A 288,358-nucleotide genomic window follows, 5' to 3' on the forward strand; every position below is an offset into this window, starting at 1 on the left:
TAAAATATTTTAAACTTTAGAGGCAAAGGTTAAGACCAGGAGGTACTAAATTTAAGTAAAATAATTCAGTTTTAAATTTCCCTAAACAGAAAACCTGCTGATAAGGAATTTCCAGATAAACAATGCGAAATCAGCGTTCTACAATCGATTGGGATATTGTCAGCAAACTGAAGGCAAACACTTTGAACATTTGTTATAACTGTTTTGGTAAGTGATTTGAAGTAAAAGAAGTAAAATAAAAGATTAAGTGTCTCAGTTTTCTCTAACAACCAGAATGTTTGCATTTGAAAAATTCTGTATTTTATAATCTTTGAGTGTCCGCCATTTTGTAATGCGTCAACTGTTTTACGTCAGATTTTCGCCAAAATGTTTCAATTAAAAAGAGCTTTAATTTGATGTACGACTCGACCTATGCTTCTATTTAAGAATTTTCACCAACCTCTAGCGGGACGTCCCCCATAAGCAGGATATCATGGTGAAATACATAAAATAATAGTTTTTATATGAGCAAAAGCTTGATGTAAATTTTGGTTCTTAAATTAGTTCAAAAGTTATTAGACCGTCCCGGGACTTTTCAGCACCCCTGTACATTATTAAACGTCACTGAGCTTAAACAAATATAGCAGACAAATTGTAAACTCACTTAAATACAAGAACCGAGTGGCGTGCAGGATCCCGCTGTGAAGTGGCACGTTATATTACTAATGCACGCCTGTTTATTCTCTAATCCTTCACAGTTGTTCAAACAACAACCTCCCTGGCAGGCTCTGTACTTAACAGTGTACTGAAGTATGCTTAAATAAGGTTAATATTCAATAATCGAGGAGCTATACATGGGCTGAACTATTATTCACATTGAATCAACCCTTCGCACAATAGCCATCGAGAATGTTACAAAAATGGAACACTGCTTTTTAATCTTCAATCGTCAACGTTAAACTACAAACCAAATGCAAGCAGTCATTGAAGATTTTTTTTAATGAACTTCGCATAAAAAAGGCTAGTACGTTAAGATATGGTAGGACTATACGTTTGTCTAAAGGTTGATAAATAACTATAAATAAATAGTTTAAAAATTGTCCAATATTTAAACTTGTTTTGGGCATCAATGGCAAATTAGAAATACATAGAGAACGATCTGGTCTATAGCTCCTAATAAAATGCATTAGGTGGTATGAAACATTATTTTATAAATGTATTGGCAGTGCTTCATAGAGAACGACGTGCATCTATAGCTACTAATAAAATGTACTACGTGTTATAAAACATTATTATATGAATGGATTAACGGTGCTTCTTAGAAAACGATGCGGGTCAATAGCTCCTAATACAATGTATTATGTGGTATGAAACATTATTAAATGAATGGATTGACGGTGCTTCAGAGAAAACTATGCGGATCAATGGCTCCTAATACAATGTATTATGTGGTATGAAACATTATTAAATGAATGGATTGACGGTGCCTCATAGAAAACGATGCGGGTCAATAGCTCCTAATACAATGTATTATGTGGTATGAAACATTATTAAATGAATGGATTGACGGTGTCTCGTAGAAAACGATGTGGGTCAATAGCTCCTAATACAATGTATTATGTGGTATGAAACATTATTATATGAATGGATTGACGGTGCTTCATAGAAAACGATGTGGATCAATAGCTCATAATATAATGTATTATGTGGTATGAAACATTATTACATGAATAGATTGACAATGCTACATAAAGAACGAAGCGGGTCAAAGGCTCCTAATACAATGTATTGTGTGGTATGAAACACTATTATATGAATGGATTGACGGTGCTTCATAGAAAACGATGTGGATCAATAGCTCATAATATAATGTATTATGTGGTATGAAACATTATTACATGAATAGATTGACAATGCTACATAGAGAACGAAGCGGGTCAAAGGCTCCTAATACAATGTATTGTGTGGTATGAAACACTATTATATGAATGGATTGACGGTGCTTCATAGAAAACGATGTGGATCAATAGCTCATAATATAATGTATTATGTGGTATGAAACATTATTACATGAATAGATTGACAATGCTACATAGAGAATGAAGCGGGTCAAAGGCTCCTAATACAATGTATTATGTGGTATGAAACATTATTAAATGAATGTATTGACGGTGCTTCATAGAAAACGATGTGGGTCAATAGCTCCTAATACAATGTATTATGTGGTATGAAACATTATTATATTAATGGATTAACGGTGCTTCAGAGAAAACTATGCGGACCAATGGCTCCTAATACAATCTATTATGTGGTATGAAAACATTATTATATGAATGGATTGACGGTGCTTTCATAGAAAACGATGTGGATCAATAGCTCATAATATAATGTATTATGTGGTATGAAAACATTATTACATGAATATATTGACAATTCTACATAGAGAACGAAGCGGGTCAAAGGCTCCTAATACAATGTATTATGTGGTATGAAACATTATTGTATGAATGGATTGACAATGCTACTTAGAGAACGGTATAAGTCAATACCTAGTAATACAATGTACTTAGGTGATATAAGACATTTTAGTATATGAATGGATGGCCGCTATGAAACAAAATCAAGATGTCGATGTTGTGATAGTATAAGGTATGAAAACCCGCCCTCAGTAACTTGTTTTCTTTATATTAGTGCACTTTGTATTTGTAAAAGGCGGTGTAATTGTTTTTAACTTGTGTTGTGGATTAAATATTGCAATTTGTATCATAAATATAAAATTTGTTTTGTTACTGCCATACAATGAGATAAAATTTCAAATTACGTATATAGTGTCTTTAATTTTCATATCAAACTATTCAATAATTTAATTATTTTATTTTTGTAGGCCGCTTAAAAAAATGCAACATACACTTTTCCGCTTAAATTGCTTTACTTTGTGTGCTCCATTTCAAAATAGATTATATAGCTCTTATTAAAGTTTATTTTAAAACCTTGGTATTCAGGCCTATAATTGTGAGAAATTTGTCAGAACTTGATGTAGGGTCCCGAATGTCACAGACCCATCATAAGTGCTGCTCAAACTTTGCACTTAAACATGTTTACACACGCTTGAAGCCCTTCAGTGCCAAACCCTTCATTAGGGCGAGAAGAGCACTTAGACCGCCCTCACTACCCTACACAGTCAGGATCTGTTGTTCACTTGACCATTCTACAGCATCTACTCAGCACTGTGTCCTTCAACTAGTGCTCACTATTTCTACTTTATTGCAACTAATATTTAAAAATATACGTTTCTGAAATTTAATTTGAGCCAGTCCGGCAGTTAAATATGGTCTTTTTGTATTTTAATTGATAAATATTTGTCGTTTTGAGAATAATTTTAAATTAAGACAAATTCATTTTTGTAACTTTCGTATATAGCTCCAAATTTTGAAACTTGTATATATTAAACTACTATTCTCGATGATAAGCCAGATTAAAACGGGTAGGTTTCTGAAATTTATTGTGAGAATTAGTCCGGAAGTTACATACGGTCTGGTTGTGTTTTAATGGATAAGTATTTGTGTATACTTATCCATTGGTATGGTCGTTGGTCATTACGAGACCAATTTTAATTTAAGAGAGTTTTTTGCTAAAAATAATTCTTTTTGTAATTTTCTTATCTAGCTCCAAAATGTGGAAACCTGAATGTGGAATTACCTGAATGCATCTATAAGAATTTGACCTAACTTCTTCTTACTGTACCAAGTTCGAAGGGTCGTTTGGCCTCCAAGTTCTCGAACGAAAGCTATTACACATATATTAAAATTGTGGTAAGTATTCCTTCTTGTACAGTTAGAAAAAAGGTAACGGTACAGGAAAAGGTTAGGTAAAGTTTGTTGCTGTCATTTCGGAAAACCTTAAAATGCAATATGAACAGTAAAGCATTTAACTTTCTTAGGCCCCAAAGCCCGAAAAAATGGGTCTCGCCTTAAAAACTTGGTTCTGAGATTTGTGAACAATGTTCCACCGCAATTAAAAAATATAATCTTCACACTTATTGAAACGAAATTAGATTATTTTCGGGGAAACAAACGAGAAACTACGAGAAAATGTTTAGTGTGTAACATAGTATATAATAAAAGTTACTATAAATTAATGCAACATTCGTGTCAAATAGCATTAATGTGATAAATTATAAAATACGATTATTCTAAATTTTAAATAGTTCATGGGACATACGTGATATACTATTATGGAAAAAGGTATTACTTTGAATTAAATGCACGTTACAGCGATTTGAATTTTGATTTTAGGGTTCCACAGCTTTGAATTAATTGTATGCAGTTTTTTTTATTTAAAAAACAACTTCTGGATTCAAAAGAAATTTCCTTAATTATTACTTTGTATTATTAATAGTAAAACATTCCTATGTATTCGGTCAAAGATAAGGTCAGGACAAGAGTCTGATACTAACGTTGACTATATGGGAGTGAACACAAGGTCATAAATGGCCGTCTGAAAACAATGATACAAATTCCAATATAGTATATGCTACAATATCTAAGCAATATACATTTAACTAGGAAGTCTATTACGGTGTAATGGGAAAAACTTCCTACTTCATTTTCAGGGAGAAATCCTTATCAATTTTATGCAATGTTTTAAAGCCAGTGCAAAAATGCCGAATCACAATGTCAAGATAGCCCACCAGACCTGAGTACCTTATGTGAAAACATGTAAAGCTTTTTTCATTAAAATCAGTCGTATAAAAGTGTGTATATAATATTTATCATTTATTTGATGTTTTTAATTCGTCACTGTGTGCATCATGGAGTATAAGTTAGATATTAACTTTGCCATTGCTATCTGAATCACTACTGATCAATTACTGTATTATAAATTAAATCGTAAAAAATGTTTCAGTCTCTTGTTTATTTGACAAAGCGTCAACTCAATTCTCTTAAGTCTAAAATATCCCAGGCAACTGAACCTCAGTGTAAACAGAAAATCAATCATCAATAAAAACCAATAAGCCAAAAGTCACTTGAGTTATCCAATTCGTTGATTCAAGTCGATTTGGACTGTTTCCAAAACCGTTCCATGTAAATATTTGACGAACCTCCATCACCCTACTTGTTAGTTGATTTTTATTGACTTGAACAGACAAACAGCAATGACTGTATATTGGTGTGTTCTTTATCGCATAAATACCATATCTGACAAAATCGCCACACAGTTGTATCTAATAACTGCATAGACCACGTGAATCTATTGCTGAATCACAAAGAATTAAATTTTGAGAAACTAATCTACAACATTGAAATGTTTCCTTTAGTTTCATTTCCTATTGGAAACATTGAGTTCGACGATGGTGTATGCTACCCAACAAAATATGGCTGAGCGTCAGTAAACATTTTTAGATTTTTCTATGGGTAACAATGAAAGTAAAGAGAAAATCATAGAATACATGTATTTGCAAACTGTACTGTCGTGTGACATAGTAACAAGTAACACAGTGAGGTCACCTGTTACTTCCGTTACATTTTGTTGGCTCCTTCAATACTCTGTAATATACTTTTATTTGTATATATATATACAACATAAAGTTCGATGATAGTGCATGTCCCTTCATGTGATTTGTCTTAGCGTTAGCAAAACCTACCACACAGACTGCTGTCTCGAGAACTAACTTAGCTATAAACATGAAATTCTATATATTTCGCTTGGCCAGCACGTAGGGCTATAGCAAATTTCCTTCTGTGTTAGTCTATCTGCCTATTTCTCTGTCTATTTCTGATTTTGCTGAATATTTTAAGAACGAATTGAGTTATGGCATTTAACTTTACAATGAAATCTCTTTTCTAAAAAGCAGCGTCTGTGATGTCTATTAATGGCATTTAAAGCATTATTGAAGCTCTCAGTAAGCTAGAAAACATGTCTCTTCTGCTTGATTCTCTGTCCATCCGCAATAACGAAATTAAGAATGACATAAGCTATAGATTTGAAATTCTGCATGCAGCTTCAGTTTGGCTGTCAGATGGCGCTGTGAACAGTATTCCAATGGGACTTCCGTGTTCTATTTTATTGTGACCAATATAGAAATTATGCACTTTATAATTTCTATTGTTCCACGCACATTTTACTAGAAAAAAAGGTACAATATATCTCCTAAAAACTATTTACGAGAAATAATGAAGCAAGACATTTGATAGAGAATTTCACCGCAGTTTAAAAGCACGAAGTTTCCCAACTGCAATCCGGGAGAGCGCAATCCACAGTTCCGGATTGAATGACATTTTATGGCCTCTGCCGCATTACGCCGGGAATTCACTTTACAAAACCCCCTCGCGGTGCAGCGAGTGTGATTGAAGAAGAGTGGATAACGCTTTCAGAGTAAATCAAACGAATTCAGTCGACGCAATTCAATCACAGTGTCCAATGAGGTCTGTTATCAATGAGTTTAAAATGATTCTCCGTCCTCTTGTGGCATTTGTTTTTTATAATTTGCATTTTCAAACCGGTTTAAGTTCTAGTAATTGTTAAATGCAACGAGTTTAAATATGATTTTCGTTTTGTGAATAACTTGAAAATACGAATGCTAATATTAAGATAAGCGGTAGTAATAAGCTGACCATTAGCGAGGGAGGTTCGAAAATGTAATTGCTGTCTGTCTGTCTGCCCGTACGGGTATCTCCAGAACGATATAGACCTACAAACTTTAAATTTTACATGAGCTTCGTTTCTATATAAACAGCATCGGGTCCGATGATAGTGCATGACACTCCATGGGTTTGGCTGAGCGTAAGAGAATATTTTTACATAGATCTATTGGTAACTAAGATGGTAACGAAACAAATAGATTTCTATCATACGTGTAAGACATACGTAATTATTAATATAACAAAATTCATAGAATCAATGTACAGATAGTTGCTGGAAAGGAAGTCTTGTATTGCAATTCGATACAAACATCCTCCGGATGTAAGTATCGTCACATCCGCCTAGACACCGATGATGAACAAACAGGAAATGCTTGTTTAAGCAGCGGAAATGCTTATTTCTAAAAATAATGCGACGACGTAAGGGACAGCCATGCTGATGTGAAAAATTGGTACTCGCCAATTATGATGGAGAAATTTGGCATGGCGTGGTCAGAAGAGCTGGCGGGAGAACAATATCAAAAATCAGGAACAACGAGGGAAAGAAGAAAGTCGAGGACTGGATTCGAAAAGCGACGTTCAGGAGTGCCAGTGCTTGTGTTTGTTTGCGGGGAAAAATCGTTTAGGCGTAATAAGTGTCAAGTGCAAACAAAATGTAAGTTAAGAAAATCTTGTATTTAATTTTAAGAACGAAGTGTAATATATCAGGTTTCATTAATCATTTTAATACGTCTCATTTACAATTCCAAAGTACCTGTACCTAAAGTAATGAAAAGAAAAGATTATAATGTGTATAAATAAAATTAATAGTTTAATATTGAAATTTATTTTTTCTTATTTAATATATTTTATTTTAATGTTCTCAATTTGTAAAAGTCACTAATTTGTATTAATCACGTATATTTATGTAAATGTTTAGATATAAAAAAATTCTCATGTTAGTTCATGAACAGATATGTATTGCAACACAACATAAATTGTAATGAATAATATTAAACATAATTGGTATGAAAGTTGTGTTCAATATGTCGGTTGATGATATCCATTTTTATTTAAAATTTTAATCAATATAATGAGATGCTATTACTAATCAAATATGTGTTGGTTCATTTGAGGGTGTTGTATTGCCAATCGAACCTATTACTTAAATCCTCTCACAAGAACCCTTGCTCATAATACATTATAATATTTCACAACCTTAATCTAAGCAAAACAAACCTTACATAGACATTTTAATTTGAGGCATAGTAACATTTTAGCCTGATTAAAAAAGCTCTAGAACTAATTAGTATTCAGCATCAGCGAATCCTGTTACGTGACACGTGGTTTAGCGTACTCCTAACGTGTACTTTACATGATTTTAAGACATTATAAAGTATATGAATGTAAACTTTAATTACTTTAATTAAATTTAAATTTTATAATTCAGGTATTAAGGAGGTAGAGGTGTAGATCCGGAAATAAGGATAACAATATATTACCACATACGCAGGGGACTAGGTGTTCTGAACTTGCCAAGACTCGTTTATTATTGATTCCGTATATATTACTCTGCGGTTTTGCGATCACGGGAATTTTGTGTAACCTCAGCTTGGGGTAGTCGATGGGGGTAAAGGGGAGAAATAAAAAAATATGTTTCTTCCTCTCCGCCTGGTCTTTCATTTCAAGTGTCTTGTGCTTGGATAAACATGTCGAATTTTTAAAAACGTCCTAAAATAAGTAAAATATAGGTAGAACATTGTTATAAAGAAGAAACCAGCTTTATAGGTTTTACTAAAGTTCTTAAAGTTCTATTTAAAGGGACTTTTATTGAAAATTTTGATCGTGAGGTATTCCCTATTATATTAAAATTTATTTTACTGAAGAATTTAAAGTAATAAATAATTATAAAGAATACATAAGTTTATTCTAGTCAGTTTGAGGTTTTTGTATCACTAAACGATTGGAAATATCCGGAATAAATCCTGTTCCCTTCGTAAGCTTTCCATCATAAAAAATAAACTTCAAACAAGGAAAGCTTGGTGTTCTTTCAAGTTGTACAAGCATTTGTGAATAGAACAAATAGAGTATTTATAAAAACAACTTTCTTCAAATCCAATTATGCGCAATTTATAATATCTAGCATCAACTAAAATGCATAATTAATTATTCACAGCAGTGAGACATAAATGTATTAACGGGCGCTCTGAAGTCAAATTACGGTAGCTGTGGAGGACTATTAATTACAGGCCTCCATTTGGTGAGTAAATTACTCTGACACAAATACCAAGACTGTACGGTATTTGGGGTAGCTGTGCTAATACAGTTTCTCTGCACCAACATTATTTACGTTAGTTCACTGTTATTTCAGGATGATGATTAGACAAGCATATGTTCCTGTTTATATGGGCCAATTAATATATGTATTTTCTAAAGTGTTGGTTTAGTAATTAATTGTAATTTAAATAAATTTTACATGAAAAGGTACTGATTTCAAAAAATATGTACACCCATTTTTTATATATAAAGATCTCTGAATTTTTAGAAGTGAACACACGCGTGCGTTACCCATCCCAGATTACATCGCCGTGTTGAGAAAAGTATCATTATCTGTCAACTCTGTTGTCCTTCCCTTTTAGCTATTTTAGACACCGCGCTTAGGGCTAACTCTTGGATGAAAAAGGTTTCTATACCCGAGTTTGAAAAGTCAAGGAGTAAAGCTGCAATCCAGGTTATTATTGCCTCGGCAAACTAGCAGGCGCTGGCTACGGAATATTCTTAGTTAAATTGATGTAAAAAATTATAAGTTTTAAATAGTGGAAACATAAGTACGCCTCTAAAATAATAACTTACCCAGAACTATGCCGAATTTTTTGAACCACCCCATCCAGAATAAAAGATAATATGGTAAATTAATAACCATATTATTTCTTCATCTAATTCTAAAAATTGATCCATAATCCTATATTTTATGCTGTCTTTTGTAAAAATAGGATCGTAATCAGATCACAATATTCAGAGTAATATTCACAGCATTTTCAAAGCTGTTATAGTTTGGTTGGTTGGAAACCGTTTTTACCTTTAATCGTTATTATCTACATAAGCGTTAGAAGTTCTTGTTTGTGAAAATTTGTTTTTAAACGCCTTGATGCAGAAATGAACAAGCTTAATTGTATTGCGACTCCCATCATTGTTGCTTTATTAGTTAGTTTGTGGTTAACTGTCTAACTCGATCAACTAAACTGTTTGATCCGAGAGTACTGACACGTGGATCTATTTATGAAACAAGGACAATTCTTTCTGTCCATATAAACCAAGACCTGCATCAAAGATATGTTCTAGTGACCCTCATTTGCTACATATAAACCACCGTCATTGTGTCAACTGAGCCGATGATGTATTTCCATGTTAACTACATAGTCGAATACATGTTAGATTGCTACCCTCAAAGACGTTAACAACCGGATAATAGGAAACTCCTTACAGAGTCGAAAAGCAACCCGTTTCATCTAACCTAAGATTGAGGTTAGTTAAATTTATGGCATTCCTCATTGTCACAACGAATGCCTAAGTACAGGGTCACGCTAGATTACAAGATTACAAGTAATTTCAAAAAAGCTACAACGAAAGTTAGGATTGCATAGTCTAACGGTTTAACTTTAAAAGGCAACACAAAAGGTCTGCTTATTTCAGCTTTCTTTTTAGTGTTTTATACTGCTAAATAATGGCTCCACGGCAAGAATTTTAATTAAGCGTCCTGAAAAGTTTCTTTCAGCTTATAACACTCAACTGTCAAAGAACTAATCAACATAAGGTCACCCAACTTTGCAAGTAAGTAAATTAAAGTACAAATTTCAAATCAAAGGAGATCAATTCAATGTGACCAGTGAGATAAAGAACTAGACGAGATACTTTTTAAATCACCCTCGGTCTCTTTAATAAAAAAAGCAAAAATTTTTATCGGGTAACGTTTTATTTATTTTTTTTTTTTCATGATGGTAATTTATTTGTAATGTATTACCAAAACACTGTAAATATTAACTAACCAACGTTTTATATGGTAACATATTAAAAAAGAAAAATTAGTTATTTCTGGTATGACATGATATATAGAGCATGTCAATTTTCTTAACCAATTCAGTATAGCACTCATTACTTAAGTTCATCAAATCATATTCCACTTTAATGCAAAACTTCAGCATGGCTTGTTGCAAATGATCATCGGAAGGCCAAGAAGCGTACTACCTACACGGAATAGCTTACTGCACGGCACTTCAACTGTGTTGTCAGACACCTGTGTATTAGAGTGGTAGGATCGAGTCTAACACATGCACTCAAATTCAGGTGCAGTTCTCCCTACTAAAACAATCACTAGCCGTCCAGCGAACCGCCCAACCCTCATCTCCCTGCCAGCCAGTCAAGTGTTCAAGGAGGCCATGCTCCAGTTTGACTGTGACATTTGACACCAAAGGAAACTATATTACACCACGAGGCCTTGCGTTTCCTGGTGCGTAAACATTTTAGCAGCAAACTACATAGATCCTGGAGAGGTACGGCAACAGAACTCTCATTATCGCAAATATTCTCATTCTCTGTTTTCTCAATCACGCCCATAATTACACTTTTCTTTCAGGTTGGGTGTAGTGGTAACATGATTTCTTTCACATAAGACGTCCACCAGTTGGCACGCCTCCCCCGCTCTGTGACCATTCACCAACTCATCTGTGAACACTGTGCACAGGAAAATGGTAGTCGCGAGGTTCACGTGGACTTTCTCGTGTTTAACAGAATATTTTTAAGTTCTCTAAAGAAAGGAAGTGTTGAGTAAGATCATTTGAATTTCCTATGAGTTTCATATCCACTCGTAATACTTTGAAATGCTCTAGACTGCCTCTACCAAATCTTATTTCTACGGTGTACTTTATAAATGATTGTTTTTCATAGTTACGAGTAAAAGTATTTGATACGCATGCAATACATATTTTGGCCTTTCATAAAAATGCTATAACGTAGCGACTCTTAGGACATTTTGTTTTTGATGATTAAACACGACGATATATAGGATCGGGTTTGTATTAAAAGAGGCTTTAGAAATGAAGATAACTTGTAATGCATAAAAGGGACTTTTAGGAACTAAAAACAAGTTGCTTTCAGTGAAGAAATATGGTAGGAAATATTGAGATTAACAATCTCAATTTCGAAACAAGTGTATAAAAAACATTTTAGATCTGGGCGCCTCATGTATGAATCAATGATAGTACTTATAAAACTAGTACACAGTTATCAAACCAACATAATTTTTAGTATGTCAACTTTACAGGTCAGTTCTAAGACCAGAGTAAATATATCATCATATTTACAACTGTTGAAACCGTATTAGAGCTAGGGAACACCTCAAGGGTAGCACACAACTAAGTTTGCAATAACAGTTACTACTAAAACAAAGTGATGTTGTTGTAGACGTGCAACTGCAATAACAGTGTTACTATGGCTCTCAACGTGATACAGTGGAGTTGATGTTTATAGATCTGAAACAAAACAAAGTTGGTTTGTTACCCTTTGGCTTGAATTTATAATAAAACTGGTAAGTAATGGCAAAAAAATAAAAGAAAATAAAAACATGGAACTCTAAAACTAGATGCATATTGTTCTAGAGCAACCGCTCGAATCCGATGGTGACTGAACTAAATGCCGTGCAGACTAAATGGTTAAAACAATGATACATTTCCCCCTCTACAACCCCACGCCTAACACAGTTGCCAGTTCTACGTGTATGAATATTTACTGATTCATATCGACATCTGATGCAATAAACAAACATCATCAGTGTTACAGTAACCAAACATGCGTTTGTTTGATTTCATCTGTTTTGCGTAAATGTAAATCAAACTGGCTGTATGTGAACATAACCAAATAGTTAACAGCGATATGGCAACACCGCATCAAATGTCATCGGACCATTTTCGTGCGGGATACAGTAGAGAAGCCCGCACAATAATAGTTCTATGGTGGCTGGTGCATCTGAATTCCTCTTGTACGCCCACGCCTTTTACGTCTATATAAATGTTTAATAACAAAACATCAACAATTATCGCGTACATCACTCGAGAGGATGGTAAAATTTCATTTGTGTACTGTATGTCTGTCTACCTGTCTGTCTCTCCACATGATATCTCGATAACAAAATTACCCACAGAATTTACATTTGGCATGAAGTTTCAATTCTATATGAACAAGTTCAATGATGGTGCATGGGATATTCAATGGGATTTGGCTGAGCTTAAGCGAATATTTTACAGGAAGGAAACAATAACATTGGTTTCAGCTTACAGTTTGATCGTTTATTATCTTATTCATAGCAAACCAAAGCAAAATATAAAGTTAAAAACATCAACACTGAAATATATCTACATTATTTATATATAAGTTACACTTACATAGCCCTAATTCTCCAACTCCTCGATATCGAAGAAACTTGAAATCTGCCACATGTATGCGTCATTGAAATGGGTTTGAAGACCCGAGAATAACTATAATATACCTAACTTCTCGATGACCTGCAAAGTTAAAGTTTCACACACTTGTCTCTCATGCTCTCAACAGACTAATAAAAGATTTGTATGATGATCAAACTAATGATAGGGATTGAAATGGTGTCATTATTTCCTTTTGTTTGTCTAAAATTCCCGATGATCAACACAAATTAAATTCGGCAGACTAGCTGAAAACATACCCAGATACAAGAAACAGCGTCTTGGAGTCCTACACGTATAACGAGTCTACACTTTGAGTGAACTATAGAGTAGTTTTTGTATGCCAATGATTACTTTCACCACACGTAAGCTTCTAATGATTAGTTATGAAATCTATTAGTAGTTTGAGTAAAGTGCTATTACTGTTAACAATTGAAATTGAATTTTTATAAAATGAATAAGTATACAATCTTAAATAGTATACCGTATATATTATTTAATAGTACGACCAAGCTATCGCCATGGACTTTTATTAAGTGGCTGAGTTTACTTCAGGTATAATGTGATAATTCGGTTAGAGAAAATTGGCATGTCTCAGTCTCGATACTAATTCCCGCGAACTGTGTCCATAATTATTAATGTTGCGTTTAATAGTAGTTACGAGCCAAGCAAGAACTTATTGTAAGTATTAATATAAACGTACAGTAAATTATAAACATAACTGAGTTTTGCTGTTTTTTATTACTAGAGCTAGTAATGAAGTTGCACGTCCCTAATCCTTCTGACGAAACAGTTTTTGTTTTGTTAATTAATGTCTTCGCAGCATTCATTTCTTGGTCAACATTTATCGAAATCATCCTTACTATATGTGGCTTTATGAAGAGTTATGAACGTTAAGTTTAAAAATAAGTATTTTTATTTAAAAAGCTATTTCGGAACTTGGCATCGTCATAAAGGAAGTACTCAGGGCTTAAGACTATATTTTTAAAAGCCATGTTAATACGTATTAATAATAGTTATTGTCATTTATGACCTTGTGATCAATCCTATATAGTCAATTTTTAAACACTTGTCTTGATCTTTGGACGGAATACGTTAATTTCAACCATTTTGATCACTAAGGTAGTTCTACTGAATTATTTATTCACATTAATGTTATATGACAACCATGTTGAGAAATCTTCGTCATAAAAAGAAAGAAGCATTAATATATTGTAACATGTTATTTAGTATGTTACGCAATAATGAATTTTTCATCGCTGGATTCTTCATAAAATAATAAATTCAGTTGTTAATAAGTATTTTGAGTATATTCTTTTTGTTGTCAAACAACTGAGGTGGAGTAATTTTCACAAAAAAAAAAATCATTTACTGATTTTCATGCTCAGCAAATTTTTTTTTGGTCTAGGATCCAAAGAAATTAATGAATTAATTAATAGTAATCATTCACTATTAATAATGAAGTTTTTTTATAGTTTCATTCACGTAATTCGAGATTCAGAAAGAATTACCCTTTAATTTGGTTTTCTCATCAAATAAAGTAGATTAATATAAAAGTTTCAAATTTTGGAGCTAAACAAAAACTTTATAAAAGGAATTCTTTTTAGCTCAAAAATCGCTCTAAACTTAACATTAGTCTTAAAACGCTAATGACAAAAATGCGTAACCATTAAAACACAATAAGACCATATTTAACTGCCTGGCTAGCTTACATTAAATTTCAGAAACCTGCGTGTTTAAATATCAGGCACAAAAAGGCAGAAATAGTGAGCAATATTTGAAGGACCACAGTGCTGAGTAGATGCTGTAGAAATGGTCAAGTGAACAACAGATCCATACTTGGTGGTGACTGACTGTGAAGGGTAGTGAGGACAGTCTAAGTGCTCTTCTCGCCCTAATGAAGGGCCTGGCACTGAAGGGCTTCAAGCGTGTATAAACATGTTTAAGTGTAAAGTTTGAGCAGCACTCAGAAGGGGTTTATGACAGTCGGACGCTACATTAAGTCTTGAAGAGTTTCTCACCATTATAGGCCGTTATACCAATATTTTAAAATAATCTTTAACATTAGCGATAGTGAATATTACAAAATATTTAAAAAATGCAGCACATAAAGAAAAACACTTTAAGCGGCAAAATGTATGTGGGTCTGATGATGGTTTTCTTAAATGTGGATAACTAATTATTGAATTATTAAATTTTAAACTATTGAAAAACTACAAGTGTTGTAAAATAATACAACATGTCAAATTTTTCTATAACAGACGTCTAAGTAGCAAAAATATATGTGGGGCTGACGATGCTTTTCTCGAAAGCGTCGTAACCATTATTGAATGGTTTGATTTTATATTAATGAAAACAAAATATATCAATTTGTTCAATTTTCCATATTTCCTTCTGTGCCATTAATGATATAACGGGTATTTGAATGTTTTAGTTGAGTACTTACATTTTTTGTTAATTTCTTCCTATTTGTTGTGTTTCTTGTTGTTCTTTTGATATTTACATTTTGCTTCCTGAAGATGTCGGTATCAAATCCCACGAAATATAGAAGCTTTATATCTTCGTTTTTCATTTAAATACTATATATATAAATATATATATATATATATATATGTTTATTATTGCTTAGACTTGTCATTATGTTGAGAATTTACTTAATACTTTATTATTTTAATTTGTAAAAATATAACAGAACTGTTTGGGCAGCAAGCTAAAATCAAGCAATACAGGAATACTAAAATACGAATATACAGGGCGGTGTGCACCAGTATATAAACCTTACCCTCTAGTTCTGATATTATTAATTTATTGATCCTCTGGAAGGCAAATAAACAAAACTCACACAAATAGTCTATGCTACAATTTTTCTTTTCAAATATAAAGCATATTTTTTTAATCTGACAAGGCTTTTTAATACATGATCATCCCAAACAACTACTGTACTGTACTGAGTACTGTATACTGTACATCCTTCTGTTTGATCATTATGATTGACGATTGATGATTAATAAGCAGTCTTATATTTTTGTAAAATTAACGATGGCTATGGTGGGAACGGTGGTAATACAACGTGAATGGTGATTTAGCTCATGTATAGCTAGCTCCTCATCATTGTATCTTAACCGTGTTTAAAACATGCTTCAGTACACTGTTAAGTACAGAACCTGCCAGGGAGGTTGTTGACTGAACAACTGTGAAGGATTAGAGAATAAACAGGCGTGCATTAGTAATGTAACGAGCCACTTCACAGCGGGATCCTGCACGCCACTAGGTTCTTGTATTTATGTGAGTTTACAATTTGCCTGCTATATTTGTTTAGGCTCAGTGACGTTTAATAATATATATAAACACAGAGATTATTATGCGTTGTTTTATAATGTTGTTGTGCTTTACCTTTGTGAATTTTGAAAAAAAAAATATTTTGTTAAAGTACGGTAAGACTGTGCTATGTAAAAAATTGGATATTTAAACGTTATTATTTTTATGAATAACCTAAGAAACACAAGAGTTTATTATTGCTTAGATTTGTCATCGTGTTAGCAAATTACTTATTATATTTTTATTTATATTATAATATATTTAGTTATTTTTTTGTTTTCCTACTATTGTTAATAATTAATTGTTAGAGAATAGACTGTAAATCTTTGTGTAATTATTTTAATTTGTACAAAATATAACAGAACGATGTGAGCAGCAAGCTATTATACGAAAATACAGGGTGGTGTACGCCAATAAAATAAATCTTAGCCTTTAGAACTGATATTATTAATTTATTGGTAGTCTGGAAGGCAAATAAACAAAAGTCACACAAAATAGTCTATGCTACAATGTTTCTTGGACATAATATATAATGTACTCGTACATTCATAGAACGAAACCCAATAACGGTGTAGAGGAATATCCTCCCTTATAGGGGAGATATCCTTAGCAATTTCATTCAACATTTTAAAATAATCGTTTCAGATACATGTCTTGTTGTTTTTTGGACTGTTGCATGAAAATTATGGATCGTTGAGGCATGTTATTGTTCATTTCTCTTCTTTTCCAAGCCAGTGTAAAAATGCCATATCACAATATAGCCCCACCAGATCTGTTTCATCCTCTTTCGAACTTCAACTGAAAGTGTCAACAGCTGTACAATTTAGTGACACCGCTCAATTCAGATTTGAAAAACAAATATTAACAATTTTTCCTGATTCTAAAATATCCCAGGCAACTTAACCACACAGTAAACAGAAAATCCATTACCAATCAAAGCAATAAACTAAACGCCACGAGTTATCCAATATGTTGATTCAAGTCGACTTGGACTGTTTCCAAAACCGTTCCTCTTAACATGTAAATATTTGGCGAACCTCCATCACCCTTACTTGTTAGTTGATATTTATTAACTTGAACAGACATATAGACTGTATATTGCTGTGTTCTTTATCGCATAAATACCAAATCTAACAAAATCGTCACCAATTTGTATCTAATAACTGCAGAGACCATGCGAATATGTTTGCTGAATCAGCAAGAACAATTTATTGTGTTTATTATCCATCATGTTTTTATTGATGTTCTATCACTCGAGGAGATAGAAAAACATGTTATTTACCTGTCTTTCTGCACGATATTTAGAGAACTAACTGACTTATAACATTTATATTTTTCATGAAGCTTCATTTTATATCATAAACATCAGTTCGATTCTATGATGATGCACCTCACGCAATGAAATTGCGTAACTCATCTCATGGGTAACTATTATACCAAGAGAAAATCGGATGGTAAATAAAGTGAGTGCGGTCGTTTGACATAGTAGGCTAACAAGTAAAAAAGTAATGAGGTTACTTAGTTACTTACTTCCGATACATTGCATCGGTTTATTTGTATATACATACACAATTTCGATGATGGTGCATGTCCCTCCCATGGGATTTGACTGAACCTATCACTCAGTCTGATGTCTCGAGAATTAATTCAGTTATAAAATTTAATTTGTATACATTTCTGCTAGCACTCAGGGTTACGGCAACATTATTCCTCTGTTAGTCTGTCAACTTAAGTAAGTTATTGAAGACTATAATTCAGTGGGCCGACACAATTTCTCTATTGTGTGCCGGGTGATAAAACATTGTCTTTTCTATATGATTGCCTGTCAGTCTACCTGTACGTATACAACACATCTTGAGAATGAAATAAGCTATGTACTTGAAATTGTGTGTGCAACCTCAGCGATACCTGTTACGAGACACGTGGTATTGGTACTCTTACCTTGGTAATGTAGTAATGTAAATAATAATGCGCTGTGTGTGTGTGTGTGTGTGTGTGTGTGTGTGTGTGTGTGTGTGTGTGTGTGTGTGTGTGTGTGTGTGTGTGTGTGTGTGTGTGTGTGTGTGTGTTGTTGGCGGTACTATGCGCGAATGGAGACTGAAGCACGAATTATAATATTAATTTAATACAATTACCTTTGATTGTATTAGTTAAACCGGAAATAACGCATTTATGCATATGATGTGTGCTGGACGGGTCGTCCGGAACGTTACTTTAGTTAGTTCTGAGGTCCTTTTAGAGTTTCGGTTTAATATTTATTGATTGAAGATATCTATATGGTAGGACCTTAAAATTTAAATTAAGGTTTGTATCATTTATACTGTCCATTTCCAATGCGGTTTGAACCACGAGACTTAGGTGATAACAATGACACCACCTGCCGTGTAAGTCTGCGAATTTAGGTTATTTTATTCGGTGACAACCCTCAATCAAATATCACAGTAACAACGGTTAGTTTTAAAAAAACGTGTATTCTCTATTCTAAGTTGGAAAAGAGACTGAATACACACATCACCCCATATAATATTTAACTGACTTCCCAACCTGATTTGTGCATATAACATTTGTGCTTTCAAGGCTATACATAATCTATTAAAATCCAAAGATACTCTCTTCTTTATTAGCTAGGCTGATAATTTTTACTTAGCATTCTGGTGAATTATAAATTTTAAATAACCAAGTACATAACACCTAATACTCTGACCTATAATTATTAAAAACTTACATTAAATTGGTTCCGTAACAAAGGTGTAAACAGTGTAAATCCCAACACAATTTGGAGTGAACATGTCAAAGAAGATTTAATGACAGTCCAAACCATAAAACTCCAATAATTAACGGACTGTAATGAGCAAGTCCAAACAAAATCCGCGTTTCACAGCAAACCGGTTGTTCCAGAATAAACCAATCCCAGCGCCTCAAAGTGTTTCGATAGAGTTATGCGCTTGCGGCACTTTTAAAATGGAATCCCAGTTTGTTTACTCGAACATTTACTGATGACTGCCACTCAGAATCAGTGAAACTGTTAAACCTGACGGGTTTGACGGATGGCACTGACGTCACAGCTGGAGCTTTGTGACATACTTTAGCAGATAATTATGCGCTCCGCTGAACTAAAATATCAAGTCAATTTTTCTTTTATCTTTTTGGAGTAGTTTGAAACCTCATTTACAACGCAAGCATAAAGGTGCTCAAAGAATTGCTGTTTTTATGGCAACGGTGGAAATAAAATAAAACACTTTATGTGTGGTGCATTTTATTGTTTCTCTTTTACGTCATTGCTTCAAGAGTGAACTTCTTTAATTACTTCTTAATTATGATTATACATGTATTTGGGAATTTTAAAAACAGAAGATTCTTTCATTATTTACATGAATTTGTATAGAATCATTTAATTAGTTACAATGCCTTGAAATTTTGTTACAATAAATAAACTATATTTAATTATTTTACTACACAGACATAATAATTAAACAGATAAGGCAAAATTACGTAATTAATACAAACAAGTGATGTTTACTAATAAAATTCATTATAAGCTGTATATCTAATTTCTTGGAAGAATAAATCCACATATATTGAACATAGAACCCATGTATGGAGTCAGTTAGAAAATATTTATATTGGTATATATTCACAATAAATGTGATACCGTCTTTAAATAATTTTCCTGTTTAGCGAATATTGTAACCCATTATTAAATACAAATTGGTTTATAAAAAATAACGAGAGGTTATTTTATCTTTAACTTTAAAATGATAATACTATTGAATCAGTAATTTAATAGTTCCTAAATTTATTCATAAAAGTTGAATAGTTTATTTTAAGATACATTCAACTTATCCTAACTTTATCGTACATATATTTACTTAACCTGCGTAATTTTTAACGTTAAATTTATTATTATATTGTGCTTTTCCTATTTAACCCAAAAAATATTAAATATTACGTACGTATATTATTTAACCATCAACTAACATTAAAAGATACAAACAATTTCACGAATTATGTGGGCTATATGAGGTTATAATCGTACAGTTTTATACCCTGCACCTCTCCGATATAAAACATTTCAGTCAACTTAGGCTTGGTCAGAAAACCTAACTGCACTCAATTTAGCTGGCAGCGGTCTGTGGTTTATGCTGGGGAAATATTTAAAGGGAAACTATAGTGAAAACCTTGTTACAAAGGCAACTGGCTAACTACATCACCTATTCTACAATTAATCTTAATCAGTATAGAATAAAGATAATTTTCCTGTTCATAAACACGTATGTAAGCAAAATTTATATACTATCAGAATTGGATTATTACGTGTCATAAGTTTATTGTAACACGTAGACTATATGAAATTTATTGAAGTCGATTGTCAAAACAATTTAATAAATAATAACAACAAATCATAATGTAAATATAAATTTTAAATATAGATTTGTGTCTTGAACGTTTTGAAATAGATCTAGTGTAAGTTTATAATTGTATTTAATCCGTACTGAACATATGTATTCACGGGTTTACAAATACCATGTTATTACTTTTATAAATAAGATAACCTAAAAAAGATCATTTTCAATGCATTCTTTAAATTTTGTTTTCTCAGAAATACTGTACGTGGCAGCTAATAATTTCGTAAGCCTCTAACTAATACATATTCAAAATTAACAGGCTTGGTATGACTTACAAACGTAAATGAATTAAATAAATAAAGCGTTTAATAAAAAATCCATTTTTCAATTCTGATAGTACGAGGTTACTAATAACTAACAGCAAAAACAATTTTAAAACGCATAATAAATTATTCACAGCAGTAAGACATAAAATTTATTTACGGGTGCGTTGAAGTCAAATTACGGTAGCTGTGGAGGGCTATTAATTACAAACCTCCATTTGGTGAGTAAATTACTCTGACACAAATACCAAGACTGTACGGTATTTGGGGTAGGCTTCATACAGCCTCACTGCCGCTGTACTAATAAAGTTTCTCTGCATCAACATTATTTACGGTAATTCACTGTTATTTCGGGATGTGGATTAGACAAATATCTGTTTTTGTTTATATGAGCCAGTAGTAATAAATTATAGCTTCTGGAACAGCTGATTCAACAAATTTTATTTCTCTGCAGGGGCCTTATCTGAGATAACATTTGACATTTCCCGCATTTCTAAGATAAGCACGTGTTAGATAACCTTGACCCCAATTAAAAAGCAATTGACCTCTAATTAAATAACAATTAGATAAGTCTTATCTAACCCCAAGGTCGCTACTATTGTTTACGTTTTATTATCGACACGCGCCGGTTCGTATCGCGAATCTTGACCTCAGGGTCACGGACGTTGATAATACAGAACGCCTGCTTCCAACTAATAATCTCGCGATACATTAAATTAATCCGTTCTCTATTTACCCTTGTTTACATTTTTTCTTGACCTCGGGTTCGCGATTATCTTTGCTCGACCGCCATGATAATACGGAGCGTTTGCAACTGATACTTTCTAAATTAATTGCATTATTTTTCGCTGAGTATAAGTGGAAAATTTCAGAATGATGAATTTTTTCAATGAATTTATCTTTGCTCTTGCTTACTTTTGCAAACACGTGGAAACATTCAACCGCTAGGTCAGTTTGAAATGAGTATAATAAGTTCTACTTTCCTGAGATGATTGAAAATTGAACTTAATTCTGTAATTGAAATTAATTTCTTCTTTGTTGAATCAGCTGTCCCAGAAGCTATAATTTATTACTACTTGGGCCAGTTAGTTGTGTGTATTTTCTAAGTTGTTGACTTATTCCTTAATTATAATTTAAATGAATTTAACATAAAAAAGTTGAAAAGGTTTCAAAAAACCTGTTATGCCACTTTTTATATTCGTATATATATATATATTCAATGTTGCATCAACTATAATACAGGTCAGTTATAAGACCAGAGTAAATATATTATCACATTTACAACTGTTGAAGCCATATTAAAGCTAGAAAACATCTCAAGTGTAAACACACAACTACGTTGACAATAACAATTCCTACTGGTACAAAGGAATATTATTGTAGGCTTGCAACTACAATAGCAGTTAGTGTGGGTAGTAGACAGGTCCTCGGCTACATACGATGTCGTTGACATTTACGGATCTGAAACGGCTTGAATTTTTAATATAATTGGTAAGTAATGACATATAATAAAAGAACAGTAAAACATGGAACACTAATGTTATTAGAGTAATGTTCTAGAGCAGCCACTCCAGTCCAATGGTGGCTGAACTAAACGGCGTGCAGAGTAAATGGTTAAACTATGCTACATTTACCCTCCATATTCCGCGCCCAACACATCTGCCAGTTCTACGTGTATGAATAAATTACTGATTCATATCGACATCTGATGCAATAAGCAAACATCATCAGTGTTACAGTAACAAACAAGCGTTTATTTGATGTCATCTGTTTTGCGTACATGTAAATCAAACTGGCAGTGTGTGAACATTACCACATAGTCATCAGCGATATGGCAACACCGCATCAAATGTCATCGACTATTTTCGTGCGGGATACAGTAGAGCAGCCCGCACAATAATAGTTTCTATAGTGGCTGGTGCATCTGAATCCCTCATGTACGCCCACGCCTTTCACTTGTATATACATTTCCAATAACCAAACTTCAACAATATACATCACTCGAGAGGATGGTAAAATTTCATTTATGTCTTTCTACATGTCTGACTCTCCGCATGAAATCTCGAAAACGGAATTACCCACAGAATTGACATTTGGCATGAAATTTCATTTCTATATGAGTAACACTGAGTTCAATGATGGTGCATGGGACGCTCAATGGGATTTGGCTAAACGTTAGCAAATATTTTAAAGGAAGAAAACAAGTTCATTGGTTTCAGCTTACATTTTGATCGTGTATGATCTTATTCATAGCTAACCAAAGCAAAACATAAAGTTAAAATCATCAACACTGAAATATATCTACATTATTTATATATAAGTTACACTTACATAGCCCTAATTCTCCAACTCCTCGATATCGAAGAAACTTGAAATCTGCCACATGTATGCGTCATTGAAATGGGTTTGCAGACCCGAGAATAACTATAAAATATCTAACTTCTCGATGTCCTGCAAAGTTAAAGTTTGACACACTTGGCTCTCATGCTCTCAACAGACTAATAACAGATTTAGCATGATTATCAAACTAATCATAGGGGATTTAAATCGTATTATTATTTACATTTGTTTGTCTAAAATTCCCGATGACCAACAGAAATTAAATTCGGCAGACTAGCTGAAAACATACCCAGATACAAGAAACATTGTCTTGGAGTCCTGCACGTGAAACGAGTCTCTACACTTTGAGTGAACTATAGAGTAGTTTTTGTATGCCAATGATTACTTTCACCACACGTAAGCTTCTAATGATTAGAAATGAAATCTATTACTTGGTCATGACTATTGAAGAGTGACAAACTGTTGACAGATGTTGTATAACAGTTTGTAATGTAATGAAGTAGTATAATTACAGCCAAGTTATGCTAAATTTTAAATTGAGCACACAAAAGCAATACAAGCAGAATTTGCACACGGTTAACGTCTGCGATAGAATCATTCAGATGTAGATTGCTCAAACACTATTTGACCAACATTATACTTCATTAAATTATTCAAACCCGTATCCACATGTTAATACGAGTAGAAATATTCATTCCATTTTATCAATAGTATTAAATAAAACTATGGCCTCTATAACTTTTAGAAATATTTTATATATTTGTATCAGTAATTTGAGTAATGCGGTACTACTGTTAATAATTGACATTGAATTTCCAAACAATTATTAAGTATGCAATGTTAAATAGTATACCGTATATACGTTTAGTATATACGGTATAGTAAAAAATTCCATACGAATAGTACATCGTCATGGAATTTTTTTATGTGGCTGAGTTGATCTACTTCCGGTATAAGTGTGATAATTTCGGTTAGAGAAAATTGGCGTGTCTCAGTCTCCATACTTATTCCCGCGAGTTGTGTCCATAAGTATTAATTTTGCGTTAAATAGTAGTTATTAAGCGAGGAACTTATTGTAAGTATTAATATTAACGTACAGTAAATTATAAACATAACTGAGTTTTGCCGTTTTTCATGACTGGAGCTAGTAATGAAGTTGCACGTCCCTAATCCTTCTGACGAAACGTAATTTCTGCCCATTTCCGTGTATGAGTGATGAGTTTTTTGAGAACTGTTTTGATTAGATTGAGAAGTTGGAGGCCACACGAGCTCTCGAGCTTGGTACAGTGAGAAGAAGGTATAACACGCCCATTCTTATAGTTGCATTCAGGTAATTCCAGATTCAATAAGTTATTATATTTAATCTAGCTTTCTCATCGAGAATAGTAGATTAATATAAAAGTTTCAAAATGTAAAGCTAGCAAAAAACATTACAAAAGGAATTCGATTTAGCTTAAACATCGCTCTAAACTTAACATTAGTCTCAAAACGCCAAGTGAGACAAATACTTATCCATTAAAACACAATACGACCACTGCCTGTAACTGCCTGTCTGCCTTACATTAAATTTCAGAAGCCTACATTTTTAAAATTTGAAGAACACAGCGCTGAGTAGATGCTGTAGAATGGTCAAGTGAACAACAGATCCATACTTGGTGGTGGCTGACTGTGTAGGGTAGTGAGGACGGTCTAAGTGCTCTTCTCGCCCTAATGAAGGGTCTGACACTGAAGGGCTTCAAGCGTGTATAAACATGTTTGAGTGCAAAGTTTGAGCAGCACTTAAAAGGGGTCTATGACAGTCAAAACGCTACATCAAGTCTTGAAGAGTTTGTCACAATTATTGGCCGTAATGCTAATGTTTTAAAATATACTTTAATAATAGCGATAGGTAATATCGCAAAATATTTGTAAATAGAGCACTTAAAGAAAAACACTTAAAGCGGCAAAAATGTATGTGGGTCTGATCATGGTTTTCTTAAAAGTAGACTCACAAAAAATAAAATTACTAATCATTGAATTACTCGATTCTAAATTATTGAAATACTGCATGTGTTCTAATATTTTAACTCATTTATACTAGCAACAACAACGAAAATTAAATACGAGTAGAAAAATTAAATACATAAAATTAATTAATGGTACATCTTGTCAAATTTTTCCATAACGTACGTCTAAGTGACAAAAAATATATGTGGGGCTGATAATGCTTTTCTTGAAAGCGTTATAACAAAAATAAAATTAATTAATGGTTTTATTTTATATTAATGAAAATATATTTAATATTATAAGTTCATATTAATGATACAAAATTTTTAATATCTCACCCATAACATAAGCTAAAAAAATTTAACTACGTTTACAAATACAAAGTGCACAAATCCAAAGCAAATTACTAATGCTATTAAACAAATATATAGCGTTTTTTTTTTAATCTGACAAGGCTTTTTCAATACATGATCATCCCAAACAACTACTGTACTGTACTGAGTACGGTACTGTATAGTGTACATCCTTCTGTTTGATGATTATGATTGACGATTGATGATTAATAAGTAGTTTTACATTTTTGTAAAATTAACGATGGCTATGGTGGGAACGGTGGTAATAAAACGTGAATGGTGGTTTAGCTCATGTATAGCTAGCTCCTCATCATTGTATCTTAACCGTGTTTAAAACATGCTTCAGTACATTGTTAAGTACAGAGCCTGCCAGGGAGGTTGTCGTCTGTTGTCTGAACAACTGTGAAGGATTAGAGAATAAACAGGCGTGCATTAGTAAGGTAACGAGCCACTTCACAGCGGGATCCTGCACGCCACTCGGTTCTTGTATTTATGTGAGTTTACAATTTGCCTGCTATATTTGTTTAGGCTCAGTGACGTTTTTAATATATAAACACAGAGATTATTATGCGTTGTTTTAATATTGTTGTGCTTTACCTTTGTGAATTTTGAAAAAAAAAATATTTTGTTAAAGTACGGTAAGACTGTGCTATGTAAAAAATTGGATATTTAAACGTTATTATTTTTATGAATAACCTAAGAAACACAAGAGTTTATTATTGCTTAGATTTGTCATCATGTTAGCAAATTACTTATTATATTTTTATTTTTATTATAATATATATTTAGTTATTTTTTTGTTTTCCTAATATTGTTAATAATTAATTGTTAAAGAATAGACTGTAAAGCTTTGTGTTATTATTTTAATTTGTACAAAATATAACAGAACGATGTGAGCAGAAGCAGCTACATATTATACGAAAATACAGGGTGGTGTACGCCAATAAATAAACCTTAGCCTATAGAACTGATATTATTAATTTATTAGTAGTCTGGAAGGCAAATAAACAAAAGTCACACAAATAGTCTATGCTACAATGTTTCTTGGACAATTTCTATGCTACGCATAATATATTTATGTACTCGTACATTCATAGAACGAAACCCAATTACGGTGTAGAGGAATATCCTTCCTGCGCCTTATAAGGGAGATATCCTTAGCAATTTCATTCAACATTTTAAAATAATCGTTTCAGATACATGTCTTGTTGTTTTTTGGACTGTTGCATGAAAATTATGGATCGTTGAGGCATGTTATTGTTCATTTCTCTTCTTTTCCAAGCCAGTGTAAAAATGCCAATATGACAATGTAAATATAGACCCACCAAATCTAAGTACCTAATGTGGAAAACACTCACAGCTGTGTTCATTAAGATCGGATTGTATAACTCGATCGGATGATTATCGATCAAGCACTGTTTATATAAGTTAATTTTAAACAAAATGTTTCATCCTCTTTCGAACTTCAACTGAAAGTGTCAACAGCTGTACAATTTAGTGACACCGCTCAATTCAGATTTGAAAAACAAATATTAACAATTTTCCTGATTCTAAAATGTCCCAGGCAACTTAACCACAGTGTAAAACAGAAAATCCACCATCAATCAAAGCAATAAACCAAACGCCACGAGTTATCCAATATGTTGATTCAAGTCGACTTGGACTGTTTCCAAAACCGTTCCTCTTAACATGTAAATATTTGGCGAACCTCCATCACCCTACTTGTTAGTTGATATTTATTAACTTGAACAGACATATAGACTGTATATTGGTGTGTTCTTTATCGCATAAATACCAAATGTAAAAAATTCGTCATCAATTTTTATCTAATAACTGCAGAGACCACGCGAATCTGTTTGCTGAATCAGCAAGAACAATTTATAATGTTTATTATCCATCATGTTCTTATTGACGTTGTGTCACTCGAGGAGATAGAAACATGTTATTTGTCTGTCTTTCCGCACGATATCTAGACCACAAACTGACCTATAATATTATATTTTGCATGCAACTTCATTTTTATATAGGGATCAGTCCGATTCGATGACGGTGCATCTCACGCAATGAAATTGGGTGAGCGTCAGCGAACTTTTTTAGATTGGTCTTATGGGTAACCATGATAGCAAGGAGAGAAATTCGGAGATGGTAAATAAATTTGTAAACAAAATGAGTACAGTCGTGTGTCATAGTAACAAATAACAAAAGTAATGAGATTATAGTAATGAGTTATACAAAAATGTCATGCTACAACGGTTAGTTTAGTACGTTTATTCTCTATTCTAACAATTTATTGTGTTTATTATCCATCATGTTCTTATTGATGTTCTATCACTCGAGGAGATAGCAACATGTTATTTACCTGTCTTTCTGCACGATATTTAGATAACTAACTAACTTATAACATTTATATTTTTCATGAAGCTTTATTTTTATATAGGCATCAGTTCGATTCGATGATGGTGCAATGAAATTTGGTGAGCGTTAACGAACGTTTTAGATTGGTCTCATGGGTAACTATTATACCAACAAGAAAATCGGAAAGTAAATAAATGTGTTAACAAAGTGAGTGCAGTCGTTTGACATAGTAACAAGTAAAAAAGCAATGAGGTTACTTTGTTATTTCCGATATATTGCATCGGTTTATTTGTATATACATACATAATTTCGATGATGGTGCATGTCCCTTCATAGGATTTGACTGAACCTATCACTCAGTCTGATGTCTCGAGAATTGAGTTATAAAATTTAATTTGTGTACATTTTGCTAGCACTCAGGGTTACGGCAACGCTCTTCTTCTGTTAGTCTGTCTACTTAAGTAAGTTATTGAAGGCTATCATTCAGTGGTCCGATACAATTTCACTATTGTATGCCGGGTGATAAAACATTGTCTTTTCTATATGATTGCCTGTCAGTCTACCTGTACGTAGACAACACATCTTGAGAATGAAATAAGCTATGTACTTGAAATTGTGTGTGCAACCTCAGCGATACCTGTTACGGGACACGTGGTATTGGGTACTCTTACTTTGTAATGTAGTAATGTAAATAATAATGCGCTGTGTGTGTGTGTGTGTGTGTGTGTGTGTGTGTGTGTGTGTGTGTGTGTGTGTGTGTGTGTGTGTTGGCGCGGTACTATGCGCGAATGGAGACTGAAGCACGAATTATAATATTAATTTACTACAATTACCTTTGATTGTATTAGTTAAACCGGAAATAACGCATTTATGCATATGATGTGTGCCGGACGGGTCGTCCGGAACATTATTTTAGTTAGTTCTGAGGTCCTTTTAGAGTTTCGGTTTAATATTTATTGATTGAAGATACGAGTATCTATATGGTAGGACCTTAAAATTAAATTAAGGTTTGTATCATTTATACTGTCCATTTCCAATGCGGTTTGAACCACGAGACTTAGGTGATAACAATGACACCTGACGTGTAAGTCTGCGAATTTAGGTTATTTTATTCGGTGACAACCCTCAATCAAATATCACAGTACAACGGTTAGTTTAATACGTGTATTCTCTATTCTAAGGTAGAAAAGAGACTTAATACACACATCACCCCATATAATATTTAACTGACTTTCCAACCTGATTTGTGCACATAACATTTGTGTGCTTTTAAGGCTATACATAGTCTATTAAAATCCAAATGATACTCTCTTCTTTATTAGTGAGGCTGATAATTTGTACTTAGCATTCTGGTGAATTACACATTTTAAATAACCAAATACATAACACTAAATATTCTGACCTATAATTATTAAAAACTTACATTAAATTGGTTCCGTAACAAAGGTGTAAACAGTGTAAATCCCAACACAATTTGGAGTGAACATGTCAAAGAAGATTAATGACAGTCCAAACCATAAAACTCCAATAATTACCGGACTGTAATGAGTAAGTCCAAACAAAATCCGCGTTTCACAGCAAACCGCTTGTTCCAGAATAAACCAATCCCAGCGCCTCAAAGTGTTCGATAGAGTTATGCGCTTGCGGCACTTTTAAAATGGAATCCCAGTTTGTTTACTGGAACATTTATTGATGACTGCCACTCAGAATCAGTGAACTGTTAAACCTGACGGGTTTGACGGATGGCACTGACGTCACAGCTGGAGCTTTGTGACATACTTTGTAACATGTTATTTTTTTTTAGCATACAAAATTGAATTTAAATTAAAAATATTCATTAGTAAAATTTAAAAAAAATTAGAACAGACAATTTTTTTTTATATTACAATAACGACTTGAGTTTTATAATTACCAATTTAAAAAGGAGCGAAATAATTATTTTACTGACGATGAGTCAGACGCTATCTGGCAGGTCCGTGCCCGCACGGATATCGCCGCTTCCCCTCCGATCACGGCGAGAGGAGAAGGCTTCCCCCACCCACGGCGATCGCGCGAACCTATATAATGACGGCCGATTGAAGACACAGAGAGACAGCCAGTGACCGCGACACCGCCGACGACGACCGCTGCTCACCACTACTTCGACCCCTTCCCCCGACCCCGCTCGCTGAACGACTACATCGCGACTCGACGCCCGCCGCCGATATCCAGCACCAGGTAAGGAACAACGACCCTGTTCCTTACTAAAGTGTTTTATCTCCGCCATCAACAATTCTTCCAAATTTTTATGTGAAACAGAATTTAATATTTTATTTGTCATTTATGAAAATTTAAATCGATCTGAAATATATTATTAATGTTTGATGGTTATAAATTTATTTTGATAAGATAATTGTTTGATTTTTAAATATACTCTTAATAATTTATTTGATATTTAAGGGTATCATTAAATTTGAATAGAATATATTTGACTTTCTCAATTTACTGAAACTTTAATTACTTTTTCAACTTGAATTACTAAAGTTATTCTTTTCTTCAATTTAACTTATATTTAGAATTTCAATTACTCAGATTATTTTTTTTATCGTTTCGACTAAATTTTAATTACTGTGTTAAAATTTTCCTTTCTAAATTTTTCAGATCTCGCATTTCTTTTCCTGGCGATCGATCTGACACCTCATCCCGAGTTTCCTTTACGAACTTTCCTACCAATTATCTCCTACCCGGAAAAAATTATAACAGTCGGGACTCGCCCTTACCACTGCTTTTCTTTCCGGCGATAGTACTGGCATCCTATACCCACGACTTCCTTTTATAAATACTTTCTTCCCACACGACCCCGTCCTCATAAACTAAATCTTATGTTCAATCGACGTAAATTTTTATATTAGGTATAAAGTTTTCTCGACCATCATTCTGTTGTCTGATTATTATCACATTTCTTGGCGAATCTCTAATCTACTCGGAAATATTTTTCTTTCTTATTGAAGTTCAATCTAATTTTCATTTTTTATTAATTATTTATATCTTTGTAAGTGATTACCTTTATTTTTCTCCTTTATCTATTTCGGACTCGCAACCCTTTCTTTTTATTTTTGCGAACGTCCTGACACCCTCACCCCGATAACCTCCATCAAAATATTTATTTAACGATATTTTAGTTTATTTTTTCTGGTGAACTGTGCAGATAGGGCGAGTGTTCAATTTTTCTTTGATATTCATAGAGCCCTAATATTTATAGTAATTTAGCTTTGTAGCCTTATTGCATGGTTTAAATCATTTACCTTTATCTTAGCTTCCATATGGTAGGGTAAATTCTGCATGGTGTGTTATAAGTGATTACTTTGTGTTTTTTTTATTTTTCAAAATTATATGCCCTGAGAAAGTAAACTTGATATTTTATTTTGGAGCTATACACATGCCTACAGAATAAATACAGCTTAGTATATTTTTATATTATAAATTTATCTAGCTTTTGCATCCCGTAGAAATATTTTTTTGTTAATGGTTAGTACTTGCTTTATGTATATAGTAGTTGCACTGTGATATTGGTGCATGGCTAATCTTTTAATTTATAAGATTGTATATTTGCTATTTGGTGTTATTTGAATATTGCTTTTGTTTGCCATTGCTATTCATATTTTGCTTTTGATTTTGTATTTTTGCTTCTACTAACCATCATTATTTAACCGATTAATTATTCCAACCCCGGGCTCTTCTACAATAATTACTGTATACGACTCCCCGACCAAGTTATCAGTGGAGACTACTCAGCTTACTTGTAATTCCTCACTGACCGACGTAATTAATAAACAATACAGTTGTTTTTCGAAAATCGAACTCGCTTGAACAATAACTTTCCTAGAACAAGAAATTTTTTATTTTTCTGAGCAAGATTATTTTTTTTATTTTTTACTTCTTCAAAATTTTATTGGAGTTGACGTGATGAAGTAAAGCCCAACGTTATTTTTGGAAGTATCAATTTCTTCCGCAGGGCCCTCTGATTTCGACTCCTAACAATAAATAATAGTTATATGAAATTCTCGAACCCTGGAATTTTCTAACCCAGCTCGACTGGCTATCTGGCAAGTTGCGAATATTTTCGCTTGCCCCGAAAATAACATCGCAACTTTAAGCAGATAATTATGCGCTCCCGCTGAACTAAAATATCAAGTCAATTTTTTTCTTTTATCTTTTTGGAGTAGTTGAAACCTCATTTACAACGCAAGCATAAAGGTGCTCAAAGAATTGCCGTTTTTTATATGGCAGCGGTGGAAATAAAATAAAACATTTTATGTGTGGTGCATTTTATTGTTTCTCTTTTACGTCATTGCTTCAAGAGAGAGAACTTCTTTAATTAGTTCTTAATTATGATTATATTTGGGAATTTTAATAACAGGAGTTTTCTTTCATTATCTACACGAAATTGTTTAGCAGCATTTAATTAATTACAATGCCTTGAACTTTTATTACAATAACTAAACTATATTTAATTATTTTACTGCACATATATAATAATTAAACAGATAAAGCAAAATTACGTAATTAATACAAAAAAGTGGTGTTTGCTAACCAAATACATCAAAAGCTATATATCTAATGTCTTGGAAGAATAAGATCCACATACATTGAACATAGAACCCATGTATGGAGTAATTTAGAAAGTATTTAGATTGGCATCAATTCACAATAAATGTAATGTCGCCATCAAAATAATGTTTATTTCCATAAAAAATGTTATTTAATTTAAATCATTTTCATGTGTTTTTATTGTTACCCATTATTAAATACAAATTGGTTTGGAAAAAATAACTTGAAGTTATTTTATATTATGATTTTAAATGAATAATACTATTGAATCAGTAATTTAATATAATATGTTCATAAAGGTTTTACAATTTTATTGTAAGCGAGAAATGTAACTTATTCTAACTTTATCGTACACATATTTATTAATGCTATTAATTTTACAATTAAAAAATAACCCCAAAAAATTAATTTTCATGCATTTTATTAAATTTCGTTTTTGAACGTGTCAGCTGAGAATTTCGTAAGCCTCTAACTAATTCATATTCAAAATCTACAAGCTTGGTATTACTTGCAAACGGAAATGAATAGAATAAATAAAGCATTTAATAAAAATCTATTTCTTCAATTCCGATTGTACGCGGTTAGTAAATAACTAACAGCAATTTAAAACGCATAATTAATTATTCACAGCAGTGAGACATAAATTTATTTACGGGTGCGTTGAAGTCAAATTACGGTAGCTGGAGTGCTATTAATTACAAACCTCCATTTGGTGAGAAAATTACTCTGGCACAAATACCAAGACTGTATGGTATTTGGGGTAGGCTTTGTACGGCCTCATTGCCGCTGAGAACAGTGCTGTGCTAATAAACTTTCTCTGCACCAACATTATTTACGTTATTTCACTGTTATTTCGGGAAGTGGATTAGACAAACATATTTTCTTATTTGTATGAACCACTTAAATGTATGTATTTTCTAAATTGTGGATTCATTCATTAATTGTAATTTTAATTAATTTGACATGAAAACGTAAAAATTTAAAAAAAATATGTATACTAATTGTACTAAATGTATATAACATAAAAAATCTCTGAATTTTAGAAAACTCCCCAGATTATGACGCTGTGTTGAGGAAAAGAGTATCATTGCCTCAGTCTCTGTAGATCCGAGTTTGAAATATATATTATGGATTAAAGCCACAACTTAGGGTATTATTGCCTCGGCAAACTGGACGGTTTGCGAGTTCAAACTAGCACGCGCCAGCCATGGTAAATTAATAAGACATGCTCAATCAAATTGTAGTTAAAAATTAAACGTTTTCAATAATGGTGAAAAATAACACGTCAAAGATAAATTACTTTAGGAGCTCTATAACATGATCGATGCCGAATGTTTTGAACCACCCGATTGACAATAAAAGGTAATATGGTAATGCGAGGGATACTCAGAAAGTAAGGAAGGTTTTGTAATTATAAAAAACTCAAGCACAAGAAATACATTTTATTGTATACATGTGAAAGAGGGACTAAAATACTACTTTCTACATAATCACCATACAAATTCAGGCACTTATAATAGCAGTAGACAGGCTTTGAAATTCCTGTGCCGTAGAATTCTGCGTCCTATGATCTCAGCCACTCAATGACGTGTACCTGGATCTCCTCATCATTGTCAAAACACTGTGTTTGTTAGCCAGGTCTTCATTTTAGGGAACAAGTGAAAATCACTTGAGCAAGATAAGGACTGCAGTGGAGATGAGAAAAACGTTCCCAGTTGAACGCGTTCAAGAGTTCCTGCGTACGGTTTACCGCGTGAGGTCAGACATTGTCATGTAAAAGCAAACTTTGTTATTAAAATTTTCCTTGGCACTTGTTTCGACAGCTTTCCTAAGATTTTGCAATGTTGCCAGTACCAATCAGAGTTAATTGTTGCACCGCGCTTTAGAAAATCAATAAGAACCTTGGTGTTTGTGAGACGGCGGTATTCACGAATCATTTGGTCAATTTTGGCGACCAGTTCGTGAATCACAATGCTCGGACGTCCACTCTTCTTTTCGTTTGTTCTGCCATTTTTAAACTGAATGCAACACTTCCTGACAGAACTTCCAGCCATTACGTGGTTCCCGTACACTTCACACAGTTTCAGATGAATTTCTATTGGTTTTAAGTATTTTTCCAACCAAAAACGAATCACTGACCGAACTTTACAACTTAAAGGATTTGCGATTGCAGCACAGATTTCAAATTTGAATATAACAAAAACAGGCAGCAAGGGGATGTCCCCGTTGTCACGCTGCATTCTGACAGAGATGCCGAGCACGAGCACACCAATATATACGCGATTGGCGCGCGCCTGGCAGCGTCAGATGGAAACGTTCCTTACTTTCTGAATAGCCCTCGTATAATAACAACTTTCTTCATATAATTGTATAAATTCATCCGTAACACTACTTTTATAGTAGTGTTAAAAAAATATCTTGTTTAAAAAAAAATTATGGTTGCCTGTAAAGTCGGTTTTACGGGCGAAGATTTTACGTGACAACGTCTTTTTCTCGGTAGAATATTTATTGATATGAATATTATATTAAATTGCACAATAGGAACAAGGAATTGAATGAAAATAAGAATTGCACAAATTTTAACTATAGAAATATATTTTGTTTACTAAAACATTGTACATAATTTGAAATTAATTAAAATTTGTTATTATAAATGGTATAAAGTTGAATAAAACATTTACTAAAATTGGAATTTGAAATTCTTGCTAAACACAGTTAAATTCTAACTCCGCGCGTGGTGATTGGTCGGTTTAGTTCGTTTGTTTGGTCGCACTGTTATGACAGGTTAGAGGTTATAAATTTGTTATTTTAAATGTTTGACTAGCAATACGCGCTGTTTCTTCTCAATCGACTGAATTACGATTGATTGCAGAGTGATTTAAACTAATAATTTACTTAACACTATCAACATTAGTCAATAGTATGACATAACCTATAAACTCAGTTTCTCAACTTTTTGTGTCAATCTAACAATTAATCAATCAATCATAGTTTACGATAATGAAATATCAGTGTACAATTATTTACCTTTATTGTTGTAGTTGTTGTAAATGAACGAATCTAAGCACTCCACATTTTCACGAATAAACATAGTTATCTGCTTTATCCCGTGCGGCGGAGCCCACTGGACGGGCATCGTAACGTTACCGGGCGTTACACTTTTTCATGAGTGACTCCGAGCCGCAACCTAATTTAAGACGTTGTCACGTCAAAAAATTAGACTTGGCCATATCAATCAGATCACAATTTTCCAAGTTATGAATGTTCGAAGCTGTTATAGTTTGGTTGAAAACCATTAAAACGCGTTAACTTTATTCGTTGCTATAGACATAAGAATTGGAAGTTATTGTTTGTCAATAATTTGTTTCTCGACACAGAAAATAAACAAGCTAAATTGTAAGGTAACTCCTATTATTGTAGCTGTAATGATTAGTTTGTGGTTAACTATCAAACTTGGTTATCTAAAATGTTTAATCCAAGAGTAGGCACATGTGGATCTGTCTATGAAGCAAGGAAAGTTCTTTCAGTCATTTTAACGTTGTTCTGCATCATAGATATGTTCTAGCGCCCCTCATCGGCACATAAACCACCGTCAACTGTGCCAACTATTGTGTCAATTAAGCCAGTGAAGTTTGTTTATGTTGACAATAAAGTCGAATACCACAAGTGACACTGCTACCCTCAAAGATTACCTTAACACCCGAAAGGTAGGAAATATCCTACAGAGTCGGAAAACACCAGTTTTCATCTAAACTAACTACAAGATAGAGGTTAATGTTAATGGCGTTCCTCTTTGTCACAACGAATGTCTTCAGTACAGAGTCACGCTAGACTACAAGATTCCAAAGCCATTAAAAAAAAACTACAAGGAATGTTAGGATGGCATAATCTAGCTGTTTAACTTTAGAAGGCAACACCAAAGGTATGCTTATTTCAGCTTTTTCTTTCGTTTCTCCATCTGATAAATAATGGCTCCACAGCAAGATTTTAATTAAGTATCCTTAAGTTTCTTTTAGATTTCGAAAAAATAAATGTAATTTTATTAATATACTTAGTTTTTTGGCATCAATATTTCAGAACGAAGTTGAAATATATGAATATAACACACTACTTTTAATCGAAAGCCGTCCATGCCAGCGAACCGTACAACCCTCCTCTCCCTGCCGCCCGTCAAGTGTTTGAGGAGGCCATGAAGAAGCTCCAGTTTGTGTGCCACCTATGCTGGACTACGCCACGAGACCTTGCGTTTCTCGGTACGCAAACATTTTAGCAGCAAACTACATAGATCCTAGAGAAGTACGGCGACAAAACTCCAGAACTTGACAATTATATTGAGTAACAGGCTAACAACGTATAGTATGCGTGTATCCAATCGTACGATTGCTTACAAGATTCATGGCCACCAGGTAATTGAGTTTCTGCAAAAATGCTCTCATTCTCTGTTTTCTCAATCACGCCCATAATAATTATCCTTTTCGTTCGGGTTGTGTGTCGTAACATGATTTCTTTCCCATAAGATGTCATGTGGGGGGGCACGCCAACCCCCCACCCGCTCTGTTCCCATTCATCAACTCATCTGTGATCGCTGTCATCACGTAGACCCCCCGTTGTACCCAAAAGCTGTAGTCCTATTTTAATCTAAGATTCCAAAGAATAAAAATAAGCATTTGGTAACACATTGTATTCAAACTGGGATAAAACATCAGAAATTTCACCAGTTAGATTATTTGTCTGATGTTTTGTTTTTTAAGATGGAAGAATTGTGAAGGTAGCAGAATTTGCCATGTATAGTGCTACAAAAAATTAGAGCCTTGAGGTATGCCTCAATTAGTTGCAATGGGTTTGAACTTTACCTCTTGCGTTGCCTCTAGGTATGTTTATCACAGTTCAAAAATCGGTTTTCTTCCCTTGAGATATCTCTAGAACCAAGACCCATCTTGATCTATTATACCCAGCAGTTTTTCTAGTTTGTGCATCATTAGATCATGGGCCTAGGCATTCAAAATCCTTATTGAAGTCCAGCATAATCTTCGTTACAAAGGTTTTTTCTTCAAGATCGTCAATGATCACTTCAACCAGTTTTATAATCGCTATGGTGGTTGATTTTTCCTTGACAAATCCATGTTATTGGATCATTAAAACACTGTGATAGTTGCAGTTTTCTAGCATTTTTCTGAAACCACTCTCTCAATTCTGTTCAAGAATGTTGAGTGATATTGGGTGATGCCAGTTTCTGGCATCCAGATGAGAGCCACTTTCAAACTTGGGGTTCACCTTTGCAACATTTTCATTTATTACCTTAGCTGAGACTTCCTCGAGTCTAATTGAGGTTTTGAGTTTAAACTTTATGGTTACTCATAAAACTAATGTAAAAATATCCATTACCACTCAGCTAAATCCTATAGAGTGACATGTACTAACATCAAACTCAAGTGTTCTCATATATAAATGAAGCAATTTCAAGTCTATAGATGATTCAAGATATCATGCGGACAGACAGACAGAAGTGAAATTTTTTCCATCCCCACGAGTGATAGGCTTCACTAAAGCTCAGCCGACTATGTAAAATAACATTATTTTGGAACTTAAATTTTGATTAGCAAACATCAACAAAATAAAGAAGTGTAAAATTGAAATTGTTATATGAGTAAACATATATATTAAATTTACACTCATAGTATAAATGGTAAATAGAATTCATATGATCCAGGTAAATTATATACAGCATAACATTAACTTCAGCATCTCTCTCTATTCTCACTATGACAAACATAAAAGTTTTTCGATTCTCACATGTCAAGGTCTTTTTATCATAAGATAAGATATTTTGACATTATTATGGAAAGCAATCTAGTTAACACATGTTAAAACCAAAACTCAATTTAAATGTTAATGAGATATAAATAAATGCAACAAACTGATTCAGTTGGAACATAGGTACAAAATACAACAAATATAAAATGCAATAAAACTTTATTATAAATACTTAAAATTAAATCAACAATAATCAATGGTCCATTACAAAATATGTTTCACAATCCATACATCTTAACTGATAGTGCTACGACTCCAAGTTATCGAGGGCATAATGAATATCGTCGGAGCTAACGTTGAGGGTGACTTTGCGACAAAGATCCATCCGTCCCTTTTCTGCCATCACCAGGCCCAGGCCCACCAGCGTCACACAGGCTTGTAGCACTGTACCTACCGGGGGCAGGATAGCGGCTGTAACACATCAACAACTTCATAAATAAAATATTTAGCCAGTCTAGGAGCCAAGAGCCAATGTACACTATTAGCACACAACTAGTTTTTTTTTTTAAAATCAATATAGAAATTTCTCATGAGAAAGAAATTGATCGTCAGTCATTCTACTTTTTCTGGAGGTCGACATGGGAGGGTACCAAAAGGGTTAAAAGTATGAAATAATAATTAATTTTCTCAAATAAAATTGTTCTTACCTTAAACAAATCTTAATTAAAATAAAACTTTCAGCAAATTAACAATTATATTTTTAAGGCGACTTCATGCTTGGGGGGAAGTAAAGAAATCTACATCCAGTGCTCTAAAGGTTAGCGAGTCAATTCAAGTTACCAACCTTCCAGCACGCAAACTTGCTGCAGGTGGTGGTAGAGCTGAGCGATGCTAGCCTCATCTACTCCGGTCCGTTGGTTGACATCTCTAAGAGATCGCAGAACCAGACGTCCCAGCCCACTCAGACTCTGGATAGTCACCACTCGTGGGCCCGAGAATATCTGTGTCAAGGCTCGCTCTACGTGGGCCACCGTCACCTGCTCACCCCCTCCGCTCCCACCAGTTCTGTCGTCCGCCGACAGATATCCAGTGCTCGCCTTGCATCACCTGACACTGCCGCCACCTTTCTGTGTCAAAAAAGGCAATTTCAGTAATCCTTCTTTGAGAATTTGAAAACAACAATACCACAAAAGTTTTTAAAAACAATTAAATTCATAGTTGTCAAAACAAAAAAGCTACTTCTAGTATTTGTTTTGAGACAATGAGCCAGTTAAATTTTTAATTTCAAGAGTAATTTGGAATCTTTATAATTTCAGAACTTAGTGGAGATTTTTCCTATTTTTTCAAATGAAAAGATATTTGCTACACTTCAAGAAGCATTCAAGCGAAATATTCCAAAAAATACCAAAAATTTATAAAATAAAAATCAAGATAAATACAAAATAAAGTATCAAATAAGTACAAGATAAAATATCACTATAATATTTATATGATATTTATTAAAATGAAATAATATTATAATTTTAAAATGGTTTAAGATGGAAGTCGAACACTTTTATAATTTATGAATAGATTAATATTCAATAAAGTCTCTTGGTGATATAGTATTGCGCTCGCATTATTACAGACGTTACGAGAAAACAAGAAAACGATTCTGGAGGCTGTGACTGTTACCTGGCTACCAGCTGGACAGCATCTGGATGGAACGTGGTGGAGTCACACAGTCTGTCCTGCACTATCTCTCTCAACTGATGATGGGAGTAGGGCTGGAACACCAGCCGGGTGAGGCCCATTCGGCTAGTCACTCGTCCCTTGAGTGTGCGCTCAGGCAGGTCCATTGTATTGGAGATCGTGAGCACCACGAGTGCAGATGAGCGCTTAGTCGGCCAATCTAAGATGTTGTACACCACATCCTGACGGCGGTTACAAAGGTAGTCCAGCTGCAACAATTGTCATAGTTATGATACAGAGATATTAGGTAACCGGCCAACCTAATATGTTGTACACCACATCCACACATCCTATCAACAATTACAAAGGAGTCCAGATGCAACATTTGTTAGAGTTAGCATGCAGAGACTGTAAGGTCAACCAATCCTAGATGCACCACAACTTTATAGTTGTCAACTATAAAAAAATGAACATAGTTAAAAAATTAATCCAACTGTAACATTTGTTATAATTTGCATGCACAGAGACTGTAAGTTCAACCAATCCTACATGTTGTGTACCACATCTGCATCCTGTCGACAGTTACAAAGGTAATCCAGTTGTAACATTTGTTATAGTTAGTATGCACAGAGGCTGCATGGTCAATCATTCAAAGATGCTGTACACCATAATAGCAGATGCTGTATATCAGCAGTTTTAAACAGATTGTTTTAACTGCATCATTTTTCAGTTATGATAAACAGATTCATCATATCACCTTAAAACAAATAGTTTAGTTGCAAAATTTGTCAGTTATGTAATTCTTGAGCACTTGTTTGGCCAATCTATGTTGTTTTACATCGCACATACCACTCCATCCAACGCCATATTGATAACAGGTAATGTCCTTTTGCTTTTGCCTCATGTATGTCCCAATAAATTGTTAAATATAGAATTATTTCTTTAAACTTGTTTTCTAATTTATATTAAATATAGATTGTCTTACAGAAAAAATGTATGGTTTCTTCTGTGTTGAATATAAAAATAACAAAACCATCTTCTTCTTTTGGAACAATTCTCCAATTGCTGTCAATGTTCATTCATTTTTTTTTAAGAATATTATAAAGAATTCCCCACCCCCCCCCCCCCCCACCCCCCCCCCCCCCCACCCCCCCCCCCCCCCACCCCCCCCCCCCCCCACCCCCCCCCCCCCCCACCCCCCCCCCCCCCAGATGGACATACAATCAAGCAGAAGAGAAATGTTTCTAGCTTACTGAGAGCTTCAATAATGCTTCAAATCCCATGAATGGACATCACAGACATCAAACTTATTCTGTTATAGTGGAGAAATGAACGTTTACACAACATTCGTCTACACATGAAAATGTTCTTGGGATATCCTGGGTTACGCTACGTAAACCCTCAGCCAAATCACATAAAGAGCATATCCATAAACAAAAAAGGTGTTGCATATGTAGAAATGAGGTTTAATTGTAAAGTTAAATTCCATAACTCAATGCTTTCTTGAAATATTCAGCAAAATCAGAAATAGACAGAGAAATAGGAAGACAGACTAATACAGGAGGAAATTTGCTATAGCCCTACGTGTTGGCCAAGCGAAATATACAGAATTTCATGTTTATAGCTAAATTATTTCTTGAGATAGCAGCCTGCTTGATAGGGTTTGCTAACGCTCGGCTGAATTCCATGGGACATGAACCATCATCGAAATTGTGTATGTATATACAAATAAACAGATTGCAATGATATCGGAAGTAACAAAGTAACCTCATTACTCGTGTTACTTGTTACTATATCACATGATTGTACTCAGTTTGTTTGCAAATATGTTTTTTCTACGATATTCCTTCATTATGACGCTCAGCCAAATTTTGTTGGGTGACATGCACGATCATCGAACTCAATGTATCCAATAGGAAATGAAACTAGAGGAAACATTTCAATGTTGTAGATTAGTTCTTAAGATTTTATTCTATGTAACTCAGCAATAGATTCACATGGTCTCGGCAGTTATTAGATACAACTGTGTGGCGATGTTGTTATTTGGTATTTATGTGATAAAGAACACACCAATATATAATCAATGCTGTATGTCTGTTCAAGTAAATAAATATCAACTAACAAGTAGGGTGATGGAGGTTCGCCAAATATTTACATGTTGAGAGGAACTGTTTTGGAAACAGTCCAAGTCGACTTGAATCATCGAATTGGATAACTCAAGTTGCGTTTGGTTTATTGGTTTTTATTGATGACGGATTTTCTGTTTACACTGAGGTTCAGTAACATGGGATATTGTAGACTTAAGAAAATTGAGTTGCCACTTTATCAAATAAAAAAAAGGAGACTGAAACATTTTTTACGATTTAATTTATAACACAGTAATTGATTAGTAGTGATTCAGATAGCAATGGCAAAGTTAATATCTAACTTATACTCCATGTTGCACCAGAGACGAATTAAAAACATCAAATAAATTATGAATATTATATATACACTTCTATACGACTGATTTTAATGAAAAAAGCTTTATATGTTTTCACATAAGGTACTCAGGTCTGGTGGGCTATCTTGACATTGTGATTCGGCATTTTTACACTGGCTTTAAATATTGCATAAAATTGGTAAAGATTTCTCCCTGAAACTGAAGAAGGAAGTTTTTCCCATTACACCGTAATAGACTTCTTAGTTATATGTATATTGCGTAGATATTGTAGCATAGACTATATTGGAATTTTTATCATTTTTTTCCAGACGGCCATTCCTCACTCCTTTAAAGTAAACTTTAGTATCAGACTCTTGTCCTGACCTTATCTTTGACCGAATACATAAGAATGTTTTACTATTAATAATACAAATGAATAATTAGGGAAATTTATTTTGAATCCAGAAGTTGTTTTTCTAAAGAAAACTGCATACAATTAATTCAAAGTTGTGAACACCTAAAATCAAAATTTAATCACTGTAACGTGCATTTGATTCAAAGCAATATCTTTTTCATAATAGTATGTCACTTATGTCCCATGAACTATTTAAAATTTATAATAATCGTATTTTATTATTTATCACATTAATGCTATTTGACATAAATGTTGCATTAATTTATAGTAACTTTTATTATATACTATGTTACATACTAAACATTTTCTCGTAGTTTGTTTCCCGACAAAAAATAATATATTTTCGTTTCAATAAGTTTTAAGAATATATTTTTTAATTGGCGGTGGAGCATTATTCACAAATCTCAGAACCAAGTTTTTAAGGCGCGACCCATTTTTTTGGGCTTTGGGGCCTAAGAAAGTTAAATGCTTTACTGTTGATATTACATTTTAGGTTTTTCCGAGATAACAACAACAAACTTTACCTAACCTTTTCCTGTACCGTTACCTTTTTTCTAACTGTACAAGAAGGAATACTTACCACAATTTCCATATATGTGTAATAGCTTTCGTTCGATTACTTGGAGGCCACACGACTGTACTGTACTGTACTGTTACTGTACTTGGTACAGTAAGAAGAAGTTACGTCAAATTGTAATAGATGCATTCAGGTAATTCCACATTCAGTTAAGTTTCAAATTTTGGAGCTAGACAAGTAAATTACAAAAAGAATTCTTTTTAGCAAAAAACTCTCTTAAATTAAAATTGGTCTTATAACGCATAATGACAGAAATACTTATCCAATAAAACACAAACAGACCGTATGTAACGTCCGGACTAATTCTCTAACACTAAATTTCAGAAACCTACGTGTTTTAATGTTCGTTGCAAAAAAGTAGAAATAGTGAGCATTTCTTGAAGGACACAGTGCTGAGTAGATGTTGTAGAATGGTCAAGTGAACAACAGATCCATACTTTGAGGTGGCTGACTGTGTAGGGTAGTGAGGGCGGTCTAAGTGCTCTTCTCGCCCTAATGAAGGGTCTGGCACTGAAGGGCTTCAAGCGCGTGTAAACATGTTTAAGTGTAAAGTTTGAGTAGCACTCATGATGGGTCTATGACATTCGGGACCCTACATCAAGTTCTGACGCATATCTCACAATTATAGGCCTGAATACCAAGGTTTTAAAATACACTTTAATAATAGCGATAGAAACTATTTTGAAATGGAGCACACAAAGTAAAACAATTTTAGCAGAAAAGTGTATGTTGGTCTGATAAGCATTTTTACTCGTAAGTGGCCTACAAAAATAAAATAATTAAATTATTGAATAGTTAGATATGAAATTAAAGACACTACATATGTAATGTGAAATGTTATCATACTGTATGTCAGTAACAAAACACATTTTATATTTATGATAAAAATTGCAATATTTAATCCACAACATAATTTAAAACAATTAAATCGCCATTTACAAATACAAAGTGCACTGAGATAAAGAAAACAAGTTACTGAGGGCGGGGTTTCATACCTTATATTATCACAATATCGACATCTTGATTTTGTCTCATAGCGCCGTCAATCCATTCATATACTAATGTTTTATACCACCTAAGTACATTGTATTACTAGGTATTGAACCGCTTCGTTCTCTATATAGAATCGTAAATCCATTCATATAATAATGTTTCATACCACAAAATACATTGTATGGGAGCTATTGACCCGCATAGTTTTCTATGAGGCATTGTCAATCCATTTCATGTAATAATGTTTCATAACACATAATACATTGTATTAGGAGTTTTTTACCCGCTTTCGTTCTCTATGTAGCATTGTCAATCCATTCATTTAATAATATGTTTCATACCACATAGTACATTGTATTAGGAGCTTTTGACCCGCTTTCGTTCTCTATGAGCACCGTCAATCTATTCATGTAATAATGTTTCATAAACACATAATACATATTATTAGGAGCTTTTGACCCGCATGTTTTCTATGAGGCACCGTCAATCCATTCATATAATAATGTTTTATAACACCTAATACATATTATTAGTAGCTATAGATGCACGTTTCTCTAAGAGGCACCGTCAATCCATTCAAATAATAATATAACACCTAATACTAGTAGCTATCATGCACGTCGTTCTATATGAAGCAATGCCAATACATTTATAAAATAATGTATAATACTACCTAATGCATTTTATTAGGAGCTATTGACCAAATCGTTCTCTATTTCTTTCTAATTTGCCATGGATGCCCAAAACAAGTGTATATCTTGAACAGTTTTTAAACTATTTATTTATCAAGCTTTAGAAAAACGTACAGTCCTACTATATCTTAACGTCACTAGCCTTTTTTAAGGAAAGTTTATTTTAAAAAAAATCTTCAATGACTGTTTTCATATGGTTTGAAGTTTAATGTTGACGATTGAAGATTAAAAAGCAGTGTTCAATTTTTGTAACATTAACGATGGCTATTGTGTGAAGGGTTGATTCAATGTGAATAATAGTTCAGCTCATGTATAGCTCCTCGATTGTTGAACATTAACCTTATTTTTGAGCATACCTCAGTACACTGTTAAGTACAGAGGCTGCCATGGAGGTTGTTGTCTCTTGTCTGAATAACTGTGAAGGATTAGAGAATAAACAGGCGTGCATTAGTAATGTAACGAGCCACTTCACAGCGGGATCCTGCACGCCACTCGGTTCTTGTATTTAAGTGAGTTTACAATTTGTCTGCTATATTTGTTTAAGCTCAGTGACGTTTAATAATATATAAACGCAGAGAGTATTATATGTTGTTTTAATATTATTCTGCTTAACCTATGTGAATTTTATTCTCTTTCAAAAAATAAACAATTTATTAAAGAACAGTAGGACTGTGTTTGGTATAAGGGTCAGGTTTTTAAACGTTATTATAATAAATAAATAACCTACGACACACACATGGTTGTTATTGTTTAGATTTGTCATCATGTTAACAAACTTATTGCTCCACTGTTCAAATCTTTTAATAAAAATACTTCCCTTTAACTTGACGATCATAACTCTGGCTCCATAAAGTAAAGATCATTTTCATAAATGTTAACCTAAAAACGAATGCTGCCGAGAAATTAATTAATAAAATAAAATCGTGGATTTGAGCTTGAATACGATTAATTAAATATAATATTGGGAAGTGAATGCTACTGACACATTAATAAAATAAAAACTGCTTTACTAGTAGGGTTAGGGACGTTCAACTTTATTACTGGACTTAATCATCAAGAAAACAAGTGAAGCAATTAATAATTTATAGTTTACTGTACCGTATGTCAATATTGTTATTTAAAAAAAAGTCATTGGCTTATAATTACTATATAGGGCAAAATCAATACTTACAGAGACAGCTCGTGGGAATTAGTGTCGTGGCTGAAACATGCCGATTTAGTCCAACGGAAAATATCACACTTATATGAGTGTCTGTCAAACTCAGCCACGTAAAAATAAGTGTTCATGACATTTGTTTTATCGTATATCAATATTATCGTCATTTAGAGTATACCATTTATGATTGTATACTTATCCACTTTTTTAACCTATAATATTAATTTTGAACACTAATACATAACTAGTACTAATAAAAAAGTTATAGACGTCATAATTTTATTTAATCCTTTTAATCAAAATTTCTTTTGTATTAAATGTGGATTTGAGCTTGAATACGATTAATCAAATATAATGTTGGGCAAATAGTGTTTGAATAATCTACATCTGAATAATTCTATCGCGTTTGTCAACCATGCAGATTCTGCTGGTATTGCTTTTGTGTGCTCAATTGAAAATACAGCATAACTTGGCTGTAAGCCAAATTCTATTACTTTATTAAATAAATATTTTTTATTAATTATCTGTCATTAGTTTGTCTCTCTTTAATAGTTATGACCAAGTAATAGCTTTTACTATAGAATTTTATAGTTAATGAACCAATTAAATTTAAAATACGTATTGGATTGATGATCGGATTATTTTTGCAGTCAGGTGTCACAGTGAGTAACCTTAGGATGTGGAATTTATAAAATGTATTAGAAGCTTACGTGTGGTGATATTAATCATTGGCTTACAGTAACTACTCTATAGTTCACTCAAACTGTAAAACCTCGTTACACGTGTAGGGATCCAAGATTTTCTTTCTTATATCTGCTGATGTCTCCAGCTAGTCTGCCTCATTTAATCTTTCTGGAACATCGGTCAATTATACAAACAAAATTATTCTTGGGGTTTCAACCCAGGTTTAACCCGCATGGCTAGTTGATGATCATGACAAATGTTTTAATTTGTCTGTTGGGAGCATAAGATACGCGAGTTCGTATTTTATTTTTTTAGAAGTAGAAAAATATATATTTCTTTTAGGGGTTGCAAACCCATTTAAATCCCTACTGATCTTTGATATTTATGAAAATGCTTTTGGTTTTTATAGTTACTTAAGCAACTTCATCGAACTCAGTGTTGTTCTCCATTCAACATTTTAAATATAGGTAACTTCGTTTTCGAGATATAGTGTGGAAAGTCAGATATAAATGGAATTTTCCCAGCCCATCGGGTGGTAGACTTCGCTAACGCTTAAACAACAATATAGAGAGATTCGAACACAAGAGTACAAGATCTCACACAAAATTGTTTGGTTTATTAAAGCTATAATAAATCTCTGGTTCGCCTAAGACTCCAGAGATATCGCTAAATTGGTAATTATTGTTCACTGATCACGTCACCTGAGGCTACACCTCCCCCACTATCGGAGTCTGAGACAGTGGAGGTTAATTTACAACAGCCGGGAGCGAGACAGTAGCTTTGTCTCTGACACATAAAGTCTCGTTACTTATTTGTGCGCATCCCTGCCTCCGTGTTGCGGTCTTACTCACTCGCTGATAACTGAACTGTGCTCTCCCTTTATTGTTGATGTAATGGGTGTAATGTGGAGGCTTGGATGAGCATCGTTCTTTCATTCAACGCCCCAGGACAGTGAACCTTCTCACTCACTGAACAGGATAATATCCTCTGTTTGGTTTAGTGATCGTCAAAGGTTTAGTGTTTCGTGAAATTTAAAACTTAAAATTTTTTTACTTAAATTTAGTACCTCCTGGTCTTAATCTTTATCTCTAAAGTTTAAAATATTTTACGCTTTGGGATTTTTATTAAAAATGCCATTCTGGTGCCCTGCACATGTATGTTTGCTAAAGTATTGTTGTTTGTTAATATATTTCTAAAGTTTGTATGTTTTGCTAGTATTTTTCACACGTATTGTGTATGTATTAATCTGTAAGTTTTGACAAATGACTATTAGAATTTTTGGAGTTGAAAGGGTATAAGTATTTTTAATTCCATGTTTCTTTTAATATGTTTTATCAATGCATGTTTTTATATGGCATCAACGGTCGTGACGTTTTAACAAACACAGTAATAAAAACTTGACTAATGTCATAGTGTTTTACTGTATAGTTATAAGAATGTTCTTTGTTTGAAGTTTGTGTTGACGATTAAAGGATTGTGAAGGAAACCGAATTTTCCTTCAAGAATCAGATAGTTATTTAAATGTTAGTTAATAAATTATGCATTTTCAGCTGAACCTAAAAATTATACAAAAGCTGTAGAATATCAAAGGAAATAAGTTCATATTCCGACTGCAAGAGGTTTTGTTGCTATAAAAACAAATTTAAACTGCATTCCTGAATAGCTTTTCTATTAGAGCATCCCGCACCAAAATAGTCCGATGACGTTTGAGGCGGTGTTGCCATATCGCTGACGACCACCAACTGTTCCTGCTATGACGTGGATATGTTCGTATAATGTCAGTTTAATTTACATGGTATCTGCAAACAGATGAATGAAATAAAACTTACGTATACTGTAATTATAAAAACTGATGATGTTTGTTTATTGTATCAGATGTGGAGACGTATTTGTAATTTTTCATAAACGTAAAACTAGCAACAGTGTTGAGCGCGGGTGGATTTAGCATAGTTTTAACTATTTAGTCTGCATGGCATTTAGTTCAGCTAAACAACTAAACTATCGGACTATTTTCTAGCAGCTGCTCTAGAACAATAGGCATATAAGTTTACTGTCCCATGTCTTAATGTTGTTATATTTGATGTTATGCCCGTTCTATTAAAAATTCAAGGCGAAGTGTAACAAAACAACTTAGTTTCGTTTCAGATCTATAAAGGTCAATTCTATCGTATCACGTTGAGAGCCAGTCACTAACCACACTAACTGCTATTGCAGTTACAAGCCTACAACAACATGCCTTTGTAACAGTAGTAACTGTTATTGCAAACTTAGTTGTGTGCTACGCTCGAGATGCTCTGTAGCTCTAATGTGGTTTCAACAGTTGTAACTATGATAATAGTTTCACTCTAGTTTTAGAATTAAAGTGAAACAATGAATATTTTTGTTTGAAAATAGTTATTTAGTTTGAGAAATACTATCATAAGTAATATAAGATGATCGGTTAAATAAAATTAAAGTGCTGTTTGAAAAATATGGTTATACATGTATTTAACACTGGCTTATCAAAGTATGATTTGACATTCAAAGGCGTACAATATTTGTAATACTTGAATAATCAATAATTTATTATTTTGCGTGTTTGAGAATGAACAGAAGTGTACTAAAATGGAACTTTTAGCGGTTATTTAGCAGTCGACGCCACTTTGCTGTGCTTTAAACACAAGCACACACAAGGTTTTGTACAATTAAAGCACAAACATACACCAAGGCCATCTAAATTATTTTCACTGACTGTACGTTTAAAATGAAAAGATTCTCAAAACTGTGATGCAAAAAATTTTGAAAAGGAGTTCAAAATTTAAAATTATTTATATAGCATAGAACTGAAGGTTGTTCGATTTCAACTCTGATAATACATTTATCTAAATCCATAAATAATTTGAAATAGCGAAGATTGAAAAGTTAAACCATGTAGACTGTAGAGGTATACCCTGAAAATTCTCTTAAAATAATTGTTTCTTTAAATCCGATTTTTATAATCGGATCTTTTTTTAATCCCATCTCAAGGGATTGCAATATATCCATATGAACTCATATTTACTTGATCATAAGAATAACTGTAGTTCCTGGATCAGTATAGACTAACGACGATGAAGATCTGCGCCATATTATACCTGTAGTCTAGGTTGGATAGAAATCTTGAGATCGATAAGCTTTATTGATGCATTTAATGGGTAAGGAAAAGGAGACTTGTGTTTCAGATAGGAACATTTTATATACAAGAATTTTGATAAGATAAGAACGTCCCTGGGGATTTTATTAAGAACGTCATTCTTAATAAAATATGTTCCATATCTTGCTCGTTAAGGATATCTCGTGTTCTTAAGGCAAGAGTCACGGAATAAGGAATTACAGAAATCTCTTCTTCGTACGAGCTGAGTTAAAAGTCCTGCTTTATCACTCCCAGACGTCTCTGACCGCTGATATATACCATGCTGATATATAACCATGTTGTTATTAGTGAATGGAACTGAGACCATAAAATATTTGGAACTCAGGTTTATTGTGTTGAATGAATAAGATTTATTGCTACAAATAAATAAACATGCCTTTACTTGGGAGTATTTCTCAGTTACAACTATTTTTTAGGAAATCTCTAATCACTTCAATATAATTGTTACTTACTATATATCGTTACTCACTGCACAACAAAATATTATAATCTCCAACAATCCCCCTTAACCTATGCTTAAAAGATTCCTGAGACAACATTTTGAGGCACCCAGAGAGTTCATAATACATGATTGGTCCAAGTTAAGTGAAGCCCTTCCTGCCAGCTTCATGTCTTACATGCGGAAAGTGGAGCTGACGTTCATTTCGGTTGCTAAGTTCTGAACCCTAATTCCGAAACTTTAGCTTTCCACATAAGTACTATGGTTTCCGGCAAATCAGTACTTTGCGACTCATGCAATTAGTCAAAATCCTGCAAATATTACCCCTTGGGAACATTTCAACAGCATCTCTATAAGGCGGCACACGTGATCTTATCGTCGCAATGAAATCAAAGTGGACAACTGGGTTTTGTAGACGTTGAATTATTAATATCTTCCCTACTGCATCATCAAGTGAAAGAGGTGGGAAAACGGATATATTGCTATATGGTATTACATTAGGAAAAGAGAATTTAACTCAATTATATGAATAAATACATAATCGATTTAATTTTCCACCGGTGAATTTAGGACTACACACTTCTTTGTTACACTTAACCTGATTATATTTGTATTCAGGTTGCATGGGACATGGTGCTGTCAAGATAATAGTTTAAATGTTATTGCAAACTTAGTTGTGTGTTACGCTGTTTAGATCGTATACCAACGAACCAACCAGACCATCCTGCAGGAATTTACATACCCTGCCCCATTGACAGTAACTGACCCGAAGGACTATTTGGTACAATCATCAATTGTCGCATCTTATTCCAGTCTTCTTATTAATGGAGGAGAAGACAATAAAATTATATTTATACCTCTCAATAAAGACACTTTCATGTAATATAATTTGTCATCTGATGTGGTCAGTTTTTATAGTCAACATATATTTTGTTGACACTAGTATCTGACATAAATACTGACTGCTACAAATTATAATATTGGAAACCGAACAATATTCACGTACCTTCTCAGTGATACCGCTACCAAAGGACATTTTATTTGGTACCTCGAGAACTATTAAAATATGTGTAATTTAATTTTAAGCGGGTTTATCTCTAATTATGTGTAGATAGGTTTTACATACACTAATATCAACTATTGGACGGCGAAAGAAATTAATTTTATTATGATTAGTTTTTTAAATCGATTTAATTTTTTAAGAGCTAATGAACCAGGTACACATATTGACAAGGAAAATATAAGAAACGGTTAAGATTGAAATTTATTGAAATTACAGTGCTCCTTTTTTATAGCATATCTGCATCGGCTTGATTTACAATCCTAATCTAAGAACATTTTCAGAGAACACGGGAATCACTATGTTATAGCATTTTTCCTGGAAGGCCAAAAAGCATTTTGCTTATAACTATGAGAACAGTTATTTATGGAGTACACTGCACAAATGAGATTAGGTAGAGGCAGTCAAGAGCAAAGTACTGTGAGTGGATTTGAACTCATTGGAATTCCAAATTACCTGCCTACTATGAGAACTATGAGAACAGTTATTTATGGAGTACACTTCACAAATGAGACTAGGTAGAATCAGTCAAGAGCACTTCAAAGTACTGTGAGTGGATTGGAACTCATTGGAATTCCAAATTACCTGCCTAATATGAGAACTATGAGAAACTATGAGAACAGTTATTTATGGAATGCACTGCACAAATGAGATTTAGGTAGAGGCAGTCAAGAGCACTTCAAAGTACTGTGAGTGGATTGGAACTCATTGGAATTCCAAATTACCTGCCTACTATGAGAACTATGAGAAACTATGAGAACAGTTATTTATGGAGTACACTGCACAAATGAGATTAGGTAGAGACAGTCAAGAGCACTTCAAAGTACTTTGAGTGGATTGGAACTCATTGGAATTCCAAATTACCTGCCTACTATGAGAATTATGAGAACAGTTATTTATGGAGTACACTGCAAAAATGAGATTAGGTAGAGGCAGTCAAGAGCAAAGTACTGTGAGTGGATTTGAACTCATTGGAATTCCAAATTACCTGCCTACTATGAAAAACTATGAGAACAGTTATTTATGGAGTACACTTCACAAATGAGACTAGGTAGAGTCAGTCAAGAGCACTTCAAAGTACTGTGAGTGGATTGGAACTCATTGGAATTCAAAATACCTGCCTACTATGAAAACTATGAGAACAGTTATTTATGGAGTACACTTCACAAATGAGACTAGGTAGAGTCAGTCAAGAAGAGCACTTCAAAGTACTGTGAGTGGATTGGAACTCATTGGAATTTCCAAATTACCTGCCTAATATGAGAACTATGAGAAACTATGAGAACAGTTATTTATGGAAATGCATCACTGCACAAATGAGATTAGGTAGAGGCAGTCAAGAGCACTTCAAAGTACTGTGAGTGGATTTGAACTCATTGGAATTCCAAATTACCTGCCTACTATGAGAACTATGAGAACAGTTATTTATGGAGTACACTTCACAAATGAGACTAGGTAGAGTCAGTCAAGAGCACTTCAAAGTACTGTGAGTGGATTGGAACTCATTGGAATTCCAAATTACCTGCCTACTATGAGAACTATGAGAAACTATGAGAACAGTTATTTTATGGAATGCACTGCACAAATGAGATTAGGTAGAGGCAGTCAAGAGCACTTCAAAGTACTGTGAGTGGATTGGAACTCATTGGAATTCCAAATTACCTGCCTACTATGAGAACTATGAGAAACTATGAGAACAGTTTATTTATGGAGTACACTGCACAAATGAGATTAGGTAGAGGCAGTCAAGAGCACTTCAAAGTACTTTGAGTGGATTGGAACTCATTGGAATTCAAAATTACCTGCCTACTATGAAAACTATGAGAACAGTTATTTATGGAGTACACTTCACAAATGAGACTAGGTAGAGTCAGTCAAGAGCACTTCAAAGTACTGTGAGTGGATTGGAAACTCATTGGAATTCCAAATTACCTGCCTACTATGAGAACTATGAGAAACTATGAGAACAGTTATTTATGGAATGCACTGCACAAATGAGATTAGGTAGAGGCAGTCAAGAGCAAAGTACTGTGAGTGGATTTGAACTCATTGGAATTCCAAATTACCTGCCTACTATGAGAACTATGAGAACAGTTATTTATGGGAGTACACTTCACAAATGAGACTAGGTAGAGTCAGTCAAGAGCACTTCAAAGTACTGTGAGTGGATTGGAACTCATTGGAATTCCAAATTACCTGCCTAATATGAGAACTATGAGAAAACTATGAGAACAGTTATTTATGGAATGCACTGCACAAATGAGATTAGGTAGAGGCAGTCAAGAGCACTTCAAAGTACTGTGAGTGGATTGGAACTCATTGGAATTCCAAATTACCTGCCTACTATGAGAACTATGAGAAACTATGAGAACAGTTATTTATGGAGTACACTGCACAAATGAGATTAGGTAGAGGCAGTAAAGAGCACTTCAAAGTACTTTGAGTGGATTGGAACTCATTGGAATTCCAAATTACCTGCCTACTATGAGAATTATGAGAAAGTTATTTATGGAGTATACTGCACAAATGAGATTAGGTAGAGGCAGTCAAGAGCACTTCAAAGTACTTTGAGAGTGGATTGGAACTCATTGGAATTCCAAATTACCTGCATACTATGAGAACTATGAGAACAGTTATTTATGGAGTACACTTCACAAATGAGATTAGGTAGAGGTAGTCAAGAGCACTTCAAAGTACTGAGAGTGGATTGGAACTCATTGGAATTCCAAATTACCTGCATACTATGAGAACTATGAGAACAGTTATTTATGGAGTACACTTCACAAATGAGATTAGGTAGAGGTAGTCAAGAGCACTTCAAAGTACTGAGAGTGGATTGGAACTCATTGGAATTCCAAATTACCTGCCTCAACAGCTTCTATCTTAAAAGGTAAGCTTGGCTCGGGCAAGGTGTTGGCCTTGAAGTGGTTTATATATTTTTACAGACAAAGATTCTCTAGTTCAATAATAACAATGTGTGCTCCCAGTTTTTTCGATATTTATATTGGTTATTTATAAAACCATTTCAAAATTTTGCACTTTATCATTTTATTATTAAAAGAGTGTAAACGTTACAAGAAAATTTAAAAAGCGTATGGGTGCGTACTAATTATACGTTTACAATGAGACATCTCCCACAACGCAACCTCAGCGAAGCGTACTACGCCCCACTTGCTGTGGCGTACTCCTACCTCGTAGTCCTAAATGAAAGATTTCGTTGATAGCGTTACATAAGACTGGATAAAAATTCCAGACTACTTAAGAGAACGATAATAACACAAAACAACCATCTTGAAATTAGAATGATTATTCATTTTTCATGATGGATCATGGTGTTATAAGCTGATGTAAAATGGCAACTATAGATAAAAGAATTGGGCTTATAATATTAAATTTTGGTTCTATCTGTAAAGGATTTTTATAAAACCTATTTCATCAGGTAAGATTTTAAACTAGTTTTACCGAGATTCTTCCTTTCTTATTGGAGGAGGTACAACTGTCTCTGATAACGAACACTTTCACAGAAGACAAGAAAAGATGCTAAGATTAATTGGACGTCTCATACGTCCGTGGGATAAGTTTGTTAATCCAAATATCCCACATGTGGGTGTAATGTGACTTGTGGTTTCCATTGCCTTTATTATCAGGTCTCTCTAGTCTTTCACTCTTGGTTTTAAAGGTTTTCATCAGAGTTAGTAGAAATACAGATCACAACACTTTTCAATCGTACACCGTTGTTTATACATTTCTTTTATACTTACTACGTTATACTTACATTTATGTAGTAGCTTTCACCTTCTACATTGTTTTATTAAAAGACATATTAAGACATATTATTATTAAGACATATTAAGACTAACCTTCAAAATTCTTTTTTATACTGTTCAGAGACCAGTTTCGATACATTACATAATGTTCAGTCATGGTATACACATTGTAAATAATTATGTTTATAGTTTTTTATTCGACATGAAGGGTTTGAATAAATAACAATAACTACTTTTTTGTAACATTTAAGGCAAATGTCAGAAATCGTATTATATATTTTATTAAGGAGATGACTTGACTGACTCTCTGACTCATCAGCATCTAGAAAAAAGCAAGAAAGATAGAGAGAGACATGAAATTTGATAAATAGATAAATAAGTTTATCTCATGCCATAGAGGCTGGCTAAGGAAAGATTTTTTTCGGACTCAATGGCTACACTAACCTCTAAATTTTGAAAAAATCCCCATACGAAATGCATTAATACAATCAGATGTTGTAATTCATTTAAATATTCTGTTAAATTTATTGTCCAATTTTTAATTTTTGTCCATTTATATTCTTTTTGAGTACGTCTATAAAGTAAGCTTCCTAATAATTCAACCTTTTCGATGATAAAATACTAATAACCGTACATTTTAGCAAACATTAAGTATGCAGAACTGGGTCAGTAGTGTTAATAAAGATATCGAAGAAAAGTTACTGTCTAACTTTGACTATATGTTTTAAAACTGTTATAAGCCCAAACTTAATTGTTTTGACAGAAATAGGCTTATTAGAAACTATATATATATATATATATATATATATATATATATATATATATATATATTTTATACGTATATATTCTTGATCGGTGGAAGAAGGAAAACTCAACTATGGAGTCCAAAATATAATTCCTTCGAATCAGTGCAAAGAATTGCGCATACGCATAGCCTAAACAATAAAAATTCGCGATTTCGCTTTACATCTGAAGTTCTTTACTATAAACATGTAGGCTAATAGCATGTTCCCAACATATGCCTACTTCCGTATCAAAAATACATAGAACCTTACCATTTATTACATCAAAAATATGTTAGCTTAAAATTTAAGAACTTCGACTTTAGGATTTCTCTGCAATAGCCTAAATTGGTTCAATTATTCATGAAATCGTTATAAATATTAAATCAATAATCAAGGAATATTGAGGAAAAATTCGAGTTGTTTTTACAGGTATTTATAAAAACTGTTTCACTTTCTGACTTCACGGCCTCAAAACACTGCTCTTTAAACTCAATATAACATGTATCAGGAGATTAGATATATTTCCGTGACTATCACTTATCTCACGAATGTTTAAAATTTTTATTTAAAAGGAATATGCACACGATGTCCCTGATTTTCAGTATGAGATTGCGGGCGTAGCCGCGGGTAACTCCTATTCTTTTCACAAACTACTATTAAAACAAGCATCCAAAAGAAAAAAACCCAACATCTTAGAACAATAAATACAGCAATAAGACAAAACCCACATTAATATCCTGAACGACTATAACATTTCATGGTAACATAATATTTCACACAACAAACGAAGTTTAACAGAGACATATTATAATTTTCACCTCCAAATTGCTACTGGACAATACGGAGTTTTAGCATGAAAGCTCCACTTGGCTTCTGCTTTGCTCGAGTTTAGGATGGCCAACCATCATAAAACATCACATAAGCGGTTTTACTTTATTTAATAGTTTTGTAATGAATGTAGATGAAACGCAGGGAAGGGTAACGCCAATCCAGTGCACGTTTAATGCAACTTGTCGAGTCTGTAGCTAAACGTATTATTATGCATATGCTAAAATGTCATATAGGTACTCAGTTTGTTTATAAATGTATTTAGTCAGCGTTTGTCTTGTTGCCATCATGGTTACCCATAAGAACAGTGTGAAATGTTCACTAAAACTCGGCCAAATCCTTTAGAGTGACATACTCCATCATCGAAGTTATTGTTGGCTATATAGACATGAAGCTTCATAAAAGAGTTTAAGTCTATAGGTCTGTTTATTTTCTAGATATCATACAGACAGACAGACAGACAGAAATTTAATTTTTCAAGCCTTCGCACAGCAGTGGTACGAAATAAAATGCAACGATACAATTATTACTGATCAATAATAAAGAAAAGTTTACAGAAGAACACCAAATTAATATTTGTAAGGTTAGAAGATGAAGTGACACAAACGGTAGTATTAAATTGAATGATGTTTGCGGAATACTTGCAGTACATAAGCAAGGCTCGGCTCTCAGGTGAAGGCGTGCTGATTGCTGATTGATCACCGAGCCAATCAGAGTTGCTTGTAAATCACAGCCTCCTATTGCCTCCAATCATCCTCGATTGTGCCGCGAGTTTGTCAGTGAACGTAAAACACGATCGACGCCTCTGAAATACATTGGAATATCATCAACATCGCTTCCGGAAATCAACTTACATTCGGTGCGTTTGTTTAGCATTTGTATATCCTTATCTAAACGTATTTATACAATATATCCTTTTCTTAGCTTCATGTTAAACAGTTACGTAAATCTTAATGTAACCAACAGTTACATAGATGTTTAGACAGAGTCCAACATGTACATAAAACTACATTATTTGGTAATTAAATTAATTGCAGTGTATTTTACGTTTATTTTATATGATAAGTATTAAGAACCTATATTTTAACTCCTCCTTGTCAATTATGACACAAGAATGGTTCAGTATTAAAATAAAATAAACTCGTTACATGTAAAAAGCATGCTAAAAATATTTCTTTCATTAGAGCTTGAAAAGGAAAATAAATAAAGATTTAATTCAATGAATATGACAATATTATAATATTAACTGCCGTCAAAGTGCCGTATAGGAAAACATACATTCCTACTTAATAAATATGTTAGTATAGTATATGAAATTTTGATGTTATATATTGTTTTTAGACATACTATTTAATTATAAATAATTTCAGGTCATAGTTTCTGTTTTGTACCGGTGCTACAAAAAATATATGTATATCGTTATTGTTCACAATTTTTTCCTTCTAGTTGTAAGTAGGTTTATCTTTAATTCGTCGTTTACAACATTGCAGGAGTTTAATAATCTTTAAATTGATGTACGATACAATCATTTTTGCAGCTGGAACTATGGTACGCCCCGTGTACCACTACCACCCTGTGACAGCTTGATATTTATGTATACCTTCACAATTAACCATTTTGTCCGTAATCAATTTGAACGGGGTGATTGTTTCATTCCTTCAGTTCTTTAAAAATTAGACTATGTCCTCTAATTTAGAGGTCAAAATTAAAACTCTTTATGCTATCGAAAACCCTTTTTCTAGCCAGAGGATATGGTTGTTGACGGATGATCTTTAATTAAAATATATACAGTTGTTTATTGTTTAAATGATGAATAAAGAAAAAACAGTTATACCATAAAATGTAATTTTCATTTAAATAAGTCCCCATTAAACGTGTTTAAAATTAGATTACAAAAAATTTCTACCACATCATCTACAAGCTTTTGTACACTCACTGGTCAATAATCAAAAGTCAAATCCTCCATCTCTTTCAGTACATACTTACTGTACGCTAGCGCCTCGGTTACACGAGTTTACCTTACACCAGGAAGTAAAGCGGTTATAAAGTTAGTCGTATCAAATAAAGTTGATTAATTATTGATAATTATTTGCTAACACTGCAAATATAAGTGAATAATTCAACTATAAATTTAATTATTCACTTTATAAATATCCCTTCAGGCGCAGTCGGAAGAAAGGCATATTTTACATCCGCCTGTCATAATTGTCAGTTTAGATATTTGATTCGTACAGCACCTATGAGAAAATAATCCTGAATTTGTAACAATTTATAACATTTAGAACATTTTAGAAAGTCCATAATCTTGAAGCCTTACTAGAAAAAGAGATGTAAATGGTTGTACAGAGTTTTCTATAAACGCGAACTTGATTTATTTACAATTAATCCGAAATTATGTTTGTAGACATATTCACTTAGAACGGTTCAATTGTGTACTTCCATAACTTTAAAAGGCCAATATTTTGAAACCTGAAAAGTTAACAACAAATAGGTAGGCATAGATGTTACTCGCAATCACTTGAAAAGTTTATGAGAAGTATAATTGTTGATGTATCTTGTGAAATGCTCGACATAAAGATGTTTCTCAAATCCAAATGACAGCCATCTTGAAACGTTTTATAGGTTAAAATATTGCTAACGAACTCATCCAATCTATATAAAAATACTGCCTCTGGGCAAAGTTCGACTGTTGTTTCGATAGTTTTCGTGTTCTCATTTATTCCCGCGATGATGAATACTATTTAAAAATTACTAGTTTAATGAAAATGTACACAGTTAATTGGAAATACAATGATGAGAGATCTCATTTAATCTAACAACTGTCTGAATGTTATTAAACAAAATAAACAAACACTGATTAGTAAGAACCACAATAGACTTGTTATACATCCACAAATGTTTGAAGCTCATACCAGAATTTGTTTACTATAAGAGGGGTAAAATAATACCAATAACAATGCAATAGAATGCATTAAATATTAAAGTATTAATCTATAAAAGTATTAAAGTTAAATCTATAAAATCTGTAAAGTATTGTGCAAAAAACAGTAAAAGGTAGGCGAGTGAATGGGTTGTCTGTGTATTGTGGAATGCAACAATAAAATCTATTAGAGGCATACAACACATATCGCATTAGAGTCCTAATTAAATTGAAATTAATAGCGGATGTTGTATTGAAAACCAAATCAAATTGAATTCGTCCATTACAAAAAACGTATAAGAGCATTAATTTATCCTATAATCAGTTCACGCTCTGAGTCTTATTTATTGAAACCATTAGCACTCTCCCTACAAAAATTCTTCATGTTTGTGTGTATATATATATATATATATATATATATATATATATATATATATATATACTATATATATAATTTCAATAAACATTGAATCACAAAAAGTACTTGCTCCGCCGGGAGTCGAACCCGGATCTCTCACTTGCCGGGTGAATGTGCTACTATATATATATACATATATATATATATATATATATATATATATATTTATGTATATATGCAATATATATAGTGTGTGCAACACGTTGTAAAACGTCTCTGTTAGTTCAAAAGATAATTTTGCCACTCCAAAGTGAGCGGCCATTTCCAAAAACCTGTCCTCTCCGAGTAATAGGCTTTGCTAACGCTCAGCCAATAACCTACATGTAAGCAAACTTAACGACAGATCGAAAGGAGTACGTGCCATACAGTCCTGTATGCTGATTGCATACAACAGACTACTTTTATTCATTGTGTAACCGGGCCTATTTGCAGTCCCCGCCGCTAGGCTGCGCCACAGGTTAAGAACATTTTAGATTCACAATTTTTAATTTATTTCTTTAATTCTTTATAAACGGTACATTTCATAACCTGTGGCAACAGAGAATATCACGGCTCCTCTTGTGCCCATGTTCCACAGTAAACTGTTGGAGTAGAACAACTGCGCTGAACTTATCAGTTATTAGTGGTTCAGCGATAATTTATGGCTTTAGAGGGAAATTAATGCAAATAAAGCAGCTGTTCACTGTGCATAATCCGGGGACCTGATAAAAGCAATTCCACGAAATATCAATGTTAATAGGTGATTTCACCGGTAAATACTCATTCATACAGTCAGTAGTGGACTCTGAATGGGGTCATTTTCTATTGACTCGATCTGTGATGCGAATATTCCGAACCACTCTAGAAAACGTGTCAATTTATTCGGCAAGAGGAAACTGGAATTTGGTGAACTTTAGCTTTTGATTTGCTGTATAATTATTACTCGTGCGGTAGTCAAAATAAAATTTGAGTTAAAAAAAAACATTTTTAATGAATAGTGTGCCACTTTCATTACACATGTGCTAAGTTAAAAAAAAAAAAAAAACTAAATGGTAAACGTGTTGCTAAGAGCTAATTTCAAGAACGGCTGGACCAATTTTGCTATTATTTTCTGTCAGAGATTCTAAATATGGAGAAATATCAGACATTGTTTCATATGAATGGATTGTTTATTTACGTAAAATCCATAGTGTACGAGTGTTTACAATATTATCTTCTGAATTTGAAAAAATATTTATATAAAATTTAAATTATTATATTATTTATTAATAAATTCTGTTAGAGATTTTGTAGAAATAAATAAACCTTTTTTAGTGCTCCTCAAGTTCTAAAATTGAAGTTACAAGGATACATAAAGTATCCAAGCGATTGAACATTTATAATACGAGTAAATCAATGTGTAGTCAAAATATGATTTACACAAGTTTTTCTGGAATGAACCAATGACAAAAAGGTTATTATGATTCATGGCTTATGCGTGCCACAAGACTCTGGTATAATTTGTATATATATATATATATATATATATATATATATGTATATCTTCAACCTAGACTATAGTTATGTGTTAGGTTAGTTATTCCCCTGAGGAAGAGATCAGATTACAGTTTTCGAATCGTAATTTTATTAATTTTTGGTATCACTGAACTGTGGTAAATATCCAAAACAAATCCTGTTTCCTACAGTTCTCTTACATTAATGATGGTGGGTCATCTTTTTTGCTCTCAAGATAATCTGCGAAGACATCTTCGCGCACAATGTAGGATAATTTCGGATTGCAAATTAATGAGGATTGTATGACAACAGAAAAATTGAATGTCAAACCAGTTGTATAACATCAAACGCTATGCATTAATATAATATAGTTTTATCAATTATAACGAAGGGGTTTAAACTTTTTTAAAAGTGTTCATGTATACAAGTAGGCGTGCAATTTTGTTATCTGAAGTAGCCTAGCGTAGCCCTTATAATGAAGCTGTGCTGCATCAGGCAAATTATTGTCGACTGAGCGCGATCCGATCGCGGTGAGGAGACCCTCCAGACTTTCGTTATCTCCGTCCTCGACTCGGGCTTGGATTATTCGCTGATATTTGGCCCCATTAGATATTGACCTTAGTTAGTGTCTTAATACTCAGATTGTTAGTTAGTGTTTTGTTATTTCAATAGTTAGAGTGTTGATATATATGCACCGGTTGAAGTGTCAGCCATCTAGATTTTAGCACCATAAGATCAATGTTAAACCTCAAACACTTTAACGAGTTTATTTTTAGTCTTAGTTATTGAAGACGTCTAATTTTACAAAAAAATCATTATTATACGCCTTTAAGGAATTTACTTTTTTATAATTTTATAGGTTTTCAGAAAAAACCTAAAGAATTTTTTTATTACATCGTTTAAATATTTAAAACGTATAGTCTTTACAAAAAAGCGTTTGGGTGCCTATTAATTATATATTTAAATGAGACACCTCTCATAACGCTAGGGTGGTGAATAAGGATGTAAAAGTCCATAAGGTTTAACATTGTTGTTATGTGGCAAACTCAAGGTCATTTCACTAGAGCTTGCTCCTTAGTTGTTAATTTGTGCCATTATTTCAGCTGTTAGATAGAAAATAAGTTGTTAGAATGTCAATATTTAAGTTGTTGGAGACAAAAATTATAATTAGAATAACATGAGAAGAAATATATAACTTAAATATATGTATAAATAACATATAATAATATATTCAAATATCTGTATGGTTGTTACAGTAGCGTAACTTGGACTTGGCCTTTTGGAGGGGGGGGGAGGGGAGAAATCTGACTGATGAGGCACAATACAGCGGATATACGTTTTGGAATAAATTTGAATACATTTGAATGAATGAGATAAGCCCAATTCAAGGTAAAGCATTTCTCTGCTGAATTTGAAACACGTTGGAATGCTGTCATACGATATTTATGTTTACGGCCTTTGTAAGGGTTTATCTTCCTTATACACTTCGTATTTGCACCACTGTGATAGTATATCGGAGAGTCTCTCACCGCTGAAAATATAAATTGTTTTGACTACATAAATTAATTTTAAAATTCACAAATAGAGTACGAAAATAAGCTTCATTAACAGATGAGTCCGACGAATAATGTGAACAAAGTCACGGAGTGAGTTGTCTGTGCCCCAATTTGACATCGGCACGAGAGCATAACAATCAGCATTACTAACAGTCACTGCCTCTGGTCGTGACTGACAATCAGCACCTGGCTCAGTGAGCTATCAGCAATCAGCACACTCTGCCGACTCACTCCTGAAAAATATCAGATCCCAATGTTTACAGTTTGTGTTTGAGATACTCAGCAGTAAAAAATCAGCATGAAAAGTCGATAACAATGCATTCATACATTTATGCCATGGCAACAGATCAATAAATGTTTTGTTTATGTTAAGCCAAGATTACTAATTACTGGCTGTGCGTTAGCAAAGTTCCCCATTATTTGAGGGAACTAAAAATGTAATGGTTGTCTCTTTTTATGTTTGTTTATCACTCCGCACGATATCTCGAGAACAAACTGACCCAAAGATTAAAAATTTGGCATAAGGAAGACAACTTCGAGTTTGATGAAGGTGCACTTCACTCTATGGGAATTCGTTGAGTGTTGGAGAAAATTGTTTAATTGATCTTATGAGTAAGGCAACATGAAGGTATTAGCATAAATAAATTAATAAAAAGCATGAAGCCTCAATTCGATGTAAGCAACATCGAGTTCAATTATGGTGCATGTGACTCCATTATATTTGGCTGGGCGTTGGCAAACGTTTTGAAATATGTTCTTATGGGTAATCAAGATGGCAACGAGAAAATAGCAGGATAAAGAAATTTGCAAACAAATTAAGCACTGTCATGAGATTTTAATATGTGTCATAGTAACACATGTGGCCTAATTATAAGAATTAAATTGCCTATAAATTTTAAAATTTGGCATGCAATTACCTTGTATTAAGCCTTTACTTTTCGAATTAAATACATCATCTTGGTCGTTACTACCGTCGGAGTTGTCACACACTCACTATATACTGCCAGGAAAAGAGTTATATAGTATCTTACAATAATATCAAGATATTAATTTCACGATTATTTTCAAATGTGCTTAAAAACTAGTGGCCCTATACATTTTTGCAAAAGTATGTACACTACACTAAAAATTTGGAATTGATGCCTGGAAAAAAAGTATATGTATACATATATGTTTGGTTCAAGGATACAAACGTAAAACATTTAAACATAATCAGGATTTAAACTAAAAAAGACGAGTACGACAAATCAACGTTGACAACGTTTTGTCGTAATTTGCTCCGTAAATAATAGCGGGCGTTTGTTGCTACAAAAGCGTTACAATCAGCATTTACAATCAGTTACTGGTGTTCGACAATGAGGACGAACTGGCTCAACGAGCAATCAGCACACGCTGCCTTGCCATGCTGAGCCCTGCTTGATATTGACTCGTGTGTTCATTCTCTTTTGTCTGTCGCTATACAAGAGTGACATTATTGGTGACTTCCATCAGAATCTCACAATAAAACTGAACATGATATTGTGAAGCCCTAACCTTTGGTACACGTTTTACAATTATAGAGAAGAAGCCATGGTATGACAGTATTTATTTAGTGATTAAAGGGTTAAAACTTCTCCAGTGGCATAAAAAACTTCTTTACAATGGTGGGCCGTAAGCTTTGTGAATGTATTCTTTTTAATTCTTATAAAGAGAGAATTCTGACGAAACTATTTTGCAAACGTTGTTGTATGATTATTCAGGAACATTTATTGCTTAGACAATTACACCCAGGAAAGTGTTATTTTCTCTATTTTAAACTACAAATATCATTGAGCATTTTAAGCAGAGCGTTTAAAAATTTCATATATATTTTGAAAACCGCGGAAAACTGGGGTTTTGGATACTCCTATTCTAAACATGTAGTTTTATGCTTAGTCTAGAACATTTATTTCCTAAACCATTATACATAACAATTTGTTATTTTTAAACTGAAAATATTTTTAAATATAATTGTTCTCAAAGTTAGAATTTAATTCTTAAATTCGTTTAGTTTGAATTTATGCAGATTTTTAAAATCATGTAATGTTATGTACTAATATCCCATTTCTTTAGAAATTTGCCTTTGTAATATAAAAAACATAGTTTGTGTACGTATGTATGTAATGAAAGCTGAGTATTTTAAATACTTAAACCGAAATATATTTTAAAATGTCGATATTTTTAATCAAAATGTTTGTCAGAACTTCTATATATTGAATGTACAGTAAAAGTTATAGTTTGCCTTTAAAATACAAATATTTAACTTTTTATTTATTTTCTAGGGTGAAATATATAAAAATGGACCATTTCATGAAAATGTATTTATCGTTGAATTTATTTGTGGAATGGAGGGCGGTAATAATTTAAGAATACAAAAATTATATATTATTACAGAATATATATATTTATATCATATAATATATATACATATAAAACAGAAGTTTTATATATATATATATATAAAACTTCTGTTGTAGAATAAACACAATTATATGTACTTATAAAAAGAAAGTTCATTATATTTCCTTGAATGGTTTAATACCATTGATTCAAAAGTGAGAAGTGTACATTAATGTGACTGGTATCAAAACAACTGTAACTGCGAGTATTTGGTATTGTTAATTGTAACCTTTGTTATAAGCACAAATCTAATGGTACAAAATATTATAATAACATAAATTTATAGTTCAAAATATGCCAAGAAGGTTTAAAAGCTCACGTCGAGCTTTATCCAAAATGGTGAAGCAGTTTAGAGTTACAACTTTACAGCTGATACAACTTTATTACGTCATTGATAAAGGAAAAGCGAGCCGTATATAGTTGTGTAGAAACTGGAGTTGTCAGTGATACCTGAGTCAATCCGTTAGGTCAAACAAAGCACTGAACAAATTAAACAGCGAACTTTGTAACAAAGAGACCGATCAGTCTCTATGCCACGAGGAGGGTTGGCGCAGTGTAATGCAGCTAGTGAAGTATTGTCAGTCAACTCTTTGTACTATACAATAATTCTTAGGATTAAACTGTAAAAAAATAGTAACAATGTGTTTATCTGTCCTATTAGTCACGTGAAGACCTTCATTACTTCTCCAATGCAGTAATGAGAACATTACTATGGATTACTCAATGGGTCGATCATCTACTTCTAATATAATTAACTCTTTAGAATAAAAAAGTTTTTTATATCTTGTTATTTTTAGGCATTATGGTATTTTAAATTCTATTTAGTCACAGTTTTGTACTGGCTTGAGATAGGAACATATAAGTTACACTTTCATAACTTGTCGGTGGCATACTTGAAATTAATTTATTTGAAGTTGAGCAATTTATTGTACTTTGGAAGTAGGGAAAATACATAGAGAGTACCAACCGGAAAGTATAGTTTTGACCCTAAAATATATTCTAAGTTGTGTTTCTACACGCGGTCGTTAAAAAGTTAATATGAGGTATTCGTACTTTTTTATACACCCTGTATATTAAGGTAACTAATGTTCCAAGCTTTTGAAATCATGAAGGGTGCGTAAAAAAGAATTTCATGTAAAATTTAAAATATATAGGTTAGTTGATTCTTGAGATATCGAGCGAAAAGACAGACAGAAAATACATTTTTCAGTCCTTTGAATGATAGTTTTCTCTAACTCTCAGTCAATGATATGGCTGCTCTATATTTAATCTGCCTACAATTTTAAAGAGATAACAATTTATTCTATTATTTAAAAGTTTAATTTCACAACTTTTCGGAAGAATAGATAAGAGTAATCGAGGAAATGTTATATAACTGCGTCCTGTAAGATCAATGCTAAGGAACGAGGAATACAAAGTAGTGGATATTTTATCCCATTTCACAAAATAATTCTCAATGCTTTTTATTTTACAATAGTGAAAAATAAATTTAGATAACAGTAAAGTTAAAAGTAATAAACTTTCAGTGATTATATAATATTCACAATCGAAATCGTAATGAAAATATAATGCGACATAAATAAAAAAGGACGAAACCAATTTATTGGGTAAAAGGAGGATTTTAACAACTAAAACATCTGGTATCAACAAACTACATCAATTTCAAAATTTTATTGAAGAGTTAAACAAGCGTTAAACAAAGAGTAAAGAATTACCTCTCGGAGCGTAATTCCAATTTGCAGAAGAAACAAGGAACAGATTGCTCTCCGGTCTTTACCTACTGCATCGTGATTCACTGGAAACTGTTAAGCTGAGGTTAGTTGATTCAGTAACTTTATATTGTTGAGTTGATTGTACTAGAATAACTTAGGTATAAATTCAGATATACTTCATATAAATGGAGGTTCTATATTCGTAAAAAGTATTTATTATTCGATTTAGAGTAAATAAAATGGTTTCCTGGTGAACAATGATATTGCAAGATTACTTAGTTAGTATTGCAGTAAACAATAGTTTCCAGAGGAATGATATCCTATCCAAATAACGATGTTATAGCTGTAATTAAATGTTAATGAAAATTGTGTAGTAATTGAAATATATTGCAGCAAAAAACACAAAACACAAAAATTAATCTTTTCTATGTTTAGAAATAAATTGTATTTTAAAACCACCTACTAAGACAGTTTAATACTACACGTAGTTCTGCCAAAAGTCTAATGACAATTATCTTGTGTATCGTGCTATACATTTTCAATGGATGTTCGCTCAGCTTATTCTAGTGTCACTGTGTGTGTGTGTTTCTTTTTATTTAGTGTGCGATTTATTTGATTAATAAATGAGACTTAATCTGTTATACACACAAAGTGACTGAGCAGTCCCGTAACGATAGGGATTCTTTCCCCAGGATAGTTAACTTTTGCCTTGCTTGTCTTCCAGTTTAACTTACACAGGGCACAGCAAAAATCGTTGCGTACTTAAATATGGGGAACCTTATGGATGTCGAGGAATGACATCTCACTAACCGCAAATTTCGAAATATTGGGGTGCAAGTGTAGATCGATAGGTCTAGTCTACCACGAGAGATGACTGTGGGAGTTGGTGGGACTCCCGAAAGTGTTAAGATAGTTGCTAGCCTAGTCAGCCCAGTCAAGGCACGCCGCCTCTGCCTGCTTTCTCTGCTTCTTGTCCTAAGAGAACAGAACAAATCCATACGGAGTAGAAGGAACTTTCTTAAGTACAACACGAAACATGTAATAATGCAATAAAAATTATGAAAATAATAACGTAATTAATAAAATAAGGTAGTACGGGAGTTTTTAACACTTAGTACAGTTACAACTGTAAAATATAAGTTACCACAAAGTGTGTGAAGAAAAGAAAAATTAAATTACACAATAATACACAGGAAAAATTAGACACGAAAAGCGTGTGCACAGGAAAGCCTCTGCACACGCTTTTATATCAACGAAGCGAAAACCCTCACGACACACATTACACTGTTGTTGTCTGAGTGGTATCTGAAACACGGTAATGCTATATTCCACACGCACTCGGAACGTGAATGCTGTTAATGTTTGTCTTTGACACAAACTGTTTAGAAATAATGTAATTCGAGGGTACCGCAGCTCTACACTGAAACCCTTCAATCTACGCGTTTTTATGGCTACGTTATACTATTGTACATTTTAGAGTATCAAATTCTGAGATAATAAGGTAAATAAAGTAACAATTTTGAATATATATAATTTTTTTGTATCAACGGCCACACTTTTTTAGTACTAACTGACCCACTATCACAATATTGTAATACTAACGTACGTACACAATTTTTAATTGCCCGTCACTCCAAAAGAAGCGCAGAGTTGGGCACAAAATTTGGCATTTAGGGGGCAGGGGCAAACTTCATACCGCCAAGTTTATCTTCAAACCGGCAAGTTTATTTTTATAGTATACAGAACTATAATAAATTTCTGTTTCCACGCGCGGTGGTTAAAAGTTATATAGATCATCCTTTTTATCCGCCTTGTATTCCCAAGGGCACAGTGTAGGGGGTACAACGGTTATCAGACGATAACCGAATCAAGGAAATTTTGGATGGGTGACCACTGAGAGATCCTGTCCTTGCAAGCAGCCCGCCTGCCCGGTCATTGTGATGGTTCGGAAGTCGTTGGTGCTTAGGTTGTTTTAGTGAGGGCTTCTTGGTCCTAACTTCGCCCGGTAAAATATGACATAATTACTTTACTTTACACTAAGGTAACTAATGTAAAAAGATTTGAAATCATGTGCATAAAACACACAGGAAATCACTTTTCAATTATAATAATACCATATTTGTTCCTTTATGTATATCTTGTTTTCAAGACTCATACTCTAAAAATACCGATTTTTGGCTAAATTTCATATCCTAATACATTCTGCAATATCCTAATATTGCATCCTAATATCTTCGCTAATTAAAGAAAAATCTATAACATAAACTTATATCAAATTAAGATCATTTATGAAAAAATATTTATAAATAAATATAATGATAAAATAAAAGAATGCATTGAAATGAATTGAGTAATGAAGAGAGCACAACGGAGTGAGGGCGGTTCCAGAATGGACCCTCACAATCTTAACTAACAACAGACAACAAAAGACATTTCCAGGTCATTGATCTTCCGCCTTTGATAAGATCCAGCGACCGCGCTCGTTAGGAGTTAAATACCAATCCAATTCCCTCCAGTTATATTGAGGTTTATTTTATACATTTAAAAATCTAGTTTCTCTAATCTAATGTAGAACTGATTTTAAGGATAGTTTTTACTACGTTGAATGAATATATTTTTTATTATTCTAAATCGTGCTGTGAAATTTGATACTCATAGCTTAGATTAGGCGATTTTTTTGTTTTTATTTAAAAATGAATACTGAAAGTAAAACATTAAAAATGAGTGCCAGTTGATTAGATTATGAAAATATTTAAATTAGTTTTATGTTTTTCGTTTTATTTACTAGTATTCTCGACTGTTACCAACAATATTACAATATCAATATAATCACCTACTCAGGACCACTTTAATTTTACTATATAAAATAAAATGGTTCTATAAAATATTATTTATGGAACGTAACACCTTTTAATAGCTCTTTTTAAACTAGATTAGGGAATTCAAAACCACGAACCGTCCACCCATCACCATTTCAATCGCAACTATGTCTAGAAGAATGCAGATGATACTTTATATAAGAAATATGATTCAGACACCTGACATTCTGGATGAATATGAAATCTACAAAAGTTTTCAAAAGACCCACTTTGTTTATTTCTAAACTTAAAGCTCCATATGCATTTTTGACATGATAATCGGTTGAAAAAGTACGTTACTACTGGAGTACTGATATCCCTTACTTTCAACGCACCAAAGGAAATGTAATGATGCTACCTGCAGCCTTCAGTGTTCCCGCTGCCGTCCAACTGACCGATTCAGGCTCGAAGTTATACAATGTGCGGGGGCCTACCATGTAATTTTCTCACGTATTCTTATACAAAGTATACAGTGTATATAAAGTTTTTATTAATTGAACTTTTATGTATATTTGCCTGAAATATTTTATGTTTCGTGGTTATAACTTTCGTGTCAACTATGAACATCCAACGAAGAGACATTTGCCTCGAAACATGGTGTGGCGTTAGGAAAAAGATGTCCATAACGGTTTTGACTAAGTAAGGTAACTTATTTATGTTTGGAGATACAAAAAACCACCTGTATCTCACCTCATCTTAAAAGTACATATTTACTATATTACACCATAAGTTTGGTTAAAATATTTTACCCACACAACAACCTAAAATATATATGTAGCAGAATAAATTTCGACATAATTACTAAATAATTTATAAGAAATTAATAAACAATGAAATTCACACAAATAGTAAAACAAATAGAATTCACTTAGTAATGTAGTTATTTTGAAGAAATTTACGAACGAAGTGGAAAATTACACACATTTAAACCTAAATTGTATTTGCTTCTATGAATTTTTGAAGGGTTTAAAATAAAGTAATTTATTCTACGATTTGCAATACTTAATGAAAAGACTAGGAACAAGAGAAACATGAAAGTCAAAACTGCAAACACATTCACGAGGTTAGGTATTTAACTCAGGAGGCTGGAATTGGTGGCTGGAATGAATTATTTATCTGAACTTTATCGAGAGCAGGGGTAGGTCTTCAGGCAGTATAAGTTTATTGTTTACCTACTCAAAACCATATATTAAGCATTTGTATCATAATTTGTAATTGTATTTGAACTTTATATAGACAACGCATTGTAGAATTCAGTGTTTCCTTACCTGTTACTTGGACGTTTCTTTTATTAATATTAGTCCCTTTTTTAAATCGTCAGTATTGTAAACATTTCTGAATCTCTTATACAACAAAAATTATTTAGTATTGTGTTCTCTCTCGGACGTCAGCATTAAAAATAGTAAATTAATTAATTACTGAAAATAGTTACACCACCCACATTTATCTTCTGGATTGGAATGCTATTGTATTTTATGGATTAGTCAAAAAAACGTGTTTCAGCAAAGCGACTCATATCTTTATTGAATTGGATTTTATGACACACCGGAGAGATTGAACATTTAATGCTCGTTTCCGTCTTTATTATCGTGTCTCTGCCATATATGACAGGTGCCAAGCGCCCATCCCTCTACTGGTTTTTATATACTTGACAGGATACAATGCATGTACACGTTTACATTCCTGATCGTAACAGCTCCGAAGAGTTTAGAACTGCTTATGTTTGAAAGCCATAGATCGCAACGAGTCATTTAATGTCTTATACTCGCTCTTGACCAGAGTGGAAAACAATTGTTTACAAAAGTAACTACAGGAGAAGTGTTGGGGATGAGCTCATCACAGTTCGATGTATTTTTTCTAAGTTACTTGCCGCAGTGCCTATAGAAGTACCATCACGGATTGTTGCATGCAGCAAAGTAATGTCGGCTTTATTGGTTAAACTATGACGCAATTGTTGATATCGACGATATACTGAATATGGTATTTAAAAAGAAAGCGCAATTAATAACTTTGATTGTACTAGTTAGACTTAGATAACCCATCCAATACTATAAATTGAGGCACATCAAAGGTGAGCGCTCGGACTGCCATCTGTGGTGTAACTGGCGCTACAGTGGCGCACCCACGCTGCAGTGTGGTGAACTTATCTTCTGTCTCACTCGCTCCTTTGATATGGGTTGCAAGTGATGAGTATAACCTTTGTTCGAGTAGGTTTACTGCTCACTAGGATCGCGACTATAGTCTGTTTCCAAGTGCAGCGCTGCTGCAATGGGGAAAGAGGTATGAAGGGGCGATACCACGATACCACGCTTCATGACACTTCGTTAACTATCAAGAGAGAGGGCGGTTGTCTTTATTGGAAGCTTGCGTATATCATGGAAGGAGACCTAATATGCTCAAGCAGTTGTGGTAGCACAGCCCTAGAGTCAGTCTCAAGAACTAACACCCCGGACCACAATACACCTCATCTGCATGAATGATATCTCCTCTGTAACTAATCAATCTATCAAAGTACTAACTAATCCAGATAGTATCTCAAGTGGAGTACCTGAGGTTGAGTGGTTTGGATGTCCCGAGTGGTTACCGGGTATAGAACCAATCAGTGAGGCTTTCTTAGCCTCAAAGCAGGACTGTGGTGAACGGTATCGTGTATTCATCGTACTCGATTACTCAGAGGTCTATTGGTAATCTTAAAGCGTTCAGTACTTTGTGAGTCTGGGGCTCTTCTTTTTGAGGTGATCACGTTTACGGTTTTTGAGTTCATCAAATACACTAAGAGTGAAATAACATATTCTCTTACATCCAATTTTTATATTAACTGAAATTGTATAGGTAACTAAGTAATACATAAAATACAATACCTAACTTAAGAAAAAACTGTTTACTCACCCTGATTTTCTACACACTTTTTAAATAAGTAAACCATCTATTAAGTAAATAGTTTATGTGTACGAATCAAGATAATCATACATTCACACAAAAAAAATAGAAACTATAAAAATAGGAACTACACAAACATGTATCCAGAATTTATAAATTTCTCCATATATAAATCATTAAATATTAGTTAGAGCAGAATTATTCTTGCGGTGTATTTTCTTGATTTAATACTGTGTTTTAATACTTTTTTATATTTTGTCACTGTAGGATGGTCTTTCAATAATTGTTTAAAACATTCCATTAATTTTATTATACAACGATTGTGATGACATAAAAATAGAATGTTTGATTGTAAAATTAATTAATTTCTATGTAATTGTTGAAACACTAATTTACAGCCTGTTTGCTTAATCTGTACTACATGGTACAGGCACATGTGATCATATAATTATGTGTTTGAGGGGTAGGGAGTGTCACAACTGATATCAGCGTAGCGGAGGATTACATGGCGCAGCGTATCAGCATTCGACTGTTAGTTCACACGTGTTCTCGTGTATTGTACTGTATTAAATGTAGAAGTCTATCAGTCCCAATTAAATGCTTTGTTGAATTATACAGTGTTGAAAAGAAGTGACAGATACCCGTTAACAGTATGTGACAATGAAAATAAATACTTAAGTTTTAGGAGATTATCAAAACTTTGTGAATATTTAGTTTAGTTGAAGTTCACCTACCTCTTAGTGCAGCGTCTGGAATATGACACTGTCGGACTTTACACCTGGAAACTGGGGTCTCGTTCGTGTGAAGAGATCCAAAAGAGTCGGTGAAGAAGAATTCAAGTCCATAAGTATAATGGATAATGGAGAGTTAAGGGAATTTTAAATACCAATGGGGCGTAGCCTGGGGACGTTTTGAAACAGGCGACCCTACGTGTTAATCAGCGACCCTAATTATATCCATTTTAAATGTCAGTATAATCGGTCAAGTAGTTTTGATTGAATAACACATAGACAGACATAATTAAACTTTTATATAATATGCAGTGTGCTCGTGAAATATAACCTATTTCGATACGAAATAAATTATTTTGTATGTAAAAACTCATCATCTCTAAGTAATAATTTAATAAAACTGTATAATGTCTTTGAGTTATAATTTGTATAAATATCGCAAAACAACTATATCGTTTTGTTTGGCCGTTTGACTTTGGAGGTTGTTAAAAAATTGATAAATATTACTTCTTTAATGCCTGTAATCTATCATCCACTGATAAAAGGAGGCCTAATTTTTGTTTCATGCACGTTATCTCAAAGACCATTGCCTCTGAAATTATAATAAATCAACGAAATACCCATAGTACTATTTTAGTGTATTTTATCATAGAATTTAATTCTAAATCTTCATTGATATTGCAGTGAAGGAAATTAATTGAGGGTAAGGACTTATTAATATAAATTTATTTTTACACACACACACACACACACACACACACACACACACACACACACACACACACACACACACACACACATATATATATATATATATATATATATAATTATATATCAATAAATTGTACTTAATAGCTCTATTGCTACATCTCAGGATAAACCTAGGAATGAGAGCCAGATGGTACCACAAACAAGCTTGTGTCTTAGTAGTCGGAGAAATCGATACATAAATGCTAATTTATCATTTAGAATGGCTTACAGTAAAATGTAAATAAAAAAATACATACCAAGAAGTTAATGGCATTTCGAACGTTTGCCAACTTTACACGTTATAAAAATAAAATTCTACGTTTCAATATTTTGCATCTATAACCTTCTTCAGGCTCAGAATTGTCACAAGAAGCACAAACTATGTCACTACAGAACACCATGCTGCACACACCTGAATTCTGTTATCCTTTCAGACATAATCCTTTTTTAGTAATACAGCTAATTGTGGAGACAGATTTATACATCAAACATGTATACGATTAATAAAAAACGATTGTTTTATGCCAAAATATATGAGTTTAACAATTTTAAAATAAAATAATTAAGAATATTCCTCAAAATATGCGCTAACAAGTTCCAGGCGACCACACAGTTCCGGTGATTGCTGCTGTAATCACGGAAGTATGAACTTTAATGAAGTAGACGTTGCGCCAATGAGCAGTGCGCTCTCCTGGACGGTTCTGCCTCAGCGGTAATGGTGACCTCAATACGTCCCTAGCCTGCATTTCCTATTATGGAGATATGCACTCCTTCACACATTTTATAACTTTACTCATAAAACACAAATGTTAATAGGAAACCATTATAGAGAGGATGGAATATTTCGGTTCTCATCATAATCTCACTCTGAAGCGTGAAGTATGGATCTGCCAGAAAGACGTTTTGAGTTGTATTCGAAGAATCTCTATGTATACTATTTCCTGAACGTCGGATATTCCTTAAGTTTTAGTTTAAATTAAAAGGCACATCTCATGATTTAAAGTTCAGGAAATGCAGAGGTGAGTTCCACTAAACAAAATTAATGAAAGGAAGTGTTAAGTTATTTTATACGTAATTTAATGAGGCTTTTTGCCATTTCAGTGTAAATATGTAATTAATGTGGCCACGGAATGAAGCCACCAGATTTATAGTGGCGGGAGGGCAAGGAGCTGGTCTCGTCCAAGAAAAGTTTTTACCAGGCTTGGGCAAAAGAATAATCTTAAGGCACAATTTAAATGATAGCCTGGGCAGTCTGTAGAAACAACTTGAGGTGCGACACACTTGGTTCACAATGGCATGAAAGGACGTGAGGAGACAGAGAGACAGGTATACAGGGAATAATCCTTAATTATTTTCACTTCCAGTTAACCGGGGTTAAATAAAAAAGGAGAGAATTGTGGGCCGATTAATATGAAATTCCTACCGATACAAAAGGATCGCTAAGATTATAATACTTATATCTTAACTGTATAGAGTTTGCCTCAAGAATGCAGTGTTGGCTGCTAATCACGTGATCTGTAATAGCCAATGAGAAGCCAGAAAAGGGTGGCCTGACAGGCTTACCTGACTACTAATTATAAAGCAAATTAATACATGTAACATGTGACATTAAGAGTCAGCAAAGGCTTTCCCCCATAAGAACAATGTTAAACCTCAAGCACTTTTACGCCCTCACATCGTAACGCTTGATCGTAGCATTGTAGGAGATGTATTGTTGTTTGGAATATATTAATACGCATTCAAATGCGTTCATTAGTTTTTCTTGTACAGTGTAAAACTTTTTGAATTTATAAACGATGAATTTGAAAAAAATTTGAGATTCTTTCTAGAAAAAAACCGTATTATATTATATTCAGCCATACTCTAGGCTTTTTTATAGTACGACCTATATTATGGTCTGGCACATATTATAGTATGTCGTGTAATATAGTCTAGCGTATATCATTGTCTGGTTGTATTATAGTCTTGCCTGTATTATAGTTTAGTCTGTATTATAGTACGACCCATACCATAGTATGACCTGTATTACAGTCTGGCCTGTGTTATAGTCTGGTAGAAGTAAACATATTTATTGCTCTTCGTAGGTTCTAAATTTTAATGTTTAAAAAATATTTCTAAATCTTCATAATTTAAAAATGTAACATTGCTTCTACACACTGAGGAAGAGACGGCCCAGCTAGAAGGATTTAAGAACAATAAAAAATAACTTAAAATTAAATAAAGAGTACAACAAATCCACTCTGATTTCCAAGGGAGTATACACGGAGCTTGTCGTGGCTTTTAAAATAAAACCTAATAAATTAAATGGTGAACCAATGGGAGTGAATAAATCATTAAAAAAGGGGAGAAATGTAGTAATTCTCAGCGTTATCTAACAAAAAATAACGGTGAATGATCACTAGCTGTAAAATGTGGTAACAGCAAAAACGTGGTGAACAAAGAGCCATAAGCTAACTCATATGTCATTACTAATTGCTGTAACTGGAACAACACGTGTTGTTTGTGAGTATCACGAAACACAATAGACAAGTTACACAGTTTTACTTTGTGAGTTACATTCAACCTGTAAATAGTTTATTTTGTCCTGTATGAGTACTAAAAACGAGTGTGAATAAGAAATAGTTATGATCTTCAATTCTATTACATTTAATACATATTATCTTTTATGATAAAATGTATGCTGATTCGGTAAAACAAACGTAGAAGGCAACATACTTGCAGACCCAATCACAATGACATGAGCTGATGTGGTCAACAATTCAATCCACTGTTTGCTCACATTTCGTTCTCATATCTGAACAAAGTCAATTACCGTTTTTCCGATTCGCTGGTACGGCCATGATCATGGATTTACATGATTTTTGGGGGAAGGGGGTCTTTTCTTTGTATTTTATGCCGCGGAAACAAATTGGCTAAGCTTTAGCAAAACCTATAACTTAGTATGTGTGTGTTTTACATTAGTCTTATGGAGTAACTATGATTGCAACGAGACAATAGCACAATAAGTAAATTTGTAAATAAGCTGCGCGCTATCATATGGAATCTGAGCATGTGACATTTTATTTATAGAGTAAAACGAAAACAGTATATTAGAGAGCCAATGTTAACAATCAGTAACAAGATTCGATTACACCACACTCTTGTGTTGTAGTGATCAGGATCAGATCAGGATTTCATCATTTTAAATTTTTATATTTTCTTTACTCTACTTACCTAAGCCTATAAAATTATTTTAATTTTACTCAGTATACTTAAAATTTTGTATAGCTAAGTTTGGTTTAGTAAGCTCTACATAAAAATTTTTCTAATAAAAATTTCCAGCTCACCGGAATTTTTATTATTTGAACAAAGTTATGAATTTTAACTGAGTGAAGAAAAAATCTGATTGTTATGTGGAACATATCTCTGTAATATATTCAATTCGCAGACTTTATATTTTGCACAACACTTATATTTGTACATAGACATGAATGTAATCTATGTTGTTAAACCATGGAATCTGGCAAGAACGTAATTTTTGTGTTATTTTTACGTGTCTGTCTATCTGCTAGTAGGAAATCTCAAGAATCAAATGAGTTATAGATTAGAAGTTTTGCATGCAACCTCAGCGAAGCCTGTTACGCAATTCGTGGTGTAGCGTAACCCTATCTTGTATGATAAATGTTTATCTGGAAGAACCGATCCAGACTTTAAAGTGGACTTCTGAAGTGAGTTAGAGATAACACATATTCAAATCCTTTCTGTGAACATTGGTTGCGCTTTTTGTCAGTTCTATCCAACTCTTGTTGTAACATTTCTCCCTTACTTTGGCGCAATCGGTTAGGTAATTTCCCTTGAAATTCTAAGCAGTTTTCTAATAACAAACTTTTCTTTTTAAAGGTAGAATCATGGTATGTAATAAATTAAATCGTGATTACAGTCATAGATTAATCTTGATTAATTTTTTTAATTTTGTAACTAGACCCAGAAAAAGTATGAAAATAAGTAAAAGTATGACAATTTTACATTTAATAATAATAATAATAATAACGTCTTTATTTAGCAAGCGTTCTTCAAAGTAAGACTCTGGTTTACAAGACAACTTTTGTCATAACTTACAGGTAATTATTACATAAATTACAGGTAATAATAGTTATTCTAAATGATATAAAATTACATAATTATTCTAAACTTATAAAATTAATATAAAAATCTCTTTAACATGATTTTTAAATGTACTATAACTAAGGGTCTTTAAAGCAGGGGGCAAAGCATTATATATTTCAGGTCCAAAGTAGCTAAAACCTTTCTTGCCAATTTCTAGGCGGACCTAGGCAAATGAAGTAGGCTGTCCTGCCGAGTACTGCGAGAATTTATTTCATGCCTAAAAATGAGTTTTTTCCTGAGATATTTAGGTTTGCCAGTCTGAAGAACCCTGTGGATTAGTTGGGCAGTCTGTAAGTCACAGCAATTTCCAATTGATAGTATCTTAGAGCTTAATCTAAATTCACTGATGTGATCAAATTTCTTGAGATTATAAACAAATCTCAGAGCTCTGTTTTGCAATCTAGTAAGAACCGTGACATACTCCTGAAGACAAACAACGAGCAAAAGATGGAAGAGCGTAATATATAGTGGGAAAAATTATTGAGCGGACAAATTTCTAGCTTAGAAGACACAGGCAGTACTTTTACACATCTATAAAGGGTTTTTCAGTTTGGTCACAACGCTGTTACATATGGATTTTACATGGTTCGCAAAATCAAGATTGGAATCCAAAGTAACTCCAAGGATTTTTTAGAGAACTGTTCATAACTAAAGGTTTGCCATCCAAAGTGACTAACTGACTAATGCAACCATGTGGCTGACAGTTTCAGAGATGATCCCACCTGCAAAACAGCACATTTGTCCGAGTTAAGCAGAAAACCCATGATCATCCGACCACGACTTTACCCTATCCAAATCTGAATTTATCTTTCCTTACAGCCTCTGCTCTCTCCAAAGGATTGTAAGACAATAATAGCTGTGAGTCATCTGCATAACAATGAAGAGAGCAGAACTCCAGCTGGTCTTTCAAGTCTGCAGTGTATACAAGAAAGAGTATTGGCCCCAGGCAACTACCTTGCGGACACCAACAAAACGGGGCAACGCAGGAGACAGCCGACCATCAACTTTTGTTCGCTGGGTTCTCCCCAATAAATACGACGAGAACCATCGACTGAATTTTCGTCAAAATGATAGAATTTAAGCTTAGCTAATAACAAATCGAAATTAACCGAATCGAAAGCTTGCGAAAAATCTAATCCCCGTAATCAAGCTCTGAAAACCCCTATCCCTAGCAGAAAGCAGGTCATCAGTGACATTGAGAAGAGCGGAGCAGGTGCTAAAACCCTGTCTAAAACCTGATTGTGCTTCAGGCAGTAAATCCTCAGATTCCAAGTAGCTGACCATCTGCTCTGACACAACCCTCTCCAGTATTTTAGAGACGACCGGGAGGATCGATATTGGTCGAAACTGAGAAATGGAAGTAGGATTGTTAGTTTTCGAAGAGGGATCACTACACTCTCCTTCCAGCAGGAAGGAAATTTCCCAGTAGTTAGAGACACATTGATTAGATGGGTGATTGCTCCAATACAAAAAGGGCTTAAGCCTCTGACCATAGCGATGGATATCCCGTCCACGCCAAAAGCAGTACTTAAAATGGTGTTCATAAGCTCCCTCACCTTTTTTTGCTCAGACACGCGCCTAAAGGTGAAAGGGGAATTTACACCTGCACACATATTTTGGCTAAAGAAACTCAGTTTTTATCCATGCTTATGTTTCGTCCACAACCCATGGTTGAAAAATAGTCATTCAGCTCTTTAGGTGAAAATTGATGAGGTTTTTCTTCATTTGCATTCAGAATTCCACCAGCCCGCAACGTAGCCCAAAAACTTCTTTGTGTTTTTTATGTTTAAATTATCGGCGATAATACAATATGAAATGCGCTTTTTGGGAATTCCATGTTCTTAATGATTTTGATTTAAAGACAACAATTTTTAAACGGAATAATTTAAATAAGAAACGGTTTTAATAAAATATTCCTTTCAAAAGAGTTTTTTTTTACAAATCAAATGATGTCAATGTTTTAAGTAACTTATATACAAAAAGAAAAAATAGTGTTTAGTCTTATTTTTTAAATGCATACTATTCCTCGTGTGGAATTTTAAACAATTTTATACTTTTTCTTTCTTTAAAAAAGGTGTCTAAAGAGGCCGTCACAAAAACTCGTAACTAAGTACTGAATTCAGTAGCGCAGATAAGATAACCCATCCAATAGTACCCACTGAATTAAACTGTTCTGATACTAAGGCTTTTGCAGTAAGATGTAATAGTACACAACATTAAAGCCTAAGCTTAAATCGAAAATGTGCACAACATTGTGTCAAACTTGTATTTGAAAATCTGGAATAAACGTTATAGGTCATTGCAATCAAACAAATATTTATTTTCACCATTGATATTTACAACTGATTTTAACATTCTTCGTAGAATTGTACACAAAAAAAGACCGAATTTGCTATTTTTATCTATAATTTAACATTATATAATATCTGTTAACTAGCTTAATACCGAATTAGGACGGAAGAAATTATAAACGGTCAGGCCTTCTTTAAAGGAAAATTAATTCGGAGTAAAACACTGCACGTAATATTAAAATCTTTGAAACAGGCAGAGTTACAAAAGGGAGATGAAGAAGTTACCGCCATCCGCTTTTATGTTTGCTTTTAATATCCTTATAATACAAGTAGAGAGCTCTTGTTCCGGCAGAGATTACATTCATCGTTCATGCCGTTGCTACAGAGTTTTATAAGCACCTTTGAAATAATCTGCGTTTCATTTAGTAGGTGAAGATAATAAAGAGCTCAGATTTAATTGCAAAGGAATGTTTAAAAAAGTCTGAGAAATTATTATTTATTTGTAAGCATTTCGAGTTGACGAGAAAGTATGTGTTTTTTTTACTAAAAATTACAAATAATACTTTCTATTAGATTTTCTGTAAATATTCACAAAAATATAATTAGTAAATATTTTGAATACATTAAAATATTAATACCAACTTATAAAACAATTAAACTTAGAAAATGGTTTATTGAGGAGCGCTGCAATCATCTGCAAACATCACTTCACAGTTAACTAAAGGACACCCGCATCTTTGTGGCCCAACCCCCGGAGAGTTTGGTGATGAACTATTTAGTTGTTGTGCTGCCAAGGTTAAAGGGGAGTTCCTTGCATCAGTAACACACTGAAGTAGTTGTGTATATTTCGCAATTAAATTTGGGTTGTAAGACTTTATTTGAGTTAATCTACATATATAGTGTTTAAAAAAAGTTAAGTTACGTGCACGTTTAGATTTTCTTTTAATTCTTAATACTGTTTAAAATTTTAAATTGTATAGATGATTTGAAAGGATAACAGGTTTTGGGAAATTTCCCATCGTTATATGTTAAAAAAATAGAACGCTAACTTTCAAACAAAGGAATTGATAAGTTTCTTTATTTAACCCATCATCTGGCGTTAGTCGGTTAATGCAGAACTATTGTGTTCTGTTTCAGTTTTAATAATTAGTGTTTTGATTTAATTAAGTGCATGTTTTAGAGACATAGAATAAGGGGTTGGGACACATCATGATTATTGAAACTTTTGACTACGTTCGTGTGTTGTTTGTTTATTTTTACCTAGATTGTAGTTATGTGTTGAGTTAGTTATCCACTTGAGGAAGCGATCATACCGCAGGTCTTAAAACGTAGTGTTAATGATTTTTTTGTATTATTTAATGATGGCAATGATTAACAAACTGTAAGCAAAGAGATTTTCTTCACATTTAGAAAATCCTTAAGGCGTATGGGTAACCTTTAAACACTAACAATCTCTACTATATGGCGATAAATGCACAAGTTTTCCGCATTGGTTTTTCCTCAGTATCTCACATTTTTCGTATGCTTATTTTGATGAGTTCATTAAGCATATTTGTTAATTTTATTGGTAAAGTACATTATTGATACTTTCTCTAGTAAAATATACATATAAATAATTTAAAATACTGACGTTTAACTGCTTTTTTAAACTTATTTTTAGCGGTAGTGAAAATTTTAAAAGACAATAAATTTGTACAACTGGAGTTAGGATTGCTACTGCAGGCTCTAATTAGTTTGAAAACCAAAAAACCTGCAGTGTTTGAAGGTGAAGGTGAATGTGAAAGATTTCTTATTCCAGCAGGTGAACCGAGGGCAAAGCAACCCTTTCTACCACTTAACTTAGGGGACAGCGCCTTAAAAGTGACTTTAAAATCACCACAAATTGTCAGAAGACTGGTCGTTTGCAATGAAAAAATCGCTGAGCGGTCACCCGAGCAGTAGCTACACTTGGCGTTGCTTGATTCGCTTATCTTGCAATAAACGTCGTACCCACTATAGTGCGTCATAGCTTGACATATGTTGTTTGTAAAAGTCGTTAAATAATCCAAGGAGCCACCTCGTTTTGGAGATCCTTAATTTGTTTATCTTTCTATAACCACTACACGGAAAAAGGACAAGGGCATCAATATGAGTTTTTAGATATCTAGGCTAAAGTGAAATTGCATGCAATTATTGATTTTATTCCGAAAGAAAATATCGGGAATTTCCTTAAGTTCACCACTGAACCGATCCATAGTTACCTCAGACTTTGGAAAATCTACTAGAATCCATCTGACACTTTCCTTGATGCTGTGTTTATTCCAGTCTGTTCTCTTGTCCTGATGTCAGAGGTCAGTGCAGACACACAAAATTCCTGATTCTTTAAGGTTTTCAACCCAAAGATCAAGCAGCAAAATAGTACAAAATCTCCACCAAAGTCTCAAAGCCAAAAATGATTCGTAAATGATTATTATGTTGATAGTTTTATATAGTTTCATTCTAATTTATTCACAGAAAACTTTATAATACTTACAATCCGTCTGGGACTCTAGACAAACAGACATGATTCAAGCGAATATATACTACTCTTTTATACCTCCAGAGTAACATGAAAATACTGAAATCATCATTCCAACACGACTTAAATTATATACCATGTACAAAGATCTTTGGCAATTTACGACTAGTTTTGTTCTCATTAGTTCTAATTAGTCCTCATTAAGCCAGTCTGGACGAGGTCAGTATCTTGGCAAACATAAAAATTTCAGACATTCCAAAACTACTGCTTTGAAACGTATCGATAATGGAATATAAAAAAACTTTGCACTAACTGTAATCTAAGTAGTAAAGATAATTTATAAATGAAGAGTTTGGTATTTAAAAAAAAACAACATGATTAAAATGTCATTTTTAAACGACACACATTTTATTTACGTGTTTGCTTTGCTAAAACGAGATGGAATAGACTTTATGGACATCTGTTTCACCATAAACCCTGTAGTAACACGTAACATTATCCATAATTGTTCACGTCCAACTCGTAAATTAGAAAGAGCTTCTGTTAACGTTTGTAATTTGCTGAAGTAATTTCAACCTCAATTCTGACTTCATATTCACTGTCAAATGAACAAGGAAAAGCCTACTTTTTTCTAAAGGCATTTTCTTCATTTTATTTAAACTTCAACAAAGTAGATTAATATAGGCACATTGTTATAATCATGAAAAATGCATATTAAACTCTCTTCCCAGACTTAAACTAACCCCAATATCTTACAATGTGTCTTTTTATATTAAAATAAAATATAGGTACATAATTATATATTCAAAAATAGTTATGTATAGACATACTGAGGTGTTCTTTTGCCCAACTGTCCCATTTTAAAGGTTAAAAGTATTTCGAAAATTTGACATAGTTATACGTCACAAAATAATAAAACGCTATTTTTCGAGGATTGAAATATAACTTACCTTCTTCTTCAGGCACAAAAAGCCGTAAAACATAAAAAAATAAACTTTGAGGGGTAATTTGTTAGTCCCTCGTCCACCGTTTTTAATTTTAATGCCTTAGGGATTTTCTCACCTGAAGAAGAGGATAGATTTTAATCCACGAAACGTTATGTTATATTTTTTGTAACATGGACACGCTGTCCTGATGCGTCAATAATAATCTAGTAGACCCAGCCAACATTTCATGTGATTCTTAAAAGGCTAACGGGACCCACCAAATTAAAGCCAATAACTAAATTTAAGATCCCACATGGAAACCTTCAAAATAAAACTCGCAGGCATACCAATGGGAGGTTATGAAAGTATGCCTAAAAAACTAACTTTCGTATTTTGTTTATTAAGAGCTATTACAATACGACTTTTGATTCTTCAGTGATAGGTTGCGTGCTTCCCAAATATATCCCAATGTCGTTACTTGCCTTACATAGGTTATTACCAATGAACTACCAGTCAGGATATAGAACGTCTACCAAATAAGATTTACTATAGTGATTTACGTAGTGATTTATTAATAAATTAATCTCTCAGTTATTTATTTATTCACATTCCAACGGTTTAACCAATTTAACCAGTCTTTTCAGACGAACATGACTACAGATACCAGTAGTCTAGTCTGCAACAGCGTCATATTCCAGCAGCTGCAATAAGAGGAAGGTGAACTGGAGCTAAATTCAACATTCACATCAGACATCAGGTGTTTGCTACAAACCCTTTTGTTATATAAAGGTTTATTAAGTATGCGTGTACTTTAAATAATGATGTTAAAAAAGACGTATCATAAATAAAGAAAAACGCAAAACCAATAAAAATGAAAATGTTCTCTAGCAAGGATAGCATTTAAATATCTTCAATTAAAATAGAAAAACTATAAAATATTTACAAATTTTACCCCTAGAACACCTTGTCAATGACACTCATTTTTTATATTTACCAAAAGTAAAAACTGCCACAAGTAACCTGCTTAATGAGGCTGTTTGTCGTGATTCGCCAATAGCAAAGTAGGGAGTTTTCCCAGTGATACAAAATGTCCTTATTTCGAAAACAGAGAATGGAGAACCTGCAAAATACTGACAGTCGCGATTCTAAAATCAGAGTTTGATGGTCTCTAGCTCACTTTCCCGATTCTCCGACTAGAGCGAAGGGTCTGACAAATTAAGTCCAGGTTCAGGTTCATCCAACACCACCCTCACATTTGAAATCAGACCATTGCAGTAGTCCAAAACCTTGGAAGTTGGGTTGTTAATTGTTATATCGACTGGTACTGCTATAATCCTTTGATTTGGCGAATAATACATGCCAGAGGTGTTAACCCAGTCAAATGAAGGATTAGTATCCTGGACGAGAGGAGGGGTCAGATCATTGCGGCAGTCCATAGCGCTCTGGAGGTTGGGTTGTTAATATTGTTTTGGCACCAGTAGTATCGACTGGTATTGCTCCCTCCTTTGATGTGGCAAGTCACATATGCCAGATGTTTGTATTGAGTTGGTACATCCAAGAAACCGCCATTTACAGATACCTGGGTTACAGTAAAAACTCGTATAGAGATGTTCGAGGCATGTATTTAAATCTTAGGCACATCTTAGTCTTATGCGATAAGCGTCATTTGTGAGACTATCTATGTTTTTGAAACTTTTAACTCATTAGATATTACCAATAATACATGTCTGCTTGAACAGACAAGGTGAAGGGGTGGAACTGTGATGTGAATGGTTTTAACCTTAACCAACTAATTAATTATCAATATAACAAAACAGTGATCAACATGGTTCTTAATGCACGCCGAAATATTTCAAGAATTTATCTCTGTGAACAATGTTGCAACAAAGCAAAGTAAAGCAAAGATGTCTTGTTTTACCAGGCGAAGTTAGGGCTAAGAAGCCCTCTCTAACACTAAGCCTGTGGACCAACCGCTTAAAGGTGACTTCCGAACCACCATCAATGGGCCGGGCAGGCGGGCTGCTTACAAGGACTGGGTCGCTTAGCGGTCACCCATCCAAGCAGCAGCCACGCTCGACGTTGCTTGATCCGGTTATCTCCCAATAACCGTTGTAACCGCTACACTTCGCCATACATTGTGAACTGAAAATATTATGTAATAATTAATCCCAAGTGTGGACATACTAGTAAGAAACCTAAAACTGAATGACTTTAAAACCACGTGGATGACAAATATCGCTTAAGCAGAACTCCTGTGTTCACATAGGGAATCAGTGTCACGTTAATGTTAACTAGGAAAGGACGGGATATACGGCGTTGAGGAAGTTGAAAGGGCAACTATGGATGGAGAAGTTGTATGGATACAGTAGCAGAGAAATTGATACACTTTTACAATGACTCTATTCTTGAATGAATAGCCGTTGACAGAATAAATAAATAATTGGGACAATAATATTATTTACTAACTAGTATTAGTCAATAACATTGTGTAATGTACAATAATTGACTAACTATACAGGTACATGTAGTTAAACTAATGTACTGTCTAGCTGTATTTAATGTAGTTCAACAACTACATAACAGGTGTCTATGTATTTACTTAAGGTATTTTCTAAGTAGGTTTCATATGTAAAAATCTGTTTATCTATCACTACGTATCTTCCTAAGCTCCCTAAAAGCTGTACAGCAATAAATACTTATCTTCTCAATTTTATCTTCAGGCTCATTAAAAAAATTGGTCCATCACAGCTTTTAGTTTGAGAAAACCTTTATCTTAAATATTCGATTGTTCTAGCTCAAGGCGCCCACCAGAACTGCGCAGTCAGCTTAATTGTATATGCAGTAAGCAAATACATATGTTTGTGAAGCACAAGCACACAGCATGTTTGTTGACTTGAGATAGCAGCAAGTTAGATTACTAGACTAGGATACTATGTGATCTAATCGCAGGATTAGTTTACACACTTCCATATTGATTATAAGAAGTGCAATATCCACAGTATTTCGCACGTATCCAGTATACAATTTGCACCAATAAATAATTTTAATTAATCGTTGATTTTTTCAAAATTATGTTTTGATCGAGTAAAAATGTATCGATTTTTAAGTAAGAAAACACCATAGTAACAAATGTTGTATTAAATCTAGCCTGTTGCTGATTTATGTATTATATGGTTTACGTATTATATTGAATCAATCATGGCTATTTTTATGCAATTAATGAGACAGGACTAGGCCACACCACGTGACCTGTACTAGGAATCTATGATGTTACATGCAAAATTTCAAGTCTAGCTTATTTTATCCTCGACACATCCTGAGGACAGATAGACGGATAAACATGGAAGGAACTTTTCACATCTCCTCGATTTACAATAGATAAATTGTGTTACCATACTCAGAGATTCAGTGACTCTCAGCCAAATTCCATGTTGGGCATGCATCATCATTCTTGTCTATGTGGAAATAAAGTTTCATTCTAAATTTAATTGTACATATGAAGTCTTTTAAGATATCTTGCCACATAATAACATCCGCATCTCGTTCACTAGGATAGGTTTCATGGCAGTGTTAAAATAATACATTTTTGTATACTGAGTCATCACGAGATTATGTATGTATTTAGGTAGTTAGCCTACGTGTGTTACGTCTCAAGTTAAAATCTCAATGCTTGTACTCAGTTTGTTTACAAATTTTTGTGTGTCGTTCAATGTAATAAGACCAATGTAAACATTTTTGCTGCCGGTCAGCCCAATCCCATGGAATGACATTCACTACCATGGAAGTTATTTTTGACTATATAAAAAATGCCTTTCTGCTAAATTTCAAGTATAGGCCAGTTATCTTTCTATGTATCGGGCAGAATGATGGGGAGATAAATAGACAGATATATAGGAAATTTTGGAGTCCCTCGAGTGATAAACTTCGATAACGCTTCAACGAAAAGTACAGTTTTAGCGATTTCTACCAACGTGTTCGCGACAGTGGAGCGCTCTATGAGACAAGCGGTTCGTTACTTTAGTCGATCAAGCGCTAGTAAATTGACACCTTTTACTTAACTTGTAACACAAATTGAACGTCTCTTACTTTGGTAAACAAAAACCACAAGCTCGGGCTAATTGCTCTACAAGCTCCTTAGCGCGCCCAATCCTGAACTGTTGCTACTGGCCAACCTAGAAAAAGATAAACTTGTACTTGTGGCATCACAATGTTTTCCTATACTAATGTAACATTTTTAGGCACGAATAACTATTAATAAAACATGTATAGCTAATTTGCATTCAAATAATATTTTGGCCAAATTACTGTTTTTTTAATTATTCATGTTTAAAGCTCCTTTTTATTGTATTTAAGATAGTTTTACTGTCACGGCTACAATAATCTTGTAAGTTTTATGCAGAAATATAACTTGAAATTGTGTAAGCTTTCTTAATGAGCTAGATCTTGTAGAGGTAAGCAAAACTAACTATGAAAAATATACTTTGTATTTGACACTGAATCGTCTATGAATTCTTTAACTTTATTACAACTTCGTGTTTTGAGAGAAATTATCCTTTATATATCTGTTTAAAATATATTAATATATTAAAAAATAATAATGCTAAATTACAAATTAATAGTATGCAATAGGTTGTACGTCTATAATTAGATATGATATCTAATTACATAAAAAATAATTAGATAATTAATAATTAGGCTTAAACAAAAATTAATATAATAGTAATTAGTAAGTTTGCCGTGATATTTCAGGTTTAGAGGAATAGCATTTTGAAAGTACATGGGTAAGGGAGTAGGAATTAAATTTAGTATTCTTACTTGTTGGTCTATTGCTACAAACATAAAACAATACGAAATGATGAAAGAATTTCAAGAAATCAAATGTTTATTATCAGTAATAAATATTCTTTCCAATGAGAATTTATAAATTTGTGAAAATGATTGAACTGAATTAATGTAACTCAAATATACGGAGCGATCCAGATATAGCACATTACCATATGCTGCAATATTCACTTCTTCCTCCCCCAGGAGAGTACTACGCTGATTTGCTTCGCAACTTCGCTGAAATAAAACTCTGCCAACCGAAGTTGGCAGTCAATACTAAAATTTCATCCATAGCATATTCGTAAAAGATAGCTAGTATATATTTATATTATCTATATTTTATAAAGAAAATGTTTATTGTAGATGCTTTTCGTTCATCAAACAAATTTTAACACACTTGGTTATTAGCATTTAACCTCCAAAATTCATCTTTTAATTTAGCATGTCAAATGTTCTGTGTCATTTTTAAAAATCCAATATTTGAATCGTAAACAATCAGTAAAACCTTGTGTGACTGTTTACGTATGACGTGATAAAAAAAGAAACACTATGTTTTAGGTTTAAGTGATTTTTCCATTACAACATGAATGAAAAAAATTGTTAAAATGAAAGAAAATGTTAGGAAAAAGTCGATTTTCTTCACTACCATTCGATACGTCAAAAGGAAACATAAAACAAAGAATTAATCCTTGTTATTGTATCTTGTTACATACACTCAATAAATTGAATGGAAAATTATATAGAAACAGTAAAGCAAAGATTTATTTTAGATGAAGCAAATCAGATTGGTAACAGCAATGCAAATAAACTGCCGGAATCTGGCGACCTAATTGGCGATCATCCAGGTCTCGTTTTATCTCTGGAAATAATTACCTCCGAGTCAGCGAGGTTGGAATATCATTTACCTCAAATAAATCAATTGTGCTCTGCCAGCGTTCTGGTAAAATTGATCTATACTGTTATGCTACATAGTCGGTTCTTGAATTATAGTTCCTTGGTGAAGAAAAGCGTATCTCTCTAATAACTACCGCTTTGATATTCATACATTAATATTGAATGGTTATTGGCTGAGCGTCAGTGAAGCCTATAGTTCGTCAACGTTAACCTACGAGCTTCAAACGACGTGCTGAAAACTGTTTTCTCTTTGTCCCTTTGTTTGTTGACAGCACGTTACCTTGAAAAATTACATTTATAAAAACTAGAAATTTTGTTAGAAACTTCATTTCTTTATAGGCAACACCGACTTAGATGACGGTGCATGCTTTGATTGAATTAGGTACACAAGGGATCCAATGCTATAAATTGAGGCGTGGAAAAACACTGTTAGAATCTTGAGATACTTCGACTTCACATGGAAGTTCTCAATCAAAATAGTAGAAATGGTAATTTTAGCTTTTTCATTGACGGGATAAATATCATTGATGTCCACAATTACGATTCACTCTATATCCAAAACAATGCTAAAATAATTAATAAACACCCTTGCCATATTTCATTTTCACAGAAATGAGCCATACAAATTTAAAAGGTGTTTAAACTGAAAAAAAGTTTCTCAGCCATAAATAGGTCGAAAAATCTGAAGTTTTACATTTTGTTCTCGGCCGTTTGAACAGGAAAAGTTAAAAAATTCGGTTCTTCAGCTTTGCAGTTGGTGGTGACGGCCCCTTTCATGATTCTTGTAAAGCATTACTAACTCCATTATGGCTCGAGTTTTTGCCGTTATTTATTTTTAATTTTATGTAATACATATTTTCGCAACCCTGTTACTTGTTAATATAATTTACATCCGATGTTTTTGGAACTAAATTCTTGGCGGATTAACAACAATTGGCACGCGTATTTACTTTTTCTCTCGTGAATTTTGTAGCAGAACATCTTGTTGCCAAGCAACACCTCACGCGCTTTGACCGTAAGTAAAATTTTATATCTACGTATTATAAATGAGCCCTTTCATGCGAGACTTCCATTTTTGAATTTAATATAAAATAAATTTGTAAATAATAAAGTAAATTACTGTACCTTGGTTGATGTTTTATTAGGCAGATTATTATGGAAAATAATGTGGTGGTGTCCTTGTGACGAGACCACGTTGTCATCAATCTTAAGTTGTCTCGATAAATGGCTAATACCGTCGTGATTTTGTTTTAGGCGAGTTTAAATTCGAGTCTCTGATTTTAACTTCGAGACTCTGATATAACTTCAAGTCTCTAAGTTTGATTTTAACAATGAGTACAACTTCTAGTCTACTAATCTTAACTTTTTCCGGCTGCAGCTGCAATTTCGAGCCAAGATGCTGACGCCCACGCTTGTGAGTCGACATCAACGTTAAGGGAAGTCAACTTTAAAGTTCTCATAATTATTAAGTTCGTATGCAAAATGCCCATGGAACATTGGAACCATTAGGCCCACCCTATGATATCCTTTAAATCATTATCACTCTATTTTGGAAGCAACGTGGCAATGCATTATTTTATTTTTAACATCTAGAAGCGGTGCTTTTATGTCTATTTGCCACAGTTAAACATATAAGTAAACCTATTAATTTAAACAAACTCTCCAATTATATAAAGTTTTTAAACTTTATATTATTGGAGAGTTTGTTTAAATTAATAGATAATTTCCAATAAGACAAGAGCTTCAAGAATATATAAGTAAACTTTGCAAATTGAGAATTCATTACAACGACCTCAGTGGTATCCAACCACAAGTGCTTCGTCCATTTGGTACAACTTTCTAGATTTACCCATGGAGTTACGAGGATTGTCTATTGACTACGTCAATGTTAAACCAGTACTTGCTTTGTATATTGTTAGTAGTGTGTATAATGTATGATAGATCTTTAACAAAACTGTATAATAGGGCACTAGCCTGAGTGTATAGAATGTTGATCACTCTATCGAAGCCCGGATTTAAGAGAGCGAGAAAACTCCATCCTAGAAACAACTAGAAAATTGAACAAGTACAGATAGGTAAAATCTAAAAATAATTTTAGAAACGAGGCTAGACTAGCTGTAACTAAGATTGGAAAAAGGCTCGGCGCAGCTACCGGCCCGACCACCAACAAAAAAAGTAAAACACTATACAAAATGGCGTTCGTTTAAAGGTTCAATATTGATCTTAATTACAAAATCCAATTTTAATTAATAAAGCTTATGCATTATAATTTGCAGCATTATATTTTTATAATAAGGACCTCTAAAGTGATATGCCCATTGATCTAAGCTTGCATGTAAGATTTCTATTACGCTATATTGTGAAGATTGGTAGGCTTGATCTGCTTTGGGTTTAAAATATCTAGATATTTTTAGACACTTTATACACCCTGTATATTATAGAACCAACCAGCAACCAAATAATCATCTTAAAAAGTTTTGCAGTTGGCGCTATTCCCGCAGATTTGAAAAATAGGTCGAAACTCGAATGCAAATGATTCCTAATATTAGGGGAGGTGAAATAGAGCATTAGTGAGGCCATGGAAGGCAGATCACCAAATATAAAGGAATGGGTTAGAGATAAGCGACTCAGACCGGTGCCTAGAGGGTACGTCCCTTGTCGCTGTGATATGTGTTGTGTGTGTGCACGGGCTTCTCTAACGTGCTCATTGTGTATTATTATACAGGTATCGAGAGTGTGCTTCATTAATACTGTGTTCATGTCTGTTTATACCCAATACTGTAATATTAGTATACTTGAATTTAATTTATGGTTGAATAAACATTACAAACTTAAATAATTGTTATAAATTATATTTAAAATGAATTCAAGTATGTAAGTAATATCAAGTTTTTTGTATACAAATATAAAATATTAAATGTTTTATACACAAAACATTTAGTTTTCAATAAAAATATGGAAAATTCTTCATATGTTTTGGAAAATTTTGAACATTTGATCAGAAACCGATTTCATAACTCCATATTGCGGCTTTGCTACCTTCACAGCAAGCAAAGTGCATAGTATGAGCTTTCCGTTTTCAGTTAAATAAATATCAATACCTTTTTCATGCTGAATGTTTTTAACAAACAATATTGTTATTGTAACACGATGAAATCAACATCGGATAAGGTCGCAAGCGCAGTTTTTCATAAAGTCACAGGCGCCGTACACCGTAAATTAACATGTACAGTTCGAATAACGTCCCAGGCGCCACAGGTGCAGCATAAAGTAATATGCGCAGTGTTACATAGTCACAGGGGCCATGAAGCATAAAGTAACAGGCGCAGTGTAACATAGTCACAGGGGCCATGAAGCATAAAGTAACAGGCACAGTTTCACATAAAGTCACATGGGCTATTCGGTCCGACACAAAGCAACTGACTTGGCACTTAATCTAAAAAATATCACGATAATGACATCGTCGTTGTTGTTAAATTTAGAAGAATGTAGCGGAAACAAAGATATTTTAAAATACAGAAAGTTTACTGATACGGAAACATTGTTAATTTCGTTACAAACTTTTATTAAAAACAAATTAAATAGCACACTAACGTAAAGTTAAGTGAGGTAAAGGTACGATGAAACATTTCTATGTATTAGATACATAATTTATTCACGACAATTGGAGAATTAAGGGAAACTGCTCTAGATCCGAAGTGTATCATAATTTTTACTATGGGCTGAATAAATCTAGAATTTTTAATTTTAAGAATGCGAAGTTGGTTCGCATAAGTTTTAATATAGTGACGGAGTAAGTTGAAGCCGTAGAACAAAGCAGACAATATTGGTGAAGCTTTTTTAATGATATAACACAATGACAATAAAGCTTTATTCAAATCAGCCATTGTTCACCAAGCTTATAATCGTTACTGTAATACTGTAATCTTTTTGTACGTTATTTCTTACTATAAGGCGAATATAATAGACCTTGCTTTATCCCAAATTGCTATCTTTAAAAATATTTATATTATGTTTGTTTATGGCAATTCGATGATTGCGAAAGATTTTTCTATATTTTTTCATTTTTAGTACAAACATTTCTGAAACTACGTTTCAGGATATGCAACCTGATAAAAAATCTATTGATACTCAACATATTCGCTGTGATTCCTGACTTGTGAATTATGCGTTAAAGGACTGTAAAAAGAACAATACGAAATATCTATTGTTAATCTACCATTTCTCTCCCTCTAGTTCAAAATGTTTACATTAAGTGATACTAACTAATAACAACTACATTACTGCAGGTAAGGGAGTTTTAGTATTTTGTATTTTTTATCGCAATTCTGTGATTGAGTTCCTTAGGAACCGGTGATACGAATCAAATTTACAAGTTTTTGAATTTACTGAACGAGTCAATTTAGAAAATGGTGCAGTAAAGTCAAGATGTATTATTTTATTAGGCGAAGTTAGGGCTAAGAAGCCCTCTCTAACGCTTAACCTGGGGACCAACGGCTTAAAGGTGACTTCCGAACCACCACCAACGGCTGGGTAGGCGGACTGCTTGGAAGGATAGGATCGCTCAACGGTCACCAATCCAAGCAGCAACCATGCTCGACGTCAATTGATCCGGTTATCTTGCAACAGCAGTTGTACCCGCTACACTACGCCATTGGCAAATTATGTTTATATGTTCAATAGGATGTGATTATTTATTACTCCGTTATTTTCAAGATCTAATTTTTCAGTTTACTAGTAATCTATGTTAACAAATATTTGAGCAAATCATGATAGAAATTATACAAATTAAAGAAAGCTAATCCATTAAAATCTGTACTCACATGATGATTTTGATCTTTATAACCATCAATCCACGATGAAGTGTTTAAATAATGAAGGTACCAGATCTGGGATCTCAAAAAGTTAGCTTTCTCATTATATAGCAAAGGAAAATAATCACCTGGCCTACCTCTTAGTCCAGCGTCTGGAATCTGACTCGCCCCTTGACTCCTTGATCTCCCCCCATAGCTAAATTAAAACTCTGTTCTTCCACGGTGCCTCTATATCTTGTCCTAATTGTGCTCAATTGTCCACCTGATTAAACAATGAGAATACAGATTCGATATAATAGTTCTTTTTGATGTTTTGGATCTATTTAGACAAACATGATCCCAGATTCCAGGAGTCAAGTCTGTGAAAGCGGAGCTACACTATACATTCACCTTGTATCAACCCTCTCTGCTATAGCTATATTATGTTTACATGTTTGAATCGCGTTATTTTCGATACATTTTCAAGTAATTTATTAGTAATATGCAATTGTAAAAGGTGAAAAATAGTCCAATCCAAAATGCAAACTTGCAAAGACCAAACGGGATTCGAACATGCGATCTCTCGCTTACAGTTGGAGATACAGCCTTGATCTGTGCGGGTGGAAACGGTCCAACCCAAAATGCAAACTTGCAAAGACCAAACGGGATTCAAACATGCGATCTCTCGCTTACAGTTTTTAGATACAGCCTTGATCTGTGCGGGTGGAAACGGTCCAACCCAAAATGCCAACATGCACAGACCAATCGGGATTTGAACCTGTAATCTCTCGCTTGGAGCCTTGATGAAAGCCTTAACCTTCTAATGTGCGTTTCATGTTCTATTTATGTATGCGAGTGGAAAAATCATTCAACTAAAACAAAAATACACGGTGGCAAATTGTATAATGAGTTTAATATTATATCTTGCACGAATTCAGTTAAAGACTCATACAAATCGTAATTAATTAATTACATCGTTTAACTTTGCATGTGGCTTAATGGACGCACACACAGGTGGATATTCACATGATGCGAGAACGAAAACATATTTGTAGTAACTCAAACCTACCATATTGAACCTGCCAGCGTTTGGGAATGTTCCAACTACTTAAGCGGCTGAAACTTTGTTGATATAAACAACCGGAACCTGAGCTGAATTTACATTCTGTATGGAAACGAGTAAAAACTATTTCTCCTCATTTCTCAATATACTAATTTCATTATAAATATATCTACATATTATAAAGTTTTATTCACAGGAATAATATTCATGCATATGACGTGACAGAACATTAAATGAGGGAAAGCAGAACCGTTGTAATTGATTTGACCCAGTACATCATGCAATTACACAGCACTGCTCACAATTTATTATTACGATTAATATTAAAAATTACGATTGGATTTAATGGTGTACGGAATGTATAATTTGCGTATTACTGCAAGTTGTAAATTCAAAGCGTATGATAAACGGATAGAGTGGTTTAGGGATTTCCAATTATTGCATTTTAATTTGGAAAGGATGAATGCCGTTAATTTGCAATACATTAAAATCTATTACAATCAATATTAATATATTATAAATATATTTACATACTGAATGTACCAGTGTAAAATAATGATTTAAATTTCACCTAGAAGTAGTAAGTAGCAATGTCTGTAAATTATTTACTAAAAGGCGTAGGAATATTTTTAATAATGGGTGTAATGTAATGGCAACTCCTGTACCAGCGTATCATCAAATACTTTAAATAACTTAAAGGCATTTAAAGGTGTCCAGTTTTTTTTTTCTTGTAAAGGAAAGGAATATGGTATTGGTAATTGAATTTCAGCATGTTTCCTTAAGAACCAGAGCATAATATTCTTGGTTCGGTATCTACATAGAAATACAGTAATCTCTCAGTAATTTGGATATTAATTATTAATGGCCGTTTTTGTTACGAAAACTGATCATAATAAGTAGTAAGCTTCTCTTTATTCTGACACAACATTCATCTTTCATTCATGTTTTGTGCTTAGGTATATTTTTTAGCGTTTAATTTATCTAACAGGACGTAATTGGTAATTTTTTTTTTAGTTTCCTCTTCCGATAACTGCAAATAGCAGATGAAGTGTTTTTCAAACTATATCACTTCTTGTTGAGACTGCACAACAAAGGCGATAAATTTTTGTCGTGACTGTACCGAAAAGAGGCTCAATTAACAGCTGAAACAACACTGTATAACTCTAAGCCTCTGAGTTACAAACTACTGGCGTTGATGCGGGAATATGGATTAAAAAGCCATCACCAAATCCCCTCCTAGAGAAAACACCAAGCTTCATATACAAACAACGCATTAGAGTTGAATAATCAACCACGGCGGTGTTATAGCCATCTTTTTACCAATTAAATTAAAGTTTTGATGAAGTTTCAAATTGTTTTACCGTACCAGCAATAATTAGACAAGATATAAAACATTACAGAGGGGTCTTCAAGCTTCAAAACCATCGAGGCGATGTGATTTTAACACACCCTAAGTTTAAAACAAGCCAACAAATTATAGTGTACTGGTCTACCACTTCTTCCAGAGGTGCTTATTAAATAGTTGCTCTACACCGTTCTGTGCTACGGCCCTATCCAATTAACTTTTCTACCGTACAGAATTATTACGTATAAAATGTTTCTAACATGCTAAGGTTCAATCCAGGGATGGTGGAAGCTAGTATTATTGCTACATCTTTAAACAGACGCACTCATCTCACATCCAAAGTATAGTAGGAGATATCCTATGATCTCTGATATAACTTTGGGTTTAAATTAGAGTAAACTCTTATCTTATCTGTGGCCGTAGCATTTTCATCAGTACTATCGATCTTGTATTGTATTGAATCGCTCCCTAAGTATGTTTGATAATATCCTCGCACAGGCCAGAGGCCCAGGTAGACAGGCAAAATAAGGTTTATAAGTGGGTTTCCCTGTTCTTCTCATAGATTAAAAGTCGGCCACGAAAACTATAAAAAATTTGCTAATTAAGAAACAATCTTATGAAGCCCTGTTCTTCTTCTTTGGTAAAAAAACGTATGCTTCGCAAGGTTCGGTACTAGTTTTTCAGGACATCTTTATCTTTGTAGCGACTACATGAACACTTTGAAAAATAACAATAAGGCTGATCTTTTTTAGGGGGTTATTAGGCAGTTGGGACGGTAAAATTAAAAGGAAATGATAGTTCATAAATGATGTCATTTAGAGAGACATAAAGAAAATTGCCGCGAAGCCCTCTCCAGCATCACTCTTTGAGCAGATAGCTTCTTTAAGTAACACAAATGATTTTGATAACACTTTTCTTATTTGTAAATTAAAATTTTTTATAGTTTTTGAAAATTGTCATTTAATAATTTAAATAATACATTTCTATGACAAATAAGTGTTAGATTAGACATTCCAAAAAATGATGTGAAAACGGAAGGAGTTTTAACATTTGCGATATTACTTCCCAAAATAAGCAGTAAAATAATTCCAATTAAGTTTTGTATATATTAACATTTTCTGAAAAGCATTTCTCTCTTAGAAAACTAATTTATGGTTTACAACGCCAGACACTGTATTGCGAACAACAAAGCAACCGACATTGGCAGTCTGACGGTAAGAGCAACATAAACAACGCCGGTGTGATGAAACATGCCATATTACATTCTCATAGACAAGTGGATACCTTGGTATTTCTCATATTCTCAAGTGTGTATACTCTTTTTAATTTAAACTCATTCATGAAAATTATAAAAGTTTATTTATAAATTGCATTTGCGGTAAGTTAAAACATAATAGGATACCAGCGTACGTGACGTAAGTATTTTAAAATGACTATACGTTTTAAAATATTTAATAAAAAAAGTCGATTTAAACATAAATGCAGTTTTTGTATTAAATTTGGGTTGCTAAATTATCGCTAATTAAAGTTATCTTAATATATTTGTATAAAAAACAATTTTGTAACAGCATGACTCAGGTTCCATTACCACAATAATAATAATATCTTAAAGCAAAAATTATAAAACCAGATATCTAATGAGAGACATATTTGACAGTTAACGCTGAAACGTGTGGAATTTCAGGGTGATGTTCACACGTCATAGTGTCGTCTAGCCAGGGGTTGTATATTATGTGTGGTGTAGTTTCACGCTGTTCATGTTTGTTTATTATATTGATTTCTAACATTGCTGCTTACTGTACATTTGCAAGTGATAAACCATATCATATATAAATTATGTAGCCTATGTAACAAATCGAACCATGCCATGGAAACTGCTTTGGTCCAATCAAATGCTTTGGACTCCACCCCAGGCACTGCCGTATGTCTTTTTAGTTTTGTTTATTTAATTGTTTTTAATACGAGATCGGCTTGTTATAATTAGTTGAAAATTGGAATATACCTAATACCAGAGAACATAATCATTTCAAACAGTTTTCATTTCAAAATGGTGACTATTTAAAAACTTAATGTAACTTAAATGTAAAAACTTAAATGTAAGCATCCTTAAATGCATATGATTAAATATTACAGTTACAATATTAGGTTTAGAAACTTTAAATAGAAATCCAACAACATGTTTAGTTTAGGAAATTCTGTTAATAAATAAGGAAAATATTTACATTTTAATTTTAGCTACTCTAATAAATTTATTACAACGTTACATTTGTTTGTGATCAGAACATCTTTATCAACTACTGGTTTTTGGATAAAACATATTGAAATAAAAAAACTATAAACAAAAGTAAGTATTAACTTTATTTTCTTATTTATTTATTCGTTGTCAGAAAACTATTTACATTTGATGCTTAGCTTAGCAAATATATAGCATGTTTTTTTCAAATAAATTAAAAGAATGTTCTTAAAGCCAGATTATAAAATGGCTAAGACTAGCTCAATTCTAAAAGTGTAAAAAAATATGAAAAACAATTACATTAATGACCTATAACTTACAACCTAAATCTAAATCATGTTAATTGAATAATTGCTAACCATTCCTTAATTAAAATATTCTTCAACAAAATAGTATGCCTAGTCTACGAGATGATTATTAGGAATAATCGGAATCGTTTTAACTTTCAAATAGCGTTTAATTTATTATGTAACCTATGATAAAGTGTTATACCTGCATAACGAGCTCCTCGTTAGTAAAGACAAAGACTAAGTCGGGGGACTGGATGGTGAAGTATTTCACGTACTGATATTTCTACTTGGTTGAAATTAGAGTTTTTTTTGATTAGCCTTGTAGTAACAAAGAATTTCAAGAATATAAATAACCTGGGAGGGTTAGAATATCTGATTGAATAAAAATGGGCCTACAATACGGTCTAGGGCCCAGCTGAAACATGCATTTAATTATTCGTGTTTTACAATTTTTAAAATTTTGTTTTAGTCTACCCAATTGCTCCAAAAATACTCTACATACAGCATACAAGATAGTATACTTATATATAACTTTCTAATAAATTTAACACAGGTATTAATGTGTAGGTTGAGTTTAGCTCCAGTTCACCTACCCCTTAGTGCAGCACTGGAATCTGACGCTGCTTCAGACTTCACTCCTTGAGTTTGGAGTCACGTTTGTTTATGAGATGAAAATTCTGAACAAAGAAACTCACAAAAATAACACTTTTACATCTATTATTTAACATTAGAGACACAGACTACAAAATTAAAAAAAAAAAGGCGACAAAGAACTCAAAACGAGTTCTTTACACATCGTTTTGACATCAAGGATATCTTGACTGCAATGTATACAAATATAATTTTAATTTAAGTTACAAGGCAATTAATATGGAGGTCTCTGAGTTTATAAGACTGCGTACCAAATTTCAATTCTTAATTTCATTTACAAAACAAAAATATTAAAATTTTAAAGACAAATGGCAGCTGCTTGGTGGTTATTGACTTTTTTTAATTTGTCCTTGGTCCAGTTATAACGTCTCCAAAAGTAGATAGAGAGTTATGTAACATTCTGTATAATACAATATAAAGCCGGAATTTTAATTGTTTTCATTCGATAGCCTGAAGTTTAGATTTATAAACTTCCATGCATTCAAAATTTGCCCTTATATAAATATGAATTCTTACATGTTTGGTATTTGTTTAAACTATTTGAATGTGTTTAAGAAACTGGCATGAATTCTAAAGGTATTTCAATAAGCCTCAAAGCAGTAAAAAGAGTAGTTTCATATTCAAGTATTTCTCAATACATAACTCAAGGGGCTGCAATTGGTGGCAGGGAATGAATAATTTATCTCTTCTCGCCCAAGCCAGACTAAAAACATCATCTCGTAGAACAAAACATGTTTCTTATAATAACTTAAACATTTATTTGTTATTGGCGTTATATTTAACATGAAGTATCATATAGAACAATAATTGTATATACATAGATATCTTACCCCATATGTACATATTTTTATGTACAATAGAGCGTTAATCGTTCCGTATACAATTAAAACAACATCATTTGTATTAATTGTTAGGTAGAAAGTATGTTCATGGATCCCAATCTACATAAAATTATAATTTTGTAGTAGAATTAGTTATTATACTGTATATGTCATATACGAATATGACATTAAGCATAATACATGCAAAATACTTTCCTGGAAACATATTTTATATCTAGCTTTATATATCGTATGTACACTCCATAACTAGTTTAATTAAACTATGACTACTCTGAATGATAAATATTGATGATTAAATCTTCTACCAGTTGAAGAGATATCCAATTTCTATCAGTATGTTTTATATCAAAGAAATAATTATAAAGAACGATTATCAGATAACGTTTACACTGGAGTACGTTTGGTATCTCATGTGTTGTTGAAGATTAAAATAAATTAGAAAATGTTCTTGAGATATAGAGTGTATATTTATAAAGAGTCATAAACCTAATGAAATCATATTGTCATATACACTATATTATAAGAGAGTGCAATTCGATGCAAATGCTCAATTACTTTGTCAACAATGAACATGTGTTCTTAATTGTTTAATCGTGCGAAAATGTATGTTTTATTAGGTTTGTATTTCAATTATTGATTTCAGTAACAACAGGGAAGCACAAGCTGCACAATTAAAGAGTACTTGTTTAAAAAAAATTACCTAATATCCCGAAATATCCCTTTATCGTATGTGTAGTGGACGTAGATATATGTCACAAATTGTGTGCAATCTCCAGAAACCTCAGCTAGGTTTTGTCACAATAAACTGACGTGTTTAACAAAACTACTTAAATAAGAGAAAATCAAGAGGGACGAAATAGGACACTAAGGAGTAAAACTTGGCTTAAGTGCCTTTTGTAGCTAATTGTAACAATTTTATCTTGAGTAGATTTTGTATACTGCTGATTTCTCTTAGTGTCAGATTTGCTTTCTTTTCTCAATCGTAACTCTTGGTATAATAAGACGGATATTTTTTATATTGTTCTTAATCTTATTCTATGTTTTATTAAAAAAAACCCTTTATTATTACCCGAGAAATTGTTGTGGAAATGTTTACAAAAAGATTTGGAATATAATAAAATAAATTTTCTTTAAATGTAAATCCAAAACTTTTGTAAAAACACCAATACTGTTTTTACCGTATTTAGTAACAATCTTATGTTATTGATTAAAATAAATTATAATACATAACTTCTTTGGTAAAAGGAATCTCTGTCATTACGGTACTTGCTAGTGATGATGTGAAATCTGAATCTTACCAGTATGTTTTTTGATATGTTACTTGATTGTTAAATGCTATGAAGAAAGACCGTGTTTACTTCAAATTCGAATGATTTTTTTAATGACAATCCTTTTAATCTTCTTTTAATATGTAAATTATTAATTATAGCATTATTAATGATCAATATTAACGAATTATCAGTATTTTAGGAATTAGTACTGTTACTGGAAATAAAAATTTGACAAATTCTCTACATTTTAGGTACAAAAGTTTAAAACAAAATGGGCAAGGGAGATTGGGTTGGACTTTGTATACTACATACCTGTTTTTCGTACTGTTGTTGGCTAATAATACAAACAGCAGATAATATTTCCAATAATTTAACCTTTTATTTCACTATTTCACTCAATTCATGTAACTGAAATATACGGAGCTATGCAGATATAGCACATTACCATATGCTGCAGTGTTCACTAACCCCTTCCCCCAGGAGAGTACTACGCTTATTTGTCCCACAACTCCGCTGAAATAAAACTCTGCCTACTGAAGTTATTGTACAGTGAATAATTGCACTGTAATAGGGTCTATTTTACTCAGCTTTATATGGAATTTATATATAGTCAAAGATATTTTGTAATAGGAAAAAAGTCTTTTAAACCGTATATATTTAAAAGGAGCTTATTTAGCTTGGAAAGAGTAATAAATGCTTTGTTTTAACTGCTCAAGAATTGTCGTATCAATTTATTATAATAATAGAGTCCTTAGATTTTGGTTGCTCACGTGCTTGTGCTTGTTGAACGTATGAAAAATGTTCTACTTATTTATACAATAAATGCTAAGCTCACAATTTACCAAGTTGTTTTCTTGTAATCTCATTATTAAGGACCTCACAGAAGCTTCTAGAAAGCATTTCCTCGTCCGTGTATTTGTCCGTCAGCCCATATGTGCGATAAATCTTAATACAAAGCTCCTACAGCCTTAAACTTGGTACTTAGGTTCCTGTTTATCCAAGGAAGAACCCTGTTGAATTTTCGATCTAAATGCCAGAGAGCAATCTGAATGTCTGTCTGTCTATCTGTCAGTACTCTGAGCGGTAATGGTAGTCAGAAAGTTCCCAGAGACTTAAAAACTGTTAAGGCAATGGAATCCAAGATAGAACTACTTTGGGGTAAAAAAGTCAAAGGACAATCCGCCCGTCTAAACGCTACCTTCTTCCCTCACGTTCTGTCGGGAACTTGGATACTCCGTCGTATCGGTTTATTATTTTATGTAGTTAAATTTGTTTCACAACACCCATTTTGGGATTTACTCCTGTAATTATTATTTAAATAAATAATTATCTGAATAAATCAAATTAATTATTAGTTATAACTAGTAGTATTTAATATTATATTCTGTTACAGCAAACAATACGATCTGAGCTCAACAATAAGGGATCGTTGCTGCCGCAAGGCCAGCCAGTTCTAGTTAACTCCGGTCTGAACGATACGTGTTGATATAAGCTGACGGTGAATAATGTATTCAGCCACTGTTCGCTAATTTGCTTTAGTAAATCTGATAATACATGTATAACAACAGTAGCTAATGCTGCTTTTTGTCCAGTGCCGCTGCCGCAGGACCGTGTTATCGCCAACTAAAACTCTCGTATTTTACTGCACAGTTGGGTTTGAAACTTGAAGCGTGCACTAAACTGTATTATCGTGGCTTGATGGATCCCAGTCCAACACTGACAACACTAAACTAGTATCACTGAAACGTGTATCATTTGTTATAATAACTTTTCTAATTTATATTACAGTCATTCTGGTTTACAAAGATACAATATTAAAGAAAGCTAAAACAATGGTATTTAGTATTGATATTAAAACCTTTGAAAGATAATAAAATAAACGATTTTGGATATATAAGGGTAGATAAAACCACTCAAATTAGTTTACCTTTTTAGAAGTAGATCAGTGCTATCTAGAAAACAATTATACTTAAAAATAACTCATCGATTAAAAAGAAAAGATACGTAAGTACGTGATTGTGGAACGTAAGGAGTACAACAATGTATGTGTCAAAATACGTCTGAAGATAATATAATAGCTATATCAAATTTGGTTTCAGTATTTAATCCCATGTGTTTCAGAGTAATCCTTTAACAAAGATAACGTACGTGACTGACGGATTGTTATTCTTGTTAGAGAGAAAACTTCATTAGGCAGATGTTCTAGGTTTATTTAGAAAACACTGTTGAAAGTTTTATTTATTAGGGCCAAGACCTTGACTGGCAGTCCAAAACAGTGTATTACGGGCTGAGTGCTAGCAAAGCCTTCCACTCGAGGGGTTGGAAAAATGTGAGTCAGTCTCTTTGCTTCCCTGTCTATTGAATTAAAACAGTTCATGAATATTCATTTTTATATGAAGAAAATGACTTAAATAATTTCACGCCTCACTCCATGGGATTTGGCTGAGCGTTAACGAATATTTTAACATTTGCCTTATAGATAACGGTGATAACAGCGATAAAAAAGCAGAAAAATCAATTTGAAACCAAAATGAATTGTATCATTCAAACACTGAATTGAAAATGTAATTTAATAAAAAAAAAAAAAAAAAAAAAAAAACAGTATACCATGTGGAAAGATATCGCCAGAAAGGTTTAAACTGTAGGCGTTAAATATTGCATGAATATTCATTTTAATATAGGCAAGAGTGAGTTTTTATGATTTTCATGGAAATCCGTTGAATTGGCTGAATGTCATTTAATCCTATCACTATATAGACTGGTACTATTTCATTTGTCTTCCAGGGTATGCAAACATTTATTTTCTGTGTTTATATAATTTGCTGATCATCTATCTGTCAGCATTACACATCGAGAATGAAATAAGAATAGACAGAAAATATTTGCCCATAACCTCAGCGAGGCGTGTTACACGACACGTGGTGTGGCGTACTTCTACCTTGTGTAGGGTATATATACCTCATAGCTTGTGATTATAAGTGAGGGAAAAAGGATTATATTTTGGTAAGCACAAAAACGTTTACTCATGAATCAAGGGAATAAGTTTAGTTTTATATCAACAGCTTCCCATCTTCTTATTTTTGTACTCTCGTCTACTCCCGTTATACACAGTTCAACTTGTATTAAAATCCGGTGCCATGTTATTCATTGCTTAGTTTCCTCAGGAATCCACTTGCTTGAGGTTTTTCTCTTGTCCTCTTTTATGGAGACAAGGAAAGGCACTTTATACAATAACTAATTTGAAAACATCTCTAGCATGTGACTGGAAATTTATGACAGTAACATAAACTGGAAAACATATCTAGTGTCTGACTGGCGGTTTACGACAGTAAGTTTGATTGTAACAGATCTCTAGCCTTTGATTGAAAATGTATGGCAGTAAGTTTAACTGGAAGAGATCTACTGGCAGTTCACGACAGCGAGTTCTTTCAGGGAGACAGTTAATTTATGACTTTGTAAGGTCATTAAGTTATCTCGACAGCTTCCCCAGTCAACAATGCCTTGCGAGTTACAACCTCATTCTTTAACCTGGTCTGTTATACTATACATGGTGAATAGCGACAATGATATTTGGTTTTTATAGTCCTGACACGTGGATTTCCATAGTTATATATTTATTGTAAATACCATAACTAATATAATAGTATTTAAGGATACTTAATATACAAATTACTTATTTTCTAGTATTCCAAAACACAACTGTCAATAATATTACGACTTTTATTTTATTAACTCGCTTTTAATCATTTATAATGTCTGTGGAAAAAAATAACACAGTGCGGCCTCCTTTTATTCATAATTTAAACACTGCTTTTTCTAAATAATTAATCTGCATTAAAGATTTAATGAATTTAAGAAAATATGCCTTTAAAAAAAGAAGATTTTTCCTTGTTAATTTTAAAACGAATAATGACGTCAGTATTGAGGTTGAGATCACTTTGGTAAATTAGAAAAGTTAACAGCAGCTCTTTCGAATTTACGAGTTGGACGTGAACAATTATGGATAATGTTACGTGCTACTACAGGGTTTACGTCGAAATGTCCATATTGTCGATTCTGAGATCTTTTTAAATATTATAAAAAGTTAATAATCCGTCTGGCTCGTAAATAACAGGTGAATTTGTGACAACTGATATGTTTTAAAGCTCATTTTCTAAATTAAATTTAATGTACTCGATATCTGTAAATATACAAAAACTGTAAAGATCACAACATTCATTTCTTTATTTTGTCTCAGTCCATTTATAATCTAGTTGTAAATTTAATTTTTAATTTTATCAGCCGCGTAATAAACTAATAGTAATAAATTCAACAAAATGGCGTACTAAACAGGCAATCGAACTCAACCATGGTATTCATTACATAAACCTTTGTGCCAAGTTTCAATTTATGGGGTCTTTCTTATTATTTCAAAAAACCACGTTACATATCATATTCTGACAACTGAAACTGCTATTGGTGAAATGTTTGGAAAATAATAAACTTATTTTTTATTCAAAATCCACCTAACAACAGCTCTTTCGGTTTATGAGTTGCACGTGAGCTATTATGGTTATGTGCTGTTAAAGGTATTTTTAAGAAATTGTAATACTGTCGAGTCTGAGATGTTTTTAGTAGAATATAAAAATTAACAGCTGGTATTCGAATTTATAAGTTTTTACGTGAGCAATCATTGATAAATCTGCTACATGTCACAGTTGACAGGTATCATCTGTTTGTTGCTCCCGGCTTGTGCAAGCGTGCTATTAAGGTGGTCGTGCTCGCTTGTATATTGACGGATTTCGTTGAGAAAAATACCGTTTGAATTGCTCTAAACATTTTAAAATAGTTAACATTAGTAATTTTGTATATTATTACTACGGCTGATATCCTTTAACTTAAAACATCTTTGTTTCTCCCGGCTCGTGTGTACTTATAACATGAGCACCTATGTCCACGCGTATGCTGTTGACGGATATCGTTACAAAAGGTATCATTGGAATTTATATAAAATTATGTAGATAGTTGGTGTCTTGTGCAGTTTCTATAACTACACTGTTACTGTTTCTATTGTTTTGTTATTTGACCTTAAAACTTTCTTTCAATTGGCGCCATTTTGAAATAGCAAATTACACTGTTATTATTTTAACTGTACACTTATGTGTTACATACTAACCAATGCGCGAAGTTTGTTATTTGGAGTTTTACTATTTCTAGAGATATTAAGTTTTTTATAACATGACGACTATAGGCTGAATAAGAAATAAGACATTTCTAGACTATGTTTATATGACATTTTTTATTCTAAATGATGTTTACTATCATCCTCAGAAGTCTGTGACACCCATTTGTTAACACCTTATATATATATATATATATATATATATATATATATATATATATATATATATATATATATATATATATAATTAAAATTATATATATATATATATATATAATTAAAATTATATATATATATATATATATATATATGTGTTAGCTGTCAAAAGATAAGACATTATTTAAATATTTGAACACTTGAAAAAAAATATATGTATATATATATATATATATATATATATAATTATAATATATATATATATATATTATAATTAAAATTTTATATATACGTTAGCTGTCAAAAGATAAGACATTATTTAAAATATAAGCTGAAACCAATGAACTGTGTGGGATTCCGGATTAAGATGGTTTTGGCAAGGGGCCATAGTCGTAGAAAAACCCAAAAACTCAGAATTAAGGACATTAAAATTGGAACACTAACTATAAATTTATTCTATTGATCTACCAGCTGAGAAATAAAAGCAATAACATTTTATTCAATCTATTTTACATTTATTTTCGAAATTATTACTAACATTTAGTACCAATCAGTAACTTCTTGCAATAAATAATTAATATTCAAGTAAAATAAACTAATTTTCTTATTTTGTTTTGTTTATAAAACCTTTGTTTATATATTTTAGGCAAAATAGTGAAAGACATATTCGCAGTGATTCGATACGGGTAGACTTACAGCTGACTGTAAATTGAAGGATAAAGTGGGATTGTTGTGTTTCAAGAATCGAAGAGATCCTTTCACAGTGCATTCGATATTGGTCGACAGCGTGCGGCTTTATATTCCACCGGAGATTGGATGATAGAATGAAGATTAATTCATTAATAATAAATAATAATAAAATGTTATTCCACAAAATGTAAAACAAGTTTTATATATCATAACTCCAAAACGCACAATTCTTCTACACAATCGCACAATGAACTAATTTTGGTATTCATAATTAAGCTTTGTACATTTTTACACTTTGTAAAAGTATACAAAGTTACAGCGATAGTATACGCCTTTTTTGTTTCGGCATATGTGTATTCAGTTTTAATTTGTAACATTTTACAAACCGAACACCTCAGTCCGTTACATAGATGTGATCGGTAAAAAAAAATATTTGCCTTCATTTTTGTAATTAGTAATATTTGGGTTAATATTAATAAAGTTTCGAAAACTCGGCTTTTTGAACATAACTCTTGATGTTCTTCTGGAGATATAATTAGTTTAGCTAGAGTTATGTCAATTAAAATACTCTTATTCTTGAGTTGTTATTACTTTTCTAGTTACTTATATGGTATTGAAATATTAAATTTGGAACGTTATTTTCAAATTTAGATGATTTAGGACATTTCTTTAAATTAGGTTAGTCGTTTAAGTTCTGTCGCCTCCGGATACTTGCATAACCTAGCTTTAAGAATTGTTATTCTATACAAATGTATAACTAATTTATAATACAACAAGACACACCATCATTAGAATTATTTTGCCTTTGCAAATATGAAATTTTTTGCAACAAATGTCAATCTCTAGGTCAATTCGGGAAAACCCTATAAATGTACATGAATCTTTATGTAACTTATTCCTGTCTATGTGGAGATAAAGGTTCACGTAAAATTTCAAGTCTACAAATGAAATGTTTCTTCAGATAATTTCAAGATAATCAACCTATACGTTATTATTTTATATGTTAAGATGTCATATGATGGTATTTACTTTGTTTAAAAATTTATTTACTTGTAATTGCATTTTTTCTCACCTACAATAACGATGTACAAATGTTCGATAGAGTGTGCCAAATCACATGGAGTGACGTGTACCTTTATCAAACTTGACGTTATCTTCATAAAGTACTTTTAATATATAGGTCAGTTCGCTCTAGGGATATCGTGCGGATATCGTATATTAAAAGTTGTTAACTCCTCGGACGATAATTTTCGTTAACGCTTCATCTCCATTACGAAAAGATTCGAATGTAAAGTATTATTAAACAACATTGTTTGCTTTATTAAAGCTATAATACGTAAATCTCTAGTTCGCCTAAGACTCCAGAGATATCGCAAAATTGGTAATTATTGTTCACTGATGACGTAACTTGAGGCTACACCTCCCCCACTATCGGAGTCTGAGACAGTTGAGGTTAATTTACAACAGCCGGGAGCGAGACAGTAGCTTTGTCTCTGACAAATAATGTCTCGTTACTTATTTGTGCGCATCCCTGCCTCCGTGTTGCGGTCTTACTCACTCGCTGATAACTGAACTGTAATGTGGAGGCTTGGATGAGCATCGTTTCTTTCATTAAACGCCCCAGGACAGTGATCCTTCTTACTCACTGAACAGGATAATATCCTCTGCTTGAAATGAAAAATGAAATGAAATGAAAAATTACTTTATTAGAGGCGAATTTAGGACTATAAAGTCCTCTCTACCACTTAACCTCATAAAAATTAAACTAACATATATATGTATACATTTATAACTAAAACTTAGTCCATTTATTTACACTACATAATTAATGAATCTTAAAATAAAAACAATCATCAATAATTAGTGTAACTATATTCAAATTTACAATAATATCGCAAGACACACACTCGCATTCATTCAACTTTGCATGCAATCGCCCTAAGTACCGCACACCAAAGCCGCCAATCGCTATACCCCCTGAGCCCCCAGCATCATGGCCCTGACCTCCGCCCCAAAGCGAGCGCGCTTATCCATGGCTCTGATGTTCACGGGTAAAGCATTCCACAATCGACAGGCAGAAACTGTAAACGATTTGCTAAAGGTAGTTGTTCGATGAATTGGGATAGATAATAAGGATGTACCCCTCCTTGTACTTCGTTCACTTATTTCAGACATAAATCGAAAGTTGTTTGAAAGATAACTAGGACAATTTGTATTTAAAAGAGCGTGCGAAGGTCTTATAATTTTAAGATAGATAATTGATTGAAGTAGGGCGTTACGTGATCATCACGTCTGAGATTGAAAATGAACCTAATGCAAAAGTTCTGAGCACGCTGGAGTCTATTGATTTAGTGATCGTCAAAGGTTTTCTGTTTAGGGAAATTTAAAACTGATATTTTCCTTATATGAACTAAAGACTAAAACGTAGGGTATTAAAAAACCCTTTTTGATTCAAAAATATTACATTTCGCTAGATTTTGAACTAGCTAACTGTCAAGGTTTATAGGGACAATTAAAAAATTAGTAACTTTGGATCCTCTATCTGTACCTCAAGCTCCTTTATAGTTCCGACATTTGCAATATTTAACGCTTCGGATTTGTTGTTAAAAATTACAAGATGGCGTATTGCACATAAGTGTTTGGTAAATTCTTAAATTAAAAAATATTTCTATAAGTTCAGATGTTTTGATACTGAAATTCACAGGTACTGAGCATAGTGATTTGGAAGTTAAAGCAAAGTCCTGTCACATGTTTTGGAATTAAAAGGGTTAAGTGTTATTTTAATCCAAAGTCCTTTAAAAAGAAAGTATATTTTTGGTAAGAATATATATTTATAGAGCCTTCAGAATTCGTGGAGCACCAGCTAACAATTTACCAAACATAGTTTAAAAGACTTGAATAAGTTTTTTAGTGTTTACTGTATAATAATAAGAATATCGAAGTTATTTAATGTTAGTTAATAAATTATTCATTTGCAACTGAAACTCAACATAATACAAAAGAATATAATTCAATGTAAATAAATACACAATACGACTGTAGAGGTTTTTAATCTTTAAAAAAAATTTAAACTGCATTCTTCAATATCTTTTCTACTAGAGTAGCGCGTACCAAAATAGTCCCGTGACCTTGAGGCGGTGTTGCCATATCGCTCCCGACCACCAACTGTTCCCGCTATGACGTGGTTATGTTCACATACTGTCAATCTAATTATTGGTATCTGCAAAAATATGAATGAAAAAAATTATACGTTTAATTTTAACAACTGATGATGTTTGTTTATTGTATCATATGTGGAGGCGGATCAGTAATCTTTCGTACATATAGAAGTGGCAACAGTGTTGGGCGTGGCGTGTAGAGCGAGGATTTAGCACAATTTTGGCCATTTATTCTGTACGGCAAAACAATAGACTTATAATTATAGTGTTCCATATTTTACTGCCGTATAATATATTTTATGAAATTACCCGTTCTATTACAAATTCAAGCCGAATTTAACAAAGCAACTTAGTTATGTTTCAGAATTATAGAACTCAATTTCATCGTATGTAGTTAAGGACTAGTCTATTAACCACAGTAACGAACTGTTATTGCAGTCGCAAGCATACAACAACATCCCTTTGTAACAGGAGTAAGTGTTATTGCAAACTTAGTTGTGTGCTACGTTGGAGATGTCTCCTAGCTCTAATATGGTTTGAACAGGGTTAAATACAATAATAATTTTACCTTTTTCTTAGAACAGTTAATTCATCAGATATTTCTTTTAACTTTCGCTTATCAACATTGATTTAATGGATTCTAAACCATTTGATAATTTTTTCTACTTGAATAATCAATGCATTATTTAGCGTGTTTGAAACTAAACTGAAGGTAATAAAATGAAGGTTGTAGTAATTATTTAGCCGTCAGGTCCATTTTACTAGGCTTTATACATGAGTAAACACACCAATGGTATCTAAGTTCTTACTGACTGTACGTTTTAAATAGAAAGTTTTTCAAAACTGAGCAACCGACAAAATGTTAGAATAGGAATTTAAATTTATGTTAAAATTGAAACATCTATCACAACGCTACGATCAAAATTAAGAGCTTAAATGCGCATGAGTTTGTTCTTATGCAGAAAGCCTCAAGATCGTTTCATTACGGTCGCGGTGTAGTGCCAGGGTCTCTGCTCTTCTGATATGTTTGGAATGTGACGCAGGACGATTCATTCAATACTGCAGAGAGAAGTTGTTTAACCATTTGTTTATAAATTAGATGTCGACTACTGAATTTTAATGGGATGACTTGTACAAATGAAGTATAATAATTATGGGTGTAGCCGTTACCAATATAGTTGCTTAATCAAAATTACAAACAAATCTCAATGACAGCCTTTAGTAGTACATGACCATTTGTAGGAAATTACCGGATGAGCGTTAGCAAAGAATTAATCACTCGTGAGAATGGAAACTTTTTCGTTTCTGTCCATCAACCTGCCCGCAAGATATCTCGAAAACGAGTTGACCTATAGAGTTCAGTCCATGTTCCAAGCTGGAACCTGGAACCTGGAATTCGGCTGAGTGTCAATAGTACTCACGGTCTCCATTTTGTCTGCCAGGAGGATGTAAAAATTTCTTTTCTCTAGGATGGCAGCCTGCGTATCAGTTCACAAGACATCTCGAGAATAAAATGAGGTATAGACTCAAAATTGTGCATGTAACCTCAGCAAAGCTTGTAACGCAACGTATGGGTGTGGTGTATCCTGTTAGCTTAATATCAAAAATGTAGTTGGTAAGTATGCATAAGATTGGATCAATATTTTAAACAACTTAAGAGAACAATAGAAACATAAAACAACCTTCTTTTGTTCATTTTCAAGATGGAACATGGTTTTATAATTCAATTTAAAATGATAAACTACATTTCAAATAATTGTACTTGTAGCATTATAATTTTGGCCTATATGTAAGGAAAATTTAAAAAATAATGCTCCTCATATTAGACATGAAACCGGTTTTCCAGGGTTTTTCCTTTCTTACGGGAGGAGGTACAAATGGGTCTGGCTGCGAAGATTTCCAATTAAAACGAGAAGACAGGTAAAGTTTAATTGTTTCTTAATAGGTCCCTGGGGTAAGTTTTCTAATTTAAATATCCAGCATGTGGGTGTAACGTGAAGTGTTGTTTTCGCTGCCTTTCTTATCAGGTCTTTCCTGAGTCTTTCACTCGTGTTATTCATGGTTTCCAAAGTTAGTAACAATACACATCACAAAACTTTCAAGTACCACCCTATTGTATATTTAGAGTAAAAACGTCAGCATTGTTTTATTAACACATATATAATTACTCACCTTAACAAGCCTTGTTGTTATATCGGTTAATATTTATGACATCACCTTCAGTCATGGTATATGCAATATAGATAATAATGTTTCAACTTTGTTATTGACGATGGAGGGTTTCAAAAAATACCAGCATTTCAGACATTTCCCAATTTTAACACATATAACGATTGAAAATGTAAAAAATCCTATTATACTTTTAAAAATAGTTCAAAACGCATCTAAAAGCAGAAAGTTCAACAGCTTATGACAATGAACCCACAAATATACTGATTGATAAAAAAAATTGAATTAACATTATAATTTACAACACAACAAATTTAAAAAAGATAAATTATAATTTTCACCTCCAAATAGCTACATGGCAATACACGAGTGACATGCTCTAAAAATTTCTACTTTCTAAGTCGATAGTTTCCGAGATACCATACGGGCAGACAGCAAGACAAAAGTTAAATTTTCCAACTCCTTGAGTCGTAGGTTTTTGCTAACACACAAGAGTAATACAAAAACACAATGACATAACATAATTATTACGGACCAATAAAAAAGAAATGTTAACACAGAACGCCAAATTAATATTTGTAAGGTTAGAAGATGAAGCAACACAAACTGTAGTATTAAACCGAATGATGTTTGTGGAATACTTGTAGTACATAAGCAAGGCTCAGCCCTCAGGTGAAGGCGTACTGATTGCTGATTGATCACCGAGCCAATCAGAGTTGCTTGTAAATCACAGCCTCTTATTACCTCCAATCATCCTCGATTGTGCCGCGAGTTTGTCAGTGAACGTAAAACACGATCGACGCCTCTGAAATACATTGGAATATCATCAACATCGCTTCCGGAAATCAACTTACATTCAGTATGCTTGTTTCATATTTGTATATCCATATCTAAAGGGTGTCCAGTAAAAGTGTTCCAATACTTTGAAATTGTGTTCTATACATAAAAATTACCAAAAACGTTAATATGAAGTCATGTCCTAAAACCTTTAGTTCTCCGTCTATCTGTCTGCTTGTGTTGTTATATCTTTTGAACCAGTTAAAATTAACTTATGAAACTTGTGAATTGTACTAACCTTTGGTAAAAAAGGTTTTTTTGTTTTTTACACTCATTGGCGTCCTATTTGCAGTAAAAAAGGGCTAGTTTTATACCTCTTTCAGTGCATGCTCTCTATAAGCTAGTCTCTAGACTACATTTATACTACACCAAGAAGTAATGTTGGGTTTAGAGCTAGATGTAGTAAATTAAGGTGTTTAATTATTGATAATGATTTAATAACAATGCCCATTCAGTAATAAAACTGTATTTGTACACAATTAATTGTACTTACAGTGATGAGAGAGCTTATTTAACAGTTGAAAGAATGTTATTAACCAAAATAATAACATTTTCTGTTGCAAAAAAACAATAATTACCAGTTGTTACATAGCCACACATATTAAAGAACAAATATTTGAAGCTCAACAATAGTTGTATACTGCTATAGTGGTTACAATAAGACCAATAACAATGCAATGCAATGCATTATATTGCCTCAATCATGGATAAAAATGTATTGTTCAAACAAACAATAAAAAGTAGGAGAGCGAAATGGTTGTCTGTGTATTGTGGAATGCAGCAATAAAAACACATATTGATTAGAGATAAGCCCCAATTAAATTATACCATTTAGCGGGTGTTTCAAACCAAATCAAATTAAATTTATCCATTACATAAAAACGTATAAAAGCATTAGTGTCCTATAATCGTGTCGTGTGCTGAGCCTTTTTCATTTAAGACATTGCCATTGTTCTTCTAATGATAATTTTTTTCTAATATTTATTGTACAACACAATCTAAAACGTCTTCCTTAGTTCAAACGATCGTGTTAAAACTCTAAAGTGGGTGATAGAAACAATTTTCCAAAAACTCGTTATTTTGATTAAAGAAGAAGTTCCTCTTTATTACATTTCATTATTGCAACACAAATATAACTGAAATTTTCAGTAATTATATCTAATCAATCAAAATTTTATTCCACGGAGCCTATAAACTTCAAAGATATCCTCTTCAGATGTTAACGCTACAATTTTAAATAATATATAACTACACGATAGTTATAGAATATTATAAGCCTAATATATTTATTAACATAGCAAACTGTGCATAGCAAAGGTAAATGAAAGAGTATACAAACTATAGTGCACTATGATGTTTTAGACACGAACTGGAAGCACGGTGGAGCAACCGGGTGTATGGTGAATATAATGACGGTAACATGAAAGCAATTACAAAGGGAAAATTATTTATCCCATTATTATAGCAACACTCTTTAAAAATAAAACTTTGTAAATGGATATATAAAATAAAACTGACTTATTATCGAGATAAATAACAGGCTTTTGTGCTGCATTACAAATTGAAAACCCATATATAGATATTGTAAAAATGCATCTACGTTCTTTTCTTAGCCGGAAGAGGGCCACATGCAGAAATTGTAGAACATAGAATTATCTGTTTCATCACAATATTCGAACTAGGTGGCAGTACCCCACAACATGTTTCAAATAACACGCTTAGTTGAGATCGCTTGTAAAATCTGTACTGTAGCTCACCTTATCTCGAGATTTCCCGTCGATAGATGGACATATGCAAATATGTTATATGTTAAGGTCTCATAAGCATGTACTTAGCTTGTTTAAAACTGTGTTCGCTCTGCTATTTTATCATTGCTATCAGAGTTACCCACAACATCAATGCTAAAATATTTGCTAACGATTAGCTGCAAAAATTTAAGTCTTTAGGTCAGATCGTTTTCGAGTTATCGTGCAGACAGACGAGGGACAGAAATGAAAAGTTTTCATCCATTCGAGTAATAGGCTTCGCTAACGCTCAGTCAGTCACCTACCTATTAACAACTTCACTTCAGATCACAAGGAGTACGTGTCATGACGCCCTTTCAACTGACTGCATACGACTTTTATTCATTGTATAACTGCGCCTAGTTGTAGTTATAACATTTTATTTTTACAAAAATTTTCAATTTATTTAGTTAATTCTCTATGCACTGTACAGTTCTTAACCTGTCGCAACATCTTAGAGAGTGTCACGGCTCCTTCTGTGTCCATGTTCCACATTGAACGGTTGGAGTAGAACATAATTTATTGCGTTGAACTTATCAGTAATTAGTGGCTCAGCGGTGAGTTATGGCTTTAGGTGGAAATTAATGCAAATAAAGCACCTGTTCACTGTGCATAATCCGGGGACCCGATAAAAGCAATTCCACGAAATATAAATGTTAATAGGAGATTTCACCGGTAAATACTCATTCATACAGTCAGTAGTGGACTCTGAATGGGGCCTTTTTCTATTAACTCCATCCGTGATGCGAATATTCAGAACCACTCTAGAAAACTTGTCAATTTATTCGGTAAAAGAAACCTGGAATTTGGTGTTTACAATTTTTAACTTTTGCTTCGCTGTAAAATTATCTGCCGTAGAGTATTCAATATCAAATGCGAATTTAATAGTCTTTCACATTACCTCTGTGCCAAGTATCAATTCTTTTCTAAATAATTATGAACGATAAACGTGTTGATAAATGATAATCTCAAAAACGGCTTAACCAATTTAACAAATTATATTTTTCAAATATTCGTTGAAGTTCAAAGAACATTTATACGATAAGAAAGCTGTGAAAAGTTTCCTGGGACACTTCAGGTTTGTTAATCTAAGTTGTTTCATAATCTAAATTTAACTTATGCTAATAGTTTTCTGCTTTTTATTCTTGATGGAAGTGAATAGGTTTTAATTCAAAAGACATTTTTCATTCTTCCACATTAAATTTATTTTAAAAGCTCTTTTGCCGGTAGGGCATCATAAGATATTGTTTACAGGAAAACATAGGTATAACATAAAAAATACATATGATAAATTAGAATAAAATTTAAAACTAATTGTAAAGACCAAAAACTAATAAATATTACAAAAGAATTGTGTAGAAAAATATGGTTTGCAATTCATAATTTTGGAATGGATTTCTTCTTTTACTAAAGGTATATAAATATCACTGAAATTTACGGAATGTTTAGAAATACAATTATCTTTTAAAACTGTCATACATGCACTTCCAATTTTATTTCTTTTAGTCCAGGAAGAATCTTTAAAAACTACACTTGACGATTTAAAATTTGTATGGCGACTTTCCTTTAAAGCATGTTCAACTAATTTAGATCTTTCAATGTTTTCTTGTTTATAATTGTAAATATGTTCTTTTAGTCTCGTTTCCACAGGTCTTGATGTTTGGCCGATATACGTCTTTTTGCATCCACAGTCAATTTTGTATATTACGTCTTTGGTTTCCTGGTGTTTTATTTTTGTTTTAATTTTGTTAAGTACCTTCTTATATTATTTTTTGACTTAAAAACGGTGCGGATGATAAATTTATAATTTATCTTACGATGTTTTTCTGGGGTTCCTTTTACATAAGGAATAGTTACAGTAGTGAGATAATTAGGATTGTATTTTTTGTTAATTTGCTTGCAACTTTTGTTTTTAATTTTTGCAACTGTTTCAATAATTGACGGAGGATAGTTGTTTTTAATCAAAAGTTCTCTAGTATAATTTTTCTTTAAAATTTTATCTTTGTTATCAGTTACCAAATTATTAATCCTCTGGAATAAACTTTGTACTAATCCAATTTTTACATGTTGAGGATAATTTGAATTAGAATTAAGGTACTGTCCACTGAAAATATTCTTGTAAAATAATGTTGTTTTAATAGAGTTTTCTTTTGTTTTTGCTATTAAAATATCAAGAAATGGAATTTCATTGTGAAACTAATTTTCAATGGTAAATTTTATCGTTGGTCTAATTATATATGTGTTTTAAAAATTCATTTTTAATGCTCATTTTATTTTCCCATACGCAAAATATATCATCAACATACCGTAACCAAATTTTGGGTTTAATACTCCAATTTTCAAAATCAATGTCTTCAAAGTGGTCCATAAATATGTTGCTAATTATTGGGCTGAGAACACCACCCATAGGTAAACCGGGTACTTGATTGTAAAATCTGTCTTTTAAATGAAAATAGTTGTGGCTGACACATACAGTAAGAAGTTTCATTACACAGTTAATAGATAATGTTGTTCTCATACTGAAGTTATCTATCATTAGTAAGTCGTTGTCTAATCAAAAACAAAGCTTCAAGGACAGGCACATTTGTAAACAGACTATTTACGTCGTAGCTGACCATAGTATAATAAATCAGAGCAGTCCTTTTTGCTTTCAAGATAACGTACGGAGATACCTTCGTAAACAATGTAGAACAATTTTATATTATAAAGTAAATGCAATTAGAAGGATCATATGGCAACAGAGAACCGGATTGTCAAACCACTTATGTAACACCAAACGCTATGCAACGTAATATAATTTTATAAATTATAAAGAAAAAGTTTGAACTTTTAAAATGTAGTCATGAGGTTGGCATGCAATTTAGTTATCTGAAGTAGCCTAGTGTAACCCTTATAATGAAGCTGTGCTGCATCAGGCAAATTATTGTCGACTGAGCGCGATCCGATCGCGGTGGGGAGACCCTCCAGACTTTCGTTATCTCCGTCCTCGACCCTGGCTTATATTATTTGCTGATCTTTGGCTCCATTAGATATTGGTATGATTATTCTTCAAAGTGAGACTGTTTGCTAGGGGAGTATTTGATCCATGAAACATTATGATGATTTCTCAAAACGCTTCTTTTTGTAAGATATTAAAAGAGATATTAAAAAGATTCGCATGTTGTGGGTAGAGTTTTGATACTTAAGTTGTAAGCTAGTGTTATTATATTGACTGTTAGAGATTTTGTGTTTATATACTAGCTTTAATGGCGGCCATGTTGAGTTTAACCCCTAAGAACAATGTCTCATTGAAAAGATATCATTAATTCGCCTTTAACTATTTTCGTTTTTATTAGTGTTTATATAAGATTTCCAGAAAAAGAACCCCAAAATATTTTGTACTACTTCAAAAAGTGAAAATTTATACGAAGAGAAAATTCTTATTTGGTCGGTTCACAAATAAAAAACCTTATACAAAATCTGAATTAAAACTGAAACAGACTAGTACAACAAATCGACATTAGCAACGTTTGGTTGCAATTTGTTCCGTAAATAATAGGGACTGTTTGTTGTTACAAAAGCATTACAATCAGCATTGACAACCATTTACTTATTTTAGTTCGACAATCAGGAGGAACTAGCTCAACGAGCAATCAGCAATCAGATCACGCTGCCTTGCCATGCTGAGCCCTGCTCGATATTCACTCGTGTGTTCATTCTCTGTTGTCTGTCGCTATACAAGAGTGACATTATTGATGTCTTACGTCAGGATCTCCAAAATACTCGTAAAACACTTGAACGTATTATTGTTAAACCCTACCTTTTGGTACACGGTTTACAATGATAAATAAGAAGTAATCTTCAGACAAGCAGTATTTATTTATTGTGCTCTGATGGTATAATGGTGAGCCAATTTGGAACGTTGTTAAATATTTAAAAATTTATATAGAAGAGAATTTGGACAGCCAATTTTGCACGTAATACTTTATTCGTATTTAGAAACATTTATTGCCTAAAAAAAAATAAAGCTAGAAAAATGTTATTTTTATTTTAAAATACTCATATCCTTTAAAGTTTTATAAAATATCAACATTAATATATTTCAAGAATAATAGATTTGTTATTTCAATTGTAATTTCAAAAGTACATCCTCATAATAGGGTATACATAAATTAACGTAGCATAAAATGTGGATTATTTATAAATAAAAGACATTTAACTAATCTATAACAAATATAAATATTTTAATTATTATTTATTTTTTTTATAATATTTAAAAATAGGGCTATGGCTTTCAAATGTATTTATCATGTTTTTAATCGGTGGGCGAATAGGAATTGGCGTTGACAGTGATACGTGAGTCAATCTGTTAGGTCGCACTGAGCGCTGAACAAATTAAACAGCGAACTTTCTAGCAGACAGCGACCAGTCTCTGTGCCATGATGAGGGTTAGCGCAGTGTATGCAGCTAGTGAACAAAGAGTATTGTCAGTTAACTCTTTGTACAAATGCAAAAGTTCTTAGAACTAATCTGTAAAAAATAGTAACAATGTGTTTTATATATCCTATTAGTAACGTAGTATTAGTAACGACCTTCATTACTTTACCAGTGCAGTGATGAGATCATTGGTACGGATTACTCAATGGGTCGATCATCTACTTCAAATATAAGTAATAAGAAGAAGTAGATTTACGCTAGTAGAATAATGAGATCTGCAGCTTATCTCATCACTACATGTGTTAATATATCACATATAAAAACGTCAAATAATTGTATTCAGCTTGTTTCCAACCTTTTTTTATCCTGCAGTGTTCTCGTTTCCATCATGGTTACCAGTAAGACCAATGTAAAAGTGTTCACTAACGCTCAGCCAAATCTCATAGAATGACATATTCCATCGTAGAACTTAATGTTAACTGTATAAAACTTAAGATTTATGGAAAAGCTATAGGTCAGTTAGTTCTAGAGGTATCGGGCGGAAAGACAGGCAGAGTGATTATACTTTCCAGATATTTCAATGATATGCTCGTTTACCTCTCAGCCAATGAGCTGGCTGTTCTATTTTTAATACGCTTACAATTTCAAAGAGATACAAATTTATTCCATTATTTTTCAAATTCAATGTCACCACGTATTAGAAGATTAGATGGAGTAATCGAAGAAATTTCATAAAACCGCGTCCTGTCAGACCAATGCTAAGATACGACGATCAATAAGTAGAAGATATTTTATCTCATTACACAATTTTAACCCAATGCTCTTTATCTTACTATAGTGAAATATAAATTTGGATAATAGTTAGATTAGAAAGAATACACTTACAGTGCTGATATTGTATTCACAATCGATATGAAAAATACAATTTATACGTATAAAAATGAATGTTTGTCTTAATGTGCTTGATAGAATCGTAAACTATTTCGCCAATCATGTGAATATTGTATGCATATGTGTTTTTCCATGAAGAAGGTTTATACGCTATGCCCTTTGATGTAACTCGCCACCACTCGGCGCTGCCAAAGATAAAGTTTTTAGAGCGCCTGCACATTATAAACTACAATTACGACGCAGTTACGTATACTAAATAGCTGAACAATATTTAAAGGCTGATAGTTACGATTAGTCTTTAAAATAAATTTCTGGTTGATCTTAAAGTTTGAGTGTTAGACCATTGTATATAATAAAGTACATGTACGTGAACAATGGTTACACACACAGATTTTCTTAATCGCGGTAACAAGGCAAACTGTACATCGGCGTTGGAAATATAATTCATTTGAACCAGAACTGCATATACACGGGAAATGCTTACGAAAGGCGTGAAAAACCGCGGAGAACAGCTATTACGATATAAATAAAAGAGTACGAAACCTATTTATTGCATAAAATACAGATTTTAACAACTGGAAAATTTGCTACCCACAAATTACATCAATTTTGGTATATTATTGGTGGAGTTAAACAAGCGTTAAACAAAGAATAAAAGAATTACCTCTCGGAGCGTAATTCCAATTTGCAGAAGAAACAAGGAACAGATTGCTCTCCGGTCTTTACCTACTGCATCGTGATTCACTGGAAACTGTTTAAGCTGAGGTTCGTTGATTCAGTAACTTTATATTGTTTGTACTATTACTAACTAATATTGTTGTAACTTATATTGTACATACTATTACAAATTTTAGAGAATCAGATTTTAAGATAATAAGACAAAGAAAGTAAGCATTTTGATTATATGTAGTTTTTTGTTTTCCAAAGTCACACTTTTTGGTATTAACGGACGCACTATCACAATATTGTAATACTACATCAATATCAATTTATTATCAATAGATTACTTGAACCATATCAAATAGCAGAATAACCTGTAAAAGGTCTGCTTCCTGTGTATGGTTGACTGAACAATTTTAATCCTCAAAAACCTTTATTTCCTTAATTTAGATCATAAAATACATCAGATGTCACATTTAAAAATATAAACAATACACATCAATCAAATGCAAATTAATTTTATTAATTGTACAACCTATTATCACAAAAGTTACAGATTATATCGTTAGGCTAAGTACTGACATACTGCAAATAGTTAGACTACATGAAGGCTTAGCCAAAATCTATAAAGAGACATGCCCACCAAGACGAGGCGTTGTCTAAGAAGAAATTACGTCACTCGCAAAAGTTCAAGTCAGTAGCGCAATTCGTCCTTGAGATATCCAGCGGAAAAACACAGAGACAGACAGACAGACATGCAGAAGAGGAATTTAGAAATAACCTTTATTGATAGCCATACGATGTATGCAATATTTCAAGTTCATAGCTCAATTATTTCCAAGATGTAACCTTGAGTTATAGGCCTTTGGTGAAGCTCATCCAAATCTAATGGACTAACACGTACTATCATCAATTTATATCTCGTGTATCTTTGTATTTATATACAAATAAACTGATGAGATACAATCTGAGATACAATAAACTGTATTTAACGATCTCGTACAATATAACGAAAGTTTTATCTATGAAACCACCAAATATTCGTTCGTTAAATGTCGTACTCCAGACTGGTCACAAAACTGTTTATTCCGTGAATTTCTTACATTGTGGTTACTCATAAAGCTAACGTAAAAATGTTCGATAACGATAAGTCAAATCCAAGTAGTGCCATGTTCTACCATCGAACTCGAGTATCTTCATATAGTAATGAAGCGTCCTGCAACATCTCCAGCAAGGTCGAGATACCGTGTGAATAGACAGACAGAAATTCAACTTTCCAGCCCCTCGAGTAATCGGTTTCGTCAACGCTCAGCCAATTAATAACGCGCTCTATAAGATTATTTTGAACACTAATTTTATGCCTCACTCGTACAATGTGCTGCAATGAAATCATCAAATCATGCAATTGATTCTGCAATTTCTCCAGCCCCTCCTCTAAAAGGCTGAGTGTTAGCAAACATGGTCTCCTCTAACAACTAAATTTAGGTGATAATAACTGAGATTATATACCCGGGAGATTTTAAAATTATTTTGTAACCTAGTGTAGCATTATTTTAAACTAATAATTTATAGTTAAAAATTTCTTAACTTAAATAAAACTTCGGCCTATATAGTAAATATGAAATTGAGGCTACATGAAAAGTTACAAATTTACTAAAATTTTATAAATAGACCTAAGCTTATTTAAAATAACATTAAAGCTATACAACTCTACTTTATATTATCTTAAATAACTGCAGTAATGAAATAAAATATCATATATAACTGTAAATCAGGTATTAAATAGGTATTCTCGTCTAAATAATAATTTTGGGGTCAAATGTTACCTTTGCATTGTTTAAACCTGATTTAAAACCGCTGATAAGTATTTTGTTACAGCAATGGTGCTGCTAATCCATAGTCAATAGAAGTATGTTAATTGCACTTTATTGGCTTAACTTCAATTAATAGCTAATAACTACTGCTGTATCCACATCCATGTTTCAGCAACACAATTATTGGGGTTAGTTACCTCATTCAGGTCGGGGTCATCGATGGGTAACCGAGCGACCGCAATCAACTACAGTTATTGCCGGTATCTACAGACGTTGCTCCCGGAATAGTCCCACTGGTGTTGTCGGTCTCTGGCCGGTTTATACATTCCTAAAACGGCTATGGAAAACCCGTCGTGTCCCTTAAATCTGAGCAACCCTTTGGATTTCCTGGAGTAGCACATCCCTAAACGCAAATGTCGAGATATTGCGGTGCAAGAGTACATCAATAGGTCTACATAGTCTACTGGGAGAATGACTGTTGGTGGGGCTACCTAGGTGTTAAAGCTGTTCTTCACATACATAAGTGCTCGCTTTGACTGCAGAGGCTGGTACAGAGTTGGCCTCTCCTTCTTCTAAGGAGACATGAATGAGATGAATGTCCAAGATGTTTTTCTAATGGTCAGGAGGTGACCCCCCACTCCCAATCTTACCCACCCAGATATCCCGTCACTCCAGAAGCAGCGCTAAGGTTCTTTTAGGACCAAGTGCAATTTCTCAGCTTATTGTCCTGAGACAAAAAAAAAAAAAAAAAAAAAAAAAAAAAAAAAAAAAAAAAAAAAAAAAAAAAAAAAAAAAAAAAAAAAAAAACACCAATATTTTGGGGTTTTTGAACAGGTTATTTTTTCTTCATGAGAAAAGATCTTTAAGGATCGTATGTGGATGAAGAGGCGTGAGATCTGCAGGGAGATTTTTTGGAATAATGATAGCCTCACATTTCATTCTTTTAATGTGCAATAGCTTAAAACTCTTTTAAACTACAGACAAATTTCCGGATTTACGTCAATAGTAAAGTCGATGCAATGGAGAAGACTTAACTGAAGCTATATTTTTACAAAATATTATGTTATTGCCGAAAACTGTTTAAATAACTCCCACCAAACAAGAAAACCATATCACCAGTTAAATTATTCGAAAACTTTGTAAGGAACTACTTGCTGAGAGAAGCTTTATCCTACCGAGGCTCTAAACAAGTGAGTAGTTACTTAATTTGGTTGTGTATTCATATACCGTGAAAACTACGTAAATTTTCATTTTTATATTGACGAACACGAATATTAAATTTATTTTTGTGTAATAAAAACTATTTATTCCTCTTCAACGCATTGTTGTATTAATTAAGCGCAAAAAGCACACTCGAAACTATTAATAGTATTCATGGTGAATAAATATTATGCATACCTACATTAACCGTCTAACGACTTTACCCAGAAAGATCAAAATCATTATACCTCAGAAGGGTACAAAACTGCACTTTTTGATCAGAATTACAAGATTGCGCCTGCCCCTAAAACATTCCATATTTTTGACCAAACTTTAAAATTCTAAATGTAAACCTCTATCAAGTTCGATTGCTGTCGAAGATCAGTTTGACCGTCAGTCATGAAAACCGTGAGGTTAGTAAGTGGCGAGAACGTTATTGTTATAAATATTACCATTTGTAAAACCTATTTGTTTCACTTTTATAATAAAAATATTCATCTAGTTTGAATATTATAACGTTGTTCATAACTTGTGATTTTTAACAATATCAGGCATAATTATATTTTAAATTTTAATCACTCACTATTTTGTACTGGCTTCAAATAGCAACGTATCAGTTATTCTGTTAATTTGGTTCAAATCTTGTGTTAGGTTTACTTCAAATATTTAAGTTAGGCACCTAATTGGTATTTTGGGTGCAGGAATATCTTCTGATACCAACTAGAAAGTATAGTTTTATACACTACAGATATATACTAAATTTGTGTTTCTACGTGCGGTCGTTAAATCTTAATATAAGGTATAGATACTTTTATATACCCTGTATATTTAGGTAAGCAATTTTCCAAGCTTTAGAAATCAAGAAGCGTATGTAAAACTTACAGGAAACCACTTTTTAAGTACAATTATAGCATTATTGTTCCTGGATGGATTTCACATTTTAAGATACCCTTTATAACCAAATTTTTTCTTAATTGTTTATCATAATAGAATCTGCAGCAATGTTTTCTTATATAATTTCAAGAACTCTGCCATAAACTTATATTAAATTAGATTTATAACAATATAATTTATAAATGATATAAATAAATAAATAAATAGAACAATAAAGTAAAAGAATGCGTTGAAATGAATTGTGTAATGAAGAAAGCATAAAGGAATGACGGCAGTTCCAGAATGGACCCTCAATCTTAACTAACAACAGGCAACAAAAGACATTTCTAGGTCATTGATCTTCCGCCTTTGATAAGATCCAGCGACCACGCTCGTTAAGGATTTTCTCTTAAATACCAATCCAATTCCGTCCAGTTCTACTCAGGTTTATTTTATAAATGTATAAGAATAGTATCTCCATCTAATCTAGAACTGCTGTTAAGGGTATTTTACTACGTTGAATATCATTAATCTTAATCTTATTGTTCTTTAAAAATTAAATTTCACCTCCAAACATCAAAAAATGGTATATGTCTCTCCACTGGATTTGGTTGTGCATTAGGGAACATTTTTACATCGGTCTTATGAATAGCCATGATAACAACGATAACATCGTAGAATAAACAAATATATAAAAAAACTAAGTACATTCATTTGACATGTTTAACACATGACACATAATAACATATGTGGGCTAACTGCAAAGTATATAAAAAATACGGCATATTTTGGCTTTAAATTTTGCATGAAACTTCATTTTTATATAGAGAAGAATGGGTTCTAAGACTGTGCATGTTCATTCATGATTTTTTATCCTTATATAAAATGGAATGTATAGTTATTTTTTCTAAAATACCTTATGCATAAAAATATAACACCTGTTACATGTGTATTGTAAGTTTTAATTTATATATTTATCGAGACCTAATATTTCACTGTTCTGGAATAAAATTCATGGTTTTGTAATGCTACATATTATATCCATATAAAGTTTGTATGTTTATAAAGAAGTCAGTACATATAAAAGGCTGAAATACAATAGCAATGATTAAAATTAAACTCTAGGCTTCGCGGTAGTTTCACCTCATTTTATCTGACTGTATCGAAACTATACTAAAACAAGTACATTATTTCAGACAAAACTACATTTATTTAACCAATTCTATCACAGGTATATAAATTACACCGTTCATTATAAAATACCGTCAAATGATATTGTTACTGCAATGTTTGAATAGCATACCGTTAGAGTTAAAAGTTACAGCCAAACTTGAATAAATGTGTCAGATATCACTCAGGAAAAAAAAGTTAACTAGAATCCTGCTTGTACAGACCAGACTGTAAATTCCACATCATTTAATATATATTCATCAAATAATAAAGAAGTAAGAAATTCAAAATATTGCTGAACAGTTTTAAATTGGATTTAACCAAACATACTAAGCATAAAAGAAGAGTCTATCTCACAACACGTTTTCAATTTTAACTGTGTCTTGAAGAACGCAGTGGATAGTAATAATATTTACATATGTGAAATAGGGATCAGAAACTTGACATCCTAGAGGAATATAAAACCTACAAACATTACAATATATCCAAATGGTGTAATTCACAACGTACAGCTTCACCTGCAATTTAAACAAGATCGTTGGTTGAAAAAAGTACGTTATCACTGTAGTACTGACATCCCTTACTTCCAAAGCACCAAAGGAACAGTAGTGACGCTGCCTGCAGCCTTCAGTGTTCCCGCTGCCGTCCAAATGACCGATCAGGCTAGACTTTATACAAGTTTGGGGAGCCTTATACATGCATTTTCTCATGTATTTATTATTTATCAAGTTTTTATTCATTGATTTTAATTTATATGGGTGTTTGCCCTAAATGTTTTACATTTCGTGGTTCGTGGTTTAACTTTTTTTCAACTATGAAAACCCAACGATCAGACATTTATCTCGAAACATGTTGTAACTTTATAATTATATAAGCCTGTTATTGTTTTAACTAATTAAGGTAAACTTATTTATGTTTGGAAAAGTTTGGAGATAAAACTCCTGTATTCCACCTGATCTAAAAACTACCTATTGACGAAATTATATTCCAAAATTGGACAGAATAGTTTACAAACACACACACACACACACACACACACACACACACACACACATACACACACCAAAGGAGTATGTGGGGTGGATGGAAAATTCATTATTGTATATATAGTGACTAAATCTATATAGATAATATAAAAGAAATTACTTGATAAGTAATGAAATGCACACAAAATAATAAAAATTATAATTCATTTAGTAACGTGGGTATTATGCAATTTACCAACAGTTTTGAAAATTGCACATAACTGAACCTATATTGTGTATGCTTCAATATATTTTCAATAGTTAAACATAAAAAAAATTCTTAATCATCAATATTTTTCGATTTAAAAAACTTAATTACAAGACTAGAAACGAAAGAAACATAAAAGTCAAATTTGCAAACACATTCATGAGATTCAGTGTTTAACTCAGGTGGCTGGAATTGGTGGCTGCAATGAATTATTTATCTGAACTTTATCGAGAGCAGGGGCAGGTCTTCAGGCAGTATAAGTTTATTATTTACCTACTCAAAACTTCAGATGTCGACGCTACACATATAACATTTATTGCCTAATTTCTGTCAATCATTTTACATATATTTGAACTTATATTAACTTAGCCTAATTTAGTATACAACGAATTGCGAAATTTCGTGTTTCCTTGGTCTTGTTGTCTCAGACCTGTTCAAAGCTTGTTGTCTTGTAGAGATCTCAATTTTATGCATTGCCATTAATGTAACAAAACCCGTGGGAAAAGGATTGTTATTGGAAGGAATGGTGATTTACTTTACTTGATACTTTACCCGAAATTTGATACTTTTGATTCATCATCTCCAAAATAACTATAGGATGGATATATGGACAGGTTTTCCAGCATAACTCCGGTTTTCCTGCTTACTCACTTCCTCTATGCAAACAGTTTATGAGATAATGAAATTCTGCGCTGAATAATTGTGCACAATTACAACCAATTTTATTGTCAACACTTTACCTTTAGGACAGTGTCATCACTAAATAAAGATTAAATCGAAACTTAACAGTTTAATTTCATAGACGACATTCAATAGTGTTTATTGGAAGTAAAAAAGAACCGATTGTTATCAACATTAACATGTTCCGTACTGTACAACTCTCTTCCTTACTGTGTTTTTCGCGTTCCCTGAAAATGGTCTTCATGGTTCGTTTTTAGTCCTTGGAAAATGGGCACATCAAAGTTAAGAGTGACCATGCTCTCCATGCCTTAATCGCAGGAACTAATTATTTATACCGCAGGAACTTCAATGAGTCAATAACGTTAATGTAGTACGTAACCTCTTTAGTAGATCATATCGTATTTACTAGTGGTCTGGATATCTCGAGTGGAGACCGGGTATAGAGCCAATCAGTGAGGTTACTTTGCCTCAAAGCAGAACTGTGGTGAACGGTATCGTGTTTTCATCGTGCACGATTACTTAGAGGTTTAGTAGTAGTCGCAAAGCGTAGAGAACAAAGCGTGAGTCTCGGCCTTTTTATTTTTGATGTGATAACGTTTACGGTTTTCCGAGTTCGTCGTATACACTAAGAGTGGATTAATGTCCTTTATTTTTTACAACTGAAAATGTATAAGTAAATGAATAATAATACAATCAAATACAGTACTTAATGTACCAAAACACTATTAAACATATATTACATAAATTGTTACTCTGCACGAAGAAACAAGATGATCATATACAAACAAATTATAAATAGCAACTAAAGAAATATTTTCGGAATATATAAATTTCTTAATATAGTAGTCATCAAAGATGCCTAAATTAATGCAGGATTATTCTTGCCATGGAAGGTATTTTTTAGATTTTAATATTGAGATTTTATTAGTTTTAGGTATTCTTTCTGCTACAGGGTGTATACGCAATAAACTCTTCAATAATTTAATTCATTTGTAATATTACGCTTGAGTTTACATAAAAATAAATCAACTGTTTTATTTTTTAATTTGTTTATTGTTATACGATTGCCGATAGATTAATTTACGGCCTGCTATACTAATCTAAACTACATGGTACAGACACATGTGATCATGTAATTGTGTGTTTGAGGGGTAGGGAGTGTTACAACTGATATCAGCGTAGCGGAAGATTACATGGCGCAGCGTATCAGCATTCGACTGTTGGTTCACACTTGTTCTCATGTATTGTACTGTATTGTATGTACTAGTACGGCCTGCCTAGCCTCGTACATTCAACAAGTCTAAGAGTTTCTTCGTCATTTTGACGTAGAATTTATCCCTTGGCATCGAGGCTCTTTCCAGAAAGTATTGTTCTCCAAACACCATGACTCTCACAAACAAAAACACTGTGTTTAGCAGTCTCCTCCGGCTCATTACATAGTCTACACTTCTTATAGTGGATCTTTAGTGGTGTCCTCACTGTGAGAGAATTTCCTGCATTGACCGAGTCCAATATATAGAAATAAACTGTGTCAAAAAGTCTTTGTTTAGGTTCATCTGACAGTTCGCAAACTAGACGTTAGTGCCACTAATAAGGTTCTTTCCAAATCAAAGGGGTAGTTATATCAATGAGTCAAGGAATAAATTAACCCACTTAAAACAATGCGATTGATTTTGGTTGGGCATAAATTTAAAAAAACATATTTACACTAATTTACGACTCTTTGTTTAACGTTTGTTATTGGCAAAGAAATGTGAATGGTTAATATGATTTTTGGAATTTGCAATCGTTATATGTTTCAAAATGTATAACAAATCGTTTCGAGGGTTGAAACCTGTCCTTTTATCTAGGTGAGATTAAAAGTAATACATAAAAAAGAAAGAATAAAAACATACATAAAATGAGGAAGAAGAGAACATACTGAAATCTGCTTCAAGTTCAGTCAGGAGAAAATAAACCCAGACGTTGTAACTGCACAGGATGAAAGTCGCGAGCACAAGAAGACGAGATCATTATTACACGTCAGACCAGTAAAGGAGGAAGTGGAATACTAACAAAAAAATCAAAGTCGGCACTTCCTGCTCTGTGTCATCTGACTCGTTGTTTTTTCTGGTTAATCCCAAGCAGATTTCGAATATTTTTGACTGCTTTTCTTTGTCTTCCCTTTTCTGCTTCTCTTTGTTCTTTTTTGTAGATTTCAATCCTCAAAATTTAGCGTTACACATTTCGTAACATATAACTATGGTAAATATCGGAAATCCTATCTTCTTTAAGATTCTCTTTCTTAGACAGGAGATCATATAAAATATATTTTGATAATTTTTCAGGGAATTGTAAGTGTTTAAGGCTGTAATATACTGTAAACCATTGTGAAGTTAGGCCAATGTGTAATTGGTTTGGGATGGATTTTATACAACGTTAGCAGTTACCCGCGACTTGGCACGCAATTTAATTTTGGAAAACATCGGCACCATGAACATGTTCTTTTTAAATTGTATTTCAAACTGCCCTGAGAAAGTGATAATCACTGAGAAATATTCTAATTATCTTGAGCCACTTTTACTACGGATCTATTGTTAGGCAGTGATCCCAAGAATGTCAGAGTAATATTTCAGTATAAATAGTCTATTAGTTATTAGACGATTGAGTAAACAAAAACAGAAAGGCACCATTAAATTTTGTATAATATACAACGTGCTAATGAAATGCTACTGAAGGGCATTAAATGATTTAGATTTATAAAACATATCATCTTTAAGTAATAATTCACTAATAATATGTTATTCCTTTAAGTTATAAATAGTATGCATATTGAAAAAATTTTATCGATATACTTGGCCGTTTGGGTACGGTCACAAAACTACCGGAAATTACTCTTTCAATACTTGTCATTTATCTTGAAGTAATAACAAAGTGGCCTATGTTTTTGTTTAAATGCAAGATATCTTACAGGGCTCTGAATGTGAAATTTAAAAAACATATGAAAATAATGATCAAATAATTAAATTTTAGTATGTTCTGGATGGGACTTTAGTTCTAAATCTTAATTTAGATTCTGGTGATTATAGTGGAGAAAAGTTAATGTACGATCATCATTTTCGAGAAATAAAACAATTACAGAAAAGTAGCTTGTAAGACATATATTAAAAAAAAATTTTATTGTATAGCTCTATTGCTAGACCTCAGGAAGAACCTAGGAATAAGAGCTAGATGTTACCACAAACAAGGTCGTGCCTTAGTAGCCGGAGAAATGGACACACAAGTGCTAACGTATCATTTATAAGATTGTGGAAAGAACTGAAAGATTACCTAATGAGACGATTACGTAATTTCGAACATTTGCCATCGGCATACGTTATGGTCAGAAGAAGCATAAACCATGTGCCTGCACAGCACCATGTTACACCTAACTGAATACTGTTATCCTTTCAAACATCATCCTTCGTCAGTAATAAAGCTACTGTACAATATTTATGATTCATGAAGAACGACGAATGGTTAAGGAGAAAATATATGAGTTTAACAGTTGTAAAATAAAATAATTGATACGATTTATAAAAATAGCGCTAACAAGTTCTAGGCGACCACACAGTTCCGGTGATTGCTGATGTAGTCACGGAAGTATGAATTTTCATGAAGTATTTATTATTGGCCTCTGGTCGGTTCTATGTGGTTGGTAGGTAAGTGCAGATGTATTGTGACCTGTTTTATTTAGTTGTTTTGATAATTAATTAGTGTATTATTTTTTAAGTGCTTGTGTTAGAGTTATTGTGCATAGATTTGAAACTCGAAATACTTGTGAATCCTGAATTATGTCTCAACGTTTTTGGTATGGTTTGTTAATATTTTAATATACTGTAGATTTTAGGTATGTGTTAAGTTACACAAACACATAGGTTGTACTTATACATATATACATACATACATATTCACATACATAGACCCAGACAAAAAAGCATACATTTATATGCATTTTTATACTTAAAAGCACTATGCATTTCCAGAAAAAAACATATATATATATATATATATATATATATATATTTATAATTCACACAAGCGTTTTAAATCACATAACACAATTTATAATCACAACCATTGATCACGAAAATAGAAGGAAAAATAATAATAATATTTTATTCAATACTTACAAGTGAACGTAAGGTGAAAAGAAATTCAGATTTTTATTAGAGTTCCTCAAAGCATGAGGCACATAGTTAAATAGCACAGAGGTAAAAAATTAATACATTTCGATAAAATAAGTTTTTTAGTTGTAAAGAGATAAAGCCAAAAACTACAGAAAGTATTTTTGGGATTTTCTGCTGGACCATTGTTCGTATGACCAGCATATACGTATAGTAGCAAGGCCACACTATACTGTTGTTCGGACTCCTACTCCCATTACGAGTCGTGACGTCAAACTATACGTCCTGCCAGTTGTATACTCCTCTCGTATTTATCACAGCTGGTTGATTATAAACGCGTGAATCACTCTTTTGTTGTACAATTTTTGAAAAGTATGTATGTCACTTGGAAATATGTTGTTAACAGAAAATATAACCCATTTTGAGTTTTTTTAACGTAATAAAAAGGCGAAATGTTCTCTAGCAATTATGACAAATTTCTTTTCTTTAATTGTATAAAAAAAACTATAATATATTAACAATTATGAGATTGAGTGCTCGCTTATTCGAATTGAATGAAGAGAAGCGGTTGGACGGATATTGTGACGTCATAGTATCAGGAATCCTGCATGTATTACAGCCTTGTCTGTACAATAGTCAAGGCTGTAATATAGTCTTGTCTGTATTGTAGTCTACCATCTATTATATCCCGGCCTGTTATATAGTCTAATCTATATTATAGTCTGGCATTCATTATATTCTGGCCTATGTGTATAGTTTGGCCTATATTATAGTCTAGCTTAGATAGAAGTAAACATATTTATCCTTCTTCAGAGGTTATAAAGTTTTATGTTTAAAATATATTTATATATTTTCATAATTTAACAATTTCACATTGAATCCTCACACCGAGGAAGAGACACCTCAGCTAGGAGAATAAAAAAATAGAAATAGCTTAAAATTAAAATGTACAACAAATTTACTCTGAATTTCAAGATAGTGTACATTGCGCTTACCCTGGATTTTAAAGCAAATCCTAATAAATTAAATGGCTAATAAATGGGAGTGGATAGACATTTAAGATAGAACAATGAAGGAATTCTCAACGGTAACTACTGAAAAATAACACTGAACGATGTTGTATCATTAGCTGTACAATGCGGTAACAGCGAAAAAGAGGTAAACAAAGAGCTATAAGCTAACTCATATTTGTCGTTACTATTTGCTGTAACTGAACAATAGACATTGTTTGTGAGCATCACGAAATACAATAGACAAGTTACACATTTTATGTTGTGAGTTACATTCATCAGTTCACTTTTTGTTGTCTGAAGGCTAAAAATATCTGTGACTATGAAATACATGAGGGTGTTAAAATATATATGATCCTCAATTATATCATGAGACATCACATATAATATATCGCATTTGATAGTGGAATTTATGTTGATTAAGCCTAATAAACGTAGAAGGCAGACAAATATGCAAACCCAATCACTTCATGAGTTGATCAGGTCAACAATGAAATCCACTGTTTGCTCACATTTGTCCTCTGATCAAACAAACACAACTAGCGTTTCTCTGATTCACTGGTACAGCCACGGGACACGGATTTACATGAAAAAGAGGGAAATACTTCGTTTTTATTTACATCGAAGAAAATAATTGGCTGAGTTTCAGCGAATCCTGTCACTCGAGAGTATGGAAAAAATTAATTTTTCTCAGTTGGTTTGTCTGACTGTCCGCATGTTATTCCGAAAAGAAAATGTCCAACATACTTGAAATTTTGCATAAAGCTTCATTTCTCGAAAAAAAAAAAAAAAACATTGGGTTTAAAGAGTTGGCGGTGAAACCAAGGGCAGAGACAATAACCGTAATAGTTAAAGCACACTCAGTATACGCAATTTGTCTCCTCAAGAAAGTGATCGATTTATAAATTCTCTTCGTACATCTTTACCCTGAAGAGCTCAAGTACTTTTGCCATCCAAGTCTCGTCAAACACAGTTTTTACCTTTCAAGAGTTTTACAATTTTGAAACACTACTGCGAGAATAGAAAGAGATTTGGAGTGATTATCCCAACTAATTATATTGGTTTTAGAGAAAAGATTTAAAATTATATGTTTGGATTGTAACATATAATTTAAAAGTCTTTGAATTCAATTTTTCAATTCAAATGATCCAAAAGTGAGTTTCTTCTTTTCATCAGAATATTTTGATTGTTTAGGAGCCTTTACCATTTGGATAAATTATAATTGAGTGTAATTAAATAGAGAAATAAAATACTGAGGTTCTGAATTATTCCTAACTATTGTTTATGTCATATTTTCCCTTAACTGTGGTTTTCAATGATATAACTCACATAGTTGAGATAATTTATCTTTCATACTGTTAGAAATATGTAACAGTATGAAAGATAAATTATCTCAACTATGTGAGTTATATATCATTGAAAACCACAGTTAAGGGAAAATATGACATAAACAATAGTTGACCACCGAGTTTCCAGATGGTAACCAAGCCGGAGTGTACGTGAGGTCGAGATCTCATGATGTGTGAAGTGTTAACGTCACCTGCAAATCTCGCGGGGAAGTGAAATTTTAATGAGGTAGACACATGTGATACTCTTTAAACATGTATTAATCTTAAATTCCTGGAATGACTCCTTCAATGAGATTAGTATCGTTGTGCATAATTCAGTATAGCCTAACAGGTAGCTGCCTTTCTGTTCCCTATCTCTGTCCTCCAAGGTATGCAACTGTTTCCAAATTATAACAGGTTGACTGTAAATATAACTTTAAATACTTCTATTGTATTAAAGAATCTAGATTATCATAATCATAATATTAGTACAGCTCTGTGTTTGTGCTTCACAGACGTATGTATTTGCTTACTGCATACACAATTTATTAAGCTGACTGTGCAGATGTGGTGGCCGCCTTTATAGTGTGTTTTCAATTGGCAACTTGAAGTGTGTTATATTTATTGCTGATTGCTTAAGGTACAACAAACTATGTTACAACTCCACCCCGTTTAGCTTTAGTTGGCATTTTCACTTAAACACATGTTAAATTAATATAGCTCTCCACAGGCAGGCCTAATTGTCGAACATATTTAATTGTGTTAAATTGTATTTTGAAAAATATTTACGTAATAATTACAATTACTGCAAAAATCGCTGCCTTTTTCAAAATGGCATGTATAATTCATCACATCAAATCGCAATACCAGTCGATACAACAGAAACCAAAACAATTATCAACCCAAACTCCAGAGCTTAGTTGGGCTTCCGCAATAGTCTGACGCTTCCCTTCACCCTGGATACCAATCATATTTCGGCTGGGTTCCCAACTTCGGCATGTATGGCTCGCAACATCAAAGTAGTTAGAGTAGTAGGCTACCTGTCAATACGATTGGAGCCACAACAACTGCCTGTCCTGTGCTCTTGAGCTACCACAGTTGTCTGATCCTTCTACACATCCTGGATACCAAACCTTCCTTTGACTGGGTTAACAGTTTCGGCATACATGACTCGCAATATCAAAATAGTTAGAGTAGTAGACTACCTGTCAATACGATTGGAGCCGCAACAATTGCTTGTCCTGTGCTCTTGAGCTACCGCAGTTGTCTGATCCTTCTACACGTCCTGGATATCAAACCTTCCTTTGACTGGGTTAACAGTTTCGGCATACAAGACTCGCAATATCAAAATAGTTAGAGTAGTAGACTACCTGTCAATACGATTGGAGCCACAACAATTACCTCTCCTGTGCTCTTGAGCTACCACAGTTGTCTGATCCTTCTACACATCCTGGATACCAAACCTTCCTTTGACTGGGTTAGCAACTTCGGCATACATGACTCGCAACAAGAAATTGTTAGAGTAGTAGGCTACCTGTCAATACGATTGGAGCCACAACAATTACCTCTCCTGTGCTCTTGGGCTACCGTTATGGTTTCACCCCTCCTCACGCCCAGGATACCAAACCTTCCTTTGACTGGGTTAACAGTTTCGGCATGTACTACGCAAAGGCTATTCGGCTACTTTAATGGTCTGACTTTTACTTGCGCCCTAGAAAATTGTGATCGGCTGGTTCAGAAACATTCGGGATTTCTCATATTATCGAGCTCTCAAAGTCAATATCTTGGTTACGTAGTTCAGTTAATATTAAAAATTTTCACACTAATTCAATTAAGAACATTATGTTAATTTACCGTGTTTGGCACCTGTTTCTTTAACTCGCAAACCGCCAGTTTGCCGAGGCAACATCCTAGATTGGAGCTTTACTCCTCTTTCAAACTCAGGCATGTAACCTTTTTCATTCAATAGTATGATCTGTGCACAATATCGAAGATAGTTAAAAGGGTCGGACAACATAGTTGATTGAGCCAATGATACTTTTTTCCTCAACACGGCGTCATAATCTGGGGAGTGGTTAACGCACACGCGTGTGTCACTAGAATTCAGAGATGTTTACTACGAAAATTGGTATACATATTATTTGAAACCTTTACTTATGTAAAATTCATTAAAAGCACAGTTCAAGAATATATAAACCATTTATAAAATACAAACTTTTAAAATAAATATAAGCTAAACAGATATTAGTCTAATCCACATCCTTAAGTAAGAGTGAAATACCATAAATAATGTTGGTGCAGAGAAACTTTATTAGCACAGTGGCAATGAGGCCGTACAAAGCCTACCCCAAATACCAGAGAGCCTTGGTATTTGTGCCAGAGTAATTTACTCACCAAATAGAGGTTTGTAATTAATAGCCCTCCACAGCCACAGTAATTTGACTTCAACGCGCGCGTTAATAAATTTATGTCCGCTGCTGTGAATAGATAGTTTTACTATTTTTTGGGTTTGAAGAAATGGGTTTTATAAATGAAGGGGTCGAGGGAAAAAAGGGGATAAGTCCATGTTTTTTCAAATTAGAGATATCAATGCCACTTTATTCTTAGGTAGCAAATACACAGTTTATTATGATTTTCTTTTGCAATAAACGGGACCAGTCCACCAGAAAAAAATAAATAAATAATTACGCTCAGGGCAAAGAAAAGGGATCAGTCCACAGTCTAAGGGCAAAGAAAGAGATCAGTCCATGAAACGAACTACGAAGTTGCAATAAAGGGATCAGTACTCGCGCTCATTTGGATTTCCCATGGTTCTCTGCGCCACAGACTGGTTGGGACTTGTCTTTTTTATGGACAATATTCTTTAGTTTGTTGCTTGCTTTCTTGCAGAACAGTTGATAAGATAATTATTGTGTGAATTTCAATTAGTATATTTCCTTATGGTGTTGTGAAGTGTTTTTTTCAATTCAGATTTTGTTTTGTATAGTGATTGTGTTGAGTGAAGTGTTGGTAGGTTATATAAGTACAAATTATAAGTATAGTGACATGGAAAACATTGATGTTGATGAAGGTAATGGGGTGAGTAGGGGAAGTAGAAAAAGAAAAGCCTTTGGAAGAATTTCTGATGTAATGAAAAAAATTAACTTATCGAGTCATGAGTTAGGAGAAGACTGCCATTGTAGGTTAAAATGTTTTGGGGAGAGTGCCAGACGATGCAAAAAAATCTGTCCTAAATGCCTTTAACTTGATGGCTAGCTCTGACGAACAAGACTCCTACTTATCCGGGCTAATCTCTGTTGTACCTGTTGCTCGTCGACGGAATAGGAAACCTGAAGAAGAGGCAAGAAAAAATGAAAGCTACTTACAAGTACAGAGTAAGGGGGCGAATTGAAAGGTGAAACAAAAGAGTATGATGTATGTAAAAAGGCGTTTGTGTCATTTCATGGAATAGGTAAAAAGAGAGTTTGAGCGTATTGCTGCTGCATTAAAAGACACTGGATTCCGCCCAAAAAATAGAAGATGAAAACATGAGAACCGCCCACATAAAATTAGTGATGAAGTTTTAGACAAGATTCGCACTCATATTACGTCATTCTCATCTAGAAACTCTCACTAATGGGCTGAGGGACACCAAAAAAGTTTACCTTGACCAAAACCTCAATGTTACAAAAATGCACAGATTTTTCCAAAGAGAAAAACCCCCAAGTTAAAGTATCTTTTGACAAGTATAATGAGATTTTTTGCAAAGAGTTCAACATTGGATTTGGATATCCACGTATAGACACTTGCTCGGCTTGCGATGAGCTAAACTCAAAAGTTAGGTCCATTGAATTGGAAATAAATAATTGTATGATTTAAATCAAAGAGATGAGCTACAAAAAGAAGTAGGGAAAATACAAACTGAACTAACTTTGCACAAAAGAAAAGCAGATGCTTTTTATAATAGGAAAAGAGCTGTGACAGAAGATGTGTAGAAAAAATCCACAAGAAGAAGCAATTTGTATTGATTTTTGACGCAACCTGCCCATCCCAAATGTCTCGACGAATGACGTTTATTACAAGCGACAATTGTCTTTTGTATGTTTTCAACATAACAATCTTGTCAACAGGTGAATCAATATTTTACTTGTTTACTGAAGCAGCAGGGAAAAAAGGAAGCGATGATGTTTGCTCTCTTTGTACACGACTTTCTTTACAATCACTTATCAATGAATGTTAAAAAAGCTTCACATATTCTCCGATGCCTGTGGAGGCCAAAATAAGAATTTTACAATGTTCAGATTTCTTCATTACCTTGTACATTTTCAGAAGCGGTTTACAAGTGTCACAGTAACATACCCTATTCGTGGTCACAGTTACCTCGACTGCGACAGGCACATGGCTCTTCTAAACCCTAAAGCGTGGTTGGAAACACAAAAAGATTGGCAAGAACATTTTTGAGGCAGCTAGAAGGAAACCAACTCCGTTCGTTGTAAACTCCATTGATCCAATCGATGACCAAAATCCAGCTACAAAGTGTATTTTTATGAGTGGACCAAACATCTCGAATCATTTTATGCAAATAGAGAATTCAAAATTAGGCCAATAAGGGAGATTATGTTTGATGATAAGAGCTTTGAAAACATGTTTTATCGGCACACATATCATGGAGCTTGGGAATCTACAGGAATAATAAAGAGGAATCAATCAAAGAATCTTGCAGCTGAATTCACACTGCCTGAGGCTAGCTACAATGGTGAGTTACTATTTTAATACAATATTTTTTGTATTTATTTGTATCCTAGATAAATGATGTAACTAAACTAAACTCTGTAAACGGCCTTTGAAGTTTTTAAAAATTTAAAAATTTAAATTGTCAATAATATAAACATTAAAAAACTACTCCATAATTTTACAGCACTTAGGAAGTATGTGCTATGTTTCAGGGCCACTTCCCATAAGTGCGGCTAAGTATGCTGACCTGCAGCACTTATCAAAGTTTTGTGGTCCAGAGGCACAGGACATATTCAGGAAGTTGAAATATAAGTAAAAGTGAAAAAAAAACTTCTTTAGGATGTTTTCTTTTTTTAAATGTATCTTATTTTATAATAATGTAACAATAACATTAAGTTCTGCTTTGAAAGTGCATGGTCTAGTCATTTTATGAACAACAACTGGGGAATGAAAGAGATAAGTCCGTTGTACATATCCCCTTATTTCCCCAGTATATGTAAAATATTTCATAAATACTTAAACAAAAAGTATTTAACAAAGATTTTATGCACTTTTTGCGCAAGTATAATGTTTCATATAACTTATAACATAAAAAAACCGGCTTTAACTCTTTATTTTACGTGAAAACAGTTGTGTACTTAGGTTTAGATATCGTAAACTGCTGTTCCTGAAAAATTTTCAAAAGTGGACTTATCTCTTTCTTCCCCCGACCCCTTCAAATGATTTACTTATTCTGTTCTATTCATAAAGGTTCGTAAAACTAGAAGGAGGGACCAAACTTTGTTTGAATTTTATTTTTGACGATTTAAAGACTGTGAAGGAAATAGGATTTTAGGAATATGTTCCATCGTTTTGTAGTTAATTGTACAAAACCAAACACTAATTATAAAAACTGAACTACTTAATATAGATTACAAAAAGTTTGCACTAACCGACCAACCACACAGAACGTAATAATTTTTTTATTAAGTGCATGTTTAGAGATAGTGCGGGTGGAGTTGACACACATCATGTTTGTCGTGGTCCTGACTTTGCATTTTACAAAGCTCTGGTATGATTTTCTTTATTTTAACCTTGATTGTAGTTATTTTTTAGGTTTTAGTTATTAACGTAGTTTTACTGATTGTCTGTACCACTGAACGATGGCAAAGTGAAGAAAATCCTTTTTCCTTGAGATTAAGCTTGTGTATTTTGAATATGAATTAGTAAGACGTTCTACAGAATATTAATGCTTAGTATTCCTTATTATCTAATAAGGTGCCACATACATTATTTCTGAGAAAACGAAATTAAAAAAAATGTCCGACAATGACTTTCATTAAGATCATCTTATTTATAAAAGTAATGTAATATTATAGACCTATAAGTACAAATTGTTAGTGCGTATTAAATTTAATTGTAAACTTAAACTAGATATACTTTAATTGTTCAAGACATAAATCTATATTTTTTTACATTCAGTTTTACATTACTGTAGTTAACCAGTTCCTTTTGTTACAGGGTTTTTATATGGTATCTTCGCAACGTAAACCATAAATCAATGCCAGGTTAATTAAGTGTAGTAAGGTTTTCTGACCACGCCCTGAGTTGGCTGAAATGTTTTATGTCAGAGAGGTGCAGTGTATATTTATTACCTCGTACAAAGATTTCGATACACTGTTTTTATTTTTTATGTCAGTTAGTAGTTAAATAATATACTTAAAATGTATACTTCATGGCATAATGTAAAACAAATTTAACACAATACATTTCGCAAGATTGTTAAGTACTTTTGATACATTTAATTACTTTATAATTTCACTAAAATAATTAAATATATTGTAGTTAAAGTTTAATAAAATTCCATAGCTTTATAATAAATTAAATTTGGCTGCTAAAATATTCGTATAGATTATAAAAATGTTTCTGTTATTAAAATTCCCAAATTTATTAATAATTAAGAAGTAATATAGACGTTCTCTCTTGAGGAAATGGATTAAAATAGAAGCAATAAGATGCACCACGCATAAAATGTTTAATTTTGTGTCCGTGCATTGTAAATATGGTTTCAAACTAATCCAAAAAGACAAACGAAAAAGTGTTTGATATTTTAGTTCAGCGGAGCACAAAATTATCTGCTAAATTATGTCACAAAGCTCCAGCTGTGACGTCAGAGCCATCCGTCAAACCCGTCAGGTTTAACAGTTCACTGATTCTGAGTGGCAGTCATCAATAAATGTTCGAGTAAACAAACTGGGATTCCGTTTTAAAAGTGCCGCAAGCGCGTGGCTCCATCGAACACTTTGAGGCGCTGGGATTGGTTTATTCTGGAACGAGCTGTTTGGAGTGAAACGAGGATTTTGTTTGGACTTGCTCCGGAAATTATTGCAGTTTTTATGGTAAATGGTGTGTTTGAGTCGACATTAATCTTCTTTGACGTGTTCACTCCAAATTATGTTGAGATTTACACATTTTACTCTATGGGAAGGAGTATTATCGAGTTGAATGCACCATCATTGAACTCAATGTTGCCTATAGTTGAAGTTTAATGCACAATTTATAGTCTTTCGGTCGGTTCGCTTAAGACATACGTGCGATTAGATACACAAACAGGCAGGTAGAAATTAAATTTTCCAGCTCCAAGAGTGATAAGCTTCACTAACGCTCAGACAACTATTCTTAGTTTTGTTCACTTTGACTTTTTGGAGACTTAAATGAAATATTTTAAAGCCCTAGTGTGATAGGCTTCGTAGTACAAACTATATTGCGATTTTGGACATATTTGTAACCTAAGCAATATTCTGAGGTTCCAGTAATCCGACAACAATGGTCATTGTTGGATACGACTGTTATACACCTCCCCTGATCCGTTACAGTATTGTAATGTTATGGTTATCTATAATTAGCGCTATATTTTTGAGTTGTTTTATGTACTTAAATAAAGAATTAAATCAAAAGAATACATTAGAGTTTACAAAATTGTAAATTTACTATCATCTGGAAGAGATGGGAAACTGTCACAGAGAAACTAAGTGTACTTTTTAGTCACATAAAGGTCAGGTCGTCTTATTGTATAGTTGTATAATGTATAAAATCTAAATATCCTTACTACTGAACAAATAAAGCCTTACGCGAAAATATCAGTCTGGTTAAACTCTCTAAATACATTTCTTACAACAGTAGACTATAGTTGTCACTGTACCAATATTACATAGAGGCTAGTCCATTCTTACGTTATGAGCAGAAAGTAAGTAGTAAAAGAGTTATTTAAGAGGAATTTAGATAAAAATTCAAAATATCAGCAAACAAATTATGTTGCGAATGTTGAGCTTAGCTCCAGTTCACCTTCCTTTTATTTATTCCAGGCTTGGAACCTGCCGCTTCACAGATTTCGCTCCTGGAATCTAGAGTCATGTTCGTCTGATAAAAAATCCAAACGATCCAAGAGTTCCAATTTTTTATATCGTTTCGACATCACCTGAGTGCACTACGATGATTTAGACACAACCACTAAGCACGATGGAGCAGTCGCGTTTAGTGCAGATAAGAGGAAGGTGAACTAGAGCTAAATTCAACATCCACATTGAAACAACCCTTCACATTCTGTGTAAATTCTCTTTAACATAATCTCTTCTCAATCTTTAATTCAAAATTCTTCTATTTTCTCTTTAACATAATCTCTACCTATTAAACAAAGTAAAACTGTTTTGTTACGCTCTGCCAAACACACGGAGTGTCATACTCCATAATCGAACTCGATGTTTTCTCATACAGAAATGAAGCTTCATTATACATTTAAAGTCTGCAGGAATCTGTCGTTCTAAGATATCCGTGTGGACAGACAGACATAAATGACATTTTCGCATACCTTCCTTCGCTAAGGCTCAGGCAATTACTACCACTCATTTGAATATTACCCAACTATTTAAAAAATAAAACTTATATTTAAACTTGTGTTAACTTTTACAAACGCTACAATTAAAACCTTTCTTAATATACAATTAATAAAACCAAATTTCACAAGAAGACAGAGAGTAAATTTAAAGTCATTGATCACAGACCTCATTGGACACTGTGATTGAATTGCGCCGACTGAATTCGTTTGATTTACTCTGAAAGCGTTATCCACTCTTCTTCAATCACAATCGCTGCACCGCGTGGGGGTTTTGTAAAGTGAATTCCCGGCGTAATGCGGCAGAGTCCATAAAATGTCATTCAATCCGGAACTGTGGATTGCGCTCTCCCGGATTGCAGTTGGGAAACTTCGTGCTTTTAAACTGCTGTGAAATTCTCTATCAAATGTCTTGGAGAATATTGCGTGATAATGTAGGAGACAGTGGCTCATATATACAATTATTTCGGAGGGCTAACACACTAGGCTAACACATTTTATTTAAGATGTATAAAATAACCTACAAAAATAGGGACTAAATAATCTTTTCCTGTTTTGAGCTGTATGGCCTCGTAAATGTGTTCTAGCTAAAGGATACTACTAAATATAATTTAAAAAATTTAGAAGTTGGTTAGGGGGGGCTTGAGTTCCCTGTGCCTCTTCTTATACACGGCCATGGTAGAAGATGTACCTTCTTTGTAGTAAAATGTAAGAAAATCAACAGAAAATATAACATGCATTATATTCGTCACAGTAAAATATAACATGGAAGTATCACTAGAGTACTGCTCACAGCACGATATGGTGGCCAAACCCAGGGTTACAATTGATGGGTTGTAACATTAAAACTAGCGGACTCTGTTGGCCAGTCCTAGTTATTAACTCAGTGAGACAGATGGGTTTGAATTAATTGCCTTTAGATTTGTTGCTCTTGTAGACTCTAATATGATCTTATCGAAATGTATTTGTCCTGATTTGGCTAATATTTTAGAAATTGTTGGCTCAGTGTTATGTGGCCTGTTATATCTAATTTTATTGAAAAGTTACGGATAAACGCCTGTAGTGAAACTCCCTTGAGTTTCAATCCATAAGAAGAATGTTACATCGAAAACACTTCATGGCTTTATTTTTATTCGTAGAATTATGGTTGGTATATCATTTTAAAGATAATGATTAGAACATCCAACATTCTAGTTTCCTTGACGTTGTATAATTTTTATTATTCAGAAAGACAACGTTAAAAAATGAAGAGAATATTTTAAACAATAACAAACAATATACAAAAATATGAAAAAAACCTTTTGATGTGTGTCAATTACATGTATATAATAAGACACTCTATATATCTTTGACTGTAATCATTATTCTTATGGGACTAACCCCATTATGGCTGCACTACTGCTGGGTCTTAGCACTGGTGTAGCAGTCGATGCTGTGCAGAGGCAAAAGCCTTTGTAGGTATTTCTTTTTACGTGGGATTTTGATCTGGTATATTAAAGTTTTTAAGGTAAAACGGTCTTAACGGTTTGAAAAATGTTTATAACTTCCACCAGAACCAAACCCGTCAGAATCTCGAATCATAGGGTCACTGCAACACTAAGGTGAAGAGAAAAGTATTTCTTGGATTGTCTGGAAGTTTCAGATTGCGTTAGAGTAATTTACTGTATGATAAACACACCCTCATATTTGTAATCAGCATGGACTTGTTCTTTCTAAAATTTCTGCTTGGCAATTTTTAACAACAGAAGATATAGATCTAAGAATAATATATTGTACTTTTCATATAAGAGATAATATTCGTCTATTTCGAATTTGAGGTTCTACGACCCAGTAATTAGAAATACTGGAATTACATAAACTCTTTAACATAATATTTTTTTCGAAAATATTTTGGAATATTTGTATGAGACTTCAGAATGATTAGATGAGGATATTAGGTGAGATGTTTAGTCACACCTTTGAAATTCTACTAAATATATTCTGCCAGTGCGAGAATATGTGCTTGTGCTGGACATGAAGAACCGCATTTTAAAGACAGAAACGAACATAAAGTTTTCATATGGAAATTTTATTTCATTTAGAAAAAACAAGGAAGTAGTGAGCCAGAATTCTCGTCGTGTAAAAAGATTCACTGGAGTTGCACGTAAAATTTGAAGCTATATTTTATTTCATTGCCAAGATAACTTGTGGAAGGATAAACAAACAGTAAAAAGAGAAATCTTGCTAGTCTTTTGTTCTGTTATGTTTGATACATGATTGATATAAGATTATATGTTTCGTAAAACATTTAATAATGAAGAGTTACAGTTTGTTTAGTGGTAAATATATTCTTTCTAATTCGTTATTTAATATTTATAATTATAAATTATAGCCACAAACATATGGCGACGAGGTATAATTGCAGTTTTTGTTGTAATCATTCATTTTATTTGTTCGTTTTTCAGATTTAATAATATCATGGCTGATTAAAATGTTTTTGTTTTGACTCAAAAAATTCCTGTAAAAAGAGTTGATGCTGTTACAACTGTATAAGCTAGCTCTACATCAAGAAAAAGCGATACAGAAGTATTTCATTTTTCAAATATAAACCTTGAAGCTATTTATGATTAAAAAAACATACTTTCACGTGTTAAAAATAAGGTTTTTTAACTTTAATTTTGTGCTGGAATAAGAAACAACGATGAATTGAATGATTGCATAATCATTAATATTGGAAGTAAGCATTATCAACTTCTCTCTAGTCTGTCAGTTCCTTTTCCACCTACTACTAAATCACGCTCTGAATTGTTGAGTTGCTGGAAAACCAGTTATGTCCTGCCCCACACAGAACTCAAATTCGTTTCAAGATATTCAGCGTAAAACAGAGAAACAGGCAGATAGACAGACAGACAGACAGAAGATTAATTTTTGCCATAACTTTAAGGTACCTAAGCAAAATGAACAAAATTTACCTAAGCAAAATGTACAAAATTTAAATTTTATAACTCAATTCGTTTCGAGACATCAGCCGGAGTGATAGGATTTGCTACCGCTCAGCCAAATCCCGTGGAGAGACATGCACCACCGACCTCTGTTGTATATATAAAAATAAAGCGATGCGGCGGAATAATTAAGGAGGCGACAAATATAACGGAAGAAACAAAGTAACCTCATTACTTGTTACTATATCACACGACTGTACTCGGTTTATTTACAACTTTATTTGCTCTACGATTTTCTCGTTGCCATCATTGTTACCCATAAGACCAATGTAAAGATTTTCTATAACGCTCAGCCAAATTCATCGAGTGATATGCACCATAAATGAACTCTATACTGTCTATATAGAAATGAAGGTACGTGCAAAATATAAAGGTTGTAGGTCAAGGCGTTCTCTAGATATCTCCTAGAGTGATAGAATGTCAATAAAAACACGATTACCGATAAAACAATAAATTATTGTTGTTGATTCTGCAATAGATTTACGTGGTCTATTGCTGAATTATTAGATACAACTTGGTGTCGATATTGCTTTCGGATTTAGTTTTTGTGTGATAAAGAACACGCCAATATGCAGTCATTGCTGTTTGTCTGTTTCAGTCAATAAATATCAACTAACAAGTAGGGTGATGGAGGTTCGCCAAATATTTACATGTTAAGAGGGACGGTTTTGGGAACAGTCCAAGTCGACTTGAAGCAATTAGATAACTCTAGTGGTGTTTGGTTTATTGGTTTAATTGATTGTTCATTTTCTTTTTGCTTTGTGGTTATGTTGCCTGAGATATTTTAGAATTTGGAAAATTTGTAATATATGTTTTTCAAATCTAAGTTGAACTGACACTAAACAGCTGTTGACACTTTCAGTTGAAGTTTGAAAGAGGCTGAAACGTTTTGCTTACAATTAATTTGAGGAACAGTGGTTGGTCTGCAGCGTTGGAGATAGCAAAAACAAAGTTAATATCTAACTTTTACTCCATATGTGCCGTAGTCAATTTAAAAAATTGAATGCATTGTAAATACTACTCGTATATAAACACTGATATACAACTGACCATAATGGTAAAAGCTATATATGTTTTCATATATGGTAGCTATCTTGGAACTCTTACACGGTATTTTTACACTACCTGTAAAAAAGAGAGATGAATACTAACATGCCTCTACGATCCATTCTTCCTCCGACTACAGTTCAAACAACAACAACATGCAAAATCTTGCAAATGATTATTATGAAATGTTGCATTAAAGGTAAGATTTTCCCCTTAAATGGAAGTGAAAGAATTCTCTTCTAAACCGTAATAGGCTTTTTAGTTCCACGCATATATGTATATTTTAGGTAGCATAGATATTGTAGCGTAGACTATTTCGAAATTTTTCTCATTTTTTATCAAGACGGCCACTTTTTACCTTGTGTGCTATATATTCAACTTAAATTTCAAACTCTAGACCGAATACATCCTTATTCTACGCCATTAGAATAATTAAAGTAGTTTCCATTAAAACCAGTTTAAATCACGTTTTCAAATAAAAAACTGCTTCCAATTAATCTATGGTATTGGAATCCTAAAATAAAGATTTTAATTAATGTAACGTGCATTTAATTTAAAGTATTATCTTTTTCGTAATATTATCTCACTTATATCAGATGAACTGTTAAAAATATCCTAGATTCATGTTCGTCTGAAGAGATCCAATAGAAGTTGGTGAAGAAGAAACTCAAAATTAACTCTTTACATCGTGGTGACACCGGAGACGCCTAGAATACAAAATATAATAAAATTTAGTTGAATAGCTATATAAATTGTTTCTTTAGGTGCAAAATTGAGATGCTGTATACACAAGTTTTTAATTGAATTCACATACACGAATTTTCAGCAAGAATACCTTTCTTAGCCGGAAGAGTTCCACATACAGGAATTTCAGAACGTACAATTACCTGTTTAATGACAATACTTGAACCAGGTGGTAATACAGTACCCCATACCACGTATCGTGTAACACGCTTCGATGACATTGCATGCAAAATTTTAAGTCTCATTTCATTTTCTACATATTATGCAGATAAAAAGACAGGTGTTTTTTTGCCACATGTTAAAATCTTGTATTCTCTTACTCAGCTTGTTTACAAATTTATATTTTCCGATAGTTTATCGCTGCCATCATAGTTAACAATAAGATCAATATAAAAGTATTCGATAACCAAACACCACGGGTTGAAAAACTATCATGAAAGTCGGTTTTACCTATATAGAAGTGAAGTTTTATGAAAACTTTCAATTCAATAGGTCAGTTCGTTTTCGAGGTAAAGTACGGACATACGGACTGGTAGAGAGACAGAAATGAGTTTTTTCCCTCCCCTTCAAGTAATAGGCTTCGCTAACGCTCAGCCAGTAACCTACCTGTTAACAGCTTAACGATTGATCGCAAGGAGTACGTACCATACCGTTCTTTAGGGCTGACTGCAATCTACTATTATTCACTTTATAACCGGGCATAGTTGTAGTACCCGCCGCTAGGTTGCACCACGCTACAGGTATGAACATTTTAGTTTAACAATTTTGTTTAATTTATTTAGTTAATTCTCTATTCACGGTACAATTCTCAACGTCTGGTAACATCGTCTTAGAGAATATCACGGCTCCTCTTTTGCCCATGTTCCACAGTAAATGGTTGGAGTGGAACATAATTGCGCTGAACTTATCTATTAGTGGCTCAGCGATAATTTATGGCTTTAGAGGGAAATTAATGCACATTAACTATCTGTTCACTGTGCATAATCAAGGGGCCCGATAAAAGCAATTCCACGAAATAGTTAATAGGTGATTTCACCGGTAAATACTCATTCATAAAGTCAATAGTGGACTCTGAATGGGGTCATTTTCTATTGACTCAATCCGTAATGCGAATATTATGAACCACTCTAGAACACTGGAATTTGGTGTTTAGAACGTTTTTCTGCATTTTGTTCGCTGTATTTAGTATTAGCCGTGAGGTACTCGTAATAAAATCCGTGTATTAAAACCATTTCAATAATTAGTACCCCTTTCACGTTATCTCTGTGCCAAATTACAATATTCTTATAAAATAACATTAATCGCTAAGTGTGTTGCTAAGCGTTAATCTAAAAAACTGCTGGTCCAATTGGGCTAAATCTTTTGTGAACTATTTGTTGAGTCCATGTAAGATTTATATGAAGAGAAAGTTTCATAGAAAACTTTGGAATTTTTTATTAGCAGATGGTCTCAAGAGATCTGTGATACTGACAGGTGTTGTGGATAACAATAGTTTTTTCGTTTTTATCTCATTAGGGGTTGGTCCTACAGTTTCCTCGCGGATAACATTAAAGCTGATAAAATTTTCCATATCTTTTGTTCTAAGAGCGTTTTGACTGTCTGTTGCATTAATTTGAGCTGTTTCTCTGTTACAATTATAAATTCAAATCAAGAGCTTCTCCTTTTAGTAAAAAAACCAGATTTTGGGTAAATTTACTTCTAATACACGCTTTGGACTAGTGAAATTAATGATTAAATTAAGAATTTGTTGCACACGAATTAATAATAACGAAATAACACAAACACAATCTTTGACGGGAGACTGTGAATCAGTTTCAATGAAAAATCTTAGTGTGCGAAAAAGTTACCTATATGACAAACTTATGCTCTTACACGTTTTTATATAATGGACGAATTCAATTTAGTTTGGCCGCCATGGGATATAATTTAATTGGGACGTATCTCTAATGCAAAATTTGTTAGGATTGTATTGCTGAATTCCACAATACACAAACAACCCATTCATACGCCTAACTGTTACTGTTTGTTTGGACAACTTGTTTATTCGTAATTGAGGCGATACAATGCATTGTATTACATTGCCACTGTTATTGAAAATAAATACTGACAAACATTTGTTTTACTGCACACCCACATAATACATGGTATAGCCTCATTGCTTCCCTATTCATTATTAGTTATGTCGTAATAGTTAACCCTTTTAGTGCTACAGCCTTTGACATATTTCTTTCTCCCGGCTTGTGCAAGCTTAACTTTAAAGTGGTCGTGCTCGCTTATGCTTTGGCAGATTTCGCTAAAAAAATACCTGGAATTATTATAAAAAAATATTTGGTATCTTAAATTTGTTATAACTGATGCAAAACAGTTTGATGCCTTTCAATTGACAAAATGTTTGTCGCTACTGGTTTGTGCAAGGGTACATTTAAAGTAGTTTGCTCGCTTATGCGTTGACTGGTTTAATTTTAAAAAGCACTGTTCAAATTTTAATACAAACTTTAAGATAGTTAGTATCTTGCAATCTTTTATACCTACTCTGGTTTTATGTTATTTGACTTTAACAATTTTCAACAGGCGATATTTTTGTATTATTAAATAAATAACAACATTTTTTAGAGTTTTACTTTTATTAGTCATAACCTTTGTGCAAAGTTTTTTATCTGTACCTTTACTAGCTCTCTAGATAATAATTACTTTATATAAGATACGCATGACCGTTAGTGGGTAAGACGACACATTTCTTGGCTTATATTTAGATGGAATATTTTGTTTTACACCATGATATTTAAAAAAACTACATAATTTTGCAACCCTTTTCTGAACACCTATATTGTCTAAGATTTTAATATTACTGGCTTCAAATGATGTTATTTCATTCCAGACGCTGAAATATTAAAACGTCAGTCATGTAAATATTATTTAGTATTTGAAGGTGAATCAAAAGAAATAAAAAGGCCTGTCACCGGCAATAGAATAAGCAAATATCAATAATTTTCTGAGAGTATTCAAATTTCAAAAAAGCGATTCATGTTATCGCAAAGTTGAATCTCAGAGAGTCGTGCAATACAGCATTCAAGAATTTTTTGAACTGTTGACTTTGCCCAGTCTTTAAATTTTAGAAACTACTTTGTTCTGGTTGTCTAAATGTGCCCTAACCAGAGGACGTGACATACACGGGTATGAGACTCGAGGCAGAGATGGAAGAGTACGGTACTGGAAGACACAGAACGGTGGTTTATGAGCACTTGCCTTTGCAGGCAGGTGTTCATTTCATCAACAGATTGTCCAATTCTATGGAAAATGCCCAAACTTTCTGCAGCACTTTCTGGCGTTTAACTGGGAGATTGCCCAATTCGATGACTGACTCCAGCGCTGGAAGTGGGTTGAGATTGGCGAAGGATGGATGATACTTGAATGTATGAACAATGATGTAAGTTAGGGTGTGGTGGTAATGTGGTGTGTGAGAATTTAAAACTTAGAATAAATTACGTCGTTTTTCATACAATGTGCAATTGTTACACGCAATAAAAGATTTGATTTAAATTTTTATCGTGTTTATGTGCGTAATTTCTCTATTTCTCGTGGTTCTAACTTCTGTCAACTATAAAGACCCAACGATGGGACATTTCTGTCGAAACACGTTGAGACCTCAATAAAAAGGCTTATAGCCTCTAACTGTTTTGATTAACTAAGGTACTTATTTATGTTGGAAAAATTTTCGAAAAAACAAATCTGCTGTATGCACCCTCATCTAACACTACCTATTTACTGAATTACATTCCAAATTTGTTGGATGTAAAAAATGAATACATTTTCTATATAAAATGTATAAATAAACTATAAGAAATTACTTAATTAAAATAATGAATTCCACGAAAATAATGAAAATAAATAGAATTGATTTATTAACAGTAGGTAATTATAAAAAAACATTGTAATACAATTTTGATAATTGCACATATTTAAAGCTAAATTGCACGTGTTTCAGTACATTTTCAAGAGTTTAAAAATAAACAATCATTAATTGTCAATAATTTTATTTACGATTTTACGATTTTCAAAACTTAATGAAAAGACTAGGAACAAGAGAAACATGAAAATTCGAAACTGCAAACACATTCACGAGGTTCGGTGTTTAACTCAGGAGGCTGGAATTGGTGGCTGCAATGAATTATTTATCTGAACTTTATCGAGAGCAGGGGTAGGTCTTCAGGTAGTATAAGTTTATTGTTTACCTACTCAAAATTTCTAATGTAGACGCTACATATAACTTAATATAGACAACTCATTTTGAAATTCAGTGTTTCCTTTGTTGTTTCTTGGGTGCTTGTTCTCTTGTAGAAACAGCTCGGTTTATACATCACCATTAGTTAAACGAAAAACTTAGGGAAATGGATTTCATTTATACGTGAAGGAATTGTATTTAGGGCTTCGTTAAACTAAATTTTATACTTTTGATTCATGATCTCTAAAATATAATTGTAGGAAAATATATGGACTATTTTCCCCGCATAGCTTCAGTTTCCCTGCTCATCTACTTCCCCCGATCTATACAGACAGTTTATGAGAAAATAAAACTCTGCACTGAATAACTTTTCACGATTAACATTCTATTTCATTATTAACACAGTACTTTTTTAAGAGATGATAGGGCAGTCATCACTAATCACTGATTAAACTGAAACTTGGCAATGTCCCTACGAAATATACGTTAAATATTATCAAGGAATGGTTAATATCAAACGATTTAACACAAGATGAAATTAAGGAATACATAACTTTAACTTATTTATGCATGTCTCAAACCAATTTTAAATTCGAAAATCAGTTTTTATGATCAGATTGAAGGAACAGCAATGGGGAACCCTTTATCATGTTTCATTGCAAACATTTTCCTAGCACATTTTGAATTAAACGCAAAACACAATATGACATATTTCCCCAGAGTGTGGTTACGTTATGTTGATGAAGTTTTCGCCATATTTAATAAGAATCTATATCTTAAAAATTTTATTATCCAATTAAATTCATTTTATCCGACTAATAAATTTACTTATGAAATCAAAACAAATTCATCAATACCTTTTTTAGACGTATTAGTTAAAAGGAATAATGGCAGCATAGAATATGACATTTACAGAAATCCCACTTTCAACAACAGATACATACCACACGATTCGAACCATCCACCCTCTCAAAAAAGAGCTGCTTTCCACACCATGATTAATAGATTACTTACAATACCTTTAAAAAATGATGAATACACGAAGGAACTAAAAAATATAAAAAGTATAGCAGTTTTCAATGGATACTCAACAAAATTAATTGACAGTTTAGTAAAAAAAACAAAAGAAGAATTTCTTAAAAACATCAAGAACAACTTTAAAAAGCGAAAAAGAAGAAAAACGAAACTACCAAACCATGGTCCATTTTATAAAGGAATTATAAAAGTATTCAGAAAAAATGTTGACATGGACATAACATTTTGCACAACGAATAAGATAAACAATCTAATTGGAAGTCCAAAAGATAAAATTTTAGATCAAAATAAAAGTGGCATATACAAAATTAACTGTGAAGATTGTGATAAGATTTATATTGGCCAGACAAAAAGAAACATTAAATAAGATTTAAGGAACTTGAAAGATATTATAAATACGAAACTTAAAAATCAGCTATTGCGAAACATGCATTTGAAAAAAAATCATACCTTTAAAAACTTCAAATTATTAAAACAAGTCCATAAACAAGAGGAACTTGACGCATATGAAACATTATACATAACAAAACATAAAGATAAAATATTAAAACAATGATTTTGGACCGATTATAAATTCACCATCCCTTTAAAATATAACTAAATTCTTTTTTTTTTGACCAAAACCTTTATACATACAGGGTGATTCATGAAGTTCTCCTCCCACTTCTACAGCACATTGTACTAGTAAAAAAAATGAAAAAATGTTATATAAACATAGGTCCGAAAACGCTTCGTTTAGCGAGTTACAGCTAGCGAAAGATTTCGCCTGAATTCCTGGGTAAAGAGTAAAATAAAGCCATACTGAACTTTTGGAAAGGTCAATTAAGTTAAGAAATATCGTGGATTCTTATGTATTTTTTACCTGATAAAGCTTAATAAAATAGGTTTCAGAACTGTACCTGTAGTAGTTTTTTGAGGGATTCAGGTTAAATGCAAAAAATTGGGGCACGAAACAATGTTTTTTTAAGTTTGATGTACAATAACTTTGTTTAAATTGGCAATAAATACATAAAATCAACAAACAATAATTGTAGAGAATTTAATTCTGAGAAAATTGATATAATCAAAGCCTAAAATAAAACAGAAATAAGTACCAAAAAATCGATTTTATTCAGTATAATACATTACTAGTTTTAAGCAAAATTAATCAAGTTTGGGCCAACCGTAACGCACCTTTTTATAATAGATGTTCGAAAATGAGGCCATCATTATCAATACATTTTTGCAGCACGTTTGTGTATTGCTTTTGTTGCGTTTCTAAATTTTTCAGGACTTCCCTGTAATCTGCACAGCCGATAATCCATAATACGGGCAATTAATTCATCACGAGAATTTACTTTTGTCTTGTATACAATGTCTTTCATCCATCCCCAGATGCAATAATCCAATGGAGGTAGATCTGGTGATCTTGGTGGCCAAGGGTGAGGCCCTCCACGACCAATCCAGTGTCCAGGAAATTGATGATTTAAGTAAGCAGAAACGGCACGTGAAAAGTGGGGAGGTGCTCCGTCATGCTGGAAGTACAAATTTTGTCTGAGATGTAAAAGGAACATTCTCTAACAGCTGCGGCAACTCTTCTTGAAGGAAATGCAAATAGAACTCAGCATTTAGGCGTCCAGGTAATATGAAAGGTCCAATCAGCCGATTGTGCAAAAGGCCACACCAGACATGACGCTAAATCGGTGTTGAAAGTTCTGTTCCACTACCTCATGTGGATTTTCTTCTGCCCATGAGTGTTCATTGTGCAAGTTATTGACACCATCCCGAGTGAATTGTGCCTCATCCGTAAACAAAATACGCTTGTAGAGTTGATTATTAATATTCAAAAAGTTGCAAAAACTCCAAGCGAAGCGGACCATCCCCTAGCTGTAGATGTTGAACCTTTTGTTTATGAAACGGATAAAATTTGTTTCGATTAATTTACCTCCACACCGTTGACTGCGAAACTCCTATCCGCCTAGAAATACGTCGTGTACTTACACCTGGACTGCGATGAACAGCATTAATAACAATATCATCATCAAGTTGGACAGCTCGTTCATAATTGGTTCTAGTACTTGGTAGTGATCCTGTTTCCCGAAGAGTACGAAAAGTTTCTGAAATTGTTTTTGGTATCTGGAATCCTCCTATTAGGGTAACGTAGTTCATATTCTTCTACAGCAGCTCTAGCATTACCATTACAGTAACCCAAAATAAAAACCATATCAGCGTATTCCTCTGATGTAAATAAGTAAGGCATTTTTTTCGCTGAATAAACAATTGAATTATAACTCACAGAAAAATTGCATTTTAATAACACGATTCACAGAACCCGATATCCTGCTGTAGCTTGCAAAACACCACTAATACACACAGTTCTAACGTAACAGTACAGAATACCATTGTTGATTCAGCTGTTATTCGTGCGTTACCAACTTAGAAATTAATAAAACAAAAAACTGCATTTCGATGATTAGTAAACAATAATGGGAAAATGTTTGCTTCATTTATTTTTCGAACATTTGATGTAAATTTTTATTAAAAAAAATACAACGTAATAAAACATGATATTTTTATTTACAAACAAATTTATTTAACAGTTAATATTGTTTTCTCAATTTATCTCATCATTAAGAAACAAACATTTTGTTTTTGTTTTATTTTAACTAAATACCGTACGGTATTTCTTTACAGCTAGTAATGTATTATACTGAAATAAAATCGATTTTTTGATACTTATTTCTGTTTTATTTTAGACTTTGATTATATCATTTTCTCAGAATTAAATTCTCTACAGTTAATGTTTGTTGATTTTATGTATTTATTATCAATTTTAACAAAGTTATTGTACATCAAACTTAAAAAAACATTGTTTCGTGCCCCAATTTTTTGCATTTAAACCCTGAATCCTCAAAAACTACTACAGGTACAGTTCTGAAAACCTATTTTATTAGCTTTATCAAGTAACAAAAACATAAGAATCCACGATATTTCTTACTTAATTAACCTTTCCAAAAGTTCAGTATGGCTTTATTTTACTCTTTACCCAGGAATTCAGGCGAAATCTTTCGCTAGCTGTAACTCGCTAACGAAGCGTTTTCGGACCTATGTTTATATAAACATTTTTTTTTTCATTATTTTTACTAGTACAATGTGCTGTAGAAGTGGGGGGGAGAACTTCATGAATCACCCTATACTAATATTTATTTTACTTTACTTTTAACCATAAAAATAATTTTGTATTAGTTTTTTACTCAACTGATATTTGTTTTAAATTGTTGGTTCACACCTGATGATGGCATCTTCGATGTCAAAAGGCCTCGTGTTAAAATATAAAAATTATTGGAGAATTTTGAATTTTTCTTTTATAAAGTAACAGAAAATTGAAACTTGGCAGTTTGACGCCATTTTAGCGCTAGACGACGTCCAGTAGAGTTATTGGAAGTTAAGTTGACCTAATTTGCTGTCAGTGTCCGTTCCTTCTACTGAAATGTAGATACAAGGATGACCAAGCGGACGTCAATCACGGGAACTTGTAAGCTGTGACGTCACTCAGGTAGAATCATGCATGCCATAACGGTATAACGCTTCGATGCCTCTTAACGACGGACGCACGATGAACGTTGCCACTGACGGACGTTACCGTGTGTCTAGTTCCTTTTATTTTACGGTAACCTGCGATGATGGCCAACGTCCGTTATCAACGTTCGTATGTCCCGTACTGCACGTTCTCTTCCTTACTGTGTTTATCGCGTCCCCTAACAGATTTTTAGTCATTAGAGAATGTGCATATTAAAGCTAACATGAGATCATACATTTCTTTTCTTAATCACAGGAGCTAAATACTCTCTACCGCAGGAACTTCCCTGAGGTAATATCGACCAGGCAGTGCGTAACCTTGTTGTAGTCCATATCGTGTTTATTCGTTCCAGTCACTCTCATTATGGCTCCCTCATCATTGCCGGAACAGTACTCAAGCGCCAGGGGCCTGCCGACATAAGGTAAAATGTATTTCTCATCGTAAAACGATGGAACGCACTAACCTCTTGGTATTGATGGCACAGACCGAGCGTGACCTTGATATGGTATGGTAGAATATGTATGTAATTCAGGCGATTACTACCAGGATTTCTTATGACGCCGGACGTACCATTTTATAGCATAGTCATCAATATCCAGAAAAACTAAATTGGTATGAATTTGTCTGTGATGGAATGTGAAGGAAAATATGGATTGTATTATGATTATTTCTATTTGCAGTAATGCTCTCTAGGAAACAGGATTTTCCGGACATTTGCCATCGTTCAGTGAAACAAAAAATCAGTAACACTACGTTCGAGATCAGCTCAGATCATTCGTAGGTGGTTGGTAGACGAATGCAGACGCATTGTGACCTGTATTCTGTAGTTAAGTTTCAATGGTTATTGTTTGTTTATAGTTTTTTTATTAAGTGCATATTTTAGAGTTAGTGAAGTTGACACACACAACATGGTGGTTGTGATTACTGACTTAGGCATGTCACAACGCTTTGGTATGATTTGTTTATTTTAACCTAGTTTTTAATTATATATTAAGTTAGTAAGAGTTAAGATTGCAGATCTCGAAACGTAGTGTTGCTGATTTGTTTCACTGTACGATGGCAAATGTCCGGAAAAATCCTTCACAATCCTTCCACCGTCAAAAATAAACTTCAAACAAAGGACTAAACTCTAAAAAAGATATAAACTTCTCATAGTAGAACTCAATAGTATAAACACTACATATATTATACTAAAAACCTAATGAGAACTATTATTAAAATAACAAATATTGGTCCAGAAGTCCTAAGATACTGCGCTTGTCACAAAAGGTAATTAACTTTGTATATACGGATGAAGACATTTATAATACCAAATTAAATATTCCTACTTTACAAACATATTTTAAGTATTAGTGGTTATTGTAAATTTATTATGTTGTAGTATATTATTATAAAAATGTTGACAATGAGAACTGTCGATACATCAACACCGTTATATATTAAGGTTTTTTTTAGTATTGGTTCAGTTTACAATGAAGAGCTAATCACACTTAACAAAGTCTTATCAAGATAAACGATTAAAAGAGTGTGTGGTTGTTTTTATTGAAAGCTTGCAAATATCGCGGAAGGAGCAGTACATGCGCATGTGGTATCATAGCGCAGCCCTAGCGTCGGCCCTCAGAACTAACTAAACTAACTCTCTGGACCACACACCTTATCCGTATTATTGATTTACCTCGTGTGTAACTAATACATCAAAGTTAGTATGCATAAAGCACCTGAGGTTGGTTTGAATTCCTCGAGCGGAGACCTTGTATTTAGTCAATCAGCGAGGTTTACTTTGCCTCAAAGCAGAACAGTGGTGAACGTTATCGTGTTTCCATCGTGCTCGATTACTTAGAGGTCTAGTATTCGTCTCAAAGCCCTGAGAACTGTTTACAATGAAGAACAAAGTCTTTTTATGAGTAATACGTGCTCTCAGCGATTTATTTGTCGTAGTAATTTTTGTAACTTTGGAGGCCATTGAATCGGAATCCTGAGGTCAAAAATAAAATCCTTCTTTAGTGCGCTTCCAACGTTCAAGATGAACTATTAAGAGAGGGTAGGTTGTTTTTTTAAATCTTGCAAATATCATGGAAGGAGGCGAATATGCGTACGCGGTTTTCGTGGCGCAGCCCTAGCGTCGGCCCTCAGAACTAACTCTCCGGACCACAGCACACCTCATCCGTGTGTGAATGATTTATCTCCTGTATAACTAATACATAAAATTTAGTATGCAGATAGTACCTGAGGTTCAGTGGCTTGAATTTGTCGAGTGAAGACCGTGTAATATAATCAACCAGTGAGGTTTACTTTGCCTCAAAGCAGAACTGTGGTGAACGGTATCAGGTTTCCATCGTGCTCGATTACTTTAGAGGTCTAGTATTCGTCTCAAAGCCCTGAGAACTGTGAGTCTGAGCTTTATATATTTGAGGTTGATGCCGTTTACGGTTTTCCAAGTTCGTCGTGTACACTAAGAGTGGAATAACATCCATTATTTTTTACAATTGATATTTATAAGTAATAATACCAACAAATACAGTACCTAACATACGAAAAACTATTTAAAACATATAAAATAATTTGTTTTTCTGCATGAAACAAGATAATCGTATGTAAAAGATTATTAACAGCAACTATAAAATGTTTTCAGAATATATCAACTTCTTCACATATTAATCATCACAGATGCCTAAATTAATACAGGATTATTCTTATAATGGAGTTTATTTTCTACATTTTAACAGTGTGATTTAATACGTTTTAGATATTTTTATGCTGTGATGTGTATATTCATTAAACGATCCAGTAAGTTTTTTTTATAATATTACGCTTGTGTTTAGAAACAAATAATATAACTGCTTATTTATATTTTAAATTTATTTAGCGGTATACGATTGTTGGTACAGTAAATTGCAGCCTGATATACTAATCTGGACTACATGGTACAGACAGATGTGATTATGTAATTATGTGTTTGAGGGGTAGGGAGTGTCACAACTGATACCAGCGTAGCGGAAGATTACATGGCGCAGCGTATCAGCATTCGACTGTTGGTTCACATATTGTGTACTCATGTATTGTACTGTATACTATGTATAAGTCTATCCGTTCCAATTATATGCTTTGTTGAAGTATACAGTCTGGAAAATAATTCACGGTCACCCTTTTGCTGTTTGTGAAAATGAAAATAAAACCAGAAATGTAGGAAATGATCACAACTGTAATTGAATTCATGATTGAAGTCTTTTTTACTTTGTTCTCTTTAAACATAAGTGTCGTAGTGGGGATACTTCAAGGTATGAGGTATAACCAAAGGTATAAGATCAGATTAAAAATGTACTATAAATAACTTTTAGTTCTTTATAGTACAAAATACCTAACGCGTCAAAATAAGCGTGATGGATACTAGCACACCCAAGTTCCGCTAGTAGGACCTGCCTACCTATGTGCCTTCAACGAAATCCAAGGATTTCTGCCCAATGCTGCCGTTGAATACATCACTTTGGCTGCGAAATTCTAAAAAAAATTATTCTCCAAACACAATGTCTCTAACAAACCAAAATATTGTGTTTAGCAGTGCCCTCTGGCTGATTATATAGTCTACACTTAGAATCTTCACTGTTAACCTCACGTTTGAAAGTACTTCCAATAAGGTAAATGAAATTTTTCAAAAGATTTCTGTTTAGATTCATCTGCCAGTTCGTAAAGTGAGCATTACAGTTTGTTATAAGGTTCTTGCCAAACCAAAGGGATTATATCAAGGAGTCCCAGAGCGTACATTACTCCGCTTACAGCTGTGCAATCGGTATTTGATTGCAATAAATTATTAAGTCATAGTCACACGAATTTACGATTCTTTGTTTAAGATTGTTTATTGACAGTGGAAGGTTTGGAAGGATTATATAACTTCTGATAGTTGCCATCTTTATAAGTGTATAACAAAACGTTATGAGGATTGAAACCTGTTCTCTTCTTCAGGGGAAATTAAAAAATACACAGAAAAGAAATAAATAAAACATAGAAAAAAAGAGGAGAAACAGAAGAAGCAACATATACCCAAAATCTGCTTGAAGTTCAGTCAGAAAAAAAGGAATCCAGACTTTACAATGCCTAAGCAGAATGCAAGTCACGAGCATTATCAAATCAAATCATTTTTATTTTGCCAGAACACTACAAAAATGTATGGCAATAGTCATTTTTCTATAATTCGGAACAATCACTCCACATTGAGACCAGTCAAACATACAGAAATTTCAGTCGCACCACATTCACTTATGCCAATTTTCCCATTTTCCAACGCCGGCTGTCAGTGTTCCAATTGTGCGGTCACCCAGTTGAATGCCATAAACTCGTCAGCACTATAAAATGCTTGAGACGCTAAAAAGCGTTTTAAACGAGCTTTTAACGCCTTGGGCGTTGGGGCAATTTTGATCGAATTTGGCAACTTGTTGAGAAAACGAACTCCTGCCTGCGAAGGCAAGTGTTCGTAAACCCCCGTCCTGTGAGTTCCAGTTCGGTGGGTATCTCTGCCTCTTGTCCCATACGAATGTATGTCTCGGCCACGTGTCATGGCACATTTAGACATACAAAAAAGATTGTTTCTAGGATGTAGAGACACGGCAGAGTCAACAGTTGCAATTTTTAAAAGCTTCCTTGCATGTTTCCCTGAACCTTAACTGTACGATTATGCGAATCGCGTGCTTCTGCAATTTGAATGCTCTGAAAAATTGATAGTTTGCGCTTTCTTCCCACAGCACCAAACCGTAGGTGAGGTGGGGGTAGATCAAGCCATAATAAGCCGTCATCAGTACCTGAATGGGGCAGTACTTGGCTAAAGACCTCAACACATAGATGCCCGAGGCCAGTTTTGAGCAAACATGATCAATGTGATAATTCCAAGTCAATCCCCGATCCAGGAATATTCCGAGGAATATTGAACAGTCGACTTCCTCCAGGAAAGAGTCATCCAATAAAACGGCTGGCCCGTCATTGGAGTTCCCTGATCGCAACGCAAAAGTCAAGAAATTTGATTTTGAAGAATTCGCTTTGAGGTTGAGGCTGTTGAAGTGTTGGACACAATTGTTGGTGTCAAGAAAGATTTGCTTTTCCAGAATAGTTTTTGATTTGTTGGTGAAACAAAGTGTCGTGTCATCAGCGTACTGCACAAGTTTTCCATGCAGTAGTGATGACTCCATGTCATTGACATAGATGAGGAAAAGAATCGTACTGAGTATTGATCCCTGAGGGACACCATAGCTCAGCTGGATTGGTTCAGAGAATTTGTTTGATTATCAAACATTACACAAGCACAGGCTAATGTGGGATACTAACAAGTAATTAAAGTCGGCATTTCCTGCGGTCTCGCGGTGTATCACCTGAATCTGGATTGGGTTTTAGGTTATCTACAAATAGTTTTAGGGTATGTTTAACTTCTTTTCGCTCTTTTCTTTTTCCTTTTTTTCTTCCTTTTTTATGTAATAATTTGCTTTTGGTGAGATAGTCAAGAAGAAGATAAATTTCAATCCTAGAAATGTTGCGTTACACATTTTGTAACATATGACGGCGGGAAATGTCCAAAATCCTATAATTTTTAACGATAAATTTACTGTAGACAAGATATAAAATTTACTTAACAAAATTCACTGGAAAGTTTTGGCGTTTAAGTTTGTAACATGGACCATATAACTCTACTTTTTCAGTATTGCCAACTATACTCCTCTTGATCAGCTCCACAATGATTAGAAGAAGCACTCTATGTCATGCATAACACCATTATCAACCCTACTGAGACCTGTTATCCTTTAAAACGTCATCCTTCTTCAACAATAAAGCCACAATACGATACATACGATTAATGAAGGACGATCGATGGTTTATGCCAACACTTTACTAATTTATAAAGATTTATAAAAATTGCGCTTACAAGTTTCTGACGACCTCACACGTCACATCATGTACGCAACGGCAGTTCCGGTGATTGCTGCTGTAGTCACGGAAGTGTGAATTTTAATGAATTAGATGTTGCGCCAATGAGCAGTGCGCAACATCTGCGCAACATTACCCTCCTGGACGATTCTGCCTCAGCGGTAATGGTGACCTCAATACGTCCATAGTCTGCATTTCCTATAATCAAGATATCCAATCCTTCAGATCTTTTCTACGTCTACTCATAAAACGCATTTCCATAGCTAACTACCATAGAGTGGATGGATATATTGTGGTCACGCTCGCAATCATACTTTATTTTAACCTAGATTGTAATAATGTGTTAGTTTACTTGTTTACTTGAGGAAAGAATTTATTCCTCTTCATAGATCCTAAATTTTGATGTTTGAAATACATTTATAAATCTGTAGAGGTTAGAAATTTAACATTACGTCCACACATTGAGGAACATAACAAAAAACTAGGTGGATTAAAAACAATAAAAATGACTTAAAATTAAAAAACTACAACAAATTCACTCTGAATTCTTGATCAATGTACGCAGAGCTAGCGTGACCTTTAAAGAATTCTAATAAATTAAATGGCTAACAAATAGGAGTGGGTAAAAACGTTTGAAAAATAAAAACGAAGTAATTCTCAGCGGTAATCACGGATAAATAACGGTGAACAATGTTGTATCATTAACTGTACAATGTGGTAATAGCAAAAACGTGGTAAACAAAGAGCCATAAGCTAACTCATATGTCATTACTAATTGCTGTAACTGGAACAACTCATGTTGTTTGTGAGTATCACGAAATACATGAAGTAACACAGTTTTATTTAGTTATTTTCAACCTATAATAAATCACTTTTTGTTGCATTAGGACATGAGTGTTTAAATATATACGAGAAGTATATAGCAGAATAAATAAATTTGTAAACAAACAGTGGATCAATAAGTTGTGTAGTGGAGACATTGAAGATAGCAATATTTATCATGCAATTTAGTTTTTTATTGTAGTTTTCTGTTGAAAGGGGTGTATTTAAAAGATTAAAAACCATTAAATCAAATGTTGTTCTTTTTTGTGCAGGCGGATGGTTAGATTTATTGGTGTTAAATCTTCCGGAAGTTGGTTTCCTGTACATATCAATTACAAATTTTGATTCATTTCATTATTGTTATAGTTTAATATTATTGCAATACGTGTAATAATTCTCTATAATACATTTATAATCGCTGTCCTGTCGTTTTTCCACAGGATAGCGCGCAATCACGACGATTAATGTAACAACTAATGTCAGCATTGCATTCACAACACTATCTTATAGATTTTACCCAATCATAGATTGAATTTTCGTTTTAGTTTTTATATCCAATTTAACATTGTTTAATATCTGTTAAATAGCTTAGAACTGAATTAGCATGGAAGAAATTATAAACGGCGAGAGCTTCTATAAAGGAAAATTAATTCTGAGTAAAAAACTGCACGTAATATTAAAATCTTTGAAACAGGCAGAGTTACAAAAGGGAGATGAAGAAATTACCGCCATCCGCTTTTATGTTTGCTTTTAATATCCCTATAATACAAGTAGAGAGCTCTTGTTCCGGCAGAGATTACATTCATCATTCATTCCGTTGCTTCAGAGTACTTTCATAAGCACCTTCGAAATAATCTGTGTTTCATTTAGTAGGTGAAGATAATAACGAGCTCAGATTTATTTGCAAGGGAATGTTAAAAAATTGTTAGACTGGGAAATAATTATTTATTTGTGAGGATTTAGAGATGAGAGAAAGTGTTTGTATCTTTTATTAAACATGAAAAATAATATAACTTTATATTTGAAACGTTCTTTAAAAATTCACAATAAATGTAAGTAGTAAATAATTTTCAATAATTTGAAGTATTTATACAAAATTAGAAAATAATTAAACTTAGAAAATGATTTATTGAGGAGCGGTGCAATAATCTGCAAACATTGCTTCACAGTTAATTAAAGGACACCCGCATCTTTGGGGCCCTACCCCAGAGACTTGATGATTTATTTAGTTGTGTGCTGAAAATCTTGAAAGAAAGTTCCTTGCATTAGTAATACACTAAAGTAAACGTAATGCATATTTGATATTCCATTTTTTATATACAATTTTATTTTAGTGATTCTAAATATCAATATGCCGATTTTTAATTGATTTTTAAATAGTTCATAAGTTAATTACGTGTACGTCTAGAGTTTTCTTTTAGTTCTTAAAAACCTTAATTAATTATTTTTAATTTATTATTTATTATTTTATTTTAATTATAGTTAATTATTGGCGATGGATAATTTTAAAGTTGAATGTATTTTTGGTAATTTTCCAATGTTATATTTTACATCAATAGAACACTTCCTTTCAAATAATTGAATTAATCCTTTCATTACTTAATTCATAGATTTCTCTGTGGTTGGTCGGCCAGTGCAGACTCACTGTGACCGGTTCCGTTTTAATAATTTTAATAACAAAAACAATATCTTATGATTAATGTAAACAATATAAAAAAAACGTTTTATTGCAATAAAGTTTTTTGGTTTTTGTGTAATGTACAGCGAACATTTTACATGCCAATTTAAAATTATATTAACTTATAGTACTGGTATTTATCTATTTCATGAACAGGTCCAAATTTTTTTAAATATATATAATTTTTAACAATAATTTTTAGTAAAAGACCAGAAGGACTACAGTATTGTAATTATTATCACACTTTGATAATATTTAACTTTACAACATCCTAGCCAGACTCTTATTTATATTATTCTATATAGTACAATTTTAAGTTAGGATAACTCAGGTTAACACTTAACTTAGGTCGAGTATGTATCGAGTAATTGAGCTCCTGAAAGTTACTGGGAGAAAAATAATGTCGGCACTTCCTGTGGTATCGCGGTGCGACATCTTAAACATAAAAAAAAGAAGGCTATGGTCTCTAGAGGGACAGAGGAAAGGGCAGACCCTTCCAGGTCTAATGTTAGGCCCTGGTTCACAAGTTACGGTGTTGTGTGTGAATTGTATTAGTTGGGGTTTGTTTGATTTTTGGAATAAATGTGTTTTAATTTAATAACTACTACATAAGATACACGTTTGTTCGCGAAGAGAAGTAGTTTCACGCTGACTTATATATACATGTAATATTTAAGCTTAACAGTTTTACATAAGCATAGGTAAAGTTGGCATGCTTTAAGTGTAAGGATACTCACTTCTAAGGGCAGTAGCAACAGTTCAGGATTGGTCGCCCTAAGGAGCTTGTAGAGCAATTAGCCCCAGCTTGTGGTTTTTGTTTACCAAAGTAAGAAACTTTCAATTTATATTACAAGGTTTTTAATTTGCCAATTCCTGTTTGGCCAAACTAACGAACCGCTTGTCTCACAGAGCACTCTACTGTCGCGATCATATGAAGTTTCCACTTTGGTGAAAACGGTAAATAAAATATTACTTTTTATTATTAATACCATAAAGCATTCTTGAGTAGTTCCGCATTCTTTTCTTACTATTAACAAATATTTTTTATAATATAGTCAGTACCTGGATATATATATATATATATATATATCATATAGAAGTCATATTTTACTTAGTTTGTTCATGTTAAAAAATGTATTAAAATAATAAATTGATGTTATGAAGTTTCCTGTTAATTTGAGTCTTTGATATGATCAGTTAATTTTATGTTACATATTGTAAAATTTACTAAAAATATATATTATATATATATATATATATATATATATTATATAATTATAGTTACTGTATTATAAGCAATATGATGGCATGTAGTCACTCCTGCAATTATGTCACATAGTATCGTAGTCTATTAGGCTAACATTCAGCTATCTCAAGCTAACAAACCATGCTGTGTGCTTGTGCTTCACAAGCATATGTATTTGCTTACTGCATATACAAGCTCACTGCAGTTCTGGTGGCTGCCTTGACCTAGATCCAACACATATATAAGAAAATGTATGTAAAAACTAAACTATTTATGGACAAATTTTCTTCAGTTAGGATAAGATTAAATTTAGAAGACCAACTACTTCTTGCTTCACAGGTTTAGACTTGTTAAAAAGGATATTATTTGGTTTTAAAACTACGAGAAATGTTGAGTTTAGATCTAGTCCGCAATCCTTTTAGTGTAGCGTCTGGAATATGAAACTGGAAAATGATTTTTTCTTTTTATAAATGGTTCAGGCAAACATATCTCCAGATCCCAGGACTCAAGAATTTGACAGCGTCAGCTGCCAAACGTTGCACTAAGAAATAATAAGACGTTCTGGCTGCAGTATAATAAGAGGCCACCACCACAACAGAATCATATTTTATGATTATCTAAACTATATAAACAAAAATGTTGACACGAATTATGTTACATAAAAAAATCAGTTATGTGTATTTATAAAAAATAACACACAAAACAGTTTAAAATTTAGTTACTTTTTAATGTTTTAAGGATACTATGATTCCACTGTGGTGGTGGCCTCTTATTACACTGCAGAAAGAGGTGTACTGGAACTAATCACAACATTCATATATCAATCAGTTATTTTCACCTTAGCTACGTTACGTGTCGTTATAGACTAATATTTCTTATTAAAAGAACTTAGAAGACCTTACGTACGTGTATTATAACCCTAAAATCACTGTAGAGTATTTGAATAGCAACGCGCGGTTGGTAAGAGGTGCTAAAAAATAAAAAATAGTGTTACTTCCGAAAATGACCTTTTTTATATAACATGACCAATCAAGCCACATAACTAAAACGTTTGAAGTGTTAATCCTTCACGTTATACATGGTAGTATACATCATAATAGTGTTGGGTTTGCTTTATGTGTGTGGAATATTAAATAAAATATGTTTAACTGTAGATACATAACCAGTTGAAGGGAACTGTATAGTGATGTTATGTATAAACATTCGTGGAAGAATAGGGTTAGCGTGGTCATCTAATGTATACAACGTTTTTGTTGCTGCATCCATACAACTTCTCCGAACGATAGCTTTCCTTTCAACTTCCTCGACGTGCCTTGCGTCCTTTCCTAGTTAAAATTTACATGACAATAGGTTTCTTACTAATATTTTCAAACCTGGGATTAACTACTAGATGAGTATTCCGTTTCCCCGTATGTTGAAAACTTTTGACACAGATAAATTCATACATAAATATGTTTTGCGTGAATGAAGAAGCCATATAGGTCACTGTTTTGATATCTTTACAGATGATTAATTGAGGTTAAAAACCGTTCACGTTACAACTCACTCCCCCCTTCATCGCACCTGTATTAAGTGAACTTTTTTCCTTTACCACATTTTGGACAAAAACAGCTCTTCACAGCGAGACCGAAGTATTAAAACAAATCAAATGTGTTATATTCTGAAATTAGCATCACAATGAGTCACTCATTGGGTACACGCCAGAACTAAAAATTATATGTTTTGTTTACCTGATTCTTAATTATATACCTGGACACCTCTTATTCAAGGTAAATGTCTCCCTAACTTGTGCAGTTCTTTTTTTGTTTGGTTTCACACGAAGTGAAAGGCTAGATTGTGGAAGTGGACGACATGAAGTGGAGGATTTATGACACAAGATTATGTTTACATTCTAAGGAAAAACCTTGCAACGTAAATATTAAAATCCTTTAGAACTCAATCATTTTTATAAAAACCGCTGTTTTACAATATCAATACAAACAACTAAATATCAATCACTTATTTGGTTTTACAGTTTCAGCATGTATGACTTACCAAATCAAAGGAGTAACAGCAGTATCTACCCAACTGGCTCCACAACAATGAACTTCCCAACCCCAGAGCTTCTTGGGCTAACGCAATGGTCTGACCCTTCCTCGCTTCCTGGATACAATCATTCCTTTTCCTAGTGTAACAGCCTAAGCAGATCCTTGTACGTTAAGCATCCCGTGGATTTAGTAGGAACTTTGATAATAGCATACGCATAATATGTAATGATTTATTTTTACACGCATACCTTTGTAATTAGTTGTTCCTGTTCCCGTTAATGTGTAATTGAGTGTAGGTTCGCAAAAGTTGTCCACTTGTAGCAATTGACTGCGGCAGAATCCATAGAGTGACTGAAGGTGAACTTGATAATGAAGGATGCCTTATTTCATCATGCGAAACTAGGAATGACAAGCCTTCTCTAACAGTTGACTTGGGAAGTAACGCTAAAAGTTGACTTTCGAACCACCACTAAAAGGGCAGACAGACTTGCAAGGTCGGAATCGCTCAGCGGTCACCCATCCAAGTATGCTTACTTTCTGACAATAATCCTCCTTTCGATTTTCCAATGACTGTTACATATGCGATAGGAAATAAAAAATTGAAGAAACTGCTTCATGTTTTAGAAATTTTTACCGCGTTTGGCAAAATTAAATGTTTCCCAAGTAACATACTGGCCTGGACATTGCAAGGTTCACATAAATCAATGTTATTTGCACAGGTAAAAGTAAATGGATTTGAAAAAACATCTCTTTGGTTCAAACGGGTAAAGAAAACGAATGTTGAAAAAGTTTCTTTAATGCTTGAATGTATAAAACTTTTCCTAGTGTACAAGATGATTCGCCTAGCTTGACATATTTTTTCTCCGCTTGTGTCTAATCACATGGAAGCTTTAAGAACCCAGTTTTGGAATACATTCCAAATTAGAATACTTCTGGTTCACAATGGTTTTACATCTATTCAATGAGAAGATGAAGAATGCAGAACTCAGTGCTGTCCTTCATGACAAACAGATAGAGTTGTCAACGGACCTTAAAAAGCATTTGTACGAGGGCGTTTATGTGGACAGGTATAAAAGACGAGTATCTGGATTTGGTGGCTCAAGCTTTAAAATTACTGATTCCATTTGTATCATCGTATTTATGTAAATCAGGATTTTAAAGAATGGTAAAGATGAAATAAAAAACAAGAAACAGGTTATCACTGGATAACGATTTAATTATGTGCATAACAAACATTCAACCAGACATTTTAAAGATAGTCAAGTCTAAATAAGCAAGGATTCATATTAAAAACAGGCCTATCCTACTTTTTGTGAAAACTATTTTTTTATGTTGAAACGTTAATGCTGAATAAGAATTTTGGTTTGCTTTATTACCATAAAATCAAAGTTATGTATTTTAACACATTTAAACGTGGGTTTAATTTAATTTGAATATTTATTTTCTTTATCGATAAGGATAAAAAACTCGGAGTAAAAATAGCCTATTATCGAGTTTAGTGTAGGCTATTTTCTAACAATCCTTACATCTGCACAGACTGATATGAAATAGTTTGGTTAGTGCTAAGTACGGTAGGAATATTTGAATTTATTTTGTTACTATAAAATCCATATAGACCATTTTACAATATTTAAATGTGAGTTTATTTCTGTTTTAGCTATGAAAAAACAAGCTTAGGACTCAGAACAAATCCTTGATTTTATTTAGATAGTCAATTATAAGTAGAGTGTTTTATAACGGTAATTATATACAGTTATATTTTTATATAAATATGTTCGTTTACTTTATAATCATAAAAATAAATTAGTCTACTGTCTTACAGTATTTTACTGAATATTTAACTGTGTTTACCCTTTGAATTTGTTATGTACAACAAACATGTTATCAGTAACAGTTATTTGATGTGGTGAGTAATAAAATACAGCCAAAGCTGTTATCAAAGTCAAAGGAAGGATTGATATCCAGGATGCGAGGAGAGGCTCGACCATTGCGGTAGCCCAAGAATCCTGTAGGTTGGGTTGTTAATTAATGTGGCACCAGTGCTATAGACTGGTACTGTTCTAATCCTTTTATGTGGCGAGTCATATATGCCAGTTTGTTTTGTGTTGGTTCACCTAAGACAGCATTTTTTACAGTAACCTAGCTTATGGTGAAAACTCATACAGGAAAGAAGTTTGAATCTCGTATTTAAACTATATTCAAATCTGCTAAGCACCCCTCTGGCCTATAATCAGTTATCATGATTCACCTTGCAGGGAATTATCCTTTTGGATATTTTACCGCCATTGGTAGGAAAAACGAACTCTTTTATCAAAATCTGTAGGGATTTTTTAAAAAATTAAAATCACTTAAGTCGGCTTAAAATGCGAAATTATTAATTTTTGACGTTGATATTTTATTTACAAATGTACAAGTTCCAGAAACTATCGAAATAATTAAATCAAGTTTTAAAGAAAGCTTAACATTAAATGAAAGGACTAAACTTCCCGGGCGAGTAATTATGGAACTGCTAAATGTATCCACCCAACGCAATTATTTTGAGTTGGAGGATGAAAAGTTACCAAGATGAAGGTATAATAATGGGGTCTCCACTGTCTCAAATTTTCGCCAATATAGTAAAAGAGAAATTAAAAATGCAAAAAGCCTTAGCTTAAACTCAGTTCAAATTTAAGATTTGGTGGAAGTATACGCGTATGCACGATATATTTGTTGCTTTTCCTCATTGAGACACTAAAACTGAATGAGGTTTTCAATCATATTAATAGTAGTTCTCCTTCCATCCGCCTCGCTATAGAACTGGGAGCCAAAACAAGGTTCATACTTTATATGTGTGTATTATGAGATAGGGATATTGTAGCGTTTTTAAAGCTACATTGATTAATTTTCTAATTAAGTTACATTATCTATCTAAGTTACAAACTAGTTTGTAATTATGTATTAGGTTAGTTCTTTTACCTGAATAAGAGATCAGATTGCAGATCTCGAAACGTAGTGTTACTGTTTTCTTGTTTCACTGAACGATGGCAAATGTCCGGAAAAATCCTGTTTCCTTGGTTCATGCTTGCAAGAAAAGTGAATTAAAATTGAACTTTGTTAATAACTTTAATTGAGATTTGTAAAAGTAGTAATTTATTAATATTTAAGTGGAACTGTTTTATTGTGAATTATTAATTGGAAATTAATTGAACTTTAATAATTAATTGTTAGAGAGAGTTGTAATCTGAATTGCAGAAACTTGAAAGTTAAGATTAAAATAGGGGAAAGAGAAGTTTAAATTTTTATTTTGAATTTTGAGTGAACTTAGAAGTGAACATTTTTATTTTAGTTATTTCCAAGTGGTATTTGATTTTTATTTAAAACCTTATTATTTTATTTTAGAAGAGAGCTCTGATTTTTAGTTTGATATATTTCATTATTATTTTTATTTCTTGCCGAAGGAGTTTTTAAATTTACTGAAAGGTTTGTCAATTCTTTGTTGAAAATAGAGTGATAAAAATTCTGAAACGTTGAACTTATTAATTCGCCAGTTTAAAATAAATCCATTGTTTTTATTTAGAACTGTTATTTTTATTTTAGACAAGCCAGATAATATTTAATAGTTTACCAATTTAGTAATAAATTGTACTTAATATTCACTAGGAGCTTACTAATCAAAAATATTTTATATCGTCTTCGGATGTCTTATTGATAATTTAAATATTGATACTCTGGAATATTAAAATCTACAATCCAAGTCGTTATAGATATCCTCAAGATTACGGGGTTTTAAAGAAAACACACATAGGGAGATATTTAAATTATCACTCAAACCATAAAAAAACTGTCAAAGAAGGAGTGAACTACTCGTTATTTCTTAGAGCAAACAACAATTTAAAGTTTAAAATGTAGCTGAAATACGGAATACAAAATAAGACAAAAAACCATTAATCGTAAGGATTAAAGAGTACCAAGGAAACACAAGAAAAGGGTTAACAGGAAATTTTATAATTGCACATCATTGTTGGTCCGAAGACCATTGTATGACTTGGGATGAATCTAACATATTATACGAGGAACAACATGTTTTCAAAAGTAAATTGAAGGCTTCATATATTAAATTAGCAAACCAACCGATCGGTAAATCATTAGTTGAAATCAGGCCACTTTGGTTGCTAATCCTAAAAAATATACTAAAAATTAAACCAAAAGCATAAAAAATTTGTAATTAACCAATGCGGAGTCACAGTATCGTTTCAATAAATTGATCTAGAATGAACCAATAGTTGAAAAAGACTCCCGTCCCTCTTTTTTTGCCGCTATATTGTTTCTGCTGTAACGATGACCATTTACTATTGGGCCTACGGCCATTTATATTTGGTTCGCCAGTGAGTGCAGATCTGTCGTGACCTCTAATCTGTTGTTCAGTTTTAATAATTGGTGTTTAGTTTTTTATTAACCCATTAAAGCCCAAAACTTTTTTTTCTCAAAATACTTTATTCACTATAAAAAATCAATTATTCCTTATCTAATTTACACTAATATGACAAAAAAAAAAAAATTTATTTTAAACATTTTGGTACTTTTTTTAACATGGGTCGTTAAGGACCCGTTGGGAGTAAGGCCTTAGTTAAAACACAATAAAGTGTATATAGTGGAAACTTTATTTACAAACATATTTGAAAGACATGTTAATTACACAAATGATTAATCTTTGTGGAAATCTGCAAAACAGGTATCATGCAGTGGGACCTCACATCGTTTGCACGCTTTTACAGTTTTATTTTTACATACAACACACCTTCTTCTACTCTGACCTGTCACTATCAGATGACCTCCATGGTCACTACGGAGTGGGTTTGAAGCTCTCTTCAGTGCTCTTGTAGGGCCAGTTGCCTTAGGAGCGCGTCCAAATTTTTGAAGTAAAGCCTGGACCACACTTCTTGGGAAACTGAGACTGTCCAAAGTAACTCCTTGAGAGCGAGCCAGAAACCAAGAGTTGCTCATCACAACATCAAAAAGCCAGAGAAACCACCGTTTTCCACGAAACGCCTATTCTGTGGTTCGATATATTATTGTCCATTAGATCGACACCTCCCATATTCCTGTTGTATTGCGCAAAATAACATATAGCTGAGGTATGGAAACTTTCTTTCTTTCTGTCACTGAATATCTGAATATCTCACACTGAAGGGGTACCTCTCTTCTGAACTCTAAGTCTCCTTTTTCCCAGTTTCGAACGGGGTTCATCTTTTTATTGGGTGCAGGCTTTTCCCGGCTTACTACCCCCTTTTAAAATTTAGACCGTTCATGTTGTGGCATTTGAAACGGGTTTCCTCTTTCCAGTAGCTTTAGAATATGTAGCTATTAGTAAATTATTACCTCTGTCTTCAACGCGTATGTCACTAAGATCACCACGTTGATCACCTAAATCGCCTGGTGTATCTTCATCGTTTTCAATTCCTTCTAATCGAATGTCTGCCTCGGCTTGGAGCTGACAACGGCACACTCGGTCTGGGTCATTAGAATCTTCCTCTCCAGATTCTTCATCTGTGACATTGTGAGGGTCATCATTGTCGGGAGGGCTTATATAGATATCACCTGCGGTGTATTCTGATGCAGTGTCTTCCAAGGCTTCTAAGATCTCAGCTAGCGTAAGCGGACTGTCGATCATGAAATGACCCAAAAGTAAAAAATAAAATAAAACATTTTCTGTTAAAAAAAGCAGATAACATAAATTTTAATATTGTTTTATGTATAATGTGTATACATATTGATTTAAATTTATCACCGTGCGCTTTTTACTTATAAACTTGAAAAAAGATTCAACGCTAGGTTTGAGGTTAGGCCTATGCTATGGGCTTGGTCCCAACGGGTCGTTTTTCGACCCACTAATAGTTTGTCATGTAATAGTAAAAAGTCAGTTAAGTTTCGTGAATCTCACTAATAAACATTTTGTTTACTACATATATTGATAGTAATATTCACTTATTAGATAATAATTTTAAAAAGGACATGGTATATATAAAACTAACCTGTGAAGTGGAGCAGACATGATGTATTGTGGCAACTCTCAATATATCAGATTGCGATTAGTAGTAAGGGTGGGGGAAGAGGCCCCAAACCTTTTCTCAAGGTCAATAGACTAGTACACTCTCAGATAAAAACATCACAGACGGAATAGTACGCTTTTACTACAAAAATGGTTTCCACATATTTAGATGGGTCGAAAACGACCCGTTGGGCTTTAATGGGTTAAGTGCATGTTTTAGAGTTATTGTGCATGGAATAAACACACGACATGGCTGTTGAGGTTACTGACTTTACGCGTGTCACAACGCTCTGGTATGTTATGTTTACTTTAACCTAGAGTGTAGTCATGCTTTAGTTTAGTCACTTATCAAAAGAAGAGATCAGATTGCAGTTCTCAAAATGTAGTGTTACTGACTATTATCAGTAACAAGATAGGGAGTGTGCCACACCACATACAAAACATACTTCAATAATGGTTACATGGAAAATTCACATATAAAACTCATTTTGTTCTGGACATGCGCTGCGGATCAATTAGACACACAGGAATAGATGTGCATTTTTACATCTCCTACACGTACAAAATATAAATTGTGTCAGTCTACTGAGTGCTTCAGAGACGCTAAGTGAACCTTCATTTTGAACTTCATCAAGTTCGGTTTGTTTATACAGCAATTATTTAAATATATATATATATAATACAATATATATATATATAATATATATACACAGAAGAAAATATATGTGTGTGGTGTGTGTATGTGTATGTGTGTTGCTTACACGTCTGCTTGCAATCTTGATTACGCATAAGGCAACACAAAAATACTTGGTAATCCCATCCAATGATATTGACTACCATCGAAAATAGAGTTACCTATATAGAAATGCCTGCTTGTTCAAAACTATTGGCCAGTTCAATTTCTACGTATCTAGCAGACTGGCAGGCAAATAGATAAGAAACTTTTGGAGTCCCTCGAGTGATAAGCTTCGATAACGCTTTATCGAAAAGTACGAGTACAGTTTTAGTGATTTCCACCAACGTGTTCGCGACAGTGGAGCGCTCTGTGAGACAAGCGGTTCGTTAGTTTAGCCGATCAAGCGCTAGTAAATTGAAACCTTTTACCTAACTTGTAACACAAATTGAACGTCTCTTACTTTGGTTAACAAAAACCACAAGCTCGGGCTAATTGCTCTACAAGCTCCTTAGCGCGCCCAATCCTGAACTGTTTGCTACTGGCCAACGTAGAAAAATAGACTTGTACTTGTGGCATCACAATGTTTTCTACTCTATGTAAAATTTAGAGGCTTCAATAGTTATTAATAAAATATGTATAGCTAATTTGCATTTCAATGCTACTTTGATCAAAATACAGTTTTTTAATTATGCATGTTTAAAACATTCTTTTTTATATTAAAGATAGTTTTACTGTCACGGTGTCAAATATCTTGTAAGTATGATGCAGAAATATAATTTGAAATTGTGAGGGCTTTCTTAATGAGCTAGTTATTGTTGAGGTAAGTACGTTAACTTATAATGAAATTCTCATTACAGAAGAATGGTGGTATTGACCAATATTATCAACTTGTACCGTTATCAGTTCGGACTGTAGTCGTGTAGAAGAGTGAGGTAAACTTAAGTGAGTAATGTTGATGGATATATTATGGGAAACAGATAAAATGATTTTGTCGAAGAAATTAAAATATAATTTACAAAACCCAGTGACTTTCAACTTTGTAAGTGTCCTGGATGTATTCTGATCATCACTTCGTTTATTCTCATTGTCATTGCAGTTATTAAAAACAATATCAATATAATATATTATGGTACTCCCATCATGATCATAATTGATCATATTTTATCCGAAGATGAATCAAATACACCACAGATTAATAGAAACTTTGACTCTTTCTATCAGATTAAAATACGTAAATGCAACGATTTCGGCAAAAAAATCTTAATGTACTTATTTTTATAAAACCAAAAATACGATTTTATATAATAAACATAATAAACGTGTTTGGTATAATTTTATAGCAAAACTCTGCATTTTTTATATTTGTACTATTTATTTATCAAGCCATTAGAGAAGATTAATAATTGATTTGCAAGAAGTGTATGCTAAAGTTCTCTTTTGTAGAATTTTTCTGCCCAGATTTTGGTTTATATAGAGTGTGTAAACTCTAGAACCTCTAAAAGTATTGTAACTCCAAATGAATATTAATTATTGATGACGGTTTTCACCCCAATTGAAGACAAAAACCGATTTAGTCATTTTACATTTAGCTTTTCCGATTAAATCATCACTAAAAATCCGGATGCAGAGTTTTTACCCAATGTAATAACAACGTTTTTACCTATACGTAATGGAAGTAAACACATGTCCATCACAAAATGGTATGCAATTTCCAAAAACCTCAGCTAGATTAGGTAACAATAAGCTGGTCTGTTTAACAAAACCACTTAAATTAGAGAAAATCAAGAGGGGTGTAGGACACTAAGAGGTAAAACTTGGCTTAAGTGCCCTTTGCAGCTAAATGTAACCATTTTATCCTGAGTAGACTTGCTCGTATACTGCTGCTTTCTCTTAGTGTCAGTTTCACTTTGTTTTATCAAGAGTAATGTTTAGTGTAATACGACTAATCGTTTCAATTTAGTGTTGATTAATAGTGTTTTTTTTTTTTTTTTTTATAAAACAATTTATTGTTTTCTTCCTTATTTGTGTTTTGTTTAAGGGACCTAATAAACCTTGCATCTTATTATTTTAAAGTAGCAATATTTATTTACACTTCTAGAAGCATTCTGGAAATAATAAATAGGTTTTAAGTTGAAAAGAATGTTTTACTGTAAATTAGTATTATATTATTTGATTCAATACAATAAGTGATGAAAAATTGTCGACACTTTTGTTGTCTGATAAAAGGAATCAGTGTACCTACATCGTGGCATCTGCCGGCGATTATGCAAAATTTTCAAATCATTCCAGTATGTTATTTGTATGTTATCTAGTAATTACTTAAATGGATTTGTTAAGATTTTGATGATTATTTTTGATCTGTTTACCTGTTCAAGATAAATTTCACTTGGCTTGGATTAATTATTACTAATCTTTAGCCGGCTACAATTAAAATCTGTACCAGTATGTTCTATTCCCTCAATTTCGTTACAGACAATTGTATACAGTATTTCTAGATGCTTTCAAATAATAAATTACTAGGCTTTTCCTATGGATTAATAAAAATGTTTAACTACGCTTAGCGAAATAAAAAATAAAAATAACTATGAAAATATACTTGGTATTTGACACTGAATCATCTATGAATCTCTTGAATTTTATTTTACAAAATCGTGTTTTAAGAGACATTATTTTTTATACATATTTTTATTACAGATATTATTATATTAATAAACATGATTTATAAATTAATAATTTCTGAATTACAAATTAATAGTTAGTCTTAATAATTAGTTATGATATCAGCAAGCTTAGAGATGACCAATATTATAGTAATTAGTAATTATTTTGCCATTAATAATAATTTATCAAATGTTTCAGGTTTATATGAATAGCATTTTTAAACTACGCAAATAAGGGAGTAAGCATAGGATTTAGTATCCCTACTTATTAGTCAGTTGGTAAAAACTTGGAGCAATATGTACTTATGAAAGAATTTAAAATATTCATTATCGCTAATAAATACTCTTACCAACAAGAGTAATTTGTTTAAATTATTCACTGATTTAATGTAACTCAAATATACGAAGTCATGCAGATATAGCACATTACCATATGCTGCAATATTCACTACTTGCTCACCCAAGAGAGTACTACGCTGATCTGCTTTACAACTTCGCTAGTATAAAAGTCAGCCAACCGAAGTTATTGTACAATGAATACTTATCTTTCGTCCATAGTATATTTATAAAAACTTAGTACAATACAAAAAATGTAAACCTGCACATGAAACTGCTACCGTATCTTAACATCTATATTATTAAGTCCCGTTTGTTGAAAATTTATATATATATATATATATATATATATATATATATATATATATATATATATGTGTGTGTGTGTGTGTGTGTGTGTGTGTGTGTGTGTGTGTGTGTTCAGTTCACAGTTCACACAGTTCAAAAACTCTTTATTAATTTTAATATAAGTCACAATACATTGTCCCAATGCACCCTACAAGGTGCGCGTGCGGGAACCTAAACTAAATAATTATATGTCCATTTACTGCTGACTTGCTGGATTTTCTTGCTATGCTATTTTTATTTATATAAATATGGCCTGTTTACACTGCAATCAAGACATTTCTCTGTTTTACAGTTTTTCAATAATTACATTTGGTTACTGAAGCATGAACAAAAAAACTATACTTTACCTTAGTTCACACAACAAAAACCGCATACATACACATGCATTATACGCATTTGCATACACATGTGTGTGTGTGTGTGTGTGTGTGTGTGTGTGTGTGTGTGTGTTTATAGGAAAAGGTTTGCATTGTACAATGAAAGATTAAGATGCTTGGTCATTTGCTATAAATATGAATCTAACCACAAGAATTAATCTTTTAATTTAGTATGTTAAATTTTCCGAGACATTTAGAAAAACCAAAATACCGTAAAATCCTAATATAACTGTTACGGTATGAAGAAAAATTTATTTTTCGGTCATTTGCCATCATTTGTGATAAGGAAATCACTAACCCTATTTTTTAGAGGTTTTATTGATTTTGCCATTACTAAACTATACAGAATTCTTTAAAAAATTCGCTTTCCTTCCCAACCCTTCCATCGTTCACATCAAACAAAGAATTAATTCTTGTTATCGTATCTTGTTACAGATACTTGTAATTGTAATAATTGAATGGAAAATTATATAGAAACAGCAACGCAAAGATTTATTTTAGATGAAGCAAATCAGATCGGTAACAGCAATGCAAATAAACTGCCGGAATCTGGCGACCTAATTGGCGATCATCCAGGTCTTGTGTTATCTCTGGAAATAATTACCCCAGCGACAGCGAGGTTGGAATATTATTTCACCTCAAATAAATCAATTGTGCTCTAACATTATTGATAGAGCACAATGATATCAATTATTGATAGAGTCAACTTTAACAGTGCTGGTAAAGTTGACTTACACTGTTCTGATACATAGTAGGCTCTAACAATAAAGTCACTTCGTGAAGACAAGTATATATCTCTAATCTCCACAGCTTTAAGAAAGTAATATTCATAAATTAATATTAAACAAAGGATTCTTGAAGAAACGCAAAATGTTTAAATTCAATGCGTTAATTATATAGTTACAAATATATTTTTATTTTGTGTGAGGCATATCTAAAATAAAAATCTGATTTTAATGCCTGGAAGATTAATGTGGAGTCACCTGAAGGTAAAGTCTTTAATTTCGAAAGACCTCACAAAACATATAAATTTACATTTGCAAACGTGTCTTTATTATGAGATACAATGAATTGGTTCTGTTGTTTTACCACACCAATTTAATGGCACCTAAAATATATAGAATAGTTTAAAGTGTATCTATGAAATAATAATGGGTGTTTTTAAGCAGGCCTAAATTTTAGGAATAGTCACTAAAAGGTTCATGGCAAACAAGAAAGTACTAAATGAAATCTATGTTCAAAATGTTACAGTTCTGTTCTTATATCTATATTTTTATAAACTAGCTAGCAATATAACTAGTTAATCCCTTACAAAGCATGTATCCATTTGGTTCAATCATTCTGTCTGTGTCTACCCACATCTGTGATACTCACACGCTATACAGTATAATGTTAAGTATTATATAAAAAGTGAGTATGCTTTATTCGTTTGAAATGGATTGTTTCAATGCGGTACAGCTTAGTTGTTTATCACTAAAAAAATAGCAGTCGTGGGACTGCCGATAGAAGTGAAAACAGAACTATTAAGTTGAGAGTAATTAAAACTATATGCAAAAATTATATGAAATTTTTTTATGTTTTATTTATTAGTTACATATGATGGGTTAAACAAATCATGAACAAAATATAAATACAAAGTGGTTGAAAAAAAATTATATGAATTTTTTTATGTTTTATTTATTAGTTACATATGATGGGTTTAAACAAATCATGAACAAAAATATAAATACAAAGTGGTTTAAAAAATAATTAATATACAATTATCTTAATTATACATAGTATTTATATTTACACGAATTTCAATGAATTCAAGTTTGAACATTATTTTCATTATTTACATCATTGTCATCATTAATTTCGACAATACTTAGATTATCTGTTCGTTCAATCATTTCATTGTATTCTAAAAAAGATACAATAGGTTTATGGTAAATGAAATAAGAAATAAAAATGTTTGATTGAAATTTATCTAAATATCGTATAAAAAAAGCATCGATAGTCGTTTTATACTTTGTTGTACTGACTTTTTCGATCATTAGACATAGTCAAACCTAATTTGTCATTCAAAAAATTCAATTAATGATAAATTTTTGTCATCTGCGAAGTTAATATTAAAGTCTCCGCTTAATATCAATGTTTAAAAATATATTCGTTGTTTTCATTATTCATTTATCTATATAAAAATATAAATATATTTCATACTCACTTTTATACTGAAGTCAATGAATTTAAATTCAATAAATAAACAGTAATCCTTCAATTAAATAATTACAATAATAGTCAAATTAAAAATTCACTTAAATAAACAAAATCCAGTACACACAAGTTGAACTTCCCACGTGGTCAATTTAACTTAACTTATGTATTCTACACTCTAATACTTAATGTACAACGCGTCACATTTAAAATTACAGATGTACTGCTACTATAAACGTATTGTTGACGTGACTCACAAAATTATACTTATCCAAAAAAGCGTCCAACGCGCACATAATACAGTCAGAAATAGTCGATGTATTAGTGTATACGTGTACACAGGCTACTGCGCGTGCGCTAGTCTGGCTCTCCATAGCTATAGATATACTATTATCATTAGCATATTACATTGCGTAGATTTAGTATTAGGCGTTTAATATATCATAAATAGCACAAAGTAACTAAAATAGAATAAACAAATTTTCCAAAGATTATTAACGTTTCCATGGAAACCACTTTAGCATGTCGGTGACGCGAACCGAGGATTTTACCCTCTACCAAAACGCTCAACGCGCCTAAAGAAGTTTTCACTTCAATGATTCCTTTTTTGCAGTTAGTAATGGCGGTGATTAAAAATATCAGATATCTAATATAGTATTTTTGCCAATAAGTTTAGTGTAAAATTGAAAACTTCACCAGAAGTACCAGAGTTTTAAGTAAAAGGTTCAATACTGCATTGACACCTATATTCAACAAGTATAACTGAGTAATCATTTATTGCGATTGAGCATAACTTGACTAAGCATAACATTTTGACTAAGCATAACATTTTGACTAAGCATTAATTGCAATAACACAAATCTATATTTTAGCATTACGTTAAAAATATATCCAATCAAAGAAATTTTGTAATAGGCTAAAAAGTTTAAAAAGGTTTAGATATAAAAGGAGCTCACTTAGCTTGCAAAATACTTGGAGTCCTGAATGCTGTTGTAAGTACTCAAGAGCTGTCGCATATAATTCTTAAAACCAAGAAGTCCTGGTAGAAATTATAATCACTTATAGTTTCATTAATTATTTGTTATTTAGGATTAAAAATCAGTATTATTATTTTCATCATTTATTGTTTCTTTTCAATATCTAACTACAACAATTGCAGTATTAATGATAGTATATAAAATAATGTACAAAGCTTATAATTAAATAAGGTTTTTCTTGTAATCTCATAATTAAGTACTTTACAGGAGATCTTGGAATTATATAATCATCCGTCCTTCTGTCTGTCATTCTGCACGATAACAATCGATAGGAAGGTCGTAGTGACTGTAAACATGATCACGGGTTCTTCATGGTCCAAAGAAAATTACTATCGATTTTGGGGTCAAAATTTCAAGAGGATTTCTGTGTGTGGATCATCTGTGCGATATCTCTTGATAGAAAGATTCACCTCTTGATAGTATCTTTAAACTTGGTACGTGGATTGTCTTGGTCCAGGGAACAACCGTATCAATTTTTTTCATATTATCATCTGTGCGGTAATTCATGATAGAAAGATACTAGAAACTTAAACTTGGTACATAAGTTGCTGTTTGTCCAATGAAAACCCATATTAATTTTACGCTTAAAATTTCAAAGAGCAGTCTGAATATCTACGAGTATGTGCCCATTGGTCTTTAGTCTATGCGATAATTCTGGATAGAAATTTCCCTGATATTTAGAAAAATTGGTACGTGGACCAAGCAAGAACTATTTTGTGGTGAAAAAGTAAGAAGTCAATCCGCTCGACCGTCTACAACTTTGTGCGTTATCCTCTTTCGTCAAATAACTTCGGTTCCTTCAATACCCCATTGTATCGGTTTTTTACTTTGATGTAATTGAAACTATTTTTTAACACTATTTTTGGAATTATCTAGTAACTATTATCTAAATAAATCATTTACTTGAAAAAATATTAGGAGTTATAACTTATTATATTTCAATATTCTATTCTGTTATAGCAAACAATACGATCTGAGCTCAACAATAAGGGATCGTTGCTGCCGCAAGGCCAGCCAGTTCTAGTTATCTCCGGTCTGAACGATACGTGTTGATATAAGCTGACGATGAATAATGTATTCAGCCACTGTTCGCTAATGTGCTTCAGTAAATCCGATAATACATGTATAACAACAGTTGCTAATGCTGCTTTTTGTCCAGTGCCGCTGCCGCAAGGCCCCAAGTTCTAGTTATCTCCGGTCTGAACGATACGTGTTGATATAAGCTGACGGTGAATAATGTATTCAGCCACTGTTCGCTAATGTGCTTCAGTAAATCCGATAATACATGTATAACAACAGTTGCTAATGCTGCTTTTTGTCCAGTGCCGCTGCCGCAAGGCCCCAAGTTCTAGTTATCTCCGGTCTGAACGATACGTGTTGATATAAGCTGACGGTGAATAATGTATTCAGCCACTGTTCGCTAATGTGCTTCAGTAAATCCGATAATACATGTATAACAACAGTAGCTAATGCTGCTTTTTGTCCAGTGCCGCTGCCGCAGGACCGTGTTATCGCCAACTAAAACTGCTCGTATTTTACTGCACAGTTGGGTTTGAAACTTGAAGCGTGCACTAAACTCTATTATCGTGGATTGATGGAACTCAGTCCAACGCTGAGAACTCGTACAACTGAATCGTGTCTCATACGTTTAATAACTTTTCTATTTGATATTAAAGTCATTCAGCTTTAAGATCATGTATTATGAGAAGTTTAAACAATATAGCCTAGCTTATAAAACAGTAGCGTGTTGAGTCTATATTAAAACAGTTTAAAATTAACAATAAATACAATACTGGCAGTAAAGATGGTATATAACTAATAAAATAGTTTTACTATTAAAAGTAGAATAATACTAGTCAGAAAAATTAATACTTCAATATAACTCAATAAGTCAAGTAGAGAAAAATATACGAGTATGTGGTTTTGGAACAATAGAAAATAAGTAATAATATAACTGCAATCGTCTAAATGTGTTTTAAAATAATGAAATGCTTTAAATTTGGTTTCAGAATTTAATCCCATCTCATTGCATGTGTTTTAGAGTAATCCTTTTGACATGGATTACATACCTGTACGTATTGGGCTCATTGTAGGTTTTTAATTTAACCTTTATAAAAAATCAATTTCTAAATTCTAGTAATAAGCCCAGTAAAAATATGAATACTTATGTGGCAAGATATTTCGAGAAAGATTTTATATGTACACCTCGAGGATGAAATGGGCTATAGATTTAAAAATTTACATTCAACCTCAGCGAAGCCTGTTATGACACGTGTTGGCGTAATTCTACCTGTGGATTTCATATGTAGACGTTAAATTGTACATTAAAGTTTAGTTCAATATAAACAAGAACGAGTGTTCATGTCCAACCGTTAAATTACTGTAGGCTGAATGTCTTTGACTAAATTTCTTTTTACCTGCCAGGAAGATGTACATATGTCCGCATAGACGTGATGTGGCGTAATCCTACCTTGTATAGGGTATAAGCCTGAGAGACATATAAGACTATTACTGATTAATCAAGACAGTAATTTTTGTTTCATATTAATCGCTTCTCTTCTATTCTCATATTTTATTCTCGCCTTATCCCATTATAAGGATCAGATTTCTTATCATGTGACGCCATGTAAGACACATGGCGTTTCCAAGTGTCCTCAGGTTTTGAGACCGAGTCCTTTCATGGCGATTCACTACAGTAACTTTAATTGGAAATTATCTATAACCTCTGACTGGCGATTCACTTCAGTAAGTTTTATTGGATATGATCTCTAGCCTCTGACTTGCGATTAACTACAGTAGGTTTAATTTGAAATTATATATAACCAATGACTGGATAATCACTGCAATAGGTTTAAAATTAGAAATTATCTCTGAGCTCCTGACTGGCGATTAACTAAAGTAAGTTTAATTGGAAATTATCTCTAGCCTCTGACTGGTGATTTACTAAAATACGTTTAATTAGAAATTATTTCTGTGATTCAAGACAACGAGCTTTCTCTGATAGACCTTAACTTAATTCCTGACTTTAGAAGGTCCATTAGACATTCACTGGCAAATATCTAAACAGCTTTCTCAGTCAGCAATGCCTTGCAAGTCACCACCGTGGCATTTCTTTTAAGTTGCTCCTTAACCTATATACAGCGAATAGTCGTGGCACGTTGATTTCGATACTGTACTTTTATTATGCATATTATAACTTATATATTTATATTTAGGAATACTTTATACATATATTACCTACTTTCTAGTATGTTAAACACAATTAGCTGTATTATTACCAAATATGAAAAATAGATATCTGCCTGTCAAAGTTTATAATATCTGCCATGAGTATTTAATACATCAGTTCTTTGAATTCTTATTTTCCAGACTGCATTTTATAATTAATTAGTCTACTTTAAAGCTTAAATGCGTTTTTTAAAATCTGTCTTTAGAGAAAGAAGATTTGTCCTTGTTCATTTTACAATGAATAATGAGTTCAGAATTGAGGTTGAGATCACTTTGGTAAATTAGAAAAGTTAATAGCAGCTCTTTCAAATTTACGAGTTGGACGTGAGCAATTATGGATAATGTTACGTGCTACTACAGAGTTTATGTTGAAGCAGATGTCCATACTGTCGAGTCCTGTTTATAACATACCAGCATAGGAAATGTTAAAAATTCAAAAAATCATTTTTATATTTTGTATAGGTACGTTAGTAATCGAGTTGTCAATTTGGTTTTAAATTTATCGACTGTCATCGTATAGTAACTTCGCTGAGATATTCATAATATCAAGTTTTGCAACAAGTTTGAACTTTGTTATTGTTTTATTTTTATAGTATAATTATTGTTTCTAGTAACAACGTTATATAGCATATTCTACAAACATATGCAAATAATATTTGTAACGGTATGTAATTTTAGCCAAGTTCAATGAAGTTATTCATAAATGTTTTGAAATTACTAACATAGGTACAACTGTAATAAGCTGATTGTTTATACAAATCCACCTAACAACAATTTTTTAGATTTATGAGTTGTACATGAAAAGTATGGATAACGTTGTATGCTGTTACGGGGTTTATGTTTACATAGACTTTCATTCAGTCGAGTCTGATATTATTTTGGTAAATTACAAAAGTTACCAGCAGCTCTTTCGAAATTATAAGCTAGGCGTGAACAATTATGATTAACTTTGTATGCTAATACAGGGTTTGTATTAAAAAGATGCCCATAGTGTCTGGTTTGAAATAATTTAAATTTATTGCAAAGTGGGTTAGTATTATTTTTCACTATCGGAATATTTTTTGGCAGTAGATTATCTTCAATTTTCATGTGTACCAAAACATCACCACTCCTCAAAAATTACCTGATTAGAGCCAATGAAGACAAAATTTGTCATAGATCGGTACAAGCCTTTGTACTTGGTATAATACAGCTCATGAATTGAATTATTTATTGCTCATTGGAAAAGTATCAATGTTTTCTTGCAGTCATACAACAAAATTTAATTCATAAAATACAATATCAAACTAACAATGATCAAAGAGAGCCCTAACACAATGCCTCTTGAAGAGAGTATAATCTCGTTCAGCCAAGTGACGTTTCAAATGGATTTGAAGGATTTAATACTTTGAATTATTTTCAGACATGCAGGAAGGCCATTAAACTGTTTAAATTCATAAAGAAATATTAATTATTATTGATATTTTAAAATATCAAGTCAAAATCGAACATATGTTAAATTTTATAAGATAAAGATTGTGGAGTGATGAACAAGAAGAATGAAAAATGTAAGGATGCCAATTGACTGAAAGAGATCCCTACAACTATTCCTTTTACCAGCGTCTCGGGTAATCCTCAAGGCTCTCTTGTGCAAAATGAAAAAGTCTTTGAAAATAGACCTTACGAGATAATTCTCAGAAAAAAATTACCAAAACTCAATCTGGATTCAATTAGACTATAATATCACAAAGTGAGAGCTTCCTTTGAGGCAATTAATTACACCTTAAAGCAAAGACAGCTGAATTTAACTAGCTTAAACACACATGTCAATTTTGGTGAGATCATCTGACATCAAAATAAAGTCACCTTTCAAAAATTATTGTTTGTAATAAATCATTTGCGAAGTTATTATTCATAAATGAAGGGAAAGACAAGCATTTAAATTTTTGAGAGCGGAACTGAATTTGTGATTGTATCTTAGAAATGTTCAAGAAAAGTTTATTTATAGAAACCAATTACACAAGTCTACAGAATATTGAAACGAAATATTGCAAACTTTTCAAAATCATTGTGGCCAAGTACCTCATAGGTGTATGAGCAAAACGAATCAATTGTATCATTAGAATTTCGAGACATTATAAAACTTGGTAAGCCATTAATATATATTTAAAACAAAAGAGTTCCAGAATTGTACCCTCAGACAGACCTATTTAAAAGAATATCGTTATAAAAAACAGTTACACATTTTTTAGCAATAAAATTAATAAATTATCTACAAACAATCGCACCTCTGCCTGGAGATTACTGATTCCCTTGTCCGGTGGGTCTAGCGGTTATAGAAAGACAATTAAATCGATTTCTAATAGCGAGGTGTCTCCTTAGATTATTCAATAACAATAAATCTGCAAACAGCCCATCTGACCAACCATGATGCTGTATAGCGGGAACGGCGCTAATTGCAAGATAACCGACTCAAGCAACGTTGAAGCGTGGCTGCTTCTTGGATGGGTGACCGCTGAGCGATCCAAAGCATCCCGTCTGCCTGGCCATTTCTGATGGTTTGAAAGTCGCCTGTAAGCCGTTGGTCCCCAGATTGTGTTTTTAGCCTGATGAAATAAGGCATCGTCCAACGTCACCTTCACTTTCGACCATTGTGGTTTGTTAGGTTAATTATAACCCTGCAGTTAGATCCTAACTCCCTCGGTATAATTAGATCGTCTTTAAAATCTTCACTGCGACTAATGCAGAGTAGTGAGAGCGAAATTTATACAAGTCCAACACCACATTACGCGCAGCATGGCGTTTGCTGCAGTCAAAGTTTTACATATTGTGGAATTTCTTAAATTTTCCATTAATTAATAAATAATTTCTAATAATTAGCACAAGGAAGCATGTGATCAAAAATTATCAACATAATTGTAACCATGTTTTTTTAAAGATGGCAATGCCACTAACAATCACAGGCTACTGAACTTACAAGGACCTGGCGAAGCAGATAAAGGAAGGATTGTAGGATTGATTGAAAGAATAAAGGATCCAGGATGCGAGGACGGGGTCAAACCATTGCGGTAGCCCAAGAGCCCTGGAGGTTTGGGAGATTTGTATGTTAATATATGTGGCCCCAGTTGTACCGACTTCAGACACATTTGAGACATAATAATTTAGAAACATGTTTCGTCACATTTACATCCATTGTCGACCCCTAATGTTCCAAAATCAAGAACATGTGTCTTTTATGCTTCTGTAATCTATGAGTTATTTAGAAACAATAATTCATTTGGGTAGTATTAATCTACTTCTAAAAGTTAAACAATTTGGGTAGCATTGAGCCTTTGAAGGCAGTATCGCATTTATTGATCAATTCATAAAATTTCCTCTGTTTTAATATAAGCACTTCACTCTATTTTTTAAGTTATAAATTTGTTTTAGCTTTTCATAATAATACATCATCGTAAACCAGAATGATTTTAATATCAAATATGAAAGATATTATAAACGACTTAAAACTTGTTATCATAACATTTATTATTAATAAACTTATATTTTTCAAAACCACACACACTTGTATTTTTTACTCGACTTGTTAAGTTATATTAAAGTAATAATTTTTTCTTGATAGTATTAAACTAGTTTTAAAAGTAAAAATATTTATTGAAAGTAAATTGGCAGTACTGCATTTATTGTTAATTTTAGTAATTTCCAACTGCTTTAATATAAAATCTACACGCTACTGTTTTATAAGCTACAATGTTTTTAGCTTCTCATAGTCCATGATCTTAAAGCAGAATGACTTCAATATAATTTATAAAAGTTATTATAACATATGAGACACGTTTCACTGATGCAAGTTTAGTGTTCTCAGCGTTGGACTGGGGTTCATCAATCCACGATAATAGAGTTTAGTGCACGCTTCAAGTTTCAAACCCAACTGTGCAGTAAAATACGAGCAGTTTTAGTTGGCGATAACACGGTCCTGCGGCAGCGGCACTGGACAAAAAGCAGCATTAGCTACTGTTGTTATACATGTATTATCGGATTTACTGAAGCACATTAGCGAACAGTGGCTGAATACATTATTCACCGTCAGCTTATATCAACACGTATCGTTCAGACCGGAGATAACTAGAACTGGCTGGCCTTGCGGCAGCAACGATCCCTTATTGTTGAGCTCAGACCGTATTGTTTGCTATAACAGAATAGAATATTCAATACAATTAGTTACAAATTAAAATTAATTTGATTTATTCAGATAATTATTTATGTATTTAATAATTATCAGGAATAACTCCCAAAATAGGTGTTATGAAAACACAATTTAATCACATAAAGTAATTACCGTACCGAAGTTCCCGACAGAAAGTGACGAAAGGTAGTAGCGAACCGACGAGCGGATTGAATTTTCACTTTTGTTCCCAAAGTTGTTTTTACCTTGGACCCCATATACCATATAAGTTTTAAGACTCCGGGAACTTTTTGACCAGAGTTACCGCTCAGAGTACGGACAGATATACAGACTGACATTCAGACTGCTCTCTGGCATTTTGATCGAAAATTCAATAGGGTTCTTCCTTAGATAAACAGGAACTTATGTACCAAGCAAGTTAAAGTCTCTAAGAGCTTTATATCAAGATTTATTGCAAATATGGGCTGACGGACCGACATAGAGATGGACAAACTGCTACAATACCTTTGTCTTTAAAATATATTGATTGACCAAAAGAAACCCATGTACCAAATTAAAAATCACTAGGACCTTTGTGCCAAGTTTTATTGCACAAACGGTTTGACGGACAGAAATATAGAAGGGTTGCCCTCTTAACGTTTCGTCTTCAAAATGGTTGTTCCTTTCACTAAGTTTATATAGAAAGCCACTAGGATCTTTATTTCAAGATTTATCGCACAGACGTACATAATGACTTTGAAATTTTGATCCCGAAAGCAATATCATATTTCCCAGGATCTGGTGGAACCCATGTACAAGTTTCAAGTCTCTAGAACCTTTCTATCAATATTTATCGCCCAGAAGGACAGACAGACGGACGGACGAGGATATGACTTCAAGAAGCCACTGTGAGGTCCTTAATAATGAGATATCAAGAAAAGGACCTATTACATTGTGATCTGAGTTAATTATTTTATACACGTTCATTAATATTGCAAATGTTGTAGTCAAATATTGAAAAGAGCCATTAATACTCAACTGTAATGGCAAATATTAATACTCAACTTTAATCCAAAATAAAAATAATTTAATGAAATTATCAAACAAAGCTTTAAGTGATTGCAATTTTTACCAGGACTCCTTGGTTCTAAGAAGTGGATACGACAGCTCTTGAGTACTTACAACAAAGCATTCAGGACTCCAAGTATTTTCCAAGCTAAGTGAGATCCTTTTATGTCCATACAGTTTAAAAGGCTTTCAGAGTATTACACAATATCTCTGATTGGATATAATTTTAATATCAAGCTAAACGTTTGTTATTTCAATAAACGCTTGGTCAATTTCAACACTCCATCTCAAAATTCCAATTCTCAGTTATGTATTTTGGGAATATTTGTCAATGCAGTATATATACCGTATTGACAAATGTACTAGTAGTGTTACGTAATAGGCTCTAGCTGAACGATCTATCTGAAAACCGTTGACAAATAAAGCATATTAAATCTTTATTTGACACTATACTGTATAGTGAGTGTGTCTCACAACTGAGGTAGACACAGCCATTATGATTTATATATTGGTTAATAAAAATGTAGATTGATGGACAGAAATTAAGCATTGTTTTACATACTCGTAGTCTCATTGAGTTATTTCTTGTTGGCCAAGAACTTTTTCGTGTGAATTCCTTATATTTGTGTCTATTTAGGTACTATAGCAGGGCTAAAACTATGACTATTATAACAGGTACTAAAAAGGAAACCGATTCAAGTACCAATTTATACTTTTTCTGAGTCTTTCGAAATCAAATGCTTTATTTTCAGGCGGCTCGACAACTATGTACAACATCTCACATTATATTCAGATCTTTAATTTAGAATCGCCTCACACAAACTATAAGTTTATATGTACAACCAAGTAATACACTAAATTAAAAAAAAATTGGAATCGAAGAAAATAATGTGTGTAGTGTTTAAGCTGAACGATATATTTGAGACAAAAAAGCGTATTCACTTTTTATATAATACTTAACATAATACTGTATAGAGTGTATGTATAATCACGAATGTGGGTAGCCACCGTCAGGATGATTTAAGCAAACAGATAAATGCTAAGTAAGGGATTGACCATTTATATTGTTAGCTGGTTTATAAAAATATAGATAGAACATAACTGTAACATGTGAACATTTAGTTATGTCCTCTCTATTTAATTTTGTATTTGACGATAGAAGAATATAACATCAAATTAAAATTTCGAAATTGAATATTCTATCTTTTGGCGAATCCACTAAACATGTTTCCTGATTTGACTTAGATTGCAATCGAAATAGAATATAGAGAGATCGCGGAAAAAAGTATAAATTTAAATTTGCAACCATTTACTTAACGCACTGAATTTATGAAAATTTAAGTTTCTCCAATAATCCTTTGTTTAAATTTAATTTATGAATACTACTGTCTGAAGCTGTGATGATTAGTGATGTATACCTTTCTTCATAAAGTGATTTTATCCGAACCGAATGTGCAGCAGAACAGTAAAACTTTACCAGAGCGCTGGCAGAACGCAATTGATTTATTTGAGGTGAATGATATTCCAGCCTCGCTGACGCGGGGGTAATTATTTCCAGAGATAAAACAAGACCTGGATGATCGCCAATTAGGTCGCCAGATTCCGTTCCGGCAGTTTATTTGCATTGCTGTTACCGATCTGATTTGCTTCATCTAAAATATATCTTATCTTTGCGATTTATCTTTGTTTCTATATAATCTTGTATGCAATTTATTGAGTATCTGTAACAAGATACGATATCAAGAATTAATTTTTTGTTTGTTGTTTATTTTTTACGATAAGGGTAGTGAAGAAAACATAATTTTTTCCTGACATTTTAATCATTCAGTAATGGCAAAACCAATAAAACCTTCTAAAAAGTAGTATTTCTGATTTTTTTTATCACTTCATACTGAAACAGTTACAGAAGGTTTTACTGATTGTTTCGATGCAAATATTGGATGTTTAAAATTGACACATAAAATTTGACAAGCTAAATTAAAAGATGAATTCTGAGGTTTAATGCAGATGTATATCAAATAACCAAGTGTGTTAAAATTTGCTTGTAGAACGGAAAGCTTCTCTAATAAAGATGTTCTGTGTAAAATATATATAGTAATAAATATACAAATAAGGTAACAGTTACATTTGCAGATCTTAAATTTAAAAATGATTCTGAGATATCTAATACGAATATGTTATGGATGAAAATTTATATTGACTGTATAATAACTTCAGTTAGCAGAGTTTTATTTCAGCGAAGTTGCGAAACAAATCAGCGTAGTACTCTCCTGGGGGAGGAAGTAGTGAATATTGCAGCATATGGTAATGTGCTATATCTGGATCGCTCCGTATATTTGAGTTATAAATATTTTATTGTTTGAAATTCTTTCAGTATTTCATACTGTTTTAAGTTTGTAGCAATTGACCAACAAGTGAGAATTTTAAATTTAATTTCTACTCCCTTACTCATGTAGTTTCAAAATTCCTCTAAACATGAAACATCACGGCAAAAATTACTAATTACTATTATATTAATTATTCTCTAAGCTCACAGATTTCATACCTAATTATAGAGGTATTAATAATTATTGAATAATATTTATTTATCATTTAGCATTAATAATTTAATAATATATTATTTAAAACAGATGTATAAGGAATATTGTATCTCAAAACACGAAGTTATAATAAAGTAAAATAATTCATAGTTAAATACTAATTATATTTTCATGTTTAGTTTGTATTAAGCTGAGCGTAAGTTTTGTGTAATCCATAAACACTTAATAATCCTATATAATATACAAACCGCATGTGTAACTGACTCACTGACTGATATATATAGCAAATTCTAACATAGTTCTAGAAGTGCTAGAAACTTGAAATTTGGCACGAAGGTATCTTTTGCAATATGACCCACAGGAAAAGTCTGAAAACTGGACTTTTTTACTTTTAAACCCCTCAAAAAAATTCGAGAAAATTCCCGCATTTTTTACCTTTGCAGCCCTTTTTTGTAAGCCCGATAGCGGGAGAACCATTAGAGCTACCTCGGATCTGACGGAAAATTGTTAGTCAGGAATGAAGTGAACTACAAAAAAGTCCAGTGACTTTTTGTCCTATCTCCTATGGTTAGGCGACAAAACGCTAAAATATTTTACATTCCAGACATTTTCGTTAAAAATAATGTTTCGAGCCCGATAGCGGCCGAACGGTTGGTCGTAGCTCAAATCTGATTGAACAATCAAATTAGAAAATTAAAAGATCTACAGAAAAGATCTAGGAACATTTGGCCCTACCTCTATCGGTTTGGCCGCAAAACGTGATTGTGTGCAAGTTTTTTTTGTAATTTTCATGTGAGAATTTTGATACTGAGCCCGATAGCGACGAAACCATTAGTCGTAGTTCAAAACAAGTTATTACACAATATTTAGTGTATAATGTGGTCAACAAAAAAGGTCAAGTAATATTTTGCTGTACCGCCCTTGGTTATGCCGTAAAATGCGATTATGTGCGAAATTCTTGTAATTTTTACGTGAAAATGTAGTTTTTGAGGTTGATAGCGGCGAAACCTTTAGTTGCAGGTCAAAACAAGCTGAAAAAAATATTTAGGAAACAATATGATCTACAAAACAGTATCAGTAACTTTTAGCGCTATCTATATTGGTTTAGCCGCAATATCCGATTATGTGCAAACCTTTTGTAATTTTTACGTGAAGTTTTAGGTTCCGGACTCAATAGCGGTGAAATCATCGGTCGTAACTCTTAATCATTAACTTCACAATATTTTTAAATGACGTGATCTACAATAAAAGGCTAGTAACTTTTTCCCCTATCCTCAATGGTTTGGCAGAAAACCCCGTTTAAATGGAAATATTTTATAATGTTTACGTAAGAATTCTGTTTCTGAAGGCGGTAGCAGCCGAACCATTGGTCGTATTTTAAATATTACATTTTCAATAACTAGACATTGATGAGATATAAAAAAAGGTCAAGTAGACTTTTGTCGTATATCCTTACGTAAGCCCTAAAACCGCTCTTAATGGCAAAATCTTGGTCGTAATTAACAATTTTAGGAGTTTTAATTTTGATGCGACTATAATTTGAGCAATTCATTCTGGTTCCGGATTTAACTTATGTTAAAACATTAACGAGTGACTACAACCCCACATCATCAATTGGCTGAGCGTTAGCGAAGAATTTTGGAAAATTCCGGAATTTCCTGGCATGACCAGATAATTTCCTAAGTAAATAAAAGCCCCTAATGTCTTAACACCCGGTAACATCACCCCCCACCCGAAATTTCCTGGTATGACTAGATAAACTCCTGTGCAAATTAAACCCCCTAAACAACTTAAAAATATTGACTTAGATCGGTTTTTATTATATTTATACTAAAAAATCGTTATAGCTGACCAGTGCAGACTTTTCTTCCATCCTCTTTACCGGCTAAACCAGAGGTTGTAGCTCAAATCAGAGGGAAAAATCCCACTTTAAAATTAAATTTTCGGCAAAAAAGGTCCAGTCACTTTCTGTCGTAACTGCAACGGTTAGGCCACAAAACGCCCTATAACTCAAAAGTTTGGTTAAAATTAAACACTCTACTTTCCACTTCCAGGCAAACCTAATCTCGGATTTTAGTTATCACCCAATTCTTTTGTCTCATAAATTTTTTAACACGTCACTTAATTTTTCGACGAAATCCGTTGATTATTTTTATATATCATACATCATTTGGCTGAGCGTTAGCGAAGCATTACAACCCGCGAGAAAGGATACCGTAGGGAAGACGAAACTTGAAAACCTCAAGTCCGAATTTAACCAATAACCGAATCCCTCTTATCCCCGAATTTAAGACACTTACTTTGGGGGCCTGGGGAGTATATATATATATATATATATATATATATATATATAAAGTTCTGAGATTGGAGAGTCAAGATGAGCTCATGGAGTTGTCAACCGTATTTCAGTACCTAGAGGCATGAGGGCATATATAAGTACTACTTACAACTCGTATTGATATTATTGATAACTTGGCTACGCCTTTTATTTCTTTCTGAATAAAATTACATTTTAAATGTGCAGCATTCACTGCATCTTTGTCTTTGTCGTTTACAGACAAATCAACTGACTCCCATTCTTACTAGTATTCTTCATAAATATGTATATATTTGTGACAAAATTGTCACTTTATTACGTGAATAGTCCTAGAAATTACATATATATATATATAATTCTTATATTCTCAAATGAGCTAAACAATTATGATGTTCATCTACCTGGATTAAAATACATGTAAGAATAATTCTGATTATCAGTGAAATTGATATAATCTTCATGTTATCAATAAACCTGTTCTAGAATCAAAGGTCGCAGACTATTACAACCAATGTTTTTTAATACGTATACATAGATGTACCTAGGATGTCTTGAAATAAATTTGGAAAAAGGTAAAAGGATAAGAATAGAAATCTTATTTACTACGATAGGAAATAATATAGACAACAATTTGCGTTTACATTTCATGTAAAAGGAGGATTTTAAAGAACACAAACATAATTTTGAGATCTCCAACTAGTAAAATAATTCGGCAGATTCTGAAACGTACAGCCTAATCAAGATTAAAGATGATTTATAACTAAAATCTAATAATAACATAACAAATTAATATCTGAATGTGCTAATTATGAAAAAAACACATGGAATTCATAAACAAATTTTACATTACGTAGGAAGATTCTGTGTGATGTGACACACAACACAAACAATATTTCAGTTTCATTTTCAATTTCTTTTCCATCTGTCTGAAATTTCATATAGATTGAAATTAGGCATGAAGGTACATTTGGAGACTAAATGATGCTTCATGAGAATTTAAAGCCTGAATGTAGGTTAGTTAATATTCGAGATATCGTGCGGGCAGAGGCAAATAGACAGAAATTATATTTTATAGGATTTGTGTACGCTCAGTGTATAACACTAATAGTTTGATTTTTTGTAAAAATTAAGAGGATAACGATTTTAACATTTGCTGTATTTAAGTTATTTTTACAATGTTAAAATGGTCTACTAAACCTGTTGTTTAAGATCATTACTTTTTTTCATAACTTAGTGTGCAAGAACTTAATCGGGAAATAATCTTTCCAATCTGACATTAACGATGTATAAAGAAACAAAAATTAATAATAGATCCATTCTAGAAAAATATTAAAAAAGAATTTACCGTACAATAAACTCCCACCTTATAAAATTGATGCAAAAGTAGACTAATTATTTACCTTCAAGTGAATACAATGCAGATAAATGTAATAACAGAGAACAACAATGTTAAACCGTTTCTAAGCAATTGCCTACGTTTCAACTTCACTTTTGTACAATTTGTAGTTGACTGAACACCGTTTAAAAATGTTCGAATTCCTACAAACCTTGAATTCAGTACAAATTGCAGGGGGTGTGCTGGCGGGCGGCCTCATCCTTGGAGGTATGGTATGGTCTGCGTCCACCGCAGGTACGAAAGAACCTTTTGAGAAGAAGAAGTTAGAACGTTTAGGGTCTTTCCCGCACTCATTATTATTATTTCTATACTTCAATTGGATAAAAATGTTGGATTAGATATAATTAATAAACTTTGAACAATAACGGCAATGAATAATATTTTGCTATATGATTTTCAGATACAGCAGACGTGGACCATCAGTCGACGAGGGTGGGACCGAGCCAGCCACCTCCGTCGTCTACTTTAATGAACAGTACCAATCAGAAACATCCTCTTCATCCGACTCAGAAATCGAAGCGCTGCCTGCCGTAGAACATATTGGAGACGCCGTAGGAAGATTGGAAGGAGAAGATAACCCAGAGGCCTCAATGACGGCAATGGCAGGCAGCATCGAACGATTGTAAAGAGACGATGCAGGTAAGAATGAATAATTCTCGCAGTTAGAAATTAGCAAAATGAATCTTTTCCCCGTATTTTATCACTTACTCATCCTGAACACTTTAATAAACTTCCTTCCCATTAACAAATATCTGTTGCACGTTTTAATGTGGGTTGTTGCTCATATTACCGTTGTAAAAAAAGTATTTTCAAAATTTATAAAAATCCGGCTAATCATTGTAAAATATAGCTCAGTAATATCTCATTTTTTCAGCAAAATAAACTAAAAGCAGAAGATATGACTCCCCCTACCCTGAGGTTGACTTCCCCCTACCCTGATTGAACTCCTCCTACCCTGATTGACCTTCTCTCCCCCTACTCTGATTGACTCCCCCCCTACCCTGATTGACAAATTACCCGGAATCGACCCTTACACATGCCCAACGATGACAAAAGCTGACAACGACGACGACCTAAAACCTGATGTACGGGGTGCGGTATGTAACAGCACGTGTGTAATAATATGCATTAATATGTCATAAATTTAGACGATTTCTAAATATAAGTTTTATTCTAATGAATATGTTCTCAAAAACATTAAACTCCATGCAAAGCTAACAACTTACTACGATATGGCCCAAAATAGTGTCCAACACATAATGAGTTAGTAAAATAGTTAGTAAAATAATGAGTGGAAAATCTGACGTATTACGCAATTTAAAAGCTAAAACGTAAAAACAGTACAATAAAAAGAATACTTTATACTATATGTGATTTTAAGTAGAAAAACAAACATACGGTTTAACAATGTGACTGTTGGTTTGACCGCATTAAATCAGAAAATCCAGGCTTGATTTTAATACCTTTTCTGAAGTAAAAGCCATTTTTAAAACGTCATATGACAATTTTTGTAAATTATAGAATTTTGAGTAGTGATTTTTACGATCATACTACTTGCAAAATCTCTATGGTGAATATCGTTAAGATTGAGGCAGTATAGTATCCCCTTGCAGTTTCCATATACACTTAATATACCAGTTATATTGATCTATCCCCTTATGTGCAATAGGGTTAAATAAAGAACTTAAGTTATGAATGAACAAGGGGATAAGTAGTACTAGGTTTTGAGGAAATTGCAAATATATCTCTATTTATAGTAATAGTATTTTTTTAGACAGATAAAAATTGAAAATGTGCACTGCTAGTAGACTTTTTTGGCTTCACTAACTATATTTAAGCGAATTAATTCTGGGGTCACCCAAACCTACTATTTCTAGCACTCATTTTCTGTATCTCATTAGTTGATGGTGATATACAGTTACTAATTCGTGCAGTCATAGGACTTTTAAGTGGATTAAAAAAAACATGATCTTAAAAATTATTTTGATACCTTTTGAAATTTCCCCATTTTAAATCCAATCCTACTAGATTTCAGTCCTAGGAACCATTCCTTTCTACAGCATTAATATAAGAAAACAAAATATTAATTCGTTTGCTAATACAATGCGATTTGCAACTGGGTTCCAATGCTATGTTATATTGAGTTTTTTATTTGTTCAAATCAAAAACAAAAACCGTATACAAATAATAGTCCACCAACACTTAATAATTTAAGAACTCCTCCAGTCTAACAGACACAACAGCACTTTTTTTTTTTTTTGTGGTAGTCTCAAATTTATCGCTTATTTGGCTATGTTTATGAGTTCCGTTGAACAGTCAGTCCTACAAGCTCTTAGGCTACTAATTGTTGTTTAGTTATATCCCATGTTTGAGTGAGGTTAATCCATAAACATTTAATAATGTATTGTATTAAAATGAAACAAAACAATCCTCTATATTTTGTATAAAAAACAAGACATTTTTCAAGAGATATATTAACAATATAAGACATGAGACGTAATATAAGAGATTATATATATGTAATATGTATATATATATATATATATATATATATAAATATATATATATATATATATTCCGTCATATGTTTAGTTTGCTTATTTTAACGCATATATATGACAGATACGTCCAAATATAAAAATAATTGAAATCGGCAAAAGTAAGCGCTCTGTGGTGTAATGGTAGCACATTCACCCGGCAAGTGAGAGATCCGGGTTCCACTCCCGCGGAGCAAGTACTTTTTTGCGATTCAATGTTTATTAAAAATTAAATAAGGCTATTGCTGTTATATACAATTTAATATATATATATATATAATATATATATTATATATATATATAAATATTATTATAATATTAATAATAATATAATATTATTATTAATATTCAGCCGGATAAATTAAAATAATGTACAAGTATGTTTACTCTCTCGATGCCGTTATAGATAATTATATAATATATGTATAGGAAATTTACATAACCAATTACATACTGAAATTATTTGAAAATTTCGCATGACAATTTATCATAATTTATTGTATTAAGAAAAAAAATTACAGCCACAACAGCTTTATTATTGTTTTTAAAATATTACATTTCAACTTAATACGTCCTAATCTTTTTACTATCTTGCAGAATGGATCTAGAAGTGTACATAAACAATGGCTAGAGGGTGATTCAAAAAGAGCGCCGGTTTTGATATAGCAAATTAAGAGATTTATTTTAAAGAAAATCTGAAATCAAATATATTAATATGTTCATCTAACCTTCCGATTTCATGCATGGAAAATAATGTAATGCATGTGTCCTCCTCTGCTACGCTGGCACGCAAAAACTCTGTCCATGAAATCAGCCATGACTGCACGACAAGTTTCCACTTCAATTTGGCCGACAACCCGTCGAATTTCCCTCCTTCAAACTCATTGATGGTTTCGGGGTTTATTGGCATATAAACTAATGACTTTAGATAACCCCAAAGATGAGAGTCCACAGGGTGTAAAGTCACACGACCTTTGGTGGCCATTGATGGTCGGAAATTACGAGAAATGACGCGATCCTGAAAGCGGTCACAGAGCAACACAATTGTTTCAACGGGCATCGTGGCAGGTGGCACCATCCTGCTGAAACCACAACTGGCCAATGTCCTATGTTATCCAAAAGAGGCCACAAAAAACGCACCCTATGGTATCGTTCTTCATTCACTGTCACAGCTTGCCCTTCCTGATCTTCAAAAAAAATAAGGGCCGATGACGCCACCCGACCAAAGCCGCACCAAACTGTCACACGTTGTGGATACATTTCCCTTTTCGTTAATCATGCGAGGGTTTTCTGGGCCCCAGATACAGCAGTTCTTGTTTACTAACAAAATCCATTCAATTTCAAGTGCGCTTCATCATGAATAGATGATATTCATTGCGAAGTTTTTTCCTCCTGCGAATTTCTCAATACCCAATCATACAAACTGTCTTCTCTTCTGGTGATATATTAAAATAAACAGTAAATTTGATTCAAATAGCATTTAATGAAAATTAGCAATACATGTTTTATTAATAAATATCCAAGCCTAAAAATGTTACATTAGTATAGGAAAACATTGTCATGCCACAAGTACAAGTTTATCTTTTTCTACGTTGGCCAGTAGCAAACAGTTCAGGATTGGGCGCGCTAAGGAGCTTGTAGAGCAATTAGCCCGAGCTTGTGGTTTTTGTTAACCAAAGTAAGAGACGTTCAATTTGTGTTACAAGTTAAGTAAAAGGTTTCAATTTACTAGCGCTTGATCGGCTAAACTAACGAAACCGCTTGTCTCACAGAGCGCTCCACTGTCGCGAACACGTTGATGGAAATCACTAAAACTGTACTTTTCGATAAAGCGTTATCGAAGCTTATCACTCGAGGGACTCTAAAAGTTTCATTCTATCTGCCTACGTATCTACCTGTCAGTCTGCCAGACACGTAGAAAGCGAATTAGTCTATAGACTTGAAATTTAGCAGGAAGGTATTTCTATATAGGCAACACTAACTTCAATAGTAGTGAATTTCATTTCATGACCGGCAGCAAATATTTTTACATTGGTCTTATTGGTATCCACGACGACACAAAAACATTTGTAAACAAACTGAGTATAAACATTGAGATTTTAACTTGGTTTTAACACATGGAAGCTATCTTAACACATTCTAAAACTTCTTTTGATGACTTGGTATATAAAAATTATTTTAACACTGCCATGAAACCCAACCTAATGAACGAAATGGGAATGTATCATGTGGAAAGGTATATTAAAAGATTTTATATGAAACTTTATTTTTACACAGACAAGAATGATGATGCACGTCCAACATGTAATTTGGTTGAGTGTCACTGAAACACTTAGTAGGGTAACACACCTCTCTATTATAAACGGGGAGATGTGAAAACTTCCACCCATGTTTATCCGTCTATCTGTCCTCAGGACGTGTCGAGAATAAAAAAGCTATAGACTAAACATTTTGCATGCAACATCATCGATTCCTATTACAGGACACGCGGTGTAGTGTGGTCCTGTCTTCTTAATTGCATAAAAATAATCATGGTATCGATTCAATCTAATAATACATTAAATCCATAACAGGCTAGATTTAATACAACATTTTCTACTATGGTTTTTTCTTACTTACCAATCGATAAATTTTTACTCAATCAATAATTGTAAATAAATTTAAAGATTAATTAAAATTATTTACTGGTGCAAACTGTATACTGGATACGTGCGAAATACTGTGGATATTACACTTCTTATAATCAATATGGAAGTGTGTAAGCTAATCCTACAATTATGTCACATAGTATCCTAGTCTAGTAGGCTAACATTCAGCTATCTCAAGCCAACAAACATGCTGTGTGCTTCACAAACATATGTATTTGCTTACTGCATATACAATTAAGCTGACTGCGCAGTTCTGGTGGGCGCCTTGATCTAGAACAATCAAATATATAAGAAAGGTTTTCTCAAACTAAAAGTTGTGATCGACTATTTTTCTTCAGTAAGGGCGAATTTAAATAAACTAAGAAGACCAAGTATTTATTGCTTTACAGCTTTTAAGGAGCTTAAGTATAGACGTAGTGATAGATAAAAATAATTTTACGTATGAAAACTACTTAGAAAACACCTTAAGTAAATATATAGACACCTGTTGTGTAGTAGTAAAACTACATTAAATATAGCTAGACAGTACATTAGTTTAACAATACATGTAATATAGTTAGTCAATTATTGTACATTACACAATATTATTGACTAATACTAGTTAGTAAATAATATTATTGTTACCAATTATTTATTTATTCTGTCAAAGGCTACCGTCAGTTTACAATAATGAATAAAATTAAAATCAATACAAAAAAATTGAAATAACAACATTGTTAACATCACAAGTATATACACTAACAACACTTACCCTATAATTATATACATAAATTAAAACTAATATTTCTATTATTAGTAAAACTCTTTAGAAGGAAATTCAAACATTAATACCATGTAAGGGTAACTTTAAGTTTTATACCAAAAGCAACAATTATAAACTAGACTAACAAAAACAAGCTACAGTATAATCTAAGCTATTGCAAGTGTATGACATAGTAAGTGAATAATAATAAATATAAATATAAAAACTTTTAAAAAGAAAAGAAATAGAGAAAATAACATCGACGACTGCAAAAAGCCAATGAGCATTATATATATATATATATATATATATATATATATATATATATATATATATATATATATATATCAGTGTATATAGTACTATACAAATTGGTTTTCCTAGTACAAATTAACAAGAAATATTATAACTGAATAATCTAATAACAGTAATAAAATCTGTCATGGACAACAATAATAAAGCTATATAAAAACATAACAAAGTATAACAACTATTATGCATTTGTAAGAGCACAAAAATAAATATATAAACAATATAGATAGTACATAGCAACAATAAGTTTATGTAATATAAATAAGATGCGAGAGCAACAATAATTTAATAAACGACGGCACAAATATCTCCCACCCATTTGTAAAAGAGTAGATATTGCCCAGTAGTTAAAATGGAAATGCATTGAACATCATGCATAGTTACATCATTGAACAGTTGGCCAGTAATAATCCTTGTGGTGGCAAATTGTAAGTATACAGTATAGTGATGTTATGTTATTTTACGTGAGTGAAATATGAAATAGATGTAACTATATTTACATAAACAGTTAAGGTAACTATACAGTGATGTACAAGTATCAACATTCATACAAGAATAGAGTCAGTGTAAACGTGTAAAGTGTATCAATTTCTCTGCTACTGCATCCATATAGCTTCTCCAAACCACCCCCATCCATAGCTGCCCTTTCAACTTCCTCAACGCCGTACCTCCCGTCCTTTCCTAGTTAAAATTTACGTGACATTAACTCCCTATATGTACACAGGAGTTCTGATATAGCGATATTTGTAATATTCGTGGTTTTAAAGTCGTACAACATTAGGTTTCTTATTAATACGTTCAAGCCTGGGGCTAGTATTATATAATTACTACATAATATTTCCTGCTCACGGGGCGTTGCAAAACTTTTTCACAGATATACAAACTTGAAATATTTCGGCGTGCATGAAGAACGATATTGATCACTGTTTTGTTATACTGATAATTTATTGGTTAAGGTCAAACTAACTACGTTACACTTCCACCCCTTCGTCTTGTCTGTTTAAGAAGACATGTTTTATTGGTAATATCGCTTTAACATCTATTGAGTTAAAAGTTCAAAAACATAGATCATACTCATGACGCTCACCACATAAGCCTAAGATGTGCATAGTATATATACACGTGTCAAATTTCTTTGCTGATGGAGTTTTTACCGTAAGCCAGGTATCTATAAAAAGCGGTGTCTTAGGTGTACCAACTGAATAGAAACACCGGCATTTATACCTCACCACATCAAAGGAGAGAGCAGCACCAGTCGATACAACTGGGGCCACAACAATTAACAACCCTACCTCCAGGGCTCTTGGGCTGCCGCAATGGTCTGACCCCTCCTAATATCCAAGATATTAACGTTTCTTTTACTGGGTTAACAGCTCCGGCATGTACCACTCGCCACATCAGAGGAATTATAGCAGTACCGGTCGATGCATTTGGGGCTACAACAATTAACATCCCCAACTCAAGAGCCCTTGGGCTACCGCAATGGTCTGACCGCTCCTCGCGTCCTGGATGCCAATCCTTCCTTTGATTGGGTTAACAGTTCCGGTCTGTATTTTTGCCACATCAGAGGAATTATAATAGTGCCGGCCGACACAACAATTAGCAACCCAACTTCCAAGGTTTTTGGGCTATGATCTGACTTAATGTGATATTAGTACTTTGTTCGATGAACTTGAACTCTAGCGAATCACTACAAGAAGGTTATTGGAGTCTTAGTCTGTAATTGACAAATAAACAAAAGTTTTTAATTTCCAGGTACTATAACTCCGGTAAATCATTTCAGTGAGCTAAATTTTTCAGACCCCTTCGCTCTAATCGGCGAATCACGAAGGTGAGCTAGAGAAGTACCTTTGTGACTTTTATTGAGCTAGAGCCAAGAGCAGACCTTGGCAAGACCGCAAACTTTGATTAGCGAATAACAAAAGGCAGTATTTTATTTGTGCTCCATTCTCTGACTAGTAAATAAAGACATTTTGTATCACTAAGAAAGACCCTTACTTCGCTATTAGCGAATCACGAAAGGCACTATTTTGTATGTTTCCTAGTCTCTGACCTGAAAATAAATACGTATTGCTCAATAGAAACAGTTCCATTGACCACATTACTTGGCATTTTTTTACTTTTAGCAAATAACATGCCTTTGAACAAATAATATTTGTCCTTGTCCATTTTACAGTAAATATGACGTCAGAATTGAGGTTGAAGTTACTTCAGTAAATTACAAAAGTTAACAGCAGCTCTTTCGAATTTACGAGTTGGACGTGAACAATTATGGATAATGTTACGTGCTACTACAGGGTTTATGGTGAAACAGATGTCCATACAGCCGATTTCCATCTTTTAGCAAAGCATACGGGCTTAATATAGTGGCGCATTTATTTAGTGGTATGTACTAATAGGGCTAATTTTTTAAGAACTTTATTTATTATGACTCCAGCCATTTATATGTTTTATACATGGATATATCGTTGTATATAAAATGGCTCCTTATTTAAGCTTTTGAGCATCCAAAATTTATTATAGCTAAATGATTATTTTTAATAAAAATATATTTCATAAAGATGAACTGTGAAATAAGCATTGATAAATCTTCAAACTTATTTTAAATATAGCTGAATATTAATGTGACCCGCACGAAAATAACTCAGTGCCACTCTATGCGATGTTGCCATATCGTTGCTGACCGCCAATTGTTATGAAGTGTCTATGTTTTGCCATGACATAATGTCTGCTTCGTGTACATTTATTCCAAAAAAACATATAAATGGAATAAAATGTACGCATATTTGTTTACGGTAAGAGCTGGTGATGTTTGTTTATCGATGCACATTTTTGAACCGGATTCAATAATTTTCTACAATACAAACTGGCAACAGTGTTGAGCGTGGGTGTAGAGGGCCGCCATCGGACTATTTTAGCGCGTCCTGCTGTAACTACTGCACGTAAATTGTATTTTCCTCGAGCATTTATTATAATTTAATCTACATAATTGTAAACTTTCGACATTAAATCAAACAAAGGATATTCTCTGATATTGTTTTTTTTTATTTTTATTATGTCTACTTGTTGGACTAACAATATAAGACTTATAAATTACCTTAAAACATTTTGTGTATTTATTATTGCCTTTCCTTATAGTAGGCAATTCAAATAGCTGTGATATGAATGTGTAAAAATACTCCCAAAAAGACAAAAGTAGAAATGGTCCTCGGACATTAAAAAATTACAAATATTTGGCTTGGTCCAATGAAAAGTCCGAAATGTGTTTCCGCAGAGTTATGAAATGCGTATTTAGTAAGAAAGTATTCAAAAGATATCGGTCTGGCTATAAATATTGGAGTTCTATATTTTATTTTTTGTGTGTTTTTGTACAACAGACCAAAAGATTTATATTTTTTATCTTCATTAATTTTGTTATTTAAAAATATTTCAGTTCTTGAAAAGATGCCAATTTAAAGCGAATGATTATAAATTGAATGAAAATGGAGACATTTTTATACAAGCTCAAACTGACCACAACAGTAAATTTGTCAAGTTTTGTGGTAATTGGTGTGAAGTATAACTTCACAAGAAGAAGATATAACACGATGGCTATATTATCTTGGCTACTTAGAATACATTATAGTGCAAAGTTTTTATTTTCCATTATTGGTGTACTTCAAAATAGTAGTGTCAGAATATCATAAATTTTCAGCTTCGCCTAAATAATGACTTCGTCCAAATTAGGTCAATCATAGAACTAATGAGAACCAAACTAGTCGTATATTGCCAAAGATCTTTGTACCTGGTATATTTTTTAAGTCATATTGCAATGATGGTTTCACTATTCTTGTTGTACTCTGGAGGTAAAAAAGGTTTACAATATCGTAATTCACTTAGATCATGTCATTTTCCGAGTCCCCAGATTGATTATTAGTATTACAGGGTTTTCAATAAATAAATGAGAATTAAACTGATTAAAACCATCAACATAACAATCAGTTACGAATAATATTTGGTCTTTGAGACTTTGGTGAAGATTTTATACTATCAATACAAATTTATTGTCTTTAACATCAATACTACGGCTAAAAACAGTTTAAACATCTGTAATGTAAATTAATGTTAATGTATATTTTACTAGAGCATGTATGAATAATGTACTTGCTCAGTTAACAAAATATGTTTAATAATCTCGTCTACTTAAAAAAAACACCAACAACGGTGAGATACTGAGGAAATCTACGTGTTTTGCGTTTATCGCCATATAAAGATAGTTTTCTAGCGTTTTTGTATAATTTACTGTACGTCTTAAGATTTTTCAAAATCTGAAGACAATTTATTTGTTTACAGTTTTTTAATCATTTTGAACGTGTATTGATAGAAATAAATCATTAGCCCTTCGTTTCAAGATCCAATATCTCTCCCTCAAGTGGATAACTAATTTAACACGTAACTACAATATAGGTTATAATAAACAAAACATGCACGAATATAGTCAGAAACCTCAACAACTTTGATGTGTGTCAACCCCATGAACAGTATCTCTAAAAGATGCACTTAAATCTCCAAATTAATAATTATTAAAACTGAACATGTCGCAATAGGTCTGCACTAAGTGCCCAGCCACAGCGAAAAGGTTAAATGAAGAAACTGGTTAAATTCCATTGTTTAAAAGTAAGGAAGCGTGCTGTATTTTTAAACATATAACGATGGGCAATGTCCAAAAACTGTTATCCTTTGAAATTATCTATCGTTAATTATAATAGCCCTTAAACAGAATTGAGAACGAAAAACTCCTGCACGCAACTTAACTTTTTGAAATAAAAACCATCATATAGACGTATAGATTTAAATGAATGAAATCTTAGAACCGAATTTCAATCTCCAAATATACATTTCACTACTCCAGTGTGTTACTAATGCAAGGAACTTTCCTTCAAGCTTGGCAGCACAACAACTAAATACATCATCAAACTCTCCGGGTTGGACCACAAAGATGCGGGTGTGCCTTAGTTAACTGTGAAGTGATGTTTGCGGAACATTGCAGCGCTCCTCAATAAACCATTTTCTAAGTTTAATTATTTTCTAAGTTGGTATCAATATTTCAGTGTATTCAAAATATTTACAAATTAAAGTTATTGGGAATTTTTCACAGTATATTTAAATAGAAAAGATATATTATTTTTCATATTTAATGAAAAACACATACACTTTCTCGTCACCTCTAAATTTTTACAAATAAATAATAATTTCTCAAAACGGAAATATTTAAACATTCCCTTGCAAATAAATTTCTGAGCTCGTTATTATCTTCACCTACTAAATGAAACACAGATTATTTAGAAGGTGCTTATAAAACTCTGAAGCAACGGAATGAATGATGAATGTAATCTCTGCCGGAACAAGAGCTCTCTACTTGTATTATAAGGATATTAAAAGCAAACATAAAAGCGGATGGCGGTAATTTCTTCATCTCCCTTTTGTAACTCTGCCTGTTTCAAAGATTTTAATATTACGCGCATTATTTTACTCCGATTTAATTTTCATTCAAAAAAGATCTCCCGTTTATAATTTATACCGTCCTAATTCGTTAGTAAGCTAGTTAACATATTGGTTATATAATGTTAAATTAGAGTTTAAAATAAAAAGAGGTAAATTCAGTCTTTGTTTGTGTACAATTCTTTGGTTAAATTCTTTGATTAAAATCAGTGCTAAATATCACTGTTAACTCTATATTTTTAATTTATTGCAATGACCTATAACGTTTATTCCAGTTTTTCAAACATATTTTTGGCAAAGTTTTGTCCACATTTTCGATTTCAGTTTAGACTTTAATGTGGTCTACTATTCAATATTACTGCAAAGGCCATAAAAGCAGTAATCCAGTAAAGTGTAATCCAGTAGGTATTATTGGATTGGTTATCTTATCTGCATTACTGAATTCAATATGTTCAAAAGAAAAAGTTTTCGATGTCATTTACCTTTGCAAGGACCGGAGTACCATAAGGTTCAGTGCTGGGACTCCCTTTCTTCCCTCTCTTTACATTAAATAACAATATATTAACAATGCCCTGCCAAACAAATAATATATTCATAAGACCAATACTATAATAGTTCTAATCATACTGTAACTCGTTATGCTGTAGTACTGACTAGTTTATTATTTGCAACCAAAAAACTAAGATGTTTAGTACTTTTAATTTATCAATAAGTTTTTGTAATTAATAGGTTTCATTAATAAAATTTTATTTCGGTTTCTATAGGACTGCTTTATTCCTATTAATAAAGTGTCATTTTAGTTCCTAACCTTTTCCACACATACAGTTCACTTCCTAATTTAAATTTATTAGTATTCAAATTGATAGCAACTTGGAGTGGAAGACTGATGAAGCGTTTTCCGTAGACATCATAGTTAGTTATTTCACTGGTAGTTTTAAAATCAATTATTTATTATTATTCAATTCGTAATTACACTTATTAATCAAATTCCATATTAATTTGATTCTTTTTTCAATTCACCGTCTTTTAAGTGCAGCGTCTGAAATCTGACACTGTCACAGACTCGATTCTTGGAATCTGGAGAGCACTCAAATGGGTCCTCAAATATTCTAGTTATCTATGATGTCGAAGCGATGTAAATAGTTTGTTTTGAACTTCTTGGTTGCCGAGGCAACACTTGCATTCAATCAACCCTTCCGTCTACGTAATGTGCACTATGTTCAATTATTCCTAATTATAGTTCTGCCATGCCATTATTATGATTACGCTTATCTCAATTCTTTAAAAGCATAACTAGTATTGTATTTTCAGGAAAGAAAGTACAAGAATATTATTTAACATTTAAACGACAAATTCTTAAACTCGGAAACACTGACAGTTCCTTCCCCTAGAAGACATGATACTATTACACATTAGGCTTTATTGAATTGTGCCCAACGAAACTAATCTCATTGCAGTGGTCAATTCAGGAAGAACGATGAGTACATGGTTATAGAGTAACATATGCGTCTACATCATTAAAAATTCAATGTCCTGTGAGAGTTGCAGGTGACGTCAACACTTTACACATCACGTGATCTCGACCTCACGTTCACCCAAGGTTGACTTCCACCCGATATGTCGCTGGTCAACTTTTTATATTTTTTTATTTTTCTTTACTGCAGTATGCAATTTTATAAGTCACATAGTTTATGATAATTTAGTTTTATTACTACCATTCAAATCGTTTTTATTTTAAATTTCTCTCTCTCAACCAAATTGATAGGTAGAAATAGTCTCTCCAATCCTCCTAATATTCTCCCAGCAGTGTCCTAAGAACTCATCAATACTGTAAAACTCTTGAGAATTTAAAACTAAATTAGGTGATATTTGTATGCTAAGGGCAAATGAACTCTTGTAAAGGATTTAAGGAAGAGAATCGGATACCTTCTTGATAACGTAAATTTGTGTATACCGTGTGTGCTGTTGACAATTAGGTTGTTGTCTCTGCCCCCAGTTTAGTATCCGTGTATGTCTTGACCTCAAAGAAGGATGCTTTTAGGTATACACTAAAATATTTTTTTTTATAATGCAGGACACACATTTGGAGATTAACTACCAGAACTTTGACTGGAAAAACAATCTCCAATCAATCGTTATTAGTAGGATAAGTATAAACTTTACGGTTATACTCAAGTTTTGAACAATGTGCTCCAAAGTTAAAACTATTATTCTTATAACGTTGATATTAAGTATTTTTTACATTCTACGCCAATATTTTACATAATATACCTCTTTTTGTAATACCAGTAAGACTCAACAGGTCTCGCGTTAACAGACTTTGCTGATATTGTATGCAAATGTTTAAGTGTATAGCGTATTTAATTACTGAACATTTCTGCGGACAGATAGACATACAGAAAATCATAAAAAAGAATTTTTGAAATAGTGTAACCAATGCTCGGTTTTGTTAGATTTTAAGATATTTTGTCACAGCCTGTTTAGACATCTAAGACAGAAAAAGTATAAAACTGTTTATAATCTCACGAAGAATTTTAGGCATTTTCAATGTTAATGGATACATTTATAACAGTCTTGCAAAATAACGGTTAAAAATATGTTTCCTTTTGTATATAAGTGCCTGAAAACATTGAAATAGTTTGATTTGTAATAAATATATTTCAAAAGTAATATTTTACTTAAACAGTTCCCTATTTTAGTTATTCCATTTTTATAAATATGTTGTCCTTAAATCAAAATCATTAAAACACATAATTCTCAGAAAGCGTAATTTATATTGTAAATTGCAAACATATTTAACATATGTTTGCAGTCATATTCTTATTTTCAAACATTTTCCTCTGGGCCTGGTTTTAAAACTACTCTAAAACTTCTATTATAAATGTTTGTAATTCCAATTTAATTTATTTCAAACCATGTCCCTAGCTTTATAAAAGAAGTTGTTTTTGAAAAATGTTTAGAATTTCAGGGAAAATAACCCAACCGACTGCGCCAAAGTAAGGGAGAAATGTTACAACAAGAGTTGGATTGAACTGACAAAAAGCGCAACCAATGTTCACAGAAAGGATTTGAATATGTGTTATCTCTAACTCACTTCAGAAGTCCACTTTAAAGTCTGAATCGGTTCTTCCAGATAAACATTTATCATACAAGATAGGATTACGCTACACCACGAATTGCGTAACAGGCTTCGCTGAGGTTGCATGCAAAACTTCTAATCTACAACTGATTTGGTTCTCGGACATTTCCTGCGGGGAGATACACAAACACATAAAAATTACAGCCAAATTAAGTTGTTGCCAAATTCCATAGTTGGGCAACATAGATCACATTCATGTCTATGTAGAAATAAAGTTTTATGTAAAATTTAAAGTCTGCAAATTACATATATTGCGGGATATGTTAGCATACAATCAGGCAAACAAACAATGTTATATTAACAATGTTAACTATCAGATTTTACTATACGTAACATTGTTCAAATAATAAAAAATACGGAGATCTGGGATTGTACTATAACACAAGAGTGTGGTTTAATCAAATCTTGTTACTGACTTTTAACATTGGCTCTGTACTATAACGATAACGTTTTCGTTTTTCTCTATTAATAAAAATGTAATATGCTCAGATTACATATGATAGCGCTCAGCTTATTTACAGATTTACTTATTGTGCTATTGCCTCGTTGTAATCATCGTTACTCCATTAAAATAATTTAAACTATTCGCTGTCGCTTTAAATTTCATGAAGTAACATGCACCAACAACGAACTTATGTTGCTCATAGAGAAATAAAGCTTCACGCAAAATATTTCATGTTTGAAGATACTTTCGTTTTAGAGGCTACGAGCGGACATTCAGAAAAACATACAGTAGAGATGTAATATTTCCTATCCCCTATAAATACCAAGAAAAGTCCCCCTTTCCCCCAAAAATCATGTAAATCCATGATCATGGCCGTACCAGCGTATTGCAGAAACGGTAATTGACTTTGTTCAGATATGAAGATGAAATGTGAACAAACAGTGGATTGAATTGTCGACCTCATCAGCTCATGTCATTGTGATTGGGTCTCCACGTTTGTCTGCCCTCTACGTTTGTTATACCGAATCAGCATAAATTTTATTATAAAAGGTGATATATTAAATGTAATATAATTGAAGATCATAACTATTTCCGATTTACAGTCGTTTTTAGCTCTCATTCAGGACAAAGTGAACTATTAAAGCTTGAAGGTAACTCGCAAAGTAAAACTGTGTTACTTGTTTGTGTTTTGTGATACTCACAAACAACACGTGTTGTTCCAGTTACAGCAATTAGTAATGACATAATGAGTTAGCTTATAGCTCTTTGTTTACCACGTTTTTGATGTTACCGCTTTGTACAGCTGATGATACATCATTCACCGTCTTTTTTCGTTAGTTAACGCTAAGAATTACTCCATTGTTCCTTTTTTAATGATTTACTTACTCCCATTTGTTCACATTTAATTTATTAAGATTTACTTTAAAATCCACGGCAAGCTCCGTGTACACTCTCTTGGAAATCAGAGTGTATTTTTGTAAACTTTATTTTTTGCAAGCCATTTTAAATTTTTAACCCTTCTAGCAAAGCGTCTCTTCGTCAGTATATTAGCAATGTTAAATTTGTAACTTATAAAGATGTATATAAATTGTTTTTTAAATAGTTTAGAACCTACGAAGAAGAGTAAATATGTTTACTTCTACCAAGGCCAGACTATAATATATGCCGTACTATTGTACAGGGCAGACTATAATGCACGCCAGATTACAATACACGCCAGACTATAATACAGTCTAGAATGTAATACACGCAAAAGTATAATACAAGCCAGATTATAATACAGGTCGTACTATAATACAAGCCGTACTATAACACAGGCCGTGCTATAATATATGCCAGGCTATAATACAGGTTGTACTATAATAGAGGCCACACTGTAATGCAGGCCAGTTTGTTGAAAGAATTTCAAATAATTTTTTTAAATTCATCGTTTATATATTCAGAAGATTTCCACTGTACCATAAGAACTAAAAACACATTTGAATGCGTATTAATATATTCCAAATAATATTAATAATCTCCTGTAATGCAACGATAAAGAGCTACGATGTGAGGGCGTCCAAGCATTTTTGAGGCAAACTCTATACAGTTAAGATGTAAGCATTAGAATCCTCCTGATCGTCGTGTATTGGTAGGAATTTAGAATTAATCGGCCAACAATTCTCCCCTTTTTTAAACCCCCGGTAGCTCGAAGTGAAAATAATTAAGAATTTACCCTGCATAACTGTCTCTCCATATCCCCACGTCGTTTCATGCCATTGTGAACCAATTATGCCATAACGCAAGATGTTTTTACACAATGACCAGTCTATCATTTTAATTTTCTTAAACATTGTTATTTTGCTCGGGCCTGGTGAGGCTTTTCATAAATGAGACTAGCCTCCTAGCCCCTCGCCACATTAAATCTAGTGACAAACCTTTATTCTGTGACTCAACATTAATTACGTATCCACACGGAAATGGCAAAAACCTCATTACATTACGTATAAAGTAATTTAATACTTCATTTCATTCACTTTTAGAGTGGAACTCACCTTTGGATTTCCTGAACTTTAAATCATGAGATGTGCTTTTTGCTCAAACTATAAGCTTAAGGAATATTCGGTGTTAAGGAATTAGTATACATAGAGATTCTAGAAAACATACATAGAAAACAACCCAAAACATGTTTCTGGAGGTTCCAGCTTCAGAGTGAGATTACGAGGATAACCGCAATACCCATTCGTCTCTGTAGTGGTTTCCTGTTAAAATGTGTTTTATGAGTAAAGTTATAAAATGTGTGAAGGAGTGCATATCTCCATTATAGGAAGTGCAGGCTAGGGACGTATTGAGGTCACCATTAACGCTGAGGCAGAACCGTCCAGGAGGGCGCACTGCTCATTGGCGCAACGTCTACTTCATTAAAGTTCATACTTCCGTGACTACAGCTGCAATCACCGGAACTGCCGTTGCGTACACGATGTGACGTGTGAGGTCGCCTGGAACTTGTTAGCGCATATTTTTAGGAATATTATCAAGTATTTTATTTAAAAATTTGGTAAAACTCATATATATTGGCATATAACAATCGTTGTTTTTCATTAATCTTACACATCGTTTAATGCATAAATATGTCTCTACAACCAGCTGTATTATTAAAAAAAAAATTATAGATGCCAATTCTCAAAACTTTGTATTTTTATAACGTGTAACGTTGGAAAATGTCTGAAATGCCGTTATCTTCTGGATATTTTAATATTTTTAATTATAACGTAAACCATTCTAAATGATAAATTAGCTTTCGATTTCTCCGGCTACTAAGAGACGAGCTTGTTTGTGGTAACATCTAGCTCTCATTCCTAGGTTTATCCTGAGATCTAGAAATATAACTATTAAATACAATTTATCGATATATATATATATATATATATATATGTGTGTGTGTGTGTGTGTGTGTGTGTGTGTGTGTGTGTGTGTGTGTGTGTGTGTGTGTGTGTGTGTGTGTGTGTGTGTGTGTGTGTGTGTGTGTGTGTGTGTGTGTGTGTGTACATACATTTATATTAATAAGTCTTTCAAGCTCCTCTTCTAGTTTTTTTTTTTTTAATTTATCGGGAACCGTTACCCTCAATTAAATTTTCGTCACTAGAATCACTGGAATATCAATGAAGATTTAGAATTAAATTCTTTGCCGAAATACACTCAAATGGAACTATATGTATTTATTATTTATTACAATTTCAGAGTCAGTTGTCTTTGAGATACCTTGCATGAAAGCAACAACGTAGGCCACCTTTTTGTGACTGCATAGTAAATTACAGTCGTTAAAGAAGTTATATTTATCAATTTTTTTGTAACCAGATCCAAATGCCAACGCCAAATAAAACGATATCATTATTTTACGATATGTATATAAATTATAACGCAAGAAAATTATACAGATTTAGTGAATTGTTACTTACAGATGATATGTTTTACATATCAAAATAATTTGTGATGTATCGAAATGGGTAATGTCCTTCAGATATATTTCATGAACGCGTTGTATACAATAACGTAGCTACGAAAAGATTTTGTTGGGTCCTCATTTTGTTCCTTAATAAGTTCTTGACCCGTTTCTTTGTTGAGAACAATCCTTCATCACACGTCAGGAATAATTTAAATTAAATAATATTAATCGTTATTAAAAATTAATTGGAACAATTTAAAGTAGAGTGGGGGGGTCCGGACCCCTTGGACTCTCTCGCTGGCTACGTCCTTTATTGTATATTGTATATTATACAAAAATCCAATTGTGCCTGTCTGTGTGTTTGTGTTTGTTACTCAATCACGTACATCTATAGGACCTGTAATACTGACATTTTAAATGTACATTATTAGGGTCGCTGGTTAACACATAAGCCTGTTACAAAAACATCCCCAGGCTACGCCCCATTGGTATTTAAAACTCCCTTAACACTGCTTCTTGGCTTCTTCGTCACGGACTCTTTTGGATCTCTTAACACGAACATCACTCTAGTTTCTAGGCGTAAAGTTCCAATAGTATCATATTCCAAACGCTGCACTAAGAGGTAGATGAACTGGAAATATACTAACATTTAAAGAGTCTTGATAATCTCCTAAAACTTAAATTTTTATTTCCATTGCACATAATTTAAAATGGTGGCCGTTACTTCTTTTTAACCCTGTATAATTCAACAAAGCACATAACTGGAACGGATAGACTTATATACATAGTAAACAGTACAATAGATGAGAAAACATGTGAACCAACAGTCGAATGCTGATACGCTGCGCCATGTAATCCTCCGCTACGCTGATATCAGTTGTAACACTCCCTACCCCTCTATCACATAATTACATGTTCACATGTGTCAGTACCATGTAGTCCAGATTGAGCAAACAGACTTTATATTAGTGTATAAAAAATTAAATATAGATTAATTAATTTTGCAATTAAACATACCATATTTATGTAAACACAAATTTATACATAAAAAATAAAAGATAAAGTAATTCAAATAAAAAAAAAAAATTATTGGATTGTTTTAAACATTTATTGAAAGTACATCCTATAGTAAAAGAATATCTAAAACGTGTTAAATATCAGTATTAAATCAATAAAATAGATTCCACTGCAAGAATAATCCTGGAATAGGTGTCTTTAATGATTTCTATATGGAGAATTTTATAAATTCTGGAAAAATTTTTGCGTAGTTGCTATTTTTAATTCATTAATATATGTCATCTTGGTTCGTAAAAAGAACGAATGCTTTAATGGATGGTTTAATTATTTAAAAATCAAGGTCAATAAAAACTGGAAACAGTTTTTTCTTAGCTTAGGTATTGCTTTTTTGTAGTATTACTTAGTTACCTATACAATTTTAGTTGGATAAAGGAACGCATGTAAGAAAATATTTTATTACACTCTTAGTGTACTTGATGAACTCGAAAACCGTAAACGTTATCACCTCAACAAAGAGCCCCAGACTTTAAGATTACCACAAAATCTCATCTCTAAGAAATCTTACACGATGAAAACACGATACTGTTCACTACAGTTCTGCTTTGAGGCAAAGTAAGCCTCACTGATTGGCTCTACACCCGGTAACCACTCGAGACATCCAAACCACTCAACCTCAGGTACTGCACTTGAGATACTATCTGGGTTAGTTAGTACTTTGATAGTATTAGTTACACATGAGATAAATCATTCATACAGACGAGGTGTATTGTGGTCCGGGGTGTTATTTCTCGAGACTGACTCTAGGGCTGTGCTACCACAACTGCTTGAGCATGTTAGGTCTCCTTCCATGATATACGCAAGCTTCCAATAAAGACAACCGCCCTCTCTCTTGATAGTCAACGAAGTGTCATAATGCGTCGTGATCACCCCTTAATACCTCTTCCCACGCCAGCAGCGCTGCACTTCAAAAACAGGCTATAGTCGCGATCCTAGTGAGCAGTGAGCATACTCGAACAAAGGTTCAACTCATCACTTGCCACCCATATCAAAGGAGCGAGTGAGAGAGATGATAAGTTTCACTTCACTGCAGCGTGGGTGCGCCACTGTAGCGCCAGTTAAACTGCAGATGGCAGTCCGAGCGCTCACCTATGATGTGCCTCAATTTATAGTATTGGATGGGTTATCTAATTCTAACTAGTACAATCAAAGTTATTAACTGTGCTTTCTTATTAAATACCATATCCAGTATATTGCCTATAACAACAATTGCGCCATAATTTAACCAATAAAGCCGACACTACTTTGCTGCATACAGCAATCCATGGTAGTATTTCTATGAGCATCGCGGCAACTAACTTAGAACAAATACACCGAACTGTGATGAGCTTATCCCCAACACTTCTCTGTCAGGTATATAAATCCAGAAGAGGGGTGGGCGCTGGGCATCTGTCATATATGGTAGCGACACAATAATAAAGACGGAAGCGAGCATTAAATTTTCAAACTTTGTCGTGTGTCATAAAACCTCAACAATCCAATAAAGATATGAGTTGCTTTATTGAACAACGTTTCCCGACTAATGAATCAGTTTTTAAAATACAATAGCATTCCATTTCAGAAGGTAGATGTGGGTGGTGTAACTATTTTCTGTAACTATTTTACTAATCTTAATATTGACAGACGAAACAGAACACAATACTGAAAGTTTTTTTTATAAGAGATCCAGAAATAGAGACTTTTTTGAATGGCTGTTTGCTAAGTCTCAGAATAAATCTATAATGGATTTGAAAAAATGTCCAACTATATTGAAATGGGAATACAAGCAGGTTAATAAATATAGCAATAACCTTGAAATTGTGCATATAACCTGAGCGAAACCCGTTTTTCGTGTTATTAAAATTGGTCCTGTAACGCGTTTTTGACTTAATTCTTGTCTAAGTAAAATCTCAGGATACAATTTATTATATTTTTTAAAGTTTATGAACACACAGCTCAATAAAATACGTATAAGACTCTATGCCCCGTCAAGCGCTTTGTCTCAGTGATTCACCCGATAAGTATTCACTGTTCAGTAGGTCTTTTACACACAAATAGAGCAGCCATAGACATTATCACTTACTCTGGGTAATACCAGTGCACATTCAAGAGCATTAACTACAACTATTGAGTTTCCGGGGTGTGGTCTCAGTGATTCACCCGATAAGTATTCACTGTTCAGTAGGTCGTGTACACACGAGTAAAGCAGCCATAGACATTATCACTTACTCTGGGTAATACAAGTGCACATATTCAAGACCATTAACTACAACTATTGAGTTTCCGGGGTGTGGTCTCAGTGATTCACCCGATAAGTATTCACTGTTCAGTAGGTCGTGTACACACGAGTAAATGCAGCCATAGACATTATCACTTACTCTGGGTAATACCAGTGCACATTACAAGACCATTAACTACAACTATTGAGTTTCCGGGGTGTGGTCTCAGTGATTCACCCGATAAGTATTCACTGTTCAGTAGGTCGTGTACACACGAGTAAAGCAGCCATAGACATTATCACTTACTCTGGGTAATACCAGTGCACATTCAAGAGCATTAACTACAACTATTGAGTTTCCGGGGTGTGGTCTCAGTGATTCACCCGATAAGTATTCACTGTTCAGTAGGTCGTGTACACACGAGTAAAGCAGCCATAGACATTATCACTTACTCTGGGTAATACCAGTGCACATACAAGACCATTAACTACAACTATTGAGTTTCCGGGGTGTGGTCTCAGTGATTCACCCGATAAGTATTCACTGTTCAGTAGGTCGTGTACACACGAGTAAAGCAGCCATAGACATTATCACTTACTCTGGGTAATACCAGTGCACATACAAGACCATTAACTACAACTATTGAGTTTCCGGGGTGTGGTCTCAGTGATTCACCCGATAAGTATTCACTGTTCAGTAGGTCGTGTACACACGAGTAAAGCAGCCATAGACATTATCACTTACTCTGGGTAATACAAGTGCACATACAAGACCATTAACTACAACTATTGAGATACCGGGGTGTGGTCTCAGTGATTCACCCGATAAGTATTCACTGTTCAGTAGGTCGTGTACACACGAGTAATGCAGCCATAGACATTATCACTTACTCTGGGTAATACAAGTGCACATACAAGACCATTAACTACAACTATATTGAGTTTCCGGGGTGTGGTCTCAGTGATTCACCCGATAAGTATTCACTGTTTCAGTAGTCGTGTACACACGAGGTAAAGCAGCCATAGACGTTATCACTTTACTCTGGGTAATACCAGTGCACATACAAGACCATTAACTACAAACTATTGAGATACCGGGTGTGGTCTCAGTGATTCACCCGATAAGTATTCACTGTTCAGTAGGTCGTGTACACACGAGTAATGCAGCCATAGACATTATCACTTACTCTGGGTAATACAAGTGCACATACAAGACCATTAACTACAACTATTGAGATTACCGGGGTGTGGTCTCAGTGATTCACCCGATAAGTATTTCACTGTTCCAGTAGGTCGTGTACACACGAGGTAAAACAGCCATAGACATTATCACTTACTCTGGGTAATACAAGTGCACATACAAGACCATTAACTACAACTATTGAGATACCGGGGTGTGGTCTCAGTGATTCACCCGATAAGTATTCACTGTTCAGTAGGTCGTGTACACACGAGTAAAGCAGCCATAGACATTATCACTTACTCTGGGTAATACAAGTGCACATACAAGACCATTAACTACAACTATTGAGATACCGGGGTGTGGTCTCAGTGATTCACCCGATAAGTATTCACTGTTCAGTAGGTCGTGTACACACGAGTAATGCAGCCATAGACATTATCACTTACTCTGGGTTAATACAAGTGCACATACAAGACCATTAACTACAACTATTGAGTTTCCGGGGTGTGGTCTCAGTGATTCACCCGATAAGTATTCACTGTTCAGTAGGTCGTGTACACACGAGTAAAGGCAGCCATAGACGTTATCACTTACTCTGGGTAATACAAGTGCACATACAAGACCATTAACTACAACTATTGAGATACCGGGGTGTGGTCTCAGTGATTCACCCGATAAGTATTCACTGTTCAGTAGGTCGTGTACACACGAGTAAAACAGCCATAGACATTATCACTTACTCTGGGTAATACAAGTGCACATACAAGACCATTAACTACAACTATTGAGATTACCGGGGTGTGGTCTCAGTGATTCACCCGATAAGTAATTCACTGTTCAGTAGGTCGTGTACACACGAGTAAAGCAGCCATAGACATTATCACTTACTCTGGGTAATACAATTGCACATACAAGACCATTAACTACAACTATTGAGATACCGGGGTGTGGTCTCAGTGATTCACCCGATAAGTATTCACTGTTCAGTAGGTCGTGTACACACGAGTAAACAGCCATAGACATTATCACTTACTCTGGGTAATACAAGTGCACATTACAAGCCATTAACTACAACTATTGAGATACCGGGGTGTGGTCTCAGTGATTCACCCGATAAGTATTCACTGTTCAGTAGGTCGTGTACACACGAGTAAAGCAGCCATAGACATTATCACTTACTCTGGGTAATACAAGTGCACATACAAGACCATTAACTACAACTATTGAGATACCGGGGTGTGGTCTCAGTGATTCACCCGATAAGTATTCACTGTTCAGTAGGTCGTGTACACACGAGTAAAGCAGCCATAGACATTATCACTTACTCTGGGTAATACAAGTGCACATACAAGACACTAACTTAACTATGAGATACCGATAAGTATTCACTGTTCAGTGATTGTACTGGGTTATACATATTCGGGGTGGTGGTATCAGTGATTCACCGAATAGTATTCACTGTAAACACACGAGTAAAGCAGCCATAGACATTATCACTTACTCTGGGTAATACAAGTGCACATACAAGACCATTAACTACAAACTATTGAGATACCGGGGTGTGGTCTCAGTGATTCACCCGATAAGTATTCACTGTTCAGTAGGTCGTGTACACACGAGTAAAGCAGCCATAGACATTATCACTTACTCTGGGTAATACCAGTGCACATTCAAGAGCATTAACTACAACTATTGAGATTCCGGGGTGTGGTCTCAGTGATTCACCCGATAAGTATTTCACTGTTCAGTAGGTCGTCGTGTACACACGAGTAAAGCAGCCATAGACATTATCACTTACTCTGGGTAATACCAGTGCACATTCAAGAGCATTAACTACAACTATTGAGATACCGGGGTGTGGTCTCAGTGATTTCACCCGATAAGTATTCACTGTTCAGTAGGTCGTGTACACACGAGTTAAAGCAGCCATAGACATTATCACTTACTCTGGGTAATACCATGCACATTCAAGAGCATTAACTACTATTATTGAGATACCGGGGTGTGGTCTCAGTGATTCACCCGATAAGTATTCACTGTTCAGTAGGTCGTGTACACACGAGTAAAGCAGCCATAGACATTATCACTTACTCTGGGTAATACCAGTGCACATACAAGACCATTAACTACAACTATTGAGATACCGGGGTGTGGTCTCAGTGATTCACCCGATAAGTATTCACTGTTCAGTAGGTCGTGTACACACGAGTAAAGCAGCCATAGACATTATCACTTACTCTGGGTAATACAAGTGCACATACAAGACCATTAACTACAACTATTGAGATTCCGGGGTGTGGTCTCAGTGATTCACCCGATAAGTATTCACTGTTCAGTAGGTCGTGTACACACGAGTAAAGCAGCCATAGACATTATCACTTACTCTGGGTAATACAAGTGCACATACAAGACCATTAACTACAACTATTGAGATACCGGGGTGTGGTCTCAGTGATTCACCCGATAAGTATTCACTGTTCAGTAGGTCGTGTACACACGAGTAAAGCAGCCATAGACATTATCACTTACTCTGGGTAATACCAGTGCACATTCAAGAGCATTAACTACAACTATTGAGATACCGGGGTGTGGTCTCAACGGGTTGTTTATTTGTGAAAGATGATTATTAAAGTGTATTGGGCTCCTCAATGGAATATAATTAATTGTGAATTGGTGGTTCTAAGATATTGAAGGTATTATGATATTTAAAATAAACTAATGTTGTTAGGTTTAGGAACAGTAGTTACTATTAAAGTGGTATTTAGTGACTTCTTTGACTTCCTTACAAAATTCTACGTATTGTGTTCCTTTGACTAAACAATCTTTACATTTGTAAATAATAGATTTACCAAAGTTACAATTCCTTCTTATGGTAAAATTGATGTGATTGATTTTCTCAATATTTAATCACATCTTGTTTTGAATACACATCCATTGAACTGCCATTACATTATATTTATATCACTTTCAATAGTATGCTAATAGGAATTTACGTAGCGCTAGATGGTATCATTTGCGTACGATGTCAGTTTTACCCTAAAATTGTTATTGTAGCAGTCATCATTATAGATCAAAAAGAAAACTGTACCAAAAACTGATCCCAGTGGGACTTTCTTTTTCGGGTAATACCAATGTTACTTAACAAATTTTGAAATTTGACACACTCAGTTCTTCTCGTATGTAAGAGATAACTCTGAAAATTAATAATATGCAACTCCTCGAATCCTACATTAAAAAGTGTTTAAATCGCATTATATTATTCAAAAAAGGCCCCAGTTAGATACTCATTAACGTTAAACCATCATACGTTTTAGCATAAAGCGTTGAACAATATATTCTGTACTTTTACTATCACTGTATACAAATTGATTTTCACTTAAAAATACGATTGAATCAAAATGTTTCATTCATTTAATCTTCAGTACTTTTTCCTAAATTTGTGATAATGTAGGGATTGATAAATATGGCGAAAGTTATTAATTACAGGTTTTGAAGCCTCTATGGAATTTATTGCTAAAGCAGTTTTTTAATGCAGATGAAAAAGACCTATCTAAAAACTTAAGTTCTCTACAGCTTGGTATATCACCTATATAATTAATATCTCCTATATATAAATTCTGGATATAGAAAGATTGTTCTTTATTTATGTTGTGGAGCAAGAAAATACATGTAAAAGTGTATAATTACTTCTCCAAGTACTAAAATTATTCAAGCTATAAACGTCAAAATATATTTTCTTTGAAGAAAGATTAATTTCAATCTATAGAAATTAATTTAGCAAACTCCTCATATTTAGCCTTACGATATCAAAGGAATATTTATCAATTTTTAATTGAACAGACTTTTGGCAGCAAAGTTTAGTAACGCAGAAAAGGGAGAAAGTTATGAAAACGAACTCGATTCTCCTTAACATCTAAATTTTAACCTTGGGCACAGTGCTCGTAATTTGACTTGATATCTTAATAGAAAAATATTTAAAAAAAATAAAATTACTTCAATCTATTTTATTATAATTTTAACTTAAAACATTGTGCACTGAATGCTGAAATACTGAATAGGAAGAAAGTTATGCAACTATATTATACCCTCGTTTATCCTATATATTTTTAAGGAAATTATAAACTGTGCATGTCAGGTGCATTACCTGAGTTCGGCTGGACCAATCTGCTCCTTTTTATGTTCGGAATATATACGGACGTTATACGAGTATACTATAAATTTCCTAGTAAAACGAGAAATTTCTACCGTTTTTAGAGAATAGTTCTGCTATCAGCGATGTTAATAATTGTATCTAAATGTTACTATAGATTGCACCAGTGACAAATTAATATTAACTTGGGCTATCCCTGGCCTCATTGCACACACAATCGAATATATCATATTACGTTCACGCTTGGTTTTTACCTTAAATACCAGGGGAATGATGGTGGTCGATCGGTATACGAAGAGTAATGCATTCTATCCTGTGTCGGATGGCCTCTGGTGCTCGGGGTAGTGGCTCGGCAATGATGAAGATGCAAAATAAGAGTGACTGAAATGAGTAAATATGATATGATATAAAGGTTAAGCCTACCTGTGCTTTATTGATGCTCAAAGAAGTTCCTGCGATAAGTATAATTTAGTTCCTGTGGTTAATAAAAGAAAAGGATCATCTGCTTTTAGCCTTAATGTGCCCACTCTCCAAGGACTATAGAGCTGTTCGAGAAGTACAGTAAGGACGACAGTCGTAAAGTACAGTCGAGGACACTAACATTTTTAACCGATGTTGGCCACTGTCGCAGTGGAATAAATGGAACTGGACACACGAGCAACGTCCGTCAGGAGCAACGTTCATTGAGCGTCCGTCACTATGGGGCACCATAGCGTTATATCACAACAGATATTGGCATGCATGATTTTACCTGAGTGACGTCACAGCTTACAAGGTGACGTGATTGACATCTGCTTGGTATTGACGTGTCAACCTTGTATCGAAATTTCAATATACGTACATAACAGACGGTTATCGCAAATGAGGTCATATGTCATTTGTCTAAATAAGTACAGGGGTGGCAAGTAAATCAAATTTTAACCATACACAAGTATTTGGTGCAAAATTTCAATGACTGATAAACTATCTTCAAAGAACAACATATAATGAGAAAAATCATAGTTATGCAGGGAAAACAGTCCATAAATTCAGTCTATAATTATTTTGGAGTGGATGATTCAATCAGTATTTTGGATTCGTTCCCTTAAGGTTACAACCCGTATCGCTTTTCAGTTTATATTACTGATTATTTATAAAAGAAACTAATATAAAGACGAGAAATGTCCAAGAACACATAAGGAAACACTGAATTTCACATTTTTTATGTTTCATGGCTCTAACTTCTGACAACTATAAAGACCTAACGAAGAGACAGTTGTCTCGAAACATGTTGTAACGTCAATAAAAAGATGTCTGTATCTGTTCGACTAAGTAATATAACTTATTTATGTTTGAAAACAAAAAAAATCAACTGTATCTCTCCTCATCTAAAAACTACATATTTACCGCATTACATACCAAGTTTATTTAACATATTTTACCCACACAACAACCTAATGAGTGTGTGTAGCAGAATAATTTCCTATATACAATTAGTAAATAATCTGTAAGAAATTAATAAATAATGGAATGCACACAAATAATGAAAAACACAGAACTAATTTAGTAAGGTAGGTGTTTTGAAGACATTTACGAACGATGTGAAGAGTTTACCCATATATAAACCTAAATTGTATTTTCTTCAGTGAATGTTTGAAGGGTTTATAAATAAAACAATTTATTCTACGATTTGCAATACTTAATGAAAAGAGTAGGAACAAAAGAAACATGAATTTCTCAACTTCAAACACATTCAAGAGATTCGGTATTTAACTCAGGTGGCTGCAATGAATTATTTATCTAAACTTTATCGAGAGTAGGGGTGGGTCTTCAGGCAGTATAAGTTTATTATTTACGTACTCAAAACTTCGGATGTAGAGACTAAATATCAAGCATTTATTACCAAATTTCTACCAGTATTTGTACTTGTATTTGAACTTTATATAGACTCATACAAAACTACTACTTGGAGGAAGCTCCAAGCTTAATTTCATATATATTACTAGAGAGAGAGAGAGAGAGAGAGAGAGAGAGAGAGACAGTGGAGAGAGAGAGAGAGAGAGAGAGAGAGAGAGAGAGAGAAATTAAAGTGGCTGAAGAGTCCTGAGGAGGTGATTATATTGATGTTGTTATTGCTGGTAACAGTCGAGAATACAAACAAATAAACCGAAAAACATAAAACTAATTTCAATATTTTCGTGCCATCTATATTTAACTGCCATCTTATTTTGATTATTGATGGCAGTTAAATAAAGTTAAATACAAATAATCTTTTGTATTTATTTTTAAAGAAAAACCCAAATTGTCTTATCTAAGCTATGAGTATCACATTTCACTATCAGATTTAAACTCATAAAAAAGATATTTATTCTGCGTTGATTAATTCCTAAAGGAGACATCGTACTTCCTATCTCCTGGGTGTAATTTTTGCATTTTCAAGAGCACTTTTCTCTAAAATTATTAGAGTTACGCTTTTGAATTTTTTCGATTCTATTTGTACCACCTATATACTTTACTCAAATAATGTATTAAGTGCAGGCTTGATACATCCTAATATTTGGAAAAAAAACTGTTTTAAAACACCCAGTTTTCACTAATTCAACATTTTTCTTTTTTTCTTTTTTGAAATCATAATTTGTTAAAGTAGAACTTAATTTTATAGATATCTGGTAAAATTATGTCCCTCTATCTCCTCAAGTTTCTGAGAAAAGTTCACCAAAAGTGAACAAAAATGGTATTTTTCAGTGAACACGAGTAAAGTGGAAAACATTAGTGCAGTATACTTTAACGTGAATTTACTATTTAAAATATGCCAGGTTCATAGTCTTTGTGCTAGTCCTTCTCTTCTTTCTTTTTTTTGACAGTCTGAAGTTCTTCCACTTCTTGAACACTTCTTTCCATGATTTCAAACCTTGGTACATTCGTTACCTTAATATAAAGTAAATAAACGATGTCTTATTTTACACCAGGCATATTTAGGACTGATAAGCCGTCTCTAACACAACTTAGGGACCACCGGCTTAGAGGTAACTTCCGATACACCACCAATGGCTGGCAGGCGGGCTGCTTGCAAGGACAGGATCGCTCAGCGGTCACCCATCGCAGACACGCTCGACGTTGCATGATCCGGTTATCTTGCTATAACCGTTATACCCACTACACTGCGCTCTTGGCAATACAGGGCGGATAAAAATTATGGATAAACCATATTAACTTTTCAAACACCGCGCGTAGAAACTGTATCTAAAAACTAAAAACTATATTTACTGGTTGGTACATAAAGATTACCCCTGCCCCCTAAATGCCAAATTTTGTGCCCAACTCTGCGCTGCTTTTGGAGTGACGGGCAATTAAAAATTGTGAAAGTGTACGTTAGAATTACAATATTGTGACAGTGCGTCAGTTAGTACTAAAAAAGTGCAGCCGCTGATTATAAAAATTGTATATATTCAAAATTGTTACTTTCTTTAACTTATTATCTCAGAATTTAATATTCTAAAATGTATAATAGTGTAATGTAGCCATAAAACGCGTAGATTGAAAGGTTTCAGTGTAGAGCTGCGGTACCCTAGAGTTACATTATTTCTAAACAGTTTGTGTCAAAGACAAACATTAACAGTCGCATTCGCGTTCCGAGTGCGTGTGGAATATAGCATTACCGTGTTTCAGATACCACTCAGACAACAACAGTGTAATGTGTGCCGTGAGGGTTTCAGTGTATAGCTGCGGTACCCTCGAGTTACATTATTTCTAAACAGTGTGTCCAAGACAAACATTAACAGCATTCACGTTCCGAGTGCGTGTGGAATATAGCATTACCGTGTTTTCAGATACCACTCAGACAACAACAGTGTAATGTGTGTGTCGTGAGGGTTTCAGTATAGAGCTGCGGTACCCTCGAGTTACATTATTTCTAAACAGTGTGTCCAAGACAAACATTAACAGCATTCATGTTCCGAGTGCGTGTGGAATATAGCATTAACCGTGTTTCAGATACCACTCAGACAACAACAGTCTAATGTGTGTCGTGAGGGTTTCGCTTCGTTGGGATAAAAGCGTGTGCAGAGAATTTCCTGAGCACACGCTTTTCGTGTGTAATTTTTCCTGTGTAGGCTATTATTGTATAATTTAGTTGTTCTTTTCTTCACACACTTCACAGTATCTTATAGTTTACAGTTGTAACTGTACTAAGTGTTAAAAATTTCCGTACTACCTTATTTTATTAATTACGTTATTATTTTCATAATTTTTACTGCATTATTAAATGTTTCGTCTTGTACTGACCAACGACTTCCGAACCACCACCAGTGACCGAGCAGCCGGACTGCTTGCAAGGACAGGATCTCGCAGTGGCCACCCATCCAAACAGCAAACAAGTTCCTTCATTTGGTTATCTTGAAGATCTTGCTTGTTTGATGCAACGAACTCAAATACACAAGATAAAATTTTCATTAGACTTCTGGCAGAACTACGTGTAGTATTAAACTATCTTAGTAAGTGGTTTTAAAATACAATTAAAGTACATTTAATTGTGTGTTCTTTGCTGCAATATATTTAAATTATTAGAAAATATTAATTTACATTTAATTACAGCTATATCATCGTTATTTGGATAGGATATCACTCCTCTGGAAACTATTGTTTACTGCAGTACTAACCAAATAATCTTGCAATAGTTCACCAGGAAACTATTTTATTTACATTTAATCGAATAATAATTGTGTTTTAAGAATATAGACATCTGAGAAGTATATCTGCATTCATACCTAAGTTATTCTAGTACAATAAGCTCAACAATATGAAGTTACTGAAGCACCTAATCTCAGCTCACCCCCCCCCCCCCCCACCCCCCCCCCCCCCCACCCCCCCCCCCCCCCACCCCCCCCCCCCCCCACCCCCCCCCCCCCCCACCCCCCCCCCCCCCCACAACGCATAATTCGTAAGTCAGGAATCATAACGAGCACGTTGATTGTCAATAGATTGGTACTCACGTTGGATATCCTGAAACGTAGTTTTAGAAATATTTGTACTAAAAAAAAATATTATAGGAAAAATCCTTTTCAATCATCCTATTGCCATAAACAAACTTTATATAAATAGTTTTTAAGATAGCAATTTGGGACAAAGCAAGGTCTATTATATTCGCCAACTAGTAAGAAATAACGTACAATAAGATTAAAGTATTATAGTTAACGATTTTAAGCTCGGTGAATAATGGCTGATTTGAATAAAGCTTTATTGTCGTGGTGTTATTTCATTAAAAAACCTTCACCAATAATGTCTGCTTTGTTCTACGGCTCAACTTACTACGTCACTACATTAAACGTATGCGAACTAAAATTGCATTCTTAAAATTAAAAATTCTAGATTTTATTCAGCCCGTAGTAAATAATTATGATACACTTTGGATCTAGAGCAGTTTCCACCAATTGTTCAGTTGTCGGCTATGAATTCTGTATCTAATACATAAAAATGTTTCACCGTAATCCAACATAAGTTAGTGTGCTATTTAATTAGTTTTAATTAGGTTTTTGGGTAAAACTTTTCCCTTAATTTATATATTTTAAAATATTATTTGTTTGGATACAAATCTGGACGCCACTGGTAGGGGGGAAATTTCCCTCAGAGTACTAAATAACTACTGCCTGTCTGAATATTTCTTCTTATCTATCATTTTAAACGGTGTACCATACAGTCATTTTTCAAAATATAACGTTCAGTGTTTTTTTCAGATCCTGGTGGAAGTCACCAATAATGTCACTCTTGTATAGCGACAAACAAAAGAGAATGAAGGCACGAGTGAATATCGAGCAGGGCTCAGCACGGCAAGGCAGCGTGTGCCGATTGCTGAGTGCTCGTTGAGCCAGTTCCTCCTGATTCTCGAACATCGATAAGTAAATCGTTGTCAATGCTGATTGTAACACTTTGTAGGAACAAACAGTCCCTATTATTTACGGAGCAAATTACAACAAAACGATGCTAACGTTGATTAGCTGTACTCGTCTGTTTCAGTCTTAATCCATATTATATATAAGCTTTTTACGTTTTTATTTGTGAACCGATCGTATACAAATTTTTACTTTTTGAAGCACTACAAAATATTTTGGGATTCTTTTTCTGTAAACCCTATAAAAACATCAATAAAAAAGAAAATTGTTAAAGGCGTATAAATGATATCTCTTTACTGAGACATCTTACGTAGCTAAGTTTTAAAATTGTCCTAAGGGGCTAAACTCAAAATGGCTGCCAATAAAGCCAGTATGTAAATACAAAATCTATAACTGTCAATATATTAACACTAGCTTACAACTTAAGTATCAAAACTCTACCCACAACATGCAACTCTTTTTAATACCACTTTTAATATCTGCACTAGATTTTGAGAAATCATCATAATGTTTCATGGATCAAATACTCCCCTATGAAAAACAGTCTTACAGTACTTTGAATAATCATGCCAATATATAATAGGGCCAAACATCAGCAAATAAGTCTGTGTCGAGGACGGAGATAGCAAAGCAAAAGTCTGGAGGGTCTCCTCACCGCGATCGGATCGCGCTCAGTCGATAATAATTTTGCCTGATGCAGCACAGCTTCATTACAAGGACTACACTAGGCTACTTCAGATAACAAAATTATATGCCAACCTCATGAAAAATTTTAAAAGTTCGAACCTCTTCTTTATAATTTATAAAATTATATTACATTGAATAGCGTTTGGTGTTACATAAGTGGTTTGACATTCCGGTTCTCTGTTGCCATATGATCCTTCTAATTGCATTTTGCTTTATAATCTAAAATCGTTCTACATTGTTCACGAAGATATTTCCGTATGTTATCTTGAAAGCAAAAAAGTCTGTTCAGATTTTATTATACTATGGTCAGCTAGGCCGTAAATAGTCTGTTTATAAATGTCCTGTCCCTGAAGCTTTGAGTTTGATTAGACAACGACTTAATAATGATAACAACTTCAGTATGAGAACAACATGATTTATTAACTGTGTAATGAAACTTCTTACTGTATGTGTCAGGCAAAAACACTATTTTCAGTTAAAAGATGGATTTTATAATCAAGTATCCTGTTTACCTATGGGTGGTGTTCTCAGCCCAATAATTAGCAACATATTTATGGACCACTTTGAAGACATTGCTTTTGAAAATTAGAGTATTAAACACAAAATTAGGTTACGGTATGTTGATGATGTCTTTTACGTATGGGAAAATAAAATGAGCATTCAAAATGAATTTTTAAAACACATCAATACAATTAGACCATCAATAAAATTTACCATTGAAAATTAAGTTAAAAATGAAATTCCATTTCTTGATATTTTGATAACAAAAACAAAGAAAACGTTATTAAAACAACATTTGTTTACAAAAAGAATTTCAGTGGACAGTATCTTAATTATAATTCGAATCATCCTCAACTTGTAAAAATTAGATTAGTACAAAGTTTGTTCCAGAGGATTAGTAATTTGGTAACTGATAACAAAGATAAAATTTTAAAGGAAAATTATACTACAGAACTTTTGATTAAAAACAACTATCCTCCTTCAATTATTAAACGAGCTAAGACTATGTAAAAACAAAAGTTGCAAGCAAATCAACAAAAAAGACAATCCTAATTATCTCACTACTGTAACTATTCCTTATGTAAAAGGAACATTAGAAAAAATTCGTAAGATAAATTATAAACTTTACATCCGTACCGGTTTTAAGTCACAAAATAATCTAAGAAGCTACTTAAAAAAATAAAAAAAAACACCAGGAAACCAAGAACATAATATATATAATTGACTGTGGATGCAAAAAGTCGTATATCGGCCAAACATCAAGACCTGTGAAAACGAGGCTAAAAGAACATATTTACAATTGTAAACAAGAAAACATTGAAAAATCTAAATTTGTTGAACATGCTATAAAGGAAAATCGTTATATAAATTTTGAATCGTCAAGTGCAGTTTTTAAAGAATATTACTGAACTAAAAGAAATAACATTGAAAGTGCATGTATGGCAGTTTAAAAAAATAAGTGTATTTCCCAACCTTTTGTAAATTTCAGTGATATTTGTAAACCTTTAGTAAAAGAAGAAATCCTTTCCTAAATTAAGAATTGCAAACCATATTTTTCTACATAATTTTTTATAATTTATTAGTTTTTCGTCTTTACAATTAGTTTTAAATTTTATTCTAATTTATCATATGTTTTTTTTCTATTTTATACATATGTTTTCCTGTAAACAATATCTAACTGATGATGCCTTAAACGACGAAAGCGCTTTAAAATAAATTTAATGTGGGAGAATGAAAAATGTCTTTTGAATTAAAACCTACTCACTTCCATCAAGAATACAAAGCAGAAAACTATTAGCGTAAGTTAAATTTAGACTATGAAACATTAGATTAAAAAACCTGAAGAAACGTTTCACAGCTTTCTTATCGTATAAAAGTTCTTTGAACTTCAACGAAATATTTGAAAAACATAATTTGTTAAATTGGTCAAGCCGTTGTTGAGATTATCGTTTAGGAACACGTTTATAGTTTCATAATTATTTAGAAAAGAATTTATACTTGGCACAAAGGTAATGTGAAAGACTATTAAATTCGCATTTGGTATTGAATACTCTACAGCAGATAATTTTACAGCGAAGCAAAAGTTGAAAATTGTAAACACCAAATTCCAGGTTTCTTTAACCGTATAAATTGACAAGTTTTCTAGATTGGTTCTGAATATTCGCGTCACGGCTCGAGTCAATAGAAAATGACCCCATTCAGAGTCCACTACTGACTGTGTGAATGAGTATTTACCAGTGAAATCACCTATTAACACTGATATTTCGTGGAATTGATTTTATCGGGTCCCCGGATTGTGCACGGTGAACAGGTGCTTTATTTGCATTAATTCCCTCTAAAGCCATAAATTATCGCTGAGCCAAAAATAACTGATAATTATAGCGCAATTGTATTCTACTCTAACATGTCTACTGTGGAACATGGGCACAAGAGGAGCCGTGATATTCTCTAAGATGTTGTTAGAGGTTATGAATTGTACCGTTTAAAGAGAATTAACTAAATAAATTGTAAATTTTTATGAAACTAAAATGTTTTTACCTGTAGCTTGGCACAGCCTAGTGGCGGTAACTGCAACTAGGCCCGGTTATACGATGAATAAAAGTAGTATGCAATCAACCTAAAGGACAGTATGGCCCGCACTCCTTGCATTCTGTTGTTAAGTTGTTAACAGGTACATTACTGGCTGAGCGTTAGCGAAGCGTATTACTCGAATGGATGAAATATTTTCATTTCTGTCCCTCATTTGTCTGCACGATAACTCGAAAACGAACTAACCTATAGACTAAAATTTTTTCAGCTAATCTTTAGCAAATATTTTCATAAAGCATTGATTTTGTGGGTAACTGTGATAGCAACGATGAAATAGTTGAATAAATACTTTTGTAAACAAGCTGAGTACATGCTTATGAGGCTTTAACATGTAACATATTAGCACATGCCCATGTATCGGCAGGAAATCTCGAGATAAGCTGATCTACAGTAAATATTTTGCATGCGATCTCAACTAAGCGTTTAACTTGAAACATGTTGTGGGGTACTACCACCTAGTTCGAGTATTGTGATGAAACAGGTAATTATATGTTCTAAAATTTCTGCATGTGGCCCTCTTCCGGCTAAGAAAAGAACGTAGATGCATTGTTACAATTATCTATATATGGTTTTTCAATTTGTACTGCAGCACAAAAGCCTTTTATTTATCTCAATTTTAAGAGCAGTTTTTTTAAACATCCATTTAAAACATTATTGTTTTAAAGAATGTTGCAATAATAAGGGGATTAAATAATTTGCCCTTTGAAATTGGTTTCATGTTACTGTCACATTATATTCACCATACTCCCAGTTACTCCACCGGTCTTCGAGTTCACGTCTAAAACATCGTAGTGCACTATGTTTATCACACCATTAAAGTTACCTTTAAAGTACAATTTTCACTGTTAAGAAATATATTAAGATCATAATATTTTAAAACTATCGTGTAATTATATATGATTTAAAATTGTAGCCTTTAACATCCGAAGAGGATATATTTGTAGTCGACAGGTCTTTTGTGATAAAATTTTGATTGATTAGACATGTTTAGTGATATTTTCAGTTATATTTGTGTTACATTCATGAATTTTAATAAAGAGGAGCTTATCGTTTAATCGAAAGACCGTGTTTTGGGAAAGTTGCTTCTATCACCCTTTCCGGAGTTCAAACCTACCGTTTTAACCAAGGAAGACGTTTTAGATTGTGTTGCACACTAAATATTAGACAAGTATCATTAAAAGATCAGTGGCAAAGTCTTAATTGAAAAAGGCTCAGCACACGAAACGATTATATGACACCAATGCTTTTATACGTAATTATGAAATGGATACATTTAATTTGATATGGTTTCCAACATCCGCTACATGGTATAATTTAATTGGGGCATATCTCTAATCGATATGGGTTTATTGCTGCATTTCACAATATACAGGCAACCTATTCGCTCGCCTACCTTTTACTATTTGTTTAAACAATACATACTGTATTTATCCAAGATTGAGGTAATTCAACACATTGTATTGCATTGTTATTAGTATTATTTTATCTCACATAGTAAATGTAAAAAACAAATTTTAAACTCCAAAAATTTGTTCTGCAATGTACGTGGTTATGTTATAACCGTTAATTATTGTTCTTAGCAAGAAAAATTGTTATTATTTCGTTTAATAACATTCTTTTACGGTTAAATAATCTTTCTCCTCATTGTGAATACAATTAATGTGTACAATTAAAGTATTATCAATTATTACCCACCTTTATTTACTACATCAGCTCTAAAACCCACATTACTTCCTTGTGTAGTATCAGTTGGGTCTAGAGACTAGCTTATAGTGAGCATGCACTGAAAGATGTAGAATATCAGCCCTTTTTCTGTAAATTGGTCACAAATGAGTGTAACAAAATCCTTTTAGCAATTCCCAAGTTTTATTACTGTATTTTAACTGGTTCAAAAGATATAGCAACACAAAGTGACAGAAAACGGACGTACTTTTATATGATTTTGTTTTGCAGAACACAATGTCAAAATATTGGAACAGTTTTACTGAACACCCTGTAGATGAGAATATACAAATACGAGACAAGCACTGAATGTAAGTTGATTTTCGGAAGCGATGTTGATGATATTCCAATGTATTTCAGAGGCGTCGATCGTGTTTTACGTTCACCGACAAACTCGCGGCACAATCGAGGATGATTGTAGGCAATAGGAGGCTGTGATTTACAAGCAGCTCTGATTGGCTCGGTGATAAATCGGCAATCAACAAGCCTTCACCTGAGAGCTGAGCCTTGCTCAGTTTAATACTACCGTTTGTGTTGCTTCATCTTCTAAGCCTTAATTTGGCGTTCTTGTGTTAACATTTCCTTTTTATAGGTCCGTAATAATTGTGTTATTTCATTGTGTTTTGTTTTACTGTTGTGTTTTAGCAAAGCCTACGACTCAAGGAGTTGTAGAATTTAACTTTTGTCTTCCTGCCTGACCTTATGGTATCTCGGAAACGAATTACTTGAAATTTTGTATTAAGCTTTATTTCTAAATAGACAAAAATGAGTTCGATGGAGGTGCATATAGCTCCAATGTGCGTTATTGAACATTTTAAATTGGTTTTATGGGTAACCATAATTGCAACGAGAAAATCACTGAAGAAATTTTAAAATGTTACAAAATAGCACACGTAGCTTATATTTGAAAGGTCACATGCAACATGCAGTGGAGTAGCGTAATTATACTTTGTAATAGTGTTTTATTCAATAATTCAACAAATAAAGTTCTATGGCATGTAATAACATAAAATATTGATATAAAATTTCCCATCTTATGAATCCTTGTTTAGAGACTGGATTCGATTAAAATTAAATCATATTCAGACGCGGAGACTTGGGTTACTTTTATATCGCCCGTTTTAGGATCATTGGTTGATCTAAAATATACAAAACATGTGAAACATATAATTTATTTACAAACAAGTAACTAAAGTAAAGCTTATGTGTTTTATGATGGTCGACCATCCTAACTTCGAACGAAACAGACTGTCACTGTGTTTGGGTCTGGTCGTAGAGTACTGCTTTTATGTTGTTACTTGTTTATTGACATATATCTATTGGAGGTGAAAATTATAATTTGTCTTCTTTAAATTCCACTGTAGTGTAAAATATGATGTTGTTTTGAGTTTTTACATATCAGTGTATTTGTGGGTTCTGTCGTAATACATATATATTACATATATATATTATATATATATATATATATATATAATTGTTGTAATCTGTTGAATTTTCTGTTTTTATGCGTTTTTAACTATTTATAAAAGGATTTTAGGATTTTTTACATGTTTTATTGTTATGTGTGACAACTAATCCTTGTAAACCTTCTATGGTTAAAAACAAACATTAAACATTGTTATTTATACTATAATTACCATGATTGAAGTTGAATAAATATAAATATAATAAACATAAACAATATGTTAAATAACATAATAATTTAACATATAACATAAATATCAGTCGGTATCACAACAAAAGTTGTGAAAGTGAGTAATTATATACCGTTTATTAATACAAAAGCTAGCTGTTTTTACTATAAAAATACAATAGCGTGATTCAGTTTACAAATAAAAATTACTCAAAAAAATTAAAATCAGTTGTAATGTGTTCAGCTCAGCCCTATGAGAAGTCTAACATTATTATCCTTTTGTTGAACCCATATTAGAGCTAGGAGACATCTCCCACGTAGCACACAACTAAGCTTGCAATAACAGTTACTATTAAAACAAAGGGATGTTGTTGTATGCTTGCGACTGCAATAACAGTTGATCCACATACGATGGAATTGAGTTCTATAATTCTGGAACAAAACTAAGTTGCTTTGTTCACTTCCGCTTGAATTTGTAATAGAACGGGTAATGGCATAAGATATAATATACGGGCAGTAAAGCGTGAAAGACTATAATTACACGCCTAATTTTTTGCCGTTCAGAATAAACGGTTTAAAGTATGCTAAATCCACTCTCTACACGCCGCACCCAACACTGTTGCCACTTCTACGTGTATGAAAAATTACTGATCCGTCTCCACATCTGATACAATAAACAAAAGTCTTCAGTTGTTAAAATTATACGTATAGTTTTTTTTCTTATTATCTGCAGGCACCATGTATATAGTTTGACAGTATGTGAACACAGCCACGTCATAGCGGGAACAGTTTGGTGGTCGGTATGGCAACACTGCCTAAAACGTCATTGGACTATTTTGGTATCGGCTGATCTAGTAGGTAATCTATTCAGGAATGCAGATTAAATTTCATTTTAAAGATTCAAAAATCTCTTAAAATCGTAATATGTATTTATTTATATTGAAACTAAATGCTTTTGTAAAGTTTTGAGTTTCAGTGGCAAATGAATAATTTAATTATTAACATTAAAAAAATCCGTGTTCTTATTATTATACAGTAAACACTGGGAATCTTATTCGGGTCTATGTTACTATGTTTGTTAAACTGGTAGCTGGTGCTCAATGAACTTTGAAGGCTGTATAAAACATCCATAGGAAAAACACGTTTTCCTTTAGAAGTATTTTGGAATAAAAAATACTTGACCATTACAAAAATTTAATTGGTTTCGGCCAAAACTTTCAGATCACTACACTAAGTACCAGTGAAATATAGTAGCAAAAAATGTAAACTTACAGAAATATTTTTTAGTTTAAGAATTTTAGTTAAGAAACACTCATCTGCAGGACGTCATTTTGTTTATTTTTAACAATACTTTCGAAGCATTAACTGTTATAAACGTTAGAACTACAAAGGTGCTCGAGCTGCAGATAGAGGATCCAAAGTTAGTAATTTTTTTATAGTCCGTTTAAACCTTCAATGTTGGCAAGTTCAAAAATAGCGGAATTTACTATTTTCGTATGAACACTGTTTTACTACCATCCTTGTTATGCTTTTAAAACTTTAGTTTCGGTAAAGAAAAATATCAGTTTCTAATGTATCTAATCAGAAAACCTTTGGATCACTAACTAAATCAAACAGAGGATATAATCCTGTTCAGTGAGTAAGAAGGTTCACTGTCCTGGGGCGTTGATGAAAGAACGACGCTCATCCAAGTCTCCACATTACACCCCTTACATCAACAATAAAGGGAGAGCACAGTTCAGTTATCAGCGAGTGAGTAAGACCGCAACACGGAGGCAGGGATGCGCACAAATAAGTAACGAGACTTTATGTGTCAGAGACAAAGCTACTGTCTCGCTCCCGGCTGTTGTAAATTAACCTCAACTGTCTCAGACTCCGATAGTGGTGGAGGTGTAGCCTCAGGTGACGTGATCAGTGAACAATAATTACCAATTTAGCGATATCTCTGGAGTCTAAGGCAAACTGGAGATTTATTTTAGTTATACGAAACATTGTTGTGTGATATATTTACCTTGAAGGTATATTTCACTTTCTGGGACTTGATAAAGCGTTAACAAACATTTTTACATCCGCCTTGTGTGAGAGCAACAATAAAATACCAAGTAAATAGATTTGTAAACAAAGTTAATACAATCATGTGATATGTATTAGCATATAAAATAATAATATATAGGCTAACTATCTGCACATTATCTCAAGAAAAATCTCAAGAAAAATGTCATTCGTAGACGACATTTTTCTTAATCCTTTATGTTTCCATAGTAAAGAATGAGCTATAAGATGACTCGTTTACATATATGGTGTTTTATGAATTGAACTAGAGAGTGAAATTGTTTTGCAAAAATTTAACTTTTGAAAGGGAAAATCGAGTTAAATAGTTGTCTGTCTTCTTGGATAAAAATTAATTATAAATTTGTGTAGAATAACAAAGTTTAAAACGAGGTTATGTAACTATCCGAAAACGACAGAACTCAAACTACTAACTTAATCTTAAGAAAAAGCCAAATCATCCAAAATTGAGAATAACGTTCCAAAGTTAATAGTTCAAGAACATCTAGGCCACAAGAAAATTAATTTCAACTCTAGAATAAGATTACTTAATGGTACAAAAATATATTTAAATTAATTATATTTTCAAAACAACGAGAGTTATGTTCAGAAACCGTAGTTTTAAAATTTGTATTGGTCAAACCCAAATATTACTAATTACAAAAATGGAAGACAACTATTACTAAAAAATGACTACATACATGTAACGAACATACGGTTTGGGAAATGTTACCCAGTCAATATGAATACATATGTGCAGAAAAAAGACGTTTTCTATCACTATCACTCTGTATACTTCTATAAAGTGTACTTATATACAAAAAATTCATGATTGTAAATTTCAAAATTCGTTTATGTTGTGCTTGTGCGGAAGAGTTGTGCCTTTTCAACGGCTCATACACAACTGTTGTTTATTATTTTGTTCCTCTAATAACTTTTTAATAACTATTTATTTATTATTGGTTATGTAATTTTTATTCTAAAAAGGCATACCCCGGTGGGATATAAAGGCGCAGGCTGTCGGCCAATATCGAATGTACTGTGACAGGATCTCTGTGATCCTTGAAACACAACAATCCCACTTTATCCTCCAATTTAAAGTCAGCTGTAAGTCTTGCGTTTTACTACCCGTATCGAATCTCAGCGAAGATTATGCTATCTTTCACTATTTTGTCTAAGATATAAAAACAAAGATTTTACAAACAAAAGCTGGAACAAGAAAATTAGTTTATTCGACTTGAATATTCAAAATTTACCAAAAGAGTTTACTAATTATAACTAAGTAGAAGTAATAATTTATAAAATAGAAGTAAAATGTATTAAAAGAATTGAATTTCTTTCAGTAAGATATACTACCGGGGTAGAACAATAGAATAAATGTACAGTCAGTATTCGACTTTTAATCGGTTAGTTATTTCCAGAAAATTACCTTAATTTCCAATTTTTTTGGATGTTCCCCGATCATTATATACTTTCCGAAACTTTTGGAAACAATAAAAAGGTCAGAAAAGATTGAGACTTGATACTAAAGTTCATGTTATGAATACCATGGTTAAATTTGATGGCCAGTTTAGTACGCCATCTTGTTGAATTTCTGCGGCTGGTACAATTAAAATTATACTCTCAACTCAGTTATTAATGGTTTTAGACAAAATAAAGATAATAATTTTAGAATTTTAACAATTTATTACACTGTTTTGTTATGAACAGTTTTCTGTATTTTAGTACATTTTAATCCATTAAGAAATGAGCTAAATCATTTCAGTTGTCACATATTCACCTATTTCTTATGAGCAGGACGGAGTATTAAGTTTTATTATTTACCAACGTGATCTCAGACTCGACATTATTAACACCTGTTTTAACATAAACTCTGTAGTAGCACGTAACATTATCCATAATTGCTCACGTCCATCTCATAATTTCGAATACTTTTGGAATACATTGTAAATCAATAAAAGTGAATTAATAACATACAATTGATACTACTATTAACACTCGTGTCTTAATACTTAAAAGTAAGTAACATATGTATAAAGTATTCTTAGATATAAATGTTATATTAGTTACGGTCTCCACTGAACATACACTATAGAAATCCTAGTTTTAGGACTATCAACAAAATATAATTGTCGTTATATACCATATATGGCATAAAAGACAAGCTTAAAGAATGCTGCAGACGTGACTCGCATGGCATTGTGGACTGGGGAAGCAGCCTAGATAACGCAATGTTATATTTGCCGGTGAGTGTGTGCTGACCTTCCAAAGTCAGCAGATAATAGTCTGCCTGAAAAATCTCGCGGTCGTGAATCGCCAGTAGATCTTTTTCATTTATAATTACTGTCGTAAATTTTCCGTCAGAGGCTATAAATGATGTTAAATTTCTAATTAGAGGTTAAAGATCTTTTCCAATTAAGTATGGAAACAAGTGCCTTTCCTTGGCTGCAAAAAAGAGGGCAAGAGAAACATCCTAGCCTATGCAAGTGGATTCATGAGGACACTAAGCAGTGAATAACATGGTGCCTTATTTTAATGCGAGCTGAACTGTGTAACGGGAGAAGGCGAGAATACGAAAATAAAGAGAAGAGAAGCTGTTGATACGAAATTTAACTTACTGCCTTGATTCTTGAGTAAACGTGTTACATTACACCACGTGTCGCGCAACACGCCTCACTGAGGTTGTGGGCAAAAATTCATGTATTTTATTATTTCATTCTCGATGTGTAATGCTGACAGGAAATTGTACAAGACTGCACAGTGATAGGATTAAATGACGTTTAGCCAAATTCAACGGTTTAGTATACACATCATAAAACCCACTCTTGCCCGTATTGAAATGAATGAATATTTATACAAAGTTTAACGCCAACAGTTGAAATCTTTCTGGGATATCTTGCCACATGATATATTGTCGTATTTTTTCATTAAATAAGGTTCTCTATTCAGTTTTTGATTAATAAACGTCAGCGCTCATATCTAACTACCAACATACCAAGTAACCAATCCCTTATGTTGTATGTGTTCGGGGTAGTTTGGCATTATGTTTATTTACCTCATATGTTAAAATTTTATATGCGTGTATTTAGTTTGTTTTCAAAATTATTTATCCTGTAATTTTCTCGCTGTCATCATGGTTATATCTAAGACAAATGTTAAATAATCTTTAACACTGAGCTAAATCTCATGGAGTGATACGTACCATTAACGAACTCAGGTTTTCTCATATGTAAATGAAGCTTCATTAAATATGTAATTGTATGGAAAGGGAAGCAAACCGACACACTCAAATTTTTCTTACCCCTCCAGTGGAAGGCTTTGCTAGCCCATTCTTGTTATTCGTCAGTCATAACCCAATTAACCTGTCAATAAAATGACTTGTTGTGATTCGTTAATACCAAATTGAGACTGTTAATTGTAAGAAATAGAGTCTATATTTCCCACGCAGATCTTCTATAACCAAGAAAATACGCACAGTCGTGATTTCCTAGTTAGATTATTGACTCTAGCCAAATAAACCTAACAACTCACCATCTATAACTCATCTTCTTGATTGACCGTTTAATTCCTAAGGACCAGTCCAATTAAGCCAATTGCCAAGATGTACCAAATAGGTGTTAAGGTGACTGTCTCCTAAACAATTTTGGTTTTTTTCAATTAAAGTATGACGGTCCAATAAAATTCACTGACGTGCTCATCAGAGTCCACAGTTATCCAATAAAAGCTGTCATCGTTTAATTTAAGACAGGATTATTTACTTATTGGTTTAGCAACGCATGCACCATGTTTATAGAAGGGAATTGATTTTTTGATATTTTAAGTTTTTACACTAGACACGGATTTTTTTAATGCTTATCAAAATATTGAGTCTTCTCTGAAGTAACGCTATTGCACTTAAACTGTTGCTCTGTGGTTCTGCGTATTGTTACATTAATTTTAATCTCATAATTTTCCAAAATCACATAAATATGTATCTTTTGCTTATTAATCAATAAGGAATAGGGAAGTAATATTTTTTAAGTAAAACAATTTGATTAGTTTTATTAACTACCTTTATACCAAATTGGTTATTTTATTAATCTTTCAGCAGTTCTAAAATAACCTATATACAACATTGTTTTATAAGCTATTAATTTGCTTTAGTTATTTGTAATAATACATTATCATAAACCAGAATGATTTTAGTATTATTTAAATAAGCTACTATATAAGATGCGACAGGTTTCAGTGGTAAGAGTTTAGTGTTCTTAGCGTTAGACTGGGGTCCATCAATCCAAAATAAAGAGTTGTTTTTGTTGGCGATAACACGCTCCTGCGGCAGCGGCACTGGACAAAAAGCAGCATTAGCTACTGTTGTTATACACGTATTATCGGATTTACTGAAGCACATTAGCGAACAGTGGCTGAATACATTATTCACCGTCAGCTTATATCAACACGTATCGTTCAGACCGGAGATAACTAGAACTGGCTGGCCTTGCGGCAACAACGACCCCTTATTGTTGGGCTCACATCGTATTGTTTGCTATAACAGAACAGAATATTCAATACAATTAGTTATAACTACTAAATAATTTGATTTTTTCAGGTAACTATTTATTTAATTAATAATTACCACAGCAAATCCCAAAATAGCTGTTGTGAAAAACCCATTTAATTACATAAAGTAATAAACCGATACGTCGGAGTATCGAAGTTCCCGACAGAACGCGAGGAAAAAGAATAGCGTCCGGACGGGCGGTTTGCCCTTTCATTTTTTTACCCCAAAGTAGTTCTATCTTGGACCCCATATGCCTTATAAGTTTTAAGTCTCCGTGAAATTTTTGTCTAGCATTACCGCTCAGAGTACTGACAGATAGACAGACAGACATTCATACTGCTCTCAGGCATATTAATCGAAAAATGAATAGGGTTCTTCCTTGGATAAACAGGAACCTATGTACCAAGTTCAAGGCTCTAGGAGCATTTATCAAGATTTATCACACATATGGGCTGACGGACAGACGAGGATATGATTTCAAGAAGGCACTGTGAGGCCCTTAATGAGATAACAGGAAAATAACTTACTAAAAAATTAGCTTAGTATTTATTGCATATATTTTAAAAATATTTAATTTATGGTAAATGTATTCATTAATTTGTAATTGTTTTTGTCAGATATTAGAAAGAATTAAAGAACACAACAATAATACTACTGAATTTTATCCTAAATAACAAAAACGTAAAATTAAGTATCAAATGATGCTTTAAATATTCAAAAGTTATTGTAATTTCTACCAGGATATTTTGGTTTTAATTAATGATCACAACAACTCTTGAGCACTCAAATCAAAGCATTCAGGACTCTTTCCAAGTTAAATGTGGTCCTTTTATATTTAAACTGTTGAACATATTTTTTCCTATTACAAAGAATCTTTGATTGGGTATAAAATTTGATGTCAAGCTGAATAAAATAGACGCTATTGCTGTACAAGTATTTACTGTACAATAACTTCAGTCGGCATAGTTTTATTTCAGCGGAGTTGCGGGACAAATAACCGTAGTAGGCTACTCTCCTGGGGGAAGGGGTGAACACTGCAGCATATGGTAATGTGCTATATCTGCATAGCTCCGTATATTTTAGTTACATTAATTAAGTGAAATAGTTTACATAAAGGTAAGTTATTGGAAATATTATCTACCGTTTGTAATGATATCCAACAACAGTACGAAAACAAGTATGGAGTATTCAAAGTACGACCCAATCTCCCTTCCTCATATCGTTTCAAACTTTTGTACCTGAAATGTACAAAATTTGTCAAATTGTTATTTTCAGTAAAAATACTAATTCCTAAAATACTGATAGATCTTTAATCTTGATAATTAATAATTTTATAGTTAATAAGTGATATACTAAACGAATATTAAAAGGATTGTCGTTTAAAAAGATCATTCGTATTTGAAGTAATTACGTTCTTTCTTCAGGGCACTCTCAAAAACAATCAAATAACATACTGGTAAGAATCAGATTTTACAACGTCACTAGCACGTGACAGATTCCTTTTACTCAACAAGTGATGTAATATAATTAATTTTCATTAATAACGTATGAATGTTACTAAATACGGTAAAATAGTATTGGTATTATAATGTTATTGTTACCAGAACTTCTTGGTTTTAATTAGTGGATACGATAACTCTTGAGCACTTAAAACAAAGCATTCAGGACTCTTTCTAAGTAAAATGGGTTCCTTTTATATCAATACCGTTTAAAATACTTTTAACTATTACAAAGTATCTTTGATTAGGTATAAATTTAATGTAACAAGACGGTATTACTGTACAAGTATCCACTGTACAATAACTTCACGCAGCAGAGTTTTATATCAGCGGAGTTGTGGGACAAATAAGCGTAGTTCTCTCCTGGGGGAAGGGATGAAGGGATGCAGCATATGGTAATGGGCTATATCTGCATAGCTCGGTATATTTTAGTTACATATTTTTGTGCAATAATTTAAATAAGTTAATTTTTTAATATGAAGTATCATATAGAACAATAATTGTATATACATAGATATATTACCCCATATGTACATATTTTTATGTACAATAGAGCGTTACAAACAATATCACTTGTATTAATTGTTAGGTAGATAGTATGTTTATAGGATCCCAATCTACATAAAAATGTAATTTTGTAGTACAATTAGTTATCATAACTGTATATGTCATATACGAATACGATATTAGGTATAATACATAAAAAATACTTTTCTGGGAACATATTTTATATCTAGCTTTATATAGCGTCTGTAAACTCCAAAACTAGTTGAATTAAATTAATACTACTATACATGATAAATATTGATGATTGAATGTCCCACCAGTTTTTAGGGATACCCAATTTCTATCAGTATGTTTTATATCAAATAAAACATTGTAAAGAAAGATTATCAGATAACTTTTACAGTGCAGTACGTTTAGTATCTCATGTTTTATGGAAGAGAAATAAATTAGAAAATGTTCTTAAAATATACAGTGTATGTTTATAAATAGTCATTAACCTAATAAAATTTGTCATATTGTCATATACACTATACTAGAAGAGAGAGTAATTCGATACAAGTGCTCAATTATTTAGTCAACATATAATAACGCAAATAACAAATAATTGTTTCAGTTATTACAAGAAACATGTTTTGTACTACGAGATGATTATTTTAGTCTGGCTTGGGCGAGAAGAGATAAATTATTCATTGCCTGCCGCCAATTGCAGCCCCTTGAGTTATGTATTGAGAAATACTTGAATATGAAACTTCTCTTTTTACTGCTTTGAGGCTTATTGCAATGCCTTTAAAATTCATGCCAGTTTCTAAAACACATTCAAATAGTATAAACAAAAACCAAACATATAAGAATTCATATCTACTAAGGGGAAAATGTTGAATGCATGGAAATGTATAAATCTAAACTTCAGGCCATCGAATGAAACCAATAATACACAGGCTTTATATTGTTTTACACAGAATGTTACATAACTCTCTAACTACTTTGGAGACGATATAACTGGACCAAGGGGAAATAAAAATAGTCAATAACCACCCAAGTAGCTGCCATTTGTCTTTTAAATTTTTGTTTTGAGAATTAAATTAAGAATTGAAATTTGGTACACAATAGTATAACTCTAAAGACCTCTATTAATTTCCTTGTCGCTTAAATTAAACTGTATTTTTATATATTGCAGTCAAGCTGTCTCTGATGTGAAAACGAAGTAAAGAAATCGTTTTTAGTTATTTGACGCCGATTTTACAAAATGTTATAGTCTAAGTGTCTCTAATATTAAATAATAGTTGTAAAAGAGTTATTTTTGAGTTTCTTCGTTCCCGACTTTCTTATCTCTTGTAACAAACGTGACTCCAAATTCAAGGAGTTAAGTCCGAAGCAACGTCAGATTCCAGTGCTGCACTAAGGGGTAGGTGAACTGGAGCTAAACTCAACCTACACATTAATACCTGTGTTAAATGTATTAGAAGTCGTGCATTTCTATTTAAAGTGTCTAAATCAAATATTATAACTGTAGTATTTAATCATATGCATTTTAAGATACTTACATTTGAAGTTTTTAAATAGTCAACATTTTGAAAGTAAAACAGTTTAAAATTAATTTTTTTATTACGTATATTCAAATTTGCAACTAATTATAACAAGCCGATCTCGTATTAAAACAATTAAGTAAACAAAATTAAAAAGATAAGGCATTTATTTGATTGGACCAAAACAGTTGCCATGGCATGGTTCGATTTGTTACATACATAGTTTATATATATGATAAAGTTTTGATCAGTTGCAGCTTTACAGTTAGCAGTAATGTTAAAAATCAATATTTAAACAAACATGAAGAAGCGTGAACCTAAACCACACATAATAAACAACCCCTGGCTAGACGACACTATGAAGTGTGAACATCACCAGGAAATACCACATGTTTCAGCGTTAACTGTCAAATAATGTCTCTAATTGGATATCTGGTTTTATAATTTTGGCATTCAGATATATGGACAAATCCCATTATTGTGCTAATGGGTGTTGACTCCCGTTGTATACAGGGAATGATAAGAAAGTGTAAAACAACTTCAAAATTATTGATTACTAATTTTGATAAATTTTACTTTCAAATAGATACTTTTTACAGTACTGAATGTAATATAGTTTTCATTATAACATTGGTATATGTTCTCATGCTAACATTTAGTTTTTATTCAACTGCAATTAATTACACTAACTGAACAATTGGGACTGTGAAAACTCCCAGAAATAGCGGCTACATCAATATTGGTTCAATGGAAGAACTAAAATTTGGGTTTAATAGAACTAGAATGTTACGTATTAATAAGGATTTCAAAAAAGAATTTGAAAAGCTGTGGCTGAAAAATGGGAAATAATATAGAGTTAAACATTAGATTTTAAGAAAAACAATAAGGACCATGATTCGGATTTAAACATGAATTTGAAGAAAACAAATATTATTTTTTAGTTATAACTTTTTCTTTGTGTAATTTTTGATACTTTATTTTGGACTTTATGACTGTTCAGTATTAAGTGCTTATAAAGCGAGATTCCATCTCTGTGAAGAGAACGTCATCTCGGAAGGGTTTACAACTGTAACTAAAACACAGATTAATCAACTGGGAGTATTGAATACAAAAAGTAACTTTTTGTATAAATTTATTAAAATAAATTTAATGAGCAATAAATTAGCAAGCTAAAGTTAATACAAAAACTTCATTTAGGTTTAAATCGACTTTTTAAAATGCTTGCGTCACTCACGATGGTATCCTATTATTTTTTAATTCACTGCAAATGCAATTTAAATAAACTTTTATAATTTGTATAAAAGCGTTTAAATTAAAAAGAGTATACACACTTGAGAATATGAGAAATACCAAGGTATCCACTTGTCTATGAGAATGTAATATGGCATGTTTCATCACGCTGGCGTTGTTTATGTTGCTCTTACCGTCAGACTGCCAATGTCGGTTGCTTTGTTGTTCGCAATACAACATCAGGCGTTGTAAACCATAAATTAGTTTTTTTAAGAGAGAAATGCTTTTCAGAAAACTTTATTATATAAAAATTGATTGGTATTTTGCCGCTTATTTTGGGAAGTAATATCGCAAATTTTATAACTCCTAACCCTCAGTTCCAACTGTGTTTGTTGATTCCTTGGAGGCGTGGTTTTATTTCTCTTTCCTGTTCATCTGTATCTCTGGGCAGCAGACATTTCGTGGTTTTTGGAATGGCAGAGGAGAGTTCAGTAGTTTACCCATTGTTGTCGATTGTCTTCTGCATTCTTGCAAATGTTTATGATGACTTTGCACCGTGATGTAGTCTTTGAGATAACACATTGGCGGGTCAGTTCTTTAACTTCTGCAGACAAAAATGTTTTTGTGAAATCAAAGTCAAACAACTCTAAAGTCAGGTCAGGCAATTGATGGCAGCATGGAAAATTATACTTAATTCGACAAAGTACTGTGTTTTATTATACTCCTTTCTACTTGGCTAATTTCAGGTCAGTTGAAATATAATATAGGTTGACTCATATCTCGACCGGATTAGAATGGTTCCTTTGAAGCTTCAGCAGAGATTGGAAATATTTTCCTTCGTTATAGTTTGTCAAGTTAATATATATGAGAAGAATTCATAGAATATCTCCTACTGTACTTTGGATTTGAGATGTTGCTTCCGTACAAATATGTAGCAAAAGTCGAAGCTTTCACCGTCCTTGGATTAAACCTTGGCATGAGGCATACATTTTAATCGTAATGATTCTGTACAGCAGAAAAGCTAATGGGATCGGAATGCCGTCGCAGTGAACGGTGGAGAGCAACAGTTGAAGAAGTGGTGGGACAATACACTATAATTTGATGGGCTGTTTCAAACTTAGGAAGTGCTAAAGTATTATTGGAAGTTTTCTTATTTAGAACCTTTGGTACTTTCATGTCCAAATAGGCCACGTTAGAATCCGCTTTCTCCACAAAGTGTATCGTTGGGTTCTTACGCTTCAACTGTCTGCGGAAATTACCACTAGATATTAGAAATTTAGTGTGGTAATTTTTAGTAAAATTAGGAAAGATTTTCACATCGGGAACTTCTTCTATCTAGGCCATGATGGGAGTTGAAGAAATAAAAGTGTCATTATATTTTGATACTGATGCCCCCTTTATAATGTTGTTTATCATCTCTAATTGTTGCTGGTACAGTAATCCAAGGAAGTATGAAACCTCTTCAAAACTTTAATTAACTTCGTTAAAAAATTTCAACAATACCGCAGTGGTTGATTATTCAATTCCGATGCTTGTTTGGTAAATGATGCTAACTGTTTTCCTTAGGCGGGGATTTTTTATGGGTTTTTAATCCAGATTCCCGCATCAACGCCAGTAGTAACTCAGAGGATTTGAGTTATACAATGTTGTTTCAGCTTTTAATGAAGCCTCTTTGCAGTACAGTCACGACAAAAAGTTATCGCTTTTGTTAAGCAGTCTCAACATAAAGTGGTATAGTGTGAAATACATGCTATCTGATTTTGCCATCAAAAGAGGAAACGATGAAAATTACCAATTACTTACTGTCACACAATTTTAACGCTGAGAAAATTAATCTCAATACAACATTGGATGAAATATGAATGTTGTGTCAGAATAAAGAGATGCTTTTTACTGATTATAAGAATTTTCTTCATGATAACAGCCATTAATTATTAGCTCAATATTACTGAGAGGTTACTGGATTTTTACGTGAATACCGAACCAAGAATAATAATATTATGGTCTTGCTCTTAAGGTAACCTGCTGAAATTCAGTTCCCAATACCCCAGTTCCTTGCCTCATAAAGAAAAAGACCGAACCGGATATCTTTAAATAGCTGTAAGTCATTTAAATTATTCGAGGATACGCTGATACAGGTGTTCCTTCTTTGTTGTCTTATGGAAAAAGCTAATACATTGCACCTAGTCATATAGGGAACTTTACGGTGCTTACGAAGTGACATATTCTGGATGGTTAAGGTTGGGATCAGCTCTGAACCAGACTCTCCTGTCAAAGCAGGCGTGGGTTAGCACACCCTTATGTTGAGACTAGGAAAAACAGGGTTAGGGAATGAATCCTAACAACTCCAACAGCCATCTCCCGCAGTAGACTGAACCAAATCATCTGACATTGCACCTTGGAATCTCGAAATTTGCGTATAGTGATGTGCCGCTCCTTGACATAAATGAGGTTTTTCATATTTAAGTAACACAACCGTTTTTGCTATGCTCAGTGGTAGGTTAAACTGGAAGTTATAAACCAGCCTTTGTTTGATGATTACAAGACATTGCTTCCACTTCTGGGCAAAATGTAAACCCTATTTTACACTGGTACATTCAATGTCTAAATTTAATTCTCATTAACACTATTTAGTATATATTATTATTACTTTAATATTCAGTTCACTAAATTTAAATGAATTGCAAATCATCAACATTCGTGCTTTCTAAATTAAAATGTAATAACTGGAAACCCGTAAACCACTCCATCCGTTTATCATACGCTTTGAATTTATAACTTGCAGTAATACGCAAATTGTACAAGTTGTGCACCATTAAATCCAATCGTAATTTGATAATACCCTGTAAGCAGTGCTGTGACATTCCATGATGTACTGGGTAAATCAATTACAACGATTTTACTTTCCCTCGTTTAATGTACTGTCACGTTACAAGCATGAATATTATTCCTCTTTATAAAACTTTATAATATTTAGATATATTTATAATGACGTTAGTATATTGAGAAACGATGAGAAATAGTTATTACTCGTTTCCATACAGAATGTAAATTCAGCTCAGGTTCCGATTGTTTATATCAGGCAAAGTTTCAGCTGCTTAAGTAGTTGGAACATTCCCAAACGCTGGCAAGTTCAATATGGTAGGTTTGAGTTACTACAAACATGTTTTCGCTCTCGCATGATGTGAATATCCACACGTGTGTGTGTCATTAAGCCACATGTACAGTGAAAATGTAATTAATTAATTACAGTTTTACCTCTAACTGTATCCGTGCCACATAGAATATTACACTCATTACACAATTAATTATGCAGCGGTATATTTTTGTTTTAGTTCAATGCACTTTCCACTCGCACATATAAGTGGAACATGAATCGCACAGTAGAATGACAAGGCTGTATCTCCCTCAGCGAGAGATCGTGGGTTCGAATCATGTTTGGTGTGTACAAATTTGTATTTTAGGTGGAAACATTTTCCCCATTTACAATTGCATATTACTAATAATAACATGTATAGATAATAATGCGATTCAGACAGGAAAATATAATATAGCTATTTCAGGAACGGTTGATACAAGGTGAATGTTTAGTGTAGCTCCTCCTTCACAGACTTGCCTCCTGGAATCATGTTTGTCTGAAGAGATCCAACAAATCAGTGAATAAAAAGTTTAAAATTTACCTTTTACATCGTTCCGACATCAGATACTCTAGACTACAACATATAATGTAATATAATTGAAGAGGTATTTTCATACTCTCAAGAGGTGCACAATTTAGTGCATTATAATATTTTAGACACAACATATAAGCACGTTGGAGCAACGGAGGTTTCTACACATATCTCAGCTATGGTGGGAGTTTAAGGAGTCAAGTCTGTGACAGAGTCAGATTCCAGTCGCTGGACTAAGAGGTAAACCAGGTGAACTGGGGTTGAACTAAATGTTATGGAGTCATGGTTATAATTATTTTTCTTTGTTATATAATACAAAACCTAACGTTCTGAGAACCGAGATCTGGTACCTTCTTCAGTTAATCGCTTCGTCGTAGGATTGATGGCTATAAAGATCAAAATCATCATGTTAGTACAGATTTTATTGGATTAAGTTTCTTTAATTTGTATAATTTTTATCATAATTTTCTTAAATATTTGTAAATATGGATAACTATTAAAATGGAAAATTAGATTTTGAAAATAACGGAGTATTAAATAATCAAGTCCTATTGAACACCTAAACACTATTTGGAAATGGCGTAGTGTATTGGGTTCAACGGTTATCGAAAGATAACCGAATCAATCAAAGTCCTTGAGCGATCCTGTCCTTGCAAGCTGTCCGCCTGCCCGGCCGTTGGTCGTGGTTCGGAAGTCGTTGATCCCCAGGCCATCTACTTGGCCTGGTAAAATAATACATCTTTACTTCATATTACCATCTGGATAAATCTGTTTAAAATTAATTTTTTTATTACGTATATTCAAATTTGCAACTAATTATAACAAGCCGATCTCGTATTAAAAACAATTAAGTAAACAAAATTAAAAAGATAAGGCATTTATTTGATTGGACCAAAACAGTTGCCATGGCATGGTTCGATTTGTTACATACATAGTTTATATATGATAAAGTTTTGATCAGTTGCAGCTTTACAGTTAGCAGTAATATTAAAAATCAATATTTAAACAAACATGAAGAAGCGTGAACCTAAACCACACATAATAAACAACCCCTGGCTAGACGACACTATGAAGTGTGAACATCACCAGGAAATACCACATGTTTCAGCGTTAACTGTCAAATATGTCTCTAATTGGATATCTGGTTTTATAATTTTGGCATTCAGATATATGCACAAATCCCACTATTGTGGTAATGGGTGTTGACTCCCGTTGTATACAGGGAATGATAAGAAAGTGTGAAGCAACTTCACAATTATTGCTTACTAATTTTACACTCTAATAGATACTTTTAACATTAATGTATCTAATATGGTTTTCACTCTAACATTGGTATGTGTGCTCATGTTAAAATTTAGTTTTTATTCAACTGCAATTAGTTACACTAACTAAACAATTGGGACAGTGGAAAGTCCCAGAAATAGCGGCTACATGAATATTGGTTCAATGGAAGAACTAAAATAATTGAGTTTGTTAGAAGTAGAATATTATATATTAAAAAGCACTCCAAAAAAAGTATTTCAAATGCTATGGCTGGAAAAGGGGAAATAATTCATAGATAAACGTGAAATTTTAAGAAAAATCTACCAGGAACAATAATTCGTATTTAAACATGAAATTTTAAGAACACTTTACCACAGTTATAATTTTTAGTTTAGCTATAACTTTTTCTTTGTGTCATTTTTTATACTATATTTTGGACTTTGCGACTGTTTAGTATTCAGTGCTTGTAAAGCAAGATTCCATCTCTGTGCAGAGAACGTCATCTCGGAAGGGTTTACAACTGTAACTAAAACACAGATTAATCAACTGGGAGCATTGAATACAAAAATTACTTTTTGTACAAATGTATTAGAATAACTTCAATTAGCAATAAAGTAGCAAGCTAAAGTTAATACAAAAACTGCATTTATGTTTACTTCGACTTTTTTAAGTATTTCAAACTAATGGTCATTTTAAAATACTTACGGAACGTACGCTGGTATCCTATTATTTTTTAACTTGCCGCAGATACAATTTAAATAAACTTTTATAATTTTTATAAAAGAGTTTAAATGAAAAAGGTTATACACACTTGAGAATATGAGAAATACTAAGATATCTACTTGTGTATGAGAATGTAATATGGCATGTTTCATCACGCCGGCGTTGTTTATGTTGCTCTTACCGTCAGACTGCCAATGTCGGTTGCTTTGTTGTTCGCAATACAGCATCTGGCGTTGTAAACCATAAATTAGTTTTCTAAGAGAGAAATGCTTTTCAGAAAAGGTTGATATATAAACCTTAACTTAATTATATTGCTGCGTATTTAGGCAAGTAATATCACAAGTGTAAAAACTCCTTCGATTTTTAAATAAACTTTTTGAAAGGTATAATTTATCACTTATAAATCACGTAAAGTATATATTTAAGTTATAAAATCGTAATTTGCTAACAACAACAACATATTTATTTATAATTTGAAAGGTTTTATCAATACCACTTCCTACGATTGAAGGAAACTATCTGCTGAAAAAAGTTATGTGGAGGGGGTTTCACGGTTATTTTATTCGTATCCCTCCAAGTGATCCCATGTATGTCCCATCAGAATTTGCCCTATATCTAACTCAAATAAAAAGACCGAAATTCTTAGACCGGTCGGCCATTGGCACTCCCATGATGTCTGTCGATGAATATTACGGAGGCAATGGCTCAGGACATGGAAACAACAGAGTCTTGTCTCTTTCGCCGTGTAAGTTTATGTTGAAGTCCACCTTGCCGCAAACGGCCTTGAGATACTCCGATTTATCTTCAACAAAAGTTTCAGCTGCAAAAGAGTTGATAAACGGTTTGTTGGATATAGGAACATTCCTTCTTTAATAGTGATCATAAAACATTGTAGGCCAATTTTTTCCTATCAATACCATGCTGGGAGTTGAAGAAAATAATAGTGTCATTATGTTTTGATACTGATACCCTCATTATAATGTTGTTTATAATCTATAATTATTGCTGATACAGAAGAAGTATGAAACCTCGTCAAAACTTAAATTAACTTGGTTTAAAGATTTCAACAATACCGGAGTAGTTGATTATTCAACTCTGATGCGTTGTTTGGTAAATGAAGCATACTGTTTTCCTTAGGCGGGGATTTTGTGATGGGTTTTTAATCCAGATTCCCGCATCAACGCCAGTAGTTAGTAACTCAGAGGCTTAGAGTTATACAATGTTGTTTCAGCTTTTAATGAAGCCTCTTTGCAGTACAGTGACGATAAAAAGTTATCGCGTTTGTTGAGCAGTCTCAACATGAAGTGATATAGTGTGAAATACATGATATCTGATATTGCCATCAGAAGAGGAAACGAAGAAAATTACCAATTGCGTACTATTACACAATTTTAACGTATTTCTATATTCAATAAATCTCAATACAAAATTGGATGAAATAAGAATGTTATGTCAGAATAAAGAGACATTTATTACTGATTATATGAATTTTCGCCATAATAACGGCCATTAATAATAACCCAATTACTAAGAGGTTACTGGATTTTTATGTGAATACCGAATCAAGAATATTAAGGTCTTGCTCTTAAGGTAACCTGCTGAAATTCAGTTCCCAATACCATTTTTGCTTGCTTCATAAGAGAAAAGACTGAACTGGATATCTTTAAATGGCTGTAAGTCATTTTAAGTATTCGAGGATACGCTGCTACAGGAGTTCCTTCTTTGTTCTCTTAGGAAAAGAAGCTAATACATTGAACCTAGTCATTTAAGGAACGTTACGCTGCTTACGGAGTGACAGGATATTCTGGACGGTTAAGTTTGGGACCAGCTCTGAACCAGCCTCTCCAATCATATCAGGCGTGGGTTAGCACACCCTTATGTTGAGACTAGCAAGAACAGGGTTAGGGAATGAACCCTTAAAACTCCAACAGCCATCTCCCGCAGTAGACTGGACCAAATAATCTACCCTTGCAACCCAGGATATCGACATTTGCGGTTAGTGATGTGCTGCTCTTTGAAATAAATGAGGTTGTTCAGATTTAAGCATAATAACTGTTTTTCCTGTGCTCAGAGGTAGGTTAAACTGGAAGGTATAAACCAGCCTTTGTTTGATGATTACAAGACATTGCTTCCACTTATGGGCAAAATGTAAACCCTATTTTACACTGGTACATTCAGTATCTAAATGTAATTGTCATTAACATTATTTAGTATTCATTATTATTACTTTAATATTCAGTCCAATACATTGCAATGAATAGCAAATTATCGAAATTCGTGCTTTCTAAATTAAAATTTAATAATTGAAAACCCATAAACTAGTCCATCCGTTTATCATACGCTTTGAATTTACAACTTGCAGTAATACGCAAATTATACATTCCGTACACCATTAAATCCAATCATAATTTGATAATAGCCTGTAAGCGGTGCTGAGTAATTGCATGATGTACTGGGTCAAATCAATTACAACGATTCTACTTTCCCTCTTTTAATGCACTGTCACGTTATAAGCATGAAATTATTCACGTGAATAAAACGTTATAATATGTAGATATCTTTATAATGATGTTAGTATATTGAGAAATGAGGAGAAGTAGTTTTTACTCGTTTCCATAAAGAATGTAAATTCAGCTCAGGTTCCGGTTGTTTATATCAGCAAAGTTTCAGCCGCTTAAGTAGTTGGAACATTCCCAAACGCCGGCAAGTTCAATATGGTAGGTTTGAGTTACTGCAAAAATGTTTTCGTTCTCGCATAATGTGAATATCCACCTGTCTGTGCGTCATTAAGCCGCATGCACAGTGAAAGAATGTAATTAATTAATTACAGTTTACCTCTAACTGTATCCGTGCCACATAGAATATTACACACATTACACAATTAATTGTGCAGCGGTATATTTTTGTTTTAGTTCAATGAACTTTCCACTCGCACATATAAGTGGAACATGAATTGCACAGTAGAATGACAAGGCTGTATCTCCCTCAGCGAGAGATCGCGGGTTCGAATCATGTTTGGTGTGTACAAATTTGTATTTTAGGTGGAAACATTTTCCCCAATTACAATTGCATATTACTAATAATAACATGCCTTAATAATGTATCGATAATAATGCGATTCAAACAGGAAAATATAATATAGCTATTTCAGGAAGGGTTGATACAAGGTAGCCCCGCTCTCACAGACTTACCTCCTGGAATCATGTTTGTCTGACGAGATCCAACAAATCGGCGAATAAGAAGTTTAAAATTAACTGTTTGCACCGTTTCGACATCAGATCCTCTAGACTACAACATATGGTGTAATCTAGGTGAAGAGGTATTGTAATTGTCTCAAGAGGTGCACATTTTAGTGCATTATGATATTTTAGACACGATATATGAGCACGGTGGAGCAACGGAGGTTTCTATACATATCTCAGCTATGGTGGGAGTGTAAGGAGTCAAGTCTGTGACAGAGTCAGATTCCAGACGCTGGACTAAGAGGTAGACCAGGTGAACTGGAGCTAAACTAAATAGTCATGGTTATAATTATTTCCCTTTTTTATTTAGTGAAAAACCTATCGTTTTGAGAACCGAGATCTGGTACCTTCTTGAGTTAATCGCTTTGTCGTAGGATTAATGGTTATAAAGAAAAAAATCATTGTGTTAGTACAGATTTTATTGGATTAAGTTTATTTAATTTAAAGCAAATAATTCTTGACAATGTCGATGATAGAGTTAAGTATGTTTGTGGATCGGTCTTTTTGAGAAGTTTAAAGCTTTTTGTATGTGTTGTATATAAACCACCAACTGTTCCTTATTCTTGTTTGAGGTCGATTTTCCACTCATTGTTTGTCGGTGTGGTTCTATTAGGAGATCTGAATATTAATCTTCTTGAGTCTGATAAATCTGATAGTAAGTTTTTATTGAAATTCTCAGTTCTCTGAACCTTCGGCAGCTCGTAGAAAGTCCTACACGGATAACAACAACTTCTTCAGCCTTAATAGATCACATAATTTTAAATAATGAGATGGATGTCTCAAATATAATTTCATTGTTGATACCTCGTCTATAGTAGATCATAGGGGAAAACCTATGACCGATCACAAACTAACTTATTGCGATATCCACACAAAACGAAGCCAAAAAAAAGAAAGATGTTATTCTTATAGAAAATTTAAAAAAATTTGATACCTCAAGGTTTCTGAAATTGGCGGCTGAAGCCGATTGGGACAGCATTCTCTTGAAGGATGATATTAATGATATTGTCGGCTGCCTGTCCGAAAACGTTATAAGAATATTTTATATATGCGTACCAATGGTCAAAAAGAAAGTAACAAAAAAGAGAGCTCCATGGAGATGTGATGCAATTAGGGAACTGACTAGGCATAAAATAAATATAAAGCTATGTGTATTATAGATAATAGCGTGGAAGCAAGAAGACGATACTGCGAGGCAAGAAATAAACTGAATGCATCTATAAGGAAGGCCAAAAAGAAATATTACAATGATAATCTGAACTTAAAAAACTCGAAAGCTTTTCGGGCTATTCTTCGATTCTCGGGTGCATGGGAATCCAAACAGGCAGGTGATGTTTATGGTTTTTCACCTGATGATTTGAATGACTATTTTTCTCGAATGGGTTTTGAAAAAAGAATCAGTGAGGAACAGCTGGAGTGTTATGAGAACAGTCAGTGTGATAGAATTAAAAACAGTTTTTCATTTAAGACCATTACCGAACAAGACATAAAAAGAGTGATGAACAGCATCTCCTCTACGGCCTGTGGAGCGGACGGTATAAATATTGTGATGGTGAAGAGTCTCAGTCCTTTCTGTGTTGGTGTTATCACTCACCTAGTAAATAGATGCCTGGTGACTGGCTGCTTTCCTGATTCTTGGAAGCGAAGTATTGTCTTGCCTCTGCCAAAGTCTAACAATCCTTCATTACCCTCTCACTTCAGACCTATCTTGATTCTTCCAGTGGTCTCCAAAATATTAGAAAAGATAGTAGTTGAACAAGTTTCATCCTTTATTGAACAAGAACATGTCTTGCCTGAACATCAATCTGGTTTCAGAAAGGATTTCAGCACTTCCTCTGCTCTTGTGGATATTCTTGATGACATGTATTCCGCAGTTGATAAGAATCTCTGCTGTACCTTGACGTCTTTAGATTATTCACAGGCATTTGACTCTGTCAATCACCGAATGCTCATCGCAAAACTAAAATTTTATGGGTTTGATGATGCCTCTGTAAGATTCTTTGCATCTTATTTAAGTAGAAGATCTCAAATCACCAAAATTGGTAATGATTCCTCTAACATACTTCACAGATCTGGTGGAGTTCCACAGGGCAGCTGCCTCGGTCCTATTTTGTTTTCCACCTACTCGTCTGATCTTGCCGACACGATAAGGTTTTGTTCCCTGCACTCACATGCTGACGATTGCCAGCTATTGCTTCCTTACCCATCTTCAGAAGCAAAAACGGCACTAACAAAAATTAACAATGATTTGTCAAAAGTGCTAATGTGGTCGGAAAGAAATGGGTTGGAGTTAAACCCAGATAAATGTACAATTTTAAATCTGAGATTTAATAATGCCGGCCAATCTCTTCCCGGTGACGTCATGTTGAACAACTCGCCCCTGTCTCTCAGTGAAACTGTTAAGATTCTGGGTGTTAAAATAGACTCACAACTAGAGTTTACAAGTCATGTAAAATATATATATCAGAAGGTCATTTGTAGATTGAGGATCATTTGCAGGCTGAGGTCGTTCCTGCCGGTGTCAGCTAAGCTGCAGATTGTCAAGTCATTGATATTACCTTTAATATATTATGCTCTCCCCGCATTTGGAAATAGTTTGACCAAAGAAAAATTATTAATTTTAACAAAGTTAGAAAACAGAGCCATAAGATTTGTGTATGGTTTTAGGAAATATGACCATATCAGTTCTTATCGTAAATTGGCTCAAATTCCATCAATACAGGACGCTTGCAAAATTCTAACTGTGTCTCTTGTCCACAAGGTATTGACAACCAGTAGGCCAACATATCTAAAAAATAAATTAGTTGCCCGGTCAATAATCAGGGAGCGTAAGACGAGGCAGGATGCCCTGCTGGCGGTGCCGCGCGTGCGCCTTGAAAGAGGGAAAAAGGGCTTTTCTCACTTCGGTCCCCAGCGGTACAACGGCCTGCCGCCTGAAATGAAATATTTAAGTATGAGGGCGTTTAAAGACAAATGAAAAAAAATATTAGCTTAAGGAATATTGTTAAGTTATTTTTATTGTTTGGTTGTATATTGTATGTTTAGTTTATACATGACCTGAGTTATTTTGTAAAACAACATCAATGTTGAAAATCGCTCATGAATAAAGGCCTTTTTATTTATTTATTTTTATTTTTAAATACAAAAACTCCATTACCGGCCGTAATGTAGTTATTTTTAGTATCACTTAAATTAAACATTTTGAACTAGAAGGAGAGAAATTATACAGTAAATTAGGGCTATCACATTTTCCTTTTTACGTCCACTAACGCATAATTCGTAAGTCAGGAATCATAACAAGCACGTTGAGTGTCAATAGATTGGTGATCAGGTTGCATATCCTGAAACGTAGTTTAGAAATGTTTGTACTAAAAAAAATATTATAGGAAAATCCTTTGCAATCATCCCATTGCCATAAACAAACTTTATATAAATAGTTTTAAAAGTAACAATTTGGGACAAAGCAAGGTCTATAAAATTCGCCATATACTGTAGTAAGAAATAACGTACAATAACATTAAAGTATTAGAGTTAACGATTTTAAGCTCAGTAAACAATGGCTGATTTGAATAAAGCTTAATTGTCGTGGTGTTATTTCATTAAGAAAGCTTCACCAATAAAGTCTGCTTTGTTCTACGGCTCAACTTACTCCGTAACTATATTAAACTTATGCGAACCAAATTGCATTCTTAAAATTAAAAATTCTAGATTTATTCAGCCCGTAGTAATAATTATGATACACTTGGGATCTAGAGCAGTTTCCATCAATTGTTCAGTTGTCGGCAATGAATTCTGTATCTAATACATAGAAATGTTTCACCGTAATCTAACACAAGTTAGTGTGCTATTTAATTTGTTTTAATTAGGTTTTGAGTAAACTTTTCTCTTAATTTATATATTTTAAAATATTATTTGTTTGGATACAAATCTGGGCGCCACTGGGAGGGGGGAGATTTCCCTCAGAGTACTAAATAACCACTGCCTGTCTGAACATTTCTTCTTATCTATTATTTTAAACGGTGTACCATACAGTAATTTTTCAAAATATAACGTTCAGTGTTTTTTTCAGATCCTGATGGAAGTCACCAATAATGTTACTCTTGTATAGCGACAAACAAAAGAGAATGAAGGCACGAGTGAATATCGAGCAGGGCTCAGCACGGCAAGGCAGCGTGTGCCGATTGCTGATTGCTCGTTGAGCCAGTTCCTCCTGATTCTCGAACATCGATAAGTAACTCGTTGTCAATGCTGATTGTAACGCTTTGTAGGAACAAACAGTCCCTATTATTTACGGAGCAAATTACAACAAAACGATGCTAACGTTGATTTGCTGTACTCGTCTGTTTCAGTCTTAATCCAGATTATATATAAGCTTTTTACGTTTTTATTTGTGAACCGACCGTATACAAATTTTCACTTTTTGAAGCACTACAAAATATTTTGGGATTCTTTTTCTGGAAACCCTATAAAACATCAATAAAAAAGAAAATTGTTAAAGGCGTATAAATGATATCTCTTTACTGAGACATCTTACGTAGCTAAGTTTTAAAATTGTCCTAAGGGGCTAAACTCAAAATGGCCGCCATTAATGCAAGTATGTAAATACAAAATCTATAACTGTCAATATATTAACACTAGCTTACAACTTGAGTATCAAAACTCTACCCACAACATGCAACTCTTTTTAAGACCACTTTTAATATCTGCACTAGATTTTGAGAAATCATCATAATGTTTCATGGATCAAATACTCCCCTATGAAAACAGTCTTACAGTACTTTGAATAATCATACCAATATCTAATAGGGCCAAACATCAGCAAATAAGTCTGGGTCGAGGACGAAGATAGCAAAAGTCTGGAGGGTCTCCTCACCGCGATCGGATCGCGCTCAGTCGACAATAATTTGCCTTATGCAGCACAGCTTCATTACAAGGACTTACACTAGGCTACTTCAGATAACAAAATTATATGCCGACCTCATGAAAAATTTTAAAAGTTCGAACCTCTTCTTTATAATTTATAAAATTATATTACATTGAATAGCGATTGGTGTTTCCGGGTCTCTGTTGCCATATGATCCTTCTAATTGCATTTACTTTATAATCTAAAATCGTTCTACATTGTTCACGAAGATATCTTGAAAGCAAAAAAGACTGCTCAGATTTATTATACTATGGTCAGTTAGGCCGTAAATAGTCTGTTTACAAATGTGCCTGTCCCTGAAGCTTTGTGTTTGATTAGACAACGACTTAATAATGATAACAACTTCAGTATGAGAACAACATGATTTATTAACTGTGCAATGAAACTTCTTACTGTATGTGTCAGGCAAAACACTATTTTCAGTTAAAAGATGGATTTTATAATCAAGTATCCTGTTTACCTATGAGTGTTGTTCTCAGCCCAATAATTAGTAACATAATTATGGACCACTATGAAGACACTGCTTTTGAAAATTAGAGTATTAAACCCAAATTTTGGTTACGGTATGTTGATGATGTCTTTTGTGTATGGGAAAATAAAATGAACATTCAAAATGAGTTTTTAAAACACATCATTACAATTAGGCCATCGATACAATTTACCATTGAAAATAAGGTTAAAATTAAATTCCATTTCTTGATATTTTGACAGCAAAACCAAAAGAAAACGCAATTAAAACAACATTATTTTACAAGAAGACTTTCAGTGGACAGTATCTTAATTATAATTCAAATCATCCTCATCATGTAAAAATTGGATTAGTACAAAGTTTGTTCTAGAGGATTAATAATTTGGTAATTGATAAAAAAGATAAAACTTCAAGAGAAAATTATATTACAGAACTTTTGATTAAAAACGACTATTCTCCGTCGATTATTGAACGAGCTAAGACTAAAAACAAAAGTTGCAAGCAAATTGACAAAAAAGACAATCCTAATTATCTCACTACTGTAATTGTTCCTTATTTAAAGGAACACCAGAAAAAATTCGTAAGATAAATTATAAATTTTACATCCGTACCGCTTTTAAGTCACAAAATAATCTAAGAAGCTACTTAAAAAAATAAAAAAAAAACACCAGGAAACCAAGAACGTAATATATAAAATTGACTGTGGATGCAAAAAGACGTATATCGGCCAAACATCAAGACGAGGCTAAAAGAACATATTTAAAATTATTATCGAGAAAACATTGAAAAATCTAAACTAGTTGAACATGCTATAAAGAAAAATCATTATATAAATTTTGAATCGTCAAGTGCAGTTTTTAAAGAATATTACTGAACTAAAAGAAATAAAATTGAAAGTGCATGTATGGCAGTTTAAAAAAATAATTGTATTTCCCAACCTTTTGTAAATTTCAGTGATATTTGCAAACCTTTAGTAAAAGAAGAAATCAATTCCTAAATTAAGAATTGCAAACCATATTTTTCTACATAATTTTTTATAATTTATTATTTTTCGTCTTTACAATTAGTTTTAAATTTTATTCTAATTTATCATATGTTTTTTTTCTATTTTATACATATGTTTTCCTGTAAACAATATCTTATGATGCCTTAAACGGCGAAAGCGCTTCAAAATAAATTTAATGTGGGGGAATGAAAAATGTCTTTTTAATTAAAACCTACTCACTTCCATCAAGAATACAAAGCAGAAAACTATTAGCGTAAGTTAAATTTAGACTATGAAACATTAGATTAAAAAACCTGAAGAAAAGTTTCACAGCTTTCTTATCGGATATATTTTGTTGTAACATAATTTGTTAAATTGGTCAAGCCGTTGTTGAGATTATCGTTTAGGAACACGTTTATAGTTTCATAATTATTTAGAAAAGAATTTATACTTGGCACAAAGATAATGTGAAAGACTATTAAATTCGCATTTGCTATTGAATACTCTACAGCAGATAATTTTACAGCGAAGCAAAAGTTGAAAATTGTAAACACCAAATTCCAGGTTTCTTTCACCGAATAAATTGACACGTTTTCTAGATTGGTTCTGAATATTCGCGTCACGGCTCGAGTCAATAGAAAATGACCCCATTCAGAGTCCACTACTGACTGTGTGAATGGGTATTTACCGGTGAAATCACCTATTAACACTGATATTTCGTGGAATTGATTTTATCGGGTCCCCGGATTGTGCACGGTGAACAGGTGCTTTATTTGCATTAATGGCCATCTAATGCCATAAATTATCGTTGAGCCACAAATAACTGATAAGTTCAGCGCAATTATGTTCTACTCCGACCGTCTACTGTGGAAGAATTGCACTAAAGGAGCTGTAATATTCTCCAAAATGTTGCTAACGGTTATGAACTGTACCGTGCATAGAGAATTATCTAAATAAATACATTGTTAAACTGAAATAAGCTTACTTGTGGCGCAACCTAGCGGCGGAAACAACAACTACGCCCGACTATACAATAAATAACAGCAGTATGCAGTAAGGCTACAGGACGGTATGGCATGTACTCCTTACTATCGTTAAGTTGTGATCAGGTAGGTTATTGGCTGAGCGTTAGCGAAGCCTATTACTCGAATGGATGGAAAATTTTTATTTCCGTTCATGTTTGTACGATAACACGAAAACGAACTAACCTATAGATTTAAATTTTCGCGGATGAGCGTTAGCAAATTTGTTAGCATTGTTCTTGTCGGTAACTCTAATACCAACGATAAAATAGCAGAGTAAATACATCGTTTAACAAGATGAGTACATACGTATGAGATTTTAACATGTAACATATTAGTATATGACTATCTTTAGGCAGGAAATCTCGAGATAATGTGAGCTTCAGTAAAGCGATCTCAGCTAAGCGTGTTACATGGAACGTGATGTAGGTACTCCTACCTGGTTCAAGTATTGTAAAGAAACAGGTAAGAAACCGGTTAAGAAAAGTATTATTGATGCAAGTGGACATTATATATAAAATGTTAAATAAATAAGAACGTAGATGCATTTTTACAATTATCTATATATGGTTTTTCAATTCGTACTGCCGCACTAAAAGCCTTTTATTTATCTCGATAATAAATAAGTTTTTTCGAAATATCTATATACACAGGTACTGTTTTAAAGAGTGTTGCAATAATTAAGGGAATTATTAATTTATCCCTTGAAATTGGTTTCATGTTACCATCATATCATATTCACCAATACACCCGGTTCTTCCACATTGCTTCCAGTTCGTGTCTAAAACATCATAGTGCACTATAAATTGTATACTCTTTAACTTTGCTATGCACAATTTGCTATGTTAAGAAATATATTAGGCTTATAATATTCTATAACTATCTTGTAGTTACATATTATTTAAAATTGTAGCGTTAATATCCGAAGAGGATATCTTTCAAGTTTATAGGCTCCGTGGAATAAAATTGTGATTGATTAGATATAATTACTGATAGTTTCAGTCATATTTGTGTTGCAATAATGAACTCTAATAAAGAGGAATTTCTCCTTTCACCAAAAGAGCGTGCTTTTGAAAAGCTGCTTCTATCACTTAGTTTGGAGTTTTAAAACTACCGTTTGAAATAAGGAAGATCGTGTTGCATACTAAATATAAAACCAACAACAAGTATCATTAAAAGAATAGAGGCGAAGTCGTAAATGAAAAAGGCTCAGCGCACGAACTGATTTTAGGACAAACTAATAAATTTATACGTTTGTATATAATGTATAAATTTTATTTTATTTGGTTTACAATATCCGCTATGTGGAATAATTTAATTGGGGCTTATATCTAATGCAATATGTGCTTTTATTACTGCATTCTACAATACACAGACAACCTATTCGCTCGCCTACTTTAACTGTTTGTTTGAACAATACATGTTTGTCCGTGATTGAGGCAATACAATGTAGTGTATTGCATTGTTATTAGTATTATTTTGCCATTCATAATAAATAACTATTGTTGAGCTTCAAACATTTGTTCTGCACTGTATGTGACTATGTGACAATTGTTAATGTTGCCCTTAGCAACAAAAATCTAAGTATTGAAAGAGTTTCACTGAACACCCTGTAGATGAGGATATAGAAATACGAAACAAGTGCACTGAATGTAAGTTGATTTCCGGAAGCGATGTTGATGATATTCCAATGCATTTCAGAGGCGTTAATCGTGTTTTACGTTCACGAACAAACTCGCGGCACAATCGAGGATGATTGGAGGCAATAGGAGGCTGTGATTTACAAGCAGCTCTGGTTGGCTCGGTGATCAATCAGCAATCAGCACGCCTTCACCTGAGTGCTAAGTCTTGCTTACGTACTACAAGTTTTCCACAAACACCTTTCAACTTAATATTACAGTTTATGTCACTTCATCCGCTAACCCTACAAGTATTAATTTGGTGTCCTTTACAATTTCCTTTTCATTGGTCCGTAATAATTGTGTTATTTAATTGTGTTTTGTATAACTGTTGATCGTCAGCAAAGACTACAACTCGAGAAGCTGGAGAATTCATCGTCAAAAATGTTAGAAAATAAGTATGTAACATGAAGTGGAGTAGCGTTCTTCTAACAACAAAGTTTATATTTTATGTAATAATATAAAAATAATAGTTACAAATGTACCCATCTTATCAATAATTGTTTTTGTGTTTAGAAACCGGTTTAGATTTCAATTAAATCATCGTCAGACACGAAGGCTTATGATACGAAAACTAGGTACTTTTATATCATTCCGTTTTTGGATAGTTGGTTAATCTAAAATATACAAAATATTGATTACACACATCAAAAATACTCTTCATATATCAATTTCATAGTGATATATATATATATATATATATATATATATATATATATATATAAAATATATATACGATTAAAAATGTCAAAAATCCTACTTACATAAATAGTTGAAACACACAAAAGCTGAAAATTAAACATGAAATTTATAAACACATGTATTATAAAACACTTTTTGAGGCTACATCTCTAACATAAAAAATATAGTTGCTTTTACTATAAATAGACAATAACTTGATTTTTTCCAGATAAAAATTACTCAACAAAATTAAAATCTGTTTGAATGTGTTCAGCTCAGTCCTAAGAGAAGGGTAACCTTAATATCATTTATACTACTGTTGAACCCATATTAGAGATAGGATACATCTCCCACGTAGCACAATACTAAGTTTGCAATAACAGTTACTACTAAAACAAAGGGATGTTGTTGTATGCTTGCAACTACAATAACAGTTCGTTACTGTGGTTAGTAGACTAGTCCTCAACTACATACGATGGAATTGAGTTCTATAATTCTGAAACTAAACTAAGTCGCTTTGTTCACTCCCGGTTGAATTTGTAATAGAACTGGTCATAAAATATAATATACGGGTAGTAAAGCGTGAAAGACTATAATTATATACCTATTGTTTTGCCGATCAGAATAAACGGTTAAAAGTATGCTAAATCCACCCTCTACACACCGCGCCCAACACTGTTGTACCGTACTTATAATAGTTGTTGCTGAATCGCGGTAGGAAGTAGGCTCTTTGTTAACTAGACGCAGTGCGTGGACATTGTTTTGTTGGTTAGACAAGTCAAACAGCTGTTAGAGATCTACACGGTGATACGTTCCCAAGCCGGTTGGTTTGAAGAAGAGAGGGGGGCAGTCTTCGAGTGGAGAGCAGAGCGTTCAGACGTGCAGTTTAGATGCGATAGTACTTCCTCGAATCCTATACTTTTGGGATATAGAGTAAATATTTACCCGGTGTGATTTAAGTCAAGTTTTTAAATTTCTTTTCTTTCCTTAAGTGCGTAATAGTTTCTTTTCATCCTCAATATTCTTCAAAGTAGTAAGTCCCGTACCAGCGTTTAGTTTAATATCTTTTATTTTATACTGTTGTGTTTAAATTTCTAAAGTTTGCCACATAACAGAGTCTGATAATTAATTAAATTTTTTGAAGTATTATAAATTAGATTTGGATCGTAAAGTTAAGATCAAGGTTTGTGTAATTTTGATTTTGAATATTTTGAGAAGAGAACTTTTTATTTTATTTTGTTAATTTAAACCATTTTGGAGAAGTATACATTTTAATTTTGATCAGACTCTAAATTAGATTAGACCAATTGAGAGAAATTTTGAAGAAAATCAAATCAAGATTTTGTAAACTTTGTTAAATTTTGGGTGAAGTTTAAATTCGGAATAAATTAAGTATATCCGAAAAGTTGCTCTGATTTATAGAAAATTAGCTCCAGACTATAAATATATGTACTTTAATAACGGTACACTGTTGCCACTTCTACATGTATGAAACATTACTGTTCGGTCTCCACATCTGATACAATAAACAAACGTCTTCAGTTGTTACAATTATACGTTTGACCTTTCTTTCTTAATATTTACAGGCACCATGTACATCGTTTGATTGACAGTATGTGAGTGAACATAGCACGTCATAGCGGGAACAGTTGGTGGTCGGGAGCGATATGGCAACACCACCTCAAACGTCATCGGACTATTTTGCTGCTCTAGTAGGAAATCTATTCAGGAATACAGTTTAAATTTGATTTTAAAGATTCAAAATCTCTTAAAATCGTGTTATGTATTTATTTATATTGAGATTATATGCTTTTGTATAATTTCGAGTTTCAGTGGCAAATTAATTTAATTTACTGTAATTATTAACATTAAATAACCACGTGTTCTTATTATTATACAGTAAACACAGGGAAACTTATTCAAGTCTTTGTTACTATGTTTGTTAAACTGTTAGCTAGTGCTTAACTAACTTTGAAGACTGCATAAAACATTCATAGGAATAACACGTTTTCCATTTAAAGGATTTTGGAATAAAAAATACTTGACCCTTTAAACAATTTAATGGGTTTTGGCCAAAATTTTCAGATCACTACACTAAGTACCTGTGAAATATAGTAGCAAAAAATTTAAACTTACAGAAATATTTTTTAGTTTAAGAATTTGGCAAATACTCATGTGCAGGACGTTATTTTGTTTATTTTTAACAATAATTTCGAAGCGTTAACTATTATAAACGTTAGAATTACAAAGCTGCAGGAGCTGCAGAGAGAGGATCTAAAGTTACAAATTTTCCTTAGTCCGTATAAACCTTCAATGTTAGAAAGTTATAAAATAGCGTTACTATTTTTGTATAAGCATCGTTTTACTACCATCCTTGTTATGATTTAAAAACTTGAATTTAAGTATAGAAAAATATCAGTTTCTCTAATTTATCTAAACAGAAAACGTTTGACGATCACTAAATTAAACAGAGGATATTATCCTGTTCAGTGAGTAAGAAGGATTCACTCCCCTTTGGGCGTTGAATGAAAGAACGATGCTCATCAGAGCCTCTACATTACACCCATTACATCAACAATAAATGGAGAGCACAGTTCAGTTATCAGCGAGTGAGTAAGACCGCAACACGGAGGCAGGGATGCGCACAAATAAGTAACGAGACATTATGTGTCATAGAAAAAGCTACTGTTTCGCTCCCGGCTGTTGTAAATTAACCTCAACTGTCTCAGACTCCGATAGTGGGGGAGGTGTAGCCTAAGGTGACGTGATCAGTGAACAATAATTACCTATTTTGCGATATCTCTGGAGACTTAGGCGAACCAGAGATTTATTATAGCTATAATAAACCAAACAATGTTGTGTTATATCTTTACCTTGGTATCTTTCTATATTGGTGTAAAGCGTTAGCGAAGCCTATCACCCGAGGGATTGAAAAAAATGTCATTTCTGCCTCTCTGTCCGCACGATAACTCAGGAACGAACTGACCTACAGATTTAAAGTACTATATTAAGACAACTTCAAGTTCACTCCAAGGTACACGTCACTCCATGGGATTTAGCAGAGCGTTAGTAAACATTTTTACATCCGTCTTGTGGGTGAGCAACAAGTAAATCAATTTTTAAACAAAGTAAATACAATTATTTGATATTTTAACATGTAAAATTATAACATATTGCATAACTATCTTAGAAATATCTCATTTATACACTTGAAATTTTGCATGAACCTATATTTCTGCATAGACAAGAATGAGTTATATTATGATAAATGTACATGTATGGGATTTCTGAATTTAACTACAGAGTTATACAATTATTTTGCCAAAATTTCATATACACAAAGGCAAAATTGAAATTAATGGTAATGCGGCTTGTCGTATTGTAATAGTTATAAATTTGTATAGGATAACAAATCTTAAAGCAATGTTATGCGAGTATCCGAAAATGACGGAACCTAAATGACTAACTAAATTGGAAGAAAATTTTAACCATCCAAATTTGAACACAACTTTCCAAAATTAATAGTTTAATACCATATAGGTCTCCTGAAAGGTAATGGTAACTCACGAATAAGAGTATTTAATGTTACAAAAATCTAGTAAAACTAATAATATCTTTAAATGAACACCAAGCGTTATGTTAAAAAGCCTAGTTTTTTAAAATGTATTGGTCAAATCCAAATAACCAACTAATTGAAGATAAATATTACTTACAAAAATGATCATATCGGTGTAACGAACCAAGCTGTTTGGTTTGTAAAATGTTACTTAAATTAAAAGAATACACATTTTACGAAAAAAGGCGTATTCTATCGCTGTTAGTGTATATAAGAATACAAAGTGTTCAAACATACAAAGCTTAATTATAAACATAAAAATTAGTTCATTTTGTGCTTGTGTAGAAGAATTATGCGTTTTGGAGGGCTGATATACAACTGTTGTTTGGCATTTTGTCTAATCACTGTTTAATTATTATTTATTATTAATTATTTAATCTTCATTCTAAAAGCCATGATCTTTATGGTGGAATATGAAGGCACGGGCTGTCGAAATATATCGAATGTACTGTGAAAGGATCTCCTCGATCCTTGAAACACAACAATCCCACTTTATCCTCCAATCTAAAGTCAGCTGTAAGTCTTGTGTTTTACTACCCGTATCACAGCGAAGATGAGGGTATATTTAACTATTTTGTCTGGTTTATAAAAACTAACATTTTTAAAGAAAATTAATATTTGAAAATTAGTTTAATTTACTTGATTACTAAGCATTTACCAAAAGAAACTACTAATTATTACTAAAGAAAAGTAATATTTAATAAAATATATGTAAAATAGATTTAATGTAGTTAGATTCTTCAAGAGTTACTACCGGTAGAACAATATATTAAAGATACAGTTGGTATTACAATTGTAATATTTTTTTTTATTTGCAGAAAATTTCCTTAGTTTCCAATTTTCTTTTACTTTTTCCGATAAGGGCACCATTTTAACACCATCCTAATCAGGAATCTCACATATATATTCTTTATGAAAAATCAAGAACAGTTGTTTCAGCTTATAATTCTATAACTTCTGACCTTTTGGCAGCTAACTAAAGCAAAACACAATCTTTAAAACATCGAAATTACAACAAAAAGTATATAAGGTATATAAATCATATATATATATATATATATATATATATATATATATATATATATATATACATACATATACACCACATATAACACACAAACACACACACACACACACACACACACACACACACACACACACACACACACACACACACACACATATATATATATATATATATATATATATATATATACTCCCTTCGGCTCGCTGGGGGCTACGCCCCCAGGCCCCCATTTGGATGTTGGCTAAATTCGGGGATAAGCGTAGTTCGGTGATTGGTTAAATTCAGACGTGAAGTTTCCAAATTTTATGTATCCGTTCTCGAGAATCTTACGGGTCGTAATGCTTCGCAAACGCTCAGCCAAAAGATGTGTGGTGTATAATATTAATCAATTGATGTGGTAGAAGAGTTAAGTTATGTGTTCGTGAAATTTGGAGACAAGAAGAATTTGGTTTTAACCAAAGTCAGAGGACGTATGTATACCATAGTTTAATTTTCCGGATTTACCCAAACTTTTGACTTTGAGGGCGTTTTGCGGCTTAACCGTTAGAGATACGACAAAAAGTGACTGAACCTTTCTTGTCGGAAATTTAATTTTGTCTTTTGATTGTGCCCTCAGATTTGATCTACGACCTATGGTTTAGTCGGTACAACGCTTGGAATAAATGTCTGCACTGGTGGGGAAAAGAGCGATTTGGTGATTGGTAAAATTCGGACATGAGGTCATGCCAGGAAATTCCCTGGGGGGGTTTAATGTTACCGGGGGGGTTAACATTTCAGGAGGTTTAATGTACTCAGGAGCTTATCTGGTCATACCAGGAAATCCCGGGGGGGGTAATGTTACCGGGGGTTAAGACACCAGGGGGTTTAATTTACTCAGGAGGTTATCTGGTCATACTGGGAAATTCCAGAGGGGGGGTTTATTGTTACTGGGTGTTAACACACACGTGGTTCTCTTTTAGAGGTTGTTGTGTGTGTTAAAATAAATACATTCTCTATGTCACTATCTACTATTGGCGTTTAGCTAACGCTCAGCCAATTCCCTGGGGGGGGGGGGGTTGTAATCACTCGGTAACGTAGTAATAATTGTTAAATCCGGAACCAGAATGAATTGAACAAATCATAGTAGCAAAAAATCTAAAACAACCAAAATGTGCATTTTGTAAAAAAAACACGATAAATATTTTACCATTGAAAGCGATTTACAGGCTTACTAAAGGATATAAGACAAAAGGCTACTGGACCTTTTTTATAGATCTCATAGTTTTCTAGTTACTGAATGATAAAGATTTAAACTCCAATCAACGGATCGGCTGATACCGACTCCAGAAACAAGATTTATACGTATCAATCACAAAATAATTGCATTTAAACGCGTTTTGCGGTCGAACCATTGTAGATAGGTCAAAAAGTCACTGGACCTCTTTTGTAGATCACTTCATTTGCTAAATCAAACCTTTGTTTTATTTTGACTTCCGACCAACGGTTTTGCCGCTATCGACACCAAAAACAAAATGTTCACGTGAAAATTACATAAAGTTTGCACATAATCACGTATTGCGGTCATACCGATAGAGATAGGGCAAAAAGTCACTGGACCTTTTCTGTAGATCACGTAATTTGCTAATTTAATGGGTCAATCAGATTTGAGCTACGACCTACCGTTCGGCCGCTATCGGGCTCGAAACATTATTTTTATCGAAAAAATCTCTGGAATTTCAAATGTTCGAGCGTTTTGTCGCTTAACCATGGAAGATAGAGCAAAAAGTCACTGGACCTTTTTTGTAGTTCACTTCATTCATGACCATGAATTTTTCGTCAGATCCGAGCTAGCTCAAACGGTTCGCCCGCTATCGGGCTTACAAGAAAGGCTTGCAAGGGTAAAGAATGCGCGATTTTTCGGGAATTTTTTTGAGGGGTTTAAATGTTAAAATTCCCGGTTTTCAGACTTTTCCTGTTGGTTATACGGCAAAAGGTACCTGCGTGCCAAATTTCAAGTTTCCAGCACTTCTAGAACTATGTTAGAATTTGTATCTATATATCAGTCAGTGAGTCAGTTACACATGCGGCTGTATAGTATATTAGATATATATATATATATATATATATATATATATATATATATATATATATATATATTATGTTATTAACTCCACTTATAGGGTTATCTATTTATATTAATGTAATGAAAATAACTAAAACCCTTTAAATTAAAACTTTTTATTACATACACGTGTTTCGGTTTTTAACCATCTTCAGTGTACATTAACCTCTAAATAAATAAATAAATAATAAACAATGAGATACTATACACATGTGGACCTTTTAAACATATGTTAAATTTAAATGACACAGTTGTAATTTTCTTATTAGTAATCTGTATTTAATATTTTAATTTTTTCAAAAATTGGATTTGTCTTATTTTTCAGATTACTATTTAAAATGTTATGAGGATCTTTATTATAATTTAGATAAATGTGTAATTCTTCTTTTGTGTTTAACTTCTCTCCTTTCCTTTCGATATCTAAAATTTCCATGTTCTTTTCAATATTTGTGTAGTTATGGTCAGTCTCCAATAGGTGTTCAGCAAAATTTGATTTTATTGTAGACATGTTATTTGTTTTTAAAGCTTGTATGTGTTCTTTAAACCTTTTATTAAAATTTCTTCCAGTTTGCCCAATATAATAGCTTTCACAGTCACTACAGTTTATTTTGTATACTCCAGATTGTTTGTATAATTCCTGTTTGTCATCATTTTGGTTGACTTTGTTTTCAATAAGTTTAAATGTATTATTTCTTGTTTGGTGACTGATGGAGAATTTTGAATTTTGAAAGGTTTTTCGAACAGCTTTGTTTAATTTAGTATTGAATGGTACACATATATATTTTTGAATTTCTGTAGTATTATGATTAGGTAGTATTTTGTTGGTTTTATTAATTTTTCTTGTTTTCTTCTTAATCATTTTGTCTACAATTTGGGGTTGATATCCATTTTTCACAGCTAGGTATTTTATTATTTTTATTTCTTTATTTTTATTTTCATCACTCATTGGTATATTTAACATTCTGTTTACCATTGAGTGAAATGCTGCTAATTTGTATTTCCAAGGATGGTTAGAGGATGATGGTATTAGAAGATCTGTTTGGGTTGTTTTTCTATAAATTTCAAATGAGTGCTTTCCATTAAGATTAGAAATACTTATATCAAGAAAGTTAATTTTGACTTTTTGGATTTCTTTAGAAAACTTAATTGTTGGTGATATAGAATTGAGAACTGTTAAAAAGTGTTCTGCCTGGTTCTCATCTCCATTGAAAAGACATAATATATCATCCACATATCTAAACCAATAAATTATTTTGTCTTTAAATGGATTAGTGTCACTCATTATTTTGTTCTTTTCTAAATGTTGCATATATATATATTTGCAAGAAGGCCTGAAAGAGGAGATCCCATTGCCAACCCATCTTCTTGTTTGTAAAAGTCCTTATTGTATTGAAAATAATTTTGATTAACAGTTGCTTTTGTCAATGATAAGATATCGTCAATTTCATTCATATCTAGTTTACTGTATTTTATTAGATTATCTTTTAGGATTTGAATTGTTTCTTGTTTTGGAATGTTTGAGTACATGTTGTTAACGTCAAAAGAAATGAAGAAAGAGTTTAATGGAATTTGAATATCTCGAATTTGATTTGCCAGATTACTATATATATATATATATATATATATATATAGGGTGTTCATAAAAGGGCGTCAGAAACTTCTGAGGGCAAAAGTAAATATCGATAAAAAAAGGCATTTAAACATACTTAGAGGAATATTTCATTTAGAATCTAGGAACAATTTTGTATTAAAAAAACTTAATATTTCTAAAAATTGTAAGGCTACAGATACCAAACTTCGAACTTTGGTCGTAATACTAATGCATATATACAAAAAATAATTGCATGATTTTCTTAAATATTAAAAAACTGTTTTACTCAAACAACAAAACATTCAGTATAGTTATAGAAAATGTATAAGACACTAACAATTTAGGTAATTTTAGATCAATTCCAATGGTACCTTTAGGATCGAAAAGCCGTCAATGCATAAGCGAATACGATCACTTTATATGTACGTGTATACAAGCCTAGAAAACAAAGTTGTTATAAGTTAAAAGGTATCAATAGTTTTAAATCAGTTAAAAAAATTACTAGATGTTAACTATTTTTCTATTTTTATAACAATTTCAACGGTACTTTTCTCAACAAAATCCAACAATACATGTAGTATTGCTCACATCTAATTTATAAATTTAAGAGATCTGATGTTAGCTTTTGTAATCTACCAAAACTATCTCCTCTAAAGTATTAGGATATCTTTCTTTTATCATTTTATAAACTGTTTTGTTACGAACAGTTTTTTTGTATCTACGCAGATTACGCGATATCGAGTACATCCAATGAGAAATGAGCTTTAAATATTTCAGTTTTCACACGTTTACCTATTTCTTTTCAGCCAGTTGGATTATTAGGTTTTATAACTTACCACCTGGACATCTGTTTCAACATAAGCCCTGTAGTAGCACGTAACATTATCCATAATTGCTCACGTCCAGCTCATAAATTCGAAAGAGCTGCTGTTAAATTTTCTAATTTACCAAGGTGATCTTAACCTCGATTCTGACGTCATTATTCATTTTAATACGAACAAGGTTAGATCTGATTTCTCTAAAGGCAGATTTTCTTAAATGTGTTATAGTTTTGAAGTAGAATAGTTTATTAGAAAAGGCAGCGTTTGATATACGAATGAATGAGGGCCACACTGTATTAAATACTTTTGCATGCATTATACATATTTAAACCGGAACTAATAAAACACATTACATTTTTACCTAATCAAAGATACTTTGTAAAAGTGTAAAGTATTTTAAACAGCACGATATTAAAGGAATTTATGTACCTTGGAATGAGTCCTGAATGCTTTGTTTTAAGTGCTCAAGAGTTGTCGTATCCCTGAATAAAAACCAAGGAGTCCATGTAGAAATTACAATCACCTCTAATCACTTACAGCAATATTTAATAGTTCCTTCAAATTTATGTTTCTCAGAATAAAATTCAGTAACAATATTTTTATGTTTTGTTGGTTCTTTTCAATATCTTACAACAAAAATTCCAAAGTGCAACATAATAAACGTATGAACAATATCCTACATATTTATACAATATATACAATAAATGCTAAGTTGATAAAATAATGTGGACGTTTTTACTCTAAATATAAAATGGCGTGGTGCTTGAAAGTTTCGTGATGTGTATTGTTACTAACTTTGGAAACCATGAATAACACGAGTGAAAGACTCAGAAAGACCTGATAAGAAAGGCAGCGAAAACCACAATTCACGTTACACCCACATGCTGGATATGTAAATTAGAAAACTTACCCCAGGGATGTATTAAAAAACAATTAAACTTTACCTGTCTTATAGTTTTGATTGGAAATATTCGTAGCCAGATCCATTTGTACCTCCTCCTGTAAGAAAAGAAAAAACCCTAGAAAAACCGGTTTCTAGTCTAATATGAGGAACATTATGTTTTAAATTTTCTTACATAAAGGGCAAAATTATAATGCTACAAGAACAATTTTATGAAATGTAGTTTATCATTTTAAATTGAATTATAAAACCATGGTCCGTCTTGAAAATGAACTAAGAAGGTTGTTTTATGTAATTATTGTTCTCTTAAGTTGTTTAAAATTTTGATCCAATCTTATGCAAACTTAAATGCACAATTTTGAGACTATAGCTCATTTTATTCTCGAGATGTCTTGTGAACTGATACGCAGGCTGCCATCCTGAAGAAAAGACATTTTTACATCCTCCTGGCAGACAAAATGGAGACCGTGAGTACTATTGACACTCAGCCGAATTCCAGGTTCCAGGTTGGACATGGGCTGAACTCTATAGGTCAACTCGTTTTCGAGATATCATGCGGACATGAGGATGGACAGAAATAAAAAGTTTCCATTCCTACGAGTGATTAATTCTTTGCTAACGCTCATCCGATAATTTCCTGCAAACGTTCATGTACTACTAAAGGCTGTCATTGAGATTTGTTTGTAATTTTGATTAAGCAAATATATTGGTAACGGCTACACCCATAATTATTATATTTCATTTGTACAAGTCATCCCATTAAAATTCAGTAGTCGACATCTGATTTATAAACAAATGGCTAAATAACTTCTCTCTGCAGTATTGAATGAATCGTCCTGCGTCACATTCCAAACATAGAAGAGGGAGACCCTTTCACTACGTCGCGACCGTAATGAAACGATCTTGAGTTTTTCTGCATAAGAACAAACTCATGCGCATTTAAGCTCTTAATTTTGATCGTAGCGTTGTGATAGATGTTTCAATTTTAACATAACTCTAAATTCCTATTCTAACATTTTTTCGGTTGCTCAGTATTGAAAAACTTTCTATTTAAAACGTACAGTCAATAAGATTCCATTGGTGTGTTTACTCATGTATAAAGCCTAGTAAAATGGACCTGACGGCTAAATAATTACTACAAACTTCATTTTATTACCCTCAGTTTAGTTTCAAACACCCAAAATAATCAATTTATTACTCAAGTATTAAAATTATTGTACGGTTTAAAATTCCTAAATCATATTTTGAAAAACAAAAGTGTAAAGAAATATCTATTGAATTAACTGTGCAGCTCAGTCCTAATAAAAAGATAAAATTATTATCATATTTACTACTGTTGAAACCATATTAGAGCTAGGAGACATCTCCCACGTAGCACACAACTAAGCTTGCAATGACAGTTACTACTAAACAAAGGGATGTTGTTTTATGCTTGCGACTGCAATAACAGTTGAACCACATACGATGGAATTGAGTTCTATAATTCTGAAACAAAACTAAGTTGCTTTGTTCACTTCCGCTTGAATTTGTAATAGAACGGGTAATGGCATAAAATATAATATACGGGCAGTAAAGCGTGAAAGACTATAATTATACGCCTATTGTTTTGCCGTTCAGAATAAACGGTTTAAAGTATGCTAAATCCACTCTCTACTCGCCGCGCCCAACACTGTTGCCACTTCTACGTGTATGAAAAATTATTGATCCGTCTCCACATCTGATACAATAAACAAAAGTCTTCAGTTGTTACAATTATACGTATATATTTTTTTCTTATTATCTGCAGGCACCATGTACATAGTTTGACAGTATGTGAACACAGCCACGTCATAGCAGGAACAGTTTGGTGGTCGGTATGGCAACACCGCCTCAAACGTCATCGGACTATTTTAGTATCGGCTGATCTAGTAGGAAATCTATTCAGGAATGCAGATTAAATTTGATTTTAAAGATTCAAAATCTCTTAAAATCGTATTATGTATTTATTTATATTGAAACTAAATGCTTTTGTATAGTTTTGAGTTTCAGTGGCATATGAATAATTTTATTATTAACATTATAAAAAATACGTGTTCTTATTATTATACAGTAAACACTGGGAATCTTATTCAGGTCTTTGTTACTATGTTTGTTAAACTGGTAGCTGGTGCTCAATGAACTTTGAAGGCTGTATAAAACATCCATAGGAAAAACACGTTTTCCTTTAAAAGGATTTTGGAATAAAAAATACTTGACCCTTTAAAAAATTTAATTGGTTTTGGCCAAAACTTTCAGATCACTACACTAAGTACCTGTGAAATATAGTAGCAAAAAAAATGTAAACTTACAGAAATATTTTTTAGTTTAAGAATTTTAGTTAAGAAACACTCATCTGCATGACGTCATTTTGTTTATTTTTAACAATACTTTCGAAGCATTAACTGTTATAAACGTTAGAACTACAAAGGTGCTCGAGCTGCAGATAGAGGATCCAAAGTTAATAATTTTTTTATTGTCCGTTTAAACCTTCAATGTTGGCAAGATCAAAAATAGCGGAATTTACTATTTTTGTATGAACACTGTATTACTACCATCCTTGTTATGCTTTTAAAACTTTAGTTTAGGTAAAGAAAAATATCAGTTTCTAATGTATCTAAACAGAAAACCTTTGACGATCACTAACTAAATCAAACAGAGGATATAATCCTGTTCAGCGAGTAAGAAGAATCACTGTCCTGGGGCGTTGAATGAAAGAATGATGCTCATCCAAGCCTCCACATTACACCCATTACATCAACAATAAAGGGAGAGCACAGTTCAGTTATCAGCGAGTGAGTAAGACCGCAACACGGAGGCAGGGATGCGCACAAATAAGTAACGAGACGTTATGTGTCAGAGACAAAGCTACTGTCTCGCTCCCGGCTGTTGTAAATTAACCTCAACTGTCTCAGACTCCGATAGTGGGGGAGGTGTAGCCTCAGGTGACGTGATCAGTGAACAATAATTACCAATTTTGTGATATCTCTGGAGTCTAAAGCAAACTGGAGATTTATTTTAGTTATACGAAACATTGTTGTGTGATATATTTACCTTGAAGGTACATTTCACTTTCTGGGATTTGGTAAAGCGTTAACAAACATTTTTACATCCGCCTTGTGTGAGAGCAACAATAAAACTATCAAGTAAATAGATTTGTAAACAAAGTTAATACAATCATGTGATATATTGGCATATAAAATAATAATATATAGGCTAACTATCTGAACATTATCTCTAGAAAAATCTCATTTGTATTTATCTGAAGAAAAATATCATTCGTAGACGAAATTTTTCTTAATCCTTTATGTCTCCATAGAAAAGAATGAGCTATATGATGACTCATGTACATATATGGTGTTTTCTGAATTGAACTAGAGAGTGAAATTGTTTTGCAAAAATTTTACTTTTGAAAAGGAAAAATCGAGTTAAATAGTTGTCCTTCTTCTTGGACAATAAGTTAATTATAAATTTGTGAAGATTATAAATTTGTGTAGAATAACAAAGTTTAAAACGAGGTTATGTAAGTATCCGAAAACGACAGAACTCAAACGACTAACTTAATCTGAAGAAAAAGCCAAATCATCCAAAATTGAAAACAACGTTCCAAAGTTAATAGTTCAATAACATCTAGGTCACAAGAAAATTAATTACAACTCTAGAATAAGATTATTTAATGTTAACAAAAATCTATTTAAATTAATTATATTTTCAAAACAACACAAAGAGTTATGTTTAAAACCGTAGTTTTAAAATTTGTATTGGTCAAACCCAAATATCACTAATTACAAAAATTGAAGACAACTATTACTAAAAAATTACTACATACATGTAACGAACATACGGTTTGTGAAATGTTACCCAGTTAATATGAATACATATGTGCCGAAAAAAGACGTTTCCTATCACTGTCACTCTGTATACTTCTACAAAGTGTACTTATATACAAATATTAATGATTGTAAATTTCAAAATTCGTTTATGTTGTGCTTGTGCGGAAGAGTTGTGCCTTTTCAACGGCTCATACACAACTGTTGTTTATTATTTTGTTCCTCTACAACAAAAAACTATAATCTAATAATAATAGTTATTATATAACTAATATAATAGTTATTAGTTAATAGTTATTATTCTGTTGGAATTTAATAACTATTTATTATTGGTTATGTAATTTTTATTCTAAAAAGGCATACCCCGGTGGTATATAAAGGCGCAGGCTGTCGGCCAATATCGAATGTACTGTGACAGGATCTCTGCGATCCTTGAAACACAACAATCCCACTTTATCCTCCAATTTAAAGTCAGCTGTAAGTCTTGTGTTTTTACTACCCGTATCGAATCACAGCGAAGATGATGCTATCTTTCACTATTTTGTCTAAGATATAAAAATAAAGATTTTACAAACAAAAGCTGGAACAAGAAAATTAGTTTATTCGACTTGAATATTCAAAATTTACCAAAAGAAATTACTAATTATAACTAAGTAGAAGTAATAATTTATAAAATAGAAGTAAAATGTATTAAAAAAATTTAATTTCTTTCAGTAAGATATACTACCGGGGTAGAACAATAGAATAAATGTACAGTCAGTATTCGAATTTTAATCGGTTAGTTATTTCCAGAAAACTACCTTAATTTCCAATTTTGTTGGATGTTCTCCGATCATTATATACTTTCCGAAACTTTTGGAAACAATAAAAAGGTCCCAAAAGATTGAGACTTGATACTAAAGTTCATGTTATGAATACCATGGTTAAATTTGGAGGCCAGTTTAGTACGCCATCTTGTTGAACTTCTGCGGCTGGTACAATTAAAATTATACTCTCAACTCAGTTATTAATGGTTGTAGACAAAATAAAGAAATTAATTTTGGAATTTTGGAAATTTACTAAACTGTTTTGTTATGAACAGTTTCCTGTATTTGAGTACATTTTAATCCATTAAGAAATTAGCTAAATCATTTCAGTTGTCACATATTCACCTATTTCTTATGAGCCGGACGGAGTATTAACTTTAATAATTTACCAACGTGATCTCAGACTCGACATTATTAACATCTGTTTCAACATAAACTCTGTAGTAGCACGTAACATTATCCATAATTGCTCACGTCCATCTCATAAATTCGAAAGAGCTGCTGTTAACTTTTCTAATTTACCAAAGTGACCTTAACCTCAATTCTGACGTCATTACTAATTTTAAATAAACAAGAAAAACTCTGCTTTCTTTAAAGGCATATTTTCTTAAATAATTTAAAGCTAGTAGACTAATTTAAATATTAAGCAAAAGCAGCGTTTTAAATACGAATGACTGGAGGCCGTCAAATGTATTAAATACTTTTGGCATACATTGTAAATCAATAAAAGTGAATTAACAACATAAAATTGAAACTACTATTTACACTCGTGTCTTAATACTTAAAAGTAAGTAACATATGTATAAAGTATTCTTAGATATAAATATTATATTAGTTACGGTCTCCACTGAACATACACTATAGAAATCCTAGTTTTAGGACTACCAACAAAATATAATTGTCGTTATTTACCATATATAGCATAAAAGACAAGCTTAAAGAATGCTGCAGTCGTGACTTGCAAGGAATTGTTGACTGGGGAAGTAGCCTAAGTAACGTAATGTTATATTTGCCAGAGATTGTCGAATGACCTTTCAAAGTCAACAAGTAATTGTATGCTCGAAAAAGCTCACTGTCGTAAACAGCTCCACTTACTGTCATAATTGCCAGTCAGAGTTTAGAGATGTATTCCAAATAAATATAGTAAAAAGTGCCTTTCCTTGGATGCAAAAAGAGTGTAAGAGGAAAACCGCAATCAAGTGGACTCCTGAGGACACTAACCAATGAGTATCATGGCACCTCATTAATATACAAGTTGAACTGTGAAACGGGAGTAGGCGAGAATAAAAAAATAAGAAGATGAGAAGCTATTGATAAAAAATTAAACTTATTGCCTTTATTCATTATAAAACGTTTTTCTGCTTCCCGAATATAAAATATCCCAAATATCCCTTTATCGTCACTTATAATCAGAGGCTATGAGGTATATCCTGTACAAGGTAGGAGTACGTCACCTCAAGTGTCGTGTAACACGCCTCGCTGAGGTTGCATGAAAAATGTCAAGTCTATTCTTATATTATTCTCGATGTGTAATGAGACACAATACGACTGTAATGAGCCAGTCAGGATCTGGCCCTACTAAATAAAGCTTACAACAGTGTTTTTCCAAATAAACCTAGAACATCTGCCCAATGAAATTTGTTCTTGTTATCCATCAGTAATGTAGTGAACTTACTAAAAGGAATTTCTAAAACACATGAGATTACATACTGAAACCAAATTTAGTAGCTAATTATTTTAAGACATATTTAGTAATATACACTCATTTTAATTCTAACGTTCCACAATCACTTACTCACGTATCTTTTTCATAATAAGCAATGATTTATAATGATAGTATTTTCTTCTGGTTAGTATTGATCTACTTCTAAAAGGTAACTAATATGACTAGTTTTATAACTAACTTACATCCAAATTGTTTATTTTATTAACTTTCAAACATTTTAATTTAAACACTACACACTATTGTTTTACAATCTATACTTTTCTTTAGCTTTTCGACACCATACATCGTCGTAATCAGAATTACTTATAATTTAGTAAGTTATTAAATCATAGAAGACATGGTTCAGTGATACGAGTTCAGTGTTCTCAGTGTTGGACTGGCGTCCACCAATCCACGATAATAGAGTTCAGTGCACGCTTCAAGTTTTAAACCCAACTGTGCAGTAAAATACAAGCAGTTTAGTTGGCGATAACACGGCCCTGCGGCAGCTGCACTGGACAAAAGGCAGCATTAGCTACTGTTGTTATACAGGTATTATCGGATTTACTGAAGCACATTAGCGAACAGTGGCTGAATACATTATTCACCGTCAGCTTATATTAACACGTATCGTTCAGACCGGAGATAACTAGAACTGGCTGGCCTTGCGGCAGCAAAGATCCTTTATTGTTGAGCTCAGATCGTATTGTTTGCTATAACATAATATAATGTTCAATACTATTAGTTATAAATAGTAATTAATTTGATTTATTCAGGTAACAATTTATTTAAATAATAATTACCAGAGGAAATCCCCAAATAGCTGTTGTGAAAAACCCATTTGATTACATAAAGTAATAAACCGATACGACAGAGTATCGAAGCTCCTGGCAGAAGTTGAATAAAAAGAATAGCGTCCGGACGGACGGTTTGCACTTTCACTTTTTTACCCCAAAGTAGTTCTATCTTTGACCCCATATGCCTTAAAAATTTAAGTCTCCGGGAACTTTCTGTCTAGCATTACCGCTCAGAGTACCGAGGGATGGAAATGCAGACATTCAGACTGATCTTAGACATTATAGTTAAAAAATCAATAGGTTTCTTCCTTGGATAAACAGGAACCTATGTACCAAGTTTAAGGCTCTAGGAGCATTTATTAAGATTTATCACACATATGGGCTAACGGACAGACGAAGATATGATTTCTAGTAGGCACTTTGAGGTTAATGAGATTACAGGAAAACAACTCTCTAAATTATGAGCTTAGTATTTATTGTATTGTAAAACTATTTAATATATTGTACATACGTTAATTATGTTGCAATTTTTTGTCAGATATTGGAAAGAACCAATAGGACATAAATATTAATATACTGAATTTTATCCTAAATAACAAAAACTTAAATGAATTATAAAATGATCCATTAAGTAATCAGAAGTGATTATAAATTCTACCAGGATATTTTGGTTTTAAGTAGTGAAGACCACAACTCTCGAGCATTTAAATCAAAGCATTCACGACTCTTTCCAAGTTAAATGAGCTCCTTTTAAACATATATTTTTTAAAATACTTTTACCTATTACAATGTATCTTTGTTTAGGGATAAATTTAATGTAAAGCTGAATAAAATAAACGATATTACTGTACAAGTATTTACTGTACAATAACTTCAGTCGGCAGAGTTTTTTTTTAGCGGAGTTGTAGGACAAATAAGCGTATTACTCTCCTGGGGGAAGGGGGTGAACACCGCAGCATATGGTAATGTGCTATATCTGCATAGCTCCGTATATTTTAGTTACATTAATTTAGTGAAATAGTTTACATAAAGTTAAGTTATTTGAAATATAATCTATTGTTTGTAATGTTAACCAACAACAGTAAGAAAACAGGTATGTAGTATACAAAGTCCGACCCAATCTCCTTTGCCCATTTTGTTTCAAACTTGTGTACTTAAAATGTAAAAAATTGTCAAATTGTTATTTCCAGTAACAATAGTAATTCCTAAAATACGGAAAATGCGTTAATCTAGATAAATAATAATTTTATAAGTAATAACTGACATAATAAACGAATATTAAAAGGATTGTCATTTAAAAAGAACAATCGAATTTGAAGTAATGCCTTTCTTTCTTCAGGACACTTTAGAAATCAATCAAATAACATACTGGTAAGATTCATATTTCACATCATCGTTAGTAAGTATCCTAATGACAGATATTCCATTTACGAAACAAGTGATGTATTATAATTTGTTTTATATAATAGCATAAGAATTTCACTAAATACAGTAAAAAATTTTTGGTATGTTTAATAAAATTTCAGATTTACATTTACATAATATTTATTTAATTATATTCAAAATCTTTTGCATATTTAGCAATTGCTCATGTAATAATGAAGGTCTTTTAATAAAATAGAATAAGATTAAAAGCAATATAAAAGAGATCCGTCTTATTATACCAATAGTTACGATATATAAATTTTTTTGTCGGATTGTTTAATTTAAATTATTATTGTTATTGTTGCTCTTTCGATTGCGTCTGAACCATACCCGGCAAAACAAACTAACATTAATTTATGTAAAGGATAGCGTCTCTAGCCTACGCACTGGCTGCTTGCCCATGTAGGCTAATTTCCAACAAATATATATTTAGAAATTACAATGTTTTAAAATTTCATTGTTAACAAAAATTTATTTCCAAACCCATTTGTAATCTCTGTAACTATATGAAGATTGTGGAAATAAATTTTTATTTCATTTCATTTTGAGAAAAGAAAGCAAATCGGACACTAAGAGAAATCAGCAGTATACAAAATCTACTCAAGATAAAATGGTTACATTTAGCTGCAAATGGCACTTAAGCCAAGTCCTACCCCTTAGTGTCCTATTTCGCCCCTCTTGATTTTCTCTTATTTAAGTAGTTTTGTTAAACAGGTCAGTTCATTGTGACATGATATAGCTGAAGTTTCTGGAGATTGCACACAATTTGTGACATATATGTACTTCCACTACACATACGAGAAAGGGATATTTCGGGATAATCGGTAATTTACTCAAACTCAAATACTCTTTAATTTTGCATCTTGTGCATCCTTGTTGTTACTGAAGTTAATAGCTGAAATATAATCTGAATACAAAATATATATGTTCGCACGTTGAGACAATAAAAAAATTCATGTTCAGTGTTGATAAAATAATTGAGTTCTTGTATAAAATTGCACTCTCTTGTAGTTTATATGACAATATGATTTCATTAGGCTTATGACTATTTATAAATATACACTCTATATCTTAACAACATTTTTTTATTAATTTTAATAGTTAACAACACATGAGATACCAAACGTATAGCAATGTAAACGTTATCTGATATAATCGTTCTTTATAATTTTTTCTTTGATATAACACATATTTACAGAAATTGGATATCTCTTCAACTGGTGGGAGATTTAATCATCAATATTTATAATTCAGAGTAGTAATAATTTAATTCAACTAGTTTTAGAGTGTACAGCCGCTATATAATAGCTTTATATAAATATATATAAAACATATCCCTATGAAAGTATTTTGCATGTATTATGCCCAATATCATATTCGTATATAACATATATAGTGTAATAACTCATTTTACTACAAAATTATAA

The 288,358-nt window shown here is 33.0% G+C and overlaps 1 protein-coding gene across 1 annotated transcript; it reads right to left on the reverse strand.

The window, feature by feature from the left end:
- Positions 1–38,639: 38,639 nt before the first annotated feature.
- LOC124365352 (origin recognition complex subunit 1) lies at positions 38,640–175,758 on the reverse strand. Its single transcript, XM_046821328.1, is given in 5 exon segments — positions 38,640–38,908; positions 39,282–39,476; positions 39,479–39,564; positions 40,112–40,385; positions 175,467–175,758. Coding segments are annotated over 5 exon segments (1,011 nt in total). The 3' UTR covers positions 38,640–38,744.
- Between the last annotated feature and the right edge of the window lie 112,600 nt (positions 175,759–288,358).

The sequence above is a fragment of the Homalodisca vitripennis genome, chromosome 6 (assembly GCF_021130785.1).
Source record: "Homalodisca vitripennis isolate AUS2020 chromosome 6, UT_GWSS_2.1, whole genome shotgun sequence".
Classification (NCBI taxonomy): Eukaryota; Metazoa; Arthropoda; class Insecta; order Hemiptera; family Cicadellidae; genus Homalodisca; species Homalodisca vitripennis.